Below are 288358 nucleotides of genomic sequence, written 5' to 3'. Positions count from 1 at the left end.
GAAAAAGCTGTGATGGAAGCTCACCTGTCGAAGAGAAATGGAATAAGAAAGGCTTTCTCTAGAAATGTCAGATGGTATTTTCAGATGTACTTAGCAATTGGCTGTGCCTGGCCCGAGTCAGAAAGCTGTCCCTATGTAGGACATCGCTTAAACATGTGGCTACATGTGGCCAATACTGATGGAATGCAAGTGATGGGCTAAAGTTGCGCATCCTGCATATGGATGGACTTAGGAACGTGCGGAAGTGCTTTATTTGAGCCAGGGACTTGGTTTAGAGGCTTCCATGCCCTGGCAGAGGTTGAAAAGGTTTGTCCTGAAAATATATAATGCATGTTTTTAACACAGAGATTGAAAAGAAAGTAATATTAGTGATATTTGGTATTGTTAAATATTAAAAAAGCACATGCACAAAATTCCCCTTTTATTTTCTTATGTTGTATTAGAGTTCAAGAGCTTTTTTTCTAAAAACGTCTACTTTTTGTTGGTGGAAGGATGTTGACGCTTACAAAGGGAATGAATGCTTTCACTCAACATGGAGAATTGTGGGGAGGCGCAAGAGGGATGGTGCTGACTAAAAATATAGAGCATTTTTTTGCATTTTAGAAGTTTAGTGCACATGGTTAAACATCTTAGAATGATAGCTTGTGAGCATTTTTTCATATGCGAAGTCAATGGAAAATTGCTCTGTAATTTCAAAAAAATATATTGCTTCCATATCGGGGATAAGCATAAGTCTTGTTTTCATCTTGTTTTCTCTTATTCCTTGATGTCATTACGAAAACATGTATTTCAGTGCATTAGAAAAGTAACTTGAGTCAACTGATACCTGAATCAGTTCTAGGATACATATAATTTCCTGTGAAGTTGCACAGAGAGAACTGATTTCAAACATGTGTTTTTGGATCAAGGTGAAGGGATCAAATAGGAACCAAACTGCTCCTGTATCTTATGATAGAACTTGGCCTTTCGTAGGATCAGACCACAATCTTGTAGGATGGCACTTGTGACATACAGATTCCATGTCTATATATTAGTATCACCCCTTTAAGAAAAGGTGGCAGGGAAAGTGGTGAATTAGTAGTAATCAATACTTATGAGACACATAAAGGAGTACTAGAAATGTAAGATTAACTGTTTTCCTATATGCTTTGCCATATTTTATACTTACAGATAGTAAATCTTAGTATGTGATCCTAATATAGCACCTGACACGTGAAGAACTTCTGTTCCCTGGCCACTCATTCTCTGAAGCTTCTGATATGCTCTGCGTCCCAGGCAGCTTTCCTGGGGGGCTGACCTGACCTCTCAAATCATTGCGATGTATATCAGTTCTCGCCACTGTAGTTTTCCATGATTGGTGCTTGCCAGTGTTTGTTTGAAAGTATGACAGTACGTTGAGTCTATGAAATATTCTAAATGACTTAATTTCATGAGACTAAGGGACCCAGTAGGGGAAAGGGATGCTACTGGTGCAGTCCCTCAGGAGAGATGACGGTGTGCATGAACCTCCTCTTAGGCAGCAGACAACCTGCCCCAGAGGCGACGTGGATGTTAGAGCTGGTGGGTGGTTCTCACCCCTGGAAATCAGGCTGTGAAATAATTCTGTGAACGGTAAAGCCAGTTTCATGAGGAATCTGAGCTTTTTGGGCAGAAGTACAGTTCTAACGGCTGCCTTTCTCTAGGACCTGAGAAAGTTATTTATGGTAGGATCTAGTTCTCATAGTTAATCTATTTTGTATTTGCAGCTCTCCAGTAGATAGTTGTGGACATAGGGACATGTAGAGCTCTATCCGTTAGTATGTGCACATATATTTACATACGCATTTATTGTTTATGATATCATGTTTAGGTTTTTACATATTTCACACAGAAACACTCTGTGAGCATGGATTTTTACATTTTGGGCGTTTCAAGTTGGTAAAACTATTTTAAACGTTATGCATCTGGATTCCATCGTTTCAACTTTGCCTTCAGAATAGCTTCTTTTATAGGCAAACTTCCCTTTCTCCTTTCCACTCATCGCCCCATCCTCCCCCACTTAGGTGGCAGCAGGCGTCGTTCAGAAAGTACTCAAGCAGCCAGATACTCTCCGGAATTATCAGTTGATCACAAATGTTTTGTTATGTGTATTTAGTACTCAGTATTTTCAGAAGAGATGAATGATACAGTGTTACCCCAAACTGGATACTTTAAAGGAGCCTGGTCTTTAGCGCATACCATCCCTTCTGTGAAAATCAGGCTTATATAGCAAGGTCATGACTATGGGTAGCTCAATAAATGTGGCTTGGTAGTTGTTATTAAAAAATTTAGAATGCATCTCTATTCCTTTGATTATGGAGTAGTAATTTCATTCATATTCCAGCATCCAGCATGGATGCTTCACTGTCGCAGAAGTTGTACCGATTAATAAGTGAATTTTCCATACAGATCTTTTGGTACCCTCGCAATCGTAGGAACACCAAACCTCCTGAGTTTGGCTGTCCCCTCTCCTGAAAGGATCAAATTGTGTTAAAGTTCAGATGAGTAACTGATGAGCTCTCGTTTGGTAGAGTCTGAAAGGAAAGGTCGTCTAGGCCAGCTTGTTATCTTTGTAAACCCTGAAATTGTTCCTTTCTGTTCGGTCAAATATACTTGTCGGCGTTTAGATGCGAGCATTTTCTAGTTATATTGTTTTAATGGAGAAGCTACCATGAGTGATGTAATTCTACGTTGTCATTTTCATTTTCTATGCAGCTATTGCAAAATTAAAAAGCTGTAAAGTTACAAATGGCTTCATATGAAGCAATACACAGTGTGGAATTTCCTGCTGGTGGTTAAAATAATACAATTACTTTTAACAGATGAAAGCAGTTAAAGAGTCCAAAGCAGGTCTCTATTTAAAAAAAAAAAAAAAAAAAAAACTTCAGAAAGTATACTTCTAAAACTATTTGCTTGAAAACAAGAGAAAAACAATCCTGTTTTAGAATATTTTTATTCTTTTGGTGCTTTGACATACTACAACATAGATTGGGAAGAATAATCACAATGGCAGGTAAGAAGACAGTAACAGAAAAGCTTTTCTTGAAAAGCTTACAATTCACCAAATGTACATCTCTAGTTTATCATTGTATCCATCTGCACAGTAAAACAGCCATATGCTTAAAGACATCATTGTCTTTTCCTTTTTCTTTCTCACACCAAAAAAAAAAAAGTCATTAGGTTTGACAAGAGTGGTACATTTTGTAGTAATTACTAGGGAACACAAAACAAAACCAGGCCAGTTTCACAATGTCCATGAGTGTCCTCATGCACTGAAGAATGTTTTTACATTCTGTTCGAAGGAAGCTGATTAATTGGTTCTTTGTACCTCCAAATTGAAATCACCGTGTAACCTGGTTGTTTTCAGCCCAGGAAGCCTTTGGGGATGCCAAAGTTTGGACAGGAGTCTGGGACGTAGAAGAGTCCCAGAACTATTGTGTGCAGCGAGCTGTGGAAAGTCATTCAGAAGAGAAACACTCAACATCCTTTATTTATTTGCATTGAAATATTTATCTGTGATGTGAGGCATTCATAATAGATTGTCAATCTCTTGTGCCTTGTGATGAGTCCAGGCATCTTGCATTGAATTCTAAGTATTTCCTTCAGTGAATAATTTCATAATCATCACATTTCCAACCTGTGAGTGTTCCCTGACCTTTGGATTGAAATTATCTTTTCTTCCTTTCTCTAGGAAGGGAAATATCAAGCCTTTAATTTTCTGTGTTTAAAAAAACAACTCACCTACCTAAATTATTAATTTTTGAACTTAGAGATTAAAACTCAATCAACCTGAAAATTCATGTCTTGCTGCTCTTTCCTGATAATTGAAGGAAATTATTTATGTAGCATAGATTAATATTGTTTCATGTTCTACCTGACATTCCAGATTAAAGTATGACTTTGAAATAGAGATCGGTTGGGACTGAAATACCCAGTACAACCACTCTAGTACTTGGAAAGCAATGTGTTCAGTTCTTAGTACCTACACTCACAAAGGAGGTCATTTTCACTCCCATCTTGTTAAGTGCTGGGAGGAAAGGAGAGAGAAATGAGCCTGGGAGACAAAAGACAGAAGGGGGGGAAAAAAAACCTATAGAGAAAGGGCACGAGTGTATGATAACAATGAGTACTGTACATCTTCGATCCTGAGTGCTGAGCTGCAGAGGGAAGGATGCCACAGAAGGCCTGTTTTCAACCGAAAGACAGGAAACTTTTCAAGCTGCATCTAGCAATGTTGTAGCCCTCTTTGAGCTGTACACTATGGAGAAGGCTCTGTCGTCTTTGCCATTCTGGGACAGGCAAACTCTCAAATAACATCGAGAGTAACACCTAGCATTTCTGCCCTAACTACAGGCCTTTCTCTATAGCGGAATAAGCCGTACTGACCTGTCAACACGCAGGAGGAGGGTTTCTTCTGCTTTTTGGGGGAGCTTCTCAGCCTTTTTTTCTTTCCTTTCTCTTCCTTTCTTTTCCTTTCGTCTCTGATTGAAAAATGAGCTTGGAGGCAACAGAAAAGAAGGCAGTTTAGAGGAGGGTGAACAGCCTTAACCCAGAACACAAAGGGTGGAGGTGTATCTGTTCATTGCTGGCATGCAGCCATTGTGGTTATCAGCTTAATAGCATAACTTAACAGGAAGAATTACACTCGTGACCTTCTGCTCCAATAGCACAAGCTTCTAGCACTTGAGCTAAAGGAGGATCTCCATTAGTAGTTGCTCGTTGTCACAGGGCACGTATCTCTCTCTTGGGCCAACCACTTATAATGACAAGATATCATAAACAGTTGAACAGCTCTGATTTTGTCCAGTAGAGGGAAGTGGATAGACACAAACACTAACTCGATATATTAGGAAGAGATATCATCAACATATTAACCGCATCACGCATGACTGACAAAAGACATAACAACTCCAGGAGAAACTTGCGTTTCTCCCTGCTACCGGAAAACTCAGTATTGACTAAGGATCATTTCCACTAGAATTGGGGTTTTTTTGCACTGTCACTGTCCTTTGAATCACAGAGCTGCCAGAAAATAATAATCTGAATCACAGACCAATCTACTTGGCTGCTGAAAATAACATGTTGCTTTCAGCAACAGTCATTAACTTCTATTTTTTAAATAAGGATCTTGGGGCAGGAGGACCATTGAAAAATACCTTTAAATGAGAGATGGAGATGAGTTGCATTTCAAAAATAGGTGCCCTTTCCATCCAAATAGGAAAAAGACCTGAAATTGGATGCTGGCATAGAACTCCTCCAGAGTGAAAACTCTGAAGCATTTGGTGCTTTCCGAACAGTTTTCTATTGGTTGTTACTTCTAGGGTAAGAAATGGTAAAATCAGAATGCTTCAGAACAAGCTCTTTTTTTAGATCACCGTTTACTCATTTACACTAGTCTATTGTCTACTCCCTGGGGAGAAAGACAGACAGCTACTGATCTTAGAATTGCCTCTTGCCAGCTTCAGCTGTGTAGGTTCTGCCTATACGTTAAGGAATAAAGGAGCAGTGTCTGTCTTGGGATCACGTTTGGCTTATGAGTCCTGTTTGAAGAGGGCCTTTAAGGCAAAGGCGTACCATTCAATAGTGATGATCGTATCTACTGTGCCATAGAAACATGACCAACCATGTCAACTATTTCCAAGCAAGCTGAAAGGCTGTCATCCTCCTAAGCTTTCTTTAGAAAGCTTTCTTTGTCCTTTGAAGCAGCCCTCTTTCTCTTTTAAAGCTGAGTGATTCTCCACTAGGTCCACTGGTTCTTTCCTCTCCATAGACTTAGTTGGAGTGTCCAAATTTTAAAGGATGCCAAGTGGCTTGCAACTAGCCATTTATAGAGCCACTGCTGTTCCAGAGACCCTTTTTTCTACCAACTTTGGCTGTTTCTCATCTTCATCCTTTTCGGTACAGAACTCTGAAGTCCCTGTAGAGGCTTCCTAACATCCTGAAGCCTTCATCAAATGGTAAATTGGTATTCTGTTAGGCTGTCAAAAAGGATTAGGAGGAGGCATCTATTCTTCTTCTTATTCTCATTCTTTAATGACAAGTTACATTGCCAGCCTGTCCACTAAATCACATTAGGCAAGGACTAATTTACCTCTTCCTACTAAAGTAGAGAGAAGCCAGAAAAAATTTTCCCACTTAGGAAGTGCTTTGAGAATTCAGAGAATTCCTGTGATACTGTAATTTTATTTGTAAAAAGAGTTAGCATTTTATTAGCGCGAAAATATATATTCACCCCTACAACTGCTTTTTTGTTTGTTTTGGAAGTATAAATTCACCCAATTTCAGTAACTGTAAAGCCTAAAAACAACCCACGTTTGAGAAATTCATCAAAACCATGAACAGTTAGCTGGAAGGTAAAGATGCTGTATTTCCCCGTGCTCTTTTCCCCTTTGCTTGTATCACGTGTAGATCTCACGCTGCAGCCAATGTCACTGCTCATGGAAGGAACCGTTAACAGCCGTATCTGTGTTACCCAGATGGAGTCCTTAGAGAAGGAGGAATGTGCACTGCAGCATCAGAAACCTGCTTCTAGAATGGGTAGTGTGTGAGTAAGGACCGCTTCCCCACATGTAGTGGAAAGACTGGACTTCAGATGAGGAAGGGGGAGATGCCCTGAAAAGCGGATGAAAAAAAAAAGAGAATATCCACAATTGTCATGATTCACACCAAAAATTCACTTTATGCGAGTCCCACTTTCATGTTTGGAATGCTGGCACAAAAGACACGGTTAATGCTGCTCTTTGCTTTTTGCTGTTATGATGATATATGTAATGATGGGACAGACTGGGTTAACTGCAAGGATGTGATTGGCAAATGGAACTGAATAGTAGGGAGTCACGATTGCACTGTTCATACACAGAGCAAAAAGAGTTCACTGAGTCTTAATACTGTGCTGCATCCTGCAAGACCAGGATGAATGCCACGCTTTTCTAAGTATAAGAAATTCTGCATAAATAGGACATTCAATTATTTATGAAGAGGCTCTAAGTCAGTGATTAATTAGCATTTTAAATATGGTTGATTAACACATTAACCCTATTTTATGAAAACTCTTTTAAAAGATACATATTGCATGTACTTCCATTTGATTTTCTCATTTCTGATGTCTTTCATCTGTTAGATTACTATGTCCTATAAGACTTTCTGGAATGTTTAATTATTTACTTTACAAATGCAGGATGTTATAATGATATTTGTAAAGAAAAAGCTAGGATAATGAATATACAATACAGTATTAGCAGCTTCCCCAACTGTAGACAGGAGATTAGGGGGGTATGGGTGGAGAAAGAAAGAAAATCAGAACAAGATAATAATGTTGCACTAGATGTGTACAAGTGAATATGCAATAAGCATTGGGAATAGTGTACAAAGGCAATAACTTAATTTACCATTCTGTATGAAAGAAATATCTGAGGTGTTTTTGTCTGCATTGACGATAGTGTTTGGAAGCATTCACTGGAAAGCAGAATATGACCTAGAAACTGTTTGCATTGCCATTTACAGAAGAAAACATTTACTCGTTTAATAATCAGTTATTTATTTCTATTATTAATTATTCATCCATCTCTCAGAGATTACTAGCATACTAGCTGCTACTTTACCAAGGGCTGGGAGTTTACCTCTCAGACCTAACAGTGAAGAGAAATGTCTGATATTTGAGCATATTTAGAGCTTATAAAGGAGACAGTAGAATAAAAAGGAGCGAAAGCCCCCACAACAGTAGCTCAGTTAGTTTTAAGCTATTTGTTTCTGTGTAGATTGATCAAATGTCTAGAGTTGGTTACTAACCACAGGATATCTCTCTTTCCTATGCATAACTTTTGCAGGAATTCCCTCAGCAATCTATATGCATTTCTCTTGTAATAAAATGAAACTATGCTGGGAGTGACATTGTCTGAATTAGCCTTTTTTCTAAGGCCACATCTTGTGTCGTACTGAACACTGAAGATGTTCAGCACCTCGTAAGGGTCCGTATTTAAGGTGTAGGCCTGCTCCACTGAAGTTAATCCAGCAGTCAGTATCCTTCCGTGAAGGCGTATGCTTGAGTACCTTGTATGATTGGATCTGTCCCCACTTGTGCAAAAGACAATAGCAATTGATTGTGTTAGAGTTGACTGTTTCCCTCCTCGATCAAATAGCAGCTCTCTGTTCCTACACTGCGAAGGGGAAAGAAAAGTCCTACAAGACCTCTTCAAACTATGCTTGAAATTTTCCAGAATTAGGCAGCCTGTAAAACAGAAGGGGGGAAACGCATGATACAAAAAATCAGCTCAACCAACTCATCATGTGAAACATAGCTTATTAACAGCAACAATGTTATGTACAATATAGATTTATGGACCAAGGTAATTGAAAAAGGATGTAATCAACAATTTTTACCTGTGTTACTTACTCAGTGAGATTATTTGAGCAATATGAGAAGCACTTTGTCTATTGTATACTTTTTGTTACAAGCAAGTGTACTATTAATGTCATTATCATGCTGCTCAAGTCTGTGGCTCTGATTCTTCTCCAGAAAGTCTTCTTTTTCAGTAAGGTTATTTTGCCATCAAGACTGCCCTTGACCTTCATAATATTGTCTTTGCTACCTGAAAAAAACAGGTACTTAACGTTATTTGCTTACTTTTACTTTAGGCCTGGAAACTAAAATATTTCATTTGTTGACTATAAGTGTACGTCCATGAAGGTAGCCACACAAAAAGGAAGAGATCCATCGCTATAAAAGATGAGAATTGGAGTATCTGGACAAGATGCGTGCATTGCAGGAGTTAGGGGAGTATATGCAAGGGTATGTGATTACCATATATCAGGAGATGTGTGGAGCAAGTTCGGTGAAGTCATTATGATGATATCATTGCTGGTAGCAATGCTTTGCATTACTAGTGGCCATTACTGTAATCTAAATGGACATTGGGAGGAGATTATGGTGAAAGGTGCTAATGGCTTGCACATTAGAGGTCATTAACATATAAGCACCCAGGATGAAAGTCCATGTACAAAGAGTTAAATAAATTGTGCAGCAGCTTCCCCCAGGGAGTCATTCAAGGTATTATGCAAGTTTAAGCACTCTTCTTTATCCGGGCTATTAGACCTTTCAAACTAGAGGGTCTAAAGGAAGAGCTTCTGAGTAGAGGTTTTCCCAGGTGTAAAATCCAGCCTGTGGGCTGAGGATGAGGGGTGGTGGGTGAGAGTGGAAGACAGTGTATAGGTTTAAGCGAGTAAATCTGTCCGAATTGTCTAAATGCTGGAGGAAAATCTGTTAACCCTGTACAGTTTTTGTGTGCAAGGGAAGAAGGTGCATCTTTTAGGGCTTTACTTTGGAATACAGTCAAATTACCCATCTTACCCTGAGCTGCTGAAAAGTTAAACGTAATATTTTGTGTCATTGTGTCTTTTAAGAAAAAATGAAGTAGAGCAGCAATATGCAGAGTGTAAATGTTCTAGTAAGTATGTGAGTATCTGCCGTCATAAAGATTTTCCAATACTATTAGTGTAAAACATTAGGCATTGCCAAAAACTTGGTGTTTTCACTCCCCAGCTTGATTAAATAATAGAAAATAGTAGAAATGTGGAATAAATTCTTCCACTCAGCTGAGGCCCTCTGTGCAGACATCTGTGCATTTTCCTCCTCCAGTACGCCTCCAGAGCTGATGGTGAAAGTAATTCAGAAACTTCAGCTTGCACAAAGGCAGCAGTCCAACTCTACTGTCAGAAGAATCCACCTTACTTACCCCACAGTAATGTAATGCTCCCTATTTTTTATAACAGCTCTCTCTAGGTTGAAGTTTATCTTCAGGCCTTTCCATTCATGGCCAACCAAGACATGCATGCAGTTTGAATGAATATATCTTACAGTATCTCATGATACTAGAGTAAATCAAGAGTAAGGGATTTTGTGCCGATGAGCCTTGCTTGAATTACCTATCTGAATGCATATGGCTGAGTCAGATCCAGCTGCAGAAAACTTTGCAACCCTGACATTTGTGCAGAAGTCTTCCTAGTGGAAGAACATAAGTCATCATTAAAGATAAGTCATTAGAACCAAAGCAAAACCAAAGAATAAAATGGTAGAGCAGTAAAGCAGAGTGGGGTAGTTCAGATGAGAAACAGACTCAATTTTGGGCAATTCTGTATGACTCTTGGCTTATGCTTAAACGTGCTTTCAAATGCATACCGTAAATATCCTGGGATGCTGGTCCCAGGTCCTCCACATGAGTCAGAGGGTGCGTAGCTGTATGCCCAGCTCCAGTCTGGCCCAAGGGACTGGGTTTTCCTGCCAACGTGGGACGGACCACCAGCTTGTTTATGCTAGGTTTTTATGCCAAAATGAAGTGAGGATGTCGCTGACGTGCAGGCGTTGTCCCAGGACGATTTGTCTCCCAGACATAAATGCTTTAATGCAACTGCATGATTAAGGCACAGACTGAAGGGAAAGGAAGAGGAGGACAATATGAGACTATTTCCACAGATGTTGTATTGCAGGTTTGTAGTAGAGAAAGAGCAATAATTTTGGATTTGTCCTACAAAATCCTTACTCTTCAAAGGCTGCGAATCCTGTAATTAATTGGCAGGTAGAAAATAGGCTGTGCAGAAGTTAATTCACTAGGGACTACAATTGCTACGCCTGTGCCCTCAGTGACTGCTACAGTCCTGATCCAAAGTCAGTTGAAGCCAATCGATCAGGCCCTAATTGCACACTGATTAGTATCACTGCACTTGGCAGCATAGTAAATCTTAAGAATTAGCAGTCACTGGATTTTTGGAGTATTTCTTTTTACTATTATGCATGACTAATAACTTTCCGTGGGATTTAAACACAAATATCATATTATTGAGAGACAACACTATGTGTAAATGTTGCCAAGATAATAGATGAAATAGCTCAACTTCCACTGGAAAAGTTTCAAAGGTTGGAAAGTTTCAGACAGGCATTTTTTTGCAGGAGTAATGAAAGGATCAGCATGTATTTCCCCCAAAGGCTTTCATTTTTCATTTTTATCCTTAAGAGAAGCCAGTGGCACTTCCTAGATATTGTCATAGACTAAGGCACAAAAGAAGGAGAAAAAAGAAACAATTGATAAAAAAAAAAAAAGAAAGAAAAAGTGAATCAAAACATGACTTCTTGTTTTCAAGAAGAAGGGCCAACTTTTACTTTATAGTAACAGCTTTGAGATCAGCAGCTGTGGGATTACATGGCAGAGGTTTGTAAAAAAAATCAATAACTGCTGCTGTTTGGAGAGAGGGAAAGAAAGGACAGCTAACTAGACCAGATTGTAACAGTTCTGCAAGCAGTCACAATGCTCACCTTACAACAGCGCAGCCCTGCAAATTATTAAATAATAAATCACAAAGTCGAACAGTCTTGGGTGGACAGAATGCGTTTGACTGTAAAGCAGACAGAGGCCTATGAATTATTCACAACTCAAGCAAAGATAAAACAAGCAGAGAAGAAATGAGAAGAATTCTTCCAAACAGGTTCTCCTGTACTGAAATATACCTTTTGATTACTGATACATATTTGGGGATTCAACCGGTCAAAGTCATGCCAGAAGTAAGAAGAAGGAGACAACTGCAGCCTAGGTTTAGTGCTATGGGAAAATCCTGGCATTAATAAGTAGCTTCAGAAGTAACGTGCCTATGAAATAACATTTTGCAACGTTAGTTTGTTAGCAATTAAGGGGAAAAATGGATCTCAGAGAATAATTGTCATAGACGCGTCAAGATCTCAAGTATTTATCTTTAATTTAGTGAGTTAAAACTTTTTAAGAACCTTTAGCTTATTTTAATCAGAAAAGCGAACTGAAAATCTGCTTATGGAAATGGTGGGAATCTTACATTTTGATAATTTTAAGTGTCTGACATATCTGAAACAGGTTGAAAGGAGTTAAAGCTGATCTTCAATATAAGGACAAGACAGAAAAGCAAAGTTCTCCGTTCTGGACTGTGAGTTTTTTATTACTGGTTTATAACACTTAGGTTATTTGAACATAGCTAATGTCTATGACTTACAGAGGAAACAAAATCAATCAAAACATTCATTTTCCTTTGAAGTTTTTTTTTTTTTTCCCTAGCGGACTTTCAGTCTTGCTACACTGATACATAGCTATAGCAGGAGAAAATATGTGTGGCCAAATCCTGCCATCACCCACTGAGGCCATTCTGTAATCCTAGAGAGAGAAACAGATCAAAAAAGGCTTTTCCCCAATGCATCTTCACAGTTTAAATGAAGACCTTTGTTTAGAGGTCACTGTCTTTGAAATGGCTTTATATGTGTAGAGTAGCAAGGCCCTCTTTGTGATGACCAGGGTGGTTTGGGAAGGATGGAAGTGTGCCGCTGCTGACTGTATTGCTCTATGACGCTATAGAAAGCCACCTCTCCTTAATCCTTTGCTTTTTGAACACTAAATCTGTGACCAAATCTGCTTGTGGGAACCTTTCCTGTGAGTTTGTGTTACTGCATTTAGGAGCGTGTCCCAAGTCAGCGAGGGCAGAGTAGGCATCTTTCAATTGCTTAGGGTCGTCATTTGTTTTTTCCTCTGATTATTATGGGAAGCTTTGTTTTTGTAGCAATGGAGTGAGATGAAGAGAGAAAGGGAGAAGATTCTAACTCAAGGCAAGACATAACTAATCCTGCGGAAGGCACCTGTACGAGCGCCCTAACGTACTAGATTCCCCCGAGTGAGCATCCCCTGTAACGGGAAACAAATGCTTGCAGTTTCCTAGCAGCAGGTCTTCCTGTCTCTGGGCCTGGGAGAGCTTCCCCTAAACGTGTGGCCTGATAAGGACCAGAGTAGCTTTGCCAGCCTGGCTGCTGTGAGTGGCGAGCAGAGACGAGAAGCAGCCGCCGGCGGTTGCCACAGGCAGGAAGTCTGGTGCGGAACTGGGGCCTCCCACCCCATAGCTCCTCCACCATCCATCCTTTTCTGCCTCCTTATTCCTGGCCCGAGTCGGTCTTTTTATCTGAAATATGTAGAATTGGTCAGGTCAGTCTTCCCAGGCTCCGATTCCCACATTCCAGATGAATGAGTGTCTCTGCCCGTGGCTCTGCTAAGGCAGCATGCAACCTCGCTGCTCTCCTCCCGGCCCCAGATCTCCCCCAGCGTTGCTCTGCAGGCAGCTCCCAGCCTCCTGCTGTGGCTCCCAGCTGCCCTTGCTTGTGCCCCAAGTGTCCTCCTGGGCCAGAGTGGACTTCTTCTGGAGCAAGAGGTGTTGCAGAGCCGCTTACAAGTTGCTCTCCTTCAGAGAGGAGTGATGTAGTAAGACTAGAGAGCAAGATATAAACTATAATAATGCAAGAGAGATTTGGGAGGGATGCAGGTGATTGGCAATAATATGGAGAGAAAAGTGAAACACAGCAGAGGTTTAAAGGTGCAGACGAGAAGCTTCAACTTAATTAAAAAAAAAAAATTAAAAAATGAATAAAAGCAATTTAAAAGGTAAATGGTGTAGCCAGTTGAGAGAAGACTGTACGCCTGTGCTTTGTATAGCCTGTGGGAGAGGGTGAGTTGAAATGAGAAAGCTGTAGCAGCTGAGATGAAGGAAGGCCTGAAGTAGTTGTAGCTACAGAGCCAGCAACCTCTCAGATATTTTAGCAGCGTGGGACGTAGCACATCCAATTGAAGGGCACTGATGCATCTGTGTAGCAAGAAAAAAATTCATTCTGGTACACCAGAGCGAAGCCTGTATTCTGCTGGTATCTGTTTAGCAGCAGTCGGGAAGTTAGGCATCACATAGCAACTTCGTTAAGCATCTAATATATAAGTTGAAGTTCTGGGAATGACACTGTAGTTGAAGAGTTTTGTCATATTAAAACTTCAGTTCTTATGAGTGAGCTGTTGCAAAAAAACAGACGGTTAAATGGAAAGCATGTGATTAACTGGAGGATATTCAGCCCTGATATCACACAAATATTTTGAGTGGAGAAAGTCTTACCTTTAGCAACTAACGTTGATTAGGTTTCTGTACGTGAGGCAGCGTAAGTGCAGCTGTACTCGCCAGCCTTTTGTTCAGGACCTTCCATGGCAGCATGAAGTTTTGACCTTGCTTTAAGTTACTTAATTAGGTTTGCCAAACAATCAGAACCCAGACTTGCAAAATTGATGTTGAAGTTGGCATCAAAAACATTTTTCCTTCACAGACCTTTGGAGAGAAGAACACTCCTTTGCTTTTGCAAAACCCAAAGAAAAAAGTAGTTCATAATTGAGCTTTCCGTTCAGATGTGCCTGTGCTACTGATGGGTAGGTCAGACTCGCCCAAATGAGGCAAAAGTTTGGGTGTATGTTTGGCCGTGTTCATTATTAAATCATGTTAAAATACCATCTTCTAGGTTATACTGTGTGCAGCGTTAAGATTTAGACAGCAGAAAGACATTTTCACTGTTGCTTTTGTGAACAGTAAATTGAAGGAACTCAACCAAAAATATTTTATACTAAAACAGAATAACGGTTTTTGTTACAGCATCAGACCTCTTTACTACACATATGCATCCATGTTTAGGAGGATATATTGCTCGTTTCCCCTGCCTTACGGTTTGGTTGCACGTCGCCCCTAGCAAGTGTCTCGTTCTCTGCCGTTGGGGCATTCATTACACAGAAAAGGTGTGAGCGACGTAAGCCTCAGTTACGGCAGAGCAGGAACTGCCTGGCAAAGAAAAGATGAAGCTTGTTTTAAAATGTTTCATTCTATCCTTGAAAAAGAAGTGAGCACCTGCATAATGTGCTCTGATGAGTGCTATCAATTAAAGAGGTGTGAAGTGGGTATTAGGAGATTATTTATAATACTGTTATATAATGGCGCAGATGGACTGCACTGGAGAAATTAACGTGACAGAGGGATGGAAATCATATTAGAATTTGGCCTTACTTGAAAGTCGATGAAATTATATTAAAAAAAATTCAGAATAAACACTAATGACATGCCTTTTTATTGATGTTTAATTCAGAATAGAAGTTAATGTATGCCTTGAAAAGTAAAGAAGGAGGACTGCTTTATGCTTAATAATTTGCTTAAACTGAATTTCATACGGAAAATTAATTTGCTCTTAACAACGAGATGACTTTCTAGAAGGAAAAAAAGTTAGTGTTGGCTGCTGCTGCTTCTTCTGAATACCAGTGCTCTTCAGGTTGCTGGATGGATGGATACATTTAGAAACTTTTGGGTGAGCACAGTAATTTTTCCCCCAGTTTTGGGAAATGCAGCTTGGTTTTGGCCGTCCTAAGAAGGACAAAGGCCACTCGAGCGTGTGTGTGATATTGAAAGGGTTTCACTCCCCTTCACAAGCCTTGTAGAGCACAAAGCACAGGGTTTCCTCCTGTAATCCCCCAAGTGCAGTGCTCACCAGAGTTTACTCTCCAAATTGATGTAGCTGAGTGGTTTCTACGTTCGTTCTACAAATGAAAGGTTTCTGTGATTAGATTCTGCTGCTAAATCAGGTCAAATATCCTGTGACAATTTTATACACAAACATACTGCCTGTGCGCCCACATAAAGCTCTCAACGTGGCTATGGGCTTCCCTACCACAAGCAGAAATCCGATAATTATGATAAATTCTCCAGCTTAATCTGGGAACTGTGAGTAAAGTCGAAACATCTGAATTCAAATGTAGGAGTGAAGAGGTAAATAAAACAATTCCCTGCCAGCTAAAGATGTCCGCTTTTTACTACTTTGGAAACAAGATCATTTTCTGTCGACAAATAAAGGTATCCATGTTTTTCTTGGGAAACAGAGGTACTTGGCTTCGCTAACACCTCTAACGCTACTTTCTTCGAAGCAGAGACTCCTCCTGCCCCTGCAGCGACTGAGCGGGCACCCGTTGCTGCCGGAGCGTGGAGGCATCCGGCTTGTGGTGGGCATGCCGGCGGCTCCCACCTCTGCTAATGGGCTCTGAGGATTCTTTTTAAAATTAAAAATGTTGTTTTGGGTCAGGCAAGCGTTTTGGTTAATTTAAAACAAGCATTTTACTTCTTTTGGGGAGTTACGTAGCTCTTGTTTCAGTGTTCCTTTTAATTTAGATCTATGCTTAAATGAGAAACAGTTACCTAGGAACTGTCAAATTTTTTATTTCAGAATGTCAGCAATGTTAACATTCCTTAAATATACTTTCTTTTCCGATTTATCTGTAGGATCGAACCATTCACTGTATTTTGCTCGAATTCATTAGTAGTTTTCGTTTCTCCAAAACTTGGGTTTTTTTTAGTGTGTATTTGTTATGAAAGTTATCCACTTTTGCACGTAAGCTGTTAAAACTGAATTTCTGATATGAAAAGCAAAGATGTCTAGCAACACCAAAGCATATATGTCTGAGCATTTTAAATAGGAAATTTTATAATAATGTACCTGAAGATGTCTCATCGGTGGGGGTGGGGGTATGCCAGATAGATCTCTTGCAGTTGAGACTTAATGAAACAGTTTATCATATGATACTACTTTATTGCTGTATTTTAAGGTCTATAATTAATAGAGGTGGTTGATTTTCTGAGCACTGAATCATTCTAGTGATCTGAAGCATTTTCTGTTCAAATTGATTGCTTTTCTGGCTTTATCCGGAGCACTGACTCATTGAAAGACACTTCCCATTGACAGCAGCGCTTGACTTGGTTCATAATCTTTGTAGCAACGTGGTGAGTGCCAGGTCCTTTTTCAAACAGTATGAAGAGGGGAACAGTCTTTTTTGACTCTGTTGTCTTTAATTATCAAATCGGCTCTAATTCAAAATAAACCAAATTATAGATGCTTTCGACTCAGGATTCCTATTTGAGAGAACTGCTAAATAGTTGGATGTGAAAGCAGTTATAGAAACTGTTCCCCGTATGTATGTGAATCATCTGCCCTCAAGGAGCTATCAGACAAACTCCTCGCTGTGGCACGAGGAGCCACAAGTCCTAACTGGTGAAACCAGCCTGACATACACCTTTCCTCCTACCAGCTTTTAAGCCATTTTCTTCTGAATCTTTTGGACGTGCTAGTGAGAGGGCCTGCAAGAATTACTAACGTTATTGCAGTGTGCCATCCCGGAGTCATTTAAATGATGTGTGTGTTCCAGCACTGACCTTTGAGGTTATTATTAAGTCCTGCCACAGCAGGAGCAAACGTCAAGAAGCAATTATACGCATGATTAGTTTGTCGGTTTTCCGGAAGTTCTTTGGGCCACTGTTCGCCCTGCGGGGCTCGTTCCGACGAGGGTTTAACTCGGCCGTTCAGGCTGACGGTACGTGTTGCTGTTGGGCTGGGTTCCCCCAGCTGGCGATGCCAGGAGAGCAGAGATAACAAAGCTGTGGAAAGCAGGATGCGCGCTCAGCCTCACGTGACAAATCTGAAAGGAGGTAAATGCGTTTCCTCACGGAAGGCTACGCTGGACGCCTGTGAGTTCTCATTCAGGAGAAGAACAAGGTCTCAAAACATAAGTAAGAAAAAATAGTTTTCTTTTGAGCCGAACGGAGGGGCTGGACAAATGCTTAGCATTTTTAATTGCGCTGCGCTCACCTGGGTCCTTCTGGCCTTGTGCCCACAGGCTCGAAATAGCTGCTTTGTGCCATTCTGAAAACATAAACAAAGACCTAAGATGGCCTTGGTGAAAGTGTTAAATGAGGCCACCTGTCTCCTGTACTCTGGGATCTTTGAGTAGTGGACAATGAGGGAAATCAATTAAACCATAAAGCGTAATAATGCTAACTCCCCTCTCCTTCCCTCCCCCTGGAATATAGAGACTACACAAAAGAAATGCAGAGCCCTTCCTTTATGGCACAGTGGTTTTTCTGCGTGTGCGTTCTTTTGCCATTTCGTGGTTTCATTTTCTAGTGTTGGTAGAAGTCCTCGTTAAAAACCGTATCAGGAAATCGGATTTCTCTGGGCTCTCCCAGGCACAAGTTTCACCTAGGTGACAACGAAATGAACTGTCTGCTTGGCTCAGAAACGAGCTTCTCGCTCTCCTGTCTGGAAGGAAGGCAAGCCAAGCCCATAAACGGTTGTTCTCTCTTTTTGATTTTTCCAGCAAATGTAGACAAACTGGACCTTCCGACACCCTAAAAATATAAAATAACTTGTTTTGATGGTGATGTTCAAAATAAGTCCTTAGACATCTTTGCCATCATGTAGAATTAGAGTTAGCCGAATAAAAGTGAAAAACAGAATAGACGTGTGTTTTTCTGGAGGCAAGAGTGGACAGGCGGAGTAGGCTATCGGGGTATTTAATAAAGTGTGAGCAGCATGTGACAATGTAAGCCATCTCCTGGGATGCTCAAGAGTTTGCCAGCTTTATTGACAATATTTATGGAACTGGAACTGTTCACTGCTGAAAAGGGAGAAGGTAGGTTAACAATGTGCAGGCAGATATATCTTTATTATGATGATAAATTATTACTTGTAGGTTACAATGAAGATATTGTAATGTCTGTCCTAATGGTTTGTGTAACATTACGTATAAAGAAAATCAATAGGTGTGTTTTAAAAAACTCAAGATGTGACTTTTGCTTTAAAGCCACTCTGAAACTGGCCAAACTTGCTGAGCTGAAACCATACGTCAACAAACAAATGCTGCTGATTCCAGCCGTTGTTTTTGTTCTCTGAGAAATGGATGATTTCATTACTGAATTTGTTGGGTCACCTTAAAAAAAGAATTCCCAGTTGATCCATAACGCTGCAACTGATGGATTTACAACAAAATCCATATCCGTTATTTTACGTACATTTTGTTGGTTAAAAAGAATATCTTAATATAACAGCTGATACTTTTAAAATCCACATTGAAACAACTGTTGGATTTTTATACTGTTGTAAAACTCTTTGTAGGGTATTCATAGAAAATGTTTTATTAATTGCCATATGTTTATTGATTTCTCTTTCATGTTGGTTCTTTTGTTCTTTCTTTGTAGTGGCAAAAGATCTTTCTGCATCATCATTTGCAAGTTATCTAAAATGTCAAAGGTGTTCTTTTGAAGTTTATTATAGATCACATGCTGTACAGGCCTTGACTTTGGCATATTTACAAAAAAAGTACATACTTTGAAAGCTCACAAAGAGATTGGGGCCGCATTAGTTAAAAATGAAGAATATTTTCCTGCTTTCTTTCTTTTTTTTTTTAATTTAAGAGGAATGTAAACAATTCCCTGTGTTAGAAAAACTGATGTGTCAGATAATTGTTGTTTTCTTTTCCTTATCTCTCTATATCTCACGTAAGAATCGTAAAACAGATTGTATGCAATCTAGGCTTAATCCTCTTGGCAGGCACGTTACATTAACACTCCATCAGTAGACCTGAAAAACTAAGAAGGGGGAAAGGCAGCATTTTCTGTGGCAGAACCATTCCCTTTTTTCAGTTGAGAATCTGAAAAATTTGGCACTGTGATCTAACCGAGTGAGCAAGGGCATGTGAAGTAATTTTGTACAGCAGCAGTGTCCTAATGAGATTGCATTTCTGGGATGTGTAGGGTTTTGCTGCATTTCCTCTGCTCTGGCTGCCTGCAAAGAGCTCCAAGCAGTTGGATGTGGGAGTGGAACAAGTGGCCCAATAAAAAATAAAAAATAAAAAAGTTAATAGTGCTATTCACTGAGTTTTAAGCTAGCTATTGATGTCTAAGTCAGCAGATCTTTTCCTTTTGAAAACCAGAAAGTATTTTTTTTAAGCATAACCAGGAAAAACCTGTGCTTTGATCTAAAGGTGGTTCAAATGAGATCCACACAGAGTTAATGCCCAAGCATGTCAAACTTTTTTTTTTTTCCTGAGGAGAGAACCAAGCTCTGCTACTTCGGTTGTCTGAAAATCTGCATGTGAAAGGCTTCTTGCCTAAACGGGCTGTGTTAAAACATGGATAGGCACTGTCTGCTGCCCTCGTACGTGTGCAGAGCAAGGTCCCAGAGTGCAGAGACTGAGATTTTTTTTTTTTTTAATGACAGTTAATATTTAGAAGTCTAATAAACTGCAAGTGAAGACTACGCAGCATGGGGTGCATGCAGCCGCATGGCAGCAGGGAGCCCGGGAGGAAGCCGGCGCTCCCGGCTGCCCAGCGCACCAGCACCAGCACCGGGGGGATTTTGAGCAGGATTTCCCCATCGCTTACATCAATTCTACTGAGATCAAAAGAAGCGCTCCTGATGTACACTAACCTGAGATCAGTTAATGTAGCCATGCTCGAGGAGATATATATTTTATATGCTAAAGGAGGGAGCGATGGCATCACGAGCACCTTCCAGGCTTCTCTGAAGCTTCATCTTGTTGCTTTGTAATTCCAGCTGCTCTGGAAAAGCTCTGTCGAAGCACCAGCCTAGGTTTCAACAGCAGGGAATGCTGTATTTTAAGCTACTGCCTTCTAAAATGAGGTGTAAAAAAAAAAAAAATCACTTCTTTAAGAGTTTCAATCATTAAAAAAAGAAAGGTAGCCCCTTTTAAGAGCGTGCAGAAGTTACAGACCCGTTTTCTGGGGAAAATTTCTATGGGGTCATTTACATTGTATTTACTTAAGCTTTTAACCCTGATCTTCATTTGGCATTTCTTGTCTTTTCCTTTCTAAAAATATTGATAATTCTCAAGCTAGCCTGCTCAGCCTTGTGGGTGGCAGTTTTTTGGTGATGGGTCATGTTTCTATAAGTAATGTTTGTAAAGTAATTGGGTAGAAGGACCATATGTATACTTCTGAAAAGAATTAAGTGAAAATGGTGCTAGAAATCAAGACAATTAATAGGCTCATTAAGACTGATAGATTTTATGACTGCCTATAAAGATGAAATATAAAATAAATTTACTGTCCTTTTGAGTTTAAAAAGAGCTCCTCTAGGTGAAGATGAGGGAAAATTGAAACCTCTGGTACTTGCAGGTGAGGGTAAAGTCATCAACGTTTCACCCTCCCGCTGAAACGAAAAACGATCTTTGCCAATTGTCATTCCGGCACTTGAAATCTGCCACTTTATGAGCCCCCTTGAATCATTTTCTTTCCGTGTACTTTGAGGGTGGAAAGATACACCCTTAAATTATAGGTAGAAAAAGCCGATGATGCAACTGCACTTAGGGCGAGTAGATGTGCTGTTGCGTCAAGGCGCTATGCGCAGGCTTAGCGGGCAGCGTTTTCTGTCGAAATACGAGAAAGCATTTCGAAGATCTCTGCGGGTGAAATGTGGCCCTGGAGGGGAGGACAAGGCCCGCGCGTGATCCGTATCCTGGGTGGGGACTGAGCCGATGGCGGGGGTTGCGTTTGCGTTTCACACAGGGCTGAACGCTGGCCTGAGTGAAGTCCAGCTGAAACGTGTCCGTGTAGTACCGGTCCGTGCGGGGGTGCTGGTCTCGGAGTCTCGTGGGCAACAAACTCACTTCTGGCTTTTAAAAGCAGAAGCAGAATGGGAAGTCCAACCTATTTAAGAAAAGGGTCAACAAAAATAAATCAAAAACAATGGCCAGGCTCTATTAAACGTCATTAGACAGTGGAATGAGGGAATTAACAGGGTTTGGGTGTTGTGCTTTCCCCGCAAAGGGCTTTTTCCAGCCCTTTTCCTAGGGAGCGGGGGCGTTGCGCCGCGCCGGGTGCCGTTTCCGGGGGCTGCAAAGCCGGGCTCTGCGCGGGGAGGACCGCGAGGGCGAGCGCCCCGGCGCCGGCCTCCTTCTCGGGCTCGTTGTTTTGATGTGACGGTCCGCCTCGTGGAAGGCACATCCTCTCCAGGCCCTTCATGTCTCGTGCGCACAGAAAACCCCATCTGCTCCGTTTAATGATTTCTGTTTGATGAATTTTTCTGTACGCATAAAAGGAGATGCCGTCCCAAGGGACGGCCTCGAGCACACCCACCCCTGCAATCCCTATCCCGCTTCCAGCCCTAATCACCCCGGCTCCGCTCCTGATACAACCCAAGCCCTGCAGAAGCAGTGGCTCGCTGGCAGCTTGCTCCCGACTCCTTTATAAACTGTAATTCTGATGGTGCAGCTTTAATTAAGTACATGGCAGTTAATCAGCCACCGAAAACAGGGGCCTCCCCTGGGGAACGGCCCGAGCGGAGGCAGCCCAAACGCGAAGGGGCTCCCGTGAAACCCGAGCGCGCGGGCGCTTCGGCGGCGAAAGGGGGAGAAAGTTATCAAATGCAATCTGTTTGCTTGTGGCTGTGCTGTGACAGCTTTGTTAGTCCTAACAGATGACAAGGATTATTCAATCAATATAGATTTACCCGGAGAGTTTTGCTGTTTTGCGGCACCTCCAGGAAAATGACAGCCATTAAATATGTACAAAGGCCAGGCCGGGGCCCATGGCCTCTAGCTTTAAGCTGCTGCCTTTTCTGAGTTATGTCAGGATCAATTTTTTCTAATAGATATCACTTATCCTACATGATAATCAGCCTATCATAGTCCATTGATTACATGACAGCCTGATTTAGGTCTGGTCTAGAAGATAAGAAACACAGGGAAATCTCTTGCCTGGATTGTCAGGGAATTAAAATCCTCTTTCAGAACTTTTCCCTGAAATTGTATGTGCTCAGAAGCCAAGGGAGTTTATTTTGCCTGGATGCCCACGCTCGTACCTCACCGTAACTCTGGTGTAATGCCTTGAAACTGTAGAAGGGCAGCAGAGCCACAGCTGAAGGCTCAGCTCCACTAGGCTTATGGTGTTTGACTTACGGGAAGATAGTCTGAGCCTAGTCCTATTGATTAGTGCCGACTGTAGTACCGATACGAACTGTTGTCTCATTACGGTATAAAGCCATGGCTGGAGCTGATTGTATTCTATTTCTGAAGGTCCAGAATTTGGGTCCGAGTCATGTGAATGCCAGACGTGATCAGAGGGACGCTCGCAGGGCTATGAAGACAAGCATTGTTACAAGCTGAGAGGGACATGATGTGTTACTTTTATGCGCGACCCCCAAGCATCATATTCTTTCTTCTATTACCTGTGTTTTCTTGAGATATCTTGCCGTTAGTGCTACTGTGCATATTGAAGTGCCGGAGACAAGGGCTCTGTTTTTGGTGAGATACAAGTAGACTCAAGGAAGGCATTCATTTCCAAGAAGCCTCGAAGGCCGTTCCAGTGCCCTTTGCACAATGAGCGCAACGTTGCTAGATTCACGATTGCTTGTGAGAGTATTGTAAGGGAGCCTTTAAATTATCATCTAGGTGTTTATATGCACCTTTTTACTTCCCGTCAGGCTTGGAATGAATCTTACATATCTTCTTCAGTGCTATAGTCCCAAATTAGAGGCAAAGCGTCTATAGCATAATCTCCAGGATGTGGCTTATTTGATGAGATTTACTGACAAAGATGCAACGTAATGTGAAAAAGAGATGCATGGTTTTGGAGGTTTTAGTGGTGAGATGGACTATTCCATCATCCAGTAATATTTTGTTCCTTTCTTTCATAAAGAGGGATATTTAGAAATGTACTTAATGTAAATAGTGGTAGACACAACTTACAAATAGAAAGGTTTAGGTGCTGCCTTTTCTGTTTCATTTAGTATGTGATGTGCTATAGTTGTCTTTCAATATATCGTAAGAACTTGATTTTCCTATTTAGGACTTTGCATTCTTGAGTTTTCAAAGAGAACCACAAAAGCAGTACCATGTGCGTGTACCATGTGCTACCAACTCTGAGGACGTAGTGAGATAGCCTAGCAATCTTAGACTTCCTGACCACGTCAAAAAAAGAAAAGAAAGAAAGAAAAAAAGGCCTGTCTACTTTGCTTACCTTTCAGTATGCTTCTCTTCAGGTTTTAAAATCATCTTTCATTCAGATTCCAAACTGACAGTACAGTAATTTTCAGAGCAAAATAAAGAGTTTTATATCCAGATGTGTAGTTGGAATAGCTACCAGATCCGTTTGTCATTATTGCTCTTTGCCTACGGTCTGGTCTTGTATTCCTCCATCTTTTGGTCTGTGCTTTTAACCCAGACTGCAATAATTCTTGTTCTTTGCTGACAATTTTAGTATGACTATAGATCAAATGTATATAGGAATTGTTTTTAAAAAAAAGTTTGTTTTCACCACAAAACAATTTGTAAACATAGCGGAGCTCTGATTTCGAAAAAGAAGAAGGTTAAAAGATTGCTTTTACTATGTTAAAGAGCATGCCACTGGGAAACCTCTGATTTCGAGGCCCGGTTAACTTTATTTTCTGTAGCTTTTACCACCTTTTGTTAAGTGTTTGTTCTGAAATTGAAAGAAAGAAAGATCAAGGCGTTATAGATCACGTTAGTGCATGGGAGTAGATGTAACTATACTCTATTAAACTGTATTAATATGTAAGTAGAAATACTAAAGAAAATGATGCTCCTATATGTTCTAACTCTCAGACAAATCAAATCTATGTTTCATGTGAGAAAATACAATGAAGTCCAAATATTATGTGGAAAAAAGGCATTTTTGTTTCACTAAGGTGTACATGTTAAATAATCAAAGGATCCAACATGACAATATGGTTATAGATAGTTATCTTAAGTGCCTTCTGTGGTGAGGAACTGAAATTAAGAACTTGAACAAAACATGATACATGAAAGTGCAGGTTCTACAAACACTGGGTTGCTTATTAAAACTACTTTGATCCCTCGTTTCTTTGATATCCTAGGTCTTATAAAGAATTCACTTTCAGGGGTAAATATAGGTAGTTCAGAGAGACTTTATGACATACTGTACATACTGCTCTTCCAGAGACACTTTTTAATTACTTAAGGAAAAAAAAATCCTGCAAGAGAAAAATGCTGATAGAGTCACTATCAACTGATGTTCATTTCTAATGGCTGATTATTTTGGTGTAACCTATTTGAATAATGTTCTTCCTGGAAGCAGGTCAGGCTTGAGACTGTCAAAGGAGCTGGTAGAGTGGCAGGCTAGGAGGAGGTGTGGGTTCGCGCGGCGGATGGGGTGCATGCTTGTCCCTACAGGGATCGCATATTTGCTTGCTTCTCCAAAAATTACCCAGACACCAGCCAGAAAGGCTGGATTTTTGCTGCTGTTCACTGCCTTGGTTCCCCGAGCAGGACTGTGGGGAATTCTCAGGGAAGAGAAGAATCAATATTAATAACATTTATTCTCTTTTTCAAATCACTTTGAGACTTTGCTTTCTAGTCACTGAGGCCTGCGTGAAACTGCAGATAGTTCCGATGAAAATATAATGCTATTTTCAATGCGTCCTTCCAGTTCTTACATTTATTCTTTGAAAATACTGGCAGCAAATCCAAGCGCTCTTACAGATCCTGGGTACGTTCCTGTGTTTCAGAAACATGAGTTTGGACATCAACTTTTCTCGTGATGCTTTTCTTTGTAAGGGGTAGATCCTAAACCTGATGCTGTGGTGTGGGGCTGCGTGGTTCACGTTCAGATATTGGAATACCATCTCTGTGTCTGAGGTAGCTGCATGGTAGGCTGAATCTGGATTTTATGGAGCGTAATTTACTTCAGTGGGATTGGAATTACGTTCTAGCAGCCCAAAATGTTTTGCATAAATTTTTATACCCAGCAGTGCAAAAATCTCGTTTCTAACAAACCCTGTTTCCCCAGTTTTTGACTGCTGTGTGAACAAACAGATATGGTTTCATGTCATCACTAAAGCTGGAAGCGAGAGTAGTGATTATCAGGTAACATAAGATTCAGATTTAAAATGAACCAGTGAAATACAATTTTGACATATGCTGGTTAGTTAGGGAAAAGGATTCTTATGTCGTTTTGGGGAAGAGTGGTCTAGATACACATAAAATGCATGTGACCTGAAGCTTGTTCCTGCAAATAGGTTGTCCTCAGACTAAGGCTCTGATATAAAGTGCATTCATATTTTTACCTGTGTGTTTTCAGCTTTGAAGTATAACTGGTGTGCTCACTGTTGTTCAGGTCAAAATTACCAGAAAATGCTTCACATGTTCTATATGTTTTACTTCAAGGATAGCACAGAAAATTGTTGTATATCTGTTGTATAAAAGCTTCCAAGTTAAGAGAAAAGCAGACAAAATTATGATGAAAATTTGAAATCCCCAAAATGTACACAGCTGAAAATCCTTGAGAAATTCTGTGAGATCAATTATGTTTATTTTATGACTTTTTTTTTTCCAAGAAGAAGCGTAAAACTAAAAGCTTAAAGCAGCATAAGTTTCTAGGCAAAAACATTTTTTAATCCTGAAGGTGGACTCTCACTATTAGGCTAACTACGACTGCCAGAAAATTACTGTATTACTGGAGCTGGTTTGCTCTGAAAATGTGAACAGGGACCATTGTACTTTTGACAAGTTTTTTCCCCCTCTCTAAACAGAGACTTTATTAAACTAGTCCTTTTCTACCAGCAGTTAAGATAAGTTCATATTTAGGAACTAAAAAAAGTGTAACGAACGGATATTTAACGCAGTCTGGAAGCCATTTCATATCTCCCCAAAGCTAATGGGTCCCATAACACACGTTCACTTGTGATTTCTTTACAAGACAGAGCGCCAGCTCCTTTGCTGTAAATGCCATTTTATATCTTTGAGCAGAAAGGAGTCTCTGGCGGTAGCCGGACACCTATGACGCCCAGTTAAGCAGTGCTAATTCAATCCATCCGTGTGTGCAGCCGTTGCCGCAGAGGGATCTGGTGAGAGTGCCAATCTCCACGCTCAGCTTGGCAGGCCAGCTGCCTTACGTAGCGCATAGCAGCTTTCAGCGACTGCAGGATCTCTGGGAAATGCCCATACCCGCAGGTGTATCTGGATAGAGGACGAGATCATCCTTAGCCTTAGTTTGTATTTGAAAAATAATCTACAAATTCCTCCTCCTCCTCCTCCTGGGCCTTCCCATGTCCTCTCTCCCGTAGATCACGCTGCCTTTCATTAATGAATGGCTTGCTCAATAAGCTACTGCACTTCCATTGATCTGTTAATCTAAAGGAAAACTGTAACTCAACTTAGCAGTATTTTGAAATCTACAGTAAAATATGTATTTTTCAAAATTTTGTGAATGTGCAAAATCATTTCTGTGATCAACCCATCTTATCTAATGCAATTCCTATAATAATTTAAGTTTGAAATTTCCATATTCAAGATCTTTAAAGTTAGTTAATGAAGCTGCTTTTGGAGATGATTTATAGATTTCCATTTAGATCTATGTAAATTTTTGTTATAGTTTTTACAATAATGCTATTAAATGGGTGTCCTGGCTCCCTCCCTAAATCCTCCAATCTTTTGATGGATAGGGAATGATAGGCAACTAGAAAATCAAGAGTTGTGAACCTAGAAAAGATTTTTTTTCTTTTTTTTTTAAATTATAGACTCTCCTTTTTTCTATTTTGAATATCTCATTGTGATCAAGAATTTAAGATCTCCCTTTGAAAGACTTTTATATTAATAATCCACTTCAGACATGTTTAACCACCTCACATGGAATAGAATTCCTTCAAACCCAGAAGACATAAAAGTAATGTAATTTTCTTTCAGTTGTTATATCATCATTTGCGTATGCAAGCTCCACAATAATTGATAATTGAAAACACGCATAATTTGTCATTTCCAGATAGAGAGGAACCAAAAAAACCCATCCTTAAATGCAGTCCTGTTTGGGGTTGGTCTTTGCAGTGTGCTTCATTCTTTTTTTCCTCTTTTATTTAAGTGACTTAGATCAAACATTCAAGCACCGTCTGTAACTAATATTGTTTCCTGGCCTAAACAGATAATTGCCCTTCTGGATGTATAAAAGATGTCTCACAGAGCAAAGTGAAATATCATTAATAAAGGAGAATGATTTACTAACGAATTCTTCAAGAAGTAAGATTAATAAGCCATCCCCTGGTGTTAGATATAATCTTCAGATCTCTCTTCACTGCTTGACTTATTTTTGCAACAACTGCACTATTCAATCATTAATCATTACACTCAGCGAGCAGTTTATCTGTGCTAATGTGCATGCTATACACAAACAACAACTCTCTTTTACGTTTGATGGAGGAGGAGGAGGGAAAGGGTAGCCTCTGCGGTGTGATGGGAATGAAGGAAAATGAGGCTGCCATATGAGACATACGTTTTCGTTGTCGATAGAGCAGCTCCGGTGAGAAGCGATCTCCTTCCTAATGAGAGGAAGATTGCATTGCAATGGGGAGTAAGGGTTGCAAGGGAGAAAGCGCGTGTGACCCCTAAAAACACATCCACTATTTCACCTATCGTTGTGTGAGCAGAGGAAAGGAGACCTGGCTTTAGCTCTTGCCAGAGAAGCTGACCTGGTCACCCAAAGCAGTGCTGTAGCACAGGGCTATGTGGGATAAGGTACCTTGAATTTAAAGCTATTTTTACCTGGTGCGGGGCAGTAAACTGAACAGTTTGCATACCTGAGTAAGGAGTTCAGCAATGTTAGGAGTGACAGAATAGCACATGCCATCTGGTCAGGTTTAGCGTTGTCTTCCAGCAAACTCCTCTCACTTTCGCTTCATCTTTAAAAGACGGACTTCCCAGACAACTAATGAACTCAAGTAGTAAAGCTGTCAACAAACAGGAGGAGACTGGTGAGTTCAGGCTCTAATACTCCTGTGAGACCTGGACCTATGTTTACCATAAGAGAATAAAGAATATTAACTTGTTACAGTCAGATATATATCTGAGTGTAAAATTCATCTTTTATTTTAAAATCTCATTGGTTTTCATATGCAGATATCCACCACTACCCCCAGATACCCAAATCAGTATTTAAACAAATCTGTTTAATCTGCTTCTTCTAAAGACTGTGAGTAAAGTTTTCTAAAATTTGTTATTTTTCCTATTGTAGATGCTGACAGCAAGTGGACAATTCAGTTATGACTGTATGCTCATATAGATTAATAAAATGTTCATAATGAGGTGAAGAGTATTCCCCTAGTGTTCTCTAATGGGGAAGACAAGCCCCTTGAGGGAGCACCCAGCAGGAAAGCCCAAATCTAGGCTAGCCTAAGGAGGCTATTGTGCAGATAATCCAGCATCCTCGATGGAGCGCAGAGCAGCATGGTGTATGACAAGACTTCTTTTGCACAGGGAAGGCCACTGGATGGAAAAGTAGGAGGAAATGTCAGGTTTTATTTGGCTTTTCTCTGCCTCCACATAGCCTTTTCATGAACAAAAGAGCCCGTGACTTCTGTAATGGAGAAAGATGGTCTGATGGTGACCTTGAGAGATGGAGGGAAAGTGAAAACACATGGCTTTAAGTGCTTGCTCGCATTTTAGGGAGATAGCATGAAATGGGATGCTTAGGGACGGGCAAAATTAAACATAGGAAATAGCTGTTGCGTTTGCACATTACATTATTTTGAAGTCATTGAAAGTGTTCCATTGTACTTGTTTTCTCTGGTGGAGTGCTTGGTTTTCAAAAACATTTTTATTCAAGCCAGCGTGTATATATGTTGAATCTTTTCTAATGACTGGATATTATTTAGTGACTGAAAAGGAAATTTTGTAATAATTGTTGCCTGAAATTCTATATTCGCTTTTCATAAAGGCTCTCCAAGTGCTTTATAAATATTAATATAGTAGTAGAGTAGTATTCTCATCGGGCAGTTAAAGCAAGGTGCAGAGTGTGTAAATAAATCCAAATTAGCTCTGGGAGAAACCTTCTTACATATTCTATGGGCCCACGGACCAGGAATTTTAAGCCACGTTGCGTCCGTTGGCTTTTTGGTGAGGACCTGCCCAGTGCTCCCCTTGATTTGGAGGGCGGCTGGAAGAACCAGAGTTGTCCTGGGAGTGTTTTTTAGCCCCCCACGAGCAGGCTGGCTGGCCAGCACGTCTGCTGCCCGTGGCCAGGGCTTTGTGGGGTGGTAAAGCCTGGCAGAGCAGGGCTGCACAGGTGAGGGTCCCTAACCGGGAGCCTGGTCTCTGCTGTCCCGAGAGGGCAGTGGTACAGGCAAGGCAAAAATCACAGCTTTGTCGTCCTGACACAGCTCTCCGGGCAACTGCGTTTTTCACCTGTTTTCCTAGTCTAATTGAACTAATGAGTATCCTTCCTCTCTTTCCTTGATTACTTAATTTGAGAAGATTCCTTAAAATTTTTCTTACTGACTTAAGTGTCTGTGGAAACTTTAACTGAGCTTACTTGATTATTCTGGCAAGACCTAACTCAGGGGTACTTACCCCAATAGGAAGGTACTTGGCAAAATGAAAAATGGTCCCAGCGTCTGCCTTGTCCCCGATGTGGTACTGGAGCCTCCCTCGTTCCGGTGGGTGTAATTGTCATATAATTGTCCAGCTTCCACCAACACACACGCACAAAATGTCAAAATTACATGTGCGTATGCAGCTAATGAATGACTTTCCAGTTCCAGAGAAGGGTGTCCTAGTTTGGATCAAGGGCCGCATTCAGATCTGTAGGTTTTATGTTGGGTTCCCACAGTAATACCAAATCCCTATTTGTGACCGAGTGAATCCTAGTTTGGTTCGTATGTACAAACCGCACTGTCATTCCCACTGATGCAGTATCAGCTAGGATAATTATCACCGGGCCTTGAGCTTCGACAGAGCAGACGTTTGTCTGATCCGTGTGGAGGGCTGCCAAGTTGGCTTGCGGTATACTTGCTGAAATTAGATGGCTTTTTTCAGCTTGGATTGCACCACCACCCACTCATGTTAACTGTGAAGGAATTAGTGTGGTTAGAATGACATTTCTGATGTTGTCTTGTGAAATTTGAGTTCTGAATTATGAATTACAGTAATACGACTTCTGTTCCATTTAGTGCCTTGGTGGAATGTAACGTTAAGATATTTTGACCTTTTTTGGCAGTTGCCGCTTGCAGAAGGTGGTAGCTGTAGATAAAATTAGAGGATACTCTCATGTTAACAAACTGAGAGTTGCAAAGTTTGGTTATATAAAGTAAACTTTCACTCTTCGAGCTGCCTGGTGGTCTACTTTGTTTTTTGTTTTTTTTTTTTCCAATGTGCTGCCTAAAAATCCCTTCCCTTAGTTTGTCTTTGAGAAAGCTTTCTTCACAAAGAATTTCTGCGGTGGTTTAATTCTTATTCAAAAGTAGAATCTGTCTAGTATGCCGAAGAGCGATTTTCTCTGATAAAATCAGTTTCTGGGCATGTGTATCAGTACTAAGGTGTTTTACAGTCGTTAGCACTATTCTCTTTCCTTCTGGCTGCAGACCCGTGGGCATTTTTGCCAGTGATTTTAGTGGGAGGAGGATTAAGCCAATGCTCCTGAAAATCCCACCTGGGACGTTTTTCCATGTTTCAGCCAGGGACTGAGCCTACGTGGAGCCGAAGCCGAGGAGCCCGTTTTCTCTCTCTGTAACTCAGAATACCACTCAAGGGCCGGAGTTATGGATAGCTACGCGAAAGAAAACCTAATTGTGTTCAATGCAGTGAAATAGGTTTGTTGGCCAACAATTCTGCAAAGTTTGTGCTATTTTTCTAACTCTAGTTAGAATAATGGTGTTCGGTACAGCCTCTCTCAACCTAATCACTGGAGTAGCACTTAGAGCTTTCTGCTCCGGTGCTGAATCTTGGGTAGGGTGAACACATGCACTAACTTGACCTCATGAGTTCCTTTTATAGCTCATTTTCATCACTGTCCTTTCTGCCGGTCTCTGTGGGATCATAGAGCAGATCGAGCCTAAGAAACGCAGGAAGGGCAGGAGCTCCCTTGTGGGGCTGTTACAGCTGCCTCCAAACAAAGCCCTTGAGGAGCTTTAATGATTCAGATAGATTTGCCTGGGCCTACAGTGGGAGAAAAAAATCACCCTATAAATAAAGAACTAAACCCGGTATAGCTCACAGGAATACACCGAGGCAACTTAATTATGTTGAGCGCAAGTTCGCGCAGTATCTGTAGGAAACACATGGGCCTTCAGACCCTGAGATGCAGCAAAGCGAGCTCTGTGTTTCGGTAGGCTCTGAACTTGCAGAAGGTACCAGGCATTAATCTAGCTACCACGAAAAGCAAAAACGTCAGTTATCTCATGGAAAATAGAGTTGTGTCCTATAGTTGACATCAATCACTGGAACAGATCAATGTTTTTTCAATAGGAAAATGAACAAAATATCATTTCTTGCCAAAAGGATGTTTCTGCTGGAAATAGCGGTTGCTGGCAACTGTTTTGTTTTCATTGAAAACCCTGAGACTGAAAATTCTTGATTTCTAGTCTGTCAGTTAAAACACAACAACTTTTTTAGAAAAGCTCTTGCAAATACACTGTTCTCAGTAATACCTTTCGTGAGAACAAGAAGGCATCCCCTGCTCAAGTTGGGAGTTTTTAAATTAGGCATTTTTTTTACCTGTATTTCATTTCTCAGCAGATTGTGCCCTCCTCTTTCTGAGAGGGCTCGGATATGGGTATCTATTCTAGGACATGCTGTTCTGGAGATAGTTTCCGATTGCCAACATGGATGTTTTCAAAGCGCGGGAGGACAAATTCAGACTCAGTTGTGTAAAGCTTCAGTGAGTTGGCTTCACTGTTGTTTCTCCAGATTCATGAAGTGTAACGGGCCATGAATCAGTAATTTTCATTCACAAAAGAAGTTGTTGTATATATTTAGGTCTTGCTAACAGTGCTGTAAGAAGCAATGCCTATTAAGCTTTCTAAACTAGTTAAACTAGGTCAGAGTGAGGGAAAACTGTACCAACATTATGATTAAAAGGCAGCAGTGTAACGATCCTAGATAGGATTGTCGTCTTTGTTCCCATGAGTCACTGTCTAACAATATGGTTATTTTAGCTGTGTGACTTCTTAAAAAAAGCTTTGTCCACATCTCCACAAGCAAATTATCAGCCCTCTCTTCCCCCGTTCCTGCTAGATTATATGCCGTTGCCAGTTTGCTAGAAAATAATTGTGTGCGTTTTAATTTTATTCTGTCTCTTTTGCCCCTTATTTGAATTACTAATGTCCCTTCAGCTCCCTTCTAAGGGTCTGTGTGCTGCCTGGTAAGGACTGCATCCTCTACCAAATGCAAAGCAGGAGCTCCCCTGAAATGCTGCCAGGAGAACGTTTGCCAGCTTTTTTCACTGGGTTGATTTTCTTTCCCCCATTGTGGTGGGGGGAAGGGAGTAAGTGAAGCACCCAGGATTTTGCAATTGGCCTTAATCAGCTTTCATAACAATGAAACAGTCCCTATTGCATGACTATTAAATTTTGATGAAGCTTTTTTTTTTTTTCTCCGAGGCTGTAGATTTAAGAGAGCTTGGTTACCACAACTCCTCTACTCTGTGTCAGCTCTCTACGAGATACTGAATATTATAATTTCTGTATTTGCTGCTCAGATGTCATTTAATATTAATATGCAAAATACTCACTCCCTTTAAAAATAATGTTCTTATTGTATGATTTATTTGATGTGGAGCTCAGTTTTGTCTTTTCTCACATAAAATAAAGCGCCTTTCAGAGGGAGATGATCTGTTCCTTCCCGTACGTGTGGCACAAAATGTCAACGTGCTTCTGTCATTCTCAAATGCAGTGAACAGTGAAGCAAACATCAGGCGAGAGCAGTGGGAAACTATTGAGTTTTTGTTTTCAGAAATGTGCACCATGAACCTGAAACGTTCCCAGATTTGCAGCCACTGCAAAAATTTCACGTTCGTTCTCCTCTGACTCCTGAATCCTTAAACTTTGATCTGTAATTTTTTCCCTCAAATTTGGATCTTGAGCCTGCAGTCCTTGTGCTTGGAAAAAAATATAGCTTCAAACTGCTGGTATTATTCCTGCATTCAGCTCTGTATTGTTCATGTACTGGCTATAGACAGAGCTCGCTTTTTATATGCTTGAAATCTCTAGGTTTAATCCTATAAACACTTGTACACTGCACTGCTTACTTTTGCTCATCTGCATAATCCCATGATGGATTTGATGAGACTGCTTACATAATAAACATTTGAATGTATATAAATGTTAACATTGCATGTTATCCTGCTGCTACTAAAACTAGTGCAAAAATCTCATTGTCTTCAGTGAGAACCCAGTTGTTGTTCTAAAAGACACATACAATTTAAGTTTCACTGGGAATAGATTTAATTTAGAGCACTGCTTTTCTTGCAGAGCCTAACTGAGACACATTGAAATATGTGGAGGGCCTGGCGGGAATGAGTAACTCTAGGCTAACTTTGAGTATTTGATAAAGCAGCATTTATGGAGGATTTTGAATAACAGGATTGTAACAAAACACAAACACATTGTCAATTATTAGGATTTGAAACTAGTGAAATGATCTGAATTTCGGTGTTGCTAGAGGGGGCATGAGGCTCAATGAAAGGTCAAACGCTGCCTCTTCCTTAGGTCACCGGCTTTCCCAGTCTGGGGGATTGTATGGACAGCTCTCCATGCCTTTGAAATGCTGAGCTTGTTATCTGTTAATAGTAGCGTTAAGCGTATATCGTATTACTCACGGACATTTTGGAGGGCTTCCACGTTCTTCTTAAAGATTGGAAGCAAGAAATGGACACCTTTTCCTAATAATTAGATTCAGTGCTGTGCACTGTTTCGAACTTACTGTTTCTTCACCCTTTCTTGATTCCTCTTGTTGGATTCAGACCAAATCCCATTGGCTATGCAGGGAAGACTTGCAGCATTTAACTCTTATCAATACTGTTAGTATTTTTATTCATAAAACGGAGAACTCTGAGAATTATGGGCTAGTTAACTGAAATAGCTGCCATTTTCCCTGATATTAATGAATCAAGGTCTCCTTTTAAAAAAAAAGGAAATACGATAAATGCCTCAGTATGTAATTTAAAGTTTTAAAATATTCTTGTAGACTATTATGAAGCTTGAGATATACATCCACAGTCAGTTTTGACATCTACAAGTGCTAGGCATGTTTATTTCAAGCCAAAATATGATTCCTAGTACTAGAGCAGCTGGTGGCTTTTTTCATTACTTGGATATGTTTTACAATTGTTTCTTCTGAATGTATCATTATGTGAGAAGTATGAAACATTTATTTCTTAACAGAGAATGCAAATCCTAAAGGTCTTCTTGGTTTTTTTTTATTTTTTTTGGAAACCATTCAAAAATTATGGTCAGTACTGTCATAATCCAAGGGAACACATTGGATTTGACAATGCAAAATAGACATTTGAGGAAAGATTATTTATTATTCCCTGCAGGAAAAAATCAGAATTATTTAATTATTTAGCTTCTCCACGGGCAAGAGGAATAAACAAAAAGCAAATTTATGTTAAAGGAATGCTGGTTTTCTTGTTTGATTTGCTAGTAATGGGCCTCTAAAGCAAGTTCATGGCATGATCAGTAGTCTGAGTGGACAGCCATCTGGATAATTGCCTAAGATCTAGGCTGTCAGATGAATGTTTTGCCAAAGTCTCAGCCAGCTCGAAACAGTTTAATCTTTACTGCGATGGTACTAGACTGCATGTGAAGGCTGTGACCCAGAAGTTGCACTCTAAGGGAGAGGACAGAGGAAAGTTGAGGAAGAAAAATAAAATTGTCAAAATGGGCAATGTGGTATAACTCACAGGAAGCCGTTGTTTCTTAGGGAGGTAGAAAGTTTGACTTTAGGAGGGATGGAGAGAGAAATGTAAAGAGAAAGAGGGGAACTGAACTGAAAGGGAAGAAAGAGGAGAAGAGAACAAGAAAAGTGGGCATGGAGTGAAACTCAGAAAAGAGTCCTTGTACACTTGACACTCTTGTCTACAAGTTGTGGCTGACTGAATGCACCCCAGAAGGAGTTTATTTATAACAGCGAGGTGTTGTGGTTGGGTAGGTCGTGTTGAAAGATTGGACTTACTGAAGCACGAAGTTACTGGAAGACAAACAAGCTTTTAGCCCCTTCTTCCTCTTCCATCTCCTGTTGACAGTGGTCAGCGTGGCACATGTTCCCATTGCGTGTGGTCAGGGTTGCATAGCTGTGCAACTGTCTACCCACCTACATTTAGAACAGCTTCATGCCTGGTCCTAGTAGCTCATAATAATTGTGAGACTGTTTCTCTACCCAAACTGTCTCCACCTGTTATTGCACCAGCTCCTTTGGCACTATCCCCCGGATCTGCTCTCCTTCCCACATAGTGTAGATGTGCCATGGTGAAGTGCAAGGAGAAGGAGAAGGTTGTTGAGGGCAGCACAAGGCAGAGGAAGCCCAGAAAACCTGTAGAAAGCTCTCAGGCTTCCCAAAGGTCCTTGCTATGGCTGGTGGGCATTGTTTAATCATAATGCGAAAAAGTCATTGGTAAATTGCTTATAATCCAATTAGATAATACAAATGCAAGGGGGGAGGGGAGGAGAAAGGAACTACGATTATCTGTATTTGCAGCTGGGAAGCAGAGATACAGGAAGACTAATAGCCATGCTCTAAGAGGAAATCTGCAGCAAGTCCAAGAACTGAACACAAGTCCTAAGACCCCAGTTGCTGCTTTAGCCACAAGAATGCCTTCATTCTACAGATATACTCTAAATATACAGTGATAGGATGTTTACTTTAAATTCCAGTTCATCCCTTATTGAAAGACCTCATTGTCCTTGGCAAATATTTAGGGATTCTAACTACTCCTTAGGAATTTCTAGTCTAAGGGAGACTCAGTTAGTTCTGTAAACTTGGTGCCCATATCACATATTCCTAAATGTTTTTGCACATGAGAAAACTTACAAATACGTGAGTGTGTGAAGCCTTTTAGATGTATGTGTCTGATCCTGGTAGCTGACTACACTAGTTAGCCATGCATGACTGAACTCCGAAAGTGCCTACAAAATCATCTCCACTCCTTTCTCCAACTTTACAGGAAAAACAGGGTATGTTATCATTTTGTAACATACCTTAATCTGCTTCAAGTGAAGTCGATGGGATTAGGATCTGTGAAACCATGCATCATTTTCCATGTCATACTGCATCAAGTCATTTTTTAAAGAGTCATTAAAAATCACATTTGCTTGCATTTCTTGGGCCATGATAGCAGACTGTAGTGTGAGAGCAGAAAACTTTGAGGAGCATTTGGATTTGGAACAGAAAAAAGTTTAACAATATAAATGGGATAAAACTGCTTTGCTGAGACGCCACTTCCAGGGGTGGAAGTACTCTTCCAAAACACTTTTTGTGAAGAGCTGCTCAAAGGGTTGTTACTTATTTTATTGCCAAAGGCATGGCCATGTTCTGTTCAAGTTCACATTGAAGCAAGTTGTTATCCCCCTCTACTTTGCACTGATGAGGCTGCACGTGGAATAACTGTGTCCAGTTATGTGCTTGTTGTTCCCCTTCCCAAATCCCGGTCCCTAGTTCAAGAGTGACATGGAGGAACTGGAGAAGATCCAGCAGAGGGTAACCAAGGTGGTTGGGGCCTAGAGTACATGACTTAGGAGAAGAGGCTGAGGATGCTGGTCTTGTTTTGCCTGGATAAGAGGAGGCTAAAGGGTGATCTAATTGTAGCCCTGCAGCTACTTAAAAGGTAGTTATGATATGACAAAGTCAAATTTTTCTCAGTACCAGCAAAAAACAGAGCAAGGGGCAATAGTTGCAAACTGCTCAGATTGGGAGATTTTGGTTGGGTATTAGGAAGAACGTTCCCCTGCAGCCTGGGACAAAGCTGTGGCTGACCTGGTCTAGGGTTGGCAATAGTTATGCTTTGGGCAGGAGGCTGGGCCCAGAAGTCTCTTCCATCCAGTGTTTCTGTGATTCTCTTAGAGATCATGAATACTCAATTCATTGACTGCTTTTCCTCACTTATATTCTGAGTTTTTAGTGTGATTTTGCTCAGGGCCAGATTCTACTGCTTCTATGTTAAGAAGTAATTTCAATCCCCTGTAATCAGTGGGACTGTTTTTGGCACAAAGTTCTGGATTGCAAAAACTGCAGATATTGCAAATCAGAAAGGACTTTGGGTCTTGGGTTTTATTTTCCTTTTTTTATAATGCACCTGACATGCTTAATTAATAAGCAAATAAGAAAATTTCTACAGGTAAAAGAGCTTGATGAAACTTACTTACATCTCTTAAAATTCATGTACTTCTTTTCTTCAAACATATATATTTCTCTAAAAAAGCAATAGTTACATGTGTATATGTGTGTGTGTGTGCAAATGTATATACACATAGGTGATTTGGCTGCTCTTAACCCCTTCTGATGATATTTTACTTAAGTAACCTAACTGAAATCTCACTTTGTTAACTTTAATTGACATTAAAAGAAAATGTCTTTTTCCAAAGGCCAGGCAGATCAATATGAGTTTGCAAGCTGGTAAGTTTATCTCCCTTAGTTGTCTTGAAGACTGTAAGCAAGCTCTGTTGTTACTCTGCATTTGCTGTGTTACATGTGGTATCAAAACCAACATTTTGAAATAAACTGAGAAATGACAGTACAGCCATTAGGGATGACAGCAGCCTTTTAAATTGCTTAGTTTTGGCATGAAGAGATGTATGTGCTCCTTCTCTTGTGCTTGCTTTGGAATTAAAAGGGATAATCAGGTTTGGAGTGTGACTGTTACTCCAAATATTTTAGGCTGTCCAGTGAAACCATTTCTCTAATTAAACTAGAGAGCAAATTGCAGCTCTCGAGTGCCAGGATCTGGCAATACCTAAGGTGGCATTAAGTGCACTTTCAAAAGCAGAAATAAATAAGTTAATAGCAAATCTAAAGGGATAATTTCCACCATCATTTAATTAGACAGTGGAAATTACAACCAGAAAGAATACCACGTCTTTCAAAGTAGCGCAGTCCATTATTTTCCGAACAGTTAACATTGGGCTACTGAGTGTTGCCTGACACTAGGTTTCATTAGGTGGAAATGACATTGCAGAGCCTCAGGCTTTAAAGTGGCTTGAGAAGCTACAGGAAGGGTATTTTTCTTTCACCTGTCACCACTTATTTTCCTGAGCTACTGGCCAGTAGCCTGGCATTTTTAGGTTGTGGGAATTAAATAATACAGCTGTAATACAAATGTTGTTTCTTGTTGCTTGATCTTGTGCGGTAGTCATTAAAGTTTAAATAAAATCTGGAAAGAGAGGCATATTTAAAATGGCTAAGGACCCTCAGCTAACTTTGGATTTTTATGGCTTTCTCATTATAGCTATTATATACTAACACGACCGCTAATGAAGGGCTTGGAAACTTTGTGTGGGATGAGCCTCGTTTCAGGCGGCAGGAGGAAGTGACCGTCTGCTCAGAAATAGCAGCGTGTGCCAACCAGCACAGCCTCCGCCTGCGCCGCTGTTTACTCTGCTAAATTAATTTACAGCTAGATTCGCCTCGGCTTTGTACGGGATCGCCGAAGAGGCCACCTGGTCAGTGGCGGGAGCCCCGGCCGCCGGCTCACGCGTGCCAAACCTCCAGGACGGGGCAGGACTTGGCCCGCGGGGGCTGCCAAAGCAAGAGGCCCGTAGAGCCGTCGGTGCAATCCTTCCTCGTGAGAGAGTCGTCCTTCGTGGCAATGCACTCTCCGTTATGCTATTCCAATAAATTTTTCATCAGTTTTAGTTCTGCCCTGAAAAAAATGGGCTGGGTATAATACCTTTTGATTCTCAGACTTCTATTATTTGCTGACTTCTATGTAAAGTGGACATCCCAGAGTACCAGAAGTTGCTATCCTGGAAAGAAACTCTTTTCCGCCCCGAAAGCAGGCAGTATCAGTTCTAGCAAGGCATAATGCAACTGGTTTCTGACTGCAGTGGTAAAGTAAATCCGTCTGCATTCTCCGAAGTGATGGGTGATTTTTAGCATCTTTTTCTGGGCACCTCAAGAGCACCTGAGGGCGCTCTTGGAAGTCCAGGCTAGCTTGTATTTCTTCTTCTGCTGGCCCATGAGAAGTCATGCTGCTTCTTTGTGCCTCAGTCTTCCCGTCTGTCAAAGAGCACAGCAAGGCCTACCTCCCTAGTTAAGTACTTTGAAGATTATTGATGTTGCAGCAAAGCTTTTATATAAGCATGTGATTCTAATATTTCCTTCTTCCACTGTATATTTTATTCAGGCTGAACTCCTGCTCGCTTCCCGCACAGCGAATGGAGTTAAGAATTCTTCACTGTGACTATTCCCTACTGCAGTCTTAGAGGTATGTTTTGATAGCTCAGCACAAGCAACTTTTTTCTTTATAATTATATCCTTACAGACTCTGTCAGCCATTTTGACTACTAATCAAGCTGCTATATGGATTATTGCCTTATTAGTAGCACTAGTAGTTCTCTAAAATATACAGCCTGGGGCAGAGCCTCGTTATGGAAGACTTCAGACCAAACAGTTTATTTAGCGAAGCTGGAAGGAACTGGAAGCAAGGGCTTATACTGGGAAGTGTTGAGCAGCCCCAACTGCAGGCTCAGCTTCCTGCTGCCCTTAGGAGCACACCCCATCCGTAGGTTTTTTGCTGTTCGCACGTTGCTGGTTATATGTTAGGAAAGAATGCACTGGCTTGTTCGTATTCCAGCAGCGCAAGGCAGCCTTGGGGTCAGCCCGTGTATTTAGGAAAAAGGAGTATGAAGGATCTGTCCTAAAACACGCCTCTGAGGAAGACTTTTGCCTCAAGAGGAAAGAGAAAAGTGGTCAGTGACATAATTTGAATGCAAAATTAAAGACTACTGCTGAACGTTAAAATATTTCTTCTAGTTCCCCTGAGATTTTGCATGAAATTCACTGTGCTCAGTGTGAATGGCAGAGGGACTATATTTATACTTGGTAAATTGGCTGGATGGTCTCCTGAGATTTGAATTGTTTAACACAGAAAGCTCTTGATTTGGGGATATTTTGTAGCATCCAGTGGCAGGATCCACCCACAACCCCTCAAGGGATGTATTCAAAAGAATATGTCTAATTTTGCATCCTGAGTAGCTGAAGAAGAATATAAGCCAGGCATTCAAGCCACATGATTTAAAGAGCAATAAAAATTATGGAACATGAATAAAAAATTATCAGAGAGCAGGTTTTATCTTTAAAGCACGCAGAATTGGACTAAATATTTTGATTGGTACTTTTTTCGCCCTGAACTAATTCCATTCATGTCAACGGAAACATTTCTTGAATGATGTTGATTTTGGGAAACTTTTTTAGGGGGAAAAATTTTTTAAATGTAACCTGATTTTTATAAATAGAACTATATTATTTATTATATAATATATATAATTAAGATGGAAGATAAAATATTTTGTTCTATCCAAAATAAGTTTATTTGCTGAAAATGCTTCATTTTTAATCAAATAAAAATGAAAGTTGTGTTCGTTCTTGTTTGCATAAAGAACTAGAGTAACTGATATAGGTTTGACCCTGTTTACTGGTCTGTCAATTTGATCCCACAAATTTAGTAGCATTTGAATCACTTGAATAGCACCATGGCTTATTTATATTTCTGACTTCTTAGGCATTGGGAGGAAGTGTATGTACCTTTAAGTGTCTGACTCTGAATTTAGGCAGAAGTAAGTCTCATTTTCTCCTATTTATTTAAACACCTAGGCAGGATTTTTTTCCTGAAAACATTGCCTGTAACTAAGGGACAAACAAACACTGAGCCACTTTGTTGTTTGTCTACTTTTAATGAAAATGTTGTGTTTGTGTAGAATCACACTTGAGGTATTCTTTATCTTCTGAAAATGTTTCCAACCAGAAATACTTCAAAAGCACATTTTCCATGCAGTAAAGAAAACATGTTCACAAAACGAAGCACTTTTAAATGCATATAGTAGCAGGTAAAGAAACAACCATATTAAAAGAACTAATGTACCATGAGAAAATAACCGAGTAACGGTCTCATTCTACTAGATAAATCATTTGCTGTGAAAGTAGGCTGAGATTTGAATGTCTGAAACGCGAAGTAGCAAAGGACTGTGCACCAGAGCGGTCAGTGATTTTTGAGAGATCAACTTCAGGTGCTTTAAAGGAGGAGACTGGAGTTCAGAGTGGCTCGTGGCTCTCCAGCGGATGGTTCCTGACCAGAGGCAAGAATCACTAGCTATGGTGTAAAAACTAGGTCCAGCCTGTGTCTCCTTGGAGCAAGTGACACAAAGATGGGGAAATATAAGTGGAAAGCTGAAGGAGGGGGAAAATGCTTTTAAGATCAGCATTTTCTCTATTCTGATTAAGCGTTACTTCAGAAAGACGGTTTGGGTCTTTGCCTTCGTTCCTGGCAATATTCACTTTCTGTTTCATAGTTTTATGGTCCTGTCCTGGTTTCTCCTCACTGTGAGAACTGCCAAATTGTGTACAGAGCAACATGTTGTTTTTGGTTGTGTCCAGTCATCAGTCCTCAGGAAGAGGCTGTCGGACATAGGACTTGTGTAGAGCAGTGCGTCTCCTAGCACGTTCTACGCCTTCAGGTGATAGTGGTCAGGGGGTCATCCACTGATAGACCTTTATCCTGCATGGATTTGTCTAATCCTGCTTTGAACCTGTAATACTCTTGGCCTCCGCTATATCCTTGGGCAACAACTTTCACAGACTAATGGTATATGGTGTAGCGTTTGAACTGTGAAGAGTGTGTACTTTGAGCTTAAAGTAGGTCCAGCCTAACCTTGGAAGAGTGATGGCATGATTCATCTTTGTAGTTGGAGGACCTGAGATTAATCAGAGAAATGAGGCATGTTTAGAGCTGCAACCTGCTAGCGAGTGAAAAGGTACCACAGTAAGAAATTCCTGACTTTCATGAAAACGTGTGGAAGCTGGGGGGACTTGCACACTTTTAGTGCTGACTTTTTGTGAATCAAGAAAGACCAATCACCAAACTCAGTCTGGAAACTTTTGTAAACAGTATTGGTCATCGTGGGGGAAGCTGTGCAATAGAAATGGCGAAACTCCTTGGTGTGTTTTGTGCTTCTCTGTTTGCCAACCTGTGCTTGCATCAGGCGGAGCAAAAGTTGTGGACTGCCTAGCTGATACTGTTGGAAGATGATTAGAAAAGACATGTTTTTAACTCTTCCAACTTTCTCTTTGAATTCACTGGCTTGTGTGTCATTTGATGCAAAGTATCTTGGATTATCGTAGAGAGACAGGAAAAACGAGCCTTGTTTCGTTCTGCATCAGACCAGGGTTATGGAGATTTCTATTTCTTTATGCTCTGTTAGTCTAGGTGGGGAGAGGAAAAAGGGACCTCTGACAATTTCAGTTGTTACTTCACAAGAAAGTCCAAACACTGGCTTGTGGCATGCAACCATGTTATCTAGAGAACCTCATTACTTGATTGCAGGAGAGGTTCAGATTTGCGCATACAGGTTTTCCCTCACGTTTCTCTCTGTTCCTCTCTGTGTACCTGTAGGACCCATCATTCCTGCATCTGAGCATCTATTCATCCCCAAGTAGCAGTGGACGTATCTGGAGAAAAACGCCCAGATAGGATTTCTGCACAAGTACTGAGTAGAGGCTATCATCTGTGCCGACATGGGTGCAGCACAGAGCAGGCGGGGAGAGACAAGCAGGGTTTCCCAAATGAATCAGGTACTGCAGCAAACAGATGTAGTATGTTCCCACTAAAAGTTGAGCGGTGTAGTCATATTTGAAGACGGAAGTACCTCTGCATCGGTTGTGTTGGCTTTAGGCTGCTTTTAGTACTGTTGAGCAGGAAGAAAATGGTTTTTTGACCCCTGGAAGAGCCTAAAATGAGAGGTAATTTTCTCCCTTCGTCTAGTTAGTGGCGGCGAATCTCAGTTTAGCACAGTTGAGGTATATATAGGTGTGTGTATATATGTGTGTATACACACACATACCTATATACGTACACATTTGAACTAAGATTTTAAACCCTTGAAAAGCCACAGAGTCTTGAATTAGAAGCGAGGTCAGGGAAAAGTTCGTGACCTGCCACTGGTGCTGTGAACACGAGCAGCCAGCTGATTCACCTACCTCGAGCGCTGGCCAGTGCAGCGTGGCTCCGAGAGAGAGAGACCTTCCAGTATAGCCATAATTACCAGGTTCTCCCAAGGTAGCTCAGTCTCACACACACTCGTGGTGTAAATGGCTAGGGCCAGACACCCTAGCCCTGATAGAGATAAAATGTTTTGCTCCAGAGTACTTTGTAATTTAATGGATTGTAAATTATGGCTTATTAGCTACAGTTCCTTCCTGAGCAGTACCAAAGTTGCACTTGATGCCATGATGTAGCACAGCTGAACGTGCGTGGCTTGGCCCAGCCTGTGGGATACTAAGGCAATATTTTCCTATGTAAATGGTACAAATAAGGAGCTATGATTTTCAAAACACCATCTGCATCTCTAAGTACCTCAGTACTGCTTAAAATTTGACTGTGATCACTTTCCACCAACTAGAGGATATTTGCTTCACCTAGTGCCAGCATCTCATATGCTTCAGCCTGTAGTATTTGTGCTTCTCTTTTCTTGTATCTAATGGTTCTGAAAACAGGACAGTTATTCGAAATTAACTTTGAGGATTGATGGAAGGGCAATTATTTCACAGTTCAAGTTTCAGAGGAATGACATGAGAGCAATTAGATTATTAATTTATTTTCATTTTATGAATTTAAATAGATTATGGCCTTTTTATTTTATTTTTCTTTATTTTCCAGAAATATAGTACTGTTGTATGTTCGAAAATGTATTAATATTATGGCAGCCAGCTTTTATACAGACGTCACAAAGCATCCATCTCCTTAATAAAGGCCTTTGTGAAGGCCGTTATTTGAACGCCTGTGATTTAAGGAACATGTTGCAGGGGAGCGACAGTAACGTTGGTGGGGCACAGTCAGCACCCAGACGGGGGTGGAGGGGTATGAGAGAGAGCGTGGGTAAGCCTTGGTTGCAAGCTTGAAAATAGGCTTGAAAGAGGCTGACTTGAGATGATGGGCCACTACAATCCCGCGTTAAATGGCTGCATTTGTTGCCAGCATGTACACTGTAAGTGCTGTGTGCACTTACTGCCGTGTGCAGTCCTGGAGACTTGCAAAACTGCTCTGACCTGGCCCTGGCAGGATTAACATGGTATCCTTTCAATTACCTTAAACAAAACATGCCAATTTTCTATTGCCTGTTTTTAGGCTTCCAGCTGGGCTTAAGAATTGAAAAGTTATTAAAGAAAGCCAAGATCTGAGCAAATGTGCCTGTTATAAATTGTAATATAAACCACTTATAAGTATAGGTTTTATCATCCTAGAGTTATTTCTTAATTTAAATGTTTCATGTGCATATCTTGGAGATTGGGACGTATTTGGGTGAGGAACGTGATTATAAAAGCTATTTCTTTGTATGCCAGACTGTGATTATTCCAGATTGTAAAAATAAAAGTATTACACATCTGCGAAAATACCTGACAAACTTCTTTGACAAACCAGATGTTCGACCATCTAATACTTATGTTAAAGATACACACGTGAATGAGAAATACACGCAAACTTTACTCTGTTTCGATGATAATGTTATTGCTGTTCCGTTAATTTGTTTTGCTTTTAATGTCTCCTGCAGCAAGGGTAGTGCTAGCACCCGAGTCTGGTTCCCATTTGTTTTGCCTGGAACGTATCAGGCTGCCTTGAACGTCTTCCACGGGTGTACGCGCGGTACACGTGCAAGAGCTCTCGTGGTGTGGGCACGGAGACAGACTGTAGGTATATAGCGTAATTAAGTACACAGCTATTTGGGAGCAGCTGTTCCCTATTGTTGTTGCTTAATGTTGTGCCGCACAACAAAGCCTTAAGGCAGCACTTGTTAGTATTTATGGAAACCCATTAGGCAGTTTGTGAATAAGCCTGCGAAAGAGGAGGAAATTCTGATAATAATAAACATGGGTTCTTGTTAAAGCTAGCGAACTCCAGCCGTCTCCATCCCTCGTTACTGACACAGACTCTCGGACCTTTGTGTCTTTCCTCAGAGCAGGTCCAAACTCTTTCTCTGAATCAGCAATTGAAAATCCAAGTGAGTGGACTCCTTTGCAAGGCAGAGCTTCGCTGTTGCTAGCCTACTGCGTTTTTTTAAAGGAAATCAGAAACTCGTCCTACTGCAATCTAGTTTTGGTGCCAGGATGTGCATAGGAAATACTATTTCCTGCCTGTGCTGGCAAGTTCAGTTATTAAACGACTTCCTCCAAGAGCCAAACTTCTTTGAAGAAAAAATAAAGTTCAAAGCTTTTTTTTTAAGAGACCGTTTGTTCTTGAGCGCCTAACCTGAATGTTGCACTGTGTGCCATATAAATAAAAATAACTTAATCTCTTGAAGGTGGACTGACCGTTGGTCTAGGTCACTGAGCATCAGGAGCAGGTTATAGCAACTGAGTTTCTGGGAAGCGGCTTTCTGAATTGGGAGGGTTTTGTTGCATTGTACCTGGAGATGCAAGTGCCACGAGCGGCCTTGGAGAAGCTTTATATCGCTGTGTGCCTTTGGACATCGGGTAGCCCTGAGTCCAAGGGCACGGAGCAAATGCTAGGAAGGCAGATACCTCAAAGCACTTTCCTCTTTTTATCAAAGTCTTCTCAGTCTTGCTTGCATGCAGGTTTGGGTTTTAATTGCTGATACAGACTACATAAAGATGATAGTTATTGATCCTGTTACGGAGTAAAATAATGCCATGCGCCCATCCAAAAGCAACGAGGGGACTCGACAATAATCATCAAACAATTTACAGGACAAGTATTATTCAGAAGCTAAAATGTTTGCAAAAATCTTTTGGGGAATTGCTGGTGCTGCAGCTTTGCTTTAAATAGCATAGGGGCAATTAGTCGGGCAGGAGGAGTCCATTAAAAGTGCCCCATTTGGGATGTGACACAAGTAATAACTGAGGTTTGTGCAGCGCGGGCGTTTTGTGCCCGCGGAGCATGTTAGCAATGGGGTGCGTTTGTGAAGAACGCCTCCGGTGAAACGTTTATTACTGCGCGCCTCCGTCCTTTCCGTGCGTGTTGCTCTGTGCGGATGGGGCCGCTTTTCGTCTGATCTGCGCTGCCAAGGCGGATGAGAGGGTTTTATGCGATGTCAGATCTGAAACCCAGAAACCCGTAGACAGGTTCTGAGCCGTGATGCCTCTGGCGACTGGTTTCAAGGCAGAGCTTATGTAGCGCGCCGGAGGTGTTAATAAGCGCCTAGATGTCTGCACGGCATGGAAAGAGCATGGGAGGTGACAGGCTGACCCAGGCACTTTCACTAATTGGGATCAAGTTACCTTTTTTCATCTGGGCAGAGCACCAGGGTGGCGATTTAGGAGAGGAACAAGGCATTTCCGTTGTCTCCGCGCACTTGGTCCTGGGTAACTCGTACACCAGGACCCCGAGAGTCGATTCACAGGAACGGGGGAAGTTGGTGGCTGAGGGCACCAGCCTGCATCGCCAAAAGCGTGCGTGTAGATCAGCGAGGGGCCTTGCAACGTGTCTTTGTTGTCGAAGAACGCTATTTGCGTGCAAGTTCTGAGCACTCCAGTAGTACATCATAATTTTTGATGGTGCTGATTTTATGCCTGTCAGAGTTCAGGGCTGAATCCTCAGCTGGTTCTGTTAAATACTTCCGTAAGTGATTGGAAAGAGCACAGATGCTAACAGAATTATTGACTCTATCGTAAGGGTGTTGCTTTCGTTTTAGTGTTATTAAGGCATACGATGAAGTAGTGGAAAATCTGTGTCCTGGTTGCTCGATAGGTGAAAAGCCAAATTAAAAACAAAACAACTGATTTTGTGTAAAGTAAAAAAGTGAATATTTACCTTACTATCCTCTCCAGCCAGGCACCTTAGATATTTATTGCAGTGCAACAACTGTCCTGCAGGAAGGGTGGTGTTTGCTGAAGTCGTTTACTGAGCAGAGCCTAAAACCTCAACATCTCAGTGAATCGAAAGCATAGAGCTGGAGGCCAGGGTAACGTCTTTGGAGGAGGGTCATAAACAGTGACTTGAAAGCCCAGATTTGTTTGGCGAAATAATTTGTTGATATTTGAATCTCTGTTTGTTGTTGGTTATGTCCCTGAGTGAACCTTAAGGTAACGCAAACATTCAAAAGCCGTAACTTAGGGCCCACCGCACTGACCAAATGTGTTTCTAAAACACGTATCTTTCTTCAGCGTGGAAGCTCTTCATGCAATGTTTGGACAAAATATTTCTTGAATTGAAGATGGTCTCTTTGCCATGAGAATTGAAAACCAGGTCTTCTTAATTTGAAAAGTAGCTGCTCTTTGGAAAGCGTTAATATTATTTCACTGTAATACAAAATTAGATTGCAGACACTCTCAAAGATATTTCAGGAAGTGCTATTTTCCGGACAGTTTTCCGTAATAGTTTTGATTGTGATCTTTTTAAGGTTGATTTTTTTTAATCTACCTTTTAGCTTTTTGTGTCTTGCGGTACGTTTTGGTCATTTTTCATGCTTTTGCATAACTGTGGAAGCTGGACGCCTACAGGAAAGCTGAGTTTCTCTTGTAGTTCAAAGATCTAAGGAGAAAGGGCCTTAAATAAAAGTATTTGGTGTAGAGAGATTTGAAAAAAAATTTTGAGAAGTGGCAGCACTGGAGGTCTAATATGAGGTTTCTTTTAATGGCATCTAGTTCAGTCACAGGAAAAGCAGGACCGCATCCTTTTGACACAAACTTAGTCATGCAAAACTCAATTCATGCAGTTGAACATACTGAAGTCAAAGTGTGCTCAGAATCTGATCCGGCAGGTTTATAATTCATGGCAATAGGGACTGCAGCGTTTGGTCAATTAAATCTAAAACATACTAGCATCATTTCTGTAAAGTATATACTGAGGTATCATTAATAAACACACGTGTATATAGGTGCAGGCATGCATATTCTTCCACGCGCGAAAAACTATAGGTCAGAAGTAAGCTGCCCTGTGTCAGTGTCCTGGGTGAAACAGGTGAGAAATACTCTTTTTCTTCTTGTTTCTTTGCTGGCTGCCGGTTGCTTTCGTGGCACTGGTGCTGTCCTCCTGGAGGCACCCGGGGTTTGTGGCTGCTCCGGCCCTGGAGCAGTGCGAAGCATCGGCTGCTGGCTATCGCCCGGCCTCCAACAGTCCCGGGGCCACAGCTTTCCCTAGACGTGTTTGCCCCAGCTCAGGGCCGGCAGCTCTCAGCTGACTGGAGAAGCCTGCTGGTTTCCTCTGCGCTGGGGATTGAATCTGCCCAGTTGGCAAGTGCTGGCTAGCGGCGGCGATCTGGCTGGTGGTCGAGTCCGACCTCGTTCAATGCTCCTGGCCTTAAGTATATTGCTGCTGCTTTATCTTATCCCCGGAGAGCGGTGTCTCTAACCTCCACCTCAGATGTGCTGGCATCTTCATATGAAACTCTCTTTGGAAGCGATACATCAGTTTAAAAGCGTGAGTTTTATATGAGAGAGTTCAGGGGAGGCTTTTTTTAGATAGCATTCCTGTTTTCAGGCATTTCGCTCTCAAATGGTCATATCTACTCACTTTATTCAAGTGAATCCAACCTGGGTTAAAACTAATGAAACACAGACTGCATTAAATTCCATGTATATATTTTAAAAGTTCAATGTGAGTATATTTATTTTTTGTTACTATTTAGCCTTGTTATTACGGCAGGACCCAAGGGCTCTGGTTGGGAATGGGAGCTTGCTGTGCAAGTTGCAATGAACGGACGCAGTGAACGCAACCCCTGCCCAAGTGAGTGTCTGAGGTTTTCCCCATCCCGGCATCGCTGCTGAAAAAATCACAGTCTCTGTCCCTTCTCGCAGTTACTAGACTCTGTTTTAAATATGGCCAGACCGTAGTCTTTGGGAACGTCAGGCCTGATTCCAAACAAAAATGTCTCTTTAGCATCTCTGCCATATTCTGAAATATTTTTTTTGAAGAGGAGGAATCTTATACAGAGTTAACAGAAAGGCGCTCCTTTGAAAGATGGTTTCCTTTATCACGATATTTTTTGTACGGCTTGAAAAAAATGTTCCGTCGTTTGTTAACTCCATCTGCTACCTGCAGAAATGCTTTGACGCTTGGTCCAGCCATCATTGTACCGCAGGTCACTGGAAGGAATCGAAGTGGGTACAAGCCCACTGTTTTTAGTGTGAGACATAGGTTGTTGGATATATAGATTAGACTGGTAATTCTGGTGTCACGTATTGGAAGTAAAATAGTCCATGTTTTCAGGTGTCGTTAATTGCTCTGATTTCATGAGTCTGTGATGCCCTTTCCTAGGCTACGGTTTCACTGTGCTAGTCACAAAGAAGAATGGCTTACAGACTGTGTGAAATCTATATTTACACAATTATAGCTGCCACGGGAAAATGCCAGTCTGGTATTTTGGAAGCTCTCAGAATAAAACATTTCTTGAAATCATGATTTTGTTTTGTTTTTAATCTAGATTCTGCATTAGCTTTTTCATCTGAAAGGATCTGACACAAATCTGTCTGACCAATGTAGTACGCAGTCCCAGGAAGACAAAATTTAAGAGAAGATTAAATCTAGTGCAGGGTATCTTGTCTATTAACTGTTGTCAGCTCCTAGTTCCCTTGCCCAGTGTACAAAATTTGTTCTGACTGCTTTTGTTCATATATACATAACAAAAGGTGTCTCACAGTACTGAGTCTTGCTATAATGAGAAAAAATGTTAAGAGGAAAACTCCATGTTGAACATTAAAGTGACAATCCTATTCAGACTGCCGGGGCTGCCGGGGTGGGTGATTCGCACCGTCTGTGCCACATGCTGCAGCACAGGGACACTAAAAGAACCAGACAAGAGCTAGTGCTTAAAATTGCATGAGCAAAAAAATGTTAATGGAAATCAACAGACTGCTGATTCTTAATTTAATTTGCCTAGCTTAAAAAATATTAGTTACCGTCAAAAAAAAAAAACCCACAAAGTTTTAAGCAGAGCTTTTTGCTGGAATAGTGCATTCCTTCCTTTGGCAGTCATTGATCTATTTTTCACGTATAAGCTATACAGTGTATTAGCTGTATATATTAGCTAGGAGAGTATGAGTTCTCGAAGGAACAGACGGTTATTCCCAGCCTGGACAGCATTTTTTAAGCATTAAGAAATCTATACAACTGTTCAAGTGAATTACCTGGGTTTGGCTACTGCAGTTTTAAAATACAATATAGATTTAAACAGACGCTACCACTGGCATCCAAAAAAATTGGAAGTTTCCTTTCTTATGCCCTCTTCATTTGCCATGCCCTTTAAAAGTGACAGTTGTCATCCCTGTGAAGATTAGAAGATGCATGTTGGGTATGTCGCATGCTTTGATGGTAGTGTTGCCCCAGGCGTTTGTCATCCAACCTACAGGGATAACAATGTGTAATGGTAGTGCTTTTTTCAGAACATTGTAAGTATACAGATATTATTAAATTTTACAATTACCACAGGGAATGAATCAAAGCCTACAATAAGCAAATGAACTATATAATATTGCCCTGCCTTCTTAATTTTTGTTCAGTACCATCTGATTGCATTTCTCTTATCACTTAGTTGTTTCTCCACATGTAGTTTTATCTAATTTCTCTTTATTTCAGTCACTTGCAGAGGAGATAAATGGATTATTTGAGACTAATTGCTACTTCTTTAACAAACGCTCAGCCTTCTGTATGAGTTTCAGATCAATGGTTTAAACTAGCTTTTACTATCTATTGTATTTATCTTGAAGGATTTTATTAGCATAGATTCTGTTAATATCAAATTTTTCTAAAGCTGCTTTCAATTTGCCTTTACCTGTTTTGCCAAAATTTTTAGCACAAAAAGATTATTGCAGTTAAGTAGATAAGAAGATAGTTAACTTCTTTTAGCGTTTATATAGATTGGAAGTACTTATAACAGACATTGCAGCTGCATGGGTTTGAATATAAAGCGTCTGATTGAGAAAGATCCTGAAAGAAAATAAATATTACATTATCTTGTGTTCTCTATCTGTATATAATGATGGAAGCAGCTGCATTATTTATCTAATTGAAGGAGTGTTATGAGGATGTTTAATTAAATATAACAGTACTTAGTAACACTGGAAAAGTAAATAGAGGATAAATGACAAAATGAGCTCAAGTGGTCTAAGACGGTTTAATTCACAAATGTTGCACCCTTTCGTCTGGCTATTGTAGTATGCGCCTGTGCATCAGAATCAATGTATCCAATCTATATTCGCCAGCATATCAATTTCTCATCCGCCTCAGCAAGCTTGCTTCTTTTCCCAGTGCAATTGGCTGGTGAGTTCACGGAGCCGGATTCGCACGCACCCATTTGCACACCTTTCATTTTCAGTGGGATTCAACTGCTTTTCCATTTGTATGAGAGCAGAATCCAGCCCCCTAGTGCTGTTACAGAAAATGTTTGAAGTAGGGTTGGTTTGAAAACGTAATTTAATCCCAAAGCATCGAGTTATGCTTGAGTCGGAAGCGGCATTGTCATAGGCCACCTGGCAGTAAGCGCCTGCAGCCCAAACTGAACAGTATAATTTTCTCGTTCATTCTAGTTGGCGTTCCTAGCAGCAGATACGGCGTGGTGGCCTCGCATGAATACAGTCCTGATTATTGTTGATATCAGAGAAAAAAAGCACAGCACAGGAGTTAAAATATTTACAAGTCTTAGGCTTTCTGAGGGAGTAGCTGGTATTTCACAGCTAAAGCATAGTTTTCCAGGGGATGTAAACCTCTGTCTGTTGGTGGAAGGTTTCCACCAAAGTGGGCAGAGACTGAAGATCCTGAAGGATCTAGGATGTGGATTCTGATGAAAAGCATATTCCTTATGAAGAAGTCCTCATCTTTACAGCCAGCTACCTCAAAAGAGTCAGTGAAAGCCATAAGACGTAATTAGATCATGGAGTTTGATCCCTGCCAAATTCATAATTTAAGTCAAGACTTAAGTCATGTCTCTAACAACAACAACAGAAAGGAACTGCCATTAGTGCGTGGAACTGATGCTTTCATGTGCTAATACAGTGATCATTCCAATTTTCTACTGAAATCAGGACTCAAGAAGTCCTAACTTAATCCTCAGTCTCTATGAGCTATCTTGGAGGAGGCTTTTTTGTAATTATTTCAATTTCTTCATGCTAAAAAAATCCATTTATATATTTTTAAGTCTATTTTGTGCCTTCGGGGAAAAGCAAGTTTAGGAGAAATATGTTTTGCCTAAGGTTAAGCAACTCTTTGTTCAGGACTTATTTCAATAGATCAAGCTTTCCAGCATATCCATTCTTTCCAGGCACTCTCCAGCTTTCACAAATACAGCAAAATAAACATGAAGGAATATCATCAAGAAGAAGATATGCTGCTTGTATAAGTAATTATGTCCCTTGTTAGTTCACTATAAAGTAATTTTCTTTTTTTTCCCCCGCTCTTTACATTTCTTAGTCTGCCCTGGAAGGTATTTTTACTTAATTTTGTTTAGAAATTTGAAAAGCAAGAGAAAGTGAGGGATGATTACAGACTTTATTTAAGGGTTTGATTTTGGTTTCTCTCTGTTCTTATATCAAAGATAAAATGGAAGTGGTGGTGTCATGTTCAGGTAATGAGATTTTATATTAAAAAGAATAAATTAAGCTCATAAAGCCAATGGCAGGAGGGACATGAGGAACCATTTCTAGCTCACAAAAAGGACTTTATACATTAATGCAGTGAGCATCAAGAGTTATTAGGAGTTGAAATTCAAAGCTCAAAGGATGTCAAGTGCTTCAAAAGCAAAGGCTTATTTTGTATTGTTTATATTTAGAAGTGATATGGAGCTCCCTTGAAATATTTTACCCGTGATGTCAAAAATCAAAAGCATTACGGGGAGGAAAAGAACTTGGGATATTTCCCTTGCAAACAGGGAGTTTGGTCCGTGACACGCCAGAGGATTCCTCTGCGGTACAGGTTTGTACGCAGCACTACCTACCAAAAAAATACAAACATCCTCTCTGCTTAGCGGCGTATTGTTGCTTGCCGTGAAAATTCACGGTACACACAAAGGTTTTAGAGTAACATTCGCTACTTTTTTTTTTTTTTAAGAAAAAAAGAAAAAAAAACCCAAATCCTGGAATATCAGTATGTGGTCATTTTTTAAATAGATATTTTTTTGAAAAGCTGTGTGACATTTTTCTTTAATGGCTGATTTTTTTTTAATGTCAGCTACATTTTTAAAGCATGAGGCCTGGTTGTAACTAGCCTCGGCACTGCTACTGTACATCAGACTGTACTATTTGATCATTAATTTATCACAGTTCTAGCAGTTTGTTTGACAGGTGATAGTGCTTTCATCTAATGGCTACACAGCAAGTGTGTGGTGCACTAAAGAGTGGATGCCACTGACTAGAGGTAGAAATCAGCAGACAACAGGCACTTTGCAGAGCTTTATCGATTTACCAGAATCATTTAAAGATATGAAACTAGAATAATGAATGCTAATTCTGCTCACTGTGGCTTTTTTTCCTCTTAGTTATTTAGTTTGGAGTATATCCATAGGCTTTTTTTGCTAGCGTGATAATTATCACGACCGTTAAAGAGGTGCAAAGATCAAGGTGCGAGTTTGAAAATTCATGCCAGAAATGCAGTGTTTGTGTTCAGTGAAGTTTAGGAAACTGATAGTTGGCAGAATTATGAGGCATATTGGAATGCTAGGAATAGTCCAACATTCCTAACTCAGCCTTTCTTAAAATTATCTGGTGAAAATGTTCTCTGAGTTAGGTGTATCAGCGTGGATCTGTTTGTTGCACTGGTGAAGGGAGGTGCAAAATAGGCACCTTGTGCAAGCGCTGCCCGTTGCAATCTGTACTTCTGTCATCAAGGGAAACAGTCTGTATGTAATCCATCGTCTTGCTTTTCGTACTTTCTTCGTGGCAGTACCTGTGCAGGGTTTCGTGTGGATTCTGCAAGACGCAGGTGCGAACGTCGGCAGAGGGGGCTCGACTCCCTGCTGCTGTTCTTCTGCCGGGACTCCCTGGGCACGAGTGAGCCGTGCGGGGCATCTGGGGCACAGCACGTCCTGGGTCTTTGGCCCATGAGAGCAGAGCTGATACGTGCCCACGAAGCTGCTCTGCCTGGGATCCTGGCCAGATCTAGGGCTGCAGCCAGGCTGGGACGTGCACGGACGTTCTCAGTCCTCACATTCAACCCTAGACAGGAGTTATGTCGAGGGAACTTGTGCATACAATAGTCCAGATTGCTGCATTTATCTTTCTTGGCCAAAGATCTGTCTTACGGCTGTACTTGGTTTTGATGAGTTTGCAGGGATTGTGTTTTGCAGGAGTTGCTACCATGAGCCTAGTGTTCAGGTTCACCACACTGGACCCTGGTACCCATTCGAGCCAGGTGCTGAAGCAGGAGTGTAGCTGTATGGAGTATCCCTGCTAGCAGTCCCGTAAACTGCAGTCACTCTCCGATCCTGAAGCACTGGGCTACAGTGGGTCTTAGCTGAAATGGTATCAAGAGGTGTAAGAGGTGCTTTTAATTTTAAAGCCAGTGCCAAAAGACTTCTGCTCCTGATTTTAGACAAGTCAACTTAGGCCAAGCTTTGATGACTCACGAAAATTAATTAGTTTTCTGAGGTGCTGATTGCTTATAGTTCCCACTGAAGTCGATAGGAAGACTGCCACGGGTTGTAGCGGGAGCTGGAAACTGGCCACTTCAATGTTGTGGGACATCCAGAAGAAGCTGTGTCGTCTTTTATAGTGGAGGCAGTGGGAGTTGCTTACAAACACGGAGAAAAACAAAAAAAAAAGCCAAAATAAAATGCCTCTCCTTAGTGGTTGTTGCAAAAATCACAAGTAAGTAGTAAACACAAGTTTGTCAAACATTTTCAGTATTTATGTTAAACATAGCTGGATGCGTGCATAGGTACTGCCTTTTCTCCTTTTCATTGAAATGTGCAGGCACATTGGTGCCTGAGGCATTGCCATGTACCTAGTCCTGGGTGAAAAAATATTTATTAAACAGAAGTTATTACTAGGCCAGTGTCTATAGGTTCAAGCTAGGTTCTCAGAGTTGATAAGTTTGGGAAAGCCTTGCTCCAGCGAGGACCCCATTTCTTGGCTTGCCATTTCAGCAAGCTCACCACTACTGCAGCTGAGCATGGATGGGTATTTTGGGTAAAAAAAACTGGTGGCCAAGGCCTCTGTTACGCAGGCTGCTATCGGAAGGATGTTTTCAGATGCTGAACTGCCATAAGGTCCCAAAGCCTCCCTTTGCTGAAGCCATGAAACTTTACACTGATGAAAAATCTGCCCCGGGTTCTCAGTGTACCGGTAACTGCATGGGCAGAACAGAGGTGCGCTAGTGACGCTTCTCCACGGTTGATCATGAGCTTTTCTTGTTGTAGATGTGTATAAGGCTTTGTGGTCCTGTGCTGTCAACCTGGCCAGTTTCCATATTAAATCATGTTCAGTTTGTTTGGAAGAAAGTCCTCAGATCTTATGCTTCCAAGTGAAACCTAGTTCAGTTTAATGGCTATTTATGTGAATGTGATGTCATCTGCCCCAGTACGCATTGAAGAGTGACTGTTTTAAAGTGAAAGTTTTTATAAAGGAAAAAAAAGCCGTGCTGTCCTCTTGCCTTCTCTCTCCCTTCGCTGTGGAGTCCCAGTCTTGATCCCGGTTGGGAGCTGCACAGGTACGCTGCAAATCATGATCTGCCTTTTCATTTGCCCTCCTGTTTACAGCACCACAAGCTAAAAATACCTTTGGAAGAGCAATTCCCTTCATCTTCTCATTTTCACTTGCCAATTCCCAGTCCAGCTCCTCCTCCTCCCACTTTTTGAGTGATAGTTTGAGGAACTCTCATTACATTTTTGGCTATCGTGTTTCTGGCAGGTAGGATGGGTTTCCCCACAGCCAGCTCGGGTTATAAATAGTTATTTGCCTGAATAAAGAGTGTACCTCCCTAGCAGGTGGTCTGAATGAGCCATTGCCATGTGATGAGGCCATATCTTGTCTTATCTTTTCCTCGGAAGGACTGCCTCTGGTGCTGCCAGGGCTTTTCCTAGAAGGTCCTGCTCACGTGATTTTGGTGTTAACTTCAGATGTGTTCCCATTAAGGGGGCAGAGGAAGTGCTGCGTGAATTTTGCCATTTGCAGCAGGATAACGGAGGCTGCGCTCCGCACGTGCTGCTTCCGAGCAGCTTCTCCTCCCTGTCGTGCTGGAAACGGAGAGCCATTTGGGTGGAACGAGGGAGGTGCTCCCGGCGATAGCCTCCTCGTGCCGCAGAGATCAGAGGCTGCCCTGCCCTCCTGTTTGAAGCTGCCCTTCGTCCAATACGCAGGCTACGTTTTGGCCTCCTCTTTCCCTGTTCCTCGTTCCCACAGTTGAAGTCCTGGCTTGAGCCACGATTAATATTCCCGCTCCCTCAAACATGAAGATCCCTTGCCCATCCCATCTGAAAATCCCAGCCACAGTTTGTATTGTCGGTGCGATTATTGCGTGCATTTAAAACCCGAACCCGCTCTCCCTCAGGCCCTGCCCGCTCCCCCATCGCCGCCGTTACCGCTTTTGTTCTTTGGGCAATGTTGCCGTCGCAGCGGCCCGGAGGCAGGCCGAGGGGGCGGTGTACGTGATCGCAACCGCGCGGTGGTGGACAAGCCTGGCTGCAGTCGCTCGGGTTGTTTTTGGCTCTTGTTTTTCTTGGCCTTGCTCATCAGAGTCAAAATCTCTGGAAAGCATCTAGTGTGATTCATGTAAGCACTGAAGGCAAGTAGGATCTGACTTTCTGGAGAGGAGGAATAAAAAAATAGAGGAAAACAAACACTTGGCATAGCCCTACACACCACAGAGAAGACTCGGCTCGAGAGGGATGCCAAAAAGCGCTTTGTCTCACATGCACATTAGTATAAGTAACATTACTACTTACCATCTGTCTCTCTCCATGAATCTCTGCCTCATTCCCAGGCAATAAGAAAATTCGTAGAAGTACCAGCTGTGGCCCTGCAGGGGAGCCTGCGAAACTTTGCCTCTTTAACCAGCACTGGGAGAGTCCGATTTGGCCCCCTTGAGCCCAGTCGTTAGTTTTTTTTGTTCTGTCCCCATCTTCTCCCCCAGCTATGGTGCGGCGCTCGTGGAAAGGTTCAAGCTGCGGCGGCCGTTTGAGAATTCATTTTGGATTGAACTGCTCCATGCAATTCAAAGCCAAACTAAACGCTTGATGGTCAAACCTGTTTTTCAGTTTAGTGAAAGCAAATTTCCAATGGAAAAGTCATTTCAAATGGAAATGTTTCTTTTTGGAAATGTCAACAAGAAGCGTTTTTATTTTCTCATTAATAGCAATTGCATCAGCATGTTAACAGTGTGACTTCTTAGAATATTGCGATCTGTTTTTTTTATTGTTGAAAAAATGAAAAAGTTTTCTGTATTATATTTGTAGGACAATTAAAATCCTGTGGGTATTTCTGTGGATAAAACAGTTGCTAAGTTTTACAAGGTAAAAGAGCTGGACCAGGCGCCCCTGAAATTTCTCTTTTGAGCATCTCTGTTTCTTGGGAAACTCATTGTTAACCGTATAGAAACAGTTCCTCCAAACTTCAAGTTCTTTGGCGTTAAAGTATTTCAAACATAATTTACCCTTAAAATGTAAAAGTTAGAACAAAAGTTTATTGTCTCTCCCTCCTTTACAGTTATCATATGGGGAAAAACTTGACTTTTCACTGGGACTTTTGGAGCGTATGTTACTTAGACGCTTGAAAATTGTACCCAATATCACCAAGAGTAGCAGATGGGTCTGTCAGCTGTTTTGCTGAAAATGGTGAAATATCTTCCTTGGAACATTCATAAGTTGCCCGAGGCAAAATTTCACAGTGGAAACAGTGAGATTTCTCTTTACATAACATTCCTAGTGCTCACGAAAGTCTGGATCCCCCCCCCACTTCGGGTTGAAATACCCATGAAGCAGGCATTGATTAATAGGCACAGCTGTACGGCGCGGACGGACGGGGTTTCTCAGCGGTACTGGAGGTGTCCCGTGTTGCATCTCATAACATGCTGCCTGCCTTCAACTGAGGTACCCGCACCAAAGACGGGAGCTAATCGTAGCTGGGGAGATAAGGGAAATGTGCTGTGCGCGTGAGTGTGTTTTGAGTCTCCAGGTAGAGGAACGTTTAGGCCTCAGGGAAAGGGGCCGATCTCAATGCTGCTGAAAGGATAATTTCGGCAATACAGCTTGGCGCTTTTCCTATCCATTGCTACTTCAGAGAGTTTAAATTAGCTTTCTGCAAATATTTGTAAGCCTGATCCAGAGCCCTTTTATTGAGCTTTGTTGCAGACAGCCTGAGTAAGAGTCGATCGTGCTAGTGTCTGCAAGGAAAAAAAAACACGGCTCCCCTTAATTCATTTCTGCCTTTTACTGTTTACTTACAGATACAGTCGAAACCTGGCTCTAGAGTCCCCTATTAGAAATAAAGATTGCAGCCTGAGAGCAGCCTCAGTTTAACAACGGATTGTCTATAATTGGTCATTAAGGTAGGGTGTGAAATTAAAGCCCAGTAGCTGTCTCTGAATAACTATGTTCTGGAATAAGAATAGGTGTTAAGTGGACAGATGTCAATTAAGATTTGCCCAGGTAGAGTCTACTGCAAGAAGAAGCCTTAGGCACTCTCTTAATTATAATCCCTTTTCAAAGTTTAGTCTTGTTATTACTGATTTTTTTAAAGCATTACAATGTCCAAAGCCAAAAACAATGTTAAAATCTGTCTTAACTTTGGCTGAATGAAATACTTATTGCAAAAAGGAAGTTAGAGGTGTTTCTGAAAGTGAGATATGTTATTGCCTTCGTAAGTATTTGAAGTTGGCTGGAGAATTCGCATAAAAAGCAAGGTAGGAGCACAGTTACTTATGTGAGTCTTACGTAGTTTATATCATTAACTTTCTTCCAAGTTTTTAAGATATTTGAAATTGGCTATATGCCGATACAGACTCTGGGTCAAGTTGTGAACTCTTATTTCATATGACAAAGGCTTGTATGATCAGACTGTCCCTTAGTGGGAGAACTTGTGACCAACGGCTTGCCTTATCTAAGGGTGGCAGTCTGGTGGCTGATCAGTCAGCCCTATCTTTTAGGCAGAGAAGAGGAAAACTCTTGAGTCGGGCAGCCTTAAGTTGGCTTTTATTTGAAATCTGATTTGAAAGCTTGTAACATTACTCAATCTATGCAGTCGAAACAAGCTGGGCAGTCATTTCTGCTGAAATTCCTCCTCATCGGCCTGACTACTTACACCGTACACCGTCTGCTGTGGGATGCGGCTTTCTTAAGCCGTTAACTGCAGCGAGAAGGCCTACTGCGTTAGCATACCCACTGGAAAGGCCTACGAACAACAGCTCAGGCAGAGCAGAGGTATGTGTTTGGGCATCCGTGAAAGTGTAAAAAGCTTTAAGGGTTGCCTCTAGCATCTCGTTTTCTCAAGAGAACGGTATGGCAAGCTCTGCAAACAAAATGAGCAATAGTTTACATTCAAAGCACACATCTAATTGTATCTCCCAACCACTGGGCTACAGCATATTTACTAATTCTGTCTTATAAAACCTAGTGTAACATGCTCATTTACACTCTGTGTGAAGCACAGTGGTGCAGCCATCACCTACCTCTGGCGTAGCATGTTTGTAAAAGGGACTACAAATGCTCGTGCAGAACTTGCTTGTAGCTTGGATGTAAAGGACTGTGAAAAACTCTGAGCAAACCATTTGGGGCCTGATTTCAGCTGCCTGTATGTTAACTCAATGATAGCTCAAAGAAAATAAGTCTTTTTTGTTCTTTTGGGAACCGGACCTTACTGCCTGCACACCAACTGCAGGCGGAACCACCGGGGCTGGAGAATGAAGGAAAATAAGACCAAAGGTCCTTGTTTTTCTAGTCATTATTTTTTAGTCATATTCTTTTTAGTCATTATTTCTTTCCAGGGGAAAAAAAAAACAAGTATATCTGAAGAAGTTTATCCTAATTCAGGTAATTAATGCAGGGCATAACAGTGCAGAGTAATGACAGGAGTGACTGCTTCCTACCATTGGACTTTTAGGGGAGATAGTGCTGTGGCCCTACATGTGCTCTTTCAGGCTCTGAACCAGTCCTGGGCTAAGACAATGACTGATGATCCAACTGCACGGTTGATCCAGTTTGAGGTGTCTTGTATTGTGTAGCTATGGATCGCCCTATTCTTCATAGGACCACTAGCAGAACTGAACTTTTTATAACTTTTGACTTCTGAGCGTTTCAAAGGGGTTGCATTTCAGTCAGTCCTTATTCCATTACTTCTGTAGTTAGAAGGACGTGTGGCCAGGTGAAATTTTGTGACTGGTCCTATTGACACATCAAGGTAGCAGCGGTAATGTCCTGACTGACTGTGGCAGAATAGGCTTCTTGATTAATTTTCCTACCTTTCGGTAGTTTATTGAAAAGCAAGTTAGTCTGAGTTTTGTTATTCCCAGTTGAAAATGCGAGCTGGTTTAGTTTATTTAGATTGGATAGCTAGGTCACACACTGAGAGTGTGGTACCATTGCGTACGTGGAGTTCACTCTCTGCAGATATTGTCTCATATCCTGTTTCTTGGCAGCAGACTTGCTCACCAGACTGTTCACAAAAAGAGCACAAAAAGTCAAACAAATGGAAGGCAATAGAAATACGCAGATATATTTTTGGTATTGATATTTGGCAGAGTTATGGTAACGTTTATCCTCTGGAGCACAGGTGAACAGTGTGGCATTGAGCGCTTCATGCAAGGGGATGCTAGACTGGGAATCCCAGCTCCAAGTGGGATCCAAAGGAAGCTGTTTATTGATGTGGTGGTCCAGCAGAGCAGCCAGACCGTAGGTAAAAGTCTGAGAAGGAAGGAAATTCAGTAGCAACGGGGATTGAGAAAAAAAGGAAAATATTTCATGAGTTGGAAAAAGTCTGATCCAATTGAAGTTCAGAAAAAAAGTCCATGTGTAGAAATCAAATGTGTCCAGGATAGTTAAAGGAGACATCAAGACAGTTACTAGACAGAATGATATGGGGAAAAATGTAAAAAGCCTTGAAGGTAATGGCTTTTAGTCTTTGTTTTTGAGAGGTTACAACTTCAAAAGACACTGAGTAAAACAAAATAAAATGTTTTTCCCTCATGCTGAAGTAGTTCTGGCCATAGATGACCGTGTTCTTTTTATAGTTGTGTTCTCTGGAGGGTTAAAGTCCTCCTAAAGCTCACTCCAGGTGATCAGTCACTCACATTCACCTAAATGATTAGCGGGAGGCCTGTGGTGCTCTGAAATATTGTAAGGAGCCTATAGAGAAACGGATCGTGAGCTAAGCCGGTTCCGGTTTTGGCAGGGTTCCTAACACTGGTTTGTGAAGATAGAAGAAGGATAGGTAAAGGTTAGTGTTTCAAAGAAAGTGACTTGGTTCTTAAAATATTTGGTGAAATAATTCAAGAATAGTTCATTCATGTGAAAGCAGTTACTCTGTACTGCTGTCAAGGTCAATGAAAGATAAAGTATGATGCTGGCCAAGCAAGCAAAAACTGCCTGTGGGCTCCCTTAGCTTGGCTGCTGCTTGCCGTTGCAAAGGTGTGCAGGGAGCAGGATCTGGAACTTCAGGCTTTTGGGGGTCAGCTCTGCCGCTTTCGGTTGGGCTGAAAGTCTTGCTCTTGTAAGGACTATCACAGCACAATGTTCAGGAGTGTTGATCTGATTCTCTGGCATCTCTCATCCGATTCGGATTCAGAAGCCCATTCCTCCCCAGCTGTGTGCCTTGCCCCTGTGCTAGAGGTTGATATCCCACCATGCCCACACCTATCCGCTGCCTCAGCAGAAAACCAAAGGGGTCAGCAAGTCCATTGGTCAGCTGCTTGACTTCATGTCCCAGGGTGTTGAATACAGTTCACATCACAGCGTATTAAATATTTGGCACCTGTTATAACATTAAATTAATGTTTAAACATCCAGGTTTTCAAAATGACTCAGACGTTGGATAGTTCTAGGAGGGGAGGGACCTGCCAGGTATTAGCTCTACAGTGAGCGCTCAGAGTCCAGAGTTTTGCTAGAAATCTGCTGCCGTGCCAGAGCTCAGGCTGATGTGCGTCGCATGACACGGCTACAGCTTCGGACTGGTTCATCTGGGACTTCCCACGCAAAGCTGCTTAGGGGTGCTGGACACTTTTGAGAACGAGCTCCTGCTTAGAAGCCTGTGTTGGAGGTAATGAGCCTCCACCTGACCAGACTGGACTGCCCATAGCTCAAAAGCTTCTGAGGCCCATAGCTCAAAACATAAAAATCTCTGCTAAACTTCTATATACGGAGTAAATGCAAACATTTATGGGGGGTTAACAGGTCCTGTTCCTGATTGTTTGGTTCTTTGTTTGAGGCTTATGTGCCAAGTTGTCAGGTGTAAGTACGAGGTTTCTGTGGCTTATTTAAGCAGAATACACTAAGGAACCCGTTGTTAACAGGAGTTCTGTTTCACAGGCAGAGGGGGAGAAGGTACAACAGCCAGACACTGAACAAGGCAAGTCCCAGCAAACTGAGACTGCACTATCACTTTACGGAGTGTGGTAAATATTTTAGATGTAAATTTTAGAAACAATTATTTGCAAGCTGAAAATATCTGTTGATATGCCCTTACGGAAGAGATACGTCTGCATCTGAGTATAAAATAATCCTCCTATGATGTGTTTATCTCCACCTTTAAAAGTGGTGAATAATGGTGAATAATGAAAAAGGTGAATAATGTATTGGACTTGGCAGTCATTTGGACACCTTGATGCGTGCAATTCGTTAGGACAAGAAGTGGGTTTCTTTGTTGATCTGCAGTGACCTTGGGCATTATCTTTGACAATTCAGTGTGCATCCAGATTAGCATGATGTTTCCCAGTTTTCTGAGGAAATCAGGTGCGGACATCTGCTGTCCAATGAAGAAACAGGGAAGGATGGCTAGTCTCAGTGGTGCTATTAATCTTTGGCCAGTGGTACTGAGTGAAGCCTATTTAACGTGTGACTCTCGTCGAAGTCCAACGCATGGCGTTTGCGTAGGGTTCGGCTGGGCTGGGCGATGGGCAGAGTCGGTGCTGTACCGGCACGAGCACGGCCGCATTCAGAGTGAGAAAGCAGGCTCAGAAACTTGCTTCCAGGAGGCATTCCCATCTCCCTGAAGCAAAGGGATTCTCCCTTGGGGGACCAGAAGAAATCAGATGAGCTACGTTTTCACTGTCAGTTTGAATCCAGACTTTGTTTCCTGCCATTTTGATGTCTGGATTTTGTAGCACGCTGTGTGCTTTGCTGGACCTACATAATGTACATACTCCAGCTTATAAAGCTACATGGTCCCTTCTGTAGCCTGAGGATATCTGGAAAGGGAGGGATTCAGAAACTGGGAGAAGAAAGGTTTCATGAATTTTTTGCAAACTTTTTCCTTTAATTTTTTTTTTTTTATACTTGAGCGATGCTTACGAATTACTTGCACCAGCCACTATAATTTAATGCATTACACAATAAAGAGTATCTGCTCTTCTTTGTGTATTTCAATTCCAGAGCTTTCCTTATCTGTTTTCCCCAGCTTGCCACTTTGTGCAAGGGAGGTTCTGTCATGTGATGTTACTCCCCACGCAGGGGAGCGGGAGCAGCACTGCAAGCGGCTTTACGCCGCTGGTAAGCAGGCGGAGAATTTGCTTTGGTCATAAATACGGTTTCACGTGGCGCGTCTCTTCTCTCTCTTGCATGTTGAACATGGTGTTTCAATAACTGAAAAATCAGTGGGAGTTTTCAATTGAACAGCTTGTGTCTTTGGAATAATGTGTTTTCAGCCCTAATACTGACTTGTAGGCTCTCCAAACCATGCTCGCTTGTTGATGGGCGTGCGCAATCTCTGTTAGTGTTGTTGGCTATATTGTTTGCATGCCAAGTGAAGGGTGGGCCATGTTGGCTGTCTGCTAGCTTTGACTGGCTTCCTTCAAGCACAGTGTAGTATTTTTCACGTACTCTGAGACCTTTGCAGAATTAGGAATGTGTTGCTTTCTGAACATTCGTATTTGAGGTTGCTGTAAATGTGCCGTCAAAGCACCCAACCCGTTGCAGCACAGATCATACACGCATACGCGAGCTGCAGAATTCTTACCCCTGTGACTCCAAAACAGTATCCTATTCTTTTGAAATCTTTTGTGAGAGGAAAAGAAAATAAGGAAAAAGGAACCTTACGCTGCACAGTAGAATCTTCCGTCCTTATTTTAACCAAAAGACATTTTGTCTGATTTGTCCTCTAGGTTCCCCTCTGCTGGACGTGTCATCCCATCTTTAAATAGAAGTCTAAAATAGCTGTCTATCTATCTATAGAAAAGGAGTCTAGAATCCTAACTTATAATGGCTTAAGTTAAGTAAGAAGAATCCCATGTTAACTGACATCTATTTTCGATTATCCATCCAGGTGCTAAAAAACTTCTAAAATGTAATAAGTAAAATCCCATGTGATACAATTTGTTAAAAGACAGGTGTGATCTTTTTGCAATATTAAGAACCTAATTCTAAAAGGTGCTTCAACTGTGATCTTGCGGTCTCTGATGTTTTTATAGCTTGCTTCTGTTCCTGAGCGATTAAGTTTCCCTTTTTTCACCCCTGTATTCTTCCAGTGCCCATAATTTTAGCTACACTGCTGTGCCATATTCTGGGAGTTGGACTTCTCAGTAATGGGTGTGCTTTGTCTCATATGGGAACGCTTAATACAATTACCAATAACATATGCCTAACTTGCATTCAATTAAATCGCTTTTAACATACACATTATTTAGCCACTAGGGAAATCGTCTGTGCCACGTTCAAGGAGTGGTAATTGATACGTAGCTCACTAGCGACGTCTCTGCGAATTTCAAAACGCTCTAGTAAGGAGTTAGGAAACGGAGGTAGTCTGGCAGCTTCGCTTAGCCTTTCTCCGTTGGCATTCGTGTTGTTCAAAGGCAAACTCCGTCCAGTTGCTTGGTTGTTTCTGACTCCGAAGGTCCGAAACTGAAGCACGTTCCCCGTTCTTGGGAGAGAAGCGGTCTGCGTGTGGAGCGGAAGATGAGCAGGACACGCGCTCTCAGGTGACGCAGAAGGGAAGTTTCAGATTTGTGCCGGCGTATCAGGACGATGTAAAAGGCAGCAACTTGTTCCATGCAGGAAAACGTTCCCCGTTTGCTGCGGGGAGCTCGGCGTACAGAGCGGTGCGGGGCAGGGGCAGTCTTGTCCCGTGGGCCGGCCGGGCTTCCCCTCCGTCCTGCTCCGCGGGCAGGGGCCGCGGCAAGCCGAGGGAGGCGTTCGGGGAAACGGCGTGGGGCGAGCAGGCGCCCAGGGGAGGTGATTAGCCAAACCGGCCCGTTAATAGCGCACGGAGGCGCCTGTTTTGGCCGGCGCTGAGAGGTGAGGAAAGGTGAAGCTTTCTCATGCTTTTGCTTCAGATCAGACACGGAGGTCAGCCTGGCCTTGCCTTAGATCGGTTTGGACACTGGATATAGTTGAGTTCAAACATGAGCTTAGGACAACGTGTGAAATACAGAATAGACAAAATCCTGACCCTGCCCTATGAGTAACTTGATTAATACCTACCTCTTTTCCTGATAAACCAGCCGCCTGCCTCCCAGCGAGCAGGTAAGGAGTGGAAATAAAGTCGCCTTTACGGTTGGAACAAGACGGGGATGACAAATGTGGGTCAGGAACTGCCAGAGCTCACAAAAGACCCAGAGCCAATCAAGACAATTTCTGCCGCTGCGAGTGCGCGAGTCAGGCAAATGCATAATGCATCGGGCGCTCTCCCGCGTGGATGTGCAGCCTCCACGCTGGGGCGGCACTCCAGGCTTTTGAAGTTTAGCCAGTAGCCACCGCATTTCTGGTTGTTTAGCGCTTGCTAAAGAAGCGCTCAGTAGCTCTTTTATAATTTTTGCCCTGGGAAAGAAAACAGAAAACAAAAAAAAAACCTAAACAGACTAGGAGAAAGCCTTTTGGAGTAAGGAGTAGTTTATAAAGGAAAGATCTAAAAAGATCAGGTGTGATTTTTCATCCTGAATTGAAGTGTAGCTGGCCTATGAACAGTGCTGTTTTGTAATGGTTCCCTAAGACAGGAGGTGAGGGTGAGGATGGCTTGAAAGGAGTTAATGGATGGATAACTAAGCCGGATGAGGAGAAATCAGCACAAAAGTTTAAGCACGCTGTATATATATTGCAACTATAGAATGAGGCAGACTTTGCAGATGTCTAGTGTTTTATACTACCTCTTTCTATATATAAAATGCAAAAGAACATTTATCTCTTCCCCTTCTTTCCTCTCTTCACTCCCCTCTTTTCCCTCCTTGCAACTTATTGGCACCTTTTTTTTTTCTTCTTGCCTGGTTTTAGACACTTTAATTGTGGCTTGTGCCGTTTGCTTCACTTGCCATCTCAGGAGGCCGCACCAACACAATGTCCCGCTTGGCAGCGTTGTTCGCAAGCAGCTTCCGCAAGCTTTCCCTTCGGCTCCCTTGCTTTCGGTGCGCGCGGTGTAATGATGCCATATGACATTTTAGCTGTGACTTGGTAGTCCTTGTGGTGTCTCCGCAGGTCTGTTATGCTTAGGGTATTTGCGTTACCTGTTCAGACGGCCACGCGCAGCATGGTTATTTTAATTTGTGACTGTATGCGAGTTATATGCTGGATGTCACGAAAACAGGGTTACACCTTCCATTGATCTCTTTAGATACAAATAATCATTATAGCTTCAAAACAAACAATTGATCAAAACTGAGGGTATGTAGCCCAAAGGGTGCTCTTCACTTTTCCTTGTGAAACGCATCGCCAGCATGTTTGAAGTATAATATGTAAACTCCTGAAAGGTATTAAGCTAGAATACAACGTAGGATGTCATTAGGCAAGGGCTGTTTGGGAAGAAAAAGTAGCTACTTGTCTTTGGTTCTTTAAAAAAAAGATAAGGAGAAAAATGTACAGATGTAAGAAATCGGTTAGCTTGTGTCATTCCTAGGCACTGTCCTACCACTAGATAAATCCCCTGCTGCAGTTTTGCCAGGGTGGCACGTGCCTCCGGAGAGGTGGCGCCTGGGGCGCTCCACCTTGGGGGATGGAGGTGGCTCCAGGAGCGGTCTCATCGCAGTGAGCCCCTCTGACAGTCTGTGGTCAAAAATAGCTCGGCGTGAACGCAAACTGACTGGTGTCCGTGAGCGGGACACGGCCCTGCAGCGCGGTACGGCCGGAGGACAAGCTTTGGGCTGTCCTGGTGGTGGGAGAGGTGCCCTTGTGCCACGTTAGACCATCTGCCCATCCCTTGGTCTCGCCCTGCGCTGCTCCTCCCTCTGCAGAACGATGACTTTCCCCACTCCATTGGGGAGGTCTTCCAAAGATAAATGCATCGACACATATGATGCAGCTAGCCACTGCATTGCTATAGAGTTATTTATGCATCTCAGAGATTTAGGTGTAGATTATTCCTCGCTGAAACTTGTCCTTGAACGGAGCCAGGAAGGCTTGTAGGTCCTTCTGAGCAACAGCGCTGGTGCTCGTTAGAAACTGGCAGTTTTTGTATTTTAAATAATTGTTCACAATAATTCTCGTCCAGAAGAAAAACCTGAGAAAATACGTAGGCCATGGCCAGCATTATATAACACCAGCATGCAACGTCCCACAGTGTCTTTGGCCTGGCCGGCTCTGCGCAGTTAGCCAAGCGTTTTCAGCAGTGCTAGTGTGCCTGCTGCTGCTGACGGTGCTGTATCAGTAGCACGGCGCAGTCTTTGAAAAGTGGGCAAAAGCTGGTTCTGGAGTTCATGCCGTCCTCTCGCGATTGTTTGGGGATAATTATTGAATGCACACAGGAGCAGCGTGGGTTTTTTTTTTCCTCCCCCTGCAAACGAACTGTAGTGGCTGTAGCGCTATTTTGGTTTTGTTTTCTGCTTAACATTCCTCTGTAAGTGCAGCTCCTCTGAGGCTTGAAATGAGACAAATAAAACTGAACCAAAGTGACTTTGTTTCCTCTGTGTAAGAGGATGGACGCTGAGTGATAATGACATATTTTGCGTGTGAGCAGCAGGTGCGAGACCAAGTGTCTACTGCGGATTAAAGTAAATATGTTTTTTTCTATATTTAACTGATATGTGACAAAGAAACAATGTTTAAATGTCACTTTCCATGGTTTTTTGTGTGTCTATAATTATACATTCTAATGTGCCAAGCAGCTACTCGCTGAAGTTCAAATTTACATAGTAAAGTTGTGCATAACAAGACAAACAAGATACAGTCTAGCATTCATCTCCACGCATCTGGGCTGCCTCCACCCAGCAGTTACACTACCAACAAATGAATGTTTTCTGCTTTCTTGAGTTCACATAAATAGCTGTAAATTCCTATAATTAACTATGATAAGTCACTCCCCACTATTAAAACAAAGACGTGTTTGTTTATCGGTCGTACTTGCATCCACCGCACTTAACATTGCAGTGTCAACTGATGTTTTTTCACTGTGTTAAACAAAGCAGAAATATTCGCATTGGGCAATGCCAGAGTCCCAAGAGCGGCCTCAAAAGCAGGAGAACCAGGCTGTCGTCTCCTGAATGCTCCACTGCTCTGCCGATGGCCGGGTCCTGCCCTCGACCGCCCTGAAAAACAGCAGCAGTCTAGGTGGGGAGCCGGGCACGGCTTGCAAGGAGAGCACAAAATGCATCGGAGCTATCCGGATGTGCTAATTCTTGCAGGCCCTAAAAATAAAGCTGTTCCTTTGAACAACGTCTGATTTTCCATGTCAGGCCTACATTTAGTCATAGGTGATTTGTGGCAAAGCTGGTCAGAACTTTTCTGTCTAAATTCTTTTTTCTGACATAGCGCTGGTTTGGTAATGAGATAAAAATATTTGCGTCTTTTTCTGCAGAAATGTGCATGTTTTGTGTTGTAGTTGGTGCATCACGTTTTGCCACAGAACCTTCCTTTTTTCCTCAACTATATTCTTATTTTATAAACCTAGTCTCAGTGCTGTGTGGAAGCTCTGGTTTACTTATTTCTTACCTCCGTTGTATCTGTATGCGTGCATTTGTGTTCAGGTAGCATCTGCTACGGCAGGACATCCTTTTCACAGTTTTAACCTCTCAAAAGAGAAGGTTATACCTCGTAAGAGATGCAGACCATAGGACTAAATTAGGCACCAAATTACAGCTCACATGAAATACCGAAACCTCATTCTGAATGGAAGTATTTTGTGTTGGGGGCGGGGAATATAACAGTGACAATTAATTTTGCCTAAATTTTCCCTGGAGAAGTATTTCATAAATTATGTCTGAGTGGAAGGCTGTTCATGCATCTTTCTCTGCATGGGAATGAGATGATGCGTGGTCTGTAGGTTACTACGGAGTAAATGTGTAATTGTGCCAGGGTCCTGGTAGGCAGCCACGGAGGTCATTCTCGACCTTGGCATCTCTATACCATCTTCCTCCAGCATGTAGTCCTGTTAGTTGTGTTACGAGTTTAGTCAAAGATTAGCCGTTTAGCGAAAATAGCTGTAACACAGAACTTTGTACTTGCTGACTGGGAAAGATTAATAGTTGACCACCTTAAATAACAAGGATGCTCAAAAAGTGCATTATGGAGTTTGGGGCCACTAATGATTTAATGGTCTTTGGTCATCTCAAAAGTATCGTTTCAAAATGCAGAGCGATTTTCACATGAAATGGTTTCTTTAGATAGGAGAAATAAAAGTCATTTCAGATGTTAAAAGCAGACTATATGTAACTGCGTCTTTCCTTATGGTTTTTGGTTATGCATAATTACCATGCATGAACAGCACAGCGCATGGATTTTACAGCAAATTACGTTTTAGCCATGCAAACTCCCAGTGGCAAACTCCCAGTGGCACTGGGGGCTCTGACAGCTGTGGAGATGTCGATACAGACTTTCCTGCTAACACTGGGTGCATTAAAGACCCCTGAAGCTAGTCCCAGGTCAGCAGAACTAGAGCAAGCTTGCTAAGACTTCACTAAAACGGAGAGATGGTGTAGAGGATTTTTGGTGGAAAAGAAGAGAAAATTAAAAAGATAACATTTATTATAGCACTGAAAGAGTTAGTTCTTAAATCTCCACCCCAGGACAAGGTGCAACTCCCTCCTAGGTTCCCAGACTGTGTTTATCTCTTGGCCTCTTACGATAAGCTATTAGTGTCACACTACACTGATATTTACCGGCTCCAAACCCATTCTGGCCACAGTACGTTAGGTCCTGCACATAATACGTGGCAAGAGACGGTCCTGTAGTAGCATTTTGAATACGCAAGACAATAGGTAGAAGAAGCCATTGTCCGTCGTTTTCTAATGGGAAACTGAGGCACGGAGCGCTTCGGCTGCACAGAAAGGCTTCGTGGAGCAGGGAGGGCGGCTGCGTGGTTCGGGGCCGGGCGGGGGAAGCTCTGCCGGCACCCAGGTGCCTGTCGCTGAGCTCCTGTGCCCTGCGATGGACAGCGTCAGAGCGCGGCCCAGCCTGGAGCTGGGTAGCTTGCTTCTGAATAGAGCTAGTCTTGCTGAAGTAAAGGTAGTCTCCTCTCCTGCTGCTCTCAAAGAAGCGTGTCAATGGGTCAATGGCATTTTTCAGCTGTAAACTCTGCCTTTGGATAGAAACAGTCAAAGGGGTAGTTTCTAGTTTCGGCACTTTATTTTTAAGTCCTGGTTTCATACTCTTTCCAGGAGGGAGGATAGAAGCATGGAAGTTTGGGAACGTGAGCTTTTTTTTTTCCTCCCAGCTCGAGGCTTATCCTGGGACCAGCCTATTTAACATGAACTCAGTACGACTGTAAAGGGAAGAACTATGGGAAAGGCCAACAAACAGCAGAGCCCAGCCCAACCCACTTAAAACATTACAGTTCAAAATACCACAGAGCCTCGCTTGTCTGTAATCCTGTTCTATTTAATGGAACCCCTTGTGTCCAATTCACCTTATATTTTTATTAATCTTTGTGATTGTCCTTAACGATCCTGTTATAAAGACATCACAGCACATGGCGCAAGGACAATGTGCATAAAAAGTTAAGAATGCATTTAACTACCAGCCGTTTATTAGTGTTCTTGATGAGTTTAAATACTACCAGGGAAAGGCTTTCTGTCAAATTCAATATTGGCTGCAAATGCATTAAGCTTAATGAAATTGCAGATTTGGGTATATGTGAATATTTCTTCCTAGAGGAGGTGCCCTTGCCATGACGAACATGAGCACTGGCTATTCCAGCCTCCTGCCCCAGTGGGAAGGGGTGGCAAATGGCAATGTGCGTGACCTCCCCAGAGCTTTGACCCAATTCCCATTCCCATTATAGTTTGCTATAAATCGGGAGAAATACCACCAGAGTCAGTGGAATTATGCGGGTCTTGGTAGTTTGTGTGATCTGCAGATGGAGAATAAGCAGACTCGCGCTCTGGGCCCTGGTGCCGTGGCTGCCGTTATGCAGTCCTTCTGCCAGTTCACAGCATAGCTGGATCCATGCCCTAAGGATGCCAAGCAGTAGCCAAAGCAGGACAGCACTGGGGCATGTTTCCATGAAAAATTTACGATGAAAATAAAATTCAACAAATAAAGCATTCTCCTGCTTGTTTCAGAGAGGGAAAACAGGCACAGGGAATATTTGTGATTTTCTCCAGGTCGTGGGAGAATTCAGTGGTAGAAGCAAGACTTGAGGCCAAATCATGGTACAAGGCTATACCATAAGTTCCCAGGGGCTCAGGTGGGGCGCGAGTGCTTAGTGTGTCAGATACGGCATGATAACCACTAGGAATAGTGTGGAAAGCGCGAAGGGTCTCATTCTCCCCTGGCCCTCCTGCTGTGACAGCAAGCTAAGCTACTTTGTGCTGACCAAGAACATATATGCACAGTGACTGCAGGTGGTGACATGCATGAAATTCGGATGTTAGCTTGCCATGAAGTAACCAGTTCATGTAGCCAAAACCCTACTTGTGGTTTAACCACAAGATCGTCCTTTCCCAATATTGTTTTGTTCTTTCTGAAAGTTCTCAGACAGACACAAAGATATTTTTTTCAAACAGAAATATGATATTTTATCATTCCAAAGATGCTGTTTGCCTATACAAATATGACAAATAACAGAATCACAGAACGGATGAGGTTGGAAGGGACATCATCTAGTCCAACCCTCCCCCCCCCACCCCCGCTCAAGAAGGCTATCATAGAAGGCTGTCAGATTGGTTAAGCATGATTTCCCTTTTGTGAATCTGTGCTGACTACTGCTGAGCATATTCTTCATATGCTTGGAGATGGTGTCACCTTCTAAAGAAAGCCCATTTGCCCCCCACCAAGTCTAAGAGATGCAATTTCACAAATACTCCAAAGGCTGCAGTAAAAATTAGTATTTTTGCGTAGTTCTAGTCAGTGCATGAATCTTCTGTCACTTCTTCCTGGACTGTAAGGTTGTCTTCAGCGTCTAGGCTTGTTTTTTTCTGCTCTCCAGACTTATTTAATTTATGCTAGTTTGCATATTGGTTACTGCGCATGTTTTGTTTGGCGCAATGTTTTCCAAAACCTTTCCATAAAACTAAAAATATAACACTCTGAACAAACCACTCTATTACCCAAAGAGAAAAACTTATTACTGTAACTCAGGAAAATATATTGCGAGGTACTCATTTTAACTTCAACTTCTGTCATAAATTTCTGAAAAACAAAAAAATCTGGAACATGCAATTAAAATAATTGTAGGTGTGTGAATGCCTGCCTCCAAGCAAGGAATTTAATAATACATTAAAACCTTTATTTTTGATTCTAGCAAAATATACAATTATATCCATACAAGCTGCCATTGCATCACTCCTTGGGTTCATGGAGGAAGCTTCACCTACTGCTATTTCTACTGCATTGCATGATATTATTACAATTCTTACTTAATTCAACAGAACAATGTGCTCTCCACTACACTGAACTGGGAATGACACACATTTCCCTAGTAAGATTGTATTTACTATTGATTTATCTTGCCCTAGAGAGTTCTGGTTAGCATTCCAGTGGATAATTGACCTTCCTTATTTAACTCTCCCAGAAGTATACCCTCACTCCCAGGAGTGCCTCGGCACTAGAAAATACTAGTTCAAGCAGTAAATTTGCATTTGCAGGAGACCGTGATTCACACAATATTCCTGATTTGTAAGAATTATAAGAAAAACAGAAGTCTCAAGATACAATATTCTCATTAAAGTAATGGAGACTTTTCAGGTTCTTAGAGGAGGGAGGAACTGTCTTTTAAATTCTTAAGTATCATCTTTGCAGACTTACAATTAGCGATGCTTTAACAGACATCTTTAAACTAATAGTTACCACTGCCTATGCTAGAATAGATATAATTTCATCATATTGCAAAATTATTTGTGGTACAAATTAATAGCCTTGTACTATTCCAGTCAATGAAAGATTCTGCTGTCACTTCACCAAGATGCCATTGTGCCCCAAAGTTTTTCACGCTGTTTAAGTCAGTGTGATGAAAGATAGTGCCTCTACTCACAAGCTTGGCTTTGCCAGGACAACTCAGACATTTCAAAATATACTTTGAAATGTGCCCATTTCAAAAATGTGCTTTGAAAAGATCCACAACAGCAACAACTACCTTGTGATGGTAACTTGGTATGCCTGGTCTTTATAGAGCTGTCACTGGTGTTGTGCGTTTACTGCAGAGATGGGACCACGTGCATCCCTGCTGTTACCTAAAATATACTATGAAAATCAAAATACAGCATGTCCTTATCTCATTAAAAAACCCTTTATTATTGAATTGTTTTGTGGGAATTTTGGTTCTTGTCGCTGTTCTTTCCCCTGGTTTTCCTTTCTTCAAGAACTGTACGTAGAATAATAGTTTCTGAGCACTTAAGGATCTTGGAGACATGTTGTTCAGGGCCTTCAGCTGTAAGTTTTGGCATTGTGGATGGACTCATGTGAGGTGCAAAGCAGGCCTAAGAGTCCACTTCTGTAGACTTTGTCTGAAGAGAAGGAGCACGTATAGGCCTTGATCTGTAAAAATGCGCGTGAATACAATTAGTTGCACAAATAGTCTCAAGAGCATCACCTTTATGTTTTGTGTGTGTGTGGTAAAGTCAAAAAACGCCTTTCCTTGAATTTAGCGCACAGGAGTGTGCCAGGAGACTAACATCTGTTTCTATGCAAAGTTAATAGATAACGTACCAGTAGGTGGCATTCAAGAATACAGGTGCTTGGTCTGGGTTTTGTAGGACAGTTGCCTCCTGGGAGACTGTAAATCTCCAGGGCTGCAGGTCCTGAGAAGCAGCTCTTATCCACAGCCAAAACTACCCTCCTCCCCTTTCCTAGAAACACCCTGCTGCCTCCCACTTCTGCCTTGCAAAAAGTCACCCTTCAGATCCTTCTTAACCTGTTCCAATGCTACTGCAATGTTTTGTTTGGAAACTTGGCTTCCTAAGTAGTTAGATTACCTGTTCCTTTAGAAATGGCCCTGGCAAAGGGTGACGCTCCTCTCGGTGTTGCCTCCATTTTGTATCCAGACAGCTCCAGAGGTGAATTTGATTTTGTTTTCTGCTATGCCCTCCTATACAGTTGGAATTGTATCTAGGTGTGTTTGAAATAACTGCATTAAAAATGTAAAAGCCTTTATCCTCTATATGGCTACCTTAGCCCCAGTCCCTTAAACATAACAGACTCCCCATGGGAGGATTAGATATGCAATTTCTTCTGTCTGTAGAATATTTATTTATGGACTTGTCCAAATTTGCCACAGATCTAGGATTGTCCCTCTCTTTGCTGAGTGAAACCTAAACATTCAACGTGTCTTAGTCTTGATATCTTCTGCCCAATGCTGTTGATGTACAGCAATACTGTAATGTATTGCTTTGCTAAAGAGGTGGAGGAGATAGATGATAGCTGAAAGACAATTAGGATTACGCTGTGGCTGCACCGTTGCCCTGAGGAATATGATTTCACTTCCGGTGTTGATGCCCTAGTTCGTCGCACATTGCTTACTTGGCTAATCCAAGAAGTGTCAGTCATAAATACTGATAATTCACCCTGATACTTAATACTTATTATATGAAAAAGTAATTCTGCTTCCTCTTGAAGATACCCAGTAATTATCCCTATTTTACATACATGATAACATTTGCTACTCGTTCACCCTCCTAACCAACATTAATCTCCAGGAATGTTGATGGGCCCGGAGTTGCCTACGTGCCTAGCTCAGCCAGCTGTCAAAGTGCCAAGCAGGAGCTTGTGCGTGGCAGTACTGAGGTACTGTTATTTAAGCACAAACCCTGATCTGACAGGGGACAAAGCAAGGGCAGCCCTTCGATTCATTCTCGCTCCTGTCCGTCTGTGTATGTGGCGACGTAACGTGCTTCACTGGGCCCAGGACGCTAACGTGAGGTGTCTCTGCCCTGCTGGGCTGCTCCCACCATTCGTTCTCATCCCAGGTGCACTACGCGGCAGCAGGAACTTCTGACAACAGCTTTGCCAGTGAAGCTGATGCGTCAGATAGCTACACCCAAAGCATCTGCCTTTTGTGCCTTATCGTTGCCCTAAAGTTCAGCAAGATTTGGGTTAGGCAAAGGGGTAGGCTTAATCAGAAGAAGCAGAGAACAGCATTGCTCCCAGGAGCGTACGAGAGGTGGCAGAATGTCTCCTTCGTGACTCCTTCAGATGTTGGCTAGATGGACTGTTTAAATGCAGATTACGTAATGTGTTTGGGGACTCCTTAAAATAAATGTTATTGACAGCCATTATGTCTTGTAGTATTAATAAGTATTTAGGGATTTTTTTAAGGTGAAGTATTGACAGGAAAGACTGCAGCAGCTAGTTCTGGGCCATTACAATTTATCTTCTAAATCAGTCCAGGTTTATGGTTCATTGACATGTTTCACCCTATTACCTACTAAAGGGAGGTTAATGACAACGTGGTTGCCGCACATGATACTGCCGTGTGTGTGACACGGCACGTCTCTGATGCAAAGGCCTTATGGGCAACTGCTCCTCTGAGAAAAACGGTATTTGCAACAGATCTTTGCAGGGTTGGGGCTTAATAGCTATATAATAAAATAAAATATTGAATTCAGGCTCTCAGAGCAATGTCTAAACTTGCGAATGGGTCAAATTCAGGTAAATCTTGGGGAAGAAGAAACCCAGGCAATACAAACTTCCATATAACAAATACGGGCCAAGAGCCACCATTATTGTTAAGTGGCCTGGCTGTGCTTGCTATAAGAGAGTCGCACAAGTCGGCACTCGCTGTGTCTGGGCTGGGCAACACGGAGCTTTTCACCTCTTAAGGCACCACTTTCACTTCAGCCCTAGGTTAGTCATGAATGGAGGTCATTTTAGAGTTATTTGAGTGTGTGGGTAAAACAAGTTGGTTACAAACAGCTGAAGTTACAAATAGCGTTCACTTCTTCAGTGGTCCTTCACACATAGCCTTGTTGAAAATGGTTTTGGAAGTAAGAGAAAATAGGGACATAGCACTGTCTATAAATAACCCTGGTCTGTAAATAATCTAAGCTTGGTGTCCTGGTCCTGCTGGTCATACCCTGTCACCAATTCTAATACGAGTTTTTGCTCCTTTTGCCTTTTTTGTCATTGAAATCAGAAACAATTAATATGTGCTTAAATTCACTGGTCTTCTGACAAAGTGTATTTCCTTTTCTTTCTCTAGAAAATCATCTAGCTAGTATTTCCTGTCCCCCCATTCCGCATCGCTCCAGAAGCAAAACTGAGATGTAGATTCACTCCCTGTAGTCGTACCTCACCTCTCCAATGTGAACTCAATAGACTTTCAGACACGAGTAATGACCCAAACTTGCATGGCGGAGTGGAGTTTTGACGTGGGAGCAGTATTGCCCTCCTAAGGTGGTGATGGCCCAGATGATGTGCATTTCTTCACCTTTTGATTGACTCCTCGAGTTCTAGAGACCTTTGCTGGAAGAAGCCAGCAGAGAGACTGAGTTATATCTAGGCCCATTTCACGCTCTTTCAGGATAGAGCTTCCTTTTTTACAGCCAACTTCTGAATTGCTGAATATCTCCCGCTAATCCTGAGCTTGCCCTCCATTTCTGTAGCATAACTGAGTTCGTCAGTAATAAAAGCTGTTCCATTTCCCCCCCAAAGCTAGCCATTGTCAGGATGCCAGGTTGCTCTGGATAATGAAGACCATCTTCTGCTCTTTGTTTTGTTTGCACTAGATTTTCCGACCCTCCAGCAAGTGCCGTTCAGTCCCTCAGTTAACATTTACACTGCAATCAGCATCCTGCGCCCTGTTCTATTTTCTGCAGACATGTAAATAGAACCCTTCTGTAAACTTCATTTAATGATAGTGCCGTATTATGGTTTGTCTAAAACAGTGTCAAGGGATCCTGTTTCCTTTTAACTTCACCGTTTGGCTAAGGTATAATCTACAGTACGTCAACACAACACGTCTCCCTATTGAGTGTAGAGGTGAGATACAAAGCTTTCAAAGCAGGCAGATTCTTTTGCTGTTTCTTGGTTTCCTCAAGCACTTTGTACATGAAAGATTGTTTCCTTATCTCTTGGAAAAGCTTTTGGATGAAATTAACCCCAGTGTAGAGGGTCAGCCTAACGGCCTGTGCACTACTTAAGTCCTACTTAGAGCCTATTCTGAGAGCTTAAATTGGATTTATATGGCACAAAAGGTGCATTTCTGTCTTTGTGGATAGGTAAAAATGAAGGATATAGTAATTTATACTTACTAAAGATTTCAGTTCTTGACGGGGTGTATTTATATGGCTTTGTTTGGGGAAAGTCTTAAGAAGCAAGTAGCTAACCACACAAGGCTTTCTGAAGTTCTCCAGTACACATGGAAAAATGGAGGCACAGGAAGGCCTTGTCTGAGGAGAAGCTGTTCACTGAGCCACTACTGCCATGTTTCATGACAAGAAGCACATGTGTTGTCGCGGATGCTGATAAAGAACAGGTGTAGCAGCAGGAGGGGGTGTTTGGTGGCAAGCCCTAGAAACCATGCAGCTGGTCCAGGGGAGCGCAGACTGGAAACACAACTTTAGCCCCTCACTGGGCTACCTTGATGGTGGTGTACACCTGGAGCACTTGGCAGTGAGACACCTCCGTTTTCAGCAGAATTCAGGGAAGCAGCTGCAGCTGTTCTCTAAACTTGTCTGAAAGAGAAGCATTGGTGGCTTCTCACATCATGTTCTCCCTTTCAGCCCACGCAAGGGGATTATACCTCTCTATGTCAATTAGAAGAGTATCTATTTTGGGAAATACTGATTAAACTATCTTGATCAACAATAAGCATGTCTAATATGGAAGAAATTATTTCAAATGTCTCTTTCTTATTGTCCTTCTTGGGCACTCCAGGAAGAGTTCTTCCTCGTTTGACATCAGGGCAAAATAAATCCAAAATGCCACACTAGTGTAAGTCTGTGGACATCGCTGGTAGGCACAGGTGTAAATGAGTGAATCAAGCCCTAGGTGAATGTGATAGGGAGCTAATAATGCACTTCTCCATCTTGATTATCTCCAACCAGCTCTGTGGTCAGCTAGAACAGATTGTCTGACTGCCTATGTTGTACCTATGCTTCAGCGAAGAGTACGAGCCTTCTGTTTCCAATTAGGTCAGCCTGGCACTTCTCAAGTCCTAAATTCAGGATGTCATTTTGGACATTTATAAATGGAAACAAAGCCATGTTCTTCCATCATGCCTCTAAATAAGTTCAAAAACAATGCTGAGTCCATTTTAAGTGTTGGGTCCACCCAGCAATCTTATTTCCCTTTTTGGTAAATTGATCTCTCATTTATAACGTGCAGCCTCAGAAGTTTCAGGGTTATAAAATCACTTTCCTCTCCCACCTTGGGATCTATGACGTTAACCTTGCTTGACCATCTAGCTCAGGAAGTTCATTTGAATGTATTCTTGTTGTAGAGGTTGGATAAGAAACAGTTGTATTGTAAGCAGTGAGTTATTTCTTAATATATCTGAGGTTCAGTTCCAACAGGCGCTATGGAATTCGGAGCTTCATCTCTGAAAGAATGAATGCCACTGTGGGCCTTTCTCAAATAATCTCTGTTTCAGTGTGGGGAAGAATATGTAAGACCAAATTCTAATACTAATAGAAGGTGTAGGCAGTTCCTTTTCTAAGAATTCTGAGTTTGAGGCTCAGTACTTGATAGGCCTCAAATGAAATTAGAGAGAAGGGCAGTTAGCGCATTTTGAGAGATACTGAGCTCTTGGAAAGATCTGGTCCATGGACTGTGCTTCTGACTGCATCTGCAGTCTAAATTTAGAGTCCTTATGCATTCAAGGTAATAATATGCAAAAGCTCAGCTAATAGAAGTAAGCAAGAAAGGTTTGCAGAAGCAGCATGTGGCACTGGTGAAAAGCAGAACAAGTTTAGTGAATGCCAGTTCTCTTCGTGGAATTCAGGTACTCGGGTGTTATTTTTATCTCATCTGCTTATGAATGACATTTGAGGGGTCTCTCTCCAGTAAATGACAGCAATGATCACGGTATGTACAAGCTTGCTCAGATACTGGTGGGAACCAAGCCATGGGGGAGTGGAGCTCCACATTGACTAATTTGCTGGGAGTGAGCCCCACCCTCCGCTGGAATCCCTGTTAATGTAGTAATCATCCAGAACTGGGAGTGTTAATGGCAAAAAACCCTGGGAGAACAAGCGCTACAGGAGGAGGTGAAAGATGTGGGCAGATTAAAAAATAGAGCGCCAAATTCTTGGCCAGAGTAAATAAATAAAACTCTTTTGAAGGTACTGGCGAGACACCAGGTAACCTGACCCAAAATTTGTACAGGTGGGTGAGCCCTCGCAGGACAAAGCTACAGATGTTTGTCATTACTTTATGATATATCCCTGCCGCTTTAGCCCTGCCCTTCCCCAACCTCCTCCTTCCATTGTCACGTAGAGAAGAGCGACATGCAGAAGGCTTATTCTGTGAGACAGCAGTGTCATAATATGGCAGCTTTGGATCAGGACATTCCCGTCTCCTCTCTCTGGCAGGTTTTTCTAGCACAGCGCTGGTGTCTGGCACGCAGGGACACCCACGGGCGGTGGTGAGGGGATGAGGAGCGGTGCCGTAGGCATGGGATGGGCAGCTCGGGTCAGGGGGCTTGGCAGCCTGCTACAGATACGAGAAGGAGCACTTACACAGGGCACTGGGCAAAGGGCTGTTTGCAAGTTGGCCTGACGCACGAAGAAATGCCTTTCTGTCCTGCCGTCCACCTCACAACATTTCTCAAGGTTACTGAAGAGACAGTCCTGCAATAAAAAAAACAAATAAACCACAAATCAATGTAATATTGGAATTAACTTTGAGAGCCTTTTTTTCTGAAAATGTTTAAGGCTGTTATAGGTAACATGGTGTTTAGCTTTCTGCTAATGCAACAGCTGAAGAAAAATGCATTTTACTCTCAACTTGCTTATTAGACAATGGAAGCTATAACCACAAACAGTACAGCTCCATTTAACCACTATATTAAATATTAAACCTGAAACTGTCATTACCAATTATTTTCAATAGGGCATAATGGTTTGAGGGTTAAGTAATATGGACTAGGAGCCAATGGATCAGTCTAATCAAATGAAAGTATTACTAGTGGGATAGTGCTATATGGAAAGGTGCAGTGATGCTGAACCTTGTTTTCTAACAGTGGGACAATTTAATGTAGAGCATTTCCCTGTTTTTTATTCCTTCATGGCTAACTTCCTTTACTGTTGTTGATGAGGAAGGTGATTCAGGGAGGCGGAGAGACTGAAAGCCTAGGAAGTTTTAGGTTTAGCATGAATATCTCCTGACACGAACAATGTCCGGCATATCGTCCCATGCACTCTGCAAAACGCTTGTTAATCAAGGTCAGAATTTCTACGCTTAAAGTGACATAATCAGATTGAAATAAACCCTGTGCTGTTTGCACTTGGAGGGAGCACACTATTTGAAGGTTGTGAATGAAAAAACCCACTATCATTAGTTACAGGAGCTTGTGTACAAAAAATGCATTTAATAAAATCCTGACCATGTTAAAAAAATCCAGTGGTAACACTCAGATGCAATAGGCTGCATCTTATTTATGGCCAGGTTATCAATTTGCTGGGGGGCAGATTTTCAAGTGTTTTATATCTACAAATGTAAGCAAAAGCATTTAGTATCCAGCACCTTCCATGGCAGCACATGTCCATGCTGAGACCTGACTCTGGTGAAAACCCTGCAGCTCAGGACCTGCTCCTGCATGGTCTTCTGGCACCTGCTTAAGTTCTGATCCAATTCAAGCAGAAATTAGTTTCCGCATTGGACCTAGCCCTGACGTGGTCAGCATAGCGCAGCTTCCTTGTCATGGACCTTGGACATGGAGGCTTACCAGTTACCCTTTGAGAGCTACTGGTGGTGGAGAGGCATGGTCCTACCTGCAAGGAGCAGCAGCAGCCTGTTGGCGATTTATCTGAAGCTCAGTGAGGTCAGTAAATGCCTGTGAAATAATTTTGATCCTAATCTGCATCTTCCAGTGAAGCCAGGTTTTGTTGGGAAGATTCCTGACCAGGGCAAGCCTCATTGCTCCTATGGTTCAGCTGAGGTCAGTAACTCATGTAATCAGGACCAGGGTGTGGGTGCGCTTGGCAAGTAATGGCAATACCCCAGCCTGTGAAGATTTTGCTCTGAATGATAGTGCTATAATTAAGTCTCCAAATTCAGTTCTCTGAGCCAGAATTGTAGTTTGGGAACTTCATAAAGGTAGGGGCCAGCTGTGAAGCTCATCTAGGGATGTGGATTGCAATTTCCCGAAGCCCTGGAGCAGGTTGGTTCTGGGGGAAGATGTGCAGGAGCTGTATAAAGAGATTGAACAAAGATAGCAAGTTGTCTCTCACAGCACTAGACTGAGTAAACAAGTTTGCAATAATCAGCTGTTGACAGATGGCAGCAAAACACCTGTGAGTGACTAAACTTTTCAGCAACTTAGTCAGAGCTCCAGGTAAAATCAGTGCTGATTCTCAGAAATTGGAGGCAGAGCTTCTGACATGCTCTGTGTGTCTCTTGCTACTTTCTTCTTCAGGCACAATAAAATGTCTTTGGATGAAGCTCATGCAGGCTCATCCAATTCATTTAGGCAGTGATTTAAGCCTACTTTTAAAATACGTCAGATATAACACTGATCTTGGTGCAACCGCACTGTAATTAGTGTTTGGATCTCTTGACTTTACTAAATGCACCTGACTCAGCTATTTCGCAGTTAGATATCATTATGCTTTGAAGCTCTGTTAACCATCTGCAGCTGAAATATTTGCCTAAAAGTATCCCATAGATAATAAGGCAGTAGCCCTATTGTGTTGCTTTTACTTTGTTTATATAATGACCCAGATAAATACCCCAAGGACATACCATTTCCTTATAAGTGTAAGAGCCTTGATTGTTGTGGTGTAAGATCCTTGACTTTCTGAAGGCATCATTTCACAGGGGAACACAGAGGAGTTCCTAATTGGACTTTTTGTTAAATTACAGGCTCCCATTACAGGACCATTTTTAAAACTGGTGAGGTGGGAGGGTTTCTTCCAGACACATGAGAACAAGATGAGTATGGGATGGACAAAAAAACAGTGATATGCTTTGTAGGGGGGCCTGCATCAAAACTCCTCTGGGTTGGTGCTGGGCAGACCATGGTGACACGGAGGTGGTCCACCTTCTGCTTCTGGTTGTTCCCCAGCACAAAGGGGACCTGAGATGGGCGCCCCAAAGGACATCACACCGCTTCACACCCTAGTCTCTCCCTCAGCGTGCCACCGAGCTGGTTATTGCAGATGCACTGCTGCTGGAAACCAGCACCGTGTTGTCAACCTGTAGGAGTTCATCTCCAGTCTTACATTATTTATGTAAAGTTCCAGCTTACAGACTCTAGCAGTCAGGAAAGAATCTCAACTTTCATGCAAAAAGAGTTTTTAGCTCTCATGGTTATGGAGAAGAGCTTGAAAACATGAACTTTAAAGACTCAAAACCCAGCAGGCATTTAGGTGTGATTTATGCGTGTGACTCCTGCGTTATGGTTTTTCAGTGCTGAGGGTTAGCAACGCAGCCAACTTTGTTTTGTGAGGTAAAGTGGAGCTGGAACGCTTCAGATAATGGAAAGTCCCTGGTAATACAGATATAGCTGGTTCCTCAGTACCCCGTGCTGCAAGTGTTTGCAAAAGTGCTCATTATCCCCAGTGCAGCATCTCGCGCCTGCCCCAATCCAGCCTGAGACTGGAGTTGTGCAGCTGGGTTCACACAGCAATGTGTCTGTGCACACAAGCCCTTTGAGATGTGGGAGCATGGGATGAAGGCGCCAGGTTGTTGCACTGAAAGCTTGGGCCTGGCAGGAGGCGAGCGCGGGCAGCGCCAGCTGCTCCAGCCCCACGCAGGGCCACCGGCGCTGCAGCGGTATCCGTACGTGTATCAGCATATGTCTGCAAATCAGATGATCTGGCCCTGGAGAATGTGCTGCTCACATGTTGATGACTGTGTGGAGAAAAAAATCACCCTTCCTCCACAGAGGTCAGATATTCTGCCTGGGCATCGTTTCTGCCCTAATCTGTGAATCTGGGCTGCAGGCCTGGGGAGCGCGTTACTCACCAGCAGGCTTCTCAGCAGGTGAGTCTACTCATCTGCTGGAGTTTCCAAAAATATGACCCTTGTGCACAGTTCTCTGGCGTGACACTGTATGGAGATGAATTTCATTCATTGGGTGCACAGAGAGATGGTGGGCTTGGTTTTCAAGGCCAAATTAACCTACTGGTGTGTGATTTTGCCATCTAGCAAGTACTTGACACCTATTTGGAAGCAAACTGCAGATCTGTAGATGAGCTTTTCCTTTATTTTGATTTCTAGAGCCACGAGCTGAAAGAGCCATACCTGCACCTAGAGGGTTTTTTGGTTTTTTGGTAGTTCCACTTCAGTAATGTGCATTTCAGACATTCAAAAATCAAAATCATTGAAGGCCTTCTCAAACGGATTAGGAATTTCTGCTGTTTAATTTCGCATTGGATTGGGCTTGTTTTACATTTTAAAGCTTTGTTTTATGGTGACGGAGCCAAAAATGAAATTTCTTGTTGCCGCTGTCCGTCTTGCATTTTGTTTAGACTTTGAAGGCCTTTCCTTCCCCAAAACTCATGTGTGTACGAGCTAAAAAGTGTGCACTGGCCCAGTAGTGTCCTGTGCAGATAGGAGGTAGCTTACACCGCTCTTACTGTAACCCATCACAGGTTCAGACCCTGAGTATTTCTGTTAGGTGCCTGTTCACAGGTTCCTACTATATGCTAGTTTTTCAAGCTGTGACTTCTTCCTGCCACTGTATGAGCACTTCTGTGTGTTTATTACTAGCAGGATACAGGTATTGTGCAGTTCTGAGCAGAGCAGTTCAGCTTTTCTACCACGCGTGCTGAATTTTGTTCCTCATCTGCACTCAGGCATACACAGCTGACTTCAGGGAAAAGGGACAGCGTTAACTGAGAAAGGAGCTTGGCTTTATGGCTTTATAAAAGATGCAACCAAATGTTTTGTTCTTGCAAACAAGAGTGAGATTACAGTATTTAAAATAAGCTCTTTTAAGAGGATGCTCAAATGTACTTACAGCTTGATTCTTCATGTAGAAGAATTAAGTCAAATTATAACATTACTTTGTGGTTATATCGATGACAGCATAAGATATAAAACTCAGCAGAATTATATCTTTAATATCTACTTTCGTATGTTGAAAAAGATCAATTTATTTGAATTGGTTCGTTTGCTTTATTTGAAACTTTAAATTCATCACCTTTCCAGGAAACTTTGAAATAACATTTTACCAGGCTTTCTGTGTTAAATAGCTGTGCAGACAATATCATCAACCACCAGGAAGACCATCTCTTAGTGCTTTCAATAAAAAGAAAGTTCTTTTTTATTATTATTTATTTTAAGACCAGCCTACAGCTGTGACATCTGTGAAAGAAGCTGCTGTGTTATTAAACTTCATAATAAAAATGTAGCTCCCTCTTCTGCTGACCTAGATAATTAGTGGCTGATGTTCTAAGGAAAAGAATTTGCACGTACGTTTTCAAAACTGCAGCCGATATCATTTCTTTTTCTCTTGTTGCACAGGTTTGTGAATATCCGAGCAAAACTCCTTACATATTTCTGTACTCAGAGTTAAAGCTAGCATCATTAACTGGGTGAGCGTTTCATAAACGTGAAAGGTTTGCAATTCTAGGCATACCGATATTATGTTCCAAAGTAAAAACTTGCTCTAATCATGTAGCTGCTATAACTGCATAGCATTTTCAGAATAACACTTATGTCTGAATTATGTCCTATTCTGCTATAGGGGGAACTACTAACAATGTAGTTACTTCTTTCCTCAGGCTTTAGTGCAACTGTCCAGAGGTCATTCAGAAGTGTAGCACAGCTTGCAATGTAGCTTTGGAGATACCCCATCTCTTTAAATTGTTCAAGCTTATCAGAGACGTTAGTGAGTTCAGAGCAAGCAATGAAAAGCCATTCTGCTACAAAGTCCCAAAGTTTCCTGTGCTGGATTATATTTTAAATTACTGAAGACACCAGGTAAAAAAGCCAAAAAACCCCAGAAAGCAACTACCAACATTAAACAATCTGGGCCCCACACTTCAGATTTTTAGCATATTTGCATGTTTTCATGGAATTATGCTGATTTACATCACTCCAGAATCTGTCCTTGTTATAAACCTCATTATAAAATGAGGATACTGAAGCCGCTAAAGAAATCACTGCAATAAATGAGCTTTGCATTCACAAGCTGAGTTCCCACATGTGTGAAAATGTTAATATTCCCGTGACTGAATTCAATGACATAATGAATCTACAGTGGAAAATCATTCTGCATCAAGCAAAGACAGGCATGACTGTCTGCTGGGCTGTTCTTGGCAGACAGGACTTTTTGTATTTCAAGCTGGGGAAGGGAAGGGAAATAATTGCAATTGGGTGTCAGAGTATACTAACCAGGTATTAAGGGCTTGCTCCTGAGGCTATTTTATTCTGCTGACTGCTACACCTGATTGAAAAATGTTACTTGAGAGTAAACAAAATGAGAAACCTCTTGAAGAAGACTTTAAGATTCAGGATAGATACCCTTTTAACCCTGAGTCACATCAGGCATGTTTGTAAGATCTTTTGTAACCAGATGTCAACAAACTCCAACCACTCTTGCAGCCTTTGGGATGAAACCAGCTGTAACAAAAAGACAACACACCCACAGTGCGATGCCGTGTCCATTCAAGTGTTGGAACTAGTTGCTCCTAGAGCAACCTTAGGAGCCTTACTTTCATGCATTTCGGGTAAAAATGAAACTCTAATACTATGGAGGCACTTTGAGAAGTGGATACAAATGAGATTCTGTCCTGCTGCTAAGAGACTAGCAAAAGTGAAAAATGTTTTGGACACCATGTCAGGAAAAAATTGATTTGTCATTTAGAAACAAAGGAAAAGCTTTGAGCTGCTAGTATTAAATCTTGAGTGCTGCTCAGTTTGAGTGTACGATCAATTAGCTATAAATTCACAACAGACTTATTGCCTCTTAAACACAGGACTTGCCAAACTCTGGTTGAGAAGCTGAATGACATCTACCTTGAAATATGTAAGTGCGATGTAATTCTTCTGTGAAAATGCTGGAGAAGTAGGTCTGAAATAACAGAGGAATTTGCAGTCCATGGGCACCTTTCCTTCGCACCCAAAATAGTAAGAATGGGAATCTCAACTAAAAGGCTGAGAGGAATCATCCTTTAAACTTCCAGACAAAGCTCAGAAGCCCCCTTCCACCTTAGAGAACAAATTCCATACCATGCAGCCCAGTGCCATTTTTTATGAGCTGAAGTCCTCCTAGCCTCTAGCATTGGTTTGGCAGATCTAGTTGAGTTCAGCTTGGGGGTCCAGCCCACGTCTCTCTAAATTTAGAGTTTTAGACTCAGGACCATCTCTGCCAAAACTTACAGGAACAGAAATTGAAGAGTTTGATACAACTCCTGTGAACGCATGTACTTTTGTTGTATAAATTGTTTGAGAAAAATAACCCTACAAGATACAATTTATGCTGAAAGAATGCTTTAATTGTTTGTGAGTCAGTGTTTAGCATATAATTTTGTTGTTGGTCCTTTAAATCCAGTAAGTATGTGTGTTTTGAAGTCTTGCTGTGAATTGCAATAGCATGTTCTTTAGCCTTCAAGTTTTGTGCTGCTTCTTCTGGGGCATTTTGTGCAATCAGCTGATGAGCAGTCTTGTGGAGTTAATCACATGCTATTTTTTCTCTAATGGGTCACCAATCAACTTTGAAGGCTGAGCTTTATGTGCATCAATCATACTACATCTTGATCTGAAGAAGTCAATAGGCTATTCTTTTCTGTTAAAGGAGAAGGAGATGGATATATTGTCAGTAGCTACCCAGTTCTGAGAAGGTTTTGGTGTCATATTCTGAACCTGTTGGGGCTGCCAGATAGGAGACGTGGGTGTTGCTCCGAGGTCTGCGTCAGGTTGTGGCATGGGAACCTAGGCTGCACGGCAGTCCGTGGATGTGGGAACCTGACTTCCTGGCTCTTGGCTCCTCTCCATTGTCCCTTCCCATAAAGTGCTGACTCTTCTGAGGCAGAACCATTTTCCCTCTGTCTGTGAAGGAGCTAAGGGAGCTGTGGGGACCCGGTGGAGGTGGTGGCTGGACAGCATGCAGAGCAGTGACGTCAACTGCAGGGCACCTGAACTGAGAGACAAATCGAGCCTTCTTGATAGGTTTATACAATGTATTTGTGTTTCACATCACCTACATTAACAAAATGTAAAAAAATGAGATGCAGCCACTTTAGGCTAAAACTGTGAGAATCTAATTGTGAAAAGGGCTGCATAAGCTGTGGTAAAATAAAAGGAAATGAATAGATGTCTTACAACTTCTTGAAATCTCCCATGAACACAGGCAAGAACTGGAGCCTTAGCCAGCAGGTCTCTGAAATAGTGCTGCCTGTCCAGGGGACACTGAAATTTGTAGACTTCCAGCTGTTTTCACTTGGTCCTAGGGATATGGAGCTTTGTAAAGGTATATCAGGACCTGGATAAACCAGCAGAGATAAACCTGAAGCTGATGTGTTGTGCCAGCATACGAAGAAAGATTCTGGTATATCCACTACTCCTCTTTTAGGAGATGGCATGGGATTATATTTGACTGCAAAAGCCCAAAGCTTTGAAGTGCAAATATGGATAGCATATTACGCTCAATGATCCAAACATTTGCATCCTGTTGGTCAGAAGATCCTCTTTGTGGCGTGTCACAGGAGGATAAAATAGGCAGACGGAAAAATTCAGGAAGAAAAAATGAAGCATATTCAGAGAGCTCTGTGGGGTCAAAACAGAGTAGCAGCGTTAAAGGGAGCTCTAGCTGTGTTCGGGTAACTATTTGGTTAAAATAAAAACACCATCTACTGGCACACGTTCTTAGGTGCAGCGTCGTTCATAAATGAATAGAACTGGTCAAGCTGTTGATCTTGCCCAAGACTTTCAGTTTACACCTTGTAACAGCTGGTATGTGTTAGTTGTTGCAGCTGAGATCACTTAAAAGTGCCTTTTTTTTCTTTTGCTGAATGTTCTGTTTTTATTATTCTGCCTCTCCTCTTTGGTTTACTATCACTGATTCTCTGCCATAAATCCACCAGCTTTGCTGCAAGTCTTAGATGACCTGCTTTGCTGCAACTCCTGTTGTGTTAGCTCCCGGCCCAGCGAGAAGTCCTGAGAGGGGGACGCGCGCTTGGGTCTGCAGGGGGCTGCTTGCGGGATGAGGATCAGAGTCTTACTGTGGGATTTCCCTGGACGGCATATCTGAAAGTGCCCCGTTTGCTACTCCTCCTCGTGGGCCCGTGGCTCGTCGTCCCGGCTCACTTGGGAGCCTGCTGGCCGCTCGCTGCCGTGCAGAGCAGCCTGCCCCCTCTTTGGGATTTTACATTGCTGCTTTGTTTGCATTTCTGAGGCCGAATGGGGTGCGTGGAGAGCTTTTGATGAGACAGCTTCCAGGAGGAAGAGGCCTGGAAGTAGGTCACCGCTGCTGTCTGCCTCACTGGCAGTACCTGAGCGGTGTGAAGCATGCCAGCAAGCGTGGCGGGTGGCTCGCGGGGAGCCACGAAGGGAAGTGCCATACGTGGCTGGACCAGCCGTGGCCCAGGAGATTAGGCGTCCTCTTCCCCCTGTCCATAGCAAAGCCAGATAGAAGCTTTTTGGGAAACAAGGGCAAAATGAACAGCACAGTTTTGCGAGCAAGGGCTGCCCGCGCTGGTCAGACACCCTGCGCACAGCGCACCCCATCACGGGAGGAGTGGGGCAGTGGCCGCCCTCGTTCTGCTGTCCTCTGCCGGCAGCTGCCCAGGGGGTGCAGTCTGGTCTGCGTCGAAAGCTGACACAGCCCCGTATCGCTTTATGCAAATACAGCCAAATTATAATGGCTTTTCTCCTGCAGCCATGGATGTGATGGGAAGTTTCAGCTCCTGCTTTTTATTCAGCCCTGTCTTTCCCCTGTACATACTCCCAACAGTAGTGCTTTGCTGTCCTCTACAGAGCAGAGCTTCTTTCTCCTTGCTTTCCCCCTCTTTTACTGATTTTAGTAATCTCCTCTCTGCACCGATTTGAGTCCCTGGAGCCTTCTCATAGTCTCTGACTTCTGCATTCACGTCTTCTTGAGTTATGCCCTCTCGCTAGCGATTTTATTGCTTTACTGAATTCCTTAACCCTCATTCAGGGCGTTTCATTGACTCCCCAGACGGGTAGACATGCCCTGGATCCAGGTTTGTATTGACTACTAAAGGTATAGTTGATCCAGTTATTTCAGGCCACCTCTCCATGTATTTTAGGCAGGTCTGCTGACATCCCAGCCAGCAATGGCACCACCCCTTGCTGCTTTAAGACATCCCCCCACTTAAACCATAGCAACATAAATTCACTTTGGGCCCAGCCCTGTGAGGCAAGAGGCTACCTGAACCCTGACTGGTGCAAAGTTTGTCATGCAGATTATCTCTGCTTGTGTTTTGTAAGCAAACTGGACACTACAAACCTCCATCTGTCAGTTTTACATGCCACATTGTATTATGTCTTCCGCAGGCTCACCTTCCTTCTCCCGGTACGTTTAGCTGAACTGAATGCCTCCTGAAACCATCCGTGTTATAGAGATAACTGCTTGGTTGTATGAATACGATGCCTCCCAGGCATCTGCCTATTCCTAAAGGTGAAGTTAGCAAGATCGGGGATTGCTGAAGCCGTCCATCTGTCCAGTCTGGTCCTTTCCCCTTTTGAAATGGTGTGGGATGGATAGGGATCATTTATCAGCCTGTCCCGGACTGTACTTATGGATAATAAATAGTCCCTAGCCCGGGCTTTATGGCTCAGGGAGAGAGAGACCTTTTGGTTTCACTGAATGAAGCCACAGTTGATTTCAAGGGTGGCAGGATCAGACCTTTAATGCAATTTTGATTCACGTCTGAACTGTAATCTGATAATCAAAAAAAAAATCTTGTTAACATTATTCCAACATCATTTAAGAAAGAAAACAGCTTCAGAGGGATGTTGATTGGGTGCTGATAGTGGATGTGAGATGGGATAGGTTGAAAATGAGTTGGGAAGAGAGAAAGACAGAAATTGTGGAAAGCCAAAAATTTATATGTTTATGTTTCACAGCCCTACAACTTTAACAGGTGTTTTAGGGGGAAAGGATTTTTTTCAGAGAAAAATTGTAAACACTTCAGAGCAGTTCTGTATTTGGCTATGGGTGTTACAAATGGATTGGAGCTTAAAATGATGTCTAGCGCTCTCTGTATCTGGCGCTGAAATATATGGAAAGCACCAGCCTATTTCCTGGTATGTATGATTTGTCTTAGTCTGATTTTCCTGAGACATAAACTCGCAAGGTCAGCGAGCAGCAAACACAAGACCCAAGCCTAGTTTATATTGCATCTCTGTAATCTTTCAGCATTGTCAGCAGTGGTGATCTTATCGTTTATCTGTGGATATTTCATAGTTTTCTTAGTACTTTTACTCCTGGAAACAGGTGGAAATATGAGCGCCTCAACTTCCGTTTATAAGAAAAGTTCTTAGACCTCATGGTTGCAAAGAAAAATTTCAGGTTGTGGTTAGAGTGTACACTAAAGGCTTTCAAAGAAGCAATCAGTGAGAATGCAGAGAAAATACAGGTTACATTACTTTTTGTTTTATTTTTACACCTCATTATTATCTAAGGCTTTTGAAAATTTAGGTTTTGCAGTATTGGTTACCTAAGCGTTGCTAAATGTTTAGATTTTGTGCTTGGAAGTGGTATCCTTTAGCAGTCAGGGACTAGCAAACGTTGCAACTTGACCTTTTGTAAACCAAAATTGTGCAGATAAAGAGGTACCGTATACATCTGCCGAGTTCTCCCTGGCCTAGGAACTGCGCTGTCATCATTGCTGAATTACTGCTAATTCTGTGGGACGTAAATGTCTGAGAATGCCAGAAAAATATTTGAATCGCAAGTCTTTGATAGAGACAGATCTCATTTGGACAGAGGCCCTGTATAGCCCTTCAGCAGGCCTGGTCCTGGCCTCGGTTGTAGGTTCCTCACTGAATTCAAAGAGGTTTGAAGTTACTGTCATCAAATTGAGTCAGAGAAGAGTCTGATAGGAGATGCGTGCGTGGCACTAGCTGGTGATAACCGGGGTTTGGGTGACAGAAAACCCTAGGGACTCATCTGCTTTTTTCTTAATATATGTTCTGGCAGGATCTCACTGAGTCATCATTCACTCTCTAATGCAGGCCTTGAAATATGGCAGAATGTCCATTTATAAACATATTCAAAATTCATTTGTTACTCAGTCCAATCTTGCCGCTTTCAGAGCTCTTGCCATCTGATATGTACACTGTGTTTTGGCTCAAATTAGAAATAGCCTAATAAAATTTCTTGCTAAAAGGAAAGTTATTGCATATGTACATGAGTTATTTTTCATTGCCTCGAGGGGAATCACAAATGTGTGTTGTTTCTAATTAACTGCAGGGTTAAAGAGTGCTCTACACAGCAAGTTGGAAAGGGTACTTGACACAGCAGTCAGGTTTTTTTTCTCTTCTGTTGATGAGCTTTCCCCAAATTTTTCCCAGTCTCAACCAAGGTATAAAGTTGTTTCTGTCCCAGTGTCTTCTAATTTCCAGTGAATGGTTCTATTTCTTTAGAGTGCAGATGTTTATAAATAGGCATGTATTTCCAGCAGTCAGCAGAGGACTGTCTCTTCAACACCTGACAAGAGAATTGGTTAGGAGACTTCTCCTGAGAGAATAAGAGAGAAAAAATTGCTGGTATTTGTATACAACTGTTAACAACTGTATGCAACTGTATACAACTCCTAGAATCTATATCTTGGCATTAAGACTTCTTTCCTTCTTAAGCGCCCATACTCCAGATGTGTTTCCCGTGTCCTGTGTCCACTTAGCAGCTGGAAGTGAGGAACTGGCTCTTCCTTGCCGTGCACTGCCCTAGTCATTTATGCTTGGGCAAAATGAGGAATAAATGCAACTGTGTTCACTAGAAATAATGGCAGCTCTTAAAATGTCTTCTGCGCAAGTGGAAATGATGGTCCCAGGTGCAGAGATGGTCCTCTGCTGTGCACCAGGAATTGCATCTGCAACTTATCAAAGCCAGTAGAAAGACGTATAAGCTCTGATTCCCATCTCTTTGCCACGACTATAATTCAGGTGCAGTTAATGGTATTTGTCCTGGCTGTCCCAGGTACAAGTAAGTAAAGGATAAAGCCCTTTGTGTGCCAGGTTAGGTAACCGCGTATGTAGCACAGTCAGCCAGAGGAGGTGAGACAGGGAAACTGGTCACGGCAGTTACAACGCCATTGGCCACAGGTGTGTGTAGGGCCAAGATGATGTTCTCCGTAGACATTCCGGGCTGACAAAGGCAGTGAGCTGCTGAGTTAACCCACTGAAATGGTTCCCTTTGCGTTGGCACGTGGAGGCGATGGGAATGCCTACGTCCTCTGCTGAAGGGAGTGCACCAGCCAGAGGAACCCAGAGCTGAATCAGGTCCAGTGCCTTTGAGCAAAGCACTTGTGGCTTTTCCACAGCCCAGAGCCTCCTCATGCTTCTGGAGACGACTGTCAGAAGAAATTTGGACCATCTTTCGGTTCTGTTTTCTACCATGTTCAAAAGGCTTCTGACGTGATTGGACTTCTAGGTACTACCATGATGCTAATAACATTAACTTTAGCAGGTGTTAAACCTCTGGTAGGTTACTGGATCTATTATCTTTACATTTAAATCTCTAAACCCTTTTCAAATGTTTATGGACTCACTATTGCAGTAGGTTTCTTGTGTAATAGCTACTTTGTGTACCTTAAGCAAGCACTAAAAATTGTTTTAAATAGTGTGTAGAAATCCATATGTTATCTGGAATCCTACTCTGTTTTTCATGCAGAAGGAGAACAGAAGAAACAGCATGTATTTATTAAAGCTGTATTTCTTCAGATAGCTTAACCTCTGCATTATAAATTGTATTTAACATCAGTATTGTATTCTGTCTTAACCTACTATTGCAATTCGAATCTGTTCTCATGGTGATCTGGGTGTGGTCCAAGCAGACCAGTCCACTGGACAGCAAACCGGATGGTAGTATATAACGGCTATTCAGTATTATACTCTGAGTTTTATGGTTTGTTGAGAGGCAAAAGTCACACTATAACAATCACTCAAAAGCACGAAGCTAAAGGAACATTAGTCAACAGCAAGAGTAAGTGACTAAATATCCTCCATCTCAGAGGAAAGGAGCTTGTATCTGGTTCCATGTACTCCATCCGATGCCTGGGACTTTTATCAACCGAAGCGGAGGAGGAATCTCAAAAAAGAAATATTTGAGTGAGAATGATTTATCATGTGATTGGGAAGAGTCCACTGGGAACGGTGGTCGGCCAAGTCCAGTGTTGACTAAGTAGATCAAGAATGAGTGCCACAGATACGCCTCAGTTTTAAATGCCTATTTGCTGGTCTCATTAATCTGCTAAATTACCCAGCTCAAATTGCTTATGTGTAAGTGTTACATCAAGGTACGCCATTTTGTATTAGCTGCCATATAAAAAGGAAACAGCCACCGAAGGTAGGAGAGAGTGAGGGTGAGTTATGGGCTGTTAAATAATCGAGCAACAAAGTACTTACTCACAGTGAACAAAAATTGCCAAGAAATATTCACGTGGGTATCTGCTAATATCTAATTTGTTCCCAGAATCACACATCATTGCTCCTGCATACTCAAGAAAGAGGTAAAAACATTGAAAGACAGAAACAAATACGCATACAGCCACACAGATAATTAACACTCATGCAACCATAGAGTCCAGGATTACAGCTAGAATACAGTGCAGACACAGAATAAGAAATGTTTATTATGAGCAAAGATAAAAAAAACTTGACATTAGGGCTAGCTGATCACAGTTATGAATAACAATTCCTAAATCATCTATGGCAAACACTTCTTACGAAGGAAATGAATTGTTGCAACACAATACATCCTTGTTGTATCGATATGATTAGCTAGTTATCCATAACATGTTGTAATTTGTTTTGATTTTTAAGTGTTCTTTAGCTGCAGAGCCTTAATGAGGCTTCTCTAAATTGATTAGGTACTGCGAGATACAGCATGGTTCACAGATTATTTCAGAGAGCTGTCAAGATCCTGCGACTTTCATTTCATTGGATTTAATGATCGTTGGAAAAGGTGTGCATTACAGCCAGATACAATCACATTTGTCAGCATGATCCTTTTAAGTGCAATTCAATTAAAGTGTTATTCTCTAATTTTATTATTGCTCAAGCTGAGTGCTAATGCTGGCTACCAATAAAGCTACAGGTAGATAATGGTATACAATTTAATTTAACTAATTGGAGTTTAGTGATCTAACATGCTTTTCATATCTTAATTCTTTGAATAATCTTTGATTTTTGCATCTGCTACAATTCTTTTAATGGAAAAGGGCAACTCAAAACATCAGTTACATTTGAGATTAAATTGTCTAGTAACATCTGCCTTTAACAGTGTATCAGTATGCATGCGAATTTTCTTCTATTACCTGCCACTTGCATCCATTTTCCATTGTCACTGTGCTTGACCTTGAAATTAATTTATCTGACTGTGCTTACATTCCTTATTAAGTTAACTGCAGCCTTGGAGTGCCAGAAACGTTCTCACCGAGGGGATTCTGGCTAGATGACAAATTAAAGGGTCAGGAACAGAGATAAACCAGTCCCTCTAACTAGACAAAGCCAATATTTTTTGCTTACAGTTCTGAAGAGTTACAGATAAATAAAGTACAGATGCAAGAGCACATAGATACAAGGGGATAAGATTGTTTTATTTACTTGTGCACTCCTTACTGCTGCTTTCCTGCACTGATGTTTTTGTTGGTCTCTGATTATATCTGCTTTGTTTGGGGACATGGATATTAACGCTTAAAAACTGGGGAGAGGCAAAATTATCTTTGCTGCAGATTTAAAGCAGGAAATACTGTGATTGCAGTGCCTCAAGCTCTGTGAGTCAGTTAAGGTATTTTTCTGTGAACTGAGTGAACCTTAGAATATTTCATCAAGACAAAAAGAAAACTGATCTTGGGGAACGCAGTGCTGTCCTTTCTATGCTAGGTGGCTGTTCTGCCAGCATTAACCACTGTCGGAAATGTGGCCATGGTCTCTTGGCATAAACTGTAACATTTTGAGTTGGGCAAACTATTTCTGTTTTCTATGGAAGAAATTGAAGCCGTTATCACCTTGTGTAGCAGGACAGCTTTGTTGTGGATGCTTTCTACTCACTTTCTCCTTTCCACATAGCCCTGATATTTGGGGGGAAGCCAGTGCGGAAAGTGGTTTTCTGTATCCTTCAACTTTGTTGTCATTTTCTTGCAGGGAGGAAGTCATTAAGTCACTCTTTGTCCTAAAGCCAATGTAAGTCACGCTTTGTCGCTTTGTCCTAAAGTCAATGTAAGTGACTGCAGTGGCAGCGTGTCCACCAAACTCCCTGAATCTCTTTGGCTAGCTCGCTTAGGTACTTGCAGCAAGCCCATTGCTCCAGTAAGCAAATACGTCTCTGTCTTTAATGGATTTATGACATCTCTGTGACAAAGCAAAGTGCTATCATTGTCAAGATATAGATGGCAGTAAAGGCACAGGGGAGCACATGGAGTTGCCTAAGGCTGTACGCAAAACTTACGTGCAGGTTGTGCTGTTCACAACGGAAAAGTGAGGAAATGGAAAAGTAACCCAGGTCTCCTTCTAATGCCCCCATCACCTGGCTTCTCCAGCAGAGATGGCAGCTGCAACCAAAAAGTGAATTCTCCTTTTTCTGCTCTATTGCACATGGATTCATGTTTTTCCCTTGAAACAGCTTTTAAAAAGAAATCAAAAGCACTTACAAACCCTACTGCTGGATGTCATGATGTTTTTTTCTTTTTAAACCAAATGTAAAGAGGTTCCATTGAAACAATGTTGTCTCGTTCCCTTCCATGTTCTTTGTCCATGATTTTTTCCAGAAAGAAGCAGCATAAAGACCTTCTCCATATGTCCCTAGTCAGCTGCAAGCTCAATTCTAGCTACACTTGGCTGTGGCGCACTTTCAAAAATACATAATCTAATATCTAATATTAGCCCTTTGCCTAAAACCGTAGTTCATCAGATAGTCAGGAAATCATAGTGTCCTCCTTCCTGGTATGCGTCATTGCCTGCACTTGACATGATCTTTCACACTTCAGATAAATTGAGTCCAGATTTCAACAGCTGGCTTCTAGTTAAAAAAAAAAAATCTAAATCTGTAAGAAAAGTAGCGTTGATGTTGAATGCAGGGTAGAGGGCTCCCTCCATATGTGTACATATTGGCCTTTGTTTGATATAAATGTGAGACTGAGGATACTGGGCTGTAATCAGTGACTTGGCATTGGAATAAGCACAAGTAAGTCTTTAATGTTACTGCAGGCTGCTAATTATTCACTCTAGCTATTCACTGAGTATTGTCAAATATGTTCTCATTAAAAAGTCTTGACAAATGATTCACTCTGTCCTTACCGTCTTTCAAAATCCAGAAATTGACAGCCAAGGCAGCATCGCTACTCGTATGTGCATGACGAGTGGACTTCATTATGGTAATGGGCTGCTTGAGTTTTCCTGCTTTTCCTGCGGTGGCTATGGAACGAAGTCCTTTGACTTCCCAGAACAACAAAATTCGCTCATTCTGTCATTCACTCGTCATGGCTACTGTACCTGACGTTGGTATTTGATTGAACTACTTGTAAACTATGGATACTTACTGGTTAGAAGTTTCCTAATTAGCTTAGCAGCTTGTCATTTGATGATGCTGAACTTAGCATGTAATATAGCTCAATTATATTCTTAAAAATAAAATGAATCAAGACATATGTCTCCTTAAAATGGCCAAGCTGGATTCTCTATTTATAGTCTTTATAGTGGCGTCAAATCCAATTCACAGAAAAAGGAAAGGGGGGGGGGGGTTGAGGAGCCTTTTTTTAGCTGTGAACTTAGCCTAGGAACTGAGAGCTAAGCTGGGCTCCCTCTGGGGCTTGCTAAAGTGAAAATAAAGATCCTACTGATCAGATTCACTTCTCATTCACCCAATGCCAATCTCTTCCCTGAAGAGACTCGTTTTTAAAAAGAAATGAGTCATTTAACTGCCCCAGTGCTCGATACCATGGTGTTCTCTACCAAATTCAAAGTGAAAGAGGAGCCATTGAAATGATGCAGCTTCTCTATGTTTTCTTTGAGTACAAGTGTTGCGGAAGGATCCTGCGTAAAGACTTGGATTTTCTCCCATAATCTGAATGTCTGTTGAGTGATGGCAAACTCTGCTTTTCACCATACTCAGGATTTCTGTTAAGGTCACTTGAAATGTGTCTAACGCAGAAATACTTTAACAGATAATTTTCCCCATATACAATCACAACCATAACTATTTCTTGAATTCTAGTGCAGCTGACTGAAGTACTTTTATTTATTTTATGAAACGTTCCAGATTCATGTTCAGAGAAACTCCTGAGAAGCACAAAGATACAGTTTTTGTAAATGAAAGAGTGATATTTTCACCCTCTCTCAAACAGCTCTATTCAGATTTTCCAACTGGGATAAACAGAAGAAATGTATTTAGATCTAAGTACTTTGTCATGATCTAATGAAGGTAGTCTGTACACCAGACCTAGCAAACTGTTAAATGATGCCATGGGTGCAGTGCTAGTGGAATTTAAGATGAGATGGGTTTATTTCGTGTATATTACTTTTTTATTTCTTCTATATTTTTCAGAAATGTTATATTGCTTCTATCAATTGCAAGAGTACATAAAACTTTAATGATAAAGCAGTAAAAGAAATGATCTCCAAATATTACTGCAGATCCCTGAATAGGTTTCCATGCACTCTACAACCTTTGTCGGAGCTAATTAAATAACAAGCAGAATAATTCTGGGGATGCTTGTGGATAACACTACTCTGATGCTATTTCCAGAATGATTTTTTTTTTTTCCTCTTAAAGGTCCTTTTCTAGGAAACATCTGAAACCCGGAGCAGTTTAACCTATGCAAGGTACCATGGTAAACACTGCCTAAATCTACACACAGTAATTAACAAAGTAACAGGAATAGAAATAAATGTGGAGGCAAGAAATAATCAAGTATATAGCAAGACATCATTAAAGCTTTGTACAAATGAGCAGAGGCAACACTAAAATGTTTGGTGGATTGTGGAACATTTGCTTTTCAAAGCCATCATTAAAATGATAAAGACAGTAGAGATTTTTCAGTTCAATGATTTATGCGTATTATTGTACAATTTGTGGTTATGGAAGTTTCTCTTTTCCAGCTGAGTCTTAAATAAGCTATTCAACTACTATTTAGTGCCTGACTAAATGCTAAAGTCTGAGAAACATGTGTTTTCAGAACCCAGAACTTTTTGTTTCTAATCCGAATGGTTTGAGTTACTGTAGTACAGCAAGGTCCCAAATGGATTTGGCGCTGTGTTGAGCTGAGCCTCAGTGTAGAATAGAAGAGGCTCTGCCCTGGAAAGCTTAACCTAAAAGGGAGAAAAAACTCAATCTAAAAGGGCCAAAGAAGGGGAAGAAAAAGCACTGAATGGTAGAATAGCTGCCCATTGCTTTGTAGTCAGCTGCGCAGAAAAGAGCATCTAGATTTCTTACCAGCCAGTGCAGTGCTCCATCCTTTTGTGGTGATTCCCTGACTGCATTGAGCTTCTTTGTCGTTGCTTTTGCTAGCAGAGGAAAAGAGCAGTGCTTATTCTCTCATAGATATGTTTGAGTCTTGTCAACATTTTAAGTGCTGCATGGATGGGTAGGACGTCTCAGTACGTCTCAGGTGAACGTTCAACTGATCTGAAAACTAAATGTTTCAAACTATCCACCAACAGCACATACATAGTTTTGACAGCATGTTTTCAAGCCAGGCGGCAGCATTTTAGGTATTGATAAACGTAAATACAAAGTGTTTGCAGCAATTAACAAAAACGTGCAATCTATAAAGGCATGTCCAGCAGCCACACCTGAGACAAGGTTAAAAACCCTTCAGATTGTCCAGATGCTCCTAGGACAGGCACCTGCTCTTTTATATGTACACACACTATGAGCAAAGGCCAGGCAAGCTGAAGGACAGCAGACTGCCTCTAAAGACTTTGAGTTCTCTCCTCCCATAGCTTGTCCCCGGGTTGCTATTTTGTGTTGAAACACAAAATACAGAAACAGAAACACCTTGGCTTATTGCAACAATAAGGGGTGCTGATCTCAGCTATAACGAAGATTAGATTTGGAGAGAGCCAAGAGGGACCTGGAGGGCTTTATAGATTAAAGCCACTGGATTGAATTGCAAGCAGCACCATGCTGAGCTCAGACGTAACATGCTTAACTCAGCTTACGTACTAGACTAGCACTCCATACCAACTGAAGCATGTTCCTTGAGGAAGAAATTTGTTTTCTGCTAGGCAGCAGAGGACTTGTCTCCAGTGGGAACAAAAAATGCATTTTAGGGGAGAATGCGAGCATGGCTGGGGTGTCTCGGCTCTGGACTAGATCTTTGAAGGTAAAGAGGTGGTCCCCACAGCTTGAACTGCCTCAGCATCGTGCTAAATTATCATGGTGGACTGGCTTTGCACAGATCCTCGGAGCACATGCAAGAGCGCTCAGGGAACATGCTGGACACCCCTTTGTATGCGTGCCTTCTACATTATGAACTTCTTGGCTGGAACTGAAACTTGCTCTTCCTCTATGCATAGATGTTGAAGCAAGACAGGAGGTGGCTTTTTACAGTGAATATTAATTCCACATATTAACCACTGGTAGAATTACATATGTCAATTTATTTCATTCTTGGGACAGATTAGGATAGTCTTGCAGTATTCTTGCCCATATCTACTAATGCAGAACTTTGTGTAGACTGTCATTTCAAGGAAAATTTTCAGCTAAGATTGGTGTTTACTCTAATGCTGAGCTTTTTCCAAGGCAGGACAGGGAAAGATGTAAACACCTTCTGCGTGGAGGCATTTGCTGCCACTGAGACACAGATATTTTCCTGCACCCAACACAACTTCTGTCTTGCTCTGGTGATGAAGTGGTCTTGCAGTGCTTCCCAGAATCATCGACCTCTCCCTTCCAAAAGCAGTAATTCCCGGAATGACGATGCTTTAGAGTGGTTGCTGGAGGCATCCAAAGTGATGCAGGTATTTTAGGACACTTGTGGGCTGGCTCATTTCTAGATTGTGGTGTTGTGTATTTTTGTTTCTATTTTTAATCACTGTGCTAGTTTGCAGAGAAGTTTTTTATAATGTCAATGCCAGTTTGTCTGCTGCGACACATGCTGTATAAATCATTCAACAGAACCATGTATTGCTTTAGAAAGCTGCATCAAATCTGAGCATAATAGCAAATGATAAGCAGTAACAAACAGAAGAGAACTGCATCCATGATGTTGTTTACATTTGATTTAGTCTCCTCAGTTTTTTAGATTTACCACCTTGTTTTAGAAATTCATGGGGAACGCTGAAGAGCGGCAGGTTGCATTATCCTCTCCCCGATGCGGGGGGCAGCTGAGAGTCAGCCCCCTCCACAGTTTAGAGTAGTCGTGGGGCTGCTGTACCTGGCAGTATCAGCAAAAGCTCCCGTGGTGTCGTGTCGTTGGCCTGGGGTTGCCAGCAGGTAGCAAGCTCTAAGGACATAAGCGTATGCCCTTAATGTATGTTCCTGGAGGCCGGGGGAGGCACACTGGCTGCACAGGTTTTAATGCACTAGCGACATTGCCTGTAGAGCCGACTTTCCAGGTCCCCTGTTGGCAAAACTTTGGACGCTCTTTGTGTGCTGACTTGACTAGCCGCCATCCCAGGTAGTCTCTCTCTGAAGTCCTGCTGCTGTGCCTCTGAGCACCATGTAGTTTGAAGTGAGGTGTCATTCCCCCCCCCCCCGATCATTAACATAAAATTCAAATAGGTTAAACACGATTCATCTCTGTAACACGGGGAGGGGACAGAGGTCTGTCTATCCCAGGTAATAGTAAAGGATTCAAAGCCCGTGGTCGTGCTTTCAAGCAGCACGTAGGTTACTCATTACTGTGGCTTTGAGCAGCTTCCCTGTGGGCTGTATGCGTCTCAACCGCCGGCACTACTGCCACCAGTCAATTAGTGTCACCAGCAGGTTTAGAAAAGGGCCAAGCAGTGAGTGTATGTGGAGCTCTTCTCCCACCTGCTGTTCCTGCTGGCCTGGCTGGAGGGATCTGGTCGTGTCTGTGCTGGGTCTGTTTGGGAACTAATTAGTTTGGGAGATTACAGAAAGCAGGATATCTAGGCTGCTTGATCCATCTTCTTCACAGCCTCGTAAAAGGAATAGGTGAATGCCGTTTTCATTCCACTGACATAAAAATTGAGGAGTGGAGACCAGATCTGCTCTCTGGTCGTAGTCCGCAGCCTGCTGATGTCAGGAGTGCCGCCTGCCCCCAATGGCCGGGACAGATACATCCCTGTGAGCATGGGCAGAGTGCCAAGCTGCCCCTTTCAGACGAAATCCCAAGGAGGCACAAGCAGCAGGCGACCACTGTGCATGCAGGGGGCGAGTCGATGCAAATGGCACTCTTTAAACCTGCTGGAGTAGGTCTTCTCCAGAAGGGTCACCTAATGGGCCATCCTACGTCATTCCTCCCCGTCCAGGCGCTCCAAATGCGGTGCACTAGAGTATGCTACTTGCTTGCACAAATGCTTCTCTCTTCTTGTTTCCGTAGCCTGTGCTGTTTGGGTGCTGGAGGGAAGACTTGATAGGAGTCTGCTTTATGCAGTACGTTTCGCCAATCAGGAAGCAGGGGGTTCTGGTTGGTACCTAATTATTCAGGTCAGTGGAAATAATGACAAGGTTTTTCTCAGATGTGCATTCAGAGAAGTCTGCGGTTAAGATTCTATCAAAAATGAAAAACAGTATGCAGCAAAATAATTATTTTTGTAAAGCTTTTCAGTTTTTACTGACGATGAGGGAAACAGCGGGAGTTTGCAAAGGGAATATATTTTATTGATGGCAAGAAATTATTGCATCGGTATTAGAACTTCAGGAGCATGTAAATGCTCAGGACAGTGAAGTATTGCATTGTTATGGAAAAGTGGGGCCTCTGAATAGAGAGAAGCATTTAAACGCTGTGAGAAAATTCTTTCTACAATTACCTTGGTGATTTGGATACATGCTACTGCACAAGTGGGCATTGGGCAGTTCTTCTTGTCCTTCCTCTTATGCTATTCACCTGTGTCTGTGAGGTATCTCTAAAGAGGGAGAGAATTTTTCAGCTGTGTTTAAAAAAAAAATCTGCACCTATTTAAAAAAGTCTGTGATTAAGACTCACTGTTCAGTCACTTTTGCGTTCTTCTGAAATATTCTAAAGCTTTTTGTTTCCGTGAGTTCAGAAGAGTGCTTTCTTTTCATTTGCCTCAGTGTCGCCTCTTAGCGCCTCTTCTAGTCACTGACATAAGCAAATGCCAAAATTTGTTTCCTGATGAGTCAGAGAAGACCCCCCCCACCCCCCCAGCATAAGCAGTGTGATGTTTATAAACCTGTTGCCCAGCTTCACAACCAGCAGCGCAAGGGCTTCCTTGGAGGGAAGGAGCCTGGTGAGCGGGTATGCCAGTTACGTGAGGCCGGGCAGTAGCACACAGGGGCACCTGGGCAAGCTCAGGAGCCAGGAGCAGCCTTGCCGTGTTAGCAGCAAACGAACCACACCGAGGCACCCCGTGCAGATATCTCTGCAGATATAACCCTGCGGCATGCTGTATGGATGCACGGACTGCTTTTCAGGGGTATGGATATCCATCCTGGAGGCACCTTCCATATCTCCAGCTGCCATCTGAAGTGCCAGTTCTCATTTTTCTGTTGCCCTCTGTGCCTCCAAAATGCTTCTCTACCTGCATGTTTTGTTCGCTTAAATTTGCTTCTCATCCTCAGGAATGAAAACTGGGTTCCCTCTGATGGAGGAAAGGGTAGTTGGGAGTCTAGATCCACTTTTTTCTTAAACTCTTCTTTCTCCATATTGGTAAGATGATATCACTTATAAGCCTGCTTTCTGTTTGTTTTTGATGCCATGTCTGTGCTGGGCAAAACCTTGTTAGGCAGAGGTCTAATTGTAATTGCAATTATCCACATATAGGTTGCGTGATTAAGGGGATCATCGTATGCTCTACAGGAGACATAGTTTTGGGATTTGAGAATTGCCAGAACCAATTTTGCTGGAACAGCCACAGAAGGGGAGCCTTTTTGATGCCAAACCTGGTCTTGTGTGGACCTAGCAGCTGACCACCAGCCAGGGAAGTGTAGCATCCCACGGGAACAAGCCCTACAGCACTCAGCCGCTGCCTCTCCATGGGGCAGCACTCTCGAGTTTGTGGGTTAAAGCTGCTGAGAGGTTTGGAAAAAAAGCACCTGGAAGTTTTCTGGAAGTAAAGCTGAAGCTACTTGGAGATGTTCCATGTTCCATCGTTTCATCGCCTCTCTGGCTCAAGCTCAGTTCTGCCCTTATTCATCGTTTAACGAGGCCACGTGCTCCACATTTACATCTCTGTGGTCTTCCCTGAAACAATGCAAGACTCCTTGACCTAGTATTCTTAACCTTTACTGACAAAAAGATTGTCGTATAAATAGGACATTTATAACCAGCATTGGAAATCTCTTCTGTTGTGTGATTATCTACAAAGTGTTATTACCCCCTTTTTGCACAGGAAAATATGCCTAGATTTTCATTGATCCATCTTGAATCAATGCTTTTAAAAATCTTGGACACATTTTACTTAAGAGCAAAAGCATGCATTTTATGTTTTGACATGGTATTATTGATTGGAAAGGAGAGAGCAGTGCTCTCCACCTGACTGTCTCCTCAGTTTCCTAGTCTGGCAGTGTCTGGTAGCACAACGTCATTAATGGCTTTGCTCCTGTTTTCTCTGCTTGTTGCCTCTCCTCTTTATCCTCCCAGCCCTCAGCACGGCGCCTTTCTCAGTTTTTTAAAGTAATCAATATTGTGCTCAAACCTCCTGCTGTTTGCTGTCACTCATATTTGGCACAGCTATAAATTATGCATGGCTCTTTCTCAGCCCATATAACATTTCTATCGCGTTTGTCAATGGCTGATCGATAGCTCACTTTTCATATGCTCAAAGACACCCACATGTCCTGAACTTTTAATGCGGACATGTTTTCCCCTTACGTGTAGATGAGGAGAGCAGTAAGAATTCAGCTAGGAAGTTAGAAGCAGTGAAGGTACAAATTTAGACCTGATGTAGCATCTGACAAGACATTGACATAAATACTCTTGCTATAGTGCTTTGGTTTCTACGTTTTGCTGCGTAGCTGCTTCGTGCATATGGACCCCAGGCAGCGTTTTATCGTGGCTTCCCTTACCTGTGACCCTTTCAACCTTCGCCACACAAGATGCTCACAGTGGTGGACTATTTGAACTTCCAGAGCTAATGGCATCTGACATTTAAGTCAACCTTAAAGAAATCTCGGCAAACCCAGTCACTTAAACTAATATGGCAGTGTCTCTTTAAGGAGGCATATTGACATTCTTTGTAAAATGTCATGTTAAGTTGATGTCTCAATCAAGTGCATAACTCTCCCCTCCCCCCTCCGTGAGTTTTTTCAAGCTTTGAAATTGGGCTGTAAATCAAAAAAAAAAAAAAAAGGAATAAATAATTCTTTTATGTAAAAGGTGTATTTAAAAAAAAAAGTTGGATTGCTGACTATCTGAAATAAGTGATCAAGCCCTTTAGCATGAACTTCTGCAGCAACATCTTTAATACATATACAAGTGCTGTTAGCTGAGGCAAGGAGAAAGTACCAGTGGAGTGAGACTGCTTGAAACCATATTTTGCTTTAGGCAAAACAGTGTGCTAAAAGAGCTGAAAACAAGAAGAGCTGCCGACTGCTATCCCTGCAACATTAGACATCAAAACTCAAGCCATTTGCTACTGAGGGTTGGTGGCTCAAATAAATGCTCAAGATTTGAGAAACCGCTGGTCACAATGGGGAGAAGAGAGAGCTTATTCCTCAGAAACGTGATGCCTCTCATCGCTCCAGAAGACGAGCGGCTGCCTAAGAAAACGCTCAGCTAGGACCAATGGCTGCAGATCTTGGAGCCCACCGATGGAGGCATTCAGCAGAGCACTCCCGCATTACACTTGTGTGTCCTGCACAGTTTTCTGATCCCGAGTCCAACGGAGTTTGGCCTTCACGGCATGCCGCAAAGGCCTCTTCACTTTGGACCAGATGGGGCCACTCTTACTCTTACTGGCTAGTGTTTTCATCCTTAAGAAGGCTAACATCGCAGCTAAATTGCGCTGAACTGAGCGGAGTCCAGCTGTCCGGCCTCTCCAAGCCTGACTTATGGGAGAGGGGCTTTTCACCAGGGCACAATTCTCAGGATTGCCAAGTGCTCAGAGGAGTTGGGAGACTTGGCAGTGTCCAGGTTTTTGCCTGCAGAATGTGGAGGTGTGAGCCAGACGTGTACAGCAAAGACAGATGGTGAAGCAATAAAAAGCTTGTGCAAGGGAGAGTAGAAGGATGGGGCACCTGGCAGCTGCTCTGTGCTGTAGGGTCTGACACCTGCCAGTGACAGACTGGCAATTTAAATCATAAAGAGACAGTACTATTAATAGGACAATAAATAATTTCCTAGAAAGTGGTTCCCTAGCATGAGTTAAGCCTCTTTCTCTGGCCTGGGTTAATCTTCTTTCCCTGAGACAGTTTGAAGTTTTGGGGTGCTCAGACAGAAGGGTCAGGCTGACTGGACAGTGAATGAGCTGCTCATGGAGACCTAGAGAGTCTGGTTTTAGCTGTCACAGGATTACACCTGTGTGACTGAGTGTATTATGGGGCACGCTGCTATGCTGACCCTCTCTGAACGCAGTGAGAGTGAGTCCCTGCCCAAAAATGTACGGCCTGAACAACCAAGACAAAAGGGAGAGGACAGATCGCAGCGAGGAGAAGAGAAGAGACTTGTCCAGTGTCGTAAGACGTGATAGTGGCAGAACCATAGTGGCTAGGATCACCTTCACTGCCTTCCTTTCTGAAGCTTGCTGTCCGTCAAGAATGCACCATTAGGGACCTCCTAAACTTGTTTGGAAAGGGCTCACTGCCCCATGCACTGGGCTGCAAATAGATGCCCCTTCCAGATCGGCAGTATGTTTCTGTGTGCAGAAGTACTGTGTCTGGGTGCTTCTCATCCCCGCTGCTGGTGCAGTTTTATCCAGTCAGTTCTGTCAAAATATATTAGGTTTCTAGACTGACCTTACAGAAAGAAGAGAAAACATGGGGAAAAGATGAATTCCGAGGTTAAATGAAGCTTCTCTGCAGTGAGAGAAACAGGTTGTGTATGTACCTCATAACAACGCTCAAGTGCGATCCATAGTGCTTGTGTTCAGTAGCCCTTCTCTGCCAGAGGCTGAGCTACGGGCTTTCATTTCATAGTCATGGCAAGAGGCCTTCAGTACACAAACCCTTTGGGATAATGGCAGTTAGCTGAGAATCTAGAAATGCTTTTTAATCTTATGACTTTTAACTCATCTTCTGATTCTGAAGGCCTGGTAATTTTTGAATACGTGGTGCTGCACTGTAAGGGACGTTGGTCAGCAGCCCACTCTTCTTTGTCTTCTCTTCTTTCTTACTTGGCTCTGGCAAATGGGGACAGATTAGCCAAGGTTGAGTGGTGAGGTCACTGCCCTTAGCTAGCTGCGGTGTCCCCACTGCATGGTCAACTGAGCGCTTTGCGAATTAGCTGCTGAGCCACTGATTCCTACAGCACAGAGTTTTAAAGTGGGCTGAAATTGTTTATGGTTAACCTGCGCAGTAGTTCAGAAGCTGAACCACGATGCTTACGTGGTTCAGATGCTTCTGGAGCAAGGGTGGGACAGACAGTATGGGGTAATACGTTATCTATCAGAGCTGATGCTAGTTGGCTTTTTATTTGTGCGGTCTGAAGCAATGATTAAGGCCATTGTCTCATGTTTTAGTTTGTATTTGTCGCTACACAACTTACGTTCTCTCCCTCTCCCGAGAGCTCTTGTAGCCATTTTATTCAGAGCATCCCTGGAACGCTTCTTTGTAAAGATTGCTGGCATATAATTATTTTTAAAGACATTTGGCAGACTGAAGACAGGTTATTTTCTGTGACCCACTGGTCAGCTCAGTGTCTGTCCACAGGCAGTATTCAGGGTGTGCTGTTTTGATGGACATAACTGCCACTTTGATGTAGAACTGACTGACGTACATCTTTCAGCCTTTATTGCTTCCTCTTACAGGGCACCATTCATTCTTTGGAGTGAAGAAGAAGGAAGAGCTCATCCACTACAAAATACATCACTTGGTGCAGCTTTGCATAATTTACTTTTCTAATTTGCGGTTTACCTAATGTTGAACTCCTTCATTTTAGAGCGGACAATTAAGAAAGCTCGCGGGGAAAGCACACCGCTGTCAAATCCTTTTCCTGCTGAAGCCCACAGAACTGCTTGTTTGAACTCCCTTTTCCCGGAGATCTGTGGTAGCCGGGCCGCCCTCTCATGGCGTTGCAGGGGATGGAGCTCAGGGCCCTGCAACACGATTCCCAGGTAGACGGGATTGCAGCCTGTTGAGTGCTGCAAAATCTTTCCAGCAGTGGAAAGCCTCCACAGTCCTTCCAAGCCCTGCAGCACTGCAGAGCAAGAGCCGGAGTCCTGTTCATTTCCTAGGGGCCCTGATACTCACGGCAGCAGTGGGAGACGCTCATCCCCTCCGGGAAGAGGATGAGGAAGAGAAGACCAGGACAGCTGCCAGAATGAGCGGCCGTAATTCGGGGCAGGGGCTGGATTCACAGCCATTGTAAATCATCTGGAGCAGGAGCGCTGTGTTAGTTAATCCCAGATGAGGATCAGCTCACCTGTCTTGCAGTCCAGACCATTTCCCTGCGACCACTGCACTGGCTTAGCTCCTCTTGGCTCTAATTCCACCCTTTGTTCTATTTTGGTACAGTAGGTTTTTTTAATTAGTAATTCTGTTGAATTATAGCACATTGCAACTGCACATCCCCTGAGCATAAATAGTCAGAGCACAGAGAAGAAAAGAGGCAGTGATTTAAAGCCAGATCACTGTGGGCCCAATTCATAAAAAAGTTAGACTTTTTATGTAGGAAAAGGAGTGTCCATGTAGCGTATGTGGAATTCATTGAATCTTCTTTCTTATGCATAAAAGTTGCCAACTGCTCATTACTCATTGAAGGGATTCATAACTCAAAGGGGGCAGAGGCAGAAGAAAAATGAGCATGCCCTACTTAACGTGTAAAATTCAAATATTAAAAAAAAAAGAAAGAAAATCTGGCAAGGATACAGGGTAAGTAAATCACCCCTTTAAAAAAGAAACCTCTAATAATTACCTAAGTACAAGATTCATGGCTGATAACTAGTCACAGCAAAGATATGCACATAGGCTTACTTCGGCTTTTAAGCAGCACTCATGATTATTGTTTTAAACAATGGCAGGTCTGTTTTCCTAACAAAGTGGACACTTTAAAACAGAACTTTAATATATTTATTGAGGGAACCAGATGCAGGAAATTGATTATTAGGGGAGAAGATGTTCTTCCATTTATGCTGTTCCTAGAACAGAGAATACAGAGAAAACACATTAAGAAGCACTTCACATTTTTCCTTTGCTGTAACCCAACCCAGTCTTGTGCCCAGAAGAGACAGCCTCCTTTGATCATTCCAGATCCATATTGACATGTCCCATGCCATCCTTCACTCTCTAATCTCTCAGCACTGAGCACATTGAACACATTGCCGTATGCACATTCATTAACTTACTGAACAAGAAACCACATATACTGTACCAGAAACCACAACTAGACAAAAGTCATTGGTCAAAGAGCATTTACTTTTTTTTTTTTTTGTTACTCCTGCTTCTTCCAGAGAGACTCTGATTTGTCAGGAGATTTGAATTGCGGTTCCTTGCCTGTGCTGGGCTTCCTTACGCTTGGATGGGAACAGGAGAGCCAAGGCAAGAAAGAACAGCTTTATTTTGTTGTTGTTTTTTCTTTTCAACGGCCTGACTTGCTAGCTCCCTCTTTCTCACAGAGCATGAGAAATTTCTGTCTGCTGGCTCTTATCACCTGCCTTGGCACCCATCTTGGATGACAGAGAAGGTGGAGGAGATGGAGTGGCACAGAGCACACGTAACTCAGTGGACAGAGGTCCAAGGAAGTGTTAAGAAATGCAAAGCTGTTGTGTATCGAGTGGCAAAGCAGTACAGGCTCAGTGCAGCATTGTTCCACAACAAGGTGTGGTTTAGGAATTTGAACCCTTAGATGGGGAATAGTGTTGATTTGAAACGGTAGGTAAAAAATTAAAGGGTGCTGAGAGTTTGTTTTGAAAGCGCTAAGAGGGTTAGGTAATGACTGAGCACCTCAATAGGAGTACTTTTTGTAAGGCAACATTTCAGCATGAGACCAGCAGCTCTGTCACAGCTGCACCGTTTCCTTGTTCGTGATGGTTAACCTCGTACCAGGCCCCTGTAGTTGCAGCGAGCTTAAATGGTCTCGTGACTTGCTGCTCCTCTGCTAGGAGAGAGAGCGAGCGTGCACCTTGCCTTGTCATCTTCCATTTACTGGTAGCACCTTGGGGCACCTGGTGAAGCTCCATCTGTCCTTGCAGAGACTGCAACCCCCCAGAATGCATTAAGAAATCTGGTGCAACTGGCAAACAGAGCAGTAGCTGAGCATCTTTTGACTCGCACAGCTGACTAGTCTGTAGACATCCTGTGGAAAACTGTAGAAATGGTTGCCATCAGTTTCAGGGGGAGTAAAATATAGCCTTTAATGAGGTCAGCTATAAGGGCACGGGTTTGACATCAGAAGCAATTCCTGATGTGCTTGTTATCAGCTCCCAGAGGAACCCTGGCTTGCTTTCACAGCCTGCAATGTACCAAATCCAACCGCTTCTTCTAGAGTTCTCTTTGTTTTTTTCCTAACAGGCAAGATTCTTGGGCTAGACTGAAAGACCTAATTACTGGAGACAAAGTCTAAGATATGACTCTGCACTTATTACATACTGAAGGTCTTAGGAAAACTACAGGCAACTCTGCTTATACCTCAGATTTTTAAGAGAGACAACGCTTTCACTTGGCAAAAGGCACTGAGTGCCAATCCCTTGTTATGTGATGCGTTTAGAAAGAATATAGCTATTAGATCGAGTACCCTGTCCTAGTTCAAATATGGACGGTTGCTTCCCTGCCACCAATATTTCCCCTTGAATTTTGAAAAGGATTTAGCATTCTTCTTCCCTGCTGCTGCTGCCAGTTAGTTTGTAGAGTTTCTACAGCTGTTAAAGAAAGAGCTTCTGAGTAGCAGCATAGAAATGACCGCATTTTAATGGTGCCCCAAGCAATTCCTGTCTACTTAAAAGTTCATTAAAAAAAAAATGCCTGGGATAAGAAGAGCTGTGTGAACATAAGATACTTTATTATTTTATTGGGCATTTGATTTGTATCTCACTTACGCAATTTTTTCACTGAATTGACCTTATTGCCCTCATTGAAGTTTATTAACAATGTACACAGATCTGAATCAGGCCATATAATTATGTATCACAATTATCAGCTGCTATAAATTGGTGTTGGTCCACAGAAGTCTAATTGCACCATCTAAGGAGTTGACTCATTTGTTATGATTCTGTTATACAATAGACTGAAGCTAATTATGCTGTATGAATATATATGCATGTTGGCGTGTGTTTTCTGCCTCTCTTTATCCTCTTTCATTCCCCATTGCTTCTCCAGTGTTTCCAGTTACATTAGTTATTTTGCTTCCCATGAAAACAGTTTCCGAGAGACACTTTGGGGAGCCTGGAATTAACAGTCTAGAGGCTTGATTTTGTGGCCTCGTATTTGCTGTGATCTAGAGGTGTCAAATTGCCTGCATTTTTACAAATCTAACCCTTCAACACATGTCAGAGTCAAATTTATAGCTGGATATGTGCTTGGAGTTGATTCATTCTAGCACCCCAAGTAGAGATTTTTTCCTTCTGCTAGAAGATGATCCTGTGCTCTGAAACACCCAGAAATCTGTGGGTTTTGTTAGAGCTGATGCAACAGTGAGAAGTGGAGTGGCTCTTCTCAAGAAAGGCAGGGTGAGGACTGACCATAGATCACAGCTATTACTTTCTGTCACTCTTTGAATTTAAAAAAAATCTTGCACATATAGCTTGTGCACTCCCTTTCCGGAGCAAGCAGTGCTGCTCAGTGCTTCAGCAGGATCTGGGAGAAAGGCCTACAGGCACAGCTCATCCCACAACATGTTTCAGACAGCTCTGAGACATGTTCTGCTGCAGTGCCGTATGATCCTAGCTAACTTATCTGATGACTGGTAGCAAGTTTCAACTGTTACTAAATCAACTGAGGAGGGCTACCAGAGATGATGTGTTGGGTATACGAGATGCGAGTGTCCAGATAAAAAGAGCGTGCGATAGGTATATCTAATGCCATCAGGAATTTCCGGGAAACAGCTGTCGTGGGACATGCTGGAATTTCCAGAGGCTGAGAAATTTGAGCATAGCATATTTAAGTGTAACTAGCATTTTCCTTTGACTCAAAAGTTCTGCCATCAGATTGCCATGTTCTTTAACTTGTTGCGCGTGTTAGTGTATGCAGTCATTTTATTCACTGATTTGTTCTGTATTAATTGTAACGATGTTGCTTGCTGACTAACAGGGACACGACCGTTCCAGTGCTCTTGTTACTCTAGCGGTAATGCTGACCCGATAGGTCAGCAGAAATTGCGCTGTTCAGCTTCTGTCTCCTCGCTGGGTGATGCACTGTCGTTACTGCAACACGGGCTCGTGCATGCCGCAACATTTTGCTCACATATTTGTAGGAAAGTTTACTTTTCCACAGGTGGTGGCTGCTGAGCCTGGTGGTAGGACAGGACTGCAGGAACGATGGCGGTGGGTGGAGATGGAGCGGTGGGGTGACACCTCGGAGGGGTGTGTGAGCAGCGCTTAGGGAGCGCAGGGCAGCCAGACGGGAGTGCGGGCGGCTTGCGAGCCATGGCGTTGGGGACAGTGAGGTTGGTGCGAGCAGGATGAAATATATTGATGCAGTGGATGCATAAACAGTATTAAAAAGTAATCTGGTGTTTAAGTGAGCTCTGAGTGCAGTGCTGCAGCGTGCTGTGTTTTTAGTTAGCCTCTGTGGTCAATCCTGTGTCTGTTGTGGTTGCCTTTTCTGTCCTAGCAATCCAGGCAAATGTTGCACATTTGGTCTACAGATTATGGTCTACAGAAGTAAGGGGCAGGAGCGCTAACTTTAATCAAACTTACTGCATCATAATAGCTGTAGGACACAAGAGTGCTTTCACCACCACTTTCACATTTTCTCCTGCGTACAGTATTGCCCCTCAAAGGCAAACCAGAAGAAAAAAAGGCTCTCATCTCGTGCCGTAGCTGCTCCTCGCATCCAGTTTCCATAGACTCTGTGAACTCCATGGGAAGGTGAAAACTTCAAACTCCTCAAAAGAAAAGTTAATTTTGCAGCTTTTTTTTTTTATTGGTCTGTGTAACATCTTTCAGGTAGATCCCTTCTCTGCTCAGAATTAGAACATCTCTGTTTCTTCCAGAGAAGTTGCTTCTGTGACTTTGCAGTGTGCAAGCCCCTAGGTTCATGTTGTGCAATTACAGTATTAAAAAGAGGGATCTCCTCCTGTCAGATACTTCCACTTAGGTAAGCAACTGATAAACAGGTGAAAGTTGAAACCGTGGGGAAAAGTAGGCTAGCAATTTAGCCATCAAAGCAAACCTACAGCAGATTTTATTAAAGGCCAAATCCCACAATTTTTACAGGTTAAACCCAATCACTTTAACAGAGTCAACGAGACTGTACTTTTATTAGTGTGACAACTGCAAGATGTGACCCTCCATGCAGGTTGTATTACAGTCTCTATCTTCAGTTCTTTTCTAGTTTCAGCTGCCTTTACTCACTGTGTGAATTTATTAGTCACTTGTAATTTCTTTATTGATTTTTGTTAAACTGTTTCCTGGCTCATCCTAATCTTGGCAACCTATTTCTGTTGTTTAAACAAGCTTGCTTGTCAAGCAGGTTTTCGCAATGTCACAATTCTAGTATTAACTCTCTTTATTGAGTAATGTTGCTTCTTATCCAGGATGAGATCAGACTCCATAACAAGTGGATCAAAGCCATGAAGTTTAGATCCAAAATCGGAGCTGGATCTAAGCATTCCTGAAATTTGAGGATGTTTGACTTGAGGTCTGGTTTGACCCTGCCGTGGAGAAAGATTCAAGCAGTAAAGTTTAGAGCTGGATTCATATTATCTCATTAATAAAAGGAGTTTGTAATCCAATGTTTTGATGTTGGGACCATCTTTGATAACAAATGATCAAGCATGATGAGTGCCTAAACTGCCCAACAAAGAGGTTTAACACCTGTTGAGATGTGGCACAAGATTTTCCCGTAGAGGCTCTTGTTTTTAAAGAACTTCTCCTATAACTAGTGCTGGCAGCTGGAGAAACCTGGTCAGTTAATAGACAGAAACCTGAGAAGCACCAAAGGGCCAAACTTTCTAGCAGAGTACTTTGATTCATATTAAATACTACACATTTCTAAAGACAATGCTCAGATTTCTACTCCAATGTCAACGGACTGTTAGAGCAGTATCCATAACAAAGCCAGAATTACAGAAACCTTGTGTGAGAAATGCTGCTCTGAAGATTGCCAGTTGAGATTGGTGAATGAAGTAGTGTTGGTTTGTTCAGATATGGCCCAAATGTTCGTAGGAATTTTGTGGGGTGTACACTCAAAACATCTCAGCCGCTGCCAAGGGTTTGACCCATCACCCCTACTGACACCTAAAGCAACACATTGTGGCGTGCGATGAAGTATGCCGTATTGCATTTCCCAGAAGCTTTTAATTCAACCAGAGGATGAAGAAGCATCTTGATGCATAAGTTTCAAATCCAGAAACTAATATATATAATCTCTATGCCACTATTTCAAAAGAAATTCATCAGAATGCATTTTAATAATGTAGATACATCATCTTATGCTTTAGTTGTAGTTAGGGAATTGTACTGTTATGAACGATTAGTTTCATAATTTTTAGTAACAAGAGTAACAGTTTTCCTGTATAAACACACTTCTGCACTGACAAATATGCAATGTGTTTCGGCCAAAAAGAAACACAAGTGTAATAGCTATGTAACTAGAATCATTCCGGAAAGAGCCATGAATTGTGTAATTGTGGCTTGGTAGTTTATATAATCTAGGAAAACTGATGTAAACCATTGAAACTCTCTGAAGTTTATTTCATGCCAGAGTTTAAATGAACTCTCTGTTCCTGCTCTCCATGCCTTAGTCTCCGATGAAAAAGGACATATCAGTAGACTCTTCATGAAATATTTTTACGTATTTATCTAACATGAAGGTTTCTGAATTATACTCTCTTTGTAAACTAGTCACCTTGTTTCCATCTGCTCATTGCATTAAAAGAGACTATACTCCTCTTTTCTTTTTCTTCCCTAATACAGAATTGTGGTAGGGATTCATCGTCCTGTATGAACCCATCCTATGATGGCCTCATGAATACATCACTTCCTATTTGTAGTTGTTCTTTATCACAACAGATTTCATACTGAAATGATAATGCCGGCATAAATCAAAGTTTTTTTTAGGAGGTAAATATGATTTTCTAATGATGCAGACAATATTTTTATACATTCCCAGCTCGCACAATAACACACACTGTGACCATTGTTTGACTTTTATATGAGAGAGGACAGGAGCAGAAGAAGTAGAGGGTCTATCCTTATATGTGTAGCAACTGTCTTTGTAACCATAAATTAGAGGGGAATTGCTTCCAGCATGTACATTGGATTGCCTCTTGTGTGCACCTTGTTCAAGTCACTTTTCCTCCTCGGTAACTGGGTCTAGTGACACTTACCTATTGCAGAGAGGTATCATAAAGATCCATTTCATGTTGTAAAGGTGCTCCATTGAAAAGTAATTTCTAGGGCTCAATACCATCAATACCTCTTATTGATTTTAAAGGGGTTTGCGGTGAAAGTAACGCTACATCCACTAATAATGTGAGGAGCGAGTGTCAAGTTTAGCAGCAATATTTCTGTTGTTCTCTCTCTGTTGGTTTCCTTTCTCGTTTATCAGTTAGCCTGTAAAGATTAGTTACTCAGTTTTGTTCACAGTGAGCTATGGCAAGCACATGTGAGAGGAGAGGAAGGCGTAGAAAGTTTCCACTCTTTCCTGTTTTCCTGGATATTTTAAAAATTATTTTCATGTGTTCAGCCTGGCTATTGCCAGCTCAAGTCAAAGGAGGAAAAAAGTTTAACATGTAGTGTTTAGCTAATTGCCAATCTCTGAGCAGTGCTGTAAATCCCAGCAACTACACATAAAGGTAATTTGGGCTCCGTCTCTATTTTTGCTGCTGAGGGCAGTGCAAAAGTATTAGATGCAAATGTGAATGCAGTAAAATGGATACTTTTATTTTACAGTATCTCTGAAAAAACCATGGATTAACACAGAGACCCCTTTATTCTGAGAGGGTAGACCTTGTGCTTGTAAGAAGGTTTATGGCCTGAGCATATCATATATGTAGTGTTTGCTAGATCCCTGGACTTTCGCATAACATTTCTGTAGCAGTGTGTCCGAGAGGGATGAGTAGATGTAACAGACTCTGCTAGAGACGTTGTCCTGGAAGCCCCCATGCAACGTTCCTACCACATTTCCACGCCAATGGGAGTACGTGTCTCTGTTTTCCCAGCATGTTGTAACACCTTCATTTCTGTCTAGTCGTATTTAGACCACGTTGCCTTGCTAACTGCAGTAGAGGGCTTTAAATAGAGTCCTAAAATGTGCATTTATACAGAGTGCCAGATTTCAAGCGCAGGAGAGAATCCCGGTGCCAATTTATGACTAATTGTCCCTTCTGGCTGTGTCTGTTAGACTTCTTGGAACAGCCAACCCTACAGATCACCGTAAACACTAATCTTCTTATACTTAAGGTATCAGGTTTTCTTTGATGTTACCAAACATGTTGATTCTTATCTTGGTTGAATGCACAGTTCAGACACAGTTATCCTTAATAATATTGTGTCTGCGTCTTCACTGTGGAGACACTAACAAGATGCTTCCTTTCAAAACTGTAACTTTTCTGCACTTTAGTAATGATCAAGCCTGATTTGCCCCCTGCGTGCTGTTCAGAACGACACATTTACTTCCTGAATCTAGAAAGAAAGCTAAGTCCCAAGCCTGATAATCCGTGCGCGTGTGCTTAGCTTCCCACTGACGAGCCTCTCCCGCAAGGCAGTGTTCGTGCACAGGTACGTGCGGGATGGAGTCCCAGTGCTCCCTGGCTTGTGCTGCTGTCTCAAGACAAGGGTTTTTCTAGTGTATATAGTCAGCTTTCAGTTCACAAGGGCTCTGAGTCTGTTAGCTTTAACTGACACAGATCCATTCAGTTTGAGAGCTCTGTTTGGGTGATGTTTTGCCAGGTTGTTAGCTTAAGTAGAACAATTCTTTCAAGTAAAGGTTTTTCTGGGAGAATCCAAAGAGTTTAAAAAAAATTACAAGTACCAAATTTCATTATATAAGTCATTCAGTATTTTCCACGCTCCTGTAAGCATAAGGCCTGATCCTCATCTGAAGTAAATTGCCATAGAGCTATTTACTTCGCTGATGCCACAGCAGTTAATATCAGCTGAGCAGAAGTCTATTTTCTATACAGTGACATTTTAGTCTCATCGTGACTCATTAACTTGACCGCATACTTGCCGTGAACCTGATCTAAAACTTATATCTCAATTACTTGATCATCCTAAAGAATTGCTAATTAGCAACTACATGTTAAAAAAATGTAATAAAGGAAAGGAAGGAGAAGAGATATATTTTGATGTTTTCCATTTGGCAGAGTATTATGTCATGAATAATATAATATGCATTTCAAGATCTCGTTAATTTTGATGTGATAATGAATGGGAATTCCTCGTGGAGTTTTTTGTCCAGAAATATGAATGGTATTAGCTCAACAGTTATATGATTAAGCAATAAGACCTGCTGAGGCAGGCACTACTGGGGGATGATTGACTGCTTTAATTGATTGACATCCAGAGGTAAAGCCAAGGGCACCAATTTACAGATCAGGTCAATTATCTCCTGGTAATGCCCACTTGGTATAGCTTATTACTATGCTAATATTAACTGTTATTGAAACATTTTAATGAGTTTTTAATTTAAAAGTGGTAAATTTCAAAAAGGGCGAACATTAAATTATTCAACTTGAAATAATGGGAACTGAAATATTCTACTTTGCTAATGGTGATGTAAAAGTTTTGTTTTGCATACCAATACTTCTCAAGATCGTTTTAGTTCATCTCTAGGGGAAGGCGAATTCTGTTTGGCATTTAATAAGGACTCACGTTAACGCAGCGTGAAATACCCAGCGATCGCCTGAGCAACTGCCAGTGCCTGGCAAATAACCAAGTACTGCCACATCCCAATGTCAGGTGGAAAAGCCACCCCAGGGAGAGGGTATTGCCTGTAACGATGTTAAAGGTCTACTTAAGGAGGCCATGAAGGGTGCTACAGTGCGACTCTGAGTAGGAAACAAGGCTGAGCTTAGAACTGGGCAAGTTTCTCATACCAAAGACTGTCTTTAAACTGAAGCGAACTGCATGCCCCATGAAGCACACTCCCAGCAAGGGTGCATGGTAGGGAGGGTGCACGCACCAAATCCTCTTTTGGCCACGAGTGCACGCTGTTACTCAGCTTTTGCCAAGTGCTACTGAAGCATGGGCGCGGAAGAAGGGCCTGGGAACCCAGCTTTGTTTGTTGTTCTTGACAAGATCTCGCTCCTGTAATTTAACCCAGCCTTTGTCAAGGAAGATTTAATTTCAAAGTGTCCCATGACTTTTTACAGAGAAAGGGATGCGAGTCCTCTGACTCACTTTCACGGCGTAGCCGGCTGTGCGATGAAGGACCTGAGCGCTGCCTCCGCAGCTGCTGGTTACTGCTCTCCGTGCCGGTTACCCCCAGCAGAGCTACCAAGGCAGAGGATGTGTCTGTGCTTCAGCTCATGCTGTGCAGCAGTAAGGGCAGACGTGTTCCCTTGTCTCCAGGGTGCACGTACTAGCTCTGAAGGCCTGGCTGTAGAGGGAGATCTACCTTCTGTTAAAGTTTCAAGGGGGCAGTTAAGGGGAGAGAAGAATATGGATGCTGTCACCAGGTGACTCTGCAATGGCAACCAGGAAGATCCAGTATAAGAGATCCTCTGTGAGCAATCAGCTGATTCCTCCTGACCACAGGATCTGGTGTAAACAGAGAACTGAGACACTTAGATGTTCATTGAAAAATAAAGGACACAGACAGTCTAGGCAGTTCTTGAAGCACTTTGCAGCTTCTGTTGTATAGGAGATGGGAAAGAACAACTAGATGGGGCTGTATCCAGTAGATGGGAGCTCTCTTTTGTTCATGCTCAGCAAGAGCGAAAATGATCCTGAGAAGAAAGTGTTGGTGAGTCTTAGGAGGCTAGCTAACTTCAAAATAAAGCAGTGGGTTTTAGAAAGGTAAAGATCAACATGCTCACCAGATCTTATCTAAGGAAAAAAAGTGATAAGCAGATCTAGGAGATGCTTCAAGAAACAATATGGAGAGCACAAGTGCGATTTGTTCCCACTTAAACAAAAGGGAGGAGAGATGATAGTAGGAAACCAGTTCAGCTAAATCACAGATTCTTCACTTCAGACACACAGAAGAGTATGCTGGCAACAGAGAGTAGGCTGAGATCCAGTATACATAAGCACAGTGGGATATAGTTAGAAAGACCAACACACAAAATGAGATTTACCAAGAACATCAGTTAAAACAGAATTGTCATTGTCAGAAGATGACGACCTGGGAAAAGGTTCATCCACTATTCACCAGGGAGAAAAAGCTACCAACAGCTAATCCTGAGGAACGAGGTTAACCACTGGACTCCTGGAAAAAGAACATGACATCACAAGGTTAGAACATTGCAAGTATGGTGTCTATCTTTAAGAAGAAAAAAGGTGAGGGAATCACAGAATCACAGAATCCTTTAGGTTGGAAGGGACCTCTGGAGATCATCTAGTCCAACCTCCCTGCTCAAGCAGGGTCACCTAGAGCATATTGCCCAGGATCACATCCAGACGGGTTTTGAATATCTCCAGCGAAGGAGACTCCACTACCTCTCTGGGCAACCTGTTCCAATGCTCTGTCACCCTCACAGTGAAGAAGTTTTTTCTCAGGTTCAGATGGAACTTCCTGTGGTTCAGTTTCTGCCCCTTGCCTCTTGTCCTGTTGCTGGGCACCACGGAATGAAGCCCCAGGAAACTATACTGTAGTCAGTGCAACTTGAACTTCTGTGTTAATGAATAACTATAGTTACCAAACCAAACATAAGTAGTGAGAAGATAACAAGAAATAGATGACAGTAAACATGAGTGTGTCAGGAACAAGTGATGCCAAGCAGTCTGATGTCCATCTATGACAAACGTCTGGACAAAAGAAGAAGACCTGACATACAGTATTTTAGTAAGGCTTTTGACATCATCCCACATACCGCTTGCATATTAAATCTAGAGAACAGTGGTTTTCAAAAGGAAGGGGGATTAAAACCAGTGGAGCTTCATGGGTGTCTGCGGCAGGCCCTGTACTATTCCGTATTTTCATTAGCCACTTGGATCGTCTCTCTCCAACCCTGGGAGTATTTAAGATGTCAGACAAATATCTGACAGACATGACACAGAGCAGTTGATCCAGCCTTCAGGCAGGAGCATGAACTAGGTGACCCCCAAGGTCCTTCCAGTCCCATAGTTCTATGCCTTGCATCAAAATATTTAAGCTAATATGCCAGAATATATCCTGGAATGGCTGAGATGCAGGAAAATATTATCTTCTGCCAGGTCTATTATGTGGGCTGTAACCTCTGGCTGAAGGGTGGGGGGAGAGAGGGATGCAGTAACATCTTAAATCACCACTGTAAGATTCAACAGAGCTCATCTGTCAGCAAGTCTTGACAGGAGAGTCCTTCTAAAAACAAAACAGGACTAGCAGGACTGCAGACTAGGGCTTTTTTTTCCTTTTTTCTTTTTCCCCTTCTCCCTCCATTTACTCTTTCTATCAGCCCTTATTTAAGGGAAGACAAACTCAGTTATGCCTGAGTTCAAGTCAAACTTTCCAGCCTACAAAGTTTCATTGAGTACCAAATGATGCCAAGCAAGCTTGCTTGTCCCCAGCTGACATAACATTGGGTGACTTCTGTCTCTGGGACCTGCACAAATACCTGTTATCAATCTCACAAGCAAGGGAAAGTTAAATGAAAGATTGAGGGAACTGTGCATGATGTCAGACTAGCTTTGCTCACCTCTGTTTGGTGGTGCAAGTTGCTCAGTTGCAGCAAAAGTGTAACTGTAACATAAGAGCTAAATAGCTTTTACATTATCGAGGTCAGTACTTTACAGTCTGTCTATAAAAAAGGATTTTATAGACATGAAGTAGGGGCTCGGAAATTTGGGTTTCTAGTCACCTCTCTGCTCTTTAGTTTTCGTAACTGCAAAACGAGGGTAGTGAACATCTCCTGGCCCTTACGAGTGCTCTGAGCTGAACAGATGGAAACAACCATGTGAGAGCTAAGTATGTAATTATGCTGAAAGGGTTAAAAGATGTTACTGGGAGTCTTATCCAAAGCTTGAAATACCTGTTTATACGATGTACAATAAGGATCCAGAGTTACAAAAGAGCTAATTTATGCTACTAGCTCTATGCTGAGTGTGAATTGCATAAATAAAAGCTGTAAATAGTTTCGATTCCGTATGTGCATTTTCAAAATACCCTTTGTTAATGCTCTTGACTTTGGAATAACTTTTATGGGCAAGGGATCAACAGCGATGTGAAGATGAATTTCATGCCACTCTTAATCCATTCCATGAAGTTGTTCAAAAGTCAGTGAAAGATCAGTTCCAGTTCAAACCACACTGATGCCCTAATCTGTGTGCTGTCATCAGGCAATAGTGAGTTTGGAACGTGCCATATGGGAGCCTGGCAGATGTTGCACCAATTGCCTTTTCCTTCCTGCCTCTTGGTTTTTCAGCAGTCACATGCTTTTTCACAGCAGGGTACAGGAATGGGTTCAAATCAAGCCCTCAGTCGGTAACTGGTTTAAGATTGCCTCATTTTGCCTATTGCACATGCGTGGGTCTCTGCAGCAGGCTGTTGTTTTCCAGAATCCAGCCACATATCAGAACTCATGTTGCAGTATTATCTCCATTGCTTCTGTTTGTAGCCACATGAGTTGTACAATTGCCAGCAGCTTTGGGGACAGGTAATTTTTGAGAGAGTGCAAAATCCCAGCTAATGCTGCTGTTTCCGTCGGTGGGTGGTTACAATAGGATCCTTCAAGTCATACAAAGTTTTCCCTTTTTTGACTGCCCAGTAATTGGAGAATGTCGGGTCAGTGTCTGCAGGAAGCTACAAGTTTTACGGCCCATGCTCCAAGCCAGCCAGATGCCACCCAGCATTGTGCAGAAAGCCATGGTCAGCATAAACCTGAGCCTGAGCTAATAATCCCTGCTTAGGTTATTTTTCATTAACAGAACTACACAGCTTTTGTATTAGAAGAGGTGACATGAGGATGAGCAGAACAGATGCACACCTACCTGCAGAGGAGCACGCAGCCAACCCTTTAATAAAATCACTGTCTTTTGCTCCTTGCTTCTACCATTGTCACCAGCGCACGGTTTCCTAGCAGTGGAGCAGTTCTTTCCTAAGTGAATGTTTTACTCGCTAGAGTTACAGGTTTAGTTCTGTTTCATCTTCTGAATGGAAATAGACTTTCCATTTCAGCCTGTCTCAAAAACAGGATGTCATCCCTGTTGTTGCCTTTTGTTCATATAAAAATGGGCTTCAAATAACTGTGTTTATAAATACAACTACTTTGCAAGGCTGCTTCCAAATGCACACGACTGCTCTGGTCTGTAACCGAGGCTCCCAAAATACTGCACACTGTGAGAACCGGGAAGGAGCTGGCAGATTATTTGAAGGGACACATCACTTTTGCTAATCACCACGTTCAATTTTGCAAACAGATGAGAAATTGGTAGATGCCAATCAGTACTGAGGTGCATAAATATTATAGATGTTGGCTTGGGCATCTTCTTTTTATAGTTGACAAAAACCAGATTAAACACTGCTTTCAATAAACCCTTTAAGGTTCTCAGACTCAAACATTTTTAACTGTGTTGGGCCTTGAGCCTGCTGGGAGGTCCAAAAAAGTTGCTTCCGTTAGGTCAGGCGAAAGTATGTCTGTATGGAGTTCGTTGTACAGAGCATAGCGTGGTCTATTACAGAGGCAACATTACTGGGCAATGTTGCATGCCATCGTAAAGTATTTATTTCCAGATGTGAGTAAATGTGTAAAAGCATCCATCTTTGGTGCACGTGTAAGAAATGGAATGGTATAATGCAGTGCCCTCATGTAGAGTATATATAGCTCAAAGCGTATGTCAATCAGATGAACAGGAGGTAATGGCACTTGCTTGTAAAGGGTGGAAGGACGGAGTCCTACAAATAACCAGGCATAACTGGGCTGTGCTAAATGTTATACCGCTATAACTGACTGATTTATTTCATTTAGTTTGATCACTGACGAGTTTACCTTTCAAATCACTGGAGCTGTAAGAAAAAGGGGGAAAAATGCACATCATGCATGTTTAGACAATTTGTGCCAAACTATTCAAAAGCAATAGAAGTTGTCAGCAAACAGGGCTATTTGCTGTGCACTGGTATCTGCTATATGTCGCATATTATCCATAACAACTCTGCAATTCGTTCTTTAGCTCTTGTTCCCTCTCTTTCATCACATTAGATTATGTAGAGTCACTTCAAGGTAAATTTTTAAAACTGTGTGGGAGATGCATGTTGGAGAAAAACTAAGAAGCAAATATCTTGAATGATTTTTAGCACAGCTCCATCTGTCACCTATTTTGACAACTTACCTGTTCTTGTCACCCTTGTCTCACGCTGCTACGTTGAGTCATATTGTGTTATCGCAGAATAACGTATTTTGGAGCCAGGGCTGCCTTAAAAATGCCACACAGTTAGCAATTACAAGATAGGCTTCTCCACGTAAAGGCTATATGGTTTATTTGTGTTCAGCCACCTCCGAGGCCTTCCTGTCTGAGGAGCGCTGTAGTCTAATGAGTCCACTCAGTGCCACCGCACACTTGCGGGAAGCTCAAGGTCAAGGGATGCATTTGCATGAGGAGTGCAACACCTCTTGCTGAAGGATTATTCCCCAGTCCCCCCGCCAATATTTTGTATTGCTGAACTACTCTTTCCAGATTGTGCACGGTAACAAGTCAGCTAAGAGCGCTCAGAGATGACAGTGGTATAAAATATTAATATGCCCTTATAGAAAACAATCTATAGGCTCTTACGACAGCTGTGATTGTGTTTTGTAGCTTACTATATTAAAAGAGCCTGTCCAGCTTGCAATTTAGTACATCTCCAGAGAGCGTTACCTGCAGACTTCTGACGCTGAAGCTGTCGTCGCGTCTCCGTGATAATTTTTGTTTCGCAATCACAAATTATTGTTTCTGTAGGCCTTTTCCATCTTTTCTGTCACTCCATATGGGGAGAGGGGGAGGGAGAAGCACCAGAAGCAAAAAGAAAGTAGGCTGAAAATAAACAGGGAAGCTGTCAGCTACACAAGATAATCCAACAGGAGCAAATAAAAGGAAATCCTCCCTGCCAAACCTCTTTTCCTTAATGGCTGCTGCTTAGTGTTTCGGTTTGCACATTAAGGTGCACGTCTCATGGAAAAGCTTGGGGCAGAGCGTGGTCCTTAACAACACGGCCCAGAAGGGACAGCCCGAGGGGCCCGGCATAGCTCAGGCTCCTCTGGGGGGATGGGTTTTGGGGGTGGCAGGGCACAGGGGTGGCGCTGGAGGCAGTAATTCCCCAAGATGAGACACACAATGGTGTTTTCCAGACTCGATAATTAGTCTCTGGGAGGATGCGAAAATGAATGTTCATACAAATGGGAGAGATCGCTGTAAAGACTGTATGAAGCGTTCGAGGTCTGCTTCTGCAAGTCGTTGCAGGCAGCAGAAGGGGCCTCGTTGACGCTGTTCAGCCGTGGCTCGGGCCGTACCCACGTCCACATGCCGGAGCTGTCTGGCCAACTTGCCCGCTCACATTCTTGAGGGAAGTGCGATACGGGAAAGTCCGCTGGAATTTGGAGCCTGAGCGCTTGTTAAGTATCGCAGCGCTGCTCCCGCTGCGCGCTGCGGGCAGCTCCGCCGTGCCCGGTGTGACACGTCACGATGTCTGCAGCTGTGCGGAGAGAAAGTGCAGATCCTGGGAAAAGTTCAAATGGGAAAGGCTTTGGGATTTTGACTGGTGGTCGCCCCTGTCTTAAAAGTACAGCAGTTCCCTGAGGACTACTCCCAGAGAAGATAAAATTGCTCTGACTAGCTTCATAGCCTAGGTGGAAGGGAAAAGGGAGTATTCAAAGGCTTAGCTTTTAGGAATTTCCTCTCCTCTCACCTTTCCACCTGGAAGTCACCTCAGATCCAGCTGGAAGAGGCCTGAGGAACCTGGGAACTGGCTGCTTGGTCCAAAGGCATTGAGTTGCAACATGCATGCTCCTCCTGCCAGCTAGCAGCCTTGGAAGGAGGCTGTAAGGTGAGAAGGAGAGTGCTCACCACGTTGGCACACTATGTGAGATGAGCTGGTGTCAGCACAGTCCTTTGGCAAGACAAAATACGACTGTCAGATCACAGTTACGCTGCCTCGAATGCCTGCGGCCAGCCCGTACCGCGCTGCTGCACAGAGCTCGCTCAAGCGGGATTCACACTGCTAATAGGTTTGGGGACACCAAGTGGCAATGGAAATGCATTGACTTATTATCCATTAATGAGCTTTGCAGAGACTAAACGTGTTTGTTTTAAACCAGCTGTATACTTCAGTAAGATCGTTTTGGAAGTCAAATATATACCTGTTTCTGGTGTGGTTTTGACTCTGGCACTTTAAAGCAGATTTTTCCTGGACTAGGTCTCACCTAAAGCTACAGGAGCTTCAGCTCTCCTGAGCTGAAGAGCATCAAGCATGTGATATAACGTACAGGCCCTTGAGTAATAAGTTAAGGAGTCGATTATCTGCCATGAACCATACATCTGATCGCACGCAGCATATTTCTTCACTTCACAGTGAGAACTGAAGTCCCAGTACAGGAGTCACAAAAGCAATTTAACATGTGGCTTCTGTCCAGTTTCCCCTGCACTTCCCTGTCTCTGTATAAGACAGTAACGGCAGCCTTTTGCCTGCGTGGAAATGTAGCTAGTTATAAGAAAGGTCACCGGGCTGAGCAGCTGGAGCAGCACTTGGGTAGCTTAGTAGTGGATCACTGACCCAGGAGGCTGGAGAGCTAGCTCCAATCCTGCCAGTGGCTTTCCCATGTGATATTCCTATATTTATTACTGCAGATTTCTGTTTACTCTAAGAAGTATCGAATGGCTTGTAGTTGGGCTGTGGATGGCAGGGACGGATAAGGCAAGCTGCCATTTGTGAAGAGCGGGGCTCCTGTCAAGCTTTTCCTCTCCAAATATCAGTGTAGCTCTAGTACCCCTGAGGCGGGGACAGGACGGCCGCAAAGCTTTGGGTTCTCCCAGAGGCTTTCTGTCCTTTCCTACACACCTGAAGTTCTTATTTCCAAGCCTGGGCCTGATGGGCTGTGTAAAACAGGGTGTGTAAGGTGGAATCCCATAAAATATGACAACTTCAGGTGCAAATGAAACACTGTGTCCCCTTCTTGTGGTTTAGATGATGCCAAGCCACCCACTACAGAAATGCAGAGCAGCAGCAGCACGGCCCCACAGGCTCTGGCCAGGGCAGCCCAGCAGAAGCCTGTGTAGCTGGAGCAGGTTTAATGCTGGGAGGGTGGTGGATCCAGGCCATCCTCCTCGCCCAAGACCTAACCTGTAGTCCTCCTCCTCCTTCGCCTCCCTGAGCAGCCCCATGACCTGGCACCCCCACTTGAGGAAACCTCTCATCTCCACTTATCTTCTGCTAGCAGCACTCAAAGACTTCACTGGTGGATGCTGCCAAAGGTTTATCTTGGGATCACACATCAGGTGTTATAAAGGTCATTAATGTTTTCCAAGTAGTGTTCTGTTTGCTTCTCAAAGCATCTGCCAAGTTTCTCTGAGGTGTGCTCATAAAATGCACTGGATGCCTTGTACAATAAAAGAGGTAGCAGGTTGCTAAACCAATTTGTGATACATCGGAAACTGCTCAGAGGAGGGTGTTTTTATTACCTGGACTTGTTCAGGTTGGCTGCTTCACCAGCTGAACTCGTACAGCTGGAATAAAAAAAAATCCACGTTGTTTGTATTTTAGCAGTTTTGCAGGTTTAGGAGTGTTTGATTAACCAAAATGTGCCCCAGCTGTTAATTTAGGTTTCACAGTCTATTCCCACAAAATGTTATTTTTACAATACAGCGATCTTGGGATACATATCACTCTTGGCTGTTACTCCTCTGGCAATCAATTCAACCAATTCAGAAATTCAGAGGAGGATGCAGGACTACTTGCAGAATGGATGCATCAAAAGACACGTTGTAGTAACAATCAGCCATGATTAAAACAGGTCAGTTAGGGATGGTGACGATACCACATCCCATCCCATTGTTACATTTTAAAATACATACTCAAGCTTGATGCATTTTCCAAATCAATCTATGTAAACAACTTTATGTAATATTTATCACCTGCAGCCTATTGACTCCCACCTCAACTGCTTTCAGCTGGAGCTAGGTAGGTTACTTTAGCAGTGGCAACAGCAAGTCCTTATTAATGTGCTTCACTGTGGCTGAAGTAAGTTAAGGAGAAACTATGTGAGCAGCTGAGTGAGCAGATCAGAGGGGACAACCCCTTCCAGCAGAGGGAAGTGGCAAGCAGATGGACGATGGGAAGAGGTACCTCTTCAGCTGCCATAGCTGCAATGAGACAGGATGTGTAAACGTGGTCTTTGTTGTTACCTACTTCCTATCAACCAAGGACAGAGCATCCAGGTATTCATGGCATGTCATTTTTTATCCACACATGAGATTTTTTGGGAAGTTCATTCAATGTAGTCAGTTTTGTCGTTGTTGCAACTGAATTTGCTTATTGGGGCATATTTGTGTATGTGTTCAGCCTAGTTATTTACATTATTCTGTTCTGAGCTGCTTTAACATTGCTCATGCTTTTCTAATATTGAGATTTCAGCTCTGAGCGCTGGGTTCTTCAGGAGCAGCCCTGTCAGTGAAGCGTACAGGGAGGACTCTGACTTACTTGGCTACTAACGTGGTTTTCTTTGTTAAGCTCTAGCTTGCATTAGGCTTTCAGGATCCTAGATTTGGTGCAAACTATTCTAATTTGTGAGCCACTATCGTGTTGTCAGAAACATATTCTACATGCTGATTTTCAGCTGCATATTATCTCTTTCTTCATATTTTGTGAAGCTGGAGACATGGGCTATAACAGCATTCTTGGGGACTATGTTTGTCCATGTCAATCAACTCTGCAAAATACATTTTTGAATCAGGGGATCTGTCTTCAGAGTGAAGTAGCAAGAATAGTAGGATCCAAGCATAAATAATTAAGGCTAGAGCCTTAGCTGGTGTGAACAGGAATACCTAAATCAAGGGATATATAGCAGATGTTACCAGCTCAACATGAGCTTTTATATTCCAGCTGTGATAAAACACTGACCTTATATTAATGAGTAACAATTAGACTTTGTGTATTGTAGTTACTTCTCCCCTTCCCCCACCCGCCGACTGTTGAGATATTTTATTAGAGTTCAAAATCTGGACAAGTCAGGCATTCCCGATAAACCTGTGTTACTGGCACGGCATTTAGTCATAAAACTTCAGAACAAAGGGAATGAAAAGCACGTTTCACAATATTTATTTCCTGCACATCTTAGAATAGACCAATATCCTTCCTAAACTTCTTTGCAAGCGTTCAGATATAATTTGGATGAGTTAAGTATAGAGGTGAGAGGCCATTTTTCAACTACATGAAAGAGGTTTATGTTGTCATCTCAGAATGGAAAATAGAGCATACATAAAAATATGTCTCGTAATTTAAAGCACAGTGTTAAAAACTGTGTATTGGTTAAGTCTCCTATTGTTGGACTCCTCAAAATACTGGCTGGCATGGAGTATGAAGGAGGTGGCTCCCACAAACGCAAAGTCTGTCTTACGTGATATTTAAAATGGGCTATAATAGGTACCTTTCAGTACATAGTGAGTCTCTCAGGTTAAATTTCTGCTCAGTTTCCATTTAGCCTTTCAACCCAAACAAGAAGAAGGTGAGGTTTAAATAGCAAAGGTGCCTTTGCCTTGAGTGAGCGCTTTTATCCTGCGGTTGGGAGACCGAGTTTAGAGCAGTGCTGGAGAGGTAAACAGGGAGACGGTAGCCCACTTGTGGGGATGTGACTCTTAGGGTGCCTCCAGAAGCTGCTCCCACTGCGTCCCCCTGCCCTGGCCGTGCAAAGAAAGCTGGAGGATGAGAAATCCTGCCCAGGAACAGCCGTGCTCTCCAGTCAGAAACGCCTGACGGGCAGAGACTCTGCGTCAGGAGATACCCTGTGTGCAGGGAGACATGGGAAGGATGGACAAAATGTGGGTCAGAGGAGGAAGCAGCAAGAGTAAATGAGAGATGAGATTGAGCTGGAGCACTGAAAGAAAAGAGCCCCCTCTTCCGACATAGGAATGAACGGTTAAACTTTACGATTGAACTCTTTGTAGTTGGCTTGAGCTCAGTATGAAAAATAGATTTAGTAAAAGTTCAAGAGGAGTTGAGCCACTGTATACTCAAAAGTACATCAAGTTTTTGACAGGAGGCCTATTTAGCATTTAAGCCCTGCCGTGCAGAGGTGAGTCCCACCCTGAGGTATGGCAGTGCTGCTTAAAGGGTTAGCTGCTCGGCAGGAGTGAAGCTACAAAGGAAAACCGAGAATGTCCATCTAGTGCAAGGGACTGCTTTCGACTTGAGCTCCAGGAGTTAATCTAAAAGTAAAGATGATGGAGAGACTAGCATTTCTATGCTGTGGCTGTGCTTAGTGTACCAGGATCACCGCTATAGGGAATCAATATTAGATTATAAGTAGATAGCTTGTGGCTGGCTGCTGCAAGAGATCTTTGGGATGGCGGGATGCTGCGTGTGCGTTTTGAGGACGAGATCTGAGCTCTTGGCATGGTCCCTCTCTGTGACATGACTTGTGGTAGAGCTACACCAAATAGGAGGGGATTGTTCCGAAGTGAGCTTAGACACCAGCAGCTTTTCTGACGGTGTCACTCGATCACGTTAGCGCCATCCCAGGGCATGTGTTGTCTCGTATGGATCCCTGACGGATTTTGTGTGCACTTGTGCAGACCTACTGTTCTGGCGTGCGTGCATGTGTGCGTGATTCGATTGTGGTGTTAATTGTATCATACAAATTGTGTCTGTTTTCTATCTGCTGCAGTGGGAGACTAGGATAAGCTGGCTAATATAACCAGTTGTGCAGATTCTGTAAAATCCTGCACTTAGTTTGCTATGTATGGACTTTGGAAGTTACATTAAGGGTAATTTTCTTGATGCATAGTTAAAATTGGCCGCTTTTTTAGCCTGTCTTCATCTGTGTAAATCTGACTTGGCACAATTAGTTGCAAGAGCTACAAAATATTTGCAACAGCTTTTTTTTTTCTTCTCCCCCCTATCCCATCAGTTATGGGTTCCTCCTTGGTGGAGTCTATAGGAGGCCTCATGTCCCTTCTGCTCTTCAAAGCTTGGTCTGCAGTTACCAGTAACTGGGAGCTTAAAATGCATTGCTACCTGTTCATCCACTTCCTGAATGCTGGCAAATAAGTAAAAGCTGCAGAGATGATAGTCTTCACTTTGCAGACAGCAAAGGAAAAGATTAATGAGATTCATGGTCTGGCTGGAAATGGATTTTCACCTAATCTTCTTGACCTACAGATGGCATCCAGAAGATGGAGGGAATTGGAAGCTTTGGGGAAATGGAGAGTGCTTGGTGCAGAACTGCCCGCTTCCAGGAGGATGCTGAAGCCTTTATATTTTGGAAAGGAATGAAGCTGGTCAAGCAGCACTACCAGTCCAGGCCATATGGCGGGCTCTTGGCTGCGCTTTGGCACCATCTCCAAAGCATAGACTTTTATGGAAGTTAAAGGTGTCAGGGAAAGGGCTCTGGTCCTTTAGCCCAAGTACCAGCAGCTTTTCCTCCTCTGCGCACAGAGAGGTGCAGGCATCTGACATCACATCGGCGGGCTGCGCTTGGGATAACGGGGCCTCCGGAGCCGCAGTCCTCCCTCGGGGCGCGCGGGGAGTCTCCCAGTTGTTCATTCCACCTGGTAGAAATATGTTAGTGTGGGAGGCTGGGATCAGCTTGCCAGATGACCCCTGGCAAAATTGTCAAGTCCTGAAAGACAGGAGGGGGGAAAAAAGGTTCATAAAGCAATACCGCGTCGTATCCCATATAACCTGGTAATAATGATTCTGATAGGACTTATTTTGCAGTAGCATCCTAGCAACTGTGCCAAATAGAATACAAAACACAAGAACAAAGCGTGCATGTTAGAACTACCCTGAAGCATGTCTGAATTAATTATGCCTCTTAATTTTTTGGATAAAAATCAGATGCGTATTTCATTATTTATAATGTAAAGTCAAAACATTACTCTTTTATTTATGATGATGCTGACTCTGCCCAGATTGTGTTGGTTTTCGTGCTCCCAACAGCGGACCTGAAAAATCTGACGTCTTTCCATATTTTTGGAGAACCAGGAAGGAAGTGGCTTTTACCTGAACTGGTACCGTAGCTTAAAATTTAAAAGAAAATACAGTTTGTATTAGGGGGGAAAAGATTATTTCAAGCTTTTAGCGAATTTGTGAAATACACTATAACAACTGTGCACTGTACACATCAAAGCAATACAAATTATTAGCCAATTAATCTTAAACACTTCTGTGAGGCAGGTAAGTTAACTACTAAGCTAACCAAGTTACAGGAGAGTTAGATTTATCAAAATGAGTGCTAGCCCTGCAATCAAAGAAGGAGATATCATTTAAACTCTATGAGATGATAAATACAAGTTTAGAAAACGTGATTTGGCAGCCAAGTATTATCTACAGGATTAAATTTAGTATATAAAGGTAGTATATTCTCCAATTATTTCACCAGGAGCCTGTGCATGTTGTTAACTTAAAAAAGCTCATTTATTTTCATAGTTCAGGTCTCCTTAGCAAATAAAATGCAGTTGAGCAAACTGCGTGTAACGTAAAGCATGTCTGTAACCAGTATGTAACATGCAACCAACAAATTCTTAAAAATGAAAAGTCTGGCCCATCAGTATATGCCTTGGGCTGTTCTGTCTGCAGAACCGTCCCACGGTCGAAGCTGCGCCGCTGTGAACGTAGCGACGTATGAATCGGGGCCATGTTTTAGGGCAGTGATACAAGCCAACCAAAAGCGCAAGGAGATGCTTCTTTCCAAAACCAACTTAGTGTTTTGCGCCCTCCTCCTGTTTAATCAAGATGTTTGCATTTATTATTATTTTCTCCCATCCCTCAGTCCTCATTAATATTAATCCTTGCTTCTACACTAGCATGAGATGTAGGATCAGTATCAGTGATGCTGCAGAGTAATTGCATTGATAACTGTAAATACAATTGATTGCACTTTCCCCCATATGAGCATGAACTTACCCATACAGGATCTATTACGTTATGGAGTAATGTTTTAAGTAAATCCTATTGTCAGCTAAATCGATAGTTAAAGGTATGAAATTCAGCGCTGATAAATGGAAATGCTTTTTTGTACAACATAAGATTTAACTGTCTGTTAAAGCAAACTTTTCAGACTAAGATTTGGAACAGTTCAGAAAGTTTCCCCATTTCCATATAATCATCTAACTCTAATATTAATAATTAATACAACAAACAATGGAAAGAATATTGAACCTCATGTTCTAAGGTTTAAATCAGTCTCTATCCTAGAGAGCAGGATATGAAAACAGGTGGTTTATTTCTGCCCACTAATGTGCTCTTGCACCTTCTTCTGAAATACATGGTACAGATCTGCATCAGACAACAGATACCTAACAGGACTTTGGTTCCAACACAGTCGTTGCAGTACTGTTAGGCTACTTGACTCTTGAATACTGCCAAAGGTACTTTCTTGTAGCCTTCCTACAAGGAAGGTGTTGCTCATACTGTAACAGCCCCCAAATTCTTTAGTCCCGGTGCAGAACGGCAAGGCAGAATGCTCTGCAAACATGCAGAATTGCATGACTCTTCCCCAAAGACCCTGTTTAACTCGCATGGCTGGCACACTGTATTCAAGTTCAGTCTGATTACTTTTGTTGCAAATTTAAGGTTAGCAACTGGTTTGCAGGTCATGTTTACATCCTTCTGTGTTACCTAGGCATGGAGTCATAGGCCAGCACTTTTCAGGGAGGTAGTAGCTTGTGTGATAAGGCTTTCATCCTAAGGTAGTGTAATGCCTACTGAGAACAGACCCTTTAATAAAGGTATCTTATGATAGGTATTGCAGAAAGAGTATGCAATTAGCACATTATGTTGGGTCAGGAGTGTACTACTGAAGCAAATTCATGATTATTGCCACTTGTTACTCTTTGGCTCGCTTCATGGAGTGGTCTGAGACTCTCAAACTGTATTCCTTTGGTATAAACTGGATGAGAAGGTGCTCTCCAGGAGTATACCTAATATACCCCTTCAGTTCATGGGACCAGACTAGAGCTAGCCTGAAGTAAATTCCCTGAAATAAGCACACCATCGGAGTTTTGCAGATCTGCTGCTGCTGAATGTCTTTGTCCCTAGTAAAGACTTAGCCTGCATAGGCTTACCGTTGTGCAAAATGGTTGTTGCTGCTCAAGTGTAAGTTGCAAGCAGCAGCTTTCCTCTCCTCCCACATCTTTTAGCATCTCACTTTTTCAAATGTTTTGCCACCCCCCTGCAAAGCTGTGCAATAAATTTTACAAGTCCCTGATGCAGCAACTAGCCTGATGATAAACATGCTTGAAATAGATAACTTACATGGGCTATAAATTCATAGCTTACAAGTGATGTTAGGTAGTAGAGCTGGGAAGAAATTGGAATTTCTGTTCCAGAAAAAATGCCAGATTTTGAGATAATTAGAAACCTAATTGTCTTGATGATCTTCTATTTACCGTTATCCAAGCACTCCATAACATGTTAACCTGAGGCCCTTGATGGCTCTCACGGTGCATGGAGGAGGTGTCTGCTTTTTTGCTATTTTGTGTAAGCCACGTAGCAAATAATTACGGCCAAGTATCTTGTTCTGCTCAGGAATAGTTGTGAGCCTCCTTTGGGAGGCGGATCAGGGCCAGGTCGGGGTTGACCCCAGTGGCTGCTGCCCATACCCTGCTGAGAACATGAATATCGCTCGTGGGGAGCAGAGTACCCTTGTTCTCTCGCCGTCCCTGTCGAAGGGGAGGGGGCCGCCCTGATCCAGCGGGCAAGTGGCAGGAGTGCAAGTTAAAGTTTTACAGCCCCGGCGCTGTCCAAGCTACTGCTGTTGCCATGTTGCAGCACCTTTTAGGTGCACAGGTGCTGAAGCCTGCAGGAGACAGGTAGCCTGGCTTGCTGCTAAAGTTGGAAGAAGCTATGCAAAGCAAAAAAAAAAAAAAAAAAAAAAAACCACACTGGAAAGGGGTGATGCAATGATTTACAAAGCATTAGCAGCACAACGCTATCCTGCCATGGAGGGATAGAGGCTGAATGCTCAGAAAACCCGGCTATATCCTATAATAACAAATACAGAGCTAAAGTAGAAAGAGAATGAGCAGTATGCTTAGTATCTGATAATATATCTACCCTCTAGCCACTGCTGAAAGACATTCTAGCCCACACTAGATTTAAGATGGATGAGAAGTTTGCTGTCAAACAGGCAAGGCTTAAAAGACTGGAGGAACTGAAGGTTTGATCTTTAACACCAGATGGAAAAGAGAAAGATGAAAGAAAAGTTAATCAGAGACTTTTCTTAAGCTCTACTGATTACTAGAAAGCTTTTGACATGGTCTGTAGTATGCAGAAGTGAGTGGTGAGCCTTGATGTTAACCAGCTCACCTAACAGGTTTTTTCCCCCCCCCCCCCCCCCCGAGTTTAACTCCTCAGTCAATAGCCTGCTGGTGAGTTACCCTGTCAGTTTTGCAACAGAAAATGTAGTATTTTTTTGCTTTGTGACCCTCCCAAATAGCACCAGCGAGCATTCCCTTTAAAAGTCAATCTCGCCCCCAGTAACACCAGCAATGAATGGGAGAAGGTCAGGAAAAGAAGCAGTTGCCTTCTCCTGAGATGCAGGGTTTGCTCTGTGAGCAGGTGCTTTAGGTCAGTGTTTAAAGGGTGACGGCATGTTTGGAAAGGACTCGAGTTGTCTGACTGTCACTTCAGCAGTCAGAGTACCGATCTCTGTGAAGGTTTAGTGGTATTGGTTCATTCTGAAGAAATCAGCTTCTGTCCCAGTTTCTTCAGGCCCCATGGGACGCTGTTGTGACTTCCTGGACTAGAAGGGAGGAGAGGGCTCCAGGGCTTTACTGAGTCTTGAAGTACTGAGCACCCTCAGATAGGGATCGGTCCTTTTGTGGGAGTTTCCATCTAGTCAGAAGAAGCTTATAAACGCTGTTGTCAAACATTTCTGTTGCTGAGCTGTCAGCGAAGAGAATTGGCTCAGTGTGTAGGAGGGTTTCTTAGGCACCTTCTGAACTGGAGTTACCCAGAAGACTACTGGCAGCGAGTGATTGCACCCAACCAAATCAGTAGCATTTGTTGCCATCTTTCTGAGATTTAAACTGATAACCCAACAGATCATCTCTCTGGCTTGCCATGTGACTTACAGTATCATGTAGCTGGTATTCATCTTCACAACTTCGTGCTAAGCAGAAGATGAGAACAATATTATCCATAGTTTGCATATGGGCAACGGATGCGCAGAAGACTATGGGATTTGCTCCAAGGTCACGCTGTCTGTGGCTCAGAGCTGAGCCCCTTAAACACAAGACCTTTCTCCTTCCTTCTTATATCTAATGTCTATGAATATATTTTCCCTTATGGTTGAAGCTGTTCTCTTGGTTCCCAACTTTGAAGCAGTTTCCTGCTCTTCCACGGCATGAATTTTTAGCTCATCCATTGAAAGCATATGGGCTTTTCTTAGCAAGCAAGTGAATCTACAAGCTTGGAAAGGCATGTGAACCAGAGTTTGAAACTCAGCCAAACAATTTGTTCTGGCTTTAATCAAGATGTCTTCTTTTAACTTCAAATATCTTTTTTTTTTTTAAATCCCATATCAAAACTTCTAGTGTCACACTATGAAATCAATAAATGCTACCAGTCATTCAACTCAGAAATACTTCAAAGCAGCCTGAGTGATAGCCATTATTTTATTTTTAAAAATACTCATCAAAGTGATGCAGTTAATAAGATGGCAAAACAATATTAATAGCAACAAAGAAATGTGCTGGTTACATTTTGAACTTGTAAAATCCCACAAATTCTGCTACTGGTTTTCCATGTGAAGTTTCCCTTTTCCTATTCTTGTATTAACACCTTTAACACTTCCTTTTTTTTCTTTCCTCTTTTTTGTTTGTTTGTTCTCATCCTAGCTAGTGACTGAGTTTTGGAAATGCTACTTTTAATGTACTCATTTGATTCAGCAAATATTTGATGTTATATTGCAGCCTTGAGGAAATAGTTACATTGGTGGGCTGGACTGTCGTGCCTGCAGTCCGTCCCATTTCAAGAACCTGTCCTGATTCAACAGCACACTCTAATTGTGTGTTGAAGTCTCATCAACTTCAGTGGCTCTGCATCTAAAGCTAAGTATGTGATTATGTGCGTTCCTGAGCAAGGGTCATAGTTTTATCACATTCCATAAAGATTTGAGTGGAAGGCAGTGGAAGTGCTCATGAGTAAAGTTCCAGCGTAAATGAGAGTTCTGAAAGCTTGTGCATTTATTATAACAATCACCTTCCAGTTTTATTGAATACTATGACTGTACTTAATTTATGTAGTAGAGATCCTCAGATAGAGATACTCGGACTGTAAAGATGTTCACAAGTGGTGATTTCCAAATACTCTGTAACACCGTTTTTAGAATCAGTAAAAAGAATTGAAACCATATATATTTTATAGTGGATAGATCTGTTTCTTGTTGGACTCAGATTATTAAAGTGTCTTTTATAATCCTAAAGACAGGTCACTAGCAGAGAGGGGCCCGCCTGTAGCTTTGGGTGAATTCATCTCACCTAGCTTTAGACATCTGCAACGCACACCTGATTTAGTCTCCCTGGGATCTCCTCGTGTCAGTAGAACAAAACATGCACTTTCAGGGTGTCGGTGCTCTGATCTGTTTTAGGCATTGGTTTTTAGGACGAAATGAATCATGTTGTAAAGTGCCTTTTCCTTGCTATTGGCTGGAAAAGGGTTTAGGGCTGAGATTCAGTTGCCCGTACAGAAGACGTTTTCTCTGATTTGGGATGCCCCGTGGTACCTACCTGGCCTCCAGCTGCCACCCCGAGGACTGCAAAAGATCCGTGTCCCATGCATGTAGCGTAGATGCCCCAGGGCGTCTCAGATGTCACTAGAGGCCTCTTTTTAGGCAGCTGAATACCTCCCAGCTACCACCCCAGATACGGGTGCTACCTTAGGGTCTGGTAAATCTTATGTCCCGTGAGAACAGGAAGCACGTTCAGAGCCTGGGAGGTCTAGGCTGACCAAAACTGCGTAAGGTGTTCTCCAGAGAAAGGATTTTCACAGAGAAAACGGTGGCAGCGGCTCTTAGCGTTTATATTGAACAGGGAGCAGCTTGGCATCAGATCTCAGCAAAGCATGGCAAATTCAATGGATTGACTCCCAGGAATAGTTCAAGGTCAAGACTTCTACTGCATAGTATATTTTAAGAGAAAAAAAAAAAATCTAGGAGAGAGCTGTGATACTGAGAAAGGTGAGGCACTGGTGTTCAGCTTGCCAGCGGAGAAGCAATCAGAAAAAGCAGAGCGGGACAGATCAGTGAGCCTCCTCCTCGTGTCTCCCCACGCAGGGCCATACCATAAACTTACCCCCTCTTGCCTTGTGATTATCGCCCCCGTTCTGCTGCATCTTGCTGCGTTCGCCGCTGCGGCAGACGGCCTGGCAGGGAGCGAGGCCTCCCTTGGTGCACCGTCGGAGACCGGCATCCTTCTCTTTCTTGTATGCACTGATGTGCCAGCAGCCAGCCAGCAGGTCGGGACAGATTCATACATTCATGCACAGATTTACCTATTACACAATGGTGTCGTAAGCTGCTTTGTGGGTTGTGTTTCCCCTTTTCTCTACTGGATAAGTGAGTAATTTCTGTTCTGTGGGAAATTCCAGCAGTGTGAGGAAAAGAAAGTTGAATTTAGAAAAGTGAAAACCAGTATCCGAGGTCCCTAATGGTGCAGAGCTGCTCCTCAGCACCATTTCACGTGCCACTGGTTATTGCTGACCACTGGAAGACAGATCTTCCTCGCAGGGCCTTTTGCGAAGCCAGCTGATGTGGTACCGTTCAGATACCTGGGAGCAACACATGGAGAAGCAGGGCCTTTTCTAGGATACCCGGCTAGCTGCATTTTAAGTACCACCACACCCTTAAGGGAGAGATTCCTTATGCTTTGCAGTTACCTTGAAATCATGCTTAGCTCGAGCCAGATCAAAACAAATGCACGTACAAGTATTTATTTATAACATCCAAAAGAGGAGGGACCATTACAAATATTTATAAAAGACTTGCGTGGGAAAAAAATGAAAGAAAACCACACGGTTAATCTGCTTACGCTGACGTTAAATCTGAAAGGTCCCTTTTCCTCTCCCTGTGTCGACCAAACCTGCCACAGACTCTTTGTTGACCTTGACAGCCGAGGAGTCTCTCTTCCCACAGGCATCACAGCCACAGCGGCGTTAGTCAGAGACGCCCTTTCTTGGTGTGGCCTGTGGGCTTCCAGCTCCCCCCCAAAACTCCCAGAACCTCCTCCAGCTTTTCTGGAAGTGGTCTTGGACACCTCTCCCCTTATATTTATGAACTGCCTCATTTGTTTGGAGATGCGGACACACTGGGAGGTCAAGCGCGAGCTCCTGGTACAACAGGCCCACTAACAACTCTGTGACTAAGGCATAAAGTTTCCCTTGTGTGGTGATTCAGCGTGCGTGAAGTGTTTCTATGCAACAAATCTCATAAAGTGTATCAGTCTATACACAGACAAACAGCTATAAATGGCCTTATGAGGTAGTGAATCTCAGTTGTGATAGGATGCCTTAGCATAATAATGCATTAGGATAACCAGTCCCCCAAGAAATCTCTGAAGGAGAGCACAGCAAACGTTCTGGCACGCAGAAATGCTGAATGGGTTGAAAAGTGCTGTTCCGGTAGCACCCAGATTTGAAGATTGATCACAAATTGAAGATATGCCGTCCTACTGTATGCACACACTAGAGCCATAGGCCAATGGTAATGTCTTTTTTTTTTTTTTCCGAAATGAAATTTAATTGGATGAGTCATTCCTACAGAAAAACACACGATGGTTTTTTTTTTCAAGCAGTTCGGTCTGACTTTTAGCTATTTGCCAGTTACAGGAAGTCACTCGGACAATTTTCCCATTTACTCTTCACTTGCACTGTATTATGCACAACTTCTAATGTCCTTCTTGCAGAGGACTACAAATACGGTATTGGCTCAGCTCCGAAGGTCCCTGCCATGCTGGCTGGAACGGCTGTGCGCTCGCTGGCTTCCCTTGACACCTCTTGGCTCCTGGACCTGCCCTGGTAGCGGCTTTTATTCTTTCTCTCTCCGAGAGCGCTCCAGTCCCGAAACGCTTGTTTGCGGTTGAAGCGCAGAGCGCTCGAGCAATCAGCGCCTACGTTTCCAGGCTATGGGGGATTCTCGCCAGATGGCAGGAGTTAGAGCAGTGCGCCTTGGCATGCAGGAGTATTCGTGGCTGATAAGTTTCTTTAATAATGTCTCACGAGGGGCTTTGTCAAAGAAGTTTGGAAATCGTGTCAACCGCTTCGCCTTTATTTAGTACTGATTTGACGTGTCCTAAGAATTCCAGTAGGCGCCTTTGCAGAAGTCATCGTGCTTGGTCATTTTCATGTTGCTTTATGTGAACGTCTCCAGTTTATGTTTTGAATGATCAGTTAAAGCAATCATCCTGGTATGCCAGTTATCCTGCAGCGACCCTTATTCCCACTTCTGCTTCTTCTGGGAAAGAACGTGTGCGCGTGTGAAAGAAAGTATGACGCTCGTTATCTTCCTGTCCTTTGGATTAGTAGCTGATTTTACTGAGCAAGCGTATATTTGTAAGCAGTTCAAATACTTTGTTCTTTCAAGAGCTCCTGGATGATTACTGCAGGTTTTGAGGGCTAAAATTGTTCAAAGTTTGTATTTGTGGTGACGAGCGCAGGCAGGATAGCCAGGGAGCACGCACTTCTCTCGTGTCTTGTAACTTGTTAGGCAGTGTAGTACGTAAGTGCTATCGTTATTATGGTGCTATGACTATAGCTCCGGTATTTATGCTCGTAGATCTAATAGTGTCTTCACAGCAAAAGGATCTCTTACTTTATGCAGTCCAGGATCTGATACTGTTTTGACATTTGCAAATGCGTTTAATGGGTGAAGAAGAGATTCTCACGTGTGTTGGTGATATCATACGCAGTTTCCATGATTTTTTCCAAGTGAAAAGTTGGTTGGCCTTCCCTGAAATGCAGAATAGGGAGGGAGGCTTTGTTTGGTTTTCAAATACGAAAATCAGTGTTTCGGAAATAGCAATAACCACTACGAGCTGGTTTCTGCTGCAGTATTTTGCACATGCAGTTACAGTATTCCGTAACACGTAGCAGCATTATCGCTCAGGACTCTGTTAGGGAAGTCGTCTTGCTCTCACGTCCTGCCTTGTAGAAGGATACAGGAGACTCCTCAAGGCAGGATATTCCTCTATTATGTGCACATAAATCACTGCAGTGAATGATGTTTTGTATACAGTCCCATATGTATTCCACCCTTTGAAACCTAGTTATAAATCAGCTTTATAAAAGTTTATTGTATCACAACAGATCTATCTTCCCAAAATTAACTAATGACAGGCAATATCAATTTTGAATCTTTCATGATATTGACACCCAAAAGCACTGTGACGTTACCAATTTTTGCGATGTCATTAAGTCTTTTTGAGAAGCTGTCAGTGAGATTTTAAAGATCTGTGCGTGGGGATGGAGTTTCTGTCTGACTTCTCAGACCCTGGCATGCCCGATGGTCCCTGAAGACATGGGGACGTTCCTCGGGCACTTCAGCCCATCGCCCGTCCTGTGGCTCATGCTGGATCGCCAGGTGCTGGATCGTCTCCATCACACACTGCCTTTACGGGCCCTCTCCTGCCTGCCAGCCCTATGGGGACGCAGATTTCCCCCGGCTGATCCTGATCTCCCTGGGCTGGCCGCTTTGCTCTGCGCTAGCAGTTTGCTGGGGAAGGGGGGATCACCGTGGCCGGTGCTGTGCCGCACAGCCCCGGAGCAGGGCACAAACTCACAGTGCCACCGGCACCTACTAATTTTGGTACCGCGTGCATTTAGGATTGCAATTCTGGCACAGAGGAGGTGTCTCAGCCAAACTGAGTTACTGTTCATCCGCGAACATGGTTTCATGGGCACTGTGTTATTTTTCTTCTCATACCTGCTAATGTGATATAGCAAGGGCTATTCTGTACCGTGTGTGCAAATCAAAACGAAACCTGGCGCGCAGCCGAGAAGCCCTGCCACGCGTCTCAGCTGCTCTCAGCGCTTGCAGACCGCTCCGCTTCCCCAACTTTGCTCCCGCGCATTTTTCTCCCAGCAGCTTGGAAACAAGAGTCTTGTGGTCAAGAGCTTCCTGATGATTTGGCCTAGAGGTGTAAACAGATAAAGTTCATTCAAGAGGGTTTCTTGTAAAGAAGAATCGAGTTTGCTGTTCCATTTTTTTCCCCTCTGTTATTTCAGAGACAAAAGTGCCAAACTCCTCCCTCCACAGGTGGAGTCAGCAAATTGGCAGGGACATTAGAGACTTACTTTCAGGAAAAAGGGGGGAAAGGGGTTTTTTCTTTCTCTTTCTTTCTTTCTTTCTTTTTTTTTTTTTAAAACTCTGAGCACCATTACCCCTCACCTCTGAACCAAGAGAGACTTTACGTGGTGTCATAATTTAGCAAATTACTTCCTCAAAGGAAGGTCAAACATTTTACCATTCGATCAATAGGAAGCGACTTACAAATCATGTGTATTGATCATTGTAATCATTCAGAGGAATGTAGGGCAGACACTAAAATCACATGCACTTAGTCTTAATTGCCCACATTAAAGCAATTATGCCCCAAAACTGTCATTGTCTAATGCTGTGCACACTACCCAGCATGGTAACTTTTAGCCATACATATTTAATCATAAATCAGCCTCTTAGGTCTGCTGCACTAAAGACCTGCAATATTGCTGTAATTATGCAAATATAACCGTGTCTTTTTTCATCAGCGTGTTAAGATCGTGTTGCTTTTGGGAGCCAAGAGGAGGAAAATAAGCCACTATATTAATGCAGCTGGTATTTAATACATGTATTTTACAGCTGTGCTATGTGCTCATGACACAAGTACTCAAAGTGACCTGAAATTGCTAATGAACAGAGAGCCTTTGTAAAAGCAGTCACAGGTCAAGGACTTGCAGATAAAACTTGTTGAGCAGTATGCTGATGGCAGCTTTGTGTCAGGAGAGTGCTATTTATTTGAGAATGTTTATAAACATTGTTTTCCAGAGGATCATTTCAGCTAAAAATGTCTCGGACAAATATCAAGTTAGTAGAGCTAAAATAAATGTTTTCTGATCTTCTAAACATGAGGAGGGTGCTTAGTTCCTTATGTCAAGGAAGCCAGTGTATAGTCTCGGGAAGGTTTTGTTTTGATTTGTTCCCACAGCTTCCAGCCCGAAAAGATTGGTCAGGGATTTCTGCCTTGCACCGCTACATAAATGATTTCTAAACAGACCTGAAAAGGAGTGATTCTTGATATTTTAAGTACCTTATATTGTGCAAACAAGGGGGATTGAAATTACGATATTACCTAGCAAAGGACAGACAGATATGTCTCTCTTAGCTTCCAGGGCTCAGGTGCAGGCCTCAAAATAAGTACAACAGCCTTAGAAAGCAGCACGCTTGCCTGACGGGTCAGCGCTGGGTTCTGGCCAGCTCCATGTTTGTAGTGCTCGAGGAGCTGGGAGGTTCAGCAAGAACAGGTCATGGAAAGGGAAGAAGCACGAGATGGGATATTAAGACAGATGGGTAGCAAAAGGAATGAGTTTCCCGCTGCTTCATCCGAAGCCTGCTTTGAATCCGTGACTCCCTTTCGAGGTGCGCGTAGCAGGCCACGCGCTGTGGCTTGCATGCAGAGGGCACGAAGGCAGGGCACAGCGGGAGCGTCTGCGCAGCGAGAGGGCAGACGGGCTGCCGTGACTCCTGAGCAGTTCTCCGCTACCGTTTCCTGCTCCTCTGGGCTTTGTTGGAGCCCGAAATACCACGTCATTTCAGTAAGCGTTCATCGCTACCTCAGCAGTTCTGCAAAATGTTCTTAGTGCACCTTCTCAGGCTTCAGGGCGGCGGCCTGCGACACGCAGGGCCTGAGATACCGCTGTGAAGTCCCGAAAGGTAATGAGAGAAGCTGGCTTTCTGTCGATCAGCTCCAGCTAACACATAGGCATGTGCACCTTCGCTGGAAGACGTGCGAGCTGCAGCTCCCTCAACAAGCTAAACCCACTGCCCTGGAGCTGCCGGGAACAGGATGTGGAAGCAAAGAGCTAAATTGATTCAGTTCTGGGAAGATTCTGGCTTCAAATCTCAGGCAAATTTATTTTAACACATTCTAGAAGATGTCGGCAGTGTTTGCCATCTTCTGGGGTCCCAAGCTATTGAAAGCAGCAATGCATAGAGCATGATAACCTGTTGGTCACGTCTGCGCACAGGTGAGCACTGAATCACAAGTAATTTAGGTAAGGGCTTTTAAAGGGGGGAAAGTATGTCATTTCTCTTAGAAAACTCTACCCCAAAACAGTGATTCAAGCATTAAGCACTACTCGAAAAAGAAAACCCCAAGCTGCTTCAGTAGAGGAAAAGGATATAAAATGTATAGCTCAGAACAGTTGCATCAAACCCGACCAGAGCAGTGCTTGGGTTACAGGGTAGTGTCGGACGTGGTCGGTCTGGGGGGACGTTGCCCACGTCTCCACGGGTGGCCGCGTGGCGAGGGCTGCCCGCGTGTGATCGCTCAGGAATGCCAGCGGTTCCCTTGGCTCATTCTTTCTTTCAAGCAGCAATAAAGTTGTTTGGCCGGATCCTTTATGAAAGTTAAAATTGGTTTGTCATTTTCTTTTCGCTTCTCACACCTTATCTGGTTTCCACATTCTTCCCACTTCAGTAGTCAAAGTGATTGAAAGCCGAAAACTGAGCAGATCTGTCCCTGCAGCAACTTTCCTCACATTTCTCATTTACCGTTTTATCAAACAGGCTCTTTGTCTCTGCCGTCCCCTGATGTTGCCTCTGTTACACGGAGATATTCTTCAGGTCATGGGGGTTAAAAGGGGGCTAAAAAGGAGATCATATTGGACTTGCTTTACACAGACATGTAGCATTAGACCCAACGCCCAATAGAGGAAAGATATACTACTCCTATTTGATGAGCAGCAGGCCAATAAATTCATTAATCATCATTTTATGCCTCATCAAACACTTCCCAAGTTCCTCCATGGGAGTTATACAAATTAGCCACTGAAAAGGCAGTAATTTTAGTTTAGCTAGGTAAGTGCTTTTTGATTGCCTTCCTGAACAATGCTTCCCTTGACAAGCTAATAAATCAGCCCTTTCTGAATCAGAAGTGCAGCAAGTGCGAACAATAACTCCACATAGTTTCTCCACTGATTTCAGCTGGAAGGCCTAAGAGGATGATCTGGGATCAAAGTCTCTTACTTTATTGCAGAGCAAAAGCTTTCTTTATGAAGAAGAGCTACAGAGAAATGAAGGAAGGGGGGATTTTTTTTCCTAATCAATTAATGAGCAGAAAAAGTCTTGAAACAAAAAGGAGGACTAAGTCTCCGGTGGCGGGGCGGCGCGGCACGGCGGCAGGTGAGGCTGCGGGCCGCCGGCCGATTGCCGGGCCTCGCCGTTGCTGCATTTCGTCTGCGACCAATTGATTCCTTGAGTGTTTCAGGTATTTTGTAGTGGAGGTTTGGATTTGTTGGGTGGCTTTGCAGTGGAAAGCCTTGAGGCTGTGCTGTCTTATCTTTTTCTCAAATTGCTGCCTTTGACAGTATCATTTTTTTTTCTTTTTAACTTGGCCGTAAATCATTTCACTAATCAGCTGTCACCAGCCAACATGCATACATTGGCATTCAGCCGGAGAATTTGTTTTGGAAGGCCTGTAGCAACAAAAACGGTGTTTGTATCAATAACCGTCTGTTAATGCCTGGTGCCTACGGATGTAGAGCACCGGGAAGCGCAAGGCGAGGCAGCGGGACGGGAGAGCGGTCCGCTGGAGGGAAGGGGAAGGAGCGCTAACCACCGCCTCGCCCAGCGCATCCTGCCCCCCGGCCCGGCCCGGCCCGGCCCGCCACCCCCGTCCGGGCGGAGGTGGAGGCGTCGCCTGGGGCGCCGGCTCTGCGCGCCCGCGGCCCCGCCGAGCCGCCTGCGCCGGGCTGCGCGCAGCGCCGGGGCCGCCCGAGCCCCGCTCCGCTCCGCTCCGCTCCGCCGCGGCGGAGTCCGAGGCTCCCCTCTCTCCTAGTCTAGACCCGAGGTATTTTAAGTGCAGCGTATCTCTGCTCCTCTTCATTAGCTTTCCTTCCACACATCGCTGCATGCCTCTGAAAATAACTTGGCAAACTGGGAGCCGTTTATCTCTTTTATCTTGGGACCTGATCCAATTAAATAAGTGCACATTTACATTTGCATCCATCAGGCCTGAGCGCGGAGAGGGCTGCCGTTCGCCCTAAGCGCGTCAAAGTCAGTTTCGCTGGAAAGGAGGTGTCTGGGCGCCCCGTTTTTCGGGAAGGGGGCCGAGCCGGGCCCGGCGGCCGCGGGGGCGGCAGGTCCGCGCCGCGCCGCGGGCAGGATGCGGCCCGGCGCTGCGCCCCTGGCCGGGCGGGGGGCTCCTTGCCGAGCTGGCTGCCGCAGCCCGAGCCGGGCTCGCCAGTTCGCACACCCTCTAATGACAGCGGGTGAGTAAGGGCGTGCGGAGGCCGTCCATGTTCTGGTGTTTTGGGGGGGCCGCAGAGCTTCCCGGCCGAGGGGAGCGGCAGCGCCTCGGGGGCGGCCCGGAAACCCGCGCAGGTTGCTCCCGTTTAATTCAGGCTCCTGGACAAGCGCGGCCGCCCCCACGGGGATGGGACCGTCCCGAGCTCGGCCGGGGAGCTGCCGTCGGGGGGCGGCCGCCCCGCCGAGCGCCAGTGAGGCCCGGAGGGGCAGGAGCCGCCGGCCGCGACGCCAGGGCTCCGCGCCCGCGCAGCGGCCGTCTGCCCCGGCCGCGCCGTCGGGCTGGGCCGGCGCCTCCGCGGGGCGCGCCCCGGCCGCGGGCGAGCACTTTCGGCGGCGGAGAGGGGCCCGGCGGCAGGCCCTGGCCGCTTCCGCGCCCGCGGAGGTGCGGTGGAGGAATGCGGCACCATGCGCCATCTGTCACCCGCGGGCCGCGCCGCCGAGGGCGCTGATTTGTGCTGAACGTGCCTTAGAAGAGCTCGACGTAGACTTTGTCTTTCGCTGTCAGAGCCAAGTAAAAAGAAACAGCTGGCCTGAATTTTTAGCACCCATAATTAATTAAGAGCTTCATTCCTGGGATTTGATGATTCAATAAAGCAAGACCCTTATTCCCCTATGTGATTCCAGTGAATATCTACTCCACTCCAATCCTTTTGGGTCCCAAGATAGGGCAGATTAACACCCTTTTTCTGTGGGAGAGAGAGGAAAAAAAATGCCTCAAGATTGCATCTGAGGCGCACACAAAAGGTAAATTCAAAACTGCCACTTGTCCTCTGCAAAGGCTCCTTATTCTCCGCTATTGATGTATTTGTGCCAGGTTTTAAAGAAACCAGAGGGGGGATGAGGAATTAACATATTGCTCATTTGGAAAAACAGCCGGTTCTGTTTTTGGTAACACTTGTTCCGTTGCCAGCCACAGATGTCCTTACTAATAATCTAAGCAGGTCATATAAAGAGGGGAGCGAGGGAGGGGGCGGGGATCCCTCTGCGCCTCCCGCGCCGGAGCCGAGGCTGCGCCGGGGCCCCGGCAGCGCCGCGCACGTTTCTCGGGTGGTTTGTTAGTGCAAAGCCGGGCGTAAGGAAGCCGACTTCTACATCTGCCTAATAACAATAATTAGCAAGCCCGCGCGGTGTTTGTCAGCAGCCGCGCGATCAGCGAGCCGAGCGGGGCGCAGGGAGCCGACGGCGGGCCGGGGGGGCGGGCGGCGGGGTCCCGCCGGGCCGGCGCTCGCCCTGGGCGACCCCGGCGCCCTTGCGTCCCGCAGGCTCGCTGCCGTCGAGCTCGGGCTTTGGGGGGTTTGGGGTGGGTTTTTTTTGTTCTTTTTTTGTTTGTTTTTTAAATTCATGTACGTTTTCCTCCTCCCGCGTTGGACAGACGAAAAGGGTTGGGTTTAAGCTCCCATACTTTTTTGCAATTGAAAAAAAAAAAAAGAACACCTCTATTACCCCACCCCGTCACCTCCTTTAAACTTGCTGACCGTGTGATTTTTTTTTACCCCCTTGTTCTCGTAGCGGAGGGGCTTTCAAGCAGTTTCTAGGCACGACAAGGAAAGATGCTGTTTAGATCCTCTTACCAGAGTGTGGGGGGGGGAGAGAAACCCCATAAGCCAATTACATCCCAATGTGCTTTTCCTAGAAGCTCGCTGCCTGCCGACGAGGCCAGATTGCTGCCGCTTCCCTCTGCGAGATGCCAGGGAGCAGAATAGGTTAATGGGGACAATTGAAAAAGCAACAATTGCAGGGAAAGCAGCGGGGTGGATGTAAACACGGGCCGGTGCGTTGAGGGGCTCAATTAGGATGTGGTTTGTTTTTAAGCGTGAAAGAGGAGCCAGCAGGCTGCGGGCTGCCCTGCGAGCTGGGGTTTGGTGCCTGAGCGGTGAGGCTGGGGGTCCCAAGGGCCCGGCTCCCGAGGGGGCTCCGGGCCCCTCCGCACCCCCGGCTCCGCTGCTTTCTCGCCCGACGGGGCGGGGAGCGGACGGTGTCCGTGCGCGGCTCGGCGCGGGCGGCTGCGCGGCCGGGCGCGGAGGGGAGATGCGGCTGCTGCTCGGCGCGGCCAGCCGCCTCGACGGGTTTTTTTTTTGGGGAGGGGGGGTGGAGGGGGAAAGAGTTTGGCCCATCGTTAGCTGGAGAGCGCGGCCCGCCCGCCTCGCCACCTGCCCCCGGGGGGTGGGGGGAACGACGTCCCTCCCGCGGGCGCGGAGCGGCGGCGCCCAGGCAGGGCCGCCCCGGCGGAGGCACCTGCCGCCGCCCGCGGCCCCTCCGGCCGCGCCGGCGCGGGGCGAAGCGCGGCCCGGCGCCCCCAGCCCCTCCGGAGCCTCCGCCCGCGTAAGCTTTAATTGGCAGCAGGCGTTTATTTTTGTTTTAAGATGATCCTCGATTTTTTTTTCCTGAGCAACAAATTAACGTGCCAGAGGCAAAAAGGGCGGGCGCTGCCCCCCCCCCATACATTATAAGAAGCAAGCAGGAAAATCGTGCTTATTTTAAAGGCAGACTGTACAATACGTCTGCCGTTGCAGAGGGAAAGGGTGAAGATTAAAATCGGTGTATGAAATCGATGGGGCCAAAATAATAGTTAAGGTTTAAAATAGGCGACAGGCTGCAACCTAAAGGAAATGCCTAATTCCCTTAGGAATTTATACATCAAACGAAAAGGGTATTGAGATCACTGATAGACCTATTCAAAATAGCCCTTACTATAAGGAATAGGGCTTTTGAACGAGCGAAGCTCCTAAGCTTCTTTGCAAAGTAGCTTTTTTCAGAGATAGGAAGATCAGCTGGGGAAAGGTAGAGCGACAATTAAAAAAAAATCCATAGCTAGATGAATAATTAAAACCTATTTATTCTGACATAGTCGTTTAACTGCGGACCTGTTGTCGCTGGAGCGCTATCGGGGGGTGGGGGGGGGTCTCGAATCCCTATTGCAAAGGGGGCTCGGAAGTTTTACCCGAGTTCAGGCAAATGCAAGTGTCCGCCTTGACTAAGGGTGCCCGGGAAGAGCGAGGGCTCCCGGTGACCCGCAGCGAAGCCCGGCCGGCAGCGGAGTTTCCCGTACTGACGTTAGTCCTGCACCTTCCTCCCCCCAACCCCAGCGCTACGCAAAACTTTCTTCCATTTTAAAAACGGCAGGTGAGTTCAGTAAAGCGAACTTCCCTGCGAAAAATGCGGCTTCCTCCAGGTTTCCCCGACTGTAAAGAAGAGATCCAACTGAGGAACCCGAGCGATTTAAAAAAAAAATCATTTATAATTTATAAAGTGACAAAATAACATACTATTATCCCAGGAATATTTGATTTCCTTACACATTCAGCTTGAAACAATTTTGATTTTTAAAGCAGATTATCTACAAAGGTCGTATAACCAAGCGAACATTGACTGCATCTTTAAAACATAAAATACAAGCTACTATTTAAAATCCCGTAAAATGTAAATATGCATGGATAAACCTGTTACAGCTAATAAATGGCTCTGACAAAGTTGAAGAGATTACAAAATAATTATCTGGCTCTTAAAAAAACAAAAACCCCACAAACAAACCCGAGGGGTGTCTCAGTCCCAGTTCCAGCGGTACCCGGTATATCCCCATCGAGCTGATCGCGCCGCTGTGCTCGCCTACAACTGACACCCACCAAATGCGATTTGAAGAGGGGAAATCTGTTCGCAGGGCTGCGTGGCGGAGCAGCGCCTGAGCGCTGGGGAGTGCGTGGGGGGGGACAGGCTGCTCGGCGCCTTGCGCAGACGGGGAATGGCTTTGGGGACGGGGCTCCAAGTCCAGGCTCGGTTAGCGCTGCTCTGCGCGGCAGCGGTGGGGAAAGGGGGGGGGGTGGCGGAGAGCCCCCGGCCCTCCGCCCTCTGTTCCGCGGCGGCCGCGCTTGCTGCGCGCCCCGCTGCTGCGCCCGCGGCGGCCGGCGAAAGCCGGGCCGAGTGTGACACCTACCTGCGAGCGCGGGGAAGCACCGCGGGCCTCGCTGCGCGCCCCGCTGCGCGCCCCGCTGCGCGCCGCCCCCCCCCGCCCGCGCCCGCCGGCCGAGGGCAGCGGCGGAGGGCGAGGGGCCTCGGCTCCCCCCGCCGCCCCCGCGCCTCGCTGCCCGCGCCAGCCCCGGCTCCCTCCTTAATAACGCGGCAGCACCTTTGAAATAGCAATAAGGGCTAAATCTGGCATAAAATCGAACTCATTAGCAAAGTTCACCGGCTGATTGCTTTGCATAAAACACGACACTGATTGGAAGTAATTAGGTTAAAAGATGGGGGCTGTACTTCGGTTTGGTGTTGCTAACAAGTGCTTTTGTGGATGTCCTGATTTAAGCCTTTACCTACAAAACCACCGTTTCTTTCCGGCCCCTGCTCGCTGCTGGCCCCCGCGGAGCCCCGCGCCGCCGCGAGCTCCTGCCGGCCGTGCCCAACGTTTTAGAAAGCGGCAGTCACTTTGAAAAACGGACTGGTATTATTACAGTCAGGTATTATTACAACAAGGGCTTAAACTGAGCTCCACTTTTCCCTCTTAAAATATGTATCCCCCCCCCCCACAAGCTATGCACGTATTTGCCCGTTGCAGAAAGAGAGTGGTTTTGGATTCTGTTAAAAATCTCTTTTAATTAAATATTTGCATTTTACAAAGGCGACTGTAGTTTTTGTATCTAATAAGTATAACCTATTTCTTTTTTTTTTTTTTGCATTAAACTTTAGCTCACACCCAAGGAAAAAAAAACCAACAGGCATAAAAAAATTAAATTAAACTTGTATATATATATATTTTTAAAACTATGAAACAATTCGGAAAAAGACACAGAAATGTATATATTTATATTACGAAAACAACATTAATGCCTGTACAGGTGTCTTGATTTCATAATTTACTTCAAAGATACTGTATTATCAATTTAAATACAAAAAGCTACATTAAATATACAGAATAAGATTTAATACAAATCTTTCTTCTTTGTGTGTGTGAGAGCGTGTCAGTCGTTTGCTTTTCACTCGGTTAAGACATTTTTGAGCGCTTTCCACTCAGCCATTTCCAATAGACTATAAACTTTTGAGCGGAGTGTTGGGGGCAGGCGGGGGCGGGGGGGAGAGCTGGTCTTTTTCTGTTTGTTTTGTTTTTCTTTTGGTAGTGGAAAAATAACTGCCAAAGCAATTTATTACTTCTTTCAATAAATTAAAAACAAAAAAAAAAGAACCGAACCACAGTCCCGGGAGGGGGGGGGGGGCAAGGAGGAGAAGCCGATATTAAATGTTGGACATACCTTTCTTCAGTTCGTAAGGTGAGTCTTTGCAAAGGTCCACTTGGGACTGGCTCCGGATCATTTTCGCCTCCTTGGCCAAGGTGTCGGCTCTGCCCAGCACAGTCTGGTTTAATCCATTGAAGGGGGCGGCGGGGGCGGCGGGCCCGCCGGCGGGGCCGTGCAGGGCCCCGAAGGAGCCGTAGTTCGTGTAGCCGGGGTAGAAGGGCGCCGTGTAGTAGAGCGGCCGCGGCAGGACCGCGCCGTTGGGGAAGGGGCACTGCGCGGGCGGCGAGCGCGGCCGCGGGGGCGAGCGCGACGGGCCGCCGCCGCCGCCCAGCGCCGCGGGGCCGGGGGGCGCCGCCGCCGCCGCCGCCGCCGCCGCCGCCTCGCCGCCGGGCTCCTTGCACTTGTCCGCCGAGGTGGCGATCTCGGCCAGCGACCAGAGCTTGGGCTTGGCCAGGGCCGCCTGCTGCGGCGAGTGGATCACCGAGGGGCCGGCGCCGGCGGGCAGCAGCGGGTGCAGGTCGGCGGCGGCCGAGGGCGGGCGGTAGTGCGGCGGCTCCTCGCCGCCGGCCGCCGGCTGCAGCCCCCGGCCCGCCGGGCACGGCCCCAGCGGCGAAGAGCCGGGCGCCTTGGCGGCGGCCAGCCCGTCGAGCCGCTCCTCCGCCGCCTCCTTGCAATCCGAGTCGCTCAGGCCGCCCTCGGCCTCCTTGGGGCTGGGGGTCTCCCGCAGGCGCTCGCAGCCCGCCGCTGCCTTGGGCTCCGCCGCTCCTGCAGGGGGGCAAAGGAAAGGGGAGGGTGGGGGGGCAGCCTGGGAGCGCGCAAGGGCTCGCCGTGCACCCCAAACGCGTCCCCGGGGGCCGCCGCCAGGCCCGGCTCCGCTCCCCGCCGCGCACCCGGCGGTCCCGGCCGGGGGCAGCCCCGAGGGCGCGGCCGCCTGCCCAAGCCCGCTGCCCTACCTGCGTCCGGCGTGCCGGGGTCGCCTTTCTCCTCCAGTTTCTGGGGCTCGTCCTCGTCGTTCTTCTCCAGGTCGATGTTCTCCTCCTCCTCCTCGTCCTCGCTGCGGTTCCGGGGGGTCCAGGTCATTTTATTCTCCTTTTTGAGGCGCCGGCGGGCGTTGGCGAACCAGGTGGAGACCTGGGTGAGGGTCATTTTGGTGATGATGGCCAGCATGATCTTCTCGCCCTTGGTGGGGTAGGGGTTTTTGCGGTGCTCGTTGAGCCAGGCCTTGAGGGTGGCCGTGGCGTCGCGGGTGGCGTTCTTGCGGTACGCGGGGTCCCCGTAGGGGTAGGAGCCCAGCGGCGCCGCGTACGGGTGGTAGCCCAGGGAGCCGGCCATGCCCGGCGTGTGGTCGTAGGGCGAGCCCTGCGGAGAGAGCGAGAGCCGGGGCGGCGTGAGGCGGCGGCCAGCGGCCAGGGCACGGCGGGGCCTGCCCGCTGCTCCCCGGCCCCTTCCCCGCAGCAGGGGCGCAGCCGCCCGGCGGCGGCAGCTCAGCGCCTCTGCCCCGAGGCCGAGCGCGGAAGGGGCAGCGGGACCCGGGCAGAGAGCGTGGTTCCCCCCGCCACGCCGTGCCCCGCGGGTGCGGACGGCCGCGGAAAGCCTGCCGCGCCCCAGCGGGCGGGCCGCACCGGGCGGCCCTCTGCCCAGGCCGGCGGGCGGAAAAGAAAAGGAAAAGAAAAGGAAAAGAAAAGGAAAAGAAAAGGAAAAGAAAAGGAAAAGAAAAGGAAAAGAAAAGGAAAAGAAAAGGAAAAGAAAAGGAAAAGAAAAGGAAAAGAAAAGGAAAAGAAAAGGAAAAGAAAAGAAGGAAGAGCACGGCGGAGGAGGCACGCTGCGCCTGAACGCGCGCCGGGCGGCGGGAGGGCAGGAGCCGGGCGCAGCTCCGCGGTTCGCCCGGCGGTCGGGCTGCGCGGCCTCCGCTCGCGAGCAGCGGCCGGATTAGAGCCCTGCCGTAGTTAAGAAGCCTAATTATCGCCGCGCAGGGGAAAGTTGCGTGGCTTTAGCGCCCGGCTTTCGCCCGTCGCCGGCCGCTCCTGGGTTTTCGTTTCCTTTTAGATCAGAGCGGTCAAATTGTAGCAGAATTAAGGTTGCTCTTAATTTTTTTTCTTTTTTTTTCTTTTTTTTTTTGGAGGGAGCGGAGCCGGCGGTGCGCTGCCCTGCGCCGTGCCCTCCCCGCAGCCGCGGCTCGCCCCAGCCCTCCCGGCGGCTCTCGCCCGCACCGCACCGCACCGCAGCCCTGCCCGGCGCTGGCTCTAGCAACAGTGTGTACAAACACACGGGAAACAATGCAGAAAAGTTGCAAGGCGAGGCTGGGAGCCGGGCGGCCTTTTGTCCCCGGTCTCTCAGGGGCCGGCGTTAAAAAAGGAAAGGAAAAAAAAAAGAAAGAAAGAAAATATGCCCGAGAGGAGCAGCCCGAAGGGCCCGAGCCGGGAGAGGCCGCCGCGGGATGCCGCCGTGCCCGGCTGCCCGGGCTGCTCTTACCACGTAGGAAGTGAAGGCGGCGGCGGCGGCGGCGGCCGGGTCGGTGCCGTACTGGAGGTGGGAGTTGTAACCCGGGGAAGGGGCAGTAAAGGCGGTAGATCCGGCATAAGGGGAAAAAGCGGAGCCCGAAGAAGATCTCCCAAGTTCATCGGTCCTGGGTCCGGAAATCACGCTGGTGCTGTACGCCGGGCAGGAGTAGAGAGCCAAGGAAGCTGACGGCTGGTACAAGTAACCCTGAGGATACGACATGGCCAGGCGCACACATACACCCGGGGGCCCAAGGCGGCGGGAGGCAGCGGCCGCGCTGCCGGGCTGCGGCCGGGGCTTCGCGGGCGCCTCTGCGCCCTGGCCGGCCGGGCAGCGGCGGCACCTCGCCTCTGCGCCCGGGCGGCTGCTCCTCGCTCGCCTGCAGCCTGGCACCGCTTCCTCTTTTTTCTCCCCCCCTTCCTTTCCCCCCTCGCTCGCTTTTTTTTTCCCTCTCCTTTCTCCTTTTCCCTTCCCTCGCTCGCTCTCTCTCTCTTTCTCTCCTCCTTGCACTGGGGGTGGGGGGGGGAAGGACGACTTTTATTTTCCCCCCTTCCTCCTCGCTCTCGCTTTCCGAAGGGTCCTGCCAAGATGCTAAGTTGGAAATCGCAGCTCCTGACGCCTTGTGCGCGGCCCGGCGAGGCTCCTCCTTCGCGGGGTGTTGTCAGTGGAAGGACTGGCAGGACCCCGCTGCGCTGCCGCGGCCGGGCCCAGCCCGCGGGAGGGCTCCGCGCTCCGCTCTTCCCTCCCCGCTCGCCCAGGCTCGAGTGCGCCGGCTCCGGCGCCCGCGGTCACCTCCGAGCCATTTCACGTCGCCTCCAACTTTCCGCATGTGCTAAATAGCGCGCTGAGCCGGGCTGCGCTGGAATGCAAGCCAATCAGTATATGAAAAAAAATTAGATATTTAATAAGATTTATTAGCCGCCCGTCTCCCTCCACCCTCCCCGCCGCCGCCCCCTCCTCCTGCCCTCTGCGCCCTGCCCCTCCCTCCACTAAATCGCGGGAGCAGCGAGAGCGCGGGATATACCGGTGGGGGGGGTGCGGGGGGTGTTTGTTGGTTTTTCTTTTCTTTTTTTTTAACAAATAAAAAAGAAGCGGTTTGCGGCGGGGAAGCGGGGCCGGGGGCGCCGTCGGGGCCGCGGCGGCGGCCGGACCTGTTGCGGGGCTCCGCGAGCAGTTCGGGTCGGGCTTTTCGGAGAGTCCCGGTGCCCGGGGCGGGTTCGGTCGTTCCCAGCGGCCTGTCCCGGGGGAAGGAGACTCGGGGGTGGCGGGCCGGGCCGGGCCGGGCCGGGGGGGGCAGAGATGGGTCGCCAGAGATCTGTCAGAAATGGGGCTTTACCGGCGGATCTCAGCAGCAGACCAGGTACCCTCCTCCCCCTCCGCCCGAACTCGTAAAAGGGGAGAAGCGAAAGCAGATTAAAACCATATGAACTGGGATAAATCCCCGCCGATCAGAAGATGTAATCTCCTTTGATTCCACCAGATATGTTTCCCACCAGAACACATCCCGATTCATCCCCCCGCTCCGCGCTTCCCCTCGCCGCGGGGCCCGGCCCAGGCGGCGGCCGCGGACCCACCGGCCCCGCGCCCGCGCACGGAGGGGCCGCTCGCCCCGGTTTGATTGCTGGAGGTCAATAATTGTGTGTGTGTATATATATATATATTTTCTCTCTCTCCTTTTTATCCCCCTTTGCCCGTTCTCGCCGGCGGCCCCCCCCCCCCGGGGAGCGCCCACGCGTGTCGGCGCGCGAGCAGCCCGGCCCCGTTAGCCGCGCGGGGACTTCGGGGCGAGCGGATTTCGACACGACTTTTTTTTCTTTTTCTTTCTTTTTTTTTCTTTCTTTTTGCCTTTTAAGCTGAGCGTTTCGGGGGCGGTTGCGCGCGGCTCTGCGCCGCCACGGCCCCCCCGAGGGCGAAAGGCGTAAAAACGAGCCGGGGGGGGGGGGAGGCGAGGAGGACAGAGGGAGCCGCGCCCCCCCCGCCCCCGCCGTCGGGTTTCCTCGCCGCCCGCCCCGGGCGGTGCCTCCCCCCCCCAACCCGCGGAGGGGGGGGAGGGGGCCGAGCCGGGCCGGCGGCGCCGCACTACACTACCCACCAGCCCCTGCCCCTGGCCCCGCCCCTCCCGGCGGCCGATTGGCTGCGCGCCCGGCGGCGGCGGGCCCGCCCCTTCTCCCATTGGCCTCTCGGGCTGTCCCTCAGCGCGGGGGAGGGGGAGGGCGGGCGCGGCGCGGCGCGGTGCGGAGGGCGGGGGTGGCGGCGCGGGTGCCGCCGAGTCCGGAAGCGGCGCGCGGAGGCGCTGCGGGCCGAGGCGGCGGCGGCGATGCTGTGGGCGCCGCCAGCCCCGTGAGGCGAGGCGAGGCGAGGCGAGGCGAGGCGATGGGGCGGCAGCTTGTCCCGCGGGGGCGGGGGCGCCGCGCGGCGCCCCCTGGCGGGCGGGCTGGCGCGCGCTGCCGGCCGCTGAGGTGGCGCCGGCCGCTGAGGTGGCTCCGCGCCGCCTCCCCGTCCCGTGGTGAGGGGAAGGGGGGGGGGGGAGAGCCCTCTTTGTGCCGTGCTGCCGCAATAATTCATGCAATTATTAAAGCCACTTATTGAAACCCTGCTTAGATTAAGCGGCTCTCCGGGAGCCTCGGCGGCAGCTGCGCGAGGGCGGTCGGGTGGCTGCCGCGCTCCCGCCCGGCGCGGCGGTTGGTGCCCGCTCAGCCCGCGCAGGTGTGCGCTTTCGTCAGGCCTCAGCGGCGCGGCGTCGCTGCTGTTTGCCGCCGGCTCCGTTTTAGCCGTCGCTCCAAGGCCCTCCATCCCCCCCCGCCCCCCGAAAGGGCTCCTGTCCCGATGGCGCGGCAGCACCCCCCGCCCAGCGAGCGAGCTTCCCTCTGGCGAAGTCTGGTGCGTTTAACGCTCGTTTTACGCGCGCGCAGGAGGAGTAACCGCTTCTTCCTTGCCAGTTCGTTTGTAGGGCGAAGCAGAAGTTTTAACCGTCCTTCCCGGGCGTTTTGGAGGAGGAGGTAAGGTTAACGCCACGTAAAGTCACCCCGCCGGTCTCGCGGCTGCCCCGCGGCGCGGCCCCGGCGGCGGCAGGACTGGGTCTCCGCCGGGGAGGGCGGCGTCGCGCCAACCTGCCTTCTCGCCGCCTTGTGCCGCGGTTACGATCTTCGCAGTTTTAACAGAACTGCAGATCACTCTCGCAGGTATTGAAATATTTCGCTTATAGTTCTGCTGCTGCGGTTGTCACCTTCGCTTCACGTCAAATTTGAGACCCGTTTCATAAGGATGTCTCTATTTTCTGCTTTATTTGCACATTGATAGCTCTGCGGAGCGGCTAGTCACAGCAACTCCTTCCTCCGAGAGAGGCATGTTAAAATGTGGGAGCCTAGGACTAATCTGCTTTGCAGGACTTTTCAGTCTCTCCCTTTGATTAAAGGGAAGTAAGTTCATTTTAAGACTCTCATTTCCTTGTTTACGTAGCTCTGACAGTTTTATTAACAAATACGGAGCTTTGAGGATACGTTCGCTTTTTCTCCTTGTGTTTACTGAAGGTAGGAGCATTTAAAAGTGTGGGTATGTTCTTCTCGTCAGGAGTCTGCTTTCTAGGTGCCAGTGAAATGATGTAACTGCAGCCTGATGTTAAAATCCTGTGCCTTATGTATTTTTATCAGTATTTCTTAAAAGCTAGACTGTTAATACAATAGAAGAAACGTTTAACGTTCACGTTTGACTTAACGGTGGGTAGGATTTACAGGCTAGCTCTGCAGTCATCCTTGTATTTAAATTAAGGCTTATGCATTTAAATTCAGCAGTATAAATAATTAAAAATCGCTGGTTTTGTAGCCTTCAGTCTGAAGGGCAGATCCTGCAAAGCTTTTTAAAATGTTCCTTGCTTACGTTAGTAGTCTGACTCCAATTGGATTTGCAACATGAGTGAAACTTGGATTTGAGATAACCGCACAAAATGCGGTGACCTAAAATGTAACAATGTTTGAACTTGCATATTTGTTTTTCTACACTGGTTTCATTTACATAATTTCATTTAGGATGTGCAAACATATGTGGTACAGTGTAAAATAGCTTAATGAAATAGTGCATGAATGTATAAGAGAGATCAGCTGTGAATATCTTCCTTCTGGGAGGGAAAAAGGGGGGCAGGGTCATCTTGCAAATGACAGCAAACAATACATTTAGAAAGTGCAACCGTTGATAGTTTCTAACTGCAAGTGGTATGACTGCAGGTGGTTTGTAGTGGATGGAGTTAAACATAGATATTTTGGATATGATATAACTTAATTTAATTACTTTAATAGCTACTTTCTGTTGAAACTTTAAGATCTAAGAATCCTACTTTTATTGCAGTCTTTAAAGATCTAATTGTTCTTGTGTGCGTCTGAGATGTAAAACTAGTGCAAGGAAAGGCAACAGATTGGTTCTGTCATATGATTTTGTTGTTGTTGTTGGTTTTTTTTTTTTGAGTATACTTAAAAGATTATGATGGATAATGCTGTCTTGCCAAAGAATGCCGACACAGGTGTTCATCATTATCTTAATTAAGATCCTGAGAAAATGTCATCTTTCGGCATGAATTATGAAGGGAGATGCATTAGGAGATCGTTTCAACATTTTTTTTTCTTTTTTCAGGGGTAGAGGAGAAGGAAGCTGTTTTCTCAGACCACTTTTAATATTTCTTTAACACAATACTTGACTGTAGACACTTAATGATTAATTATTTCCCCCTTCCAATTTGTGAATATGTTAGAGAGGTACATATACAACTTAAAGGAGTTCTTTTTCTTTTGTTAAAAAAAAAAAAGAATTCCCCCTTAAATACCCTCTATTCTTTTTAAAGCTAGCTGCTATAAACAAATACTAAAACTTAAAATATGTTGTAAGTTGACTGCTAAGAGGTGTTTTCTGTAGTGTATTTAAAAGTATTAACAATTCACGCTAACAGCAGAACAAAACAAATGCATAGGTGTTTTATATCTATGAATGTACAGCTTTTTAATTAAACATGAAGCAAAAAGGTAAACTATTTTTCTGTCCTCACCTTTACAGTAACGTGGAAGTAAAAAAAAAAAAAACTAATTTATGTGGTGGGGGGATGTCTTCTTTCTTCTATTTGAAATCAGTATGTTATTAGCTGAACAATAACTAAAATTGGGCCCCCAAAATATGGGCAGGGGCATTAGCAGTAGAACTTTAGGGCACTTACGTACAAATGCTTACCCATGTACATATTGCTGTTGGCATCTAAGGCAAGCTGCGGAGAGTTACAGGGTCAGTATTTGCAGTGGAGGTGCCAGTGTTAGGTGGTTCTTAGAATAGGTGAATGTTTTTGCAGAGGAGTTCTTAAAGAAGTTTTCAATTCCTCTGTTATTTCTACTGCCTGCATTTACTTAGTCTGAGAAATCTTCTTGTTAGCACTCTTTTTGTGCTTGCAGTCTGAAGTTTAGGTGTAAACTCGTAGACACCTGGCAGAACTTTTGCCTTTTCTGTAAAGTAGATTTTGTCTCGTTTTTCTCAGCAAGTCTCTATATGCAAAATCACTTTTTGTCTACTAAAAGAAACTTGATTATTAGTCTTGGTTCTTTTTTAACAGATCAAGTAACCTGTTTAGCATGTGGAATAATATCATATGGAGAAATGCAGCTGGCAGCCTTAAGCACATAGTTACTGTATTGGACATAAAACTCTCAAGATTTTGACAGTATCTTGGGAGAACCTGAAACTGTATTTAGGTTGCCTTGACGGTTCCTTTAATTAACCTAACTGGTGCTATTTGCTTGAATTTGTCGGCATGATATGGACTAAATTAAAAGTGTCTTGAGCATTTATTTTGCTTACAGTTCTATGGGCATATGCAGAAAATAGTTCCTCGTAATCGGTGGCTTTAGCGGGTCGAAAAAAAAGTCTCTTTCGTGTCTAAGTAAGTTTGTTCACTAAAAACAAGCCACATCTACTGTTAGCTGGTTCCTAGTTTTGAAGGAGGGGCACCATAGTGAGAAGGACAGCTGTGGCTCTCTGTGTTGTCTTGCAGGACATGCGTGTGCCCATTGCTCCCAGTGCCGAGGCAAATTCTGTTCGTCCAGTTCAACTGCAGGTGCTGCTGTTGGACGGGTGCTGCGGGAGCTAGAATCTGGGCCGCTGTGTGGGTGTTAGGGGTGGGTGATTTTTAATAGCAGCGTTGTGTTCAAAAGGGTTTGTATTTTATTTAATTTACTTTCACACTTACCAATCCCGGTGTATATATTTGCAGTCCTAATGACCTATTTTTGCAATAGCTTAACATTACCTTTGTAATGAGAAACTTAAGGCCAGGGAGCCTTTTGAGTTTCACACCTAAATAATTTTTTTTAATAGTTCATAATTCCTTACTTTTATTAATGATTAGTGCTTTCTGGTTTCTAGTCCTTAATATGGATAGTCCAGATATGAACAATTTTTGAAGCAGTTTCCTGCAGATTAAAGTGAATGCGTGCATAGAGCCACAATCTTCATTTATTGCTCTAATAAATCATTGTTTCGCCAGAGATAACTAGTCAGACCATTCAAGGTGGATCCAGACGATCCTAACAGAAATTTCACTGTACTAACAAACTTGTGACTGATCATTCTCTCATACTCTCCCCCTAGAGGATGCATCTGCCTGGATTCCCTTTTCCCAGCAGAGCGAGTTCCAGCTTTTCCTTTTGATAAGCATATCTTTTTCACAGTTTTTCCTACACATTTCTGTCACAGATCAAGAATCCAGAGTTAACCTCTGAAATAGTCTCTGCTGGCTTCTACAAAACTTTTCATGCCCTTCATATATAATTTTGTGTAGAAAAATGCACGGTGTAATATTCAGGTCTGCTGTTTTCAATTAAGCTGTATTAGGTAACTAAGATCTTCTTTCATATCCCATAAGAAAGTATCAATATCCAGATGGCAGTGTGTTGGGATAAAACAGCTACAGACTCGGCTGCTGCTGTAAAGCCAAGAACTAACATTTTAGCCAGCATGATAAATAAAACTGAGATTGTGACTCTTGGTGTATTGGAGTTGCACTAAATAATGCTACAGTACTGTTTATTACTGGTTTCATTGGAAAATACGCAGCTATAAAACCTGCTTGAAGCTTTTATTAAGAATACTCTGTCACTTTAAAAAGATGCCTACAACAACTTTTTAATAGTAATAGTGCAAGAATTACTTTGTTTATGCTGACTTTCTGTCTGTTATACTAGTCTCTCCAAGCTTCTGCATGCTCTAAGTCGCACGGGCACGTCTTGGGAAGAAGACGGTTCTGTAGAGCCTAGGTTTGAAAAATTACTTTTAAGGTATTTTTGTTTTGCTTGCTTTCTGCATTGTCTTAAGTTTATTTCAGCACTTACTTTCTTGCTTCAGTTAAACTTGAGCTAATACTCTCTAGGTAGAAATTGTGCTGCTGTGTCTGCAGGCAAGAGTTATACCAAGCTAACCCAGATAGTTGTCTGAGAAGAGGTTGCAGAATGGGTGAGAAAATGTTATACTGGCTGAGAAGCATATGGGAAAGATTTGGTGGTAGGGAAGGGCCACTAGGAATCTTGAATCCTGGAATTTTTTCCTCATTCACTTTCTGGCACGTCATATGACCTAGGTTAGTTCTTGTAACCTCTTTGCCTGTTTGTCTAACTGGAACCCTCTGAATTTCGCAAACATTCAGATTTAAATTGCTACCCATACTCATAACTTACTAGACTGCTATTCTTTTGAGCAAAAGCAAGTTATTATAATTTGTGTGGTATTATTTATTCATTAGTAAAACGCTGTTATATTTCCATATTCCACAGATTATGGTGTGTCTCTTAGAAAGTACAGAATTGAACATCATCCAGTGGGATCTGGTAATAACGTTGTGGGATTTAACAAGTCGGCAAGATGAATAGGTGAAGAAACTAGAGTATGTATTGCTCAATCCATAATCCCTGTATGTAAGAGAAATTTGCTGTCTCAATTAGTTACAAATATTATCTTTTCCTTCCATTGCCATATTCTCCATCTGTCCCTTCTTCACCTTAGTAGAATGCCAGCAAGAGAAGAAGCAGTGAGCTCGGCAGCGAGGAAAGTGAATCCAGCAGTCCATCCTAGCAAGCACGCCCGAGTACAGGAGGAGACCTCATACAATAAGCCAGAATGTGCATTTTAGCTTGCAGCCTTCTTTAACCATGTTAAGTCCTATTGAAAGCTACTAGTAAGTGGTTTGTTTTGTGTATGTTATGATTAATTCATTAAGTAAGGCATTACAGTGGTGGCAGAATTAATATTTCCAGGTACGTTAACTGTAGTTTGTTTATGTTGAGAGAATCACATGGAATAGATGGCAAACTTTGCAGTAATTTTTTTTTTCCCTCCTCCAGATGACCTCAGTGAGCCTGGTCTAAGCAATGCTGAAGAAGGGAAGAACAGAATTGGAAGGCAGGAGCTGTTTTGGAGGTGTCTTCCATAATGTCCAAACTTGAAGATTTTATAAGCTGCATTAGGTAGAGTATTGCTAATACTGTAATATTACCAGTAATGCTGCATGATGTAACTGTGAGGGCACTGCTTTATTGTTGTTGTCAATTGATCATGTGGAGCTGCATTTAATAAATGAACATGTATTAGTGATTAAAACGAACATTGAGTGAGAGCAGTAAATCAAGAAGGTGGGTGCTAAAGGAAAATAATACTAGATTTTTTTTTAAGCTAGCGGCTGTCCTTTTTCAGATCTTTCTATAACACATAGTTCTTCTGTGACTTGAGAAAGGCAGAATTAAGCAAATACCTTTTCATTCAAGAAACTACAATAATTCTTCTTAGCCAAAATGACTTCTATTGTCTCCTTCACAGTCTTTTAGCTGTTAGAGCATCTTAATGCATTGTCCGGCAGAAAGGAGCGCTTGTGGTGCTGGCCCAGGAAGTCTCCATAAACATCTGCAGTGCTGCAGCGGATGCTGCCATTTCTTCTCAGGGCTTTCTTCACTGGGGAGCAGTTGTGCGACATCCACCGCGGTGCAGCCCTCCGTGACCTCCTGCTCCCAAAGATGGAATTTGTGCGTCTCTTTCTGTTTGGAATTTGTGGGAGCTCCCTCCTGGGCCAAATAATTCTCAAATATTGCAGGAAAAGATCTGGCACTATTGTCTGGGAGATGTGACTAGGTGACTGACTTAATTAGCATTAACATTTATTAAGTGCCTTACAACGGAGGGGAAGAGTTGTTGTCCTCGTTTTTTACAAGCAGGAGAACGAGCATGCAGGAAGAATGGATCTCTTCTATCTTCTCTGATTTTTGACCCATCTAATTGGGTGACTGTCATGAGCAATAACAACCCGGCTCAGGGGAATGGTGCTGGGGAAAGCTGCCGACCTGTTCAGTGTGGCACACTGCTTCTCCCTCCCAGAATGGCTTAATGTGGTAGGCAGGGTCTTCCCCCTGCTTCCCCCTGTGAGTGTCAGTTGGCCACCGAAGAGATTTAAAAGGGCTGATCAGCCTGAGGCTGTCCGTCTATCTGATAGTTTCATTCTAGATCTCATCCAGGGGAAAAGAAACGTCTTCCACAGTGTGGTACTGTGACTCGTTTCTAGGAGCTGCTCCTGATTTTCTAGCTATTTCTTTCCCCCGCCGCCTGCTTCCCTTTCACAATAGAGTGGCCTTTCCCCAGGATAAGTTGATTCACTTCACAGATGTTTGTTGCTGTTTTCCTGCACTTGGGTAGCCTCTAAGACTGTAGCTGTTTCTTCTGGGCTGAGATTTTAGTTTTCTTTTTTAATTGTTTATTTTACTAAGAAGAGGATCTCTCCAGCTGCTGCAAACAGTGGTTTTTATACGTATCGGTAGAGTTTGTCTTAGAGACATGTGGCTTCCATGCAGAAGATAGAGACTTAAAGATGTACTTGAAAGCACCGCTGACTTTCAGAGGTTCTTTCTTAGATTTAAAATGTGCCCTCTCCTTTTCTTGTTAAGAACAGTGTTAAGGAAAAGATGCGATATTCTTTTGCAAGTGAAGTGAGAATAACTCCATCTTTTTGATTGCTTTTTTTCCTCTCTGAGTCTCACAGTTGCAAGATAAATACTCAGAAATAAGAGTTGGTAAGGTTAATGTGATGAAAATGAATATGTGATAATGAGTTCTACGCGTTAAAGATTAAGAGCTCAAATCATAGACTCCAAAGTGAAACTCTCCATAAGCAAGAGGGAATTTTGCTTGTGCAAGGAATGCAGGCTTAGGCCCGCAGTTGCACAATAAGTTCATTCTGTCTGTTGCTTTTCTGTCTTGACTGAGCTGCCCATAGGTGTCTCAAACGCTGCAATGTTGGGGTGAAAATGGAGTCTGGGGTGAGGCGGGGGGGGCAGTGAGTAAATAATTTCAGTCCAAGTGTTAGTGTTCCTCTATAAAAATGGATTAGTTTTAACACAAGTGATTCACATTTACAAAGATCTGTTGATAGCATTTTTGACTGCACAGTAGTTCTTTTATTCCTTATGTGTAAATTAATCCTTCATGCAAATTTAATTCCGTATGCAACAGTTAATCTCTGTTGAAAATATATTTTCGGTTAATTTATGTAGCGTATGACTCTCTGCTACTCTGCAGTGGTTACCTACATTAAAGTTGAGTTGGTGTGTGCTTAATGAAAATTAGACGTGAAATGTAATATCTAGAGGACAAAGAAGCATTGAAGTGTATTGCTCTTAAAGACAAAGGTACTTCAGACAGTTTTTCCTTTCTTAATCTCTTGAGGATTTGATGCGTTAATTCTGTTATGAGCAATTTGGAGAGAATGAAATTTAAATATTTTTAGAAATAGTATTAATACCAGATATTATTGCATACCTAGCTTCATTTTAAAACGCACGGCATTTTGAGAGGCTAGTTTATAGAGAATCTCCTGTTGAGGAAGATCAACACCTTAAGCCTTTTGGGCAGATACAAGTAGAGCTGTTAAATCTGTGAAATTTGCCAGTGCTGCAACCCTTTGAGTAAAATGTTTATTTACATAACAGCGATGGCATTTCTCCTCCTTTTCCTTGTGGTTTTGTCCAACTGGATGTTATGAGTGGCAGTTGCAGTGACTGCTAAGTGTTTAAATGATGACACCATTATGTGAAGTGATTTTTGAAATGAGAGATTTCAGCCAAGACTTACATCTGCTCTCATCTCCTTCAAATCATACTCTCTGGCTGTGCAGATTATGATTGATTTGTTTGTGACAGATTGCAGGAAGCAGTCATTGATTTTTCAATATTTTACCTTAAAATTATTTACAGTTGTAACCAAGGGGAGGTATTTCCATGGGCTGTCAGCCCCTGAAAGACTGGGATAATATTCCCTGCTCCCTGACAAGACAAATTACCCGTAATGAGTGCAGTAGCTGAAGGGTATACTTTTATTTTAAAATATGTCAATAACCCCAGTGACTAAACGAATATTGATTCAGCATAATGAAGCCTGAGTAATGTGAAAATGAGCTCTTCAAGGAGCATGGTAAAGACTTTCTTTTTAGCTTGTAGCAAGAAGCTTTTCATTCTCTGCTGTTAGGTAGTGAAAATATGTGGTCTTAAGTCATCCTTGAACAGTAATAATATGTAGCGTAAGGTAACAAAAGAACTTCCTTTTATTTATTTATTTTTTTTGCAAGCTCTTTTTCTTCTCTGCAGTTTAGCAGATCAGTTGACTGAAGAGAAGAATGCAGGTTATCCCGGGCAAAGATAGAATCACTATTGGTGTTAATATCTTTTGCAATAATATTCTTCAGCCAGCCTAATGGCATTTTTTCCAGTGGATTACGCATATATGAGCGTGGAAATGTATCTAAATAAACTGTAGATTTGATTTCTTATTATTGGCTTCTTGGGCGTATTGATGTGTGTTCTATATGATCGGTCTAATGTTCTTGTCCTTTAACAATTTAGAATAGCTGGTTTATGAGAACCGAGGTATACTGTGATATAAAACTTAGTTACGGTAGTGCACATTTTTCTTTCTGGTGCCTTGTAACACTGCATGTTTCTTACCAAATGAGAATTTTCAAGCAGTAATTCATTTAAATTACAGTAATTTATGCAGTGCCATAGGAGTGGTGTGGCAAAGCATATAACAGATTAATACAGATGTACTTCAATTGTTCAGCATAGGGATTAGATTAAAAGGTATGCTGAGGTACAATTTTTTTAACTTTAAAAATATTGAACATTAAAAATTATGATTTGAAAAGATCAGTTTTTCACTTGTATTTGAACACGTGGTGTGACATTTTGAATGCTCCGTAAAAGCACTGGATATAAATAGCTGTGTAATTCAGACATGCACAAAGATATTTTGTGGGGTGTTTTTGTATAATGTATAGCCAGAATATTTAGCGAACCTGTTTAGCTGGGCGCAAAGATGACTTTCCTTATTTTCTGAGGGCCAGCTTCAACTGCATTAAAGTAGCTTGTGAAAATCTTCAGAAAGATGTTTTTCCTGTTGGCACACAGGTGATCTTTGCAAATATCATTCCTCTAGTATGGCTTAAAAGGTATTTCAGGTGACACTTGAACCTGTGGCATGACAGGTTAAATGGCAACCCTGGAACGTGAGATATGCTAGCATTTCTAATTTGTTAATTTGCAGAAGAATGTGATGTACATTTGTTAGTTTGTGAGGGTTTGTGCATAAAACCTGGGATTCGCAAAATAGCGGAGAATGGTGAGGGAGTAATAACCTCAGCTATAGAAACAGCAGTGACAACGGTAGAATTTGGGACTCTTGGAGATCGAGATTCAACTGGTAACATTACACAGCTCAGTGCTATTTTACACATCAGTCTATGCTGAACTGCTTGGAGAGAGATAACCCTAAAAGAGTATGTAGAGGTCCCAAGATGTTTTGAGTCTATCCTAACTAGAGCGGTTAAAAGTGCATGGCTGACTTAATGCATGAGTATTGAAATATGTGTGGAATTATGGAAACAAGTTGAGAAACAAAGGCTGAATTGATTGGTAGTTATATTTGCTTTCTAAATGCTGAGGAAAGATGTATTATGCTTTCCCTTCCCTTTTAAGGAAGGTCCACTGTGCCCTTTGTTTGTTTGTTTGTTTTAACTTATCTTTTAATATAAAGCGTCATTTCCAAAATGAAGTAATGTCCTTGGGCTGGTGGCAACAGCTGGAGTTGCAGAATTCATAAATAATTCAGAGAGGGATAAAGGGTAGGGTTTTTTGTCATTTGAATCTTTATTATGTGCACACATTTCATTTTAGATACGGCATCGTTTGAATTCATTCAGTATGATGATTGCACTGACCTGTCATATTTATTTTGATGTCCCTTCGAAGGACCATATGCTCCATCCTTACAATACTCGGCATGAAAAAGGATGCAAGTTGCTAACTAAAAAGGCAGCTAAAATCCTGCGTGGATGAAGATCCTTGCTTCCTGTTGCCGCATCAGTAGATGTACTGCTGCAGTGCAGTAGAAGAAAGTGTAGTTCTTAAGCCGCTGCAGTGACTAAGTGGCTTCATAGTGTAGTGGAAGGTGGAAGAAATCAGTGCAAAAATTATTTGCATCGAGGTGTTATTTGGCATTTGAAAGGGCGGCTGTCACTAAGGCCCAGTTGGTGTGAAGAACCTGGCATGTGGAAGATGGAAAATATTGAAGCCAGCTAGAAATCTGCCATGATGGAGGTGTGCCATGGTAGCTTTGATGTGGGAATGCGGTTAATCACTCTGTGCTTGGAAGTGGGATTGTCATGCACAGAATCTTCCAGGGATGCACTGGAGTTAGTCTGGTTATGCCAGGCTCAGGTCTTTTTCTTTGACAATCCAAGTGCTCCTTTCCTCTCAGAGAAATTGCTTGCTTATCCAGACAAAATTTTGGTTAATGCTTTTGGGAAAACATGCTGTGGTAGTTTTCCGTTTCTCTAACTCTGTTGTGACTGTCGCATCTGTTCCTGCACTCATTTCTGTGGAGTATGTTTTCTAAAAGGTAGAGAAATGTAACAGTTTCAAGTTCAGCCATGTACACTAAGTAATTAACTGCATGATAATGAGTAATGTCTAATTCTTACTAGTTAATGAACTAGCAATTCATAGTTGTTAGATAATAGGACCATGTTAATGTTACCTTTGTATGCACTATTAATGTGGCAGGATGCAACCACTACTACAATATTTTCACAGTATAAGGTGTAATTGCAGCAGAGAGTGGTGATTTGTATGAAGTAGATTGTCCATTGTACTCCTGTCAGTGGTAGAAGAAAGCTAATTAAGTGCAAGTTAGTGAAATACAATAACTAGAAGCTGTGAATGGGAATGATAACTGTATGCAAAATTGTTTCTTTTCTAGATCCTGCCCTCAATGACTGAGCCTCCCTGAAATCTTATCAGTTACTGCCGAGATGAGAAGGATAACAGGAAGGAAGATTGCTTAAGTGGTTTTAATGACAGTTAATTTCATCTATTTATCAAATGACAGGTTGTTTTTTTTTCCCTCAAAACTCATTTGTCCTGACGAGATGCTTTTGTAAGTCATCTTTGTAAAATAAAACTGACAATTTTAGGCTACAAAGAGTTATTGTAATCTCTCTGTACAATGTTGTCACTATGGTAAACCACTGGAAAATCTGTATTTTTGAAGTAATTTAACTTGCGTACTTTACTCATTTGTTTGAATGTCTGTTGAATACCATGTGAGAAGTTTCTTTCCAGAGTTCTTCTATTCAATAGAACAGTTATTCTTACAATGCTCAATATGTTATTGTCTAAATTACTGTTGCCTTAGCCTCCCACAAATATGTTTCTTTTCAGTAATTCTTAAACAAATAAGGAATGAATGAGTTTTTGTCCCCTTCCTGTTTTGAATGGCATATTTTTCCTTTTAGTGAAAGCTTCTTCAGTCTTCAGAATGACACTATTACAAAGAAAGGTGCTTTACTTTTTTGCTTTTTCCAACAGAAGGTGTCTTTGGGTGCAGTGATTTTTGAATATGTACGCTGTCAAGATACAATTACTGGAAGGAGAGACAGAAACTGTTGAGAATGTCATGCCATACCAAATTAAGAAGTATTAGCTCTTACTTTGTGCAGTCTCTCCAACTAGAATTGGACCTGTTGCATCTGGCGTATACTTTGACTCTAGTGGAATAATGTGTCCTTGGAGTTGCGTTTTAGATTAACCTCAGATTTATGTTCTCTTCACAAGTCTGCTTTAAACTGCTGGGATTAACTTCAGAGAAGGCAAGAGGTACAGCCTCCTTTGTCAGCGGCGATGCTGGTTAAAGAAGGGGACTGCATGCGTTCTCTCTCCTGGAGCTTCTTGTCCCCGCTAGGCAAGCGGGCTGAACTGCTTCCATGAGCACACCCAGACTTACTTCAGGCCGTGATAATCAGGTTATCAAATATTACTTAACTGGTAGTTTGATTTGTTTTGACAAAAAGGCAGGGAGTGCACAGATCAGCTGCCAAGATGGCACAGCTGGGGGAAGGTGTGTTCACAGGAGGTATGTTGAGCATAGTCTCATGGTGGCATAGTCTTTTCATCAGGTGCAGTTACATCTCTTAAGAGGATGTGACCAAAGTTTTATGTGTTGGAAAGTTGTACAGTTCTGTCAAGTATATTTTTTTTTCATGCTTCAGGAGCACACTCGATAGTTCAAAATATACCTGTGCTCCTTTACTTAGTCCTTGTGCTCGACGGAGTCGGTGCGGTGATGACAGAGGAGGCACACACATTTCAGGCAAGTTTATATTTGTGGTCAACATGAGTGAATGGTGCAAGTGTGTCTGTACTTAGAGAACAATCTGTTGGTCTTTACTCATCAAAGTTTTGATACGCAGTGCCCTGAGCTGCATTTAAGGGAGGGGGGGAAAAAAACCAACAATAAAACCCAACCCACAACAGAACACCCCTACTCCCCTGTGGTCTGCACTGCTGCTTCTATGATGGTGCTGCTGATGCTGGTGTCTGGTGAGGCATGCAAGCTTAAGGGCCCTGCTCTTGATGTTTCCTATGTCAAAATTAGAACAGGATGGATGATCTCCAGTGGTGATCATCCCAGTGATGGAAGATCCAGTGGATGAAAGTAGTGCACTAGACGGCTCCTTCAAAACTGGCTCTTCTCACAAGAAGGCTGTCAAATACAGGTGCTGTCCCGCAAACAGGGCTTGAGAATACGAAGAGTAAGAGGCTTGCCTGGTCCATCAGAAACCTGAGAGCAGCAACTCTGCTTGTGCTATGTCTTAGGGCACTGCTAGAGGAAAAGAAGTCAGTTCAGTCACCTCCAGCTCCGCAGCATTGAATTAGATTTCCTTTAGGTGGTCCTGCACTAAAGGAGGAGGAAATGTGTGCTAGCCTCTGTCTCACCTACTGTAAGTACGCTGAATTAGGGAGGAAAATAACGTACTACTGTTGGAAAGGAACTGGTGTAAAAGGGATAGTCCCAAAGTGCAGGAACAGAGCAGTTTCCCCAGGCTGCTCTGTCCTCAGCTGCGCTACCCTACCGTAGCGCCCACGCCTTCTCTACCCTAAACTCCTTTGGGCCTCAGGAGTCGAGTCGTGGGATGAAGAGATGGGGCACGAGGATTCTTAAGACTGATGCTCACAGAGAAATTTGGGGACACGCACTAACTTAGAAGTCACTAATGATATTGATATGTAAGAAGTAGTAGAGATGATGTGGCAGGCAGTGTGCACAAACGTATTGTTTTCCTGCCAAGTTTTGAGCTAACTTGGCTTTGTACTTCTATATACTGTAAAACGTTGGACTTCTCAGTCAGATTCTTTTACTAGCCTACGCTTGCAGCTTAATGCTCAGTGCGTGCATAGTTCAGGGAGGCAGAAAGCCAACCACATAGTTTCCAAAATTCTCAATTTGCCACTGGTTCAATTTGTGCAAGCCTAAGGTGAAACGGGGTGTGGTTCCTGGTTTGAGAGCTCTGTAGTGGCGTCCTCGGGTCAAGCCGCTGCTGAGCTCTCGGCAGCCTTGCTGAGTACGGGGTACTGACAGCGAGGAAGTGAGGTACCTCATCCAAAGGGCTGCTCTGACGTCTCCAGCAACCTTTAACTCAGGGGAGCTGAGCATCCACAGCTCTCTGAGACAGGCTGTAATTCATATAATCCTATTATGTTAATACAGACTACTGTAGAACCATGTTGAAATAGTTACTGAGATGCTTGTAATTTCCTAATAATCTTTTTTACCTGCTCGAGTGCCTATATATAATAACACCATAGAGCTATATATCTATATAACCATATATGTATAATTCCATATTGCTATATATATAATGCCATATATGTACAATACCATATATCTGTATGTGATTAAACCAGTATTGCAAAATAACTTCTCTCTTATATAGAGCACTGTCATAGCTATGTTAAGCCAATGACTAAAACTTTACTTCTGAGCACTTAAAATGATCAAATACTATACTTAAGACTATCCTACTGTTTATGTAGGACTAAAAACAAAATGCAGGTTTGGAGCAGTTATTTTTTTTTCTTACAAATACTGCAAATAAGAGGTTGGTTTCAAGTAGACTTCCTGGCTTTCCACTGATTGCTGCCTTCTGTATGAATGTATCAGGATCCCAAGCATTTCATAATGTGCTTATTATTTCAAGCACATGATTTGTATGTATTTTCTCCATAAATATGTTGGACAAAACATAGTTTACCGTCTTAGTTGGTACTGGGCATTTACTTTCTAGCTCCTTTAACTTCAATTCAAACTTGGTTGAATAAAATACAGCTCATTCCTGAAAATAATCTTTACACCTGTAGTATGGTGATTGATTTCATGACTATTTTCATACTTCAGACATAGCAAAACATTTCCGAGGCATTATGCGTTGACAACATATGGAGATAAAAATCAGCTAATGATAAACTCTATGGTGCAAACTTTTAATGAGAGTAATGAGTAGCTAGAAATGTTTAGAAAGGGAATAGTAGATTTTCTATCATTTGAGGTCTTTGAGTGAAGATGGAATGTCTTTACAGAGGTATGTGCTTGAACAAATGACTGGGTGAGGTACAGGAATTCCTAGCTGGGTCTGTGGCTCTCATTACCCTTGGGGTCAGCCTAGATTACCTTGGAGGTCCTTATGGTTTAGAAGAGAGGAAGGCGTCGATACTCCAGGTTTAACAAATATCTCTACAGAAGAGCAGCTTCCACTGAAAAGTTTTGAAAAGTTACTTAAACTTCTCTTTTTTTTAAAAAATAAAAAATAAAAAAAAAAGCTGGGGGCTGTCACTTTACTAATTTGGCAAGTTTCCTGCCTTCTAACTTCATGTCTTTTTCAAAGATCCTTATTCACCTGGCTGCTTCATGTGGAACAGTGCAATGTTTCATTGGCTTTAGGTGGGTTTCATTCGTTCATCCATGCATCCTTTCTTCGACTGTCTATCTTACACCACCTGTTTTCAACAAGAGCCTGAGGTTTCTTGGGTAATTTGAATGTTTTGCACTGAAAGGCTTTTTAAAAATATTTCTGATGCTTTTGGTTTGTTTTGTAGAAGTACAGTCTAAGTACCCAAACACTGTGAATGTGCAAAATATATATTTCTGTAGAATCTCAACTTCCTCTTCTCTGTTCCACCTGAATAAATCAACCAGCACATGAAATATTTTTCAGAGCAAGTGTCTTTTGTATATTTCTACAAAGTGTAATGTTATCTTGTCACTAGAAATAATTATTTGGTTTAAAATAATCTGGCAGCCTCCTGCAGTACATAAATTAGGTTTGTTCTCTACTAAGATTAGTTCTTTAGCGTCCGTTCACAGGCACATCGCCAAAAAAAAAGATCGCAAGTTTATCGTATCCGGTTATTTTTCCTTTTTTCTTTTTAATGGGCTTTTTTGTTGCTGTGCTGTCACCAAGGTTGAAATAAATGTTTGCAAGTCATTTACGTTTCTAAGTTCTCTATAGCCTGGGGAGATGAAATGGGCTCTTCTGTATCATGAAAAGACTTGGGGGCATAAGCATCTGGAGAAAGGGAGGGTTTTTTTGCACTTAGATTTCTGAATCTTGTGCACCTTTGCTTTTGGCTAGCCTGGATAGTATGTATTCTACTGGAAGCAATATGTTATCAGTGGAGTCCAAAATGCCAGGTATAATTAGCTTGTATGTTTAAAGATACAGTTAAAAAAAAAAAATATATATATATATATATGTATGTATGTACTAGCCTGCTTTCATGCAGAAGTACATATTTTACATGGCGAAAATGCTATGTGAATCCAAAAAAAGCAGAAAAGTAATTTAAAGTTGTGCACTCGTGTTTTAGATATGAAAAATAACTGTGACTTTTATTTCTTTGTTTACGATTTATTAGGGTTAGAGTTTTAAAAGCCTAATGCAGACTGTGAGTGCTTTATGGTCAGTCACTAAGAATTATGGGCTCAGCATGATTCACGTTTTTGTTCGCCAGTATATCCATTATTGTTAGATGCTGAGTAGTTATTGCACATAGATGACTGATTTTTTGGTATTTTACATTTTTACAAGTTCAGAAAAATACTTCGTTAAAGCAGCTCCTGGGTGAATGGGGTAATTAAAGAACTGTACCACTTTTATTGAAGTTGACACATACTGCATGTTCTTTAAAACTCTGTATGTGAGCAGAATGTATCCAGGATTTATTGAAGTCAGACACCTAGAGATACTGGGAGAGCTTTTAATAGTGGTAGAGAGAACTTCAATTTTTACACTGTAAATAAATCTGTCTTTAGGAAGTGGGCTATTATTGCAATATACTGCTCGTATCCTTCATATTTTCTATGTATATATTACGTATATGCAAATCTAGAAATGCTTAAGACCCAAACAGTTATTTGTCAGTAATTGTCTACTCTGTTTAATAAAAAATAATGTGATAACACTGACTAAGAATCTTAATTTTCTTGGTACCAGTGGAAATCTGGACTTTATTTTTTTAACTGAAATGCAATCCTGCTTATTTCGAATTGCAACTTCTGGTGTCTCAGAGTTTAGTGTAGCAGGTGAGGAATCTTACTTAACCTACGCTGCAGACTTAGTTTCATTCTAAATAAGATAATGAATGCAGTGTTCTGCAAGCCTAATACTTTGCAGTCTGTGAAAAAGTAGGCATGTAATTGCAAAGCACAGTGACGAAACACATTATAAATGAATTTCCTTAAGAAGTCTACCGAATAGGTATAATTACTGATCTTGCTGTTTTTAGTAGCGTGATCCTTTTCCTTTCTTTTTCTCTCCTTTTCCAGCGTATTGCAACAAATGTGCAATTAGTCTGTCTCTCCTGTTAACAATTCATGTCTTAAAACCATCTTTAATGTTTCTATTTTAAAGTTACAGTGGTAACGCATTTAAGGCAGAGTTAACAAACATGGGAGTTTCGGGATCAGACCATTTTCTTTACCTCACTTCCATGTAGCTATTTGTTTACCAGGCCCACGGCATGGCGGGCTTTGCCAAGTACACTCAGCTCCTGTGGTTTTAGAGAGACTTGAATGATCAGAGCCACATGCAATTAAACACACAGCATTATCAGTGTTCATGCTTTCTGTAGATACAGACACAAAGTACTTTCCTGAATGAGCAGGCAATGGTGAAAAATATCAGAGGGCGAGATTCCTCTGCTGTAACTCTTCTGAGTAACCCCAGAGCATAACTAGTACTGTCAGAAGTAGCCCCACCTCCCTCAAAGACAAGTGGTGCCAAGTGTGTGGAAGTGTAATAGTCTCGTGCCCCCTCCCGCAAGCAAAGGGTGGCAGCAGGTCACACAGGCAGGCAGGGATGAGCAGGGTGCGGGAACCGGAGCTGGGCAGAAGGGAAGAGAGGTACTGAAATAGCACTAGTTCTTCTTTTGGGGATGCTTCTTCCAGTTTAAAGTACAGCCATCTTCATTACCATGCTAGGAGAAAGTCTCAGCAAAGTATCACAGTGGTTGAAGATGCTTTTTTTTTTTTCAAAGTCTCCTTTTTGCATAGCGATAATTGAGTCACAGTCAACTTTGGACTATGAAAACCTGTTGTATCTGTGTAAAGTTTTTTTTTTTTTAACTTTTTGAAATGCTTTTAGTGTTAAATTCTTGGCAATGCACTCTGGACTGGCTCTCTACCTCCCAGTTATGCATCACCTATGTGTTGTATGATTTTAGAGTAGAAAGTTGCCCACACTCTTCAATTATCTAGCTAAACCTTTATACCTTCACGTGCATATTCTGGAGTGTCGAACATTTGTAGCTTAAGTACCTTTCAGGCATTATGTTTGAGTTAGTATTGCATACTATTAAGATATAATAAAGCACATTGTTAAAATGCGTGTTGAAAGAATATTATTCATCAGCTACAAATAAAAATGCAAATTTTTTTTAATTGTACATTTTTTGCTACTTTTTCACAGTAGATTTTGCATTGCAATGTGGAAGGGGGAAGAAAAGGTTAGTTTCACTTACTGGGATACATGAAGTGCTATTATGCATTTGTGTCTTGTATTTCTAGGATATTTTATATCCTAGAAATGAAAAATGAAATGGACTTTTTAGTTTTTGCATTTTGTTACGTTTGCAGTAGAAGTTTTTTTATGCCTGAGTGTCTGAGTAAGAAAGCTAGGTATTTTTAACTATCCACGCATTCCAACAAATTCATCTTCTGGCCATCTTTTCATATATGGTTCTGCAAGTTGAAAACCAAAAAATTGGTTTATAAACTGCTTGCATGTTTTAATATTATGAGTCAATTGTGTAAGTGTAAACTACTAACTAATCCATAAGAGTTTATGCAGGAGAAAGCTCTTTAATCAATACTTCTAGTTTCAGGTGTGAAAGAAAGCAAAAATGACGTCTGAAAAATTTGAGAGGCCTGGTCTTTCGTAGTTGAAGATTCACTCTACTGTAAGTCTGATGATCATGTACGCGGACCATCTCCTTCCTGCTAATTAGGCCTCAGAAACATGGTCTCTAGAAATGGGTTGCAGAAGTTTTTTTGAAAAACCGCTACACCTTCATAAATAAGGAAACTGTATTGTGTGTAGCTATTATACAATGCTCGCTTGGCAGACGATAATTTAATAGAACAACAATGATCAGACCAGTATATCAGTTAATTTTCAAAACATTTTATTCCACACAAATTAGCTCAGGTCCTGGAGGGCAAAATGACAAGAGGTTACTCGTACACTATGTATTTAATTAATTGAAAAATGCTCAAATTGCTTTTACAGTTGTTATTAAAAAGTAGAATCAGTGTTGCCAGTGCTCAACCATAATTAGAACCCCAGGGAATTAAATATTTAGCATTAGTAATGTAACAGCACTTAGGACACAAATTTCTATTTTTGTAATGAAAGCAATACAGTGTAAGTGCAAATGGCTGAAACGACAGCTGTGACAAGTGAAACAGCCTGGGATATTTCAATAAGACCCCTCCTTGGACAGCAAGTCTTACCACATTACTCGTTTGTAAGAGATCTGCAAGTTTAAATCCCAATAGTAATGCATTACACCCAGTATTTAGATTTCTAATTGCTCACAGGATGAACAGTTGGGCAAATGTCATGCCGTAAGCGGTAGAACTGTATGGTGTTTCCCTGAGTAACGCCGCGGAGGGTCATGCCTCTGTCAGCCGGAGCGGCGCGGGCCGCGGCTGCCGGCAGGCCCGTCCTGGCCGGCGGAGGGGCGAAGGGGGTCTTGTTTGTTTTAAGTTTAATTACGTTTTAAGCACAAGTGCTTTCAGGGATACAACGTGAAAAGTCGGATATTGGGCTCTAATGAGCTGTAGTGGTAGATGGCTGGAGATCCGGAGGGATTCATTCACTAAATTAACTGGATAGAAGTACTCGGTTTGGGCACGGCGTGATGGCTGAGCTGTGCTTAAAAACTCCGTTACAGAGCTGTCTCTCATTCCTGTTTTCCTCCTAAACAGGCCATGTAGCGGCTTTAACAGCCGCCTGTTACAACTGTTACAACTGTCGGAAGGTATTATATTACTGTCTAATAAGTAATAAAGCATATTTGACTTCATTTCTCTCTTTTCTTTTCGGGGGTGGAAAGCGAAGGAGGAGAGCTTGCAGCCGGTTGCCTGTCTGCTGAATAAAGAGAGGGGGAAAAAAAAGCCATATTTAGGCCAGACGCAACAATGCATTTTTAAAACACTGATTGGTTTTGCAGAAATAGGACAGTGGGACCGAAGAGGTGCAATGCTTGTTTTTGAGGACGCTGGCGCGATAAACGCTGCGGTCAGAAAGCGTGTCTGCTCCGGGCCGCTCGCGAAGAGGGGCAGCGGGTGGCAGCGCGCGCGGGTGAGGAGCGGTGCGGCGCCTGCGAGCGATGCCCGGGCTGCCGCCCCCGGCCCCGGAGAGACCCGCTGTTTCCCCTGCAAGCCACCGAGCAGAAAAAGTTAACTTGGACTCTGCCAAAAAAAAAAAAAAAAAGAAAAAAGAAAAAAGACTTTGCTTTGCCCTAAAACTTGGCAAACGGTGTCAGGGCCTATAAGAATGTCTCTGTTTTGGAAATTTAAAGGGGCTTTTGTCTTGAAACGCTTCAGGTAATCATTGTGGAAATGAAGCCCTGGCGCCGGGGCTGCGGAGCGGCTGTCTGCAAGCGCCGCGGGCCGAGGCAGTGCTGTGGCGGCAGCGGGCGCACGTCCTGTCACGGGCGGTGGCGCAGATGCGGCCGTCGAGCGCGGTCCCGCGTGCTGTTTGGGCACAAAGCCTCGGGGGTGGCAGGGTTAGTCGCTGCCGCGGCGCAGCCCTGCTCTGCCACAGCCCTGGTGCAAGCGGTGGCCATTTTGTGGTGCTCCAGCACGGGCGGCCATTTTGCTCTCCCCTCGCCTCCCCGCTGCCGCCGGCTGCCCTACGCTGTGCTCTCACAGCACGGCCCGTGCTGGCTGCTCTCTGCCTGTCCCCGCCGGCTAGCTTCCTCACGCAGCCGCCCCCTGCTCCGTCTGCCCCCATCCAAGCCCCATCCCCTTATCCAGGCAGCCTGAGGTGCCACCTTCTGCCTCAGGCGCCATTTTGCACTGGAGACTGCTGTAGCCCCTCATGTCGTCCTTCCCTGCCAGCCCCATCAGCTCAGCTCCGGGCCCGTCTCCTCAATGCTACACCTCGCTCCTTCCCCCGCCTTTCGCTCCCCCAGGGCTGAAGGAGGCCCCTGCCCGCAGATGGCCGGGCCTCCGTGGGACCAGCGGGGTGTGAGGGCGCAGGTGCGGCAGCCCCTCGGAGCCGCCACAGCTGGCCCCTCTTGGCACCCTCCCCTGAGGTAAAGTGGTGCCTCCTGGGAAGGGCTCTGCCCTGGCTCCTGCTGTGTGAGGAGCTTGCAGGGAAAAGGCTTGCCTTGGTGATTAAAAACAAAAAAAAAGCCTCTTCTTTACTCTCAGAAATAACTTTGACTGTTTAGATGAAAATTTTCCTAAAAATTCACCCTGCTATCTCAGGTGGATGTTGTAGATTGAATTTTTGAAATAAGCAACTGCCAACGGGCTCTTTATAAGAGGAAGCAGCGGTAGTGTGGCTCGTAGCCTGGCCACGGTCACCCAAACCTGCAGGACTGCTGCAGGTAAGTGAAAGATGGTCATGAGCAAGGTCTGAATAAATGTCTCCCTCCTCCTGGTGACGTGTTAGGGTATCATAATGGTTACCAGAGATTAGGAGCTTCAGTTCTGTATGTTTCCTGAGAAGGTGGTATTTCTGAGAAAATTAGATTGTCTCTGAGAGTGTTATGAATTCAGGCTGGATGCGTGGGACCGCAGCCCCCGGAGCGTCAGCGTCGCGTATCTCTGAGGCTTTCCGGGGGCTGCAGAGCCTGCTTCCACCCGCTTACCCGAAACGTGCGACGAGAGACCCTCTGTGATGCACAAAACCGGGTTTTGATGTAAATGTGTGTTACGATGGGTGTATTAAAAAAAACTTTCACCAGCTCTTAATTTCATATACAAAATTGTAGCATTCCTTCCCCATCCTGCTTTTGCTGGAGGACTTTCAGGCCCTTGCCCCCAGACTAGGTGGAGTGGAACAACGCTGAGGTCTTGCAGGCAGCCTTGACTTGCACCAGTATGAGTCGCACCTGGGTTGTGCATTTTTGTTGTATCTGCGAGCTGTGCTGAGCCTCTGGTGTGGACGAGCAGGCAGCTGCGCTGAGGCAAGGGTAGGGCTGTTGCTGACTATCGTGGCAGCGATCTGTGACCTAAGAAGTCTCTACCCTGGCCTGGGACAACTCATTTATTTTTAAAGTCTGTTTCGAGAAAGCTGCTCTCTCCTGAGGCTTGGATCTTGTCTGTCATTGCTGGGATCGACTCCTGCAAGTCCTGCTCCAATCTGTCGCTCTCCGAGGACGTCCGCTCTGGAGCGAGGAGGAAGGGGGACTGCTTGCTTTAGTGGCCTGGAGATTGGCAGCCGTAAAGACGTTTTTCCTTTTGGCTTTATTTTTGTTCTTTGGCATCTCTTCTTCCGATCTCTGTGCCCAATGCTGTAGAAAGCACAAAGGCAGTCGCTGACCCTCGCTGGTTTCTCATCCTTCCAGCTGAGGATAAAATGCCCTTTTCTGCTCCAAATTCCACAGCTTCCTCTCTTCAGAAACATATCACAAGCTACTCCGACACTAACTTCTACCTTAAAGTATAAACTAAAAATATATAAACTTGAGACATGATTGATGCCAGCCAAAGGACACTTGATGTTACCTCTAACGCTATCTGTAACCTCGTTTGCTGCCTAGTTAGTGCAGCGTTAGGCTGTGAGCTTGTGGCTCATACGAAGAAGGCAGGCGGGCAGAGCTAGGGCAAACATTGCAATGTCTTACAAGTGTCCCAAAACGTGTGGACTTACCAGCACAATCCTGTTCTGAAATGGGTCAAGAGAAGCATCGTGTGCTCCTGGGGGACAGCAAGGTTTTCCTAGTGCTACAGTTTGCGGTGGAAACTGGATCCTCTCAGCAATTATGAAAGTTTTCCATGGGTCCCGTTGGTCCCGTTGCCAGTCCAGCCTAGCCGGATTTGACAGCCCCCAGTGCCTAAGGCAGGATTTACTTTAAGCACACTTCATTATGTTTCACAAATTAAGATAATCCTTTTTTCAGAACAAATAGATGAAATATTTGAAATATGTTTTACAGTATCCAACTTGGCCTAATAGCGCTTCCACTTCTTAAAGTGGATGTGGATCCCAGAGGTGAATGTATGGTACCAATCATATGTCAGCTTTTCCAGAGGTTCCTAGTTTTAAAAGGCAGCATACCTGAGAGCTTCCCTCCTAGCAAGGATTTGCAGGTACAGCTTTCATTTTCAGAGATCCCAGAAAAAATGTTTGAAAAAATAAGCAAACTGCGGGTGGCTGAATCATATCGATGGATGTTTCTGCTGTTGAACAAAGCGTAAACCTGGTTTGAAAAATGAGACTTAAACTGTAAAATTATCTGGGCCTTGCTAAAAATTCTCCTCTAGCCTGATTCAGTGATTCTCCAGTTATGTGTTGCTTTTGCCGAGGTATCGTAACTGAACGGCATTTCAGTGGTGATGCAGCTTGATAGCTAATGGAGGAGTTATGTTTTGATGCCAGTCGGAAAGAAAGCAAATGAGAATGAGCTGAAAACGTGGCGTGGTTATGTACAGAAGGAAACTCTTCCACGTTGTTCCTGCTTAAATTATGGTTTCTGGTCATATTGACTGTCGTCTTTTAATTACTGTCAAGCATGAAAGGGAAGCCGTTGGACAAGAGGAGCGTTCTGGTTTTTGTATTTTCAATTGCTTATTGAGAGAGGGTTCATTTCTTTCCTCTCTCCCTTTTAGATATTGCCTCTTATTTCCTTCATGGCTTGAAGTCCTAAAACTACGCCATGAAAAAATAAAGCTTTGCTGTTTGTGACTTCCTGCCCTCACCCCCTGTTGTATTTATATTATTGTACTTGCATTAATTCTCCCCTCCCCTAAAAGATTAGCAGTGCTTTAGATGGTCTCGGAATATCTTCATCTGCGTCATTCTTTGTTATTGTTTTGTTTTTGTGTTTGTTTTGTTTTTTTAATGCAATCCCTATCCTGAGTCCTTGGGTAGCTACTGATGTTATCAGACCCGCCTGGCCATTGAGGAACAACGTGAAGTTTCAAGTCATCGTCAAACAGTCTTAGGGCCTGATTCTGCAAATGCTGCTGGGTATCATGCTTACAGCAATGAGCCTGTCGGTGTAATACGGACGACAATTCATCTAATTGAGCTTGCAGAGTTGGACCCATGGAGAGTGGGTTTTCCTACCGCTACTGCTTTAGTATAAATAGGGAAGCTGGACCACAAAAATATATTCAAAACTTGCATCCCACTGTTCAGAAAAACTCTAAATTGGGTTCACGCTGTGTTGTGTTGCTGATCTACATGCTTCCAGACGGTTGGAAAACTTCAACTTGCGTTACAAACCTAGGCCATATTGAACAAATGAAGGGCAGATTTTCAGTCTCAGCTCTACATTTTTGGGGAAGTTGGGGGGGGGGAGTAGGTTTTGTTAGGCTCTTAATGTTACAGTCGCATAGTGTGTGTGACTATGAAATGAATTGGTTAATGAGTGCCTAAGCATCTGTTCAGATTCTGGTAGATACTTTGCCAAGGTTCAAGTTCCCTGAGGAGGATTAGCCACCTGGTACAGTTTTCATGATAAACTGACAAAGGGGACACCCACCTTTAGTTTTACTGCAGATGATGAACGGATGTTAGAATATTGTTTCGCCAAATGTACAGGGTCCCCAGGAAGGCTGTAAGTTCGAATGATGTGAATTCATAATGTAATGATTAATTTTGTAATTGTTACGATTTAGATTACAGCAGAGGCTGCAACTGCCATGTGTTTCCCTGGGAAGAGTGGCATGTATTCTCTCAGCTTGCCTCACAGTTTCCCCAAATGGACTTATTTGTTTCCTTTTTCTTAAATGACACGCAGCTCTTTGCACACAATTATCTCTCTTGCTATGTGATATATAAAATCAATATACACCATAGGGCAACAAGAAACGGTGATAAAAAAGAGTTTCAAAGAGAAAAATGAGCATTTCATAGCCTGAACTCACAATTAGGCTTTTTAAGGCGTCTAGATTTCACTGCATGGACAGCATTATGAGTTGATGAAAGGCCTGCACTAAAAGGCTTAAATTTATGTGATGGTAGTACCACTTTATGATGAGCATGATTTAGTAGGGCTTTGACCCATCAGACATATTGTAGCAAAGCAACTTGGTATGCTTGAAAAGCAGAAACATGACACATTTGTTGCTAAACTTTGAAGTAGCTGAAATCACGCAACCAGCCTAAATTAAGACGATTAAATGAGTCTGTTGTCTCAGCGAACTGAAAGGAGGGCTTTGCTACCTCTTCACTTCAGGTTACCTGCTCTGCTGACGCCATGCAGAATACCTTGCTGATGCTAGTTTGACTTTTTGTTTTTGGTTTTTTTTTTTTCTGGGGGGGAAGGAGGTGGGGTTTTTACCCTTTGCTTGTTGAATAGGTAGTCGTGATATCAACCACTGCTGCAAGCTCTCTGGCAGAACGAGGTCCCACTGGAAGAATGGGCTGCTCTACTGCTGCCACCCGTTCCCTGAGACGCGGTACGAATGTGTTGGCCTAGGTGGAATCAAAAAGGTAGGAGGCTGAGAAGAGAGCGCTCCCCAGGTGGGCCGCTTTGGTGTGCGAGTCCCAGGATGCTCTCCAGGGCTGCTGCGCAGCGGCAGAGCTGCTCTGCCGCTGCAGGCTCTGAGCCGGTGCCTCAGCTGCAGCCCGCAGCAGGCTGTCAGCCGCGGCCCGCGCGGGGGGCAGCTGCTGTGCCGAGTCGCTCTGCTGCGAGTTGTGGGTGCTGCTGTGGAAGATGGTGAGGGACAGGCCATTCTGCAAGAAGCTTAGCAGGGTGGAGACACGACAGTTGGAAAGGAGGAGGTGCACCTCCTTGCCCCTGGCCTTTGTGCAACTGCCACGGATGTAGGCTGTCAGCACAGAGCGACGCACACGTATGCCGAGGAATTTCAGAGCTGTAAGGCTCCTCCGTCTGCTGGACTTGGCAGTGTGGTACGTGCCCGCAGGGGAGAGGAGACAATAAGACCGTTTGTTGGGCTGATCATCCCGCTAAATGTTTCGTTCTGTGCGGCTCACCACTGCTCCAGCTGCACACCGTGACTGCAGTACGGCTGTACTTTGAGGTCTGGCTCAAGCTGACGGGTGGGAGAATCCAGTCAGCCTGTGTTTATCCAAGGTATTTAAAAATACCTGTGCGTGCATTGCTCTTAGCCTGCGTGCCAGCATAGTACTGGAAGTGTGCTAAAAGCAGCCACGTCTTCCAAGTTCTTAGCTCGATAGCTTGTGAAGAAGGGACTTCAAAAAGATTTTGGTTGTGTTTCCCTTTTATGATTTTGCCCAACTCAATTTACAAGTCCTGTTTTCCATCTGAACTCAGGTGATTTCCCTCAACAGCTTTGCCTGCACCGTTTTCAGTTATTTGGTGCACTTATGCATTTATAATGCCACTAATCATGCTGGTATGACTTGCCATTTTAGACATGCTGCATGCATACAATCAATTTACTTTCTAAGTTGCTAAGTCAGAATGTTACCTTTCTTTGACTGGCTAAAGTCATTTTCAGTCATGGTTTTTGGTCCTAGTTTTACTTGACCTTATGTAGTCGGCGGTGTTTACAGAGAAGAAATGATGGTCTTTTCCCACAGTGAATCAGGGGACGTTACAAGGTATTTTGACACCAAAAGCCCAGGATGCTCTGCCATTCCTGGATTTTGTTTTTGAATGTTTTTACCACCTAACAGTGAATTTTTTTTTTAAGTAAAATAACGATCCAATAGATCATCTGTGAAATGTGGCCAACAGAATGTGCAAGAAGAACACGGCAGAAAATTCCAATTATTGTTAGTTATGCACTTGGTCTTATTGCGCTGTCTTCTTTCCTTACAGTCCACAGTAAAGAATTACATTTGCAGTAGCATGCATGTGAGAGCACAGGCAATGCACATTCCCCCAGTAAAGATTTCCTTTGGCCAAATGTCCTTTTGGCTTGGGAACAATTGGTGTGACAAACCTTCATGATGAAAAGGTCATGGCAAATAATGCACAGTGACCATTTTTAAGTTGTGTGGGGTTTGGGGTTGTGGTGGTGGTGGTGGTTGTTTTTGTTTTTAACAGCCTTCCAACCAAGTACCATCATGTAACTTGCTTTCCTTTCCAGCTAAAACATTTGTTGGAAAAGGCATTTGAGAAATTCTTTCAGGTTTCTAAAATCTGGTGGCAAGACAAAATGTCTGAAGCTGCAACCTTTTTGCCGAGTGTAACAGGACCCATCCCGTTTTGCGGGGTTTAGTGCTGCAGCTGGATCTCTAAGATGCTGTAGATCAGTTTACTATGACTGGTTTTGTCTGGCAGATCGTAGTAGCCTCTCAGTATGCCTTGTACATAGTACGAAACCATTTGCAGTTCATCTGATATTTACCAGCTTCAGCTCAAGTACACTTTGTGAGTAGTTCTGATTTTTCTGTGTGTGTGTTTTGGACATTCGGACTTGCCAGGAGTAAGAATAAGCAATCTTGTTTTCCTTCTTATTTTTGTCACTTTTTCTTCCAGTTTGCTTGTTTTAGTATATCACAAGTAGATTTCTTCTGTGCTTCCAAACTGAAATGTAAGTCTTAAGTTGACCTTTCTTAGGTAATGGATGCTTTAATGAAACTGGATAGATGAAAATGTTTTAAATTAAATACGCTGCAGTAGTAAAAACTGTGTTTAAAAGAATCTTGCTCACTGCAATACACATGATAGCAGAGGTGCTTAATGGATGAGCTTTTTCACTTAAGGTTGTGTGCATTTCCTTTATTTCTCTAAGCAATTTTGTTATAGACAAGTGTGTCTCGCCTCCTGGTGTGTGAACCTATCTCTTTATGGTAAGTGCTTGAGTGTGTGCGCTGAGGAAGCTAAGAGGATCCTTAAGGCGACCTGTGGTGGCAGTCAGAATTCCCTTCCATTGGTTGTGCCGCCCAGTCCTGTTTGTAAGTGCACAAGGAAAAAAAAAAATCATATCTTGTTAAGGACTGAGCTTGTCTGCTGGAAAAATGCCCATTTACAGGTGAGAAATTGTCTGTCTCAGTTTGGACAAGGGAACTAATTGTTTGGTCCTGTCTGGTTTAAGTGCTCTGAGCAATCTGGGTTCTTCTGCTTCCTTTGGGAGATTATGTTGCTTAATACATCTTAGTATTAGGAAGTTGGTTTCTTGCCCTTGGTATTAAATTTAAAAGTTTGTTTAATTAATTTAATGTCATTAGTAGAGCTGGTGAGAAAAACAAAATATATTTTAGAATGAAGAGTTGCTTCTTTCTCAGGGTCTGCTAAGTGGTCTGCATAACATACCCATTTCCAAGTTAAATTTCAGAAAATATCCTCTGATTTATTTCCTAGTGGGACTTTCTCTGGCTTCCTAAAGGCTCCTAACCAGTTTGGCCTTCAAGAGTTCTGACTGCTTTTTGCAGGGTGTTATAACATGTATGACACATTTACACATAATTACTTTGACCTTTCTGCAAATTCTCAGGCAGGTAACATTTTATCATGGAAGAATGTATCTAAGAGTGTGAATAATTCTAAAATATGAATAATTAGAAGGAGATGGGGAGTGTGTGCAAGAGAGATTCTGTGTCTCATAAATATATGGTGGTTCTCGCACCAACCCTTGCATGGCTGAGTTGGAGATGAAGAATGGTCTTGCGCTAAAGCTCATGACTTAGAGACAGAATACATGAGTTTTGCTCTAACTTACCCAGATTTATTTTGTGACCTTGTACAAATCACTTAACCTCCTTCTGTCCAGAGTTCCAGTCTGTAAAAGGCTAGTGTTCCCCTATCTCACAGAAGTGCTGGACACTTAATTCATTAGTGCTTGTAAAGTATTCTCAGGTCTTTTAAAGGAAACTGCTGCATGTGCATGAAGTCTTAATATTGATTCAAGCACAACTTCTAAGGCCTGGACCTTGACTCTCCGTAGCTAAGGACCGTGGCTGACAAGTCCATTTTTACTATGGAACTGAAGCTCGTCTGTATTATCCCAAGACTTATGGGAGAGAAATTCCCGAAGAATAATGGCCTTTCTGAACCTTATGGTTTCCTGTGTTGAGTGCGATGTACATCTCTTTGAACTTGACTTATCTATCTCAAACACAAACTAGCATTTGCATTAAAAATACCATGACAGAAAGAACAAACACACAGAATATTTTAACTTGCACATTGTTTTTCCATGGAGGACAAAAAAGCCTCCTATTTATAAGGGAGGTTAGTCTTGTGGCCTTGTGGAAAGTGCTTAGACTATAGTGATAAAGGAAAAATAGATGAACATGTTAAATATGGAAATATTTCTATTTCATGATGAATTGCGGATGTGTGTTTATTTTGAAAAGAAACACAAAAACTTCTCTCATGCTTTTTTGGAAGCATCTTGACACCACCTGCTAAGCTCTATGCTGATTTTGAAGGGTTTTCAGGAAGATACTGAGAAAAGAAGTATTTTTTTTCAATCCCCATTTTATCTTCCTGTGTTTTCTGGCCTAATTTAGAATTGTTAGGAGATATTAGTTATGCAGGTAAATATTATCACATTCAGCACTGTGGGGCATGTCATTTTCCATTGGCATCATGTCATAGGCCAGTGTAATATGTCAGAAGTATTTTATTGCAATGGCCTCATCATGTAAATGAGACATGACGGGTTGCAAATCAAATTTACTGTACCTACCTTTAACATACACTATATAAGCTAACAGAATAGATCAGGAACGGGTTGATGCAGAGTGATATTGCAGTGGCAGAGATCAGAGTTCAAATTTTTAGAGATATCATGAGGAAAAACTACTTCGATAGTTACCTCTACCTGTGTGTACCCGTAATTATCTTCGAATAGAAATCAATTTCAGCCCAAGATAGAAAGTATTGGCACCAGCAGTCTGTTACAGATTTGGACAAGACAGTGATGGCAGAAGAACATTCGATAACTGTCTCTTCTTGCCGTTTGCTTTGTTAGGGCTGTAACTTCTCATCCTTAGCAACACAAAATACGACAAACACTCCCTCTTCCAGGCTCTCAGCATCAGTCCATGTTTTTAGGAGAACATCCTCATGTCTACTAGTAATGCATCAGAAAATAACAGATTTCACCCATTGCCTGGTGCGTTTCAGAGACTATCAAGAACCTTTAACTTCTCAAGGAAATCAATAGCTGCTTACTAAAAATCAAGGTGCGTGGGTAACACGGGCCCTCTGCTTGGAACACTTAAAGTCTGGTGTTTGTTGCATGATGGGCTTGGGTATATATACATAAGGACTTTGTTCAGTCATGCTGCTTTGGAAAACTTGCTGTAGAAGAATAGCAAAGAAGGCCAAGACAATTCATCCTACAGTTGAATATATTAGCATTTATTGCAGCAATCCAATTTAATCTTAATTTACAGTAAAGCTTCATATGTAATTATAAGAATTATATTACTTGGTAATTGTAGAATGAAATACACTTATTGTAATAGAAATGTTAACAAACCTTTTTTGCATGGCCGAGTGCTATTAAATCTTTCTTGGGAGAAAAAGGAGAGATGAACATCTCCTGTGCATGAACGATAAAGTGCAGATTAGCAGGTTATTCTCTAAGGAAATTCTAAATGAAAGTCAAATAAAACTTAAATGCCATCTATAAATTGAAAATACTTCTTTTTAAACATTGAGGCATGCTTCTCTAAAATACAAAGAAAAATGAAATCTTTGTCCTGAAAATATGATAATCTAACTGACACTGTTGTGAGTGTTTGCAGGACTTGGATGAGGAAAAATACACAAAACAATAAAGAGAAAGCTTAGACTAGGGGAGAAAAGAAGGTGGAGAGAGGGAGGTCAAAAGTGGTATGATCTCTTCATCGTTAGGAAAATTAGTTCTCAGAGTGCAAAATTTTCTCTACTGGTAGAATTGTCTTGGTGGAAAAAAAAAAAAAATCACTTTTACAGGAGATCATCCACAGCCTTCCATAAACTTTGCTTTTGGCTTCATCTGTTATTCAGTTCCATGGATATGGACGTTTCACAATAGTGTTACCATTTGATGTAAAATCCAAGGTAGCGATGATGTGAAGAACCAGAGAACAAGTGACATATTTGATTTAGTTCTTACTTCAAGAGAAAAGAGTGTTTCAGTTATCAGATGCTAATATAAGAAAGGCTAGTTGCTGGCGTTGGCCGAATTTTTTTTTAACCTGTCTCTTACAGAGGAAATACTGCTGGCTGGGTGACCTTAATAGATCTTCACTTCTGGAAGGCTTTCAAATATCTATTTTTATTACTGCAGATATTAACAGACTTCTGTCTTACATTTTTGTACATGCTGGTGTACATCTGTAGACCTAAAAATACATATCTTCACAAGCATGTGTGTATGGTGTCATCCGTAGAAAACTTAAGATGGCAAGATTGAGTCAATTGTTACTTCTTTATAAAACAGTGGACTGTATTACTGGGACCAAAGCTGTAGGCTTGCTGGGATATGATCTTAAGCGCTGAATGATGCAGGGGGGAAGAGAGGAACGGGTCTGTTTACTCTCCCTGCCTTAGGAGGGTTTAACCATGGCAGAGTAACCTTCTCTCCTCTTCCCTCTGGAACATCGCATCGCAGAAGCGGCTGGCGAGCAACCAGCGTGGATGGTTAGTGAAGAGATAACAGAAGAGTTTTAGGCCAATTTATAGCAGGGGAAGGAGGGTAGGGGCAGACACCCTAGAGATGGGTTAGCTGTGGGACAGTGCAGGGAGGGAGGGAGCTGCAGGTCTTGTAGGACAGTGAAGGCAGGATGGCTTTATGTAGCTGAAGGGGATGGAGGAGGCTAGGCAGCATTTAGGAGTAGCAGTGTTTAGGGGAAAAGAGGTCTCTGTGCCAGGGCACCGTGAAGCCAAGCACAGAACTGAGATAGAAGGCGAAATGAGGTGTGTTCAGTTCCCTTGAGAAAATGCCTTTTTTAATGTTTCTTTCTTTTTTTTTGACAAATCAGGTCTTGTATGCTGATATTCAGGTCTAAAAAGGTTACATGTTGGTGTTCCTCCTGGCGGTCTCAGGGCTGTAGAATGGAGGCAGGCCAAAGGCCCAGCTTGGATATTGGACCCCTCTTCATTTTTATGCCATCTATTTCTCCACTGTTTTTTTTCTTCTCCATAACAGGTGTCTTCTCCTTATTCTTGTCTCAATCTATTCTACGCACACAGGCGTACACTTGGTTTTCAGACTATCTATTTTAAAAATGGTGGCTTTAATTTGGGGCTTTTGGATTTTGCTGGATTTCTGGGTAAGCATGATAGAGGTTAAAAAGTGGGAAGCTTCAGCATATGAAAATGCTCAGACCTGCACCGCTTCTTCTTTCTTCCTCTGTTATTGACTATAAGCTAATCGCTATTTTGGGAGCATAAGGGAATGGAAAAAGCCCTTCATCTTCTCATCAGGTAGAAATCTCACCCATCCGCTGTTGGTAACGTTCCCTTCAAACAGCTTTTCTTGGGCATTCACTTGAAGCTATTTTGAACCCTGGTGGAATGGGAGATGAGCTTTGTCTTAGGCAGCAGTCTCTCCTTTATGAGTAGTTTGTACTTGACCACTCTTCTTTCAACACTGATGTTACGTTTAATATAATGTAGTTATCTGTATCATATGAAGTCAGTCATATGGTACTGGTGGAGTTCCACCCTCCTTTCCAGGGATGAGAAGTTTGATTTGACCCTGTAGTTGTCCTGTTGGCAAAGAAGCTGTAGGCAAGAGTCTAACGCCAGTGCAGGAGTCAATGGGACAAGAGCATATGCTTAGTTTTAACATCAAGTTCTGCAGCACTGTTGGTTTTCATCAGGCAGTCAGGATCCTAGACCCCCTGCTCAGCTTGGAAGCTGCCCGAGGAATGGTTTTCACCTAGGTCAGGCTTGGTATGCCTCAAGTAAAGTTTGCAGGATGGTTAGTAAAAATAAGGGAAGAAAAGCTCCTAATACAAAACTTCTTGGAGACAGTAAAATGGAAAGACTGTCTCTGACTGCAATACGTTATCAACGAGGTCTTAGGAATTTTATGATCTGTCGTGTGAAAAAATGCTCAAGGCAGACTTTAAACAGTCTGGATGGATTTGTTACTAAAGATAACAGGAAAGAACAGGCCTTTCTAACGTTGTATTTGTTCTGAGGAAGGTGGATATTAATGGAAAAGAGGACCTTGAAAGTTTAACTTCATCTTGCATGTTAAGTTCAATTTGTTTTTGAGTATCTAGAATATTTGGAAGCTTCGGGTGAAGAGAAAAACTACAGCTGGCAATAACAGTAGCGCCTTTTCTGCTGTCAATTTAACAGTTGTAAAACAATTAGGGAGAATTATGTTAATAGAAGGTTTTGTTCACACTTCTCTTGCCCAATTTTCCTTTTTTTATAACTTACCCTTTCTACTGTGCACTGAGAGCATATAAACAGCAGAGCTCTGTGTGTTTTTATTAATGTGTATGGTCAGTGTTATCCATTAAACCGTGGCTGGATGTAGCTCATCTGAAATTTTAACAAATCAATTTTCCAGTGCTTTGGCTATTGCATTTTAATGTGGCTCCTTCTAAACAAACAAAATTATATGTTAGGGAAGCTAAGACAGGATAAGAAGTGATTTGTATGGGAAATGGTGGCCGATTTACTCGGATTGCTTGCTGCAGCTGTTTCCTCCTGTGATACGAACAAAACCCCTTCAAATCGATCGGATCCATGTTGGCTGAGCCCTACAACCCAAGTGGAGGGGCAGCCAAGCTGGACTGCGGGGCCCCTTCTGCAGGCAGGAGGTCAGTGTCTCCTCCCACCAGTGGGAAAACAATTTTGCCCATGCATATCTGAGGCCTTGGCAACCACGCTGAGATGTTGCTTTGTCTGTCGCTCGGTTCAGCCTGTTCCAGTTCTAGACTGTCTTAAGGATCCATTAATACTGAGACTAATGTGGATAGATGTCCCTCTTATGAGATAATGCAGTCTACATTATGTGCCTCTTTCGCTGCTCTCCCATGCTGCATCGCGGCGTGCTTGGTCTGGCGCCTTCCTTCCTTCCAGGGCTCCTCGAGCTGGAGCTGTTCGACATCTGGTTAAAGAAAGAGCCTCATCCTATCTGTGCTTGCCTCCGTTCCTTCATATTGATGCCACATGGAGGTTTTAGTGCTGCACAAGATCAGCAGTTTAAAAGGAAGGGAGTAAGCACTTTTCTGTTTAAAACATGGAATGATTAAATTGAAATCAAGAGCACCATTAATGTAGTTCCTTCCCTTCAGTCCTAAAAGGAAGAATAGTTCTGAAAATCTGCATGTGACGTTGCCCCCAAATAACGAGCGTGCGTAGGGGATTCTTCAAGAAAGAAGGATTTCCACGTTCCGTTTACCTTGACAGCTGTCATTCGGCACTTGTAGCTGTCATGGCAGTGTGCAGTTTTTCATGAATTACCCGCATTGTTGTCTGCTTTGGGCTTGCTTTTTTTCTTTTCTTTTTTTTTTTTTCTTTATCAGTGGTCAGCCCATCAGCTGGGCCATTCATAACGGCTTCTGGCAGCTCATCAGGGGAGATCAGTGCCATTGAATTGTGCCCTATCAGCCCTCGCACCTCATTGTGTGAAACTGTTTACTGCCTTGCCTCCTTCTGTAAATATTACAAGCAGTGCACTAAAAGGAGAGATGCGTGAAAATGAAATGGCTTAACCTTGTAACAGTTAGCTTAGATGGCAGGTCTGTGTTGACTGATAATTCACAAGTCCTTGTGTTTCAGTTACTTCGCTAAATAACATGTAGACATTCCACTTTGAAGTCTTGTATATGATAGTTAATTAGACAACATTTAATTTGGCTTAACATTTGTGTCAGTTTTGCGAAAGTGAGCCTCTATAATTAGGGAATACAGATCAGGTTTCTGTCAGACTTATAACCTCTCACTCTAATTTAATGCTTACTTCTCTAGTGCCGTGTCACACTTGGTGCGCAGAATTTTTTTCCACTGTCTTTTACGCTTGACTAGTAACAAAGTCGCCCATATTACACAACTGACAGCAAATGGAATCATTCACATAGATGTAAGGGCCTGTGATTTGCCAGTATTTAACAGTGAAGTCGCCCATCAAAACAGATTACATGATTGGAATCAGTGTAAATAATACAACGCCGTGCATTTACGCAGGCCTGGAATTTACTTGAAAACTATTCTATGCATCTAAGATACTTGATGTAGTCTTTTATGATGCTTTTTTTACATGCAAAACATACCAAGGAAATACCAAGGAATTAATGGTTTATAATTAGGAAAGTATACTTTTTTTTTTTAATGTGCTTTCCATTTGAAAATATTTTTGTCTGGGATGATTAAACTTAAGATTTATTGCAGGTTTCTAGGTGTGGCAACATATCCATATGCAGAAGCATATTTGATATCCCATTTAATATTTAACATCTGGAACAAAAAAAAAATTGTCTAGGCTTTTGGCATTTGGAAGTATGTGTATCCACTGAAGTCTCCCTGATGATGTTTCTACCAGTTTGTTCTAAGGTTACAGTCAAATGTAGAGATGTACCTCTTACCAAATGTTCTGTTGTGTGGTCCAGATCTTTTTTTTTTTTTTTTAAAAGATAAAGGATCCAAATGTAGCACAGTTTTAATCAATAATTTCCCTTTTCATCCAGCGTGAAGGGAGATTTTTGGGCATCTGCCCATTGTTGCTGTATGCAAGGGTATTGCCTCGGTCAGACGTCAGCCTCCTATGAACCTGGTGTGTGTAGCTGGTCTCTAATTGAGCGGAAACCACTGCTCTTGCTCCAGCTTGTGTTGGTTACTGTCTCTGAATGAGTGGTGGGTGGCTGTCTGTAGAGAAGGCTGTTCTCTGGAGGCTCTCAGGCCACCTGAACTGAGACAGTGAAGCCAAGGGCTCAAGTTAAGCAGCCATTTGCTGCTAACCATGCCAAGGGAAGTGCTTGGCATAGAGTTTCAGCTAACCAGCATAATTTTTTTTTTCTTTTTCTCTGCTGTGAAACCTTATGCATTCCTGCTTCACAGTTATTACTTGATAATTCAATGTTGCCCATCCTGGAAAAAGAAGGGAGATAGGTGGAGTGTGGTCCAGAGGCTAGAGGGCTAGGCTGAACTGCTAGCTTCAGGAAGAGCTTACGCTGAGCTATGGCAAAGAAAGGGATGGTCCTGCCCTAGCTCCTCTCCTGTACCAGTAGGGTATTTGTGCGGCCAAGATTATGTGGCCAAATGAGTGAATTAACTTGGCTGTAAATAAGCCCTCCCTTTTTTAAATGGTGCGGGGACAGGAGTTTTCAGGTGGATTGCTTTGCTGAGCTGGCTGCACTAGCAGCTGCACTAGCAGCTGCACTAGCTGCTCCCGTGTCAGTGCTGCCAGAAGAGCGGTGACAGGGACATATGTCCAAAGGCAGAGAGTCAGGAAAGATGGAATCACTTTAGTAGCAACCAAGCACTAGTTTGTCTCAAGTTCATGAGAGAGCTTTACTGTTAGAGCAGTTGTCCCCTACTGTGTTTGGACAGAAATTTCCCTTTCAGAACCAAAGGAGAACCTCTGTTAACCAAGAGCTTGCCAGTTCAGAGCTTGCTACATCAGTTAATCGTTAAAAGACAACACCTCTCCGTATGAGCTTTCATTTACTCATATCCTTATGCTCTCACAGCTACTCACTGTATCTGTCGTCTGGACTGCAGAAACTGAACCAGGCCTGTGTTTAAGAAGTTGAGCTGTTTTTGCAGTTTGTGTTGCCTTTCCAGACCCATCTGAAGTGTCTGATGGGCATCTGAAGCATCTCGAGGAAATATTAGATGGCTATAATCTGAGTTTTTACTACTTCTGTGGGTCAAGATATGACTTCTGCTACATATTTTTCATGATGCATCTGGCCCTGATCAACAGTATTCAGAAGTTAGGTCAGAAAGCAGCCTTGTTGATTAAAATCTGTAACTGTGATGCTCAGCCAGGTGTTCAGCAGGTATAAAGGAGCTTATTGCCATGTTAATTTGCTATTATGAGAGGGGAACTCATTCATTATATTGTGGTGAAGCTCCCTTAGCATATGGTTAGCACATATTTAAGGCTGTTCTGCTGTTCCCTAAAATTTGAACTTTTCACAAATACAGCCATAAATTTTGGTCTCTTAGCAAGCAATGATCATTGTGGCTTTACTGGGCTGCATGATCGACCAGTGTTAATTTGCTACGCAGCTCTATTAAAAGTGAAACTCCAGAGGTGCATGTGGTCATGCTTGCCTTTTCTTCAAGTCCTTGAAACCATGCTTTGCATGGAAATCAGCATTATGTCATTTTCGTCACAGAACGTTTCCCTTTTGTAGGAAACTGTCCTATGTCATTTGGAAGGTCATACTCTGCTGGTGTTTGATGTGGTTTTTTTTTTTTTTTTTTTAATAAAAAAAAGTCTTTTTATTCAAAGGCCAGAAGTAGAAACAATTAGAGTAACAATTCTAATGAAATAATTTCACCTTATAATCAAAGGCTGGATTATAGGGTTGGATAATGTACGTCTGTGGATTGCATAAAAGAACATGGGATCGTTCTTGCTCGCACACATGTCCAGCAGTAGATTTCTCCTGGATGAAGAGAAGGTGCATGCTGCATATTTTAAGTGAGAATACACCCAATGCTGAAACTTGGAGTTTTGTGGGAGACGGGAATATCAAAAATGTGGGAAAAGAAGGCATTTAATAACAGTGCCCTGAGCATGAATTATTTGGATGTGTAATGCATTGTATTTTGTATATGAACACAATGCTAATAAGATGAGTTTAACTGTAGTGTTGATAACACTCTGACATCCCTGCTACACAGATCAACTCCTTTCCCTGCTGGATTACCCAGCCCGTATAGTTCAGCTTTCTGCTGTGAGCAGCAGCCCACACCAGGTGTTTTCAGAGGGAATGAGAAAACCCTGCAATAATTTGATTTGGTAGTGTATTCTGATTCTTGTGGTAGTAGTGAGTGCCTTTTAAAAATTCTTCCTCTTGCTGAGACTTGCTTGTTTATTTGATATAGAATGTGTGCAGTTTCTTCCCCCCCCTTTTTTTTGTAAAGGATTTCTCTGTGGAAATGGATGAATGTTGCCGTAATAATTTTGTTTTGCAGCATCCTTTCCCTGAGAAATGTACTGTACAAGCTTTGAAATGTTATAGTCTCAGGCATCATACATGCTTGGGATCCCTTAAGTATCAAATATAGTTCATGACAAAGCTAAAGAAGTCGGTGTCCTATTGAAGGGCCCTTTATGTCTTGTCTTGTCTTTGTTCAACAGGGAACAAAGTTTGTCATCCTAAGACACCAGACCTTTGACGAGGCTCAGGTAACCTCTGACAGTGCGTATTGTGCTAACAAAGAGTCCCTGTCAGCCTTTGTAGAAGACTTTGAGACTTCAGTCAGCGTTGACTTTCTAGAAGGTGTGTGTGTTGGTGAAGTGCTAGACCGTGGTTCTTCGGATCTATCAGTTCATGGAGGAACAGAAGAAGCTCAGCATGAAGATGAAAAGATGACAGAAGCAGCAGCATCCCAGAAGTTGTGATCACACAGGCAGATGAGGTGGGTGATAGACAATACTTGATATAAAATTCCTTTTTATCTTATCTGATTTGTATTCTTGGCTGTGATCAGGAATACGGCTTGTTGTTTCTAATTAATTCTTTAATTTTCTTTTATTTATACTTTGGATTTAGCAAAATTCTATTTCATGTTAGAAACGTTCTCCAGCGAACCCAAAATGTGTTAAAAAGGCCATTTGCTTTAATCAGCAGGATTTTTAATCTTATTATATGCTTCTCAAAAATGAATATTTCTTTGTATTGTAGAGTACATATTTACATAAATTAGTGTTATCCTTGATTATTTTGCCAACCATAATTTATACGCTTTTTAGTTTTATCACAAAATAAAATCTCCCCTCTGATATCCTGAGACCATTTTTAGTATCACAGCAAATTACCTTGGGAGGATCTATTACACAGTCAGTGAACTATCCTACTTGTGTTCTAAAAGAATTAGAATGTGTAGCAAATACCCAGCTTCCCCGATAAACCCAGTCTCTCTCTTTCACTTTATACTCTACGTCCACGTTCGACTTTTGAAAACTGCCAATTTGTAAAAACCACATGCAAAATTCACATGAAATGTAAATAGTTAGATTTTAAATATTTAGTTCTTGAAGCAAATCTAAAATTCTTTGCCTCATGTAATTATTTTAAGTGTTAAGATGATTTTCTCCTCTTGAAGTTACTAGGTTTGTTTGTTTATGTGTCTCTACAGAAGGTTCATTTCAAACAATCCACTCGGAGATGTTGACGAAACATTTGTCAAGAATTTCTTTGAAGTAATATTGAAAGTACCTAATCTTACAAGGTGCTACTAAATGGGGCCCTTGTCTCCAACTGATGAAGACCCTATGTGCAAATGAATTCCATAGGCTCTCCGTTTCCCTGCCACAAAACTTAAAATATAATGAAAAAATGTACTATGCGTTTCTCCATTCAGATAACGCTCCTTTTTATTCTCAGTCTTGTGGGTTTCGGGGGCCAAAAGGAACTGTGCTGTTATTGACCAATTCTCTGCGCGTTGTGGTGTTGGCTTGTCTATAAACTGGGGGGAGAGAGCATTTTGTGATTGAGTCGTGTTCCCAAGATGCTTCTCTGAGGGTTACCATCATGTGGAAGTCTGCAGATCTTCTTATCTGAAGAGTCATTTAAGTTTATGAGCCGCTAAGAGCATTAGCAACAGTATCTCTGATGATAAAGTTATTGCGTTCTAGGCAATTGCCTTGTTTGACCAAGTCAGTGAAAGTTGGTTGCTTTCCCTAGTATCTGATGGCAACTGAGTCATGAATGAAAACTAGCAGTTAGTCTTTGTTTGAAAAGGATTGAGCTGGTGATGGCTGTTTAAGGAAAGCAACTGAAATACTGAATGAAGTTCTTAACGTGCTGAATTCAGGGTTTTGCTAGTATCCAAATACAGTGAGAACACTTATCACAGTGGTCAGTGTAAGTCTTTTCATTAGTGCATTGGTCAAAATAAAAAAATAAATTAAAAGGTTACCCCTAAGGGCACAGCAGTTTGTGCTGCTGCATGCTCCTGCAGATCAGCCTGGTTGCTCTTGGATCCATGCTTAGTAACAGTGAGAAAAATGTTTGTAAATTATAAGAAGATGGAATCCCAGGCCAAATGATGCTGGACTGTTGCCAAGAACATCTACGGTCTAACAGTTGCATCACTTTCCCTTGCTTTTGGAAGTTACCTGTTCTTGTTCTCCAGAGGCTTTACGTGGGAAGCTGAGGGCTGTCTATCCCATGTTCGCTGTGTGGCTAACTGAGTTCCACATCTAGCACTACTTTTTCTCTCTTCATGCTCGCTGACAGGTGGCATCTTGCTGTCTAGTTCATCAGTAGTTTATGTTCAAGGCCTGTTGCCCAATGACAATGATATTTCCAATCTTTAACAGAAAATACATGTCTTTCACAGAAGTTATGCAAATTATTATGTGGATATAAATGATAGCATCCATTGCTAACAGAAATGGATATTTACTGTAACTTTCTTTGTCTTCAGAGTAACATGTCTGCTTGCAAGGTATCTATTTTTTTTTTTTTTTCAGGCACAAAGCAGTATTTTTGTAGATTCCTCTTCCATTGATTGTTAAGCATTTATGTACTTAGTACATGTTACTGATATAGCATATATGTCATGAATTACACACGCAACTAGGTATCTCTAACGAGTAAGTAGCTCTATGTGGGTGGTTAGTACAAAACATATGGGCACCAGAAATAGAGTATCCGATCCAGGAAATTATGTTACCTTGTACATGTAGCACAGGGATATAGCCTTTTGTGGGGTCATTCGCTTAAATTGTGTTTTACATAACATAGGATTGTCTATACGTTTTCTTCTGTTCCAGCCATGATGTATCTGAGAAATTCTGCTACCTTTTTTCTAAGGGGATGCATGTCTCACAAATGTCTCTTAGACATGTCTCTTAGAATGCATTCAATTGCTAATGCTGACAATTTCTTTCTTCCTAAACCAGCCTGCAAAATAAATAAGTCCGATACTGGTGTTAGATGTTAAAAGGGGCTGGAAATCATGCTTTTATTTGGAAAAAATGGCTTCCCTACTAGTGTATCAGTAAGAATTCTATGCTTAAACAGGACTGTAGAGGTAGATGATTTTCTGCTTCTGAAAGTGTTTTTTCTACTCTTTGAATTGGACCTCCACCTTGTCTTGGCCCTGCAAGTTTTCTGTGTTCAACCTTACAGTGCCTTAGGTTAGTTTCCCCAGCTGTTTGTGTTGCTCTTCCACTGGGCATGGGACAGAAAACAAATCATTCCTAAGAATACAATGCAGAAACAAAACCTCAAAGGGGGTGAAAATGGGATACGTACCTGCTTGCCTGACGTGTGGTATGCCTATCCCCCAGCTGGATTCTGCTAGTCCTGTATAAAACTGATGAAGCAGCTGGGTGATTAGTGTGCATTGAACCCTGTTCTACTGCAGTTGCACACTCTGTGGCACCTAATCTAGGTCGTTTAAACCTAACTGGGATATGTCAGTTGAAAGCAAGTTGTTGTTGTGTAGATAGGCAGTAAGAAAAAGGGGTGCTACGTGCAATTACAGATTTCTTTGAGTTTGATACTGAACAGTGATTGCAGTAAGTCATCTAGGAGTCTTAGTTACGCGTTAGAGGCCTGGTATGCTGAGCACTGTACATCCCAAACAGGTGATTATGGCCCCAAAAAGCGTGCAGTCTAAATATGAGTTAAGATCCTGATACAGGCCGTAGGAAATAATTGGTTTTTGTATGTGGTCTTCAGCAGTATTTAAAGACTGAACAGTCCTTGGTACCTTATCTTTTTGACTCCTATTATTCTGGAACTCTGCGGTTATATATATTTAGGTATCTCCTTTTCATGTCTCCCTGGGTCTTTATAACTGTTGGACAAGTCAGTACCTGAGATGCCTCATTTGGTGTGCATTAAATTTTGTAGGTTTCTCAAGGGGGGAGTAAGTAAAATCTCTTTCAAAGGAGTTATCCACCACACTAATAACTTATCTGTAAGCTAATTAAAGTAGTTTTTTGTGGTTTAAAATGACTAAATAACAGTTCTATAATCTCAAAATTGCAATATGTTGTAATTCTTGCTGGATTTTGAGCAACTACAACTTCTGAATGTGTATAAGTGCTGATGTCTGACAGCTGTAAATACCATATTTGCATGTATGGGGAGGAGAACACAGGGAATAATCACAGTTCCTGCTATTGCACATTCTGCATGTGCATGCTGTAACGATGCTTTCTGGTTTTGGTTTTTTTGTTTTTTGTTAATCAGCTGATGCTAGAATGGAAACTTCATTTAAAGGGCATTAGATGGAAAAAACCAGTAACAATAGATATTTACAAGATTTTGTTAGCCTGTTGAAGTTAAAGGTAATGTCACGTGTCACCTCTATTGCAAAAGAGACTTTGCAGCACTTAAGAGCTCTTTGAGGAGGAAAGGCCTTTTTCTCTGTTAATACATGAGGAGGTGGAGGCACGGGAAGGAAGGCAACTGTCCTGCAGTGAAGTTCTGCTAGTGGCAGAACAGGCATTAAACGTTGCAACCTTGATCCAACGTGTAATCCGTTAGACCCCTCTGCGTAAGTCAGCTCTGTTTGACAACTGGATAGTTGCTACTATAAAGCCAAGTGGATACATATGGCACCACAGCCCAGCATTTGTATTTGGGCAGAAGATAAAATTCTGTACTGAAACAGAGTCGTTGGTAAAAAACACGAGAGGAATCTGCTCTGCAGAGCTGAGGTCAAGCTCAGGACTGTTTTAAGGACTCCCAAGCGCAGAACCGAATAGTTCTCTGCCACTTCCATTGAGGTTCAGTGGTCAGAGCTACCTTAGATGATCTTTAAACATGGCCTTCAGCTCTCTCTTCTGAGGAAAGTCAGAGTGCTTACCCAGTCATAGCATAGGTGCGTTCCACTGGGATAAAGTCAGAGCCTCTCCTCTCTGGTACAGGGAATGGGAAGCCTTTCTGAGACCCCCTTTTGTCTCAAGGGGCAAGATCTGTGTAGTGAGGAGGAAGAGGCAAAGGGAATAGAAGAAGTTTACATCCTGCAGCTCAAATATGTGCATGCCTGCTAAAATTTTTCCTTCTGATAGAGTTCAGCTTTTCTTTTTCATACTGTTGGATCAATGAAATGCTCCTAAAATAAGCTGCAATAGTTTTATTTATTTATTTTTTTTATTACAGCCTTAAGGAACAATTTAATTTTGCCTTGAAAATGCGTCTGATATGACCGTTTGCTCCTGGGATCACCAATAAGATTTTTACCTTCCCTTCTGCAAATGACTCCTCAACCTTGGTGACTGGCAGCTCCATGTATACTGTATGCACATCCTGGAGGAGCAAGAAACAGGGTAGCTGACCCAGGAACAGAATTGCTAGCAAAACTGCAGGCTTTAGATTTGTTAATGAGTCTACATTTTGGGAGATAGCTTGAAAAGGGGTCTCCAGGTTACAAACATTTTGAGAACTACTGTTTATTGTGACACGCTCCTTAGGCTTTGAAAACCTCTGCATGCAGTTTCAGTATGAAAGGGGAAATTTTTGAATAACAGAAAGGAACATCCTGTCCAGACTGACTCAAAGGCATAGGAAATGGAGCAAAATGTACCTCCACTGGTCTTCCATACATACGTGTGCACTGAGGGATGTTGCCACCTGAACGAATGTGACATTAAAAAAAAATGGAACGCTTTGTGTCCCACAAGCAAAGCGTATGCAGTGCCTTTGCCCCATTGTTCACTCTGTTATGTCCTCTTCAGTGTTATGCCTGAACTCAAAGTGCCTCATGGGCCAGATGTGCTAACTCTCTCTTCCGTAATGATGGCTATTAGTGGCTGCCTAAATCCTGTTTGTGCTTTTTGCACTGGTTATTCTCCATCTCAATACAAACACACCGTTTCTGCTCACTCCTCTGATTTACCTCTCTCAGTAAATGCTGCTAATGCTGAAATCTGCACCCTATGCCCACAAGCTTGGCACTGTTTCTGTCCTTTTGTGGTGAGGCAATAAGTAAAACTGGTGGTAGGAGGTAACCAGCTGCGTTAGTTTTGGAAGAGCATTGAGAAGGCTTGCTAGTATAATAATGAGTTATGACTGAGAACAAGGGCAACCTCCTACTCCCAGATCCTCCTCTGTAGCTTTACTTCTCCTTATACAAAATAGACCCATGATGTTGGTTTTTTTTTTTTTTTTTTTTGAACTAGCTTTCTGTAAAGAAACAAAGGAAGCTTAGGCACTCAAAGCCTGTGGAAGTTCTCTAGCAGATGAGAGTCTAACTTCCTTAGAGTGCTTTGCAGGTGCTGACCTTACACATTGCCTTCCTCTTCAAATCTAGAAAGGCCAAGAGGCTATGAAATCATTCAGGCTGCTCCATCTGCAGGATCATAGTATATGATTTCCATTTTGGGGAATGCCTTTTTAGTATTCAAGGTATCGCTCCCAGTTGCATTCCTAGAAGACTAACTTTTCTTGTGTATAAGATTTCACTATCAGCACTGACATGATTTTATTAAAATTAGCCATTTCCATTGAATTACAATGCTATAATGAATTAAAAATTAATAATTTCTTTTGACATATTCTCCTACATTTCAGTTACTTGAAACTGAGCCCAATGAAAATGATTTCTGATTTTCTGATTTTGTTTCAGTTAAATATATTTATCTTGCTGATGTATGGATTACCATACCATTTTTAACATGTTCTAAAAACATATCAGCAGATATGTAAAAAAAAAAAAAAAAAAAAAAAAAAAAAGTGAGTTAATAACGTAAATGTCTGCTATCATGCTGCTTTGTAAAACCATTCTTAATTTAATCCATACACTAAGTGTGCTTTCCAGTTACAAAAATTTATGATAAGTATCAGGCAGAAGTGAAACCGTGATACAGAATTGTGACTGATGTAAAACAGACACACAAAATGAGTAGCATTAGGACACTTACTTTGAAGTTTGTTAAAACCAGTAAAGTGATATCCACTTTAAGTGAAACCTGCTGTTACAGATACCTACTGGATTTTGGGAACATTTCACTTTTGAACTTACTCCTTGTACTCTCCTTTACTATTTGCTATGGGTTTTTTTTTTTTTTTAATGTAGCAGGAAAGGCTAAAATAGCTGACCTACTCAGAAACCTTATTATCTTTGCTCATAGATAGTAGAGCATATTCAATATCTGCAAAAAAGAACATTTCTTCAAATACCTTTTAGACATTAGCTTGATACAACTGTGTGAGGTTGAAACAAATAGCACTTTACTTCTATTCAGTAGTTCCATAGCTAAGAATGAACAATAGAAGAAATATTGAGTCATTTAAAAAGAGAGTTTTGAGAATGACAAAGCAACCAGTTAGGTTGGTCACTCTGAATAAACTTTTTTTTTAGTGTCCTATTAACATTGTTAGCAATAATTTGGGTGGGTTGCAGGCATTCTGAACCGTGCAGGATAAATGGGCAGGTGGAAGGAGACAGGTGCCTCTTTCAATTCTTGCCCATTAATTTCATGGAGAATAGGCAAAGTCCCGGTTTCCTGAGCTCAGTCAAAATTCAGCTGTGAGAGACAGTTTAGCATTCCAAGATCTAACAGAAATACATATATTTTTATTACGTGGATATATATTGTGTGAAGACTTACTGATGTTCTGACAAGACCGACTGTTAGGCTGTGTCTGTCTAGTGGGTGTTTGCATGTAGTTGTTTGCATGTAAAATGACAAGAAAAAACTCAGGCTGATGGCTTTGTTGTGGTTCATAAAAAGGACTGTTTTAATGAGGTGTGTTGTTTGAGGAGTGTGTGTTAATTGTGTGTGTTCTGAGTCAAGATAAGCTAATAACATACTTTTGTCTGTCATAAACTTTGCAGTTGTATGTTCTGGGGATAGCTTACTGTCCACGGCTTCTCTTAGAAGGGTTTCTTTTAATGTCAACTTCTGCGGGGACTATGTCAAAGGGATTCCAATGGGTGGAGTGTTTGCTGGTAAAGTGGCGCCTGTGTCTTGCGATTCTGTGAGCATTTGGCTGTTATGGGAATTGGCAGCTCCTGCTTCAGCTAATATACAGAAGCAGCTTGGCAGCCTACAGTCTGGGTCATTATTCTTTTGACAATTTACTATATTAGCCATGATTCCTAGATAGGTATTTCTTTGGCATCAATCAGAATTGCGGCTGTCGTGTAAAAATTAGAACAAAACAAAAGCCGTAGAAAGCTGAAATGAATACGACAAAATTGCAATCAAATGCCCCTTGGATTTTCCTTTTAAACTTAAAAATGCATCTCCTTCAGCTGTGCTTACAAGCACTTGAAAATTCTGTTCCCAGAACTGCAAGGCGGGATTGACTATGCTGCTCTGGCGTTGAATATTTGTGCTAGTTTTAGCTATACTCTAAATGGGATGCTGCTTGACGCAGAAGGGTCAGAGTCTGCCAGGTTCCTCACCTCACTCCTGGCACAGAAGCAACTAAATAAACCAGGAAAAGGTCATACCTCACAACTAGAACTGTACCTGCACACGCTAACTGTGGTGGCACGAAGGTAAAAAAGAATTAAATATAAATTTAGCTTAATTGTCCAAGGAACGATTAATCAATCAAGCATGTTCACTTTTGTCCTAAGAGCGGAAGATTTAATGTTCCTGGATATAGCTCGTATCCTTTGGCAGCTTTGATTCCCTCTTGCTGAGAGTTTTTAGCAGCTCTCATGACTTTTCCCATTGCTCCTTTCAATCAGGAGGAACGTTTGTACAAACCCACTGCCGTGTACTTTATGTGGCTATGCCACACGTACATGTTTTTGAGCAAAAGCCTGTAGTTAGCCATGTATAAACAACTGGGAGAAAAGCAGTTTGCAAAACAAACTAATATAGAAGAAGTAAGTTTAGAGAAACAATGTCCAGTTAATTGTGTGAACAGAGAAAGAGATTGAATTTCTTGAGTTATAAACTTCCTATATGTAATTTATTCATCCCGGTAGACAGTGTGAATGTAACCGTCCTCTGCGTAGTGGCTTGTGCGCGTTCCCGTCTACCACACTGCGATCGAGTCCAGTGAATGTGGGACAGGTGACTTGGGAATAAGCTAAGTCCAGACTGGTGCTGCAACTCGAATCCCTTTCTGTGTAGTGATATTTGTTTTTTTGAGGACAACTGGCTGGACAGAAATGGGCAAATCGTAGCTGACAGACTGGAAGGTAGTTTGTTGTGCTCTGACTGACAGGGAATTTGATCGGTGTGTGACAAGAACAGCACCCCTTTCGGTTTGCTTTAGATCACACATTTCTCTTCGGAACCCATTGTCAGAAAGCTGCTCAGTAACTTTTTCAAGGAGACCGTGTGACAAGGAGCGCAGTAGCAGGGACAAACGCAGCCATCCATTTTTACTATCGCTTTGTTGAAACGCCTGCCTTAAAATCCTACATTTTTCACATATAAGAGGGGAGACTTTGGGCCACACCTGGTTTAGCTGCTTTGTCTTGTGGAAGTCAAAAGTAGGGATGAAGTTGGCCTTGTCTCTTCCCCCTGAAAATCTTCCTTGGCAGAAGTGGAATCGCTAGTTGGCACAGGGTCTTCTGGATCCTCTTCACCCTGAGCGTTGTCTGCTGAACAAACAACGCAGGTGGGGTGAAACTGGAAAAGGATGTTCAGGTTGTATAATACCTCTCTTCCTCTGTACCCTATTAGCTCTTTCTCTGGAGACCTCCTTGGACTCTTGCAGCTTATGTACATATGTTAAAGATTTCCACAGGTAGCTAGGAGATCAGGCTGGAAATGCTACTGTCATTGTCTGTTAGCTGCTTTTATATTTTCCATTGTTGTCTGTAGTTCAATAAAATTAAAAAACAAATGAACTAACTTTAGACAGAGGTTAGCTAGAATCTGATGGTTTGATGAATTTTTTGTTTTCAACGGAAAATTTGGTGGTAAACAGAAAATAGAGACTACATCTGGATAGGACTTTTTTTCTTAGAAAATAGCAACTATAGTGTCCTCAGAAGCTATGCTTTAGAGTGGTATTTCAGTGGCCTAAGCAGAGCTGTTATAGAGGTGACTGTGCCCAGGGTTCATGTTTGGTTGATTAACCAAACCAGCGCAAGCCGTCTCTCTTGGGATTAGTTCCCTGGAGTGGCGCCCAGAAACCTTCTGTAATGTGACTTTACTGTGAAGACAGACTATGTGGGGAAGACAAGGGCTGCTGAAATATAGAATACACACATGAAACAAGTGCGAAGTGAGGGTGACACTGCAGTAGTACCGGATTTGTGTTTGCTTCTTTTACCTGGAGATCATTTTGAAGAAGTATAGGCATCTTGCTATGCAGAATAGTTACCATATGCCTGTGTTGCCAAGTTACAGCAAAAGTACCTGAAAAATGTAGTAATTCACTGATGGCTTTATAAGACACAAGAGATTTAATTGCCTTGTTTTACAAATGGGAAACTAGGACCCCAGGAGATTCAAGATAAATATTGACATAGGCCTAGGATCTGATTTCCTCCCCCTGCCCCCCGAGAATTCAGAGCATTGCACAACACTTACTATTCTCAAAGCCCAACTCCCGTTGTCTGCTCCAGCTTAAGGCCCATGCTTGGATCACTCAGAAGCAAGGGAGGCACAATATGAACAGTCTGGATTAGGTGCTTTGTCTGTTATTACGGTGGAGTGTGTCTTTTTGCTACTTTTGTATTTTTGTTGCAATTTCTTAGGGTTTTTTCAAGTATATTGGTTTAAAGAATTAAGTAATGCTTATTATTTTTGCTCAGTACTGTACCCAGTATTGGACAGTACCCCATGTGTTCTGGGCGAGACTGCCCGCTTTGAATATGGGGCTTCGCTGCAGACTTTGCTGTCAGTTTTGCTTCCAGGTTGAGCTAAAACCCACAGAAGTCTGAATCGTTTTTGCTTGACTCATTCTTGCCCTGTATCCTCCAGTCTTGCCTGGCTTCAGGCTTGCCTCTTCCCATCTTGTTGTTCCTCTCTCTTTCTCCTAATATAGCTAGTTCTGGGTTACAAGCGTCGGTCCTCACCCCACCACCCCACCCCGTTATATTTTAGTAGCAATTCGTCTTGTCCAATTCCTCTTACTGTCTAAATTCCAGTCCTTCCTTCCTTCCTTTTTCTTTTTTCCCTACTCTCCATGTTCTCACCTAGATAGAATCTCCCCATCTTCTTGGCCCCTCAGCAGATCTCTCCTTACTGTCTTCTCTGGTCTGCGGTCATCTGATCCAGCCTGCGTTCTCCTCTCCCTTCAGAGAACAGACCCTTACAGCAGAAGTGTACATGCAAAAGAGCTTTTGTCTTCTCATTTACTTTATTTTTAAATTTGGAGATTCTGCATATCTGAACCATGAAATCATTGTGATTAGACAAATGCTGAAAAATTTAAGTCTGGCTGTGATGAACTGCCCAATCTGTGAGAAAGAAAATCAGATTTTTCCCCGGGGGGGAGTTCCCTCCAAGGTGGCCTGCTGAGGTGAAATGCAGATTTCTTTTTTTAAGCTTTGGGTTTTATTCCTGTGCTGGGTTTTCTTTTTTATTTCTTTTCTTTTTTCCCTCCCCTATCAAAAGTCAAAAGCATGTAACTTCCCCCCCCCCCCAAAAAAAAAAAAAACACCCTCTCTTTGCTGGTTACTTGTCCTAAAAATGTGGTTTGTGTTTTTCTGTTTCTTCACTGACCAGACCACATTCTTGGTTTGGGGAAGTAGATTGTTCTGGCAGTGTGATATATTCTGACTAATTTTTCTGGCATCTCTGTGGTCATGATTTCCTAATGTTATCACTGAATTGTCGTCAGTGCCAGAAATTTGAAGGCAACTTGTTCTTCAAAGTATTCTACGTGAACCAATTTTTTTTTCTTTTTTTAAATCTCTAAAGCTCTCATTATGGTTAGGCTCTTAAAACAGATTTGACAATATGCAAGCACATATATAAAAGACGTTCCCTTTTGCTTATCTGTTCCTCAGCACTTCTTGTATGTGTTGTTTGTGATTTTGATCCTTAAAAGATTAGTTTGGATTAATATTTTGCTTTCCTTTCAACCACGTAAATATTGAGTGGCAAAAATGAAACAAAATCTTCATTCCTATTAAAATACAGCAGGACTTAATAGCATCTTAGAAAATAACCTTAAGATTTTTTTTTCCACAAAAGGTTAACTAAATATGGCCCCAGTTCTGCAAGGGATTACTCATGTTTAGTTTACATACTGTGCATTGACTTTCAATGGCATACTGCATAAAACAAAGTTTCACTGAGTCTTTCAATATCGTGGTCTAAATGACTGCCCAACATGCTGCTGCTCTATGTCATTGCACTAAAAGGAGTTTTGCCAGAGAAAGTGCTTTCATGCCTCTGGTTGTGTGGCTACTTGTCACTTAAATATTTGTTTTTTGTTTTTCTTTTTTCTTTTTTTTTCTTCTGAGGTCAACAGATGACACTTCCTTTATGTTTCACCTGTGGTAAACTTGGCAGCTCTTTCTCTACTACTTGTTTTACTGAATTTTCACCAGAATGTTACACTTTTTGAGTAAAAACCAAAAAGACCCATCTATTTTTATATAAGACATTTTTTTCTGGAATTCTCTGATAAGGGAAAAGTCACCAGCTAGTAGTTTATCAACAGAATCTTATTCATTAAGTAGGTAATTAGGATGACAGCATGCACCCCAATATTAGGATTAGAAGGAAGAAAATATATAGAAAAAAGTATCTGTGATGAGGTTTCTATTGCCCCTCAATTAAAAAAAAAAAAAAAAGTAAGAAAGCATTGAAGAATGGCTTTTTTTAATGGTCCTTTTCTAGTTCTTGACAAATGTGAGTAACTTTAAGAAAATTCCAGTTCTGTATCATAAAACTGTCACCAGCTGTGTCAGATATAAATAGATCTGAAAAATTTCAACATCACAGACACAACTGGCTTAATAAATAAGTTCACTTTATATTTACGTTTAGCCTAAGTGCTATTGTAAAATTTACTTCAAAATGCAGTAAAACTTTCCTTCAAAAAGAACTTCTCATTTGTCAGACTTTAATGGCAAAGTAGCAAACAGTAAACTAATCAGATTGCTGAAATGCAGTTTTGGAAGCGAGTAGGTGGTGCAGGATACCGGTGCCGCAAGCTGGTACAGTGCTTGGTGTGACTCTGGCAGAAGCCTGCTAGAACTCTGTTACTCTGCGCTCACATGTGTATCACTACAGATCGTTTGGGGGTAAGGAACATGTGAAATCACGTGAGTCAGCGCCACGAGGGCTCCGCTTCCTTTGCAAGCATCTGGGATGCTTCTAACACGTTGAGCCAGGTGGAAAGTGGAGCGGGGTAAGTTCTGGGTCATGTGGTCAGGAGGTAACTGGAAACAGCTTCATCAAAAGGTAGCAGTTGTAACGGATCCCTTTCAGCACAAGGCCCATGCAGTCACACTGGTCGCATCTGCCTAAGGCCATCCCTGCACGCATTGCCTGGGAAGGCCCTTCACAAAGGTATAAAATAGGTGGCAAGGCGCCTATGGCGGCAAGTCAGTACAAAATCCGGAAGAGAAGAGCCAGCATCTCACTCTGTTTTGCAAGGAAGTTGCTGGATCAGTCTCAGGCCCGAGCCCCGAGCTCCCACCTGAAGGGAGGTGTATCTGAGCCTTCTGCCACAGAACTGAGCAGGGATCGCTCCTGTACCAGACAGGGTTTGAGTGCGGGAGCAGCGATGTCCCTGTTTCCTGATCAGTTAATATTCTATACTGTGAGTACTTGACGAGCTATAGGAGACTCTCTGAACGTCCCCACTCCAAGGCAGTGTGTTCAAAAGACTTTTTCAATTTTCTAGCCAAACGTGATGACCATCCAAATGTGGTTCTTTAGGGTGGGAGCCCTCCTCATCTTTCTCCCCTTTCATCAAGAATCCAGGCTCTTAAGAGCCATGCCTTCTCTTTTGCTTTGCTCTGTGGCTGCATAGTTAAGGGAGGTCACCTTGCTGTAGCAAAGAACCGGGTAGATCTGTAGAAACGTAAAAATGTCTTAGCAACGTAGGGACCTTGAGCCTCTGCCTGTGGATGTGTATGAGGGAACATTAGTCACTCTTTCCAAGTACCTATCCAAGTGGGGCTGACGGAAGAATGCCTGGTTTCTGGTCAAGTTTAGATCCATTATTGCTCAGTGCTGAAGTGTACACAACAGCAGGCACCTGGGACCTATACAGTGGAAAGATTTCTTTAGAGTAGAAGATGAGTTGCTGTCTAGATGAAGTACATATCACACTGAAGTTTCCGGGATAATAATTTTGTATTAGTCCTCCATATTTCACCTGTATAGGAAATGGCTTTTAAGTGTTTTTTTTCGTTTGTTTTTGTTTTTTTGCTCCCCATTGTGTCTAAGTTGGAAAGTCTTTTTAAGAGGTCAAGGTTAAGGCTATTTTTTTAGTGTGTGAGCTGATTATCACTGCTCCCAGCTGGGCATGGGTCTTCTAAAAGTGTTTGGCACTGGCTCCCATTGAAGAGGAGTGCAATTAGAGAGCACAGTGTAGGGTGCTTTTGAAATTACTAAGCCACAGTTAAGACTGTAATTTAAGGCAATGGCTGCATAAATGTACCTTGACAGCTCATTCCATACTCAGTCATTAGTATTTTGAACATTTTAATACACTTCTGTAACTTGTACAACTTACACTGAAGGAAAAAAGTCTTTGCTGAGACACAGCAGAGAAACATACCCTTGATTGTGTTCTTCTCCCATAAGGTGGGGACACTGTAATAATGTCGTTTTTTCCAGCATACCTTTCTGCAGCTGGTTGTTCAATTTTGACAAAATCTGTGCCCTATAGTCCTAAATTTTTTTTTTTCTCCCCTCCCAACAGATCGCAGTATTTAGCTTTCCCAGCGGGTTGGGGGCTGTTACATTTTTCTCTTGCTTTTTCTTGTTTCATGCTAAGAAATAAGCACATGTTAAGGTTGCCGTCAGTAAGGAGCTAGCTTTACACTCATGCAGCAGTGCATGAGGGGAGCTGAGGGACATGGTGTCTCTCTCTCTCTCTCTCTCTCTCTCTCTCTCTTTTTTTTTGTTAGGGAAACTTGGGTTCCAGCAGTTTTCTGAGTTTACACAAAATATGTTGAAAAAACTTTAGCTGTTTCCTTGATTCACATGCTGTATATGTCAGCCAAGGAATATTTCATTAAGGAATATCCACTTATGAAAAGTACCTGAGGGCTTATTGCATAGAGAACAACTTTATAAAAACATATTGTACTATAACTTCACATTTCTGTCTTGATCCAAACTAATTTGCAAGTGTAGACAAGCCTTTAGAGTTACTTACTAAACTCTGTGTTTATAAGGTAGCTATGGCATCTGTGAGAAAACAACTCATTTAGAGACAGATGATCTTTTTCAAAGAAGCCTAGCTACATTTTTCTATTTTAGCCTTAAAAATCCTCTTTATGTGCCTGACTGGACAATACTATAGAAATGCTGAAGTGATAGTGACATATTCGAAATGAAAAGCCTTTCCATTTGCACTGCAGCAATGAAGAGTCTCCACCTCCCCCAAGTTATTTTCTAAGTTTACAGAGCTGTTTTTTTAATGACTCAAAATAAATGCAGTTAATTCTAATCTAGCAGTGTATGTTTGAACCTTGATTCATAAAATCAGATGAAGTAGGAATACCTGCTGGTAGTGACAGAGCCACTTTGAACAACTGACGAAGAGCATTATTTAAAAAAAAAAAAAAAAAAAGTACAAGAAAAACAGATTCAAAGACTCAAAATCATTTGCAATGTAAGCCTGGGTTTGCTTTTCCCACAGTGCAATTCAGAATAAATATGATTAGAGGCAGAATGGCTGGAGAGGACTTTTGCACAAGTTTTTAATACCAGGCACAATCGGGCTTCTAATAGCCTAAGGGATGGCTGAACTTGAAAGTTAATTTGGATTAATGCAGGGTCTGAATTTAAAGTAGGATAGATATTTCTGAATAACTATATTCTTATTCCAGAATAAAAGTGTCCACATGTGAAGTTATTCAACATGGCTCTTTCGGTATAATCTATTTGTATCCAAGCCCTAAATCACTGCCTGTAGGCTGCTAAGGGAGAAACAAAGAATGGTTATCAGCTAACAGGATCTCTCACAAAGTCTCTTCCTTCTAAAACCTGCAAGAAAACTTCCCAAAGTATAACAGCTTAATTTAATTGCATATGTCCTGATTTTACTTCTCAGCTGAAAGGAAATCTTTCTGGTTAGCCCGTAGAGCTTAAATTATAATGTTCTCATCATTTTGTTAGGCTTGATTTAAAAACAAGCCTTTCATTTTTAAAATCTTGTTTATAGTATTTGCTCCTAAGTGTTTTTGCTTTTAGAGTAAAAACACAAAAGTCCAGTCAGGGAAAGAAAGGACTAACAACACCCCATTGGTATCAATGGGCAAAGATTTTGCAGTTAACCTCTAGAAAGAGACGTGGGCATTTCCCCTTCTTTGTGTTTTATGCTAGCATATGAATCCCCAAACACGGGAGGTTCACTTCAGGTTTGCGGATCGGGACTTGCTGTCTCTGCAGGTCACAGGGACCGTGAGATGCTTTACCACCTCGCTTTGCAGACCTGACCTGTGGAAGGGCCAAGCTGCCCGTGCGCGGTCTCAGTCACAGAAAACTCATGTGCAGCTTGAGTCATTACCTCACTGCTAAATGTAATACTTTTTACTCGTAGCGGTAGGATTGGCAGGATCAAACTGTTTCACAAGTTGCTTTCTGTTTGCATATAGCATTTACAAAAATCTTAATATAGCACGTGCCTTGTTATGCAGACCTATTCTAGAATACCTGAGGTTAAACCACAAATTTCCAGCTTCTGTGCAGAAATGGTTGATAGCATTCACGGATATAAGGGTAGCAAGATACTGGATTATCATAGATATTCAACTTATTTGCATTGGAAAAGTATAGATACTATACAGCAGCAGGTTTCAGAAATAAAGACCAGGATAACTTGTGTGCCTCCGCTGAGGATAAACACCTGGCGGATTTAGAAGGTACATTGTAACATAGCCGTTACAACTAGCCATTATATTACTGACACTGCACTTCTGTCTGACGGAGATCTATTATCGTAATATACAAATATCTGAATATGTATTGAGACAGGTAGCATATTGCACAGACATGCCATGATGCATCCATGTGGAGCCCACTTGAAATCAAACCACCTCTGGAAGGATCTGGCTCTCTGCTTCCATCCTCCGAGTTACAGGATCCGAGTCTTTTATTTTGATCTGCAGTTGGGTTGGGACTGGGATTCACGCTCAGTCATCGGTTGTATCTTGCAGCTATAACACCTGCTTTTCACCTGTGGTGTCTGGTGTGTATGCCAGGTTTATTACCCATGTAGTTTCTTTTTCTTTTTTTAGAAAATATATTAAAAATGTGCTTTATAAATTGCTAATAAATGGAATATTTTTTATACGTCCTGGGCTATTATCTTCCAGTCCTGCCAAAACTTAGGGTATATGCTGAAAGCATTAGGATGGCAGCATCATTGCCTTGAAGACTGTCTACTTTTTTGATAAAATAATGGCAGAAAAATGCATTACAATGCACAGAATAATTCTAAAAGCATGTGTAGTTGTTGTGGTTGTATTTGTGATACCTGAGGGTTTGCATGTTCTGAAATATAAGACTGCCAAGTAGGACTATTGTAGCACACAATTCCCTGAGTTTAACTCTGAACTAATTCTATAGTGGAAATAAGTTTCTTTATGTCAGCTTAAAGTTTTAATACTTGCCCTTTTTAAGATTCTATCAGTATCATAAGATTAGGTTGTTTATCTAGGGTAGAGTATGATAGCTATTTTTGCTTTACCAAAAGCCAATTACATAGGTTGGTTCCAGTCCCTTGCTAAATAGCTTTTTCTTTTGGCATTAATTTTAATGTTTAAGTAGCATGTGCATTTTCTTAAGGCTGCATAAAGATACGTATAAGTAGAAGGCTACTTTGGTTGGGAAGATCCAATGCTCAGTGAAGCCTTTCGCATATATAGAATACTGAATATCTAAACCATTATTTAGCATCAGAATCAGTTATGGTTGTCTGACTGATGGACAATCTTTTCCTGACCCAGTCTCTTTGCAAGTGACCTATACTGTCTAGACAGTTGCATATTATTTATACATTCATTTCAGATTTATAGTTCTTTTAACTAAAGTTGAGGGTGTTAGTTTGCCAATGACTTCATATCCATATCACTACTTGAAACAGGCTGGAACAAAAACAGACACTTAAGAAAGGAGGGGAAAAAAAAACCCTACACAATCCCTTTCCATCCTTCATTGTTTGCCAGTTCACCCTTTCCCACCCTGTCTCTTCACCTCCCTCCCTCCCTCCTGTCTTCCTCCTCCTCCTAAAAAAACCAAACCAAAACAACCCACCCCCACATAAGATCATACAAAATCTGCTAATTTCAAAGAGCTGAGATCAGTTCTGGTTGATCCCATTGGTTGACTGGGGAATCACTAATGCAGTATTTGCATCCAATTTTCAAGTCTAAAACGTCACAACTGAAATAATTGCTCTATGGAGCTAGTTCCTAAAGGGTGGAAAGGAGGCTACGTTAAAACAGGTCTGGATGCACTGCCCACGATGGGGAGTGCCACAAAAGCAACCCGCGGGAGCCCTTCTCAGCGTACAAAATTTATTTTCGGAACTGGAATCTTTTAGGACTTGTTTAGGAGTGAGGAAGACAGAGCAGGGAAGGACGCAGCGCCGCGGCTGTTCGCTGCGCTCTGCTCGAGGCTGCCAGCAGCCGCTGCACCTTCACAGTGCTCTGGGTCCGGTATTTTGAAAGTTGTGAGGAGACAACATATGAAATTCACATCTACTTTTAAGCTATTCATATAGTCATATACCAAAGGTTTGTCAGCGGCGCTCTTTTAGGTAAAATGATCTCTTTAATTTTTGTTTGTAGGTGTACGGAAATAGAAGCACCTATACACGTGCATGCATGGCAACAGATAGACTATCAGAGCATGTCAGAGAATACATACTGGTTAGTATGAGCTGAAGGTTGTGCCAGCATGACTAGAACTGGATAGAGCAATAAATCCTCACCATCTCCTCTCTTCTCTTGCAAATGGCGGATGTTTTAGAAAGGGCTTTAGGAATTGGAGGATTTTTTATCTTCTAGGTTGAGCCTGTTGCTTCTGTAAAGTCTGGTGTTCAAGTTATTCAAAATCCTCACAGTATGTTAATTTTGTTTTGTTTTACACTATGCCTTTACTTAGGGATATTAGGCTGAGGAATCCCACCCTGGGAGCACCGTTTCTCTGGTTTCAGGGCTGAGCTGGTTAGCAGGGCTGGGGCAGGTGTCCCGCTGGCCTGCCCAGCCTGGTTCCACTGGTCTCATCAGCAGTCTCTGATGATGCCATCCCAGCGTCCTCTTAACTATGAATAATCGTGGTAATAGTGCTATTTGATAACGATGCCTTTATAATTGAGAAACAAGAAGGAAAAGGCAGGAAGAGACATGTAAGAGAGATTTCAAGAGTCAAAGGAAAGAAATCAAAGAAATGGTCAAAAAAGGCACTGAGCAGTTACTGAACCCAATTCGTTGAATCTTGCAACTCAAGTAGCGTCCTACTCAAGCATATCTGAAGTTTTTCTCTTACAAATGCCTTGATTTTGTGTCTCGCAAAAAGACTTTCTTCTAATTCCTGACAATTTCACATAGAAGTTCATCCTTAACTCTGACCTTTGGATGTTTGTAGAGAATATAAGCAGATTAGAGACTTTTATTTAAAAGCATGCTTGTTGTGATGTTCCTTCATCTCACTGAGGTCACAGTTAACATAATAGAGGAAGCTAGTCAAAGAATTAGAGATCAGTAAAATTAATCAATTTTATATATGGACTACATATATTATAAATTTGAAAATGAGTAAGGAAATATTAAATTAACCACTCTGGAAAAATATTTTTAAATTTAAAAAAAACCCACACATTTTCTAGGTAGTAGGAAAAAAAATATGGCCATTTTCAGTGCTTGTTACTTTGAGTCCCAGAATCTTTCTGTTTAGCTAGTATAGTATAAGATTAATTCCCTTACAGCACATTGCCTGGAGTTCAGTGCACATGTTTACTGATGTGTACAGCTCTCAAATAAGTTTAGTGCTTCTTTCACCCACTGTTAGGAAGTATATTTAAAAGAAATTGCCTTTTATAGATTTAAATTACAAAAGTCCTGATATCATGCAAAAAGCAGTTCAACTCATGCAAGCATACAAATGTGTAAATCTTAGGGAAAAAGATACCCAGGGCTAATATGAATGTAAATAGGATTAGCTGCTTGCATTAGTGTCTGAAATACAATTTAAAATGCTTGCTGCCTGGTTGTAGATGTATGTGTGCATATATATATATATATATGTGTGTGTGTGTGTATTTTTGCTCCCCAAATATATATCTTGCTAGCACTTGGATATAGCACCAAGTATTGTTTGTTTGTTTTTTTTTCCCCTAAATAGGAAGACTTTTAAAGTTATTAGTTAATGACAGCTCTGCTAGTGATGGGATCTAACTTTTTTTTTAGATGTAGAAGGCTTATATTGGTTGTTATATAAAATATTAATACAAAATGAGGACAGATTTCCATCCTTCTCATATCCACCCAAATGCACTAGTAATTTTAGACCCAGTCTCCTCACTGAATCATGAACAATGACAGTCACCAGATTCTCTATAAGCCCATGAAAAGAACAATTTTCAGTTAATGGTACCACTAAAGCTGCATAAATCAATGTATGAGGCATTTCATTAGAGATTTCAGTCCCCTATGTCATGGCTTCTGCAGCAAAGCAAGTCCTTTAAGCAGCCTTAGAGGTAGTATAGGGAATTTAGTTTTGTTATTACTTATGTTAAACTCATAGAAGTGTGTGGGTTGTAAGAAGCCTAAAAATCTGCTATCTGACATACTCTTGAACTTGGAATAGGGCAATCTTTATGATTCTCAAAATGTTTCATCTTTTTGCTGTTGCTGCTTGCCAATAGAAATGGTAATACCCATTAATAACAACCAATAATTCTTACAAATTGTTTGGCTTAAGTTTCAGCTAAAGAGTGATGTAATTTTCTCTCCTGTGTGTAGCAAATACATTGGTATGACGACTTAATAATTGTACATGAGTTTGTATAGAGCAAAAGGAGTCCTAATTAAGGTATCTGGAAGCCCTGTCAAGTTGGGCAAACTGTTGTCAAAAGGCGCACCTTTCTGGCTGTATTAATGGGACCTCGGAGTAATAATTGCACAAGTAGAAAAGTTTGTATTTTTAGAACATCGCCTTTGAAAAACTGGGGAGCCATTGTATAGAGGGGCTTGCAAAGAGCGATGCCACAGTTTCAAGTTATATAATCCCCATATTGATATAAGCTGTGTATGGGTCTTGGGAAATCAAAATTAATTATATATAGTAAGTAGAATTTGGCAAAAAAATTAATCCCCCAAATTTTCAGCTGGACCTTGTGAATTTATGCTTCAGTCACATTGTATTTTAACTTTTTAAAGTAAAATATATTTATTTGGTAATAACATTTTTAATTTAGAAAGTTTTTTTTATTGATATATAAAATAACCTCCCAAATGTTCAGTCCTCAAAATCACAGCAAAACTTTGTTTTACGTTGAAACATTGCTTTTGATTTTGTTCAACATAAAATAGGCACACTCCTCCCCTGCCTTCCCTTCCTGTGCCAAAAAACTGGTTTAGGTTGGTTCTCCCTAATTTTTAGAACTGTAATTGAAGCAAAAAGAAATTGTTTTGTAACTCTAAGCAGAGGGTTGAACTTAGTACAACAGAGCAAGCCTATATATTAGCTGCCTGTCACACGGAGGCTAAAGCAGTTGTCCCTAATGTTGTGAGGCCATTGGTTCTGGTTCTGCGCAAGTAATGCGCAGCGGGTAAAACGCAGCGCCATGGGTGCCATCGTTTGGGAGGCAGCGCTCCTCAACTTCATCGTGGCACTGGGTAGGGCTGTGTTTGACTGTTATATGGAAGATAGCACTTCCTTCAGCTGATTGTAAATTGAAGCCTGCAGTTCCTCCTGACCAGCAATGGTCATGCTCTGCATTGTCTTCCCTTGTACGCTCTTGCAGCTAAGCAGCAATTGCCATGATTTGCAAAAGCTCCTCAGGAGCCCACTGAAGGTGGGTGGCAGGAGCCCATATTCTGTTGCCACTAAAGCCTTTTAAAAATCCTCATCTTGCATCCCTGAAGTGTAAATGGGTCTTTGAGGTTGATTGGCCTGAGTTTGCCCTCGTGGCATGGTAAATCGGGAGCTGCAGCATGGAAGTCGGTGGAATGGAACCAGTCAGACCAGAACGAGGCTCCCCTCCAAACACAGGGGGGAGTTAAGCAAGTTACCCCGTTGTTAATAGATCAATTGCCAGCATTATGTAATATAAAGAAAGAGAGCCCGCTACATCATTTTTTCTGAATTATACAATAATAAAAGGGATGCGTAAATGAGACCAGGAATGAGCTCTGAGTGTTTACAGAAATAAAAATAAATGAGTGTGTTTTTTAAATTAATATTTTCAAATGTTCAGGTTGAATTAATTTGAGGAATATGAATATGTATTGGTAGTGTTAATTCTTTGGGGTTTTGAAAATTCTTACAACCACATAATTAAATGAGTGCCTTTAGAAATACTGATAAAACCCATTGCCATTCAAATATCCATACAAGACAACAGGGGCTGTAAGCTGTAGGCTTTAGAGATTAGTTTGGCCACAGGCCAGTATTTATCACAACATTTCCATCTGAGAAGATAAAATTTAATCATTTTTATTTAAATATAAATCAAAATTAATGCAGATTTTAAGAAAGGAATGTATAACCTAATCACAATATCTTTATTTTAGAGATGCTTGCATGTATTGTCTCTATTCAAAGGAGCAATGCTGTCTTTGTCGTGCTGCTCTTCCTTCAGATTTTTTTTTCTCCTACAAGGGTGCAAAAGGAAGGGGCGGTTGACCCAAATACAGTCCTATCTCCTAATTTTGCCAAGATCAAAGGCATTTCTAGCGTTTTATGTGCTGCCTATTGGTGAAGACTAAAAGCACTGCATTAGGCATTTCTCCACTTCCTAGAGACAAACACAGTCAGCCCAGAATTAGGCTTTTGCAGTGCTTCATTTTGTCAATGTGTTCTCCATGTGGCGATGCACGCTACCTGCATACCATTGTGTATTCCGCCTGCTAAACTCGAAACTATTTGCCTGAGGTGCCCTGACTCTGCCTTATCGACTGCGCGTGTAGTTTTGCTGAGCTTGTGTACATGCAAAATGGATAATAATGTAATTTTTTTCTCATATGAAAAAGAAATATAAAAAAGCCTGCCAGTTTGGAGACAGATTTTGAAAAAAATTCCCTGCCTGCCTCTCACCAGAGATTATGGCCAACACGCTTAGGAGCCAGCAAGAATATCTCGTTGATTATTTGGTTGTATTTGTTGAACCCTATTAGTTGGCTGAACGAAAGTAGTACTTTTGAATAATGGAAGCAATAAAAGCTGAAGGGTATTTTGCAGCAGCCACCAATCTATATGAAGTGTTCTGAACTACGTGCGTTTGCTGTAGCCACATATGGAAAACTGTGCACTTAGTTTGCTCGTTCTGTGCTGCCATATTGCAGTTCTCCCGTTGTTACACGACTTTTGCAATTTTGGTATTAGAAATAATGAATTACTGTGCCTGATTTTTGTCTGCTCTGGAGGATGGTACAACTTTGTGAAGCGTTTCTGTTTTAGGCAGATTCACCTGCTTAAGTTCATCCAGGCATGGCCATTCTGCAGTCCTGGAGCTCCTTATTTATCTAACAGCGTACCCAGCTCTTTTACACTGCAGCAATACTTTTCCACAGGAGTACATTTTTGACAAGAACAGCTCTTTTCTGCTGGTTACTTGCTGCCACGGCTTTCCTCACATGCACAGGAGAGAATGGAGACACTTTTGCTGTATTGAAAAGTTCTGCGTTAGCCCAGCCTCCGGGATACCCGTGTACACCCGATGCTGATAGGCGCACCTTAACAGACTTTTCAGATATTGCCCTTTGATCTTTTTGGCAGCACTGAAGAGCAATCCATTGCACTTCACTGTCATGACTTTTCTTGCCATCAAGCATTTTCTGTAATTTAAGAATTGATCTGAATATCCTGGGAAGCCCAAATGATTTCTGCTCTAAAAGCAGCCTTTTATATTATGGTTTGATGTGAACATGTATACTGCCAAAGTATGTTAAATGAAAACTTAAGAGTATATTAATTTTGTCTATACTGGGGAAGTATCCTTCCTCATCTGCAGAGATCATGGCTATAAACTTTCTCCAGGTGAAAGAAATCATGGCTCTTCCTTTTCTCTTTCCCTCTTCCCCTTCCCACTTGTGTCGCATAAATATCCATGCTATTTTTCATGTAAGGAAGGCAAACCAGATCTGACCTTTAATATAAAAGCAAGTGCAGTGCTATTCCTTAGCTTCTTACTGGAATAACATATTAACATCTTTAAAATGTGAACTGCTTGTTACTTCTGTACTCATTGAATTTTCTATGTTATACGCATCTGTTCAGATTTTTTTTTTTCCCCCTTCTCCAGGATAGCAATCAGGTCATCTCATGGAAAAAGCCCAATTATTCAGAAAATTGTTAGATTGTTCTATACTAGTTGAAAATAAACACAGACACACACACACACACACACAGACACACCTCAAGCATTGTTTACATATCTCAGCATCGGCTGCATAAATTACTTGAGTGTGTGCTGTGATAAATCGTAGCTCCTACTGTCTCCTGTTTCTTCAGTAAACACGGCAGAATTCAAAGCAGAGCTGAAGGTGGTTCTGTTTCTCCAGCTTCAACGGATTTCCGTGCTTGCTTTGCAGCCGCTCTTGAATACTAAAAGGTAGTTGCTGAGCTCGTGCTTCTTGACCTAAGGCTCTGTTGGTATTAGTTGTTATAACCCTTTAGCTATTCAGACTAAGTGGGGCACTTCATTAGCTTCAGTTAAAGACAAAACAAAAATGTTTGTTTAAACTAGCAGATCTTAAAGTTGTGTTTCTTTCACACCATTTAGAAGATTTCCCACAAGCCTTCCCCCTGGGGTAGTCCTCAAAAATCAACATTTTTTCAGGTGCTCTATGAACTGAGCCTAACTTCCTGTAACCTCTTCCTTGCTCTTAATACATGAAGCGTGTGTGCGCGTTGTATCTGAAATGTGTTAGTTTTCACCTGGCATTTATTTTGTAGACTTCCTGGGGGCAGTAGCATACTGCACAAAGTACGTTTCACCCGCTGCCAAGTGAGACTGATTTCCAGGTAAATGTTAGTATAAGTTAAAACTAGACACTCAGAATGACACTTTGATATACATTTTTTTGCTGAAATTTGTTATTGTGGATGGAGCGTTCTCCCCATTTATTGAGTAGAAAGTGACCCCGAGAGATATCAGACGCATGTTTTCAGGCTGAGGAAGTGTCTTTTTGGTGAGGTCTATCTGTATCTTCCCTGTCTGATTTGTACTTGCAGGCCCCTCACCTTCGCACTGACATGCAGCATGTCCTTAATGCGTTGTCAGGACTGGCTTTGTAGAAGTTACTTTTTCTAAACCGTTTAAATGGCCAAACAGTGACTTTCAAGAAGAGCTGGGCTAAGGATCTCACCAGTTAAAGCTGTGGAGAAGTTGTCTTAGTACAGAGGCCAGCAGAGGTAGTTCAGGTTATTCTGTGAACACACAGTATAGCCTGGCATGAAAGTCCACCAGCCTGCTTGCTGCAAGGCAGCATGTCCTGTACGTTTTCTTTGAGCTGACTGATGATAAGGACGCTGCCAGTTTCAGGTGATTCAGGTTTTTGTAATCTTAATATGCAGGAGTACAGTATTTTTAATAAAGGTAAACATCAGTCTAGGTTTAGCATAGATACTGATATATGAAGTGTCAAAGAGGCTGACAGATTGTACCAATGTGAAAAGTCACGGAAGCCAGTCTGCTAGGACAGTGGGAGGGCAACGAGCTGGTCAACAGGAAATGGAAGAATCCATGCAACTTGGGGACCATTCATTTCGTTGGATGGCCTAAACGTTGCCAGTAAAACGCCGCTGAGGAGAAGGGCTGTGTGTTCAGGTGCTGTCTGTAACCCTCAGGATATATAAGGACATTTAACATTGCTTGACAACCCAGAAATAAGGCAAATGTAGGTGGATGGACGTGCTTGAATCAGGGCATGTGGAGTAAACCTGATTTTTTTTCTGATAGACCGACTTGAGCAACTTGAAAACCAAAGGTAGAATGGAAAACTGATAGCCTTTCTTTGCAGGTACAGAGAAAAATCGCAATGTTATTGGAAACTATCCATTTTTCTTCAGGGCAAATGTTTCTACCACCTGGCACAAACGCCTTCCCATAGGGTAGAAACCTTACTGTGTTCTTTGGTGCCCCCTAAGATTAATCAAGCTGTTTTTGTTTGAACATGTAAAATGAGGTGCTCCACCAAGACAAAAAATGGCTATTGTTTAAACAACTCCACTAGCATCCTGCTGTTTGATGCTTAGATAACAATGTTATGGGATTTCTGGAAAGCTCCCTTAACCTATCAGGTAAACGAAAGAGAGTTGTTTAAAGGAATAAGCTAAAATCTTAAAAAGCTACTAATGTGGAAAAACAGAGCTTTATTTTAACACAACCAAGTGCTAAAGGGATATCAAAGACCCCTGATTTCTGTGTATGTCATTTGCATCAAATGTAATGAAGTCACTGCAAACTTCACTGCCTACTGAACGTCGCACGCTGAACTTGGGCTGCAGGTCAATGCCTGGTCTTGTTGTATACATTGGGAATTGTAACCTCGTGTATATCATTGATTTTTCTGGACCTTGAGGCACTATTCAAGGGTGTCACTTCTTATGCAGTTGCCTGTCAGCAAAATATAAAGTGTAGGGAATGGTCCCATGCATTTTCCTGGATCGATTGCTGAAGTTAGTTAAGCATCAGTGGGAATGTTCACAGCAGCATCTTAGTTCTTCTTTACTTTTAGAAGACATTGCTAGTTCAAAGGAGCTGCTGGAGAGACAGAGAACGTGTGAGGAAGATTTACACTGAAACCGTTTTGCCGATGACACTTACTGTTTTTATAGTCCGTCAGAACAGGGTGTATGAAGGCAATGTGTGTTTATGTGTAGGCATGCATGTGTCTGTTGTGGAAATGTTCCATATATAAGGATGCCCTGAAATTACTGGTCATGTCTGAAATGAAAAATAGTAAAACACAGGTCGTCTTATTTGTCTGATGTTTCTGATCGTTTAGGGTCAGATTTACAAGCTTTTCCTCACAAGACTAAGCTTAAAAAAAAAAAAAGAAAAGAAAATTAAAAAGTAAAATAAGACTTTTATCTAATCATATGCCTCCAAGAGTTGGGGCTTTAAATGAAACTCCAACTATCTCTGCTTTTGTCCTGAGAACAAAACTGCCAGCAACACCAGGTGGTGTTGTAACAATAAGCATTATTATTATTAAAAAAAAAAAATTGGCCAGAACATGGATAGAAATGTACTGAATAGTAATAAAAAAAGTGAATAATAGTTTAGATGCTTTTCAGCTGTTCAATAAGGCAAACAGATGTAGTAACACATACTCGAGAGCATGTTATGTACTTTAAATAGAGAAGTTTAGAGTATCATTTCCTCATGGACAAAAAGAAAGAGACAGAATAATAGGTTTATTTCAAAAGGCAAAATTTTAAAGAGGAGTGTAACAGCTGCTCTGAGTCTTGTATCTGACCGAGCATTGGAAGCTCCAGTAAACCGGCAGATGATTGTAGATCATCTACTGCACTAAGGTGAGCAATTTCAAACAAAGATTCCTGAAACATAGTTAAAGAATTTTTTTTTTTTTTTGGGAGAAGTTGCCGAACTATGAAAGGCACATAACGGTGGAGTATTTGTGCAGGCAAGAAAGCAAATGATAAAGGTGAAACATTATATGGGAGAATGTTCTGCAAATATTCGGATGATGTCAAAACACATGAAGCAACCCAGTTAAAATGCATCAAGCACAGCATGGAAGTGGTGAAAAGACCGAAACTGTCGTGTGAAGAGTTGTAAGCGACTTGGTGCCAATCAAAGGGAAATGCAGCAAAAAATACTTAAATCCTTGTGTTATTTTTTTAGGTTGTGTCACTGTTTTGGTAGAAATGTAAGGGAAAATTCAGTGAATGGGTTTGCTAGAATCAAAAATCACTATTTTTACAGGTATAAATAGCTGTTCTTGCATGTGTTAATATTATGTAGCTATTGCTATGAGTAGTAGTAGCCTTTATAGTGTTGTCTCCAAAAACTTAGGCTCCCAAGTGGGAGGCAGCCCTGTCTGCAGGGCTTCGCAGAGGCAGGTAAGAAAAGTTCTCGCCTGAGAGGGCGGCTGGATCAATGTTCTTTCATGTCTCTTCTCGTACGTTTTCCTCGTCACTGCTTCCCTGCCCATGGCTTCTTGTTTTCATCCAGCTTTCTTCTTCCTAGTCTAGTCCTTCAATCCCAGGGCATACTGTGTGTTCCTCCTTCCTTCCTCTGGTGTCATATGTCTGGTGATCCTCTGATGTCATATGTCTAAGTCTATTACCTGGCTTTGTTTCTGGTTTGGTGGTTTTTTTGCCCACACGTGAAGCTTCCTCCTTCTGGCCATATTTTACAAGAATAGGTTCTCCCAGCTCAGGTGCTCTCCTTTCATAGCTGTATCAGGCTAGAGTCCAATTAGGGGAGTTATCAACCTATTTCATTTTTTTCCTAGATTCTCCCTGCAGTGGGAAGGGCTAAGAGAGCTTAGGAATAGGCTCTCTAGAGCCTGAGGCCTCCAACAGTACAGTAATGCTATAAAGCTAACTGGAAGTCGTGATATACTAAGCTTGGATAAGGCTTTGAGTCTAGTGAAGCCTCAGTGTAGTGGCTACTTGGTTTTCCTTCTCTTCCCTGAAGACAGTGTGGCAAAAATCTGTAATATAAGGACAAATAGTTTGAAATCAGTAGGATAACTTGGAGAACAGGATGATGGATAACTTGAAGTGAGAGTAACAGGACCTGTCCTGATATGGGTATAGTGTTGGCAGAAATAAAATTGCTGACAAAGCTTTCTTCAGCCAGAGTGCCAAGATGTTGTTCCAGGTGTTTACTCACTCAGCTATGTAGTATCTATAGCAGTGAAGGCCTGGCCCTTGGCAGAGTCTCCTACACACTACCCCCATATAGACATTTCAGAAAATACAGGAAACATGTAATAGCAAGCTTTTATATATGTAGCTAAGTAGAAAAGCTACATATCTCCTTTGCAAGTTGAATATACATGTGTGTGTGTGTGTGTGTGTATTTGTGTTTGTGTGTGAATATATATGTACATGTATGCATTTTATATATAGGAAAACACTCTTGTAAATCTGAAAGTCTTTCACCTACAAAAGCAAACATACTCAGACTTAATGCCAATAAATCACAGATGCTGCCTTTTAACTATCATTATCCTTATTCCCTATAAAGGAGTGAGTTCAGACTGAAGCATCAACCCTGATTTTCTACTCTGACTCTAAATTTCTGTAAATTTTGAATTTGTCATACATTTAGCATTACTTCAATGTGTTTCTTGTGTGTGGTTGAATACAAAGAGCAGGAGGTCACAAGAGGCATCACCTTGTTATATACAGAGGTCAAAGCTAAGAGAGTGTCAGTTTCCATTTTAGGCTTTTGTGGCATAGTTGACATTATATATACTCTTAGGTATGCAATGCAAATCACATTCCTGCAAGCTAATTATAGGATAAATGTAGCCACTTAACTAGGCAGCAGGCATGTCATCTCAGCATGGAGCTATCATATTATATACATTCGCTGTCTACTGTATAATTAACAGGATAAAAATATTAGTGCCAGATACCATAAAAAAAATTAACACTATCTTAATTGTCTTTTCAGCTCAGGTATAGACTATTACCATTTCAAAAAAGACCTTCCCTAATACACTAGAATTTTAAACTTCATTTACTGAAGATGCCATTAATCCCTTTTCACACTTTGATCTGCCATCGTGATACCTTTGGACTTCGACTTTTCTGTTTTGCTTTTGAACTCTCCTTAAAAACTATTACTGAGATTTAGCGGCTTAAAATTTGACGTTGCTCAGGACTCTGTGTTTGATTTTTATATTTTTTTTAAACTTAATGACGTTCTACTTGAGTTTACTGTAGTGTAGGTGTTTGCAGTCTGTAATAAGCTTTTGTGTAGGATGCCTTGTTTCCAAGTGTTCTGCTTTGGACGCCAGTCCTGTTTAATCCAAGTTCTGCAGTTTTCTAATCTCTCATTTTTAAGTTTAGATCCTACACCATTCACCACCGTCTGGTATGTGGTTATAACTGAGTGGGTTTTTTTAAATTTAATCCTAATTCTTAATACATTATGCTTTTATTTATATTTGTGAACGATTTAGATGAAAAATGGCTGATTTCTCTCTTTGCTTAATTGCAGTAATCTGTCCTTGATCTGAATGCATCATTAATGCTGATGTTACCTGCATTTTATAACTCTCACCTTATGAAACTCTATTGGGAATCCATAGAATCTGAACACTGCTTTTGCTATCTTTATATAATGGCTTACATTCAGAAACCATTAAGAATACGTGTTTATTTTCAGGTCTTGGTGACAAGAATTAAAGCCCAAAAGTTTCATTAAATTAATAAATTGCTCATGAATTATTTGCTATAGCAATCTTTAAAGTGCTCCTAATTTTCTATGTTACAGATCTGTAAAATTCAGTAACTGGAGAAAAGATTGAGGTAAATGTAGGATCATTTAATTCAGCAAAGCTTTCTCTGTTATTTATGTTGCAATAGGTCTGTCTGTAGGAATCTTAGGTAGTTCTTGCATATTTACTTAAATGTTGACATCGGTAATGACACACATGGCTAACAGATTTTCTACATGTTTTCCTCCCTGGATGACATCTTCCTACTCCAACAGGACTCAAAGTCTGATTGTGGAGGCTGTTGATTGATTGCTTAGAGCACATGAGGTTTGGAAAAAACACAAGAATGACAGTTTATATAAATATCCTAATATGACACTCTCTTTCTAGATTTACCCTAACTTTTCTTTTTCTTTGACCTAGAAATGATTTTCATAGGTGTACAAAAACCCACAGATACTTGAGAAAAATAGTTGACTCACTCAGACATCTTGTTAGCATTTTGTACTTAATTGCTTCTTTCTCTGCTTACCCAGGGGGGAATTGTACATGCCAAAATGGAGCTCTACTGGATCTAAAAGCAGGGGAGAAAAAAAAAAAAAGGAAACAGTGACTAGTCTTCCAAATGATTCTTAGTGGTCCAGGAGACGAGGGGGAGTGCTTTGGCAGAGAAACCAAAAAATGTATAACTGGCTCATCTAGTGTCTCCAAGGTGGCTTTCAATACTTTTACAGTTTTCGGATAGGAAGAGTTTTTATTATAACCCCAAAGAGCCCGTTATAAACATTGGATAAGCTACCCGTGGAAAAAGTAGCTACTATCTATAGAAGTCACTATAAAAAGAATATTGTTACCTCTAAAAATGTTGCTGCTTTGTGTGAGCCTCTGGACAAAGGAAGATGAAGATAGCTTTATGACAGCATCTTTTCTCTATGAAGACCAAAGGGCAGCCTAATATTTTATGTATGGATACAGCTCTAATAACAAATAGCCAAAAGGGTTCTGTAGAAAAAAAGAGGCCTCCACAAAGATGTTTGCATATTTACATATAAATCCACAGAGGGATATATGAATATGCCACACTGATATCTGTCTTGCTAAAGCCATGGCAGGGAATAATACTATTTTTCATGCTGAGCTACTCGCACACTGCAGTGATTAGTGAATTTCCTGATGTATGGAAACTCAAAATGATCAAATTTTAAAGATTCCTCCCTGTGCCCTCCCCCCCCCCCCACCAGGACCTAAGGGAAGTGCCAGTCTTGGCTCTGCATCTCCTAAAATGTAGCTGTTTTCTACAGAGGGATATGTGTTGGAATTTCTCCCACATATTCAAGAGAAAAAGCAAGCAATTTCCTTTTGTTAATGGATTTGGAACATAGCATGAATTTGGAATTTTCACTGATTTTGTTTGACTCCTTTTTGAATATATATATATATGTGTGTGTGTGTGTATATGTAAAAATATATGTATATAAGAGTGGAATCTTAAGGTATGAGACCATAGAAATTAGCGATGAACATTTTATAGCTGCATCTCTCCCCCCCTCCCCCCCCCCCAAAAAAAAAAAGCATCAGACCTGTATTTCTTTACACAGTCCTCTCAACAGCCTGTCCGCAAAATCTTCTCCTGGTTTTGATGATAATGCCAAAGCTAATCTCTGGAAACAAACTTAAATAAAAAGTACAACAGTGTGAAGAGTGTTTCTCCAGACCATCTACAGTCACACTGTCACTTGACCTTTGTGCTGCCAAATTGAAGGACTTGGTTCCCAGTGTTTTCAGGGCTCTCTGACTATGGCTCTCGTGACATTCTCTTACTTTGGGCACATTTTTCCTCTTTCATTGTACTGAATACATGAGAAGGTTGTTAAAGAACAGAGCAACGTTTATCCTAATAGCCCTGGGTTTGAGACTCCATGCTGTTGACCCATAAACCAGCCTGACTTCTTCCATACCTAGAACAATTATTCATTTTACTGACTTTTTCTTTCACGTTCTCAGTGACTTAGTCTTTTCATCTCTCTGAATCAGTTATAGGTACTATTCTTTTAACTATTGCTGTATTTTGGAAAATTCTTTTTGAATTGATGCAGTTCTGGTAAGATTTTACCAAGCACCTGTGTGATATCTTGTTCTCAGGATTAAAAATGACCTTGCCTGAAGCATGTTAGATGATTAAACAGCAGCTCTTAGTGCTCCAGGGAGCTAACAGTGGTGTCCAACTCCTCATTCAGCAGTTTTGAGGAGAGTTCCTCAGTTTAACCCTAGGGCCTCCAAACCAATCCTTTTGTTGTCTAGGCTTGAATTAGAGGGGAGGAAGAGAGTAATGGTACCCTTCTGAGCTCTATCCTTTTCCAAATGGAGATGCCACTCACGGGAGTTTGTGCAGATGTTTGTGATGATATGGTTTGTGCCTGACTACCTTGACAAGCTTCACCTAAAGTCTGTGGGAGTCTGGATTAATCTGTAGCCAGGATTTGGGGTCCTGGCTCTGAGAGGTTTGTGATGACATCAGAGTGTGCTTTCTTAATTAATTCACAGAAGATGTTTCTATTTTATAATTCAAGTTCTCTTGAAGTAGCTTCCAGCCTTTCTCAAACAATTTGTTAGAGGAGCCCATAAACTGAAGAGAATTAAACGTAGCTGTGTGATACTTCAGTTGACAGGCCTACTTTACACTTGGTATCCCAGAACTTTTACAGACATCGACATTTGTTATTCTGGACATCCACTTAGAGATTTCTTTGTTACACATCTCTGGGTGAACTTTCCACCCCTCAAGCAGAACTATGTGATAAAATAACAAATTATGCAGAATTTAAGTGCATCTTCTTTTTGGAGACCTATCATCAATTCAGTCAGCTGCTTTTACTGCTTGATCCCATAATCCAACGCTGGCCCTATGTTGCTGTAAGAGATGGGTCTTGCTTTAGTTGCCACAATACTTTAATAGCATTATAATTATGATAATAAATACATCCTAGGTACGTCTTCAGTTAATCTCGTACCATTTTCAGTGGTCATTTTCATTTTCAGATGTATCCTATACGTTTTTGTAAAGGAAGCTAGATAGGCTTAACCCAGTTCTCCTGACCCCCAAGAGAAGTGAAAAGCTCTGCTTTATTAGTTGTGACTATGATTGTGGTTCTCTCTTATCATGGCTTCTGACTGTCTGGTACAATGAAGATTTACAGAAATACATGATCTGCTAATCTTTTGTGCTTAAAGGAAGAGTACAGAGATTATATGGTTATTCTCTTACTGTCATGACTATGGCTAGTGGTGGGTGTTATATGAGTTGATTTGTGGAACATCTTTGGAAACACTGGAAGCCGTTTTAATAGCACCTTAGCTGCGAATTAACCTATCATCGCTCAGTGATCACCGCTCTGTTATGGCTATTTTCTAGCAAGTCTAGTCTGCCTATGGATGAGCACGCTCAGCTCTTCTTGATTTTGACAAGGACTACGTGCTTGAAACAGATCAGAATTAGTAAGGAAATGATAATATGGAGATGATGGTTTGAAAACAGATAATTTTAAAACTCCTTCAATATGCCAGAATAAGGGAAACTAGCTCCCATATCGGTATTTTCCACAAAGTGTTGTATTGTTCGGATTATACAGATTCAGTATCTCCCTTCTTCCTCAGATGTGTTCTTAGATACCTGTACCACAAGACTGTGTGTACTTCACTACAAAATAATCATAAGCGTCTTCATGGTTCAAGAGGACGGAAGGTAATGGTTGTCAATGCCTATAGGTTATTGGATTCAGGGAAGGCCTTTTGTTTTGGTCTTATCTGGGCAACCTCAGTGTCTTAAAGTCAGCTGCAAAAGAGCTGATGGTGACTGTATTTGAAAATTGTGTTTCATTACGGCCATTTCCTTTTGCCTGAAGTTCACATTGCAGATACCTCCTATCTTCAGTATTATTTTTTCCAGCCATAGAACTGCAAACCACTTTGTGAATAGGATTTGACTTTAAACTATTGGACTCTGAGTGTCTCAACGTGCCTTTGAAGCATAATATGGCATAGAAATAAATCACGTTGGTACCAAATATCATTCATACCTTTTAGGAATATAATATGAGTGATCCACAGGGAGATAGGAGACTTGCAGCAAAAAAGGCAACCTCAGGAGGCTGAAAGGAAAGAGGAGTAATCCTAATAGACAGAAAAGCAGTCAAGTCATTTCAAAAGATTTTGATTTAATCTCACAGTGAATAGTAAGTGCTGGGGTGATTTGAGATGGATTTTTCTCTATTTCTTAGGCTTTGTGGGTGCATCTGTACTTACTTCCTAACCTGGAAGTACTTGTCTCCTGGCAGCCTGTTGACCACTGGAAGAATGGTTGCTTTCAAATGCCTTTTAAAGTTCAAATGTGAATTAGGACAAAACTGAGAAGATGCCATCTTGAGGGGAGTAAATGAGAAAAAGTGGAGGTGTAGTGTAGAGCACTGATGGAGTACTGTATCAGGCAAAAAAGAGAGGGAAATAGAGGTGGGAGTGAGGTTATGACATCTTTGTTTAATCTTTATTACAGAATAAAGGAAGAACCCAGATAGGCTGCTGTTCTATGACCTGCTGAGGATCTGTGCATCCCTTCCCATTATGGTGTTGCTGATAAAAGGTGTTACATGGTGGGATCTACTTTGCTCTTCACTGTGAAAAATATTAATTAAGATGGTAGTATGACAGAGTATGTGCTGTTTGTTTCACCCCAAGCTAAAAATAGATCCATGACAGGAATATGTGTTTTTTAACTGCTGTTTTTTTTCCTAAAAAAAAAAAAACCTATTGCCAGCAAGGAAAGCTACACAGTATGGTACTACTGAACACTGTTTTTTGGGTAGGTAGAGAAGCAGACCACATTTAGCTTGGTTTCATCTCAAACATCACTTTTATTTCTCGTTTTACAAAACATACAGTTGAAGTGAATGCTCAGCCCCAGTTTGACTTCAGTCTTATATAACAACCAGTAGCAACCGTAAGGAGGTTGTTTAATTAGTGGAAGACTGATTTTATTATTAATATTCACATTTGAAATGTCAAAAAATGGGTTGCAGTGGTATGTTTGCAAAATACCAAGGCCAGTTAGAGTATATGGAAGATTAGAAAGACTTTTTGTTGTGTGTTTTGTTGTTGTTGTTTTTAATTCAGACACACAGAAAATAATTCACATTTGTGTTTTGTTTTTTTGTTAATTCCTAGATATTCACTCTGGAGTACTTCTGATTTACTCCCTTATAGATGTTAAAAGTGTGGGTAATTAAATGTTATTTTGCGTCTTTCATGTGCTTTAAGGAAAGAAACATGATTGTTTTCTCATGTCACTTTTAAGTGCCCGTAGCCAGCTAACTGAAATACTATTCTGTGACTTGGTGTGCTGGGTTAATCCCTGTTCCATCAAATGAAAGACACAACTGAAGATGTACTGCAAAACTGGTTTTTCAGAATAGTGATATTTCATGAATATATTGTGTCTATTTCCATTACAGATCCCTTTTTCATATTTTGTTCATTGTTGTGAACAATGATAGGAAAGTGCTTATGTATCCAGTGAACTCTTTTCTATCCTCTCCATTAACAATTTTGAACTGGAATCTGTTTATAAATTCATGTTTTATTACTGTAATTTTCAGCGAGCTATTTGTTCCCTGAAAGTTGGTTTCTTAAAATACAAATTCTTCACCTGCATAGTTTCAGAGAATGCTGGCAGATTTTCCCTTGACAGATTAACGTAAGACACTCCCTTTGTTTCTGAAGCTTATCCTCAAATTCTTTTTTTTGTGTGTGTTTTGGGAAATAGCTGTCAAAAATGAACTTCTACTAATTGTAGCTGGTCTAAATCACAGAAACTAAATGCATATTTCCCATATATTGCTAAAACATTCCTCATCGCATAACAAAGATAAATCAGTGCATAAAATACATAATGCATGATTTTCCCCTATAGATGGTGACAAGTTTTCACTGAGACAACCGTGTCTTGGGTGAATTAGACATTTTTAATTATACACCATAGGCTTCAAATACTAACATCGATTTAGTATTTATTTATTTGTAGGATAGGCCATATTCTTACATGTACAGAAGCCAGTTTACACTCTTTGGCTTCTTTGTTGATTTATTTTGCAAAAGGTGCCTTGAAGTGTGTTCAGCCGCAACTTAGCATCTACTTTGATGTACCTCTATCTGGAATTTCATATGTTAGCAAGTAATGTGGATCAGTTTGTGAATCAGTGGGTTCTTTCTTGTCCCATCGACTGAATGCCCCTTTGGCTAGAGTGCATTTGATGCAGTCCTGTAGGGTATCTTCAGTTCAGTTTCATCCAAAAGGAATCTAGCTTATGAACTCCAAGACAGCTCTATGTTTTGATCTGACACATGGTAAGTGGGCACGATTGGGGGCTAGCTTCTAAAGCAAGCATTAACGATTTCAGCTGAAATACTTATGTGTTTATGTCCTACTAATGTATTTGAGTACACGAGTACAATCCCTGAGAGTATAATACCATTCCATATCAGTGCCATTGTTTCCTGGAGGGTGTAGCATAATTGGTGGAATATGGGTAAAGTACTGGAGTTTTGTTTAGAACATGTAACTTTAGTCACTTGAATTAAGAGGCCAGTTTCCTTAAACTCCCTTTTTAGTCAGTGGAGAGACGGAGGAGCTCAGGCTAGGTTCCTTCCAGAAAAGCATCCAGAACGCTTTGGTGAAACTGTTGCTGTGAATCTTGCAAGTGTTGAGCTTAGAATGGAGCCCGAGGGAACTGTTTGAAGAACAATTTTCTGCTCTCCACACAGGTGCAGCACTCTTCCTTCAGTGACATCCTTCTGCTGCAGACCTTCTCTGTCAGCTCAGTTTCAGTATCAGGCAGTTTCCAGCATGTGGTCTGAAAAGGTCATTTGGGGGCTAATGCCTTCAGAAATTAAACATAAAAATAACCATGGAGCCCATGGAGCCTTAAATTATTCTAAGATGAATATTGATATAGAGATTAACGATATTTAGAATTGCTGAAGTATGTGCAACGTGGGTGTTTGCAGTCAAAATGTAGACTTAACGTCAGTGTTGTAATTAAGATTTCAAATTGTCAAAGTTTTAGTTGAACATAAGTGTATGTTAGTATTTTTTTCCTTTTCATAGACTCCTGAAGCTGTGAGACAGTGGGTTTGGGGTTTCTTTTCTGTTTTTCATACTGTTCTCATCAATGACCAGAAGCATTGCTATGCTTTTAACATATATTAATTGAAAGAATACTTAAGTAATGGACTAGATAAAAAGATCTTGACTTGGGCTAAGAGTATGGCAAATACTTGCCTTGTCGTTCCCCCCCCCAACAAAATATTGTCTTTACACTTCGGCCAAGCATGGACATATCGTTAAATAAAACAGTATAACATGTCTCTCTCTACGTCAGAGTACTGTATCATGTCACATCAAAATTAAAAAAGGGATGTGACTCAAGTGCATGTTCCATTTAAGTAGCCTTTATGTGGGTCATTTGTGGATACTTGAATGTTGGTTTTTTTTTTCTGCCCCCCTCAGGACGAGGAAATATGCAGCATTCAATAAAGTTAAGAGAACACGTGTTCACCTTTGGTTCTCAAATCCAGTCTCTCAAAATTGCAGGCAACCATGACAGTGATGTTTAGCTGACAACGGTCCACAGTACGTCCACTCTTTTCAATGTTCTCTAGTCACTTCCTTTTGCTGCTGCTGAAATGTATTAGTATAATGGAAAGGTCTACTACATGTAGCTGTTAATACTTAATTTTTGTGTAGTTACTTTCAGGGATCTCCTTTGTTAGATGAATGTCTAGAGATTACCATTTCTTTGCAGCTGCCAATATTTCTTAAACTGTTTCTCTTTTTGTGCGACACAGTTTTCCAGGGACTTGCTTGGGTTTTTGAGGTGGAATAGATTCAGATTAGGGTTGTATTTGTTCTATTAACATGTGCAGAAACAACTTGTGACAGTTTATGGCTTAAAAATTTATCAGTCGCATTAACTGCTTATGCTCACTGACACAACCATCTCAAGCAGTTAGAGACGAGGAGTTTACTGGTGAAGTTCAAAGGACTTTAGGTCACTACATCTGCCTCACCTAATCATCTACCTTTCCTCTTCTTTAAGGTTCTTCTGAGCGTGGAATAAGTTTAAACATCTGAGAGTCCCGCTCAGCAATAGTTTTAAGGTAGTCCACTGCCATGGATCTGGGATCTGTCTTACCTTACAGCAGTGTATAGCATTCCTACTGATCTTTCAACAGCTCGGTATAGAAGGATATAAATTAATTTTGATACCACTACTAATGAAACGTAACAAATCCTTAAAGATTTTGTGGCCACATTTCTTTTTCTAGCTTCTACTTTTCAAAGGAGATGCTCATGCCCTTGATGTGTGTCCTTCGGATGCACTCAACTTTTTTTTAACCTGCATGTGTTTGTGATAAACAGGGAAGATGCTTCAAGAGCAATTGTTATTTTGCTTGCAACATGCAAAAAAGGTCTGCCTGGCATCCTGTCTGGAAAGGAAAGGAAAGAGGAATGTAAAGAGAATTTGAGATGGAAGACTGAGAAAGAGAAATGAAAATATTCATATTTCTACATAAGGATAAGGCCATTCAGAGAAAACAGTGTTTTACAGTTGCCAGTAGTCCTAAAGCAGCATGTTCTAGTCCTAATCTGCAGACTATGAAAGGATTTTTAAGCCTGCCTTTGACAGGCTTGTGTGGATCCCCTCGGAAGTTTGGCATCACAAGGTCTTATTGCTTTCCTAAATCTGATGATGTGGGAAAAACTACATGGACCTCGAAGAGTTAGAATGAGACCCTTATAGTATCAGCCTTTAAAATGTGGTAAGGTGTGTGAAGAGGGAGTCTACTGTGCTTTATTCTTTTACCCATAACTTCACTTCTCACTGGGCTGCAAGATGGGTTTACTTCAGAGAGAGGTTAGATCTAGAATTGCTTAGGGCTCTTTTATCTAAAGGTATTTACGGATAGAAGTACCTTAAATCCTGAAGATACTTACTGTGTATCCTACAGAAATCAATGATGAATAATTAAAGCAGTCTATGAGATTACCTATCATCTTTTGTATCAAACTACATTGATGCTTGTGTCTGACATGAGATGAACAGGCCTACAGAAAAGGGTGTCTTGAGGTAAGCCTTCAGCATGACAAAGGCTGGGTGTTTAATATAGACCATCACAGTTAAATTTTCTTATGATTAGAGGATATCATTCCTCATTCACCAACACTATTTTAAAGCAGTTGACAATAGCCAGGCAGGTAATTAATTTACCCTTACATTTTAATTGGCACTTACATCTTATTTGGTCCTATTCACGTCTCACTTGGTCCAAGTCATGTCATTTTGCTACATAAAAAATAAGCCGTGACAAGAATAAGACTGCAGTTATAGAATATAGTGTATCAATAGAAATATATTGCTGATGGCCTAATTGTACACCCATTGAAGTCAAAGTCGTAAGTCCCATTAGCTCAAGCTCATATTAGCTATTAGTAACATGTCCACTCACTAATTGACCAATAAGTCGCACCCTTTCAATTAGACTATAAGTTAATGTGATCATGGGTTTTCTGTGAGTTTTAATCTCAAAAATCAATATTGGGGGAAAAAATTCTAGTGAAAACATTACATAAATATCTGTCAGTTGTAATGAAATGGACTGAATGTGACTGTTTATAATCGCCACCAATTCCATTTCACCCTTTTAATTACTGAATTTTTGATACGTCACTCATTGATAGGTTCTATCTATGACTGCCCTTTATTTACTTTTGTGAGTCATAGCCCCAAATAACCAGATGTAGAAGTACAGTCTGGGAGGTGAACTGGTATAAAGTCTATTTTAAACACTTTCACATGAAAATTGTTTTAAATGTTGAGATTAGTTGGTAAGTATTTTTCTGAGCATCACAGGCAATATATCTGAGCATCTCTGAAGACCATAAATACGAAATATTTAGCAAAGAATCTCAGAAATTCAGATTTTGTTTGGATACACACATTTTAACAGAAAAAAAGCCTTTTAAAAATTGCTGTGTGCAGGGTCTGCTCCAGGATGGGAGTCTTATAAAGCAACATATCATGGACAAAAAGTTGGTATTAAAGTAGCCTCTTACTAGATAGAAAAGCCCTTTTAAGTCTCTCGCTGTTGTTTAAATAGGCTTGTTGTGATGCTAGTATTGATATCTTGTTTCTAGGAAGAGGAGATTCATCTACTTCTCCAGAAGGAAGGGCCACTGTTTTAGACATGTCTACCTGTCTATTTTGTCTGAAACTCTTGAACAGCCTACGTTTTGCTTTTCAATTAAGGAAAATGAATTTCTGCTATTTTTCCTGAAATAAGCAGGCTGCATTCCTCAGATAATTTTTCTCCTTTTCTCCCCCATTCAAGTCTATTTTATCTGAAGAAGGAACATGGCACCAGTTTTCAGTGTAGATTTTTATTTTTCTTTGGAGTATGAATGGTTCAGCATAAGATAATGTCTTCAGTTTGTGCCAGGTACAGTGCTCACATGTTTTTTCAATGATACTCCAGTTTTATATTCTTTTATATAGGAAAATAAATAACTTTCCATCTAGTTCTCCATTTATGTTTTTCCATCCTCTGTTGTGGATTGTGGGAATACTATTAATTTCAAAATTACTTTTGTCTCACTCTCTGTTCATCTAGGCTACTGTGTTTGTTCAATCCTTTGGTGGCTTTTGCCTGCTCTTAAAATATTTCCTTTTCCATATCATATTCTGCATTTATTTCCCTCTTATTCTTTATCTCACCCAAAGCATTCATTCCACTGTACCCCTTCTCCCTGCTTTACTGTGCCTTACTATTGTAACAGTAGTGGTCTGTATCTGACATTTTCAGATTACAGTTTATCCTTCCTTTTAAAGATAGTTACTTGGCAGAGACTACAAAGAACTCACCAGGTGTTCTAGGTTCACTGTGGAAAATGGTTTCACACGGTTGTTGTAGATTCCCATGATCTTGAAACAGTTCAGTGAATGAATAGGAAACTGAATCTTTCATGGCTGATGTAGCTTTCAAAGTTTCGATTGCTCCTCCATCTCATGATACCTAGTAACCTGAGATCACTTACCATACTTAGTTTGGAGCAATTTTTTTAGACATACTTTCTTCTTCAGAGTTTTTGACTAAGAAGCTTCAGTTTACTCAGTGTTTCTGACTCATAATGGGATGGTTTTGGTGCATTCACCACCACTGTATTAGGACTGTGCACACGTTCCTAGTCTAACATTTGGATAATACAGCCTTCTGTAAACTATCCCATCAGGTCTGGTTTATGTGCAAATCACAAGCTTTACTTTTGCGAATGGTTCCAATTTTTGTGTGAGTGATCAAAGGGTTGCAGCACAACGGGATCGCTTACTACAGAGATGCATCTGGATCAAAGGTTAACATTTTTTGCATGGAATATTCATTTCTAGCATTGGTTGAACACTGTGTACAGTTTAGCTGGAAGCAGCGGTCAGGGATATGCTATTCTTTGCAAAATGAAAAAGAACAATGCCAAGCAGAGAATTATCGCATGTAACTTAGCAAGGCCAAGAAGAAACGTTGGTGCAACTAAATCAAATGGAAAGGAAAGTGGTCAAGAGAGAGAGAGTGCAGCACAGGCAATGCAAGACATACAGAAGTGTAATTTTGATACTTGAAAAAAATGATCAGTGTCTTTTCAAAGACAGACATGCCATAATGCAAGAAGTGCTAGAGCCTTGTTTGACAGAGCATTGCTCACATGACCTTGAGGAGGCAGGGCTGCTCTTTCAGTGGGAGGGGATTCTACCCCTCCATAAATCCCTGCTCACTTGAGGTGAGTGAACCCCGGACCGCCTGGGGAGGCCGGCTTTGCTGGGCGGCTGGAATAGCAGTCACTCGCTACCCATCTTGCTGGGCAACAGGGTTACTGGAAAAGGCAAACTTAAAGCGCTTGCTTAGCACCGTGCCAGTGCCCCCTTCTGTGAGTATCCATCTCTCAACATGAAGACCTTTTTGACCTCTTCTGATAAACGCACAAATCTCGGTCTAAGCACTCGCTTACTGGGTTCTTGTTATGGGGTTTATGATTCTCACCTTACCATTTCAAGTAGATTAGTTGCATAAATGGCTTGAATGTTGAGATTAAAAAATAAATCATAACAGTTCAGGGAACTTTTTTTTTTTTTTTCTCTCCTCCTGCCGTTGTGAATGTTCAACCCTGGAGAGCACATTGCTAAACCATATAGAGTTATTAGCTTACCCACGGTACTCATTCCCAGCTTGAGTTTGTTGAGTCTTTCTGACATTAGATGGTATCCTTATGTGCTATGGAAAAAGAAATCCCTGCTTCTTTTCTCAAGCATTTACTGCTGCTGTTGCTGGGCAATCGTTAGCTTAAATTTCATTTGCAAATAAATAAATAAATAAAGCCAACTTCTCATTAATAAGAAATTGGTGTGTGTGCAAGTCTGTTCTTTTAAACCCTCATAACTCGTTCGAATGAAAACAGACTTTCACTGGACTACCAAAAGGCACATGTCCAACCTAGAAAGTGCATTTAATAACTTCCCCCCTTCTGCTGGTGGGTTTTTTTTTCATATTGACATTAATCTCCTGTGCACATTTGGAATTTGGAATGGAGTCATTTTCTAACTGCAGCGCTTCCAATTTTAAATATTCTGTTTCCTTTCAGTTTTTCCAAGCAATTCAAAGATTAGTAACACTGTAAAACATCTAAAAGCATGCTGGAAGTTTCCTGCTGCTTCAAGTGTTGTGTTATGTTATCTTTGGAATAATTTTAAGGTCCCACTGGTGTAGTATAACAAGTTATTATGTCATGGAGCTTATTAGTATGCCTATGGGAAACATTAATTCACACTGACATCATACTACGTTTCTCAATAAATCAGAGGGTTTTTGTTTTTAAGAAATAGTGATTTTTTTTTTTTTAAAAGCAATCAGATTATTTTTCATATACGTTGGGACATGAGCTGAATAGCTTGGAGGATGTGCGTCATTGTCTCAGTAATGCCCTCTGCATTGTTGCAGGGAAATGGAAAGCAGGGTTATGGGTGGTTTCAAAAATCTTTATTTTACTAGCATAGAGATGTTTTTATAAAGGACTTTTTACTCTGTGATTAGCACAGCAGGCTTAAATTGCTTGGGCTCTGGTCATTATTATTTCTGTAATCCCAAAAGTTTATGATATTATTCAGGATCTAAAAAATGACAAAGTAGACTTAAATTTGGTAAGGATTTAATGCGTGATGCATTCCTTTTGGAGCTGAAAAGTCTGTTTTTGTTGACACAGAGAGCTGAAAAATGACCACAGACCACAAAGGTCCCAAAGCATTGCCAGGGAAAATGTATAAAAAGGGAGCTGCCCTTATAGTGCTGCCTGTGTGCAATTGATTTTATTCACATTTCCCAGCTATACTGTTACTTAAAAATCTATCAAAAGTGTTGATTTGTCTGTGGATGATGAATTAAACTAAAAATTGAATTAAATGTCCATAGGATATCTAAATTATTATTATTCCATTAAGGTATCTGGCATTTTATAAGCATTAATTGACTGCCCAGACATATAGCAGCAAATGCAGTTGTGCAGTTAGAGATCAAGTAGTGGACTCTTTTTTTTTTTTTTTTTGTCTGCAGTACCACAGTTGATTCACACTTAGGTTAGGTTCGCATGGGCGAATGCACACAGCTTAGCTCTTGTGAAAGCATCACAGGAGGCTTCCTGAAAATTTGGGCCTCCACACCGGAGGTATTTTAGGTTGAATAATTTCACTATAGAATGATGTTTTGCATGTGGGATGTATTTCTTGGTAAGTGCTGCTCGCCACAATCAGATCATGAAAGCTCACAGTGTTTCTAAATAAAAAGCCAGTTATGACAAGCGTGAGTGTATTCCATGAATAATGTTGACCCATGCTCTAAAAAATATTTTATACGAGAGATTTTTGGCGTATCAGCCTTTCGCTGCTGAAGGGCTGGGCTTACTCACTCGGGCTCGGCACTGTACCAGTGGGGCTGCAAGGCTTCGATTTCAGAGCGGGCTCAGACACCAGCAGGTTTGTGTGACGTGTGACCAGCGCGCTCATGTCTGTTTGCAGTCAACAGGATACACGCGCTCAGATTTTTAGCTAATATTGTAAATGAATAAAGCTAGCCCAGCATTATGCTCTACACCTGTAGTATTAACCGCAACTTTTCCTGAACTGATCACCTTAAAATAGTAAGATTAGTCTAAAATTCATACGATTAAGAAAAAAGAAATCTGGGTGGATACTTCACGTGTATTTATAAGACAGGTTAAGGAGGTTCCTAAGATGTACTGTTTTTATTGTTGATCCAATATTGTTCCTCAGTAGCTCTTACCAACTATTAAGAGAGGTGACGGTTGTTATCCTCAGTCTACAGGTGGGAAGAATAGAGGCACAGAACAGTTAACCAATCTGCTTAAGGTCGCCCCATACATCAGTTAGTTATAAAATACCTTGCCTCTCGAGTCTGACGCCAGCTTCACAACTGTGTTCATTTTAAGAGAGATGTAGGTGGATTAAGTAGAATTTTTGTAAAGTAGTTGACTTTGGTTAATTTTTCTGTGACTCCTCCTTCCCATTCCCTCCAAAAAATAGCTGGTTGATCTTTCCTCCTATGCCACGTTTTCACAAGGATGCGGCAGTGTTTTGTACTGAAGTTCAGAAATACTTTAAACAAATTACTAAAAAAGGGATGCATTAGTTATAAAAGAAACGAATACGTTATCTTTGTACGTCTCCTGACCTACCAGTGGTAGAAAGAAGATGATTTATATTCAGTGCTTAATTGTCAGACTTGTCCGTAGTGGGAGAAGCGCTCCTCATGTGACGGGCTTTGCCCCCAGGCAGCCTGGTCGTTGCGTGCAGCTCAGGACAGCCGGACTCGCTGCAGGAGGACGACGGGCTTCCTCGGGAATAGGGCAGGGCACGGCGTTTTCAGGCCTGGCCTGGAGGTCCTACAACAGGTGGGACTTGTCTTCTGATAATAAAGGAGTTAAAGAATAATCATCTTTATAGAGCTGCCTGTGGCAAAGTGTGCTGGGGAGCGGGGGCAAGAGATGCGTGTGAAAACCGTTTCCTTTCCCCGTCCAGAGAAAATACATTAAATGAAGGGAGCAGTTACCACGTGGGAGGAGCAGGGTGTAATGAGAGTGAGTTAGGGCTCCAAAAGAGCCCGGGAGAGACATCTTCTATTTTTGTAGTTTCACTTTATGTCATTTCCCATACGCTTCTGTTTTGAATCTGTATGCTGCGGTGTATGAAAGGATTACAGCCTCTTGCTGGGTATCGCTTTGTTTTCTTCGGGTGAAGCAAACTCCAAAACCTCACTTCTCTAATCATGAGTGTCCTCAGCTACTGTAGGATACTAGGCAGCCAAGCAGCATATTAAGGACCAGACGGAATAGTTATAAACGTTGTGTTGTGAACGTAGAGCCTGTGTCAAGAACATACCGTATCAACAGCGGGGCAGCTCACACGGGCACTGCTGAAAGACTGACGACTAGAGGTGCGCACGGCAGGGAGATCCATGAAAGTACAAAGTAGCTTAATTTTGTGAAAACATAAACTACATCTGTTGCTTTACTGACCTAGATCAGAAGAATTTTCATGCTTTAGGGTATTTAAAGCAAAACTTACCCGTCAGTTTGGGAAAAATTGGCCAATGTATTAAATGACATTTGATACATGTCAGTATCAATATATGATGTATTTTAATCTGTGCCTGTTTGTTTTATATTTAAACATATAAACATTTATTTAAATATTTAAAATTTATATTATAGAAAAATAATATATTATTTATAAATATATATTTAAATATTTATATTTTAAAATAAATTGGCTATATGATGATTTACATAGTTCAGCAGCAATTCCAACACAGCATATGGAGGCATAAAATATGGTTTTTACTGTATTGCTTCTCTCTTGTAAACAACAGTGCAAAGAGAGAAACAATATGAATGATACATGGGAATACTATTTATTTCTCAAAAAGGTACAAATGGAATAGCACGTTTCTGATTTGTATCCATCATTTCTGGTAAATACTAAAAGCCCAGGGAAACAATGCATTATAAATGGTCAATGTCAGGCAGTAAACTTGGCATACTAAATCCGCACATACAGGTCATAATCTGTCGTTGTTGTTGTTGGGATGTGTCTGTCTGTGGCAAAGAAGTAAAGATCAAACCCTATAAAATACATCATTTATATGCCCCTCTCCGTTGTAGAACAGTATGGAGACCGTTAATGAGAAACGCTGCTAAAAGAATATTTCTGCGAGTTTGTTTCCAGGTATGCTGTGGCAAAAAGGAAGGGTCCCCTGGGAATTAAATAATAATAAAAATGTTGGCGGCGGGGTGGTTTAAGAACAAAAATGAGAACAAACATGGCACTTGAATTTTTTCCCCTTCTACCAGTTCGTCAGCCATTGCAACAGCTTGAGATAAAGAATGTGCAAAACACACATGGAGAGCTTTTTGCTGCTTATTTTTTTTAATCTCTGAAGTCCAACGGTGATGATGAAGGTAGCTGTGACATTTGCAATTTTCCATGCACCAGCCCATTCCATTTTCTTCCCTGGTGCCACTTACATGGTACAGTAAGCCTCCAGCATTGACAATAATTATAGCCTGAATAAAATGAAGAGGGTAATATGAACAAAGCTTTGCTGTAATTGCCTTTTCATTATTTGCTAACAGTTAGTTATTCAGTCACAGGGAAAAAATTACACAGTAATTGGTTGACAATAGGAAGCTGAAGCTAAATTCCAGAACTATGATATTTTTGCGTGTTGGTCTTTTAGACCTTTTATTCATATTTTGATTAAACAGCTAGAGCATTAAAGTGAAATATAAATGTAGCCTTGGTTCAGATTCCATAACATTAGTTTCCACCCCACACAATTCTTGTTCAGCTTTGAATTTTAAACTATCACATAAGGCAGACCTGTAAATATTGTAGTCTATTGACTTTGAAATACAGATTGGCAACTCTCATTCACTTAGTTTAACAATAGCAAAGAATCTCTTTTCCCTTTAATGCTTTAAAAAAGTGTCCAGCGTGACTATGTGCAAACAATTTAAAAACATGGTTTGGCCTTACTTCAGAATTATGATGTGGAAAAATGCTAGTGTGAATGTGTACTATATTTTGAGTTTTAAAACAACAAAAACCCCTTAGAGCTGATATAAAGTTGTAGGTGTGGGTCCAGGGAGCAGTGTGATAGGCTCCTGTGTTACGAGTTATGCAAGAGCAGGCTCTCAAAGCCACTCCAGGATTTTCAGTGAAGCTACAGGAAACTATTGCAGTTGGGTCTCAAGGATTCATGGGAAAATTTGCTTCTGGTATTTATTTTGCTAGCGTTCACCTCTCATTTTCTTTTATCTTGAGGTTTATATGAACGCCAAATTACAGCTGAAGCTTGTTTGCTGTCTTCGTGAAGCCTTGCACTAGTGTAACGTAAAGCTACGGTGGAGCTCCCTAACTGGGACCAGAGCAGTTGTTGTTATTTTGGGGGAGAAGGGGTGTGTGGGTTTGTGTGTGTTGTTTATTTATTTGTTTGTTTTCAATTAAATCTCTCCTAAAGTGCCATAAGCTATAATACCCCAAATGTATATTTATTGATTATAACATTATCCACACAAAGTACAATACTTGGCGGAACAAAAGTGATGCATGTCTACGTCTTGCCGTTTAACCAGTATAACTTGCCATGAGGAGATGGTCGTTTGGCCAAGCCATAGCACCGCAGAGTTGAGAAAAAAACTTTTGAGTTACAATGTAAGTACTTTCAAGTAATAAAGCATATGATATTTTGGATACTGTTTAATTAGTTTAAAGTATGTATTTATAATGACTAGTGATGTCCCAGCTTGGCAGGACTGGGAAGCATGTATTGCTGAAGCTAGTTTACCTACCTTAAGTTCAGTATTTGTTTAAATTTCCTGCTTATTTAATGCCATCATGTAGTTGTCAGAAATCCATGTGTTATACACAGTAACGCTGAAAAAGATAAAAAGTTGAAAAGTCAGTTTCCGCATTTGTTTGTGTTTATTATCGTGCATAAAATGATTTTGTAGAAACTAACCTGGATGGTGCTAAATGTGCAAGGCTGTAACCTAGTGAAAAGTTTAAATCGTCATTGTTTGCTGCTGTGGTCCTGTAGCCATTTGCAAGGACCTGCTGCCTACGAACGTGTGGCTGATAGGCTTCCAGTGACGGTTTTCCCTTGTTTGTTATAAAGCCTTTAAAGGGGAGCAGACCATATGGCCCAGACTGTTAAATCGAATCAGTATATTCATTTCATCAGACCTTAATCAGAATAACTTTTTTCTATAAAGTAGTTATTGGTGTTTCAGCAAACAAAGTTTTTGCATGTCTCTTAGGTCAAGACTACGTTGTTATAATTTAGACCTTCAGTCATGTCCGAAGCAAGAATTGCTGCACAGGGTGTTCTCAAGTAGTGTCATGTATCTTTTAAAAAAAAATTCCAACTCCAACAAAGCAATTGTTGGAGACAACAAATCCTGGAGAAGCTGAAACTAAATAAATGTAAGTTAAAGCGGGATTACAATAGCGTCTTTGAAGAGTTTAATTCTTATCAAACTTGGCTACCTCCAGGAAGGCCCTGGAGGATGGGTTAGGAAAACTCATTCAAGGTCAGTGCGGTGACAGAAAATTGTCCCACTTGGTATACGCTGCAGTTTGCTTCAAAAAGCAGCTGGAAGCGGGCCTATCGTGCTAACGAAAAGCAAACGGCGAACGCTCGTTCTTTGACGTTTCTTTTCGTGAACGCGAGCTGCATAGCAGCGCCTTGCCGTTCTGGGCCCGACCCCTTCGTACACGCAGTGAAAGTGTTGCTGTTGGGTGGGCTCGGCAAACTCTGGATGGGCTCCTCGAGGGCTAAGTGCCGAATGACACTTTGGCAATAAACACATAGATCACATCAGCCCCCTTCTGATGTGTATTTCACACTTTGCTCTTACTTTTATTCCGAGGCCTAGATCTTTATTATAATCAGTCAAAGTCCTGGCTTTCAAGTGGTGAATGGGCATCATAATTATCTAACGCAACTACTCCAGAAATCAGATTAGTAATTAGCTGAACCAAACTGATTGGTGTGACTTCCTGAACGCGTCTCTTTAATGTTGAACGTTTGCTTTGTGCTTGAAGGGTTTGTTTGTATGTTTCTGGTGCGTGAGGAGAGCTTTGCTGTAATTAGCTCCTGGGGGACAGCCTATTCTAGCAGTTAAAGAATAATTGCCGCCCTATGAAATGTGAAATGGCTTGGGCTGGCTTTTGTTGCAGCTTAATTGTATGCAACAAGTACAGGAGGCTTTTTCACTTCACATCATGATAGTAAAGATGTAGCTTTCATAAATAAAGGAAGGAATTTTGTACACTGGTAAATAGTCTCTAATATGTTAATTTTGCGGAAAGAAACAAAACAAAGCGCATTTGAGAGTTCTCGGTGTTATTGAAGTAGGTGTTCCTGGTTGTTTCGTTAGCTTTCAAATAAAAATTTTAATGAATTTTTGTTCTGAAATGTCACGGCAAAGCAGTTTATTTTTTGGACAGAAGCTGCACAAGGGTTCTGGGAAAATTGATTAAAATTTAAAAAGAAACTCAGTATGAGATAGCTTAAAAAATCGCGTTATTTTTCTCCTTCTTTCTTTGCCTGTAGTATATTGCTGTTCACTGTTTCAAATGACTGTAATTGCCCCTGTTAGCTTGGGATACCCTCGGGATGGTGAGTGGCACCTGCCTGCGCGAGAACCGCGCGGTTTGTGCCGGCGTGCCCCTGCGTGTGGCACGCGCGGCTCCAAGGCAGCCGGAGCTTGCTGACTGTTAGCGTGGGCTGTGCCTGTGTATACACACACACACACACACACACACACACAAATATATATATAGCGTTTCTAGGCACTACTCATGGGAGGGCGTTTGAAGGGAGAGGATTTGCAAGCCTCCGTAAATCTGGTGGGTGATTCGCTGGCCCGAGGACAGTGACATAGCTGCGTACACCTTTACCGTTCTGCAGAGGAGTTCAGTACTTTGGGGTGAGAGCGTAAACCGAATTGTTGCTAGACTAAATACAGCATTGGTGTAGGCTTTTTTCTGTTTTTTTTCCTTCTGTTTAATCAAAATACAAAATAATATAAATCTGAGTTTAGGTTAATCGTCAAAACTCCTGAGCTGTCCTTACAGTAGACAGCGCTGCTTCAACATCTCTGTAGTCACCATCCAGTCCTGTGCCTCGTGGCATGTACTGTTTGTTTATTTTTTTCCAGTGTAGATGACAGTGATGCTGGAGTCTCATTGTCATCTAGATCTGATAACCGGGAGTCATTTTGATCTGGTTCTGAGGTAATCCACAGTGTCAGACTCTCGATGTCATCTTGTCACTACCACTTCTTTCCGTGGCATGGCCGCAGGCAACAGCTCCGCTGCTGCTCGTCCTCCAGGGGTTTCCCTGCAGAGGCTACAGACGGCGCGCGGAGTCGCCACAGGAGCTGCGCGTACCCGCTAACGGCAGCAGAGCAGAGGCCTGTGGCCCGCGGCGACCCCGCATCGGCTCTCTGGTGGGACTCGGTCCTGCCACGGCTCACAGGGATCCTCGCGGGCGCCGCTGCCCGGTCGCGGACGCGCCTGCGGGGTGCTGCGGTCCGTCCTTCGGCAGCGCCGCAGGAGCCTGGCTCGCAAGCGCTCGCCGGCTGCTCCTGCCCTTACCCAGGCAGGAGAGGGAGGGCGTCCTGCGTCCCCTGCACGGGACCCTTTGGGTGTTGAAGGGGTGCTGATAAGAAGCAAAGTATTTATTTGTCCAAACTGCTGTTTTCACGCAGCTCGCCCCGGCGCAACAAGAACTCAGCGCAGCCGTTGAAATGCTGTCAGCTTTGCCACGGAAAGCCGTTGATGTAAGAAGTGAGGGCAATGGGTGACCTAGTGCAGAGAACTAGGTCCTGTCTATGCTGGTGGCTTTTGCCAAACCGCAGGAAGATGGGAAAAAAGAAAAAGAAAAAAAGCCACCCCAAACAGATATGTACGGCAGCAGTACGTATCATACAGCAGGAAGCACTTTTCTTTATATTTTGCTGGCCAGCTGACGGCTGAACGTGATACACAGAGTGCAGCTTGCGTGTCTCCCTGGCGATGGGTAGAAAAGGCTCAGAGGAATGGGTTGCTTTAATGGAAAAGTGATTTTTGTTTTGTTGGCGGTATTATAAAAATCAAATTCTATAAATAACATTAGTATTTTCTTTTGCTGGAATTTCGCACCTATTTAAATGAAAACATTATCAAAATAATTTAAAAATATTTACTGGTATTTTCTCATCAAAAGCCTAGTTTTCAATGAACAAGAGCGTTCAACTTTCCTTCTTCAATTTTGGAGAATATTGCTATGAAAGCAATTGAAAATGATCTGTTTTGAATGTATTTTCAAGTTTCGAACTATGCGTATTTCTGTCGGCTGCAGAGACGGAGTAAACGCTGAGACGTAGCGTGCCGTTACGAGTGGCCAGGACGCAGAGCCGTAGCTGTCAAAGCAAGGCAGAGGCCTTTGATTTCTGCGCTGAGCATTCGTCTCACGGCGGATTTGGCGTGCGGCCTGTGAACGTGTTCAGAGCGGGTGAGAACCCGTGTGCGAGCGCAGGGTGGCGGGACCCCGGGCGAGACAGGGGCAGGGGCGGCGGGAGCAGCGCTGTACCGCTTCAGCAAGGATTGCCTGGGTACCGAATCGAGTTTGCTTCCGTTGCGGCCTAGAAAGTGCCCAAACACGGAGGAGCGGCAGAGCTGAGGAGTGCGGCTGTTACTTGGCCGTGTAGCAGAGCTCCAGCTTCAACAGTGGTTTAAGGAACAGCATTTATTTTCTCGTGAGAGAGAGTATGTGATTTAAAAACTGGAAATGTTCAGTGTGCAGATGTTTAGATCATACACGTTTTATAATACCTTTCCATTTATAAGAAAGAGCGCTACTATTTCATGATTGCAGGGAAACTGAGCTCTCTTCCCCTTAAAAAAAAAAAAAAAAAAAGTGGAAAAAATAAGGGATAAAGTTGCACAGGAGGCGTAACTCACTGTGTTTAGGATGTTAAAAGTAAATGGAAGAGGTTGCCTCAAAGTGTCTCAGAGGTAACAAGTATAATTCTTATATACACACACACACACACACACACACACACACATACATATATATATATTAAAAAAAAAAGAGCATGCAGCTAACTGTTGCTCCTCTTCAGGAAATGTGAAATATTGATCAGATAAATAATAATTAATAAACACTGATCAGATAAATATATATGTATATTTAAAGTTAAATGAATTTCAGTGACCAGCAGGAAAACAAATGAAGCACCATTCAAAAAGCAGTCAAGATCTGGAGTGATATTTAATGGGTGGTGTATACTTTTGCCCTCTGTAATTTTTGCTGAGAAATTTGTGGAGTTTTGAATCTGTGATTTTTTTTTTTTTTAATTCCCCCCTCCATCCCTTTTCTGGAGAGCAAGCTCTCAAGCTCTGTACTTCTAAGAAAGTACAACTGTCCAAATTATGTGCTTACTACTCATCTTGAGGAGGATAAAATTCACTGTTTATTCAGAGGACTAGTAGGAATATCTTCCCGCGATAAGTGCTGTGTGGTGTGTTCTGGGCTTATAGACAAAATGTTTTTTAATAAACACAAATGACTCTGATTTTGTGCCAACAGTCATCTTGGCCACTAGGACGATACTTGACCTGATCTGTTCATAGGAAATTGACCTAAGACTGTGTCTAACTCTTTCAGAAATACTATTCTGCTTATAAACAATCTTCTTAATGCAATAGGTGACTTTTCATAAAGTAACCTGTGGGAAGAATGAAGTATAAACCTAAAAGAGATTTTTCCTAACTGGCTTCTTGACAAAAGGTTATTGACTTGATGACACTTAATTGCTTGTCATAATTTTTTCTCTGAAACAGTGCTTTTTTTTTTTTTTCTTTTTTTTCTCCTTTGAAAGCAGCAACAGGTCCATAGTCCAGATCTGGTGGAACCTGCTCATTGCTGTTGAGCCCCTCTCTTAGCCTCTGGTTTTACTGCTCTCTCTTATCCAGTTGCACAACTGGTTTGAATAGAGACCACTTGGCAAGTGACTTGTTTAATGTCATGCAACATTTTAGTTGACTAAATGCGTGGAAAAACATAAGGTTTTCCCAGATCCCTAACGGTATACTCAAATTTAAGTAAGTAGAAAGTTAAAAGGAAGATACTCAGTAGGGGTATTTCGGCTGTTATAGTTTAAAGAGGTAAGCATTAATTTTAAACAGTAAAACAATCTGGAAAAAATCATACCTACTTGTTAGGTTAGTCTAAGTTTCTGGCCTACTGAATTGGATTGGAATATAAGGAACACAAAAACTCCTGAAGCCCTCAGTAATGCAGCAAGGGTGATGAAGAAACTGATTACTTCCAACAGATATATAACAAGATTATGAGTGATTTTTCCAAATTTTAGTTTCTTCAATATTGTAAGAATTAATTGATCTAGTGTGGGCTGTTTGAAAGCTGGTAATAGTCTTTCCATCTAGTAGGTGCATTAACAATTGTATTATCTTTAAATATTCGCTGACATGAAAACGAATACAGAATTTGGAGTGCGTGCTTAAATTTCATTTGATTTCTTGTCTGATGTACAAAGGTCAAGATATGGCAATCGCAGTTCAAACTTGTGGAATGATGTCCAGAACTGAACAGAAACGTTGTGTAAACATAATTACGATTGAGAGTCTGATCGCATAAGTAGCCATAAACTGTTTCTTAGTGTTTAACTGCAGAAGTGTTTGTTGCTCTGTAGCTAAGATGGGAAGTGTGTTACTGCAGTCACTCGGGTAGGTACCGCTGGCAGAGATCAGCCATTTTACTGTTCTCCCCTCGAAAGAATAGTTATTTGTCTTCACCTAATCTTTCTAAACAAGGGTCTTAGCGAACTACAGTCAATGAGAACCTTACCATTGACTTCAGTAGGTTTGAATCAGTTCTTTGAGTTGTTAATATTTGTTAAGTTTTGACGTGAGTATATTTGCAGTCAGAAGGTGGTAATCCAACCTGGATTTTTTTCCCTTATGTTACATAGTGTTTATTTTAGTGTGCTCTTAATACATCCTAACAATTATTTCTTCCTGCACACGGAGCATCCATACGAATTTGTGTTTCTTTTCCGTACTTAAAACTAATCTTTGTTTTCTCAGGCTTTTAGGTGGGACACTTACCTTAATCCTCTTATGTTTGTGTGCCTTGAAGTCATAGTTCTTTGTATGATTTAGGATTTCAAGAGCCTGACTCTTAGCATCTTGAGGTCAGCTTGACCTTCCTCTTTGTTGATTTTTTTTTTCCGCTGTCACAATTGTGAGTAATTCTCAGAACTTTTTCTTACTCTTAAGCCTGAGTTTGCTTTCTTTGTCTCTCCCTACCAACTTTTTTATCTTCCTCTCTCCTCCCCTCCCCCTTTTTTTTCTGGCATTGTTACTTGCCTATGGTGCAAAGTTGTTAAGCAATTAAAAATATATGTCGTGTCTTAGCTTTATCCAGTTTTGAATCTGAATTTTTTGCTTTATTAGATTAGTATTAACATTTCACTATGCTAAACAATGAGGACACAATGTTCTGTTTCTATAATGCCTTTATGATTGGGTTAATGTGCTTCTGTTGGCTTGGTTCTGAGTTTATTTTGTCCTTTTGAATGAATGAAATATTTTAAATTTGATCCTTTCAGGAAAAAGCATTGTTAATCTGAAATTAAAAAAGCAGAGGGTATTGATCATTTTCTAGATCACCTGCAACACTAGCATATCTCTTTATGTTTGATTGATACAACTTAGTAGTCATGACTTCACTGAAATTTTTATCTTTTTGGCCGGTAACCAGCTCTTAGGTTTTTATAATATCAGAATATAGTCAGCTAAGACAAATTGATTCAGACAGTTGTCACAGAAGTATTTAGCTAAAATTACTTCAAAAGTTTTACACTGCTTGACGTTGCAGTACTGTCTTTGAAGTGTATACCCTGAAAAATATTTGTTATTAACAATTCCAGACAGGTGTTTCACCAAAGAAAGACATGTGAAGATGTGTAGAAGAAGAGATTAATATTTTGCAGTAGGTTTAGCCTCTGGAGGAAATATTTGTCTTGTTTGTTTGGAATTCCGCTTGTCATTTAACCAAAAGCTTTGCTCACGTTCAGTTTTTTCTTCTAAACAAGTAAAATTAAACTGTATTTAGGATAAGAATTAGTACAACATATGTTTAGGTTTTATTTAATATCAGCTGCTGTGAGATAATTAAAAGGCAATCTTCTACAGACTATGGAGTCTGTTTTTAGGATATTTAAAGCTGGGTACCTAAAGCTTCCAATTAGCCAACATTCAAATTAGGATTAAAAACACTAAAAGAACTGCAAGAAATTATCTGCTTTAATGCTCCTGTTGAGTTCAATGAAATCTATTCCACCTGCATGAAGCCCCAGTAATCTGGCTCTGTGTAACTGGAGTGGGAAGGGGCAGGCGGAGTGAAATCCAACCCTCAATCTGAGGCCGCTAGTGGGGCTGCAGGACGTCATTCTGCAGCTGCCGTTCCAGACTCTTTGGTGTTCATCTGCAGTGTGGCCGTGCTAAAGGGTTGTGACCGATACTGGGGCCTCGCTGGGCTAGGTATGCGCCTACCCCTCGCCAAACAGTCACTGCCTCAAAGAACGTGGAGACTTGAGGGCTACGCGAGACAGGTAAAGAGCAAGAAGGCCCTAGTCATGGAGGCCAAGATGCAGCAGGTTTGCAGCCAGAGGTAGGAATAAGCCTACGCGCTGATTCCCCTCGCTGTTGGGCCACGCTGTTGAACTTTAAGCTCAAGAATACTCTCGTTGAATACGGCTGTCTGCTAGGGTTAGGCAAGTGCTTAAGGACATGGCTGAACCACAGCCTTGCTAATGGTTACTTTGTCGGCTGTGAAGTTTTTGTTCAGCAGACAAGGCAAATAAGGTCTGCAAGACTGTATTCACTGATGCTAATTCATACTAATTAATACCAATTCACTAGTAATAAAGGCATCTTGACAGGTGGGTTGGGGGTGACAGCTAGCCTGTAAAAGTGAGAGGACCCAGAATCCAGGATGTGTGGAGGATTTTTATCAGTAAAAGGCTCTGAAGTGAAAGAGATGTACCTAATGTCCCCCCACCGCTACCCCTTCAGCTCTTTGCTTGCTTGTCTTTGTAGGTAAATACATAATGGATTTACTGAAAACTTTAGAATATTTTGCTTTAATAAAAAGTAAGAAAAAGTCTTCCCTAAATACATTTGCATCTCATTTTCTTTTGCTGTTTACTCTCCCTTAGAAAATCCAGCTTGAGCAACAAGTTCTCAAGTTCTTCATACTTTGTGATTATGAGAAAATAAATTATTTAAAAAACTAGAAGGGAAATTACAAAATACACCTGCTTTGATTTGGCCAAAGGTAAAAACGATTCTGGTTTAAAAAAAAAAAAAAAAAAAAGGCTATGTAGTACAAAGTATGAAATACATGCTTTTAATAAGTCAAGCTAAAAAAAAAAAAAAGAGGCAAGCATGAGTTCCCAGCTGTAAAACTGTGACAGATTATAAATCTGTGCTCTTGGGTCGGGTCTTCTGAACCCTGCCTGAAATGCAACATTTCTGTACGGACTAACGTTAGGCATTTGGGAACATTTCCCATTGGTGACACATTTATTGACGATGGAAAGTACAAAGCTCACAAGATAGCTGCTGCGATCAAGAGCTGCAAAGACTTTGATTCTCTGAGTGCAACGTGCAAAATTTGGGTGGGTTACTTCATTCCTGCCGTGACCTGCTGTGTGAGGAAGGGGTGTAGCGAGTGTCCTCTGATCCCTATCGGCGAGCGGTTCTCATCATTTCCGTACATGACAGCCTTTGTGTGCAGAGTGAAGAGCATGCTCCATGCGCAGGGACAAGGTGTGGCTGATGAGTCCTAGATAAATTCCCACACAAAAAAGGCACTGTATTGCTGAATGGGTTTCCAATGTAGCTCTTTAATTTCATCTCTTGGAAATGTTTCTCCTCTTTTCATCCGACTGCCTTTATCTTAGCTTCTGATCTGAGGAAAGCAGCAGCCTTTCAAATTGAACAAACCGTGTTTCAAATAGGCTCTTCTGCTTGTGACAAGATGTACCTCATTTTCTCTGCAAGCCCTCAGCAAGGTCACACCTTTTTAATTTATTTTCTGTAAGAAAAATCTAGTTGCATGATAGAACAAGGCCAGATCTAGCTAGAGGTCATTTCTTGAACTAGTCATAAAGTAGGGTGCGATTAGAACCGTTTAATATCTCTGAACTCGCCATGCATAGTTCTATTAAAATTTAGGCTTCATAATTTATAAAGCAACATAAATAGCTGCTCTAAGTGGTGGCAAATTCAGTTATAATGAAGGGATTGTTTTAGATTTTTTCCCTTTTTTTCCCTTGTAAGTGCAACCTTTCTTTTTCTTTTTTCCTTTTTTTCTTCTTTGTAGCTCCTATACATAAATTTCTTAGTACAAGCAGATGGTGTCAAGGCTTTAAATTTTTTTCGTTTCTGATTTTTGGAAAATACTCTAATATAAAATTTAGTGTTTTATTTCCTCTGGAAATATTTTTTGGAAACGAAATAGGGATATTTTAATAATGTGTATTAGTACAGTATTAACACGTTTAACATACTTTATTATTCACTCAGCAACAGGAAAGTACTGCTCTGCATGCAACGTGTATGTTCTCATAAAAATTATGAGAAAGATTTTTGAAAGACCTTTGTTTCCAATCTCATCCTCAAACATATTGCATATGCAAGTGAAGAATGCGTATTGATCAGTACAATAGCGCTTTTTAACCGTAATTTTACTGCCGTTTTTGTCATATTTCTCACTTTCCTGAGAGCTGATTCCCATAAGCCTGGCTATTTTCATCCCTATTTTCAAATGCCAGCTCCTGATTTGGCAGCTTTATCTTTTACACGCTGGCGTTGTTTCAACAAGTAGCATATGAGAGATAATGAGATATTTTATTGGCTAAGAAGCTGGACCCGTTGCAGCAGTGGTAGGCAGAGCAGAGGTCTCGCACAGATCTGGCTACGGTAACGTTGCCCTGCTGCCAGCGCTGCTGTGGGCTGGCCAGGTGGCCTTGCTGCTCAGGTTTTTTTTCAAGTCAAGTCTATTATGTCAAATGTCTATCTAAACTTCTTAGTTTTACATCTCGGATGCAACAGACCGTAACAGCTCCTCATAAGTACTTCCAATCCGTTTGACTGACATGTATGCTCACTATATGTCTATGCGCTCAAATTTTTGACGAAATGTGTTGAAAAGGCTAAGCACGCATGTGAAGTAGCTGTTTTTTTTTTCTCAATTCTATATATATTTTTATAATTGAAAACGTCACGATTACACTATGACTTATTGCATGCGGCTCAACCATCCGTTCTGCGCACGCATCGACGTGTACGTGCACCACATTTAAACGCTGTGAGAAAGGGTGACTTGAACGCTCTGCAACGGTGGTAGGGATCAAAGACATTCTTGAGCTCTGACAATAATGTACTGTGCGATGATGATTAACTTGTGTATCACTGTTCAGTGTGTAGCTACGCCTTACTAAATTCCTTTTATACGGTAAAATAATACTGCTGATTGACATCACCATATGTGGTGAGGATTATTTATTAATAGCTACTGACATTTTTTGACCGTTCAATAGGTATAATTATTTTCAATTGAACGTAACTTGTGTTTTGATTGGTATGACTAAATTTGCACTTGTAGAGGAACTGTTGGGAAAATTATAGTCCCACAATAATTTATCAACACTCGGTAGTAGTTCATAGCAAAAAGAAACCTTTCTAATAAACCTTAGAATCTTCAAATAATAGCAAGACTGTTTATTAAAATAACAAGCCCTCAAACTATCAAAGGAATAAAGAAAAGGAATTTGAACATTACTTTTTTTCACATTCAGAATTGAAGTGACATAAGGTGCGTCTTCATATTTTCCTAGAAACATCGATCTACAGTTAACAAAACCTAATCAAGGACTAGGGGTTAAATCTTCCACGTATGAAAAATCAGAGTTAAAATGAAGCCCTGCTCAGAATGTGGACTAAGTGAAAATAGTCTCAACTCACTTAGAGACAATAGGTCCAATTTGGTAAGACTACTAATAAAGTAAGTTTGTGGTAATTTTTCTTCTAGTTAGCATAACTAGAATTTTAGGAATTCCCAGCAGTGGGGCAAAATGAGCAGATTCCGCAAAAATGTAGTTGTGCTTGTGACTTGGCACACATGAGGAGTCCAGCTGATTTGAATAAGGAGCTTTACGTCTGTATTTGAATAAATAAAATTATATCTGCACATGGGCCTTTGTACAACCAGAATCTTGGACTGGTATTGCGGAGAGGAAATGACTGTGAAATTCCATAATTCTGTTTCAGAGCTTCAGTTAAGAGTGTAATAGCACTGAAGTTGTGTATGTGTAAAATGATGGTTTAAAATGCTCTCTCTAGAATGTCTTTGCACTTCCTACGAGAAAGCGCTTTGCCTTTACTGTCTTCACTATTTGGGCTTCTTGCCACACACTCGTCATTCTATGAGTTTTCTCTCTCTGTAGGTAGGTATTTTGATAATCTGAAAATCAAGTGGCTTACATAGGTGTTATTATAGGAATATGATATATGGTCCACCTTTTATTTTTTATTTTTATTTTTTATTTCTTGCAGTAAGACCGAATCTTTCTGTTCTCTTAAAACTACCTAAGTTTCTTAAGAGTTTTGAAGTTAAATTCTGACTAATATTAGACTGATTTAGACCAAAAAATATGTAAAGCACTTAAGCTCATGCTTGAGTTTGGTTGACTTCAGCAGGATTCAAATATTTTTAATTAAGAGAGGAAGAGAACATGGGCTTCAGTGTATTAATAAATTAATTGCTTAATTTTTTGACCTTGATAAAGTACCATTTGGGGAAATCAGGAGAGGGAAAAAAAGGTGAAATAAAGGAAGTTGGGGTTCAGAGGATAAAAATAATTTAAATGGACTGATTTTGAATGGTAAGAATTCATGATCTCTTCTAGTATGAGTTATTGTATGGAGGCAAGATGAACTTTCTGGATACTTACAGGATGATCCTTCTTGTTATATATCTAGGATTATGGTGGTTTTAGTGCACCTTGAAAATATTAACACTCTGATCAATGCAATATTTTGGGCTGTGTATAAGCTTCTTGTTTTGTCATTGTTTTTTAAAAGTGTGAAATAGAAAATAGAAAGAATATGGAAAAAAAAGAGAGATTATAATTATGATTTAACTGGTTAGTTGAAACTGTTTCTTAGTACCCTATACAGCTTGTAAAGCTATCACACAGTTCTCTTGGTTAATAAAACCTGTGACATATTTATGGAAAAAAAACCAGTTGTACAGGATAACAGTGGTATTAAAGATTCATAATGATCTATTTAAAATATAAATATTTTGCTTGGAAACATTTTGAATTTTTAATCCTTTTGAGTAAGAAACTCACTTCTTCCTCAAAATAAATTCAAACTGCGTAAGATGGAATGATTTGTAAGGGCTGTTCTGTATTACTTGGATAAACTATGAAAGCCTAAAAAAAGGTCAAAAGTTTTTTGTATCATATGAGAACTTCTAGTGAAAAACCCTTTGACAGATCTCTGTCAGCAAAAAATTGCTTTAGCCAGACTTACCCTGATTTCAACATTCATTTAGATATAATAGTTGAATTAGTTACTGACGTATTTCATAATTTATTCCTGCTTCTTGGTAATGCAATGTCTTGTCATTGTATAATGGGTACTTGAATATTTGTTAATCCAGGAGAGGACGTATGAGAATAGAGGGCACTTCCTCCAACAGAAACATCAGTACTTTTCGGCTTGCCCTGGTCAAGAGAGTGACAACAAGCTAAACAATAACATATATTCCATGTGCAGGAGTAAACTACTTGTCAGTAAAAAGTACAAAGAAAAGTCTTAATAAAATAGGAATCGTATGTGCGTAGTAGTATTTATCTTGCCTAATATTATGTACCTAAAAATTGAGCACCTAAGCAATGATACAAGGCTTCCTCCATGGTCAATTGATAGGAAGACAGCTCCGCAGGGCAAAATACCCCATGTAAAGTTTTTAAGATATGGCATGAATCACTTTTGGAGGTGTCTGTCTTCATTGACTAAAACTGTGGAAGGGACCAGTAAAGCTAGATGCTTCACTTTTACGTGACTAATGTAGGCAAGATGAATCCTACTGGTAATTCATGATATAATAATATCATATTTAGATTAGTTAATCACTATAAGTTTGTTGTAAAGCTCCACAGAAAGCAGAAATAAGGTGTAGGTGGATAGTTAATAGCATGGAAAAGCCAGAGATGAAAAATGGCAGAAGTAAGAGCACCGATCTTTTCTCTTAAAAAAGAGAAGCCTTGTATCATTGCTTAGGTTCTCAATTTTTAAGTACACAATATTAGGCAAGTTAAATACCACTCTATGTATATAATTCCTATTTTAGTAAGACTTTTTTGTGTACTTTTACTGAAAAGGTGTTTATTCCTGCGCACAGAATAAAGGTAAACTGCTGTGCACTCAGATCAGTGTCCGACTTTGAATTTCCCAAATTTGCAAAGAGAAAGATGAATGCTTTTGAAATATATAGGAAAATTGTTGCAGGCTCTTCTTCTTTTACCATCTGAAGACTATGTCCTCAGCCAGTATAAAATGGCATGGTTCATTGGGCTGTGCTAATTTTACCAGCAGAACATCTGCGGGTTTATGCTGAAGTTGGGTACTCTGCTCTGAGACATCTCCAAGGGGCACAGAGAGGAGGGGGAAGAATGTTTGCTGCTGCCTTCCAAGCTCTGTAGAAGATTTTATGCAGGTCACTGGGTGAGTCTGAAGAAATCGTTGTTATAAATGTCGATCAGCATAATTTAGATTTCATGGACTTTTTCTTAATGGGAAAGGTCAAGGTGGGTAGTAGAGTCAAGGAAGTGTTAGTATATGAAGTTAAATAGTGCCTAGACTCCTAAAATATACCCTTTGCAGGAATCATGATTGTACTAAGTGATTAAACTTTTCTTTCCAGTGCTAGCTAGTGCTAGGGCATTGACATTCTAGATAGTCTTCGTTACTCTCCTCAAGCGTGTGGATTTTAGATACGTTCCCAAGGAGACCTTTATTTCACATCCACAGAACGCTGCAGGAGCAACTTTGCAGATTCATACTGCATAACCGAAGGTATTATGCTTTGTGTATTCATGATGTACCTTGTGGATATATACTTCCTTATTCCAATAACAAACTTTCTAAACGCCCAAGACAATGAACCATTTCATTTCCTGGTTGAAGCCTGTGTTGCAACGTACCAAAATGTGTTTCTCTGTGCCCCTACTCCCCTCAAGCAAAATACTGGAAGCAACCTGGACCTCCCAAAGGAATCCTTCCCAGTCACTGTGGTGCTTTTAACTGACCAGAAGGAAGAACTGTTGTGGTTATTATAATGTAGTGTGGGAAATTCAGTTGTGAGCATTTTTTTTGAGGGTGGGATTGGAAAATGTAGAAATACCCTGTGGTATTTCATCAATGTTTTATATAGTAACGCATTTCACAAGAAAGTTGTATTTGCTTAAGCAATTAAGAAGCAAACCTTCCTGTTCTGTATTTGGCATTCTATCCTAGAACCAAATGCCTATGGCAAGTTATGGTCTGTTTTAAAATACAAAATGTAAATTGGAACAGAGCTCAGCGCACACCTGCTCATCTCCCATCAGATGGGCAAGCAGAATGCAAAACGCAAACTGCAAGCAGCTACAGCGAAGAAGAAAAAAATCAGGATGTTCTCTGCTTCCATGTAGAGAAGCAACTGAAAGAAATATGGGAGATGCACAAGAGCCCTTGCATTTCATCCTTTCCCAAGTAAAAGACACCTGTCTCTGTACAGTGGGGACAAAAATAAGCACAGTAATAACTCAGTTTCAGGATCCGGATCTGTAGTGGATGGGGAGGGGAGAGTTCAGCACTTGTAAGGTCCCACTTGCTCGTGCTTATGACAAGATCTTTTTTCAAAGCTCAGAGTGAGAGGGACTGATACCGTTCAATAATTATATTATGTAGAAACACTTGAGCTTCTTGATGGCTTTTTTTTTTTTTTGATTTGCAGACATTGTGATTATTACATTTGGCTGTGGTCCAGCCTTCTCATGCAGGCTTCAGCAGCAGCAAAATTAAAGCTCAAAATTCTCCATGAATAACAAAACTGACAGACTCTACTTCTCAGTAGCTCTTTTTGGTATGGCTGTTCCCTTTCATCATGCTAAACGCCATGCTCTGGTTGCACTATTGGTGAATACTAAACTCCAGTTGCTATTTAGTCAATGTAAAAAAAGTTTATATTCATCATTAATTCCAGATAAGTAATAGCACATCTCATATATTCTGCAGGCAGTTGTGATGGTAGTGAGTAGGCTAGGACACACCTTCATAAAATTACTTGTCTACCTTGTAAAATTAGGTTTAATCCACCTATTCCTGTATAACCCTTAGTCTATTATGTTATACAGCCTATAAAACTTCCTCTGTGATTACTCATTTACTTAATGGATTATAGGTAGACCCCAAAAAACCAAAACCAAAAAAGGGAGTTTGTCAGTATTTTAGATTCCTGTAACTGAGTTTTTTAATGACAAAATGGAGTCTTTTTTTAGCCAATTGGTCATCATTTAAAAATATTTTCAGGAGAAACAACTACACGTGTTAATTTTTTTAAAATCCCGTTTGTACTCCTCAAAATTTTATCTAATAAAAGTTATTCCCCCCAAATACTTGTCTGCAATAGAAATGTGTGGGAAACCTGACGTTTGACTGTTGCTTCCTTTTATTTGCTTCTCCAAGCAGGCAAAAGGTTTTGTAATGATAATTCTGCTTATGCTCTCCTTTGTTACATGCTTTCCATACAACACAACAGTCTAGGGCAAATCATCGGGTTGTATGGTAGTGCAGGTTATTGCAGCTGTAGTTAGTTTTCACCAGGTGTGAAAATGAAATACGTCACATTTCTTCAGGCATTCTGCAATTAATCTGTACACATGTTAGTAAAGAGAATGAAACTGCTTTGGCAATGTTCAGTAGGAGTCAGAGCACCGCTTCCAAAAATTTTGTGTAATGATTCGGTGATCCGTTTTGGAGGATCGTTGTACAAGTCTTGTTCAATTGTATGTTGATGTGACTGTATATCACAAGGCAAATCAACAAAATAATACTGAGCATTTTTATCTTTAGTTTTCTGTGCAGAGTGGCACTCACTTGTTGCTGTCCTAGCTTGCCTGTTTTTCTGTGGTGACCCTATGCTAGGATTATTGATCCTAGAAGGAGGCCATGCCTCTGGCACCATACATAAATTCAATATTGTTCATCATAGCTTCTTTCCAGCAGGCTCCAGACCTGACTCTTCCTTGTTCCTTCATCCAGAATCTGTGAGGCCCTCTCCAAAGTCAAAGGCTTTCCATTCATACGGATAGGCTTGTATAATCCAGTTGCACTGCTGTGGTTGACAAATTAACTTTTAGTTTATTTCAAGCATGTTCCAACTCACATGCACCTGTCTCAAGGTGTAGAAGCTCTTAGCACTGTATGCACTGAAAAACTTTCTCAATTGCTCTGAGAATCAGCAGAAATAGGAGATTGCAAGTGTTCCTAATTTATTCCCACTCTGTCCTGTTCCTCCTGAGCTAAGGCAGAAGGTCTCATGTTGACGTTCGTTCTGAAGACTGACAACCTGTTGTGGCTCAGGGTGCAAAGACTTTTTTTTTTTCTTGATGTCTTGGGTACTGGTGACTAAGTTCTTAGAAGTGAGGGTCTTTCCTTTTAGATCTGATTTGAGCTCTGAAGTGTGGTCTTGGGCTTTTTTCTCACATTCACCTGAGCAGACTTTTTGAGTTAGCGTTTGCTTTAGGAAATTATGGATGTAGTTTTTTTTATCATTTTGGGGGAGATATTTTGCTTTCTGAAGGAAAAAAAAAGTGTATTTTAAAAATAGAATAAATGCTGGGACATGACAGAGACTTACTTTCTTTAACAGTCTTCCCTCTCCTTCTCCCTTGAATTCTGTAACAAGACAGATCAAATGAGCAGGACTGTATTTACAGTCACTTTCTTCAGTAGCATGAATCCTCAGGAATGCAAAAGGAGCAGTCTTCCACATGTGGCCAAAAGGAGCTCGCATATAATTGCGTCAAAGGACATAACCAACGTGCAAACAAGGTCACATTAATGCAGAAATCCCTGACTTGTTTGATATATTTGGTTATTGATTTTAAATTCATATGTGATTTCATTCACATTTTAAAGAAAACGCTAAAGTGCAAAATGATTTCTTGCAAGGTAAGAAAGGCAAATATAAAGAACCGATTAACCGAGCTATGGTTTTTGATAGAAAGTTTATCAGAGGGAATCCAACTGAAATGTGCAATATTCACTCATGTTTTCAGCTGGAAGCTCTGATTGGTGTAAACTAATCTGGACTGGTCCATCTGGCAATTGTGAGAAGGAGACAAGTAGTCAAGAACATTATCAGTCCGTTGGAGCCCAGTTAAGTATTTCGCAGGAATTAGTCTTGAACAGTATTAAAAATTACATGCGATATGCTGAAGGAGTGGTGGTTTCTGGTAGTACCTCTAGCCCGTTTGACGAGTATGTAGTTTTATGAATAAATAATTGTTGCTTTTAGGCTTGGTGCCCATGTGTGAGTTCATGTGCAGAGGTCATCAGGTGTCTCTCGGGTGTAAATCTGCATGGTTGCCATGAATTCAGTGGTGCTACTAGAGCAGGGCGACTCAGGGTCTTGCCAAGTCTGTAAATATGAGTGCCATTCTGTGTGTTACACCAGCTGTGTAAATCTGAACTATTAACATCATTATTGTATATTTATCACTGCCAGGCTAGGGAAGCTGTGAAGAAACAGCTATGGTTGAAAGCAGTTAATTAATTACCTTAAAGGCAAGATTGTGGCTTATCTTAAGGCAGCTATGAGGGGAGATGCTGGCCTGTAATGCACCTTTTGCTCTCTGTCCTGATTGTCCCTACTGCAGGTCTCAGGGGAAGGGGCAAGATCCACCTTCTGCTCTGACCCAGCTGTGCAGTATGTGCCGGGGTCTGTTGGAACGGATGGAGTCTTAACTCTCCCTGCAGAATTTTTTTTTCATCCGTTGCTCAGCTGACATACTCCTCTGCTGCTGTAGGAAGGTTGTATTAGTTTCTTTGTAGGGTGAAAAAGATGAAACAGCTGAATATGGCATGGCAGATTCACCAGAAAAGGCAGGTTTTCACTAGCCCTTCCCTTTTTAATGGTGAGTGCAGGTTGCCTATTCTGGATAGTTGATATTTTTCTCAGGAGCAGCTATGTTCTGTGGGAAGTAATGCAGTGCAAAATATTAAAACACAAATAATGATAAGGTGTTTTAAACTGTCACGTATCCAATGGCGTAGCTGTTCAGGGAAGAACATTCACCTTTAACGTTAACATTCACCTTTTGGAAATCACAGTTATAATATCATGAAGACCATCTCTAGCAACATATTAATCTAATACAAGTAGGCAGTAGAATCTCTTCTCTGTGTCAGCGCACTATGGGCAGTTTCCTAGATGTTTGCAGCTTGGGTATATTTAAAAGAAGACATTAAACAGACTACTTATTTAATGTTTTTAATTATTGCCTAAAATATATAAAATAAAATACACGGTAGGGAGAGGACATCAGTTCCTCTTCTCTGACATCAGTATTTTTTTTTTTAACCAGTCTACTGATCAAATGAGAGTTTTCTTGTGTGTGGGGAGAGGGCTCTGGGGCCGATGGTTTTGTGAGCAGTTATTAGGTTTGATTCTGTGTCTGGAGGAGTCAAGAGAAGAAATAGAGATATCATCTACTTAGGCAAGGAAAGCTGAAGAAGCCATATTTCTTTCCTCTCAAAAGGGGTACGGAGCTGAAGTGCCTCTGAAGCAGGTATGGAGGTCCATACTTCTGGGTGAAGCATCCATGTAACTATCCAATTTTCACTTCATATGTAATCATTCAGTAAAATACCAAAAATCATGACAATTCTTGGCATCTGGTGTCCAACCAAGGCTAAATGCTGGCTTCATTGGCTAACTGTATAATACAAAGGATATTTAAAGCTAATTTGGGTATGTGTGTTTATATATTTATATATAGAGATTCTTCCTGGATTCCAGAAACCCCTCCAGATTTTACAAAATCAAAATTATAGGAGGACAAGAAGAAGGTGTTTGCACCTCTGACATGTATCATCTAACCCCTATATTCAACCCCCCTTTGGAGATCTCTTTCCATCAACTACACAAGGAAGTTAGGTTCCACATGCAGGTTCTATGAATTGCACTTCAGCTGATGCTAAAATAACCTCAAAGACATGGTGTGAAACTTCTCAAAAGTGGCAGGAGCTTTGGAGATGTTTGTTGCTGTTCATCAATTCATGCACTTGGCTTTGCAGTAGGATGTGCATTGTATTTGATAATAAATTTTCGTATTCACGTATTACCAGTAGGAATAAGTGAAATTGTTTCTATAACTCCTTAGAGGACTTTAATGAGAAAGCTGCTCCTTGCCCTATGCTTTTTTCCTAGAAAACTGTTTTTAGGTTGCTGTATTTCACTGGAATAGTTTTAGACATCTGGGCTAAAGGGCATCCATAAATGACTACAGTGTTTTATGTATATATCTCTTGTGTGGAATGAGTCTTTGAGCCTTATGTAGAGGTTATGATTACAGGCATCATAAACGGTCACTTTGATATTATCTTGTGTCTGGAAGTTCATGTTTCAGCTCTAAGCTATCACGTTTCATATTAAAAAAAAAAAAAAAAACATTTTGCCACCAGAGTTAGGTTCAAAATGGCACCATAGAATGAGTGTTAAGGTTGTATCTTTGCCTGTCATATGAGATGTAACACTTGTCAAATAGCTCAGATGACCCTTAAGTATCTTGCAGGTACCTCAGGTCTAGAGAGCAGGTTAAAGCACTGAATATCTCTTCAGAAAAAATATTTTGTACTTATTGGTTTTCACTGAAACAATCAACCTACTATCAGAACAAGCTACAAATGGAACAAAAGCAAACTAAAAGCAAAAGGAGTCTACTTTCTTTCCTTTTGTTAAAAATAAATCTAAGGCATATGCTTTTGTCTTGGCAGGTTTATTTCAAGAGTGATATCATGCTGTCATGATGCTTGTTATCTATATATAAAAAAAAGGCAAAATAAGTGACAGACAAAAGAGAAATGTTAATTAGAAAGTTCTATTTATGTACTATGTTTAACTTGCAGGATTGCTAAATATTTTCAAACTAACAGACGCCGATCCTCCAATATTATGGTGTATGAATCTCAAAATGAACAACAATCTGTTTACAAAGCACCCTTAATCATAGGCAGGCAGAGATGGTATTGCTTTAATGTTCTTATGAGAAAAAGAGTTTAGATTCTTTTTTTGGTTTTATTCCCTATGGCAAATATAAGCTTTGCAGTATAACAAGGATGTTTTCCCCTTTGGTCATAAGCAAATACTGTTCTTTTACAAAGTGTGTCTTCACTTCTGGGGTCACTGAGGAGAAAAGAGGATGCTAAGCTACAACGCAGTAGTTTGAACTTTCGGTAGAAGACTGTTAATGCAGAGAATAATAATATCTAGCCCTAGGTATTTGTAAATTATACACAAGTAATTTACATTTAATTTATGATTCTTGGTCTTGTGTTATTACAAAAAATGCCGTTGTGATCATAGAAAGAGTGCTTGCTTTGGAGAGATAGTGATATATGTGTGTCTGCCCATTTGAACTATTTTCTCTTAAAGTTTCTTCTCCACCTCATCTTAGCTGAGGCTAATCATGTTTGTCCCACTGGTGTTTTCCCCATATGAGCCCCTGGAAGGCCTGGTTTTGGAACCACTCTCTTTCCCTAACTTCATAGTATGCTCGCCTGGCTCCCCATATGAGCCCCTGGAAGGCCTGGTTTTGGAACCACTCTCTTTCCCTAACTTCATAGTATGCTCTCCTTGCTGGGAAGTTCTTCTGCAAATCAGTCAATGCTGCTTCTTAATCAAAAGTTTGCTTTTGGATTACATACACCACGTGTTATCTATACTGCACTCTTTTTTTATCCCAAATGATCATGGAAAGCAATAGATGAGAGCTAGAAGACAGGCACTTTTCGAAGGGGATTTGCCTGGTAGGTTTGAATGTGCCTTTGAAGCTGGTGAGCTGGTGGGTGGCTGGTGGGCATGGAGGAGCTAGGAGGGGCTGTCTGCCTACATGGCTCCAAGTTCCCGACAGCTTCCCCTCTTGCAGCAGGGTTGTGGGTGGAGTTGTTATGCTTTACTGCTCAGCTCTGCTCTTCCCTGCTTCTGGACTTCTATGTTCCTCCTCACAGTGCTGAAACTACTTAACCCTTACTGTTGTCAAGGAAGGGATGGGGGGAAAAAGTGCCTGGTCACAGGCAGCGAGAGGCCCTGAGGTACTTTGTTCGTATTTGGCAGATTTATTTTTGTCTTTCTTGCCTCCTTTTTTATTTCTATAGACAAGCTTCTGTTTGGGTCACTGTCCTTTTCACTTGCATTTTCTTTCATAGGCTATTCATGTTCGTATTTCTCACAAGTATGGACGAGTAGAGCAACAAGTTCAGCAAGGTGCCCTGAGTATGCCTGGATGATATATGCTACTGCTTGATGTGGCTGGCACCTGATTTGCTTCAGGGAGTGTCACGATTACCTGGACACAGGATCTGCTCCATGATGCTTCCTCAAGCCAAGGCTCCTAGGATGAGCCCTGTAGTTGGCCTCTGCTCACGTTTCTAGGAATGTCAGATACCTGCATGAAGGAAGCTTTGTGGTAAACGTGCTTTCTGCTGGGGGCTGTGATTGTAGGCTGGAAACTGTTGGTGAAACAAACACAGGGCCCTGAAGTGCTCTGAATTGTCCAGACACTCACTGAGAGTGAGAGAGAGACTACGACTATCTTGCCGGAGCACTGGAAGTTTCTGTGGTGTGTGAAGGGGTCTGTGGGTGTGGATGTGTTTCAAGTGAGGCGTTTCCTGCTCTCCTTGCCTGTACTCCAGCACCTCAAGTCCTTTTCCTCATGGGCCCATGCAGCCAGAATAGGGACAAAGCAGCATTTCCATCATTTGCCACATGACTGTGGTTGTCCAAGTGCCGTTTGACGGTGCCAGTGAATACCTTGTACTGTCATCCTCACTGACTGACATCTAGCATTAGTGATTTTTACCTTTACAGTGTATGGCAGAGTAGGAAAAGCTAGCTACTCAAACGTGCAAGCCTAGTCTGATGTAAGTTGAAGACTACTATTTGATAAATAAACTGAGATCAAGCCAAGCGACTGGCCTTGAACTGGGTCCCCTGTAGATGCTTTTGTAAGCAAAGAAATAATAAAATAGATGGAGATGTGGCTCATACTTTTAATGAAAATATTATCTGTTAAATACTTCACAAATGTAATGTTTGATATACTTATCAAAGCTGCATATTGGAGATTTAAGAACAGCGACAAGGATTAAAGCATCTGTTAGTGCTGTTCTAGAGTTCTGTCTTAGCACCCATCCTAGCAAACCTTTTCACTGCAAATTTGTTTTCTAAGAGGACACTTTAATCCTTAGCCTTTTATCCATTCACTTGTTTTAATTGATACCAGCTCCTTGGTCAAGTCATGTCAAAGAGAACTGCATGTTAATAGCTGTCTAACTGCTTTTCACGTTCTTCTTATTTCTTTGCAAGCCTGAAACTTTGGGCTTGTGTTAAGGCATGTTCCACCGGAGGTGTGTCATGACTGTTACTAGCCTCGGGTCGATTCCTCGGCAGGAGTTTGCCAGGACTGTGATATGGATTTCCCTGCATGCACTTAAGAGGAGTTTTGTATTTGGAACCAGTATGATGCCATAAATCCAGACTTGGCCTGTCGCAGGACCCTGGGATCAGAGTTGCCCTAACTGTCTTTTCTTTTTTCTTTTTCTCTGAAAGAGTCTTTTACACTTCGTGTTCAGAAGCTTGCTGGCAAATCATCTTTATTGCAAATCCTGACTAAATTTGCAGATATTTCTGGCATGGCAATCGAAACTGAAGGCATCAGGACAAATTGTTTTGTTGTAAAACTTCCTACTATAGACCGGAGAACTGTTTAGGTGAGTCTGTTTACCATTGCTCTGTTTTTCCAGAGAAGAATAGTGACTTCTGCTTAATCAGCTTTCACTTTTCTGTATGAAAGCTCTAGCATTCCTGTCACGGAAACGTACGCTTACAAAAAATGACGTCTCCTGTTCGGACTGCTTCACGACTGGTACTCTGGGATACCTCTCCCTGCCGCTTGGGTTCTGTAACAATCCAAACAACAAAAGAGTTTAAGAACCGCTGCTGATGTACCTAATTCAGTTAATAGGTTACTTACCTGGTGTAACAGGTGCGTTCAAATTTCAAGGGCCTTTAAGAGCAAACCCTTGAACTTTTGTGCTGGAGAGGGCCATTGAAGTTGAGTGCCCTTCCTTTCATGTCCCAAGGCGGCCAGGGACAAAGAGGACAATTCACTCACTGAGCAAAGGCGCTCTCAGACCAGGCAGCCGAGCGAGCGCATGGGGCTCAGCCCTGGGGCAAGGAGGCCCTCGCCATCTCTAAGACAACACCGCTGAGGTGACGCAGGAATGATGGTTATCCTGCCGTGAAATCCTAAATGCATTTCATACTTGTGCTACTTGCCACAGAAGAGTTAGGTGTGACCAGCGTGCACCTTCACCCGTGTGGTTAACCTTACCTCGTTTAACTCTGAATAAAATAAAAGTAGTTTATCTTGAATGTGTTTTTACAATGAGCTACAACGTGTTAAGTGTCCCCGAGTGAACGAATATACTTTTTTTTAATCCGTTTCTGTGCTAGGAACATTATATTAGAAATATATAATCTGGGAAAATTTGAGAGCTCTCCCGCCTTGGATGGGAGTTACAAGATGCTAACCATGTCTGCTCTGCTCAAACTATACCTGCCACAAACTAGGGGGAGGCATAGTTGCATTGCTTTACACTCCTTTCGCTTACAACGGAGAAAAATCTCAAATGAAAACAGTTCTGACAGCCTAGAGGCTCATATTGTTATTATTAATGGGCTCTTTGGTAATGGAAGCAGGGCTTAAAGTGCGCCAGATGCACCACAGACATAGAGAGAGATGCAGGCCTTGGCTTGCAGAGGTGGCAGAGAGGCACAACAGAGGTGACTGGCTGTGCAATAGCAGTGAAATCATACAGGCCCCTTTTCTCCAAAGAACCTGGAAGAGGTGAAGCTGGTATTTGTGTGAAGGCCCTCTGATTTTGCACATGGGCATCCGTTGACCCAGAAGTTCCAGTGGCAATGAGGCGAAACACAAAATAAGATTTAAAAAAAAAATCTTCATCTGCAAAATGTGTCAAAGTTTAGTGAAAGTGTTGGGAAAGTTTAGTCTTCAGAGTCTCTAGTCAAATAAATGTTGGGAGAGGAATGCTGGAGTAGCAAAAATCAGGTGAGGTCCTTAGAGTGTGTACATTTAAATGCAAATGTTTACTTTTAACTGTCATCGTCTACAATTTAAAGGGAAATGTCAGTGTTTTGTAGTCACTGCAAACTACGTGAAGAGAAACAAAAACTCTAGTCATCAGAACAAGTAAAGGCAATTTCTCTTTACGTCGTTTATTGCTGCCTCTTCTTTCCTTTTCTCACCTTGCTCTTTGATAAGAATCCCAGTGGGGAGAGCACAGCGTTTGCTCCTTGTGGTCCAGGGCAAGGACAAAACGGGGTGAATGCAGCGCTGTTGCTTGTGTGCCCATCTCTTCAGTTTGTAACCTGAATCCTCTCTCTTCTGAGCCCACTTTTTTATGGGTTGTTTCATCCAATATAGGCTGGTTATTAGCATGAATAAGGCTGCTTGTTCCAATCTAGTTGCAGGTTGACATCTTGGTGCCGGCTGGCCCACCTTTTTTTTTTTTTTCTTTTTTAATACTATCAGCCTCATAAGCAGCTGTTTCATTCTGCCTTGTCGCTCTGTTGGCATAAACGGTAAAGGCACGCTTTCAATAGTGTTGCTGTGTCCCTGTAGAGCAGCCTCAGTGCCGTTACACAGTTGCAGAGTGGTGCATCATTCCTACCATAAAGGAACATTTCTACCGCAGAATTTAGTTTGAAAGACCACCACAGTAGAGTGCCTTGATAAAATTACTGCTTTACTTTTGGAAAGATGGTCAAAACCAGAACGTATCTGAGTACCTAAAAGTCTTTAATGTGTTTACAGTCTGGGAAATGCTATTAACTTCAGTTTATAATTTGGAAATGAAAGTATAGAGTGAAAAAGTCTCCTCCATCACCACAGTCGCAGGATTAGTCTTCCTCACATATTATAATATTTTGTAGCCTATGTCAAAGACATCCACATTATGCTGCTAGTTTGCGGCAGTTGTCCAAGCAGTTGCCTGATGGCTTGCCTCCCCTTCTAGAATTGTTTCTTTCGGGCAGCAGAGCAGGAAATGGAACTGCAGAAGGACAAGGACTTGACAACCTGGAATTATTGACCTGACAAGGCAGGTGGCAAGGGAAGACAAGGCTTCTTCCTGAAGATTACCAGAGATTTTAGGGTTGAAACGGGTAGCCTCCAGAGGCTGACCTAAACAGATTATGGTAGAGGAAGTCAGCAGTTCTGGAGTGGGGGCTGATGCCAGTTGTTAGCATAGACTTGACCTAGGTGACTTTCTTGCCTAGAGTCATGCAACAGTTTTATGGCGAAGAGAATTGAACCTACGTTTCCCAAGTGTATAGGGGCATGTGGCATCTTCTTTTTTGTGTATTTATTTGTGCCGCATATCTATATTTGGCCTTGGTGCTGCTGAACATTATGTTTAACTTGATTACATTAATGTGTATTCTCTAATTTGTGAGCCGATGCGATCAGGAAGATGACTTAAGGAGCACATTTTCAAGGGGCTTTTTAGCTTTGGGTTGATTTAGGTCAGGCACAATTCACTTTGTATAAAGATATGAACAGAAAGACTGGTGGCTCCCTTACTGAGAAGGAAAGTCAGCCTTTCCCTTTCGAATGGATGCTGTAGATTTCTGTGGCACAGTGGGCCATTTAGTCCTGGTAGTCTATCCTGGAAACATTAGGACTCTTTCAAGTAAACTCAGGCAGTTCTCCAGGCACTGGGACGGGCAGCCCTGGGAAATAGTCAAGACTTTTGGTTCATGTTGAACATTTGCACTGAGCCTTTTGCGGCCTTTACCCGACTGAGGAGTTCCATGGGACTTGAGGTGAGGAAGGAGTTTTGCAGCTCTGGAATGAAACACTGTTGATGAACATTACTCACAGTTTTTCATGGGGCAATTCTCCTCTGTTCATTTGCATTTAAAATTGGAGTTGAAAATAAGGCTTTTAGAAACTTTTAATTTCTATTTAATTATGAGAATTTAACTTCAGGGTCTCTATCTGATTTAAAAGAATAATTAAAATTAAGTATGGCTGGAGTGATTTTTCACAGTTCTTCTGCCTGTCCGTTAGGACTTAAAGTAATAGTAAATTATTTGTGGCTAGGGGTGATCTATATGTAAATTCCATTAAGAATGGAATTTTGTTATAGAGAAATTCAGATTATGAAAGTGACATTGCTGCCTTGAACGTCAGTAGCTAATAAATGCATTGGTTGTTACCATTACTTCTCCTAATGTCCTCAATTAAAATGATTTAAAATAGTACAATAGATAAGCAAGATCAATTAATTTTATAAGATGATCAAAGGAATGTAGTTCTGCATTGTAAACGCTCTAAATGTGATAATGGCTTTATCAGGCGGGAAAATAATTTGAAGTAGCTTAAACCTTATTCATTTTAGCTCAAGGGGCTTTTATTTGTAGCTAATCAAATGGCCTTTTGTATTTGCTAAGGTAGAATTTTCTGATCTTGTGCATTAATTTTACAGAGTAAATTTCAGACATTTTTTGAAAGTAGCCAAAAAATTCTCAGAGGGCTTTGATTACAGGATCCCATGTAATCAAAGGGAATTTGATTATACTGTTGTTCCTCAACAGAACAGGTTGTTGGCGTTTGCAATTTTGGAAAATATTACTTTAGATTGCTTTGCTAAAATAGCACTTATTTTATCAAGCTGTATAAGGCCTCAGTTGAGATGCTGTTGTGCCCAGATTTAACTTTCACATGAATGACTTTTTACATGAATACTTAATTTTATGGAAGTTCTCAGATATTAAATATTAAGTCTATAGATCTAGAAATGAAATATCTACACAGTATGATAAGAATTACTTTTTTTGATGACAAAGCATGGATCAAAATCGTGAATGAAAGAATTATCATATTGGTTAAAACAAGTGAGAGGGAGGTTGAAAAGCCTGGGAGATTTTCCCCCTCATTTCTTATTGACCATCTATTTTCCTTTTGTCAAATCATTTTGTCCTCTATGTGCCTCATCTTACCCACTTATAAAATGTTTGACTAAAAGAGTGCACATGAAAGGTAGGAGAATATTTAACTAAAAGATTTAAGAGACTAAGAAACTTCAGAAGATGACAACAGGTAGTGTCCATCTTCCTGTGTTTGGATATTATGGCGGCTCATCAGGTAGACAGTCTTTGTGAAGCTGCTCGTGGAAATATTTTTGGCCTCTCTGTCATTTGTGTAACAATAATACTCAGTATTGTATCACCTGTCCAGATTTTATCATCTTCCTGGGGTCTGATTTCATAGTGTCCGATAAAAGGCCACAGAGGAGAGCAAACTAGGTCTATGAAGTGGAAGTGATACTTTCTCTTTGTGCAACGTAGATAGGGGAAACATTTGCGGAGAGAAGCAGCCATTTTTGTTCATTCGGTTAGAGGATGTTACTTTTCGTTTTGATAATTTGCACTTCAGAATCCTACTGAACACATGGCTGTGCTGTGACACGTGTCAATCTTTTCAGTTGTCTAAATGGGTTTCATGCATGTTGGGCATCTGCATTCTTTCATCTCTAGATTAGTCTGTGATGAAGCAGTCATAAAATATATACTAGGATTCATCTTAAAAAAAAAAAAAAGTGACCTTTCTTGAAGCGTAAAAAGAGAAATAGGAAACACCGCTTTGGAAAGACCACAGGTTAGAAGGGTTGAGAAACCAATTGCATGGAGGGTAAAAGAGGAGCAGAGGGAAACCTGGAACTTGTCTTGAGGTAGAGAATGTGGGGCAGTGGTGTAGGGAAAGAGGATACACAGAACGTACAGCAGACAGTGCTAGGATAGACTTAGCAGTCAATGCTAGGACAGAGGGAGAAGAAAAATAGAGTTGGTGTGAAGTGGAAATGGGAAGAGAAGCGAGAAGAGCATGGGATGTGTGAGACTGCACGCTAAACCTCTGAGAGGAAAAGAGGAGAGAAAGAGAAGACACATTGAGGTGGCTGCAGAGAAACAGAAGTAATCCTTGGTTATACATGCATTGTACTCAGGCTATGAAAACAACAAAATGTGCAATTTTTTCAAAAATAATGCTTTAGATCTTATCTTGCACTCTTACAGTTGAATGGATATACAAGAGCTTCATCTATAAAAGTAGAATAATTATATTAAAAGAAAGTAGAGGTTTCCACAGAGAAGAGAAGGATTCTTCCCAAAGTCAAGAGCCAAAAATGAAATCCAGAACTGAAAAAGTTCAGGAGCAAAAGACTGAAAGAAAAACTGGAAACCATCACATGATATAGCCCTTTCTTCTGTTTCTCAAGCTCCATTTTAATATCAGTTTGGTTTCTTGTGCCCTCTACTTTTATTTGCAGCTGTTTCAGAATCTCACAGCTTTGCTGGTTAACAGCCTTTTTCTAATTTCCAGTTTCCTGACTTTTCTAATTACTGATTTGTACTTCACGCTTTCAGTTAAGTGATTCTTTTTCCTCCCTAGAGCCTCATCTCTGCCTACCACTCCCTCCCCAATGGCATTTACAGACAGCCATTATCTGCCCTGCTTTGTTTTGGTAGGCTAAAAAAGTCAACCCATTTTCTTCTCCTCTGACTCTGGGCTATTTCCTTGATGCTTTTCAGCTGTTCCTTGATGCTTTTCAGCTGTTCTAGAAAGCCCGGCTTTCTAGAACAGGAGCGGCCAGATCGGTGCTCAGTGCTGCTGGTGAGATTTTACCAGTGCCCTATTGCTATCTCTATTGCAGGTACCTCTCTATAAAACCTAGAATTGTGTCTGTAGTTTAAGGAACTCTTATGCTGCTTTATCTTTCACCTTGTTGTAGCAGTAGAAATGCTTATACAAGCTGCTATGATGTACACATCATAAAAGCTTTATAAAACTGTATTTTCAATTTTTTTATCATCACAATTAGGTGCTGTGGCTACAAGTGCTTTTTAGAATTACTTAACTGACAAAAGCCATAAAGCACTATTATTGATGCTATATTTTTCTTTATAACATCACAGTAAGTTTCTCAAGATTTTTGTTGCTTGCGAAATAACTTTAGTCAGTGGCTAAATGACAGAAGCTATATTTAGAGAATATAGTGAGTTTGGAATTGCTTTCCAATGAGAAACATCTCTAGTAATGTTCTCAGGCTCTCTACTAAGGCTAGCTGTAATTTAGAATATGAGTGTCATTTGTTGATGTTGCTTCAGAGCACTGTTGAGTACACAGTTATTGCTAATTTGTTCTGGGATTTTGTTTGTTTGGTTATTTTTCTTTTCTTTCTTTTTTTTCCTTTTCTTTCTTGGCTTTCTGTGGGATATTACAATATTTCATCTGAAGCCTCAGCAATGATGACCAAAGTGCAGTACTTGTTGTGCCTCTACATGCAATGTTCTAGTTAAAATACCCTTGAATTTTTCTCAGTTTTCTCTAGAGCTGCCTCTTTAACAAGTAGTTCATGTTTTTTATTTCAGTATTTGTTTCTCATGTGTAATATTTTGCAGTTGTGAAATTCTTTGTTGAATTATGTCCATGCTCTCTCTTCTTTTATTTTGGTTGCTAACTGAAATCACTGAGCAGAACTGGGACCAAGGCAGAAATCTCCCTGGGCACCAAACCTGAAGCTAACCTGATAACCATGAGTTTTTAATCAGTTGTGTACCTCCTTTCTATTGTTTTAATCTGAACTCTGTTTCCTGAACTTGTGCTGCAAGGCGTTCTCAGAACTGATGGCCAAAAGCTGTGCTAAAGTCAGAGTATCTGCATTTTCTTCTCCCTAGCATCAAAGAAGACAGAGATTAGTCAAGGAAGGAAATTAGGAAGTTCTGGCCGTGTTGGTTCAGAACAAACTTGTATAAGGCCTTGCGTTTTGCCTCCTAGCAGTGACATAAACAGTTGCTTTTGGAAGAGTAAGATTGAGGCACATGTGTTACTGCCTCCTATGTTCTCTGAAACGAGTTTCAGCTCAAGGAACTTCCTGACCCAGTTGTGGATTCTGTCTATTTAGTAATATCAGAGGATTTCTTTTTTATGTGCTTGTCACCATGACTTCATGTAAACCTTCAGGAAGGAGCTGCGGAAGTCTGCTGGCTGCTACTCCTGCAGCAGCCTCCTATCGGTTATTCTGAATTTGGCTAATCTTATCTTCACGTGAGATCTCCTCCTCCTCCTTCTCCTCCTTCCTCACTGGAAAGTGAACAATCCCCCATCCACCTGCTATTCCCACAGTTCTTATAGAGCTCTGGGAAAAGCCCTCCTCTCCTTTGCAGCGTGAAGAATCGTAACCCGACAGTGGCTCTTCAGGCAGAGAGTGTTCCACTTCTTTGAGCTGCTGCCTTTCTCCAAACTTGCCAAAATCTGCTTTCCTCCTGGACCTCTTTGGCTGAGGGGGTCAGCGCTACACAAGAGATTGAAGGTGCAGACAAGTACTGACTTTTCTCTCTTTTGCTAACAATTCCTGATACTTGATTTTCTCTTTTGACTGCTACTGAGCACTGAGGTGATATTTTTGTGGATTTTATGATCATAAAGCCAAGTTCTCACTCCTGAGTGGTACTAGTCAAATTAAATTCATGTAACTTGTTCTTGAGAATCCCAAATTGTTTCTTTTTTAGCAGCCTGTTATTGCTTAGATGCTTAGAACCTGCTTGTTGATGTGTTCATTGTAGCTCAGACCGACTCATTTATACTTTCCTAAGTCCTTTTAAAATAGAGATACGAATGTCTCTTCGCAGCCTTCAGAAGGTGAGCTGAGCATACTTGATGCACCACATCTGCCTGAGTATGCAGAGAGCCAGAAATAGCTCCAATATGTGAGCTGATCTATTCAGTAAGATCAGTCTCGGGTTGCAAAACGTTCTCCCTTATTTTTCAGAACGAAGGTCTGTAAGGTACTGTTTGGTGTGTACGTCAGAAAAGGGGAGAAACTGAAGGGAGATTGGGGATAAAGTATGGGGAGATGGGGAGAGTGTGCATTGTTCAGGAGTCTTGCAGAATGAGCTAGTTAAAATTTTGCATGTGCAGTTGTTGAAAGAGAAAAGTCTTGTTTTTCCTGCTGCTCCCCAAGATATTAATAGAACTGCATTATACTCAAGGGTCATACGCACAGATACATGGGAGAAAAAGTTGTATCTACATTTTTAAGGAGATATGTGAGGATACATGGTTTAAAAAAAAGCATGCATGACAATCCAGTATTAACAATCATTTTTCATCATTTTTCTAAGCTGCCTAAAAAATCATCTTCATAACAGAGCCCAGCCCAGCAAGTATTAAAATTTAGATCAAGAGGAAGAGATATCATATTGAAGTTGTTGTTTGCTACGTGTGCTTGCATTCAAATTAAGCTCTCTAATACAATGACCAAATGAAATAAGCTTGGGTCAGTCACACAACTCTAGTGTGTGTTTGAGCTGAAATACTGCACTTCATCTGCAGTGTAATTCCATTTGTGCTATTACATAATTAAATTGAGACTTGAATCATGCGTTTTAAAAGATTATGTGACCATATGTAGCTTGAACAAGGGCCAACTTTTGAAATAGCGCTCTTTTCATGATGCCTTTCTACTAGGTTTGTTAAGGTTTTTTTTGAAAATCAGAACTGAATGCTGCCAACAGTTAATGAATTGATGTGATCTAAGCCTGGAGTATTTCTTCATATAATTCAAAATCAGCTTTGGGAAAGAAAAGGGGGGGGAAAAACCCAACCCAACCAAAAAAACCTTCTGAGGCCCAAAATGTGTAAAATATGAAAATAATAATGTCCCCGCTCACATGGGAATGTAAACTAAGACTGCAGAATGTGCTTTTATCAAATCATACTCTAATTAGGTTTTAGCAGAATGCTCTGTAGTCAAGTTTTTGTTGAATAATTTAATTTTAAAAAAGCACACCTGATTTTCACACTAAACCATGTTATGTTGAGTAAAATAATCAGACAGTGTGAACAACTGACTTTTCCATACATGTGTAATGATAAGCACTTCCCCTCCCCTCTCCCCCGCCCCCCCCCCCCCCCCAAAAAAAAATCCTCAAAAAACCCCAACCCAGCCTCTCTGGCCCTCTTGCTGTAAACTAACTTCATCTTACTAACTTCATCTTACAAACTTCTTGGAGAGGTCTGGCACCTGACTAGTATGTGGTGGCACCTGACCTATGGGAGGCAAGCTAGAGACAACTCAGGGCTGGGTGGTGAAGTTGTACTGTTGCTGTAACAAACTGGGTTAAAGGAATCTGTGCGCCTGACTCTGAACGTTCCTTGAATTCGGGTTATTTTTATTAATTCCCCCTGTCCTGAGTTCATGAGCTTTCAGTACTGCCTAATTTGAGCCTGACCTCTAGCCTATGTACTGCTTGTAACTCAAAACCTGAGCCCCACCTGAAAGCAGATCCAGCTCCTAGCACAGCTTCTACAGACCTTTATCAAAACAATAATAGAAGCGGTATCATGCACAAGGCTTTTGAGACAGACTTGGCGGTGAGTGAGAGCACATCACCTGGTGATACTACTCTTCCGTAAGTCAGTTTTGCTAAGAAAATAGGGTGTATTAGATTTTTGTGCTGTTTTGTTTGGCTTCTTCTGCCAGAGAATACATTCAACCAGCTATGGCTGTGTTCCCAGGCACGTGCAGCTAGTATTGGCCTCTGAATGCTTTGGCATAACCAAATATGTATGCCCAAATTAATGGGGTGCAGTTGAGGGGAACAGGTGATACCACAGCTTCTGGGAATAAGGAATTTTGATTCCCAGTGCTGCTGTATCCAAGGAATACCAAGTGTTTCCGTCACTTCAACAACTTATAAGTTGATGGATATGAAAACAAAAGATTTAATGAATTTTAACTTCATTCTGCATTTCACTCTTGATATGAATATTACTTTAAGCCTGCATTGGTTAAGACAACTGCTGCTTTTGACCAGCTGCTGAGAAAGTTAGATGATAATACTTATTAAAAAACCCACACGCCCCCTCCCTTTCTTTGTGGGCTACTTATTCTTGTCTCCTTAATATAACAGTGAACTTGACTACAGTTCTGAAAGTGTCTTTATTAATCACTAATGTCCTGTATATATATCTTGTAGACTTTGACCCATTGAGTCTTTCCACCTTCCAGGATGTTTTATTATATTACGCACCAGCCTTACACTCCGCATAGTGAGAGTGTATATGTTGTTTAAATATTTTAATATTTCTTGGAATGAAAAGTAAAGCATGAGCAAAATAGTAAAATTATTATATCTTTAATTTCAAAGGATTCTTACCAGTCTTGAATGTTGGTGAAAGGGAAGGTCTCCACAAATCTTAGATTTGAACGTTGAGCGCAAAAAAAAAAAAAGGCCATTCCATAGTGAGACCTCTTTTCTTGGTGCGATCTCATTGTGTCAGGGATAAATTCCTTGATGTGGTTCTCCTGTTTTGTTAATTAAGGGCTATAGAAGAAGACTGATACTATTTTGTAATGAAGTGTTCACCCTCCTGGCAGTGCGGCCAGTGTATCTTTCTCAGAAAACATGTCGTGATGCAAGGGATGGTTTCACGTTAGTGGCAAAGTTTCGCTCTGACAAACACTCTAAATTCCTATTTGCTGAAGCTCCACTGGTGAAATTTTTTATTTTTAGACTGAAAAATAGCCTCTGAAAACCATTGACTGGTATGAGCATCAGTCTTTGATTTTTAGCATCTGGAGATGTCAGTGCCCTTATTATTGCTGCTGTTATTGTTATGTTCTGTTTCGGCTCGTGTACATTTTACAGTGGTGGTGTTACTTCAAAAATACTTTATCCTTGATTTGTTAAGGTCTGCGTTTGGCAGAAAGAAGTGAGAAATAACTTTTTTTTCCCCCTTTGTGTGAACATAGAAATGTAGAAAAGCTTTTAAAAATTATTTCACATGCTCAGGATACAATCCATAGAGGTCAGTGGGGGTACACACAGGAGTAGATCTTATTGCAGGATTCAGTCTTCTAGTTCTACTGTGACTTTAGTTTTCTCTTGGTTTTTTTTTTTTTTTAATAGGTTTGTTTTCTTAGGTGACTAAATGATGACTACTACTGCTTGCAGCTTGAGATGCTTCCAGTGGTGGACTTCCCAAGCGTGCGCAGACTCTGAAGAGCCATTCTGTACAATGCAGGAGGAATGATATATTCATGAATAAAGCAAAATAGCATATCATTGAAAACTGGAATATATTTAGTGTAGTTATATGTTTAATCTTACCAGAGGAAAGGTAAGAGGGCTTCATTGTCATGCTAGAATAAGTATTAACTAACTTTTCCGTATAAGTAAAAAGCCTTTTACTTCTAAGTAAAGGGATACTAGGTAAATGAATTTATTCTAGATTTTTAAATTGGGATCACATTATTGATTACCATACTTATTTTCAGAGCCTTGATATTCTCTAACCTTTGGATCTGGCTGATACTGCAGCTGAAGCAACAACAACAGAGTTTGTAGCTTCCCAGTTTTGCTGCTTGTCCTTCATTAGACTGCAGAAAACTTCTACCCTCAGCAGAGAATGTAAGTGCTGACGTAGATGAAGTTTAATCATTAGCACTTTTTCCTACATTGTTACATCCCTAATAAATGAGGGTTCAGTACTATGAGGTTTGCCCGAGATATTACAAACCAGTAATTATTTTGAATTTGTTCTTTCCCTGCTGAGTAGTATCAGTCAAAGAAAGTGTTGTAGCTTAAAATGCTTGTTTATTCCTGGAATCCCATCCTGTTCTTGTTCACTTGCTGGTTTGTACATCGTTCCTCTTTAATCTGAAATATTAAAAAAAAATTATTGATGTTTTTCAAGGTTGCTTTTGTGTATGTGTGATCGTGTTGAGTATCTTATAAACTGAGACAGCTGAGTAGTATCAAGATTCTTCTAAAAGTGTCATAGCTGCAATTTTAATACTTTTGCATCACAATAAAAACAAAAAAAACCTCATAATTTTTCCAAACTGTTGGTTGGGCTAGTTAGATTTCAGTCAGGTTTATCTAGTCATTATCGGTCTTTAAATACAGTCATCATCATAAACGCCCCTCTGTTTCCGTTTACTCTGCAGAGGTCAAAAGATGAGGTTGGTTTATGAGCTTATTCTGCCATGTGTCACTATCGGCAGTACAATAGAACAGCAGGATGGAGAGGCAGCTCTCACCTCTCCATTTATTACTCTTGTCAACTTGGAAAGGATTTTTTACCTTGTGAAAGGCCCATCAGCAATGAATCAGTGAAGTGAAGACGACAGTTGATTTGTGAATTCAGATTATATAAAGTGACTAGGCTTCAGTGGACTGTGCAGATAAAGCAACTGTCATGATAAGGTGGCATGTGCAATTCCACAAAACTAAATTTATTGCACATTTGAGGAAATCATCCTGTTTTAAAATGCCATAAATTTGAAATTGAATATAAGTTATATCCTTGAATTTTGATTTATATTTTGAATATTTTTAATGTGATGCTAAATAGCATAAATTCAATGCTAGAAGTTTATGCATTTCTTTAAGGGTCATTTTGACTTTTCTTCTGCATATGTTATCACATTCCTAATATTCCAAGCGGAAAAATCATTTTATTCTATATTTAAACTTAATAAACATCATTAAAGATCAAGCTGTGATGGTTAGAATAAGATAGGCAAAGTTTATAGAGAAAGATGGGAGGCCATAACTTTTCTCAGACGCACAAGTATATGCTACATATGCACATATATATATGTGTATATATTTGTATATTTTTGATAGCAAATGCTATGTCTGCTGTCACTACATACTGCCAGATCATTAGAAATATTAAGTGCCTATCAAGTATGTAACAGAGGAAGGCGAATAAATTCACAGCCTCACAGAACCCATTCATTTGAACTTTTCTGCAGGGTCGCTCCTTAGCCCTCTTAAGGCTTTTCTTTGCTTACAATGGCGGATTCCTTCAACGCTCCTGCTCTCTAAACTTTGTTCAGATTAGGGAGTGGCATCTCACGCTCCACATCATGAGATTTTTCAGCGGTGTTGCAAAACTTGGAAGTTTTGGAGAACAATGTTTTGTTTGGGATGGAATGTACGTATAGACCCGTATAATCTGATGCCACTTAAAGGAGTAAAGGAGCTGGCACAAGACGTAAGAAAATATTGTGAATAACCGCCCTCTTCTTGGTGGATATACAAAGTGAGGCAGAATATCCATTACCCATTTTAAAAGCTGCCAAATGCTATAGGATTAGGCAAGGAATAAGCAGCCTTTTCAAAATATTTCATGACAGCTTTACATTAAAGAGAGTTTTAGATTAAGAACATAACACCTGCTGAACTGGATCAGACTTGGATAGTCTCTCTGACATTGGTCAGCACCAGATGCTTAGAGAAAGGTACAAAGAAACCCATAATGGACAGTTATGGAAAAACTGTCAATTGAGGGATTTTCTCCCTAAACCAATGCAGCTAGCTGTTGGCTTATGCCCTCAAGTATGATTTTTAGCATCACTTATAAATGTCTTTTTCCTTTCTAGTATAACTGTGGATGTTCTTATTATTCACATAAATGTCTAAGCCTTTTTGAATCCTGCTAAGCTCTTGGCTTTAATAATATCTTGTGACAATGAGTTCCATATGTAAATTTGGTAGTATATAAAAAATATATCTAAAGTGTAGATTTGCTGCCTTTAATTTCACTGGGCACTTTTTTCAAAGGTTGGAGTTTTTTAAAAAAGCTAAACCTTCAGAAGGCGCACACAGCTACAATAATGAATTTAATATGTTTCATTATTTATTTTTCTTCTTGCTTTAAAGTCACGAAACAAGGAAGTTCATAGGGTCTACAGGCCATCTTAAGACAGACCCTTATTCTCTTACAACACATCTGGGCATATAATGTCACTTCAGAGAGACGCCTCCTCTCATATCCCGGTCCTGCAGAGTTTAGTAGAGAGTTTTTTGCCTTAGCTCTGCCTGTTTTGTTGATTATTAAATTTTAGGTTTCAGCCTGGACTTTAGAAAGCAGCGCACTTCAAAGAATTGTTGGTTTGCCTAAGCATCCACATGTTTGGACACTTACCAAACATATGGGTTTCTCTGAATTGCCTCTGCCCATAAAATGAGATGGACATCTTGAGCAATCAAATTTTTCCTCTGTTATTCTTAATATCAGCAGAATCTAATCTTTAGAGCAAATGTGCACGAAGATTGCTTTAAAGGTGGGTATTGTTTATCTGACAGCTTATTTAAGAGTTGTTATTTATTTTCTAAATTGTCCCCTTAGCTGTTCTGTTAAGCAAGTCTATATCTGGCAAGGATATGACTTGTCATATTTTATTTTTGTATCATTTGGACTCCTAGCTGATGCATGTGAATCTGAAAATGAGTCCTTTGGAGAGAGCTTCTTGGGAGCTATTGTGGCTAGAAATCCCTTCTGGCATGCACCAGATCAACATTTCCTAAGTATGTTCTTTGCAGGACTGGGTTCTCTGATGTGGTACAGCTCCTGACCTTTAAAACAAAGCCACTGCTGCTACAGGTTTTCAGGCTCCAGATGGCAATAAAACCTGGGGTAAAATTCTAGCTCCATAGCAGTTTAATGGAAACTCTTAAACTGTAACTTTTAAACTCTAATTTCTCCATGGTGCCTATGAAAGCATTTAGAAAAAGACCGCAATGCCCCAGCCTTTGCAGCTTGTGGCCCTTTTCCTTGGGTGGTATCATCAGCTGGCAGAGATCTGATGTAGCTGCCTTGTTTGGTGTTCTGGTTAAATTGGTGCCCAAGAAGGATGTTCCTTTCATCTTTTCATTGCTACAACTGTTCACACAGTTGGATAACTGAAGCACAGAAATAGCAGTATGGTCTAGAAAACTGATCCAGAAATAAACTCCAAACTCTAGATTTCTAAAGTGTGTCCAGTATGCTGCCTACAGGAGTGAGTTTTGTGTTACGTAGAGGCAAGGATGTAATTTAACTGGAAAGGAGGACTCCAGACTGGTCTCTGCACCAATTTGTTATTTCATTCTGACTTCCATCGCACAGGTACAGTGCGTTGGTCAGGAAGGGTTTGCTGCTTATGTTTGCAAGGCTGTACTGAGTTCTTGAGAGAATACTTACCACTTGCATAGTTTTGAAATGCAAAAAGTACAAAATTAACAGAGATCTTTATATGAACTGTTGTGAGAAGAATTATGATATTTACACAGCAATTGAATTGTTTTTACTTTTATTTTTTCAGTGGCTTTAAGTGTTATTTATTAAAACTTAGGAAAGGAGGGAGGAGACTAGTTTGCCTTGTGAATGGCAGTCAATAAACTGAAAGAGAAGTACTCCAAAAAGCATAGTATCTATTCCATTTTTGTTATTGGTATTTGTAGCAGTCGGGCGCTGTCACTCTGAAACACAACTGCCTTGCACGGGGCACTGTACAAAAAGAGCACAAAACGGTCTTTTCCCCCAGAGGTTTACAACTGAAATGTCCCACTGAGGCAGCACAAGGAGGCAAGAAAAATGCAACTGTATTGGTCAGACTGAAAAGTCAGAAGGTAATTTCTCTTCCAGTTGGCGTTTTGACAAATTACATTGCAAAAAATATTTGTTTCTTTGAACAAAGCATGTATTTGAAAATATATATATATTTAATCTAGTTTTGTAGTGGTACTGCTCTTCGGCAGAAGTACAGTCCTGTGCTGGAGAGGACAGATTATAGCAGGCACGATGTTGCCCCTAGAATGTAGGTAAATGAGAAAACACTTGTGCTCCTCTTCTTAGGGGCTGGCAGCTTTGAAAACTGGCTTTCATGTGAATATCAGAAACTTTATTGCCTTGACTTGGGTGACCTCATCTACTAGAATGAAGTCATTCAGCGAGCCAAGAAAGACAAACCTTCGTTCCAGAGAATTAATCAAGTCCATCAAGTGCTCTGCTTGCATCTTATCTGCAGCCAGTGAGAGAGCAAGCAGTTAAAAACTTGACAGCCACCAGATAGCCTCCTGTTCTTCATGTTACGCTAACATCAAAAAGGAGCAAAGAGGCTTCCAAAAGCTCAAACTTGCTACTGGATAAGCACAGCTTGACATAATTTCTGACTTGGGGATTACATTGTTTCAAATCAAGGTATTTCTTGGAGAACAAAAACATGGCATTCCAGTGAACTTTAGCTTTTTTAAAAAAAACTATTAACTCTGCCAGATAGGAATGCTGAGCACATAATTGCTCACCCTGCCTTTTCATCCCAAGCTATCGCAGAACCCATAAACATTCCAATTAGGCAGCCAATTAAAATGAGAAAGAGCCCTCCTGAATTATACAGCAGTTGGAGGCTGTTCTGCCTTTCTAGTTGTCAGCCAGTGAAAGGTTTTTATTGCATTTGAACTGAAGGAGGTGAAAGAATTAAGTGAAACAGTGATGTTTGAAAGGCCCATGTGAAGGGGCAGAGCAGTGATAATAGTTCTCAGCACTAGTGACAGGGAGCCATTAGTAAGCTATGAAAAGCTTTGTTATGCTAAGAGGTGGACATTATGAAAGGTAGAAGAAAGCATTTACTTATTTATAAATAGATATCCCTTGATTTTGTTATTTTATTACTGTTATGGCAGGGACTGTATAATTTGAAAACCTAGTCTTATTTCACGAGATGTGTTTTGAGAGGCTATTTTTCAACAAAGCTAGTGCTTCCCATCCTGTCCTGAAAAAGTGTCTGGTGTTGTTCCCCCCACCCCACCCCACCCCCCCCCCCGAGTCAATTATTTGCTGCCAAAATGGCATCCTTTAAGATATCAGGTAGCAATGGTATGGCTTCGAATTTCTGTGTCCTGAATAGCCATAGAAAGCAAAGGGAAAAGCTAAATGTTTTGGAGGCTGGACTGAAAAAACACGTCATTTGCAAAGATGAATTGTAGCACAAACGTTTCCTTTCTTCTTCTCCATGAGGAAGAGCGGAATCTTACTAGTTCTGGTGATGCGCTATGAGAGTCACCCTGGCTGGGTTGGCTTATGCCCCTGGCTGCGCTGTTTCTGACCTTTGGGTGCATAGCCAAAACAGTTTCATACACCCAGAATCACTGAGGCGAATTTTCCAGTAAGCTTGTACTTCTGAGGCATGCTCAACACCAAATGACAGGGAAAGACCTGTCTTTCCTAAAACCACCTCACTATGTTAAGTTTCCTGTGTTTTAGACAACAAGTTTCTCTTACTCTTTATCTGTTAAAGGCTTTTGGCAAGGCTTTGCTCAGTTAGGACAGTCACAGGGGTACAGGGAAGAACTGAGTGGAGAGGCACAGTAGGAAAAAAATTACATGGATGGGCCCTTCATTTGCCTCATACGTGCCTGAACAACATTGTATTAGTCTGAGTAGGTTGTACCTTCCGTGAGGTAGGAACCATGACTTATTCTATACTCTTCTGAGCTTGAATACTCCTACATCGCTTAACTGAGAGAAATAGCATCTCCTAAATGTGTGTATTTAGTGGCAGTTGATGTCAACAGGTGTCATACTACTTTTTACGTGTGAAGTTGGTTCAATGTTCTATGTCTAATTTTTCAGGCAAGATTTGTGTGTCTGATCCCTCCTCTTCTCCACAGTGCTTTCTGGCTCATCTTCTCTTCCTCTTCTTTCAAGCCTTCATTCTATGTCTGCCCCTTGCTTCTGTTTTCCCAATATTTTCTATTTTCTCCATTAGCATTTACTATTCAGACATGACCTGTGTAAGGGAACGTGTATTGCAGTGCAGTTCTTGCAAATGTCTGAGCAGAGCTCTAGGATATGTTACTGCCTCCTTTTGACTTATGCCTTTGGTTTCCTCTTTTCTTTACCACCCTGCCATGTACTATGGCATGTGAAAGGGTCTATTCATTCACCTTTAGCTTGCAGGCATTGGGTGTTCCTGTTTCTGCATGTGATCCTTATTCATAGCCAAGTGGCCACCTCCAGAGCTGTCTGACCACTAAGAGCAAGAGCACTAGAAATCAGATGGGATTCCCCCACAGGAGGAAAGATACTGGCCTTGTTCATATGCATTTTCTTGGTGGGAGATAAATAGCAGTACAGGTGTCAAAGATGGAGACTGGGTAGGCACTAGAGCTATGAAACTATGGAATGCATGTATCCTAGTACTTCTCCATATGCAGAACACTTTATTGTTCAGGAATATATTTGTTGGCATCATGTGAAGTATGATTGCTTCTTCTATGTAATCTATGGTTATACTTTCTTTCCACCATTTCTTTCTGAAATGTAGCAAACTCCACACCTGAGCTACCTTATGCACAGTAGTGTGCATAATGCTTTGTGGCCCATTGGAACAACGAGAGTTTCATATGTTCATATGTTGTGCCAACATGCATGCATTAGTATGTTATGATGATAGGTTCTTTGCTGGAAGAGCATTAAATTCAGCTGGGGGACATGTATTACTTGGTATACATTTATAAATGCATGCTCAAATATGTTTTCATGATGGAAACCTCAAAGCTCCATTGTTATCTTCCTTCAAAAAGTAGGAGTAATTCTGAGCATAACACATGTCCTAGAGTTTATAAGTAACTGTTTTTCTGCTTGTATTTGTGCATGCACCTCATCAAAACTGGGCCCAAGGAAGCTGGATGATGTTTTACAGTGTCTGTGGTGCAGGAGGTCAGACTATGTTTAACAATCTCTTACAGCATATGAATCTACATATAAGGCGTTTGGCTTTCATATTAAAACATGGCAGCAGTCATTTCCCTTTGTTTTCTTTGTGCCAAGTTACCATATGTACAACAGTACATGACTGGGAAAATGGCTGGCCTTTTGCAAAACTTGTGCATGCTGCTCTTAGAGGGAACTAGAGGAGGCTGCCTTTGCGTAAGAAGGGACAGATGGGCTGTTTTGGGTTGCTTCTGAAAGACTGTTCTGTAGTCATGAGTCTCATGTAGCAGTAATTAATTTCTAGCTTGACCGGTAACTCATGGAAGGCAATAGAAGAGTTTCCAATATATCAGAAATTGGTGCAGGCGCTGCCCAGCGTCGCCTCAGAGAAGGCAGTTTATGCACGGTGTCGCAGCGAGTGTCCCGAGCTGCTGCCGGTGAAGCCAATGTGCTGCCTACGTTTGTGGGCCAGACCATGCGTAGACACACCGATACGGAAGCAGAAACTGAGTTTCAGTTAAAACGGAAGTTTTTGATTTTGTACACCTTTGTACCGGAATAGCGCAAAAATATTTTTAGTCACGAAAAGGCAAACTGACAGCGTCTCCTGGGTTAAAAAAAGAGGAGTGCTGTGTCTCAGGCAGGACTCTGACCAAATGATATTTTCTGGACGAGGGTGACCTCACTGGTGACATCATCTGGAGACAAAGACAAACTTCCCAAACAGAGGGTCACAACCACCAGCAGCTCCTTGAAAGGGACCATGGTAAAAGCTCTCCAGATATGTCCTTGTGCTGTGAGACACTGACACCTGGCAAATTATATTGTTAGTTTCAGGATGTAAAATAAGTCTGATCCAAGAAAAATATTGAGTGCTTTTCAGCACTTCCTAGTGAGGTGGGAAGTGTCTACTACAGAAATTAAATTGGTGACTATTAGTTATATCTGAAGCTGCAGACAACAGGACAAATCCAGCTTGAGCTGGATATCACTGCATAATAAATTGGCTTATAATGTTGACATGAGCTTCTGACATGTTGTTAAAACAGCTCTTCGTGGCAGCATTCAGATGTTCCTGCGAGACATGGACAGGAGGGAGAGGGGTTCTTCCAGGCTGAAGAATACTGACTGAACTGGTAACCTGGAATAGAGTTGTGATTTAAAAAAAAAAAAAAAAGGAAAAAAAAGTGTTCACCATAAAATAATCATGCCAAAGACTGAAGCTGTAAGAGTGTTTGGAGTTGCCAGTATCAAATCTGGGCTGCTTTTTAACAGGCTCCTGTTTCAAAAGTGAATAGAAATTGAACGGGAAAAATAGTATCACTAATCAGAAGTTTCACCTGGGAACTGAACCAGCACAGCTAGGTTTAAAGAGCTTCTTACAGAGGTGAAGAGCAACATTTGCAAAGTGACTCTGGCACTTTAAAAGAAAATTAAAAAAAAGGCCAGAGGTTAATAGTATTTCTAGAAAGTAAAGAAAGGGAGTATTTGAGGAGCTGCTTTTAAAGTATGAAGTTCTTCACAAACAGCGATATGTTTGGAGATATGCTCGTATGCCACACTGTACCTACGTCAGGTCATGTAGTTTCCACATTAGATCCCCTTGGCATATCAGGTAGAAAGGAAGGAGAAATTAATTTGTATGCTGAAGGATGACTTGAGTGAGTAATTTGTACCACCTTGAGCATGCCCTAAACCTAGTCTGAGAGCTGATGACATCTTCATATATGTGGATGATATAGTTTATGTTAAATATGGGAGGAAATTCTAGTGGGAAAGGAGAAGATCCTAAAATTCTTTCAGAAGATTAAGGAAATGGGAATCATTTGCTGGAAATATGAGACAGTTTAGGAGGAACAATATGATCTGAATAGTATAAAGATCTTGAAATGTCTAAGGAAGCACAAAAAATATTCAAAGCTGAATTTCCAAATGGGGGTTGCCTAGGCAGAGGGATACTAAGATGATCTGAAGTCAGTGAGGAGATTTTAACCTGTGCTTTCCATTTCTATTCACCTGTGATGACCCCAGAAAGAAGCTACAATCATGTTTGTACAAACTGATGATCTCAAGGGGAAGGGCAGGGCAGGGCAGGGCTGGGTTACAAGAAAAGCAGA

General features: G+C 42.1%; 1 protein-coding gene across 1 annotated transcript; it reads right to left on the bottom strand.

Moving 5' to 3' along the window:
• Positions 1 to 151308: 151308 nt before the first annotated feature.
• Positions 151309 to 154519, bottom strand: IRX5 (iroquois homeobox 5). The gene is made up of 3 exons (XM_068956217.1): positions 154182 to 154519; positions 152663 to 153068; positions 151309 to 152474 (listed from the first exon to the last, which is right to left on the bottom strand). Exons 1-3 carry the CDS (start codon positions 154428 to 154430, stop codon positions 151708 to 151710), a joined length of 1422 nt encoding a protein of 473 aa, XP_068812318.1. The 5' UTR covers positions 154431 to 154519; the 3' UTR covers positions 151309 to 151707.
• Positions 154520 to 288358: the final 133839 nt, after the last annotated feature.

Source organism: Struthio camelus, chromosome 10 (assembly GCF_040807025.1).
Source record: "Struthio camelus isolate bStrCam1 chromosome 10, bStrCam1.hap1, whole genome shotgun sequence".
Taxonomy (NCBI): domain Eukaryota; kingdom Metazoa; phylum Chordata; class Aves; order Struthioniformes; family Struthionidae; genus Struthio; species Struthio camelus.
This window is presented reverse-complemented; position numbering and strand designations above follow the sequence as displayed.

Excerpts from the sequence above, each read along its gene's own strand:
- IRX5 (XM_068956217.1), bottom strand. The coding sequence starts at position 154,430 with ATGTCGTATCCTCAGGGTTACTTGTACCAGCCGTCAGCTTCCTTGGCT. Across the intron at positions 153,069-154,181 it reads CCGCCTTCACTTCCTACGTG|GGCTCGCCCTACGACCACAC; the intron begins GTAAGAGCAGCC and ends CTCTCTCCGCAG. Across the intron at positions 152,475-152,662 it reads CCCCGGCACGCCGGACGCAG|GAGCGGCGGAGCCCAAGGCA; the intron begins GTAGGGCAGCGG and ends GCCCCCCTGCAG.